This window comes from Aotus nancymaae, unplaced genomic scaffold (genome assembly GCF_030222135.1).
Source record: "Aotus nancymaae isolate 86718 unplaced genomic scaffold, 86718_ANA_hifiasm-v0.15.2.pri h1tg000010l, whole genome shotgun sequence".
In the NCBI taxonomy this organism is placed as follows: domain Eukaryota; kingdom Metazoa; phylum Chordata; class Mammalia; order Primates; family Aotidae; genus Aotus; species Aotus nancymaae.
Window position 1 is genome coordinate 3,034,912 of NW_026988421.1, and position 288,358 is coordinate 3,323,269.

General features: G+C 47.4%; 3 protein-coding genes across 8 annotated transcripts; 2 read left to right on the forward strand and 1 right to left on the reverse strand.

Annotated features, from left to right (window-relative positions):
* Positions 1-915: 915 nt before the first annotated feature.
* On the forward strand, positions 916-30,577 carry MKI67 (marker of proliferation Ki-67). Of its 4 annotated transcripts, none has more exons than XM_012464205.3 (15): positions 916-993; positions 1,302-1,480; positions 4,147-4,225; positions 4,319-4,434; positions 7,881-7,947; positions 11,240-11,285; positions 11,772-12,845; positions 14,192-14,367; positions 15,351-15,657; positions 15,748-15,866; positions 15,978-16,149; positions 17,978-18,133; positions 19,071-26,656; positions 27,516-27,953; positions 29,926-30,577. In XM_012464205.3, the coding sequence occupies exons 2-15, from the start codon at positions 1,389-1,391 to the stop codon at positions 29,989-29,991; spliced, it is 10,494 nt and encodes a 3,497-aa protein (XP_012319628.1). In that variant the 5' UTR covers positions 916-993; positions 1,302-1,388; the 3' UTR covers positions 29,992-30,577. The 4 variants fall into 4 exon arrangements, with proteins under 4 accessions (XP_012319628.1, XP_012319629.1, XP_012319630.1 ...); XM_012464206.3 differs by having other exon boundaries at positions 19,086-26,656; XM_012464207.3 differs by lacking the exon at positions 11,772-12,845.
* Positions 30,578-36,161: 5,584 nt separating this feature from the next.
* Positions 36,162-209,780, reverse strand: PTPRE (protein tyrosine phosphatase receptor type E). Of its 3 annotated transcripts, XM_021671706.2 has the most exons (21): positions 209,574-209,780; positions 141,869-141,891; positions 82,743-82,858; positions 76,289-76,388; positions 75,943-76,016; positions 74,110-74,246; positions 67,566-67,656; positions 61,639-61,715; positions 60,947-60,983; positions 59,517-59,614; positions 56,562-56,681; positions 54,601-54,764; positions 53,047-53,182; positions 52,485-52,634; positions 52,039-52,132; positions 51,688-51,764; positions 50,368-50,502; positions 46,939-47,064; positions 45,891-46,057; positions 43,700-43,835; positions 36,162-39,148 (listed from the first exon to the last, which is right to left on the reverse strand). In XM_021671706.2, the coding sequence occupies exons 3-21, from the start codon at positions 82,849-82,851 to the stop codon at positions 39,074-39,076; spliced, it is 2,103 nt and encodes a 700-aa protein (XP_021527381.2). In that variant the 5' UTR covers positions 82,852-82,858; positions 141,869-141,891; positions 209,574-209,780; the 3' UTR covers positions 36,162-39,073. The 3 variants fall into 3 exon arrangements, with proteins under 3 accessions (XP_021527381.2, XP_012319624.1, XP_012319627.1); XM_012464201.3 differs by lacking the exons at positions 141,869-141,891; positions 209,574-209,780 and adding an exon at positions 137,084-137,200; XM_012464204.3 differs by lacking the exons at positions 76,289-76,388; positions 82,743-82,858; positions 141,869-141,891; positions 209,574-209,780 and adding an exon at positions 76,097-76,233.
* Positions 209,781-221,789: 12,009 nt separating this feature from the next.
* On the forward strand, positions 221,790-236,977 carry CLRN3 (clarin 3). Its single transcript, XM_012464200.3, has 3 exons — positions 221,790-222,189; positions 231,019-231,198; positions 236,423-236,977. Exons 1-3 carry the CDS (start codon positions 221,961-221,963, stop codon positions 236,692-236,694), a joined length of 681 nt encoding a protein of 226 aa, XP_012319623.2. The 5' UTR covers positions 221,790-221,960; the 3' UTR covers positions 236,695-236,977.
* The last annotated feature ends 51,381 nt before the right edge of the window (positions 236,978-288,358 follow it).

The following is a 288,358-nucleotide window of genomic DNA, read 5'->3' on the forward strand; positions in this document are numbered from 1 at the left end:
GAAAAGAATACACATATAGCTGGAAAAGACACATGAAACTACTTTATATAATTGGTTGCGTTTGGTAAGATGTATGGACGGAAGAGGAAGGTTTTATATTTTAATTTTTTAAATTTAATTTATTCATTATTATTTTTTGAGACAGGGCTTTGCTCTGTCGTCCAGGCCGGAGTGCAGTGGTGCGATCTCAGCTCACTGCAGCCTTGACCGCCCGGACTCAAGCGATCCTCCCTCCTCAGCTCTCCCAGAACTACGGGCACGCCACCACGTCTGGCTAATTTTTTGTAGAGACGGTTCTCTCCAGGTGGCCCGGGCTGGTTCTGAACTCCAGGGCTTAAGAGATCCTCCTGCTTCACCGCGCCCGGCCTGAGGTTTTTTAATTTTTAAGAGTTTTGCATCTTCTGGCCATGAGCAACGTTATAGTGTCCCAGGTGTTGGGTCCTTTAAGACACGGGTGGCCGGACGGGCCATCCCGGGGGACCGGGCTCCGTCTCCGCTCTCCGCAGGCCGCCCTTTCCGGGCTTGCACCAGATCTTTTCCTGCGGACGAGGGCGCCAGCCCCGCCCGGGAGCCTCGTTTCCCCGCCCCGCTCACGCCCTCGCGGCCTTCCTATTGGTCCCACGCCGCGCTCTCCCGTTCAATCGTAGCGCTTAGCGCCAGAATTTGAATCTCCGTTTTCGTTTGAATTGGGCGGGCGGGCGCGCGGGGCTGGCGGAAGGAAGCGCCGGGCGGGCGGGAGGACTCGGCGGGACCCGCTAGAATCGGGCGCCGGGGGACGCCGCCTGTAGGGACACCGGGTCTCCGTCGGGGGCGGCGGCGGGAGCAGCGGGGACTGCGGGCCGGGGCGGAGCGAGCGCGGCCCGGTGTGTGCGGCGCGTGGCGGGCGCCGCGGCCGGGCTGAGGTGAGCGCGTCGCCGGCTCCCCCTGCGGCGGACTTTGGGTGCGACTGGAGCGGTGGTTCGACAGGCGGCCTTGCGGGCCGGATCGTCCCAGGTGAGCTGCAGCCGGGACTCCTGGGAACCGTCGGGGGTCGGGGACTGAGCCGCGGGGACCCCCCTCACCGAGCTCTGCAGGGACGCGCGGCCTGGGCCCGGCTCCTCCTGGGCTCTGGCTAGGGCATCTCTGTGGGAACTCCCGGGGGGCGCCGGGGCTGCGGTCGGGCCGTGCCGGGGTCCCCGCTGGCCGGCTGCTCGTGCGCCTGTGCGGCCGGGGGTGGGCGAATGGGGCGCGCGGCCCTGGTGCGTCGCTTGCGGGTCCCTTCTCAGCTCCTTCGCTCTCACGGTAATCCGCGCCTCTTGCAGGGGACGAGTTGTAAGTCTGCTTCTGGGCAATCCTTTTGGTACCTGGCCTTCCTCTACGGATTATATACTCAACTTACTGTTTAGAAAATGGGGCCCACGAGACGCATCGTTACTATCAAAAGGAGCGGGGTCGACGGTCCCCACTTTCCCCTGAGCCTCAGCACCTGCTTGTTCGGAAGGTGAGCCCCGCGGGCGCGCGCGGACGTTTTAACCGAGAAAGGAAAATGTCTCCAGGAACGTGCTCTGCGATGGGGTCCTGCGGTCGCATTTCCTTGGTGCTTCTTCCATGTTACTGAGTTGACAGAGTTGTGTTTTGTTTGTTTTGCCAAATAGAAATTTGATGCTAGTGTTTGTATGTTTAAATGGTTTTAGAAATCAAGCCAATTTAAAAACTCGGTTTTCTAATCGCGATAAAGAAAGATGTAGATGGTCTTCATACGTCACTGGCTTCAGGCGGGCCTCAGAAGACACTGTGTGCCCCTGGGACCCTCGGTCGTGGGCATCCCTGGCCACTTGGGACACTGAGAGAATGAAGACTCTTGGCTCTTTTTGGCGATAGGAAAACGGGACAGAAAGTCTTCCTGCCTGGCATTTGAGAACCTTTACTCTTACGTTGCTGTCCCGTTTGAATAACCCTGTCCCTGTGTAACAGGCACAGTTGCTGACAGTGCCCCTATCAGCCGTTGACATGTGTCCCACTAGAGGCCTGAGAAGGGGTCACTCCCTATGTGGTCTGGGTCCTGGTCCCATCCTCGCCTCACCCTATCCTCCTGACCCCTTCCCCTTTGTTCCTCCCACCTAAGTCATTCCAAGCCCTGTTCACCTTGGTGCTTTTTACACACTTGGAAGTTTATGATGGGAGAGTTTTCCCTTTCCCCAAACTTGTGTGATTTCCATCATTCGGGCATCAGGTTAAATGTCATCTCTGAGGAAGCCTTGCATGAAAGCTTGTATTTCCAACCCCACGGCTTCAGGGGTAAGTTGTGGGTTTGTCTCCCACTAGACTGAGCTCCCCAAAGGAAAGGACTATCTTGTTACTAATCATGTGTGCAGGGCCAGGGAGGGTGCCTGGCATAGGGGATGTGATCTATACTTAGCATTCTGGCAAGGGTCAGTAGAAACACGGGCTGGCGCCATGGATTTGCGATCACTTGATAGCAGTGGTTCTCACAGGAGGGTTATCTTACCTTCCACAAGTCATTTGATAAAATCTGGAGAATTTCCATGTCACAATACAGGAGGGGAGCATGTGCGGTCGTCAAGGAGGAGGGGTCAGGGTGGGGATCCTATCAGGCTCAGGGCAGCCCCCACAATACAGAAGCATCTGGCCCAAGATGTCAGCAGTGCCATGGCTCAGAAACACTCATCTACAATCGTCTTTCTGCGAGACAAATTCTCAGTTGTAGGGGATAGTCTCTCCATTGCTCAGATGTTCTGTTACCATAAAATCAAATTATCTTATTGGGTTTAAAGAAGCTTTTTACTTTTCATAGATACCTTTCTTTTGAAAAGGAAAAATATAAACATTTCATTTTAAGTGGCAGTCCTTTTGCTTTTTATACAGTAGTACTTGAATATATTTTCACACAAGATTTTATGATTTAGAAACTAATTCATGTTTGGTCACATAACATGAGTAGGAAGAGGTATTCTTAGACTCCAAAGGTTCAGATGGAGAACAGACAGGCCATTGCATAGTTATTCAATTTTTATTTTTATTTTCATTTTATTTTTTATTTGTTTTGGAGACAGAGTCTTGCTCTGTCACCCAGGCTGGAGTGCAATGGCGTGATCTTGGCTCACTGCAACCTCTACTTCCCAGGTTCAAGCAATTCTTGTGCCTTAGCCTCCTGAGTGGTTAGGATTCAGGCGTGAGCCACTATGCCCGGCTAATTTTTGTGTTTTTAGTAGAGACAGGGTTTCACCATGTTGGCCAGGTTGGTCTTGAACTCCCGACCTCAGATGATCTACCCCCTCGGCCTCCCAAACTGCTGGGATTACAGACGTGAGCCACTGTGCCCGGCCCCAGTTTGTTCAAATTTTTAAGATCACAGGCTAGAACAGGAATGCAGAAGACTCCAGGAACCTAATGGTTCTTCTGATTATTAGTTTGTGCAGGTTTGGGAATTGTCTCTTCTGCTGCTTTGCCAAAGCTTTCTGTGGAAAAACAAGTTGAATTTAGATTTTTTTTTGTTGCATGCAAATTAGTATTTTTATTTGTTTAGAGACTTTTGAATCTGTCAGTAAATACAGTGTGGTTTTAAAACAATAAAAAGCTTACCCATAATAAGCATTTACTATGTGCTAGGCAAATTAGCGACGTGTACAACTCATTTAGTTATTGGAACATCACACATGTAGGTTCTAATATAATCTCTTTATTGTATATGAAGAAACTGATACACTGAAGTGCTAGCATAAAATAAGCACATTTGAGAATGATTAAACCATTAAACATAGTTAACATTAGAAACTTTTTTTGAAAAAGCACAGGGTATTAAAAATAGTCATTTTCCAAAATTGATGTAAGTACTCCTTTTTTTGTGTCTTCTAAGTATAGGTTTTTATATAAAAGGTAATTCAATTTGTATTCTGGTGTTTTCTCTTATTTTTTTATACTCTCTGTTTTAAAGACCTAATAGTTACATAGGTAACTATTTAATGTTTCCAAAAGTTCTTTGCAAAATACAAAGATCCTTTACATTACCCATTTTGTTTGTTACTTCTTTATGTCATTATATTTGCAGATCAAACATGCTAGTCAAACTGTGTTTTGTTTTGGGAAATTGTGCTAATGCTTTAAAAAGTTGCAACAACCAAACCAACCTTTTTCTTTTGCATGAAGGGGTATTGAATGTGACATCCGCATCCAACTACCTGTTGTGTCAAAACAACATTGCAAAATTGAAATCAATGAGCAGGAGGTAAGTAGTTTTTTGGAGGTCTACTTTTAAAACTTTTTAGTTCACTTTTAATCTGTTCATTAGTTACATATTTCCCCCTTCTTTCACTTGTAGGCAATATTGCATAATTTTAGTTCCACAAATCCAACGCAAGTAAATGGGTCTGTTATTGATGAGCCTGTGCAGCTAAAACATGGAGATATAATAACTATTATTGATCGATGTTTCAGGTAGGTAAAAGCTGATTGGGCTAACAGTAAATGTCACCTCCTGATTAACCATAAACTAGTGTCATAGTCAACTGTGATTCTTCTTTACTGTTCATGGATGTCAGAGTGTTTCAGGTTTTCACAACACTAATCTTAATTTAAAAGGATACGAATCTAGGAGTATGACTAATTGGGACAAAATGTGATGGAATTCACGGATTTGGGTGCGAATAATTATGCAGAGGAAAGTTGACCTTGTCTCAAAGGAGTCTATTATTTTCTTGCAAGTGTGAAACTGCATGAGATTTTTCTATTCTTTTTTTTGAAACGGTGTATCACTCTGTCACCAGGATGGAATGCAGTGGCATGATCTTGGCTCACTACAACCTCTGCCTCTGGGGTTCAAGTGATTCTCCTACCTCAGCCTCCCTAGTAGCTGGGACTACAGGCGTGTGCCACCATGCCTAGCTAATTTTATTCTTTTTTCTTTTAAAGCAAAATACACTCAGAGAAAAAGGTACGAAACAAGATGTACAGGCCAATTTATCATGTGAACACCCTTTTTGCTACCACCTATTACGGACTGATTTGTGCTCTCCCCAAATTCATATGCTGACTTCCTAATCCCTAGTACCTTAGAATGAAACTGAATTTGGAGAGAGGACATTTAAAAAGGCAACGAAACCTTTTTGAGGCCATTAGTATGGTCCCTAATCTGCTGCTTGGTGTCATTTATAAGAGGAGATTAGGGAACATGTGCATAGAGGGAAGCCCCTGAGAAGAGGCAGCAAGAACGCAGCCACGGGCAAGTCAAGGACAGAGGCGCAGAGAAATCCGACCCAGCTGCCACCTGCGCTTGGACTTTCGGCCTCCAGAACTGAGAAGTGCATGTCTGGTGTTGAAGGCATTCAGTCTGTGGGACTTTATTATAGTGGCCCTGGCAGACTAATATAGAACATTTCCCCAAGCTTTTTTTTAAAAGGCTGTTTTCTAATCACAACTTCCTTAGCAAGTAAACCACCATCGTGGCTTTTAGGATATCATAAACGTCTGGAGTTTTACTACCTAAGCATGGATCTCTGAACACTATAGTTTTGTCTGTTCTTATGAAAGTCCTTAACAGTGATATAATAATGTATGCATTTGTGTCTGGCTTGTGCTTTTATGTGTGTGAGATTCATAGCATGTTGGACATCTCTGTGGTTTGTTCCTTCTCATGGCATAAATATTTCACTGAAAAAAATATGTATAATATATGAAGTAATATACAGAATTACACAGAATTCATTCTGGTTGGACATTTGACAAATGTCATCTTTTAAATATGTCAAGGCTTGCTTTATGATCAGATATGGTTAATTGTTTTACTAATCTGCCCTGTGTAATTGAAAACTATTCTACAGTATCTGACATATGATATGCATGTAATATATATATATATACACACACATATATACAGATACACACATCCCCATTAGATTCATATCTTCTCTATACCTCATAATTTCCCCCGTATTATTATTAGGAGATATGTTCAAATCACTGGGGATTGGTTGATTGATTTGTTTTTATCTCTGTCAGTTTTTGCTTTGTATATTTTGAGACTGACCTATGGTGTACATATTTAGAATTATGTCTTCCATGTGCATGGAACTCTTTTTTTCATTGGGAGATATCCTCTATTTTTAGCAATGCTTTCTTTTCTGCTTCATGTTTCCTTTGGACAATGAATATGGCTAAACTAATCTCCTTTTGATTAGTGCTTGTGTAGTATAACTTTTTCCACCCCCTTAATATTAACTTTTCATAATTTTTATGGTTTAAGTTGTTTCTTAGAACTTGTTGTCAGTTGAACTCTTGTGATTAACTGGAATATCTTCTTGCTGGATTGATCCTTATATAAAATGTTCTTTTTCTCTATGTATAATTTTTGTCTGAGACGATTTTATTTGATGTTAGTAGAGCACTCCAGTTCCCCTCTGGTTGCTGTTTACATAGTTTATCTTTTCCATGCTTTTATTTCAAACAATTTGTGTCTTTGAATCAAAATTGTGTCTGGTAGACAACATATTAGTGGGTCATTTAAAAATCCATTCTGCTAAATGGATCTCTGTCTCTGTTATTGTCTTCATTTGTATTAGATAGTTTTTTAATGCACCACTTAAATTCCCTGGTCATGTCTTTTACTGTGCTTCTTGGAAGTTTGCCTTCATTTTTAAAGAGTATTTTTATTGAATACAGACTTCTAGGTAGGAAGTTTTTTTTTGCTTGTTTGTTTGTTTGTTTGTTTTGAGACAGAGTCTTGCTCTGCCACCCAGGCTGGAGTGCACTCGTGTGATCTTGGCTCACTGCAACCTCCGCCTCCTAGGTTCAAGTGATTCTCATATCTCAGCCTCCTAAGTAGCTGGAATTACAGGTGCTTGCCACAATGCCTGGCTATTTTTCTTTAATTTTTAGTAGAGACAGTGTTTCACCATGATGGCCAGGCTGGTCTCGAACTCCTGGCCTCAAGTGATCTGCCCACTTCAGCTTCCCAAAGTGCTGGGATTACAGGCATGAGCCACCATGCCCAGCCTATAGGTAAGAAGTTTTCGATATAGATTGGAGTGCTGAACTGTTTTGCCAAAACAAGATATTATCCAAATTGAGAAAAATTCAGATGATTAAAGACATCCAAGAAAGATTAGAAAGTGAATCTTAGAAAGACAGCCTTGATTCTAAACTCTACTATGAGAAACAATTTCAGATGTCTGACTGCTTCCGATTTTACTTAGGTTGCATATAAATTCAAATCAGGTCATTTCACTAAGGCTGAAAAGTTTTCATTATGCAAAATAAAGGATTGCTTTATGGCTTGATCACTGAGGTTTGCCAGGACAATTATGTATCTTGCTAAATGTAGTCTTCCTAAGATGTACTTGTCTTGTTCAGACACAGACTGAGTATGTGGGAAATTGAAGTGATCATAGTGTTCTAAAGAATAGCTTTGTAGTTACCCTGTAGCATAAGCATAGCTTTTTCTTTACCCTGAACTATGTGACTTCACAACGTGAGACAGATTGAATTACCTACAGGCTTCCTGACTGGACTTCCCAGCCATCAGATGATTTCCATGGACTTAAACTAGAAGAAACTTGACTTTGCTCTCATGTGCATTAGCTTCTCTCATAGAAGGTGCTCGGGAACATTGTCGAATCATACCTGGGCTGGTTGTCAGTGATCAGAGGTTAAACTGGGCCCACAGCCTCTGACTGTGGTGTTTCAAAACAAACTTGGCGCAGCTTTTCTAAGTTTTTCGTGTAAAAGCACTTTTCTAACTCTAAGTTTATTTCTTTGTATAAAGTCGTGTCTTGAACAAAACCCAAGGTTTGTTCCTTGATCCTTGGACATTAAGTGGATACGGAGACTTCAGCCCCAAAGTACAAATTTTTGATCAGGATCTATGTCTGTCGTTTTATGCGCTGCAGGTATGAAAATGAAAGTCTTCAGAATAGAAGCAAGTCAACGGAATTTCCAAGAAAAATACACGGACAGGTGATGGGAAATATTCAAGTTTGGGCTTTGATTCTTTTTGATGATATGAAATCATTCATGTATGCTTTGATGATTTCTTACTTGAAATCAGTGACAAAGAGGGTGGTTACTGGTTATAGTAGGAAAATGTAACTGAAGTATTAAAACAAGTTGAACTTAGACATATTAAACTAATCTAAGACAATATTTCCCCTTTGTTATTCAAAATCAGAGTACTAAGTTGGTTTTATGCTTTTGGCCAAAAAGTCTACTAGAGTATGTTAAGATCTTTTTGCAAGCCCAGGAGTAGGATAACCCCAACACACGAGCTAACATTTGGGAATTGCATTATCTGGTGGCTCACTTTGTCTCCCAGTCATTGTATTCATCCATCTTTATGTGTCTGAAATCATCACATCATGAAAATCGTGAGTGCCAAAGATGCTTCTCTATTTTGATAGACAGACTACCCATGAAACGGGAAGAGGGATCCTTGTGCTTTGTCACGTGAGAGAATCCTATAGTTTGAGTATATCAGTGTGGAACAGGTATTGTAACTGTACAGCTTATGAAAACGTAATCGTCAGCATGTGCTTGGATATTTAGATTGTTTGAATACATCAGTGTGGGAGAGGTATTTTAATTGTACAGCTTATTAAAACACAATTGTTGGCACATGCTTGGAAATTTAGTGGGATTTAGGCTTAGGATAAGCCCTGAGAATTTGTTTTTCCTACATTTTAGAGTGCTCCTAAAGCCAGTTTCATATGAGCTCCTTGGAGTATCTTGGCTTAGGAGAGTTATCTTAGGTGCACCTGAAATTAACAAGTACTTGAAATTCAACATTTCTGCCTCTTTTTTTTTTGAGATAGAGTCTCGCTCTGTTGCCCAGGCTGGAGTGCAGTGGCATGATCTCGGCTCACTGCAACTTCTGCCTCCTGGGTTCAAGCGATTCTTCTGCCTCAGCCTCCTGAGTATCTGGGACTACAGGTGTGCGCCACCATGCCTAGCTAATTTGTAGTTTTATTAGAGGCACGGTTTCACCATATTGGCCAGGCTGGTCTCGAGCTCTTGACCTCATGATCCACCAGCCTTGGCCTCCCAAAGAGCTGGGATTGCAGGAGTGAGCCACCATGCCCAGCCCATTTCTGCCATGTTAAGTACTGCTTCCCTAGAGGGACGCCTGAATGTTGAGCCTGGTGGTCATCAGTTCCTGTTGTGGAAGCCAGTTTCTGAGGCATCCCACACTGCAATCACCAGCCAACTTGTTAGTCTCTGGGAGTAAATTGACCAAAAAGAGTTGAACTGTGGGTTAGATATGTGCCACTTGACAGTCTAGGAACTGTTTGTTCTGTTGCTGGTCTCTTATAAAGTAAGTACTGAAATGGAGTAGGTAGGAAATATGACAGCAATTCAACAGCAATTTTGTGGCTGTTAAATATAGTCATCAACAAAAATGAAGTTCTATACTTTATATATTCATAATTTTATTAGTAGTTCGTTTATATTGTTTAGTCATAGATTCTTGTTCCACTTCAGATTGGAAATAAAAAACTCATCCCTCACATAGATAATTTTAGAAGCAAGGTGTTATATATCAATAAACTTGAAATTAACTAAGGAAGTTAGATTCTTTGCCTTTGGTAGTATGCCTTAGATATTTTCTTAATAATCCAGATGATAAGCTTTTCTTCCTTTGGGACATCAGACTTTTATAAAAGTTTTATATATGTGTTATTCTTTAGTTCTTCCACCCTTCTAGAAACAATTCCATATGAAGGGAAGTTAGGGTATTATCTCTGGGGAGCCAGGTGGGGGTGCTGCGCCTGCTCCCAGGCTGGGAGGTTGCAGTACCTGTGGATGTACCATGCGTGCCTGTGCCACGACTTCACTTAGAGTGAACCAAGGTTCTCAGATCCACCTAAGAGGGCACACATGCCGAGTGGAGCACTAGTTCATCCACAGGTCCTATGGCTCATTTCTTTTCTTTCTTTCTTTCTTTTTTTTTTTTTTTTTTTTGTGACAGAGTCTTGCTTCGTTGCCAGGCTGGAGTGCAGTGGCATGATCTCCACTCACTGCAATCTCCGCCTCCCGGGTTCAAGTGATTCTTCTGCCTCAGCCTCCCCAGTAGCTGGGACTACAGGTGTGGGCTACCACGCCTGGCTAATTTTTGTGTTTTTAGTAGAGATGGGGTTTCACCATGTTGGCCAGGATGGTCTCCATCTCTTGACCTCATGATCCATTCACTTTGGCCCCCGCAAGTGCTGGGATTACAAGCATGAGCCACCACGCCCAGCCCCTGTGGCTCATTTCTGAGAGAACTGATGATGCAGTCCACAGTTCTGTGTTCATGGTCAGCTACAGATCTTCAGTATAGGTGATGTTTAATATTAACTTGGTTCTTCTGCAATATGATGTTGGGAAATAACTTTAAAAGAAGTTCTAAAAATGCACTGAGTTCGATTGTAATAATTTTAAGCCTTGAGTTTGTTTCCCATTAATCACTCACTATTTTTTTTTTTTTTTTTGAGACGGAGTTTCGCTCGTTGCCCAGGCTGGAGTGCAATGGCGCGATCTCGGCTCACCACAACCTCCGCCTCCTGGGTTCAGGCAATTCTCCTGCCTCAGCCTCCTGAGTAGCTGGGATTACAGGCACGCACCACCATGCCCAGCTAATTTTTTGTATTAGTAGATACGGGGTTTGACCATGTTGACCAAGATGGTCTCGATCTCTTGACCTCGTGATCCACCCTCCTCGGCCTCCCAAAGTGCTGGGATTACAGGCTTGAGCCACCGCGCCCGGCCTCACTCACTATTTTTTAACAAGTCAATTAAGAAGCACTTTTATCCTGACCAAGCTCCCAAATGACTTGAGCTCATTTCTCAAACAGTCTTTAAAAGTCATACAGAATTGGTTTGGTAAAGAAAACTTTTTTATTTTTTGAGATGAAGTCTTGCTCTGTTGCCTAGGCTGGAGTGCAGTGGCACAATCTCCACTCACTGAAACCTCTGCCTGCTGGGTTCCAGAGATTCTCCTGCCTCAGCCTCCTGAGTAGCTGGGACTATGGGTACCTGACCACCACGCCCGGCTAATTTTTTTATTTTTAGTAGAGATGGGATTTCACCATGCTGGTCAGGCTGTTCTCAAACCCTTGACCTCAAGTGATCCGCCCACCTTGCCCTCCCAAAGTGCTGGGATTACAGGCATGAGCCACCATGCCTGGCCAGAAAACAATCAATACTTTTTCACTGTTGTGACTGTCAGTATTTATAAAGGCCTGCAAATAACTGTTCTTATTTTCCCAACTCACAGGAGCCAGCACGTTGTGTCTCAAGATCTAGCTTCTCTTCTAACCCTAGTGAGTAGCGGTTGGGTTTTGTTCTGGAATCCTGAAAGATCAGGTCTTTGTAAAGCATAATGGTAAAGAAAAGGCAACAAGAATGCAAGTGCTAAACATCTAGCCTGTCAGAAATGGAGGAGGTGTCATTTAACATGTCAACAACAGGCAGATGCCTAACTCTTTTCCCTGGTCGCCTGATGGGGTGCCATGCTTAGGAGAGACTCTACGTACGAGAAAATTGCCTGTTCAGCTGCCAGCTCAGTTCTCAGTAGTTTGATAGCATGCGATATTGCATACTGGTTATAGGAGCTAATGTGATTTATTTATTTGTATTATAATACTAATATCTTGAGACTTGCAAGTTTTAGACATTAAATAATTTGTAGGCTAAGTAAAAGCTAGCTTATAAGACAATCTGAAACAATTAAAATATTGAATTCCACAAATGTTAACCATTTAGAAAATGTTGAACTTCTGTTTCTTATTTCATAATTCATTGCCAAGATGGGAAAGCTCCAGATTCCAAGGCCTGTTCAAAAATCACTGAAGGAAAAGTTTCAGGAAGTTCTCAGGTACATATCAAGACTGTCGAAGACAGTACTACAGATGACTCAGAAGGCAGTGTTGCCCAGGAAACACCTGATGTTCATTCCTCAGAACATGCTGGACGTAATGGCAGAAATGCAGCTCATCGCATTTCTGGGAATTTTAGAGAAATTTCCAGGGTAAAATTAATGAGCCATTGTGGAGAACTGAAGTCTCTTTCCACTACACAGTGTCTTGACGATAGCCAAAAAAATGAATCTCCCTTTAGGAAGCTGTATCAGTCAATGAAGGAAGAGTTGGATGTAAAATCACAAAAAGAAAATGTTCCACAGTATCGTAGAAAAACTGGATTACAAACTGATTACATAACAGAAAAAGAAAGTGCTGATGGTTTACAGCAGGAGACACAACTGTTGGTCTCATGTAAGTCAAGACTGAAATCTGGTGGAAGCAGCCACGCCGTGGCAGAGCCTGCTTCACCTGAGCGAGAGCTCTCCCAGGCCAAGGGCAAGGGAAGAGACGTGGAGTCTGTTCAGACTCCCAGCAAGGCTGTGGGTGCCAGCTTTCCTCTCTATGAGCCGGCTCAGATGAAGACCCCTGAACAATATCCACAGCAACAAAATTCTCCCCAAAAACATAAGAAAGACCTATATACTATTGGTAGAAGAGAATCTGGGAATCTGGGTAAAAACGAAGGCTTCAAGGCTGGCGATAAAACTCTTACTCCCAGGAAGCTTTCGGCTAGAAATCGAACACCAGCTAAAGTTGAAGTTGCAGCTGACTCTGCTGCTAAACCAGGAAATCTCTCTTCCAAAACCAGAGGAAGTATTCCTACAGATGTGGAAGTTCCACCTACAGAAACCGAAATTCAAAATGACCCCTTTTTAACTCTGTGGCTCACTGAAGTTGAAAGGAAAATCCAAAAGGATTCCCTCCACAAGCCTGAGAAAGTGGGTGCCACAACTGGACAGGTGTGCCCTGAGTTACCTGGTCTTAGTGCAGGTGATATCAGCAACTTTGGTGATTCCCTTAGTAAGTTTATTTCATTGTAAATTTATTTTTTCTAAAAGATGAACACCTTCTGTTTAGCCGTGAATCAGTGAGACCTTCATTCATTGAGTAGTGACTGGTGTTGTGGAAGAGAGTGTAAGCACTTAGGGCTCAGGGATAGGACAGACGTGCGCACTGTTTCCGCTGATAGCTTAGTACTGAAGGCCTAGGTAATTATAACAAAGAATGACAGGAGGCGGAGGTTTTCAGGGAAGCATGAAGCAGGGGTTATTGAAGGAGGTAGAGTGGCCCCCAAAATATTCCATTCTCCTCCATCTGTCACAAAACAGAAAAGAGAATACTCATAATTGCTTTTCACATGGAGTTGAATTCTGAACTACAATCAACTGTATCATTTGAGTTTGGTCATTTGGAATAAATCACTGGAAATCATTGAATATCGTGGTAGTTCTCAAGTGTTTATACTCTGTTTTCAGAGTGTCCTACAAACAATTTACTGTAAACACTGGACTCTACCCATGAGTTTATATGCCAGGCAAATTTCTAAATGCTTTGCAGACATTAACACTTGATTCTTGGTGCAGTAGGAGTGCTCATGGCTAGGTTTTCTTTTTAGATCTATGTCACAAATGAGGAAACTGACAACCCAAGGCCACCCAGTGAGTGGCAGAGATATGACCTTTGTAGCAGGTGTGGTAGCTCCTTGGGAGCTTCCTATACTCCTTGGGATTGGCTTTTAGAAGAAAAGTTGTCTAGGCCGTGGGCGCAGTATTCGTACTATCAGGCTCTGCTTCTGCAGGTGGCCCATAGTGGTGGAGCATGAGGCTATCGATAAAATAAGGCCTGTAACATCAGTCTTAGTGTTCCAGCAAGCCTCATAAAGGGGAAGCATCATTTAGACAAGGAATTTATGTTAGCTGGTGGCTCAGGAAAATGTATAATTGAGGCTGGGCTCCTGTGAATTGACTCGGAACCACCTGGAGTAGTTTTCACAGCTCGTGTGTTCTGGTCACTGGGTGAAGCCCAAGTGCATGTCTTTAGAGAGCTCTCTCCAGCTGTCATCCCCCTACTCCAAGTGAAAGCTACTGCTTCATACTCCTCTTTTATATGTCCACGCATAATGCTTCAATGTTTTAAAGAAAGCTTCTGTATTGTCCAGTGGGAACTGGATGTCTTAGTGGCCTCTCCTGCAGTCCTTTAGGAACTCTTAGTGGCTTAAGCTTCACCAGGATCGCAAGAATGGAGGTGTGCTGTAGGTGCTATGTTTCTATGACTTTTCACTTGGTTAGTCTTTAATGCTAATGTGAAATGAATCACTAATCTTGGTATGTTTTTTCATTGCTCTTTCCACGTTTGTATTCATTTAGATAAGAGTGAGGGAATACCTTTGAAAAGAAGGCGTGTGTCCTTTGGTGGGCATCTGAGACCTGAATTATTCGATGAAAACTTGCCTCCTAATACGCCTCTCAAAAGGGGAGAAACCCCAACCAAAAGAAAGTCTCTGGTAGTGCACACTCCACCTGTCCTGAAGAAAGTCATCAAGGTGAGTTGAACAATTAGCGTTCTCATTCACATCCAGTGGCTCACACACTGGGTCCATATTCCTTTCCAAATTCTGACACAAATAGAATTATGATGAAGACCTTTATTTATTTAGATTTTTAAGAAACAAGTTTTAAACAAGATGAAATAAAAGCTCATTGATGTGGGTGCCAGCAAAGGAGCCCATGGGTCCCTGACCGTGGTGCTGATGCAACCGAGTAGGGGGAGTCCTTGTTGTCCTTTTAGTGCAGAAGTTCCCGGACATCCATGCTTACAGCACCAGGTAATCACCTGCAGGCACTGTCAGGACAGCCAATTACAAAAATTCTGGATACATCACCACATTGAGCCATAAGGATGGTTTTATTTTCTTTTAGAGTTACAAGGCTATAGTTAAGGCATCTACCTGGTGTAAAGGAAAATCATCAATGGTACATCAACCTTTTACACCCTCAGGTTTTTAGAATGTTTGCTTACCTGTTCCTTTGCTGTGTTGTCTTTCCTGGGTTTTACACTCCTAGAAAGCCATGGCCCTGTAGCTTCATAATAGGGCCTGGGCAGTCTTTCTTTTCTTCTCTTCCCAGCAGGAGCAGTAAGTGATGCCTGGCTCCCTTTCCATTTTACATTGGTCCCAGGGGCAAGCGGCCTCCTTCCATGTGGACTGCCAGGGGCTGCGTGCCCATGGCTGGTATTTACTGGGGCTAAGATCAGACCCTGCCTGTCTTTTCACTAATGAGGACGTTTCTTCCATCTTTCTACCTGAAATGACCTCAGTTCAGACTTGGCTTGCTTCTAGTTCCTTTTTTTTCCTTAAATGACTGGGACATTCTTAACCTCTACGATAGTCTTGAAAGACAGTGGCTTAAGCATTTAATGCTTCAAGATTTAAACAGCTGAAATTCTTAACTGAATAGGTTTTTATCAGTCATTCCAGTGATGTTACATCCTTTTTAAGGCTTCTTGTGAACAATTTTGTCTTATCAGGAACAGCCTCAACCATCAGGAGAACAACAGTCACCTTCAGAAATCCATTTGGAAGTGATGGCACAAAGCTTGGTTACAAGCCCTCCAGCCCCTAGTCCTAGGAAAACTCCAGTCGCCAATGATCGTAGGTCCTGCCAAGCAGCCCCTGCTTCCAGCAGCAAATCTCAGACAGAGATTTCTAAGAGAGGAGGGAGAAAGAGCGGCAACCTGCCTTCAAAGAGAGTGTCTCTCAGGCGCAGCCAACATGGTATTTTACAGATGATATGTTCCAAAAGAAGAAGCGGTGCTTCTGAAGCCAATCTCATTGGTTAGTCTTGCATTGGAACACATATGTTAAGGTGAATTTTTTCATGAATGCTGGTTTTTGAAAAGTTTCATCTTCTTTTCCCTTTGACAGTTGCAAAATCGTGGGCAGATGTAGTAAAACTTGGTGCAAAACAAACACAGACTAAAGTCGTAAAACATGGCCCTCAAAGATCAGTGATCAAAAGACAAAGACGACCTGCTACTCCAAAGGTAGGGGCCTCACCGGCAGTGGCTGCTTTACAATACCGGTGCCACTGAAGCTTGCATTCAGTGTGGATTTATGCTTTAATGTCTTGTTTACCTCTTTCCTGTTCTCTACAGAAGCCTGTGGGTGATGTTCACAGTCAATTTAGTACAGGCCATGCAAACTCTCCTTGTACCATAATAATAGGGAAAGCTCATACTGAAAAGGTACATGTGCCTGCTCAACCCTACAGAATGCTCAACAACTTCATTTCCAACCAAAAAAGGGACTTTAAGGAAGATCTTTCAGGTAAAAACACAGCCTTAGATCTTATACATCTTTTGACCCTACTATTTTTTATTGTGTTAATGTTTGGGTTTGCTATCTTTGTTTATCTGCTGTGAAAGGGATTATAAAATAAATGACTGAGTCAACTTTCTGGGGTCATAGCATTCAGGGAAGATAAAGCTGGTTTGGCTTGCAAGGACAATTCTTTGATAATTTTGGGGATCACATGTCCTGCGTGAAATAGGTGTGGAAACGTCAAATGCATATCTTTACCCTGGAGAGCAGCGTATACGTAGAAAGCTGGAAGGTGCTTTACAGGGAAGAGACGTAACTTGTTACCTGCAGCTACACTAACAGTTTATCCCAGGTGTAGATCAGTTGTTTATGAGCAACATTTTGCTTCTTCAGGATTTACTTTTTAGGCAGCTTAACTTTCTTGAAAGAAAGCCCTATGAGAAGATTCCCGTAAACAACTGATTGTTGAAGAAATGTTTGCACTCAATTCCCACTCTCCGTAAAGTGTGGCCTGACCTGCTAAAGTGGGGATGATGCAGCAGATAGGGCTGGTGGCAGGAGAGTGGCTGTAGGTTTTGTGTTGTATAATTTGCCCAGTAGTTTCTACTGTGTACAGTTTGGAAGGGTGGTGGGAGTTGAATTGAACAGGGGAAACCTTGTTTTTGTTTTCTGGCAGATTGAGTTGTAAGAGTTGTACTCCTCTGTAATGGATACAAGGTACCGTCTGATGAGTCATATTTGGATCAGTTCATTTATCTTTTTTAAAAAACTAAGAAGATAGAAATGCAAAACCAAAACAAAAAATATAGATATGTATCTAGGAGTAGGTTTATAAATTACAGACATGGATGAATGTTCTAATATGTATGTTACAAAATGTTAAAAACAAACCCTCAAAAATACTTAAAAAAAAAATGTTAAGTATTCAGTGTGTGGGATAGTGGATTGTCCCCAGCATTCTTTCTTTTAAGATGGTTTCCTAGAGTCAAGCAGTTCTCGCCTGTTGGTATGAGTACATCTCATTGCAAAACATTAGCATCTGCTGAAGACTAAACCCTAGGCTTTAAGTAGAAGGGGAGATTTTTGTGAATGGACTGGTTTGGAAAGGAGGCTTCAGAATAGGCTTCCCCCGAACGTTTTGTGTATGATTGTGAGGCTGAAATAGCACTTGCATCCAATGAGGCCAGAATGATACAAGTAAGGAGAACATGGGATGAGAAGAGTTTTGCAGAAAGTTACAACTTCTATATAAACTTCTTTGTTGCTATTTTTCTTTCCCTGAGATTATGTCAGTACTGCTTTTTGGTGTTAAAATGGAATGATAATGATAATTAGATTTTTAAAATATATATGTATTTTTAAGTGACAGTACTAAAAATGGGCCGTCCTTTATCATTTTCTAAAATGTGGGCACACGTTATTTGTACTTAAAACCTAGAACTGAGCACCCAAGACTTTGAGAAGCATGAAAACATTTGGCTTCTAGATCCCGGCCGGGAGGCCTGTAGGTCCTAGGAGCCCATCACCAGCTTCCATGTTCTAGAGCTCATGTGTGAGGACTAGTTAGGAAGACCGCAAAGGTCAACCAACTTAATTTGTTTCCTTCCCAAGAAAAGCAAAGCAAAGAACATAACATATCTTCTCTTTGCTCTGTTTTTTACACAATAAGTACATTATTAATGGAATTACCCTTTTTATGAGGCCTATATACCAGGAATTCTAGGGAGGAATCTACTGGTATTTCACACTATTTGCATGTTACGTGTGAGGACTGGTATGGTTGTTTGAATGTTAGCAATATGTTAATCACTTTTCAAATATTTTCATTTAACAGGAATAGCTGAAATGTTCAAGACCCCAGTGAAGGAGCAACCACAGTTGACAAGCACATGTCACATCGCTATTTCAAATTCAGAGAATTTGCTTGGAAAAAAGGTTCAAGTCACTAATTCAGGAGAAGAACCTTTGCTACCCACCTCGGAGAGTTTCGGTTGGTTTCCTTTTTTCCTACCACGGTGATGTTTTGGGATAGGAACATGCAGTATTATCTTTGGCAAGCAGTATGATATTACTTCTCTAAAACAAATGTTCCTGGCACAAAATACCATTTCCATCTTCTTTGCTCTAATTGAAAGGGAAATTTCAATCAGCAGTTGAACTAACACTGCTGGCATTCATTGACTTACAGAGAATGAAAGACTCCGTTAATACGTGTAGATTACCTGTGTACACTTTTGGTTTCTTTATTATAAGTAACCAGGAAGACATAGCAAAAAAGTACAATGATATCTCACCATACTTAGATATAAATTACTCAAATTCAAAATTACTGCAAATTACAAAGCAGAAAGATAACAGTTTATATACTGTGCAATTATTCCTGCTAACCTTTTAGGTGGGAGCAGGCCCGGGTTGAGTGTGAGATGGGAGATGAGAATCTGTCTAATCTCTCATTTGGCACTGGTTACTGTGTTCCTGTCATAGAAAGAACAGCTTGCTACCCTGAAGATGTTTGCGGTAGGTGAATATTTCCTGTGTGATATGGACCCTAACCACATGAGGATAACCCATGTTATTTTATTGGTGATTTAAGGCAAGAAACAGCTGTTTGTTTCTAATGGTTGAAGAAAAAACATACCTATATTAAAGTCAGTGACAGAGGGCATGGCAACTTTTGAAGGATCCTTCTTAAGGAATATTTTTGCCTACTGTAATCATTGTAGCGTCTAACTTTTGTTTAATGATGACTCCACTGTAGCACCAAATAACATTATTCTTAATTGTGCATGGCTTTTATATAAGACAGATTTATAGACACATAAATAGCCTCACATCGTTATGTAGATATGAATTTAGTTTTTCACTGTATTTTATAAGGCTATAATACTAGATTGACATAAGACACTCATAGAATGTATTTATTATAGATGTTTTTATTTCAGGAGGAAATGCATTCTTCAGTGCACCGAATGCAGCAAAAGAACTGTCTGATAGCTGTTTTGTAAGCCCTACCTTAACACGGCCGAGTATTAGAGAAAATGGAAACACAGCAAAAACTCCTAGGAACACCTACAAAATCACTTCTGTGGAGATGAAGACTTCAGATACTGAGACAGAGCCTTCAAAGACAGTATCCAGTGCAAACAAGTTAAGAAGGTCTACTGAGCTCAGAAATGTACAGAAGCTACCTACAGAAAGTAAGAGTGAAGAAACAAATACTGGCGTTGTCGACCGCATCATGGGAAGCTGTCAGAAGACCACACCACTGCAACGGAAGAGAGGAGGAGAGATGAAGGAAATCGAAAGACCCTTTGATACGTGTAAGGAAAATATTGAATTAAAAGAAAATGTTGAAAAGATGAAAGCAGTGAAGAGATCAAGAAGAACCTGGGGGCAGAAAGGTCAACGAGTGTCTGACCTAACAGACCTCAAGAGCTTGCCTGATACAGAACGCACGAAAGACATGGCTTATGGCCAGGAGCTCCTCCAAACCCAAGATCATACCAAGGTACCAGAGAGTAAGAAGGACAAAATCACTAAAATGCCCTACAAGTCGTTACAGCCAGAACCAATAGACACCCCAATACGCATGAAGCAACGGCCCAAGACATCCCTGGGGAAAGTGGATGTGAAAGGAGAGCTCCTTGCAGTCAGCAATCTCACACGGACACCAGGGGAGATCACATACACACACACAGAGCCAGCAGGAGATGGAAAGAGCATCAGAACATTTAAGGAGTCTCCGAAGCAGATCCTGAACCCAGTAGCCTATGTAACTGGAATGAAGAGGTGGCCAAGAACGCCTAAGGAAGAGGCCCAATCACTGGAAGACTTGGCCGGCTTCAAAGAGCTCTTCCAGACGCCAGGTCACACTGAGGAATCAATGACTGATGACAAAACTACCAACATACCTAGCAAATCTCCACCACCAGAGTCAGTGGACACCCCAACAAGCACAAAACAACGGCCTAAGAGAAGTTTCAGGAAAGCAGACGTAGAAGAATTCTCAGCCCTCAGGAAACTAACGCCATCAGCAGGGAAAGCCACGCACACACCTAAACCAGCAGCAGGTGATGAGAAAGACATGAAAGCATTGATGGGAACTCCAGTGCAGAAACTAGACCTGCCAGAGAACTTAATCAGGAGCAAGAGACGGCCACAAACTCCTAAGGAAAAGGCCCAGGCTCTAGAAGACCTGACTGGTTTCAAAGAGCTCTTCCAGACCCCTGGTCACACTGAGGAAGCAGTGGCTGCTGGCAAAACCACTAAGATGCCCCATAAATCTTCTCCGCCAGAATCAGCAGACACCCCAAGAAGCACAAGAAGGCGGCCTAAGACACCTTTGGGAGAAAGAGATTTAGAGAAAGAGCTCTTAGCCGTGAAGAGGCTCATACAGACATCAGGGGAAACCGCACACACAGACAAAGCACCAGGAGGTGAGGATACAGGCATCAAAGCGTTTAAGGAAACTGCTAAGCAGAAACTGGACCCAGCAGCAAGTGTAACTGGCAGCAAGAAGCAGCCAAGAACTCCTAAGAGAAAGGCCCAATCCCTAGAAGACCTGACTGGCTTGAAAGAGCTTTTCCAGACACCGGTATGCACTGATAAGCCCACGACTGATGAAAACACTACCAAAATAGTCTGCAAATCTCCACAATCAGACCCAGTGGACACCCCAACAAGCTTCCAGGCACAGTCCAAGAGAAGTTTCAGGAAAGCAGGCGTAGAAGAATTCTCAGCCCTCAGGAAACGAACATCATCATCAGGCAAAGCCATGCACACACCCAAACCAGCAGCAGGTGATGAGAAAGACATGAAAGCATTGATGGGAACTCCAGTGCAGAAACTGGACCTGGTAGGAAATTTACCTGGCAGCAAGAGACAGCCACAAACTCCTGAGGAAAAGGCCCAGGCTCTAGAAGACCTGTCTGGCATTAAAGAGCTTTTCTGGACTCCTGGTCACACCGAGGAATCAGTGGCTGCTGGCAAAACCACTAAAATACGTTGCAAATCTCCACAACCAGACCCAGTGGACACCCCAAAAAGCACAAAACAACGGCTCAAGAGAAGTCTCAGGAAAGCAGACATAGAGGAAGAATTCTTAGCACTCAGGAAACTAACGCCATCAGCAGGGAAAGCCACGCACACACCTAAACCGGCAGTAGGTGAAGAGAAAGACATCAACACATTTGTGGGAACTCCAGTGCAGAAACTAGACCTGCCAGAGAACTTAATCGGGAGCAAGAGACGGCCACAAACTCCTAAGGAAAAGGCCCAGGCTCTAGAAGACCTGACTGGTTTCAAAGAGCTCTTCCAGACCCCTGGTCACACTGAGGAAGCAGTGGCTGCTGGCAAAACCACTAAGATGCCCCATAAATCTTCTCCGCCAGAATCAGCAGACACCCCAAGAAGCACAAGAAGGCGGCCTAAGACACCTTTGGGAGAAAGAGATTTAGAGAAAGAGCTCTTAGCCGTGAAGAGGCTCATACAGACATCAGGGGAAACCGCACACACAGACAAAGCACCAGGAGGTGAGGATACAGGCATCAAAGCGTTTAAGGAAACTGCTAAGCAGAAACTGGACCCAGCAGCAAGTGTAACTGGCAGCAAGAAGCAGCCAAGAACTCCTAAGAGAAAGGCCCAATCCCTAGAAGACCTGACTGGCTTGAAAGAGCTTTTCCAGACACCGGTATGCACTGATAAGCCCACGACTGATGAAAACACTACCAAAATAGTCTGCAAATCTCCACAATCAGACCCAGTGGACACCCCAACAAGCTTCCAGGCACAGTCCAAGAGAAGTTTCAGGAAAGCAGGCGTAGAAGAATTCTCAGCCCTCAGGAAACGAACATCATCATCAGGCAAAGCCATGCACACACCCAAACCAGCAGCAGGTGATGAGAAAGACATGAAAGCATTGATGGGAACTCCAGTGCAGAAACTAGACCTTCCAGAAAACTTAACTGGCAGCAAGAGACGGCCACAAACTCCTAAGGAAAAGGCCCAGGCTCTAGAAGACCTGGCTGGCCTCAAAGAGCTCTTCCAGACACCAGGTCACACTGAGGTATCAATGACTAATGAAAAAACTGCGAGGATAGTCTGCAAATCTTCACAACCAGACCCAGATAAAACCCCAACAAGCTCCAAGCGATGGCTCAGGACATCCCTGGGGAAGGTGGGTGAGAAAGAAGAGCTCCTAGCAGTCGGCAAGCTCACACAGATGCCAGTGGGGACGACACACACACACACAGAGCCAACAGGAGATGGCAAGAGCATCAGAGCATTTAAGGAGTCCCCAAAGCAGATCTCAGACCCAGCAGCAAGTCTAACTGGCTGCAAGAGGCAGCCGAAAAATTCTAAGGAAAAGGCTGAAGTCCCTGAAGACCTAGTTGGCTTCAAAGAGCTCTTCCAGACACCAGGTCACACTAAGGAATCAATGACTAATGAAATAACTATGAAAATACTCTACAGCTCTTCACCACCAGACCCAGTGGACACCCCAACAAGCTCCAAGCCACAGCCCAAGAGAAGTCTCAGGAAAGCAGATGTAGAAGAATTTTTAGCATTTAGGAAACTAATGCCATCAGCAGGCAAAGCCACGCACACACCCAAACCGGCAGGAAGTGAAGACAAAGACATCAATGCATTGATGAGAACTCCAGTGCAGAAACTGGACCTGCCAGGAAATTTACCTGGCAGCAGGAGACGGCCACAAACTCCTAAGGAAAAGGCCCAGGCTCTAGAAGACCTGACTGGCTTCAAAGAGCTTTTCCAGACACCATGCACTGATAACCCCACAACTGACGAGAAAACCACCAAAATACCCTGCAAATCTCCACAACCGAGCCCAGTGGACACCCCAAAAAGCACAAAGCAGCGACCAAAGAGAAGTCTCAGGAAAGCAGACATAGAGGAAGAATTTTCAGCACTCGGGAAACTAACACCATTAGTAGGGAAAGTCATGCACACACCTAAACCGGCAGTAGGTGAAGAGAAAGATAACACATTTGTGGGGACTCCAGTGCAGAAACTGGACTTGCCAGGAAGTTTACCTGGTAGCAAGAGACGGCCACAAACTCCTAAGGAGAGGGCCCAGGCCCATGCTCTAGAAGAATTGGCTGGCTTCAGAGAGGTCTTCCAGACACCAGATCACACTGAGGAATCAACAACTACTGACAAAATCACAAAAGTATCCTGCAAATCTCCACAACCACACCCAGTCAAAACTGCAACAAGCTCCAAGCGACGGCTCAAGACATCCCTCGGGAAAGCAAGCGTGAAAGAAGAGGTCCTAGCAGTCGGCAAACTCACGCAGACGTCAGGGGAGACCACGCACACACACACAGAGCCAGCACACGATGGAAAGAGCATCAGAGCATTTAAGAAGTCTGCAAAGCAGATGCTGGACTCAGCAGACTATGTAACTGGGATGAAGAGGTGGCCAAGAACACCTAAGGAAGAGGCCCAATCACTAGAAGATCTGGCCGGCTTCAAAGAGCTTTTCCAGACACCAGGTCACACTAAGGAATCAAAGACTGATGACAAAACTACCAACATACCCAGCAAATCTTCACCACCAGAATCAGTGGACACTCCAACAAGCACAAGAAGGCAGCCCAGGACACCTTTGGGGAAAAGGAATGTAGTGGAAGAGCTCTCATCCGTGAAGAGGCTCACACAGATACCAGGGGGAACCACACACACAGACAAAGCACCAGAAGGTGAGGATACAGGCATCAAAGCGTTTAAGGAAATTGCTAAGCAGAAACTGGACCTAGCAGCAAGTGTAACTGGCAGCAAGAGGCAGCTGAGAAATCCTAAGAGAAAGGCTGAATCCCTAGAAGACCTGACTGGCTCGAAAGAGCTCTTCCAGACAACAGTATGCACTAATAAGCCCAGGACTAATGAGAAAACTACCAAAATAGCCTGCAAATCTCCACAACCAGACCCAGTGGACACCCCAAGCTTCCAGGCACAGCCCAAGAGAAGTCTCAGGAAAGCAGACATAGAGGAAGAATTCTTAACACTCGGGAAAACATCAGAAGGCAAAGCCATGCACACACCCAAACCAGCAGCAGGTGCTGAGCAAGACATTAAAGCATTGATGGGAACTCCAGTGCAGAAACTGGACCTGCCAGGAAATTTACCTGGCAGCAAGAGACGGCCACAAACTCCTAAGGAAAAGGCCCAGGCTCTAGAAGACCTGGCTGGCTTCAACGAGCTCTTCCAGACCCCAGGCACAGACAAGCCCACTACTGATGAGAAAACTACCAAAATACACTGCAAATCTCCACAACCAGATCCAGTGGACACTCCAACAAGCACAATTCAACGGCCCAAGAGAAGTGTCAGGAAAGCAGAAGTAGAGGAAGAATTTTCAGCACTCAGGAAGCTAATGCCATCAGTAGGCAAAGCCATGCACACACCTAAATCAGCAGTAAGTGATAAGAAAGACATGAACACATTTGTGGAAACTCCAGTGCCGAAACTGGACTTGTCAGGAAATTTACCTGGTAGCAAGAGACGGCCACAAACTCCTAAGGAAAAGGCTGAGGCTCTCGAGGTCCTGGCTGGCTTCAAAGAGCTTTTCCAGACACCAGATCACACTGAGGAATCAATGACTGATGACAAGATCACAGGAGTATCATGCAAATCTCCACAGCCAGAGCCATTCAAAACCTCAAGAAGCTCCAGGCAACAGCTCAAGGTATCCCTGGTGAAAGTGGGCCTGAAAGAAGGGCTCCTCACAGTCGGCAAGCTCACACGGATGTCAGGGAAGACTGCGCAAACACACAGAGAGCCAACAGGAGGTGGTAAGACCATCGAAGCCTTTAAGGAGTCTCCAAAGCAGATCGTGGACCCAGCAGCAACTATAACTGGTAGCAAGAGGCAGCTGAGAACTCGTAAGGAAAAGGCCCACATTCTGGAAGACCCAGGTGTCTTCAAAGAGCTCGTCCCAGCACCAGGTCACACTGAAGAGTCCATGACTACTGAGGAAAACACCAAAATTCCCTGCAAATCTCCCCCACCAGAACCAGCAGACACTGCCAAGAACACAAAGAGATGCCCCAGGACACGTCTCAGGAAAGAGGTGAAAGAGGAACTCTCAGCAGTTCAGAAGCTCTCACAAACATCAGGGCAAAGCGCACACACACACACAGAATCAGCGAGTAATGGTGAAGGCATCAAAGTATTCAAGCAACGTGCCAAGAAGACACCAGACCCAGGAGTAGAGGAACCCAGCAGGAGAAGGCCAAGAGCACCTAAGGCAAAGGCCCAATGCCTGGAAGACCTGGCTGGCTTCAAAGAGCTTTCTGAAACACCAGGTCACACTCAGGAATCACTGACTACTGGCAAAGCCGCTAAAATACCCTGCAAATCTCCCCCACTAGAACTAGTAGACACCAGAACAAGCACCAAGAGGCATCTCAGGACACATGCCCAGAAGGTGGTGGTGAAGGAAGAGCCGTCAGCAGTCGGCAAGTTCATACAGACATCAGGGGAAATGGCGGATGCAGACAAAGAATCAGGTAAAGATAAAGGCATCAAAGCATCTAAGGAATCCGCAAAGCAGACACTGGCTCCAGCAGCATGTGTAACTGGCAGCAGGAGCCGGCCAAGAGCACCCAGGGAAAACGCCCACGCCCTAGAAGACCTGGCTGGCTTCCAAGGCCCAGCACCAGGTCACCCTAAAGAATCAATGACTGATGACAAAACCACTACAATACCCTGCAAATCATTGCCAGAACCAGTAGACACTGCAACAAGCTCAAAGAGACGGCCCAGGACACGTGCCCAGAAAGTAGCAGTGAAAGAAGAGCCCTTAGCAGCCGGGCAGCTCACACCAGCATCAGGGGAGACCACCCACACCGACAAAGAACCAGCAGGTGAAGGCAATGGGGTGAAAGAATTTAAGCAACCTGCAAAGCGGAAGCTGGACCCAGAAAATGTCATTGGCAGCAGGGGACGGCCACGAGCACCTAAGGAAAAGGCCCAACCCCCAGGTCTGGTCAGCTTTCAAGAACTCTCTCAAACACCAGGCCACACTGAGGAACTGGCAAATGGTGCGGATAGCCTTACAGGTACTCCAAAGCAAACGCCTGACAGTGGAAAACCTCTAAAAATATCCAGAAGAGTTCTTCGGGCCCCTAAAGTAGAACCTGTGGGAGACCAGGTAGGCACCAGAGACCCTGTAAAATCACAAAGCAAAAGCAACTCTTCCCTACCACCACTGCCCTGCAAGAGGGGATGTGGAAAAGATGGAAGCGTCACAGGAACGAAGAGGCTGCGCTTTATGCCTGAGCCAGAGGAAATCGTGGAGGAGCTGCCGGCCAGCAAGAAGCAGAGGGTTCCTCCCAGGGTGAGAGCCAAGTCACCCGAACCCTTGGTCGTCATGAAGAGAAGCTTGAGGACTTCTACAAAAAGAAGCGAACCTGCGGAAGAGACGAACAGCAACAGCATGAACACCAACAAAGAGGAACACAAATTACAAGACTCGGTCCCTGAAAATAAGGTGAGAGGAAGTATTACAGCATCACTCAATATCATCTTTGATAGTTGTCAATTTCTGTGTTATAATTTGCATGTAATCTGACTTTATAAGTGGTTATCCTTTCCCCAAGTGGTTTCATTCAACACAGTGAATAACTGCAGACCAGGATAAAGAATCTTCTTGGGATCTATAGAGGGAATAGACTTATTTGGGAAAAAAACTAGTCAAAAATGATTAATGCAAACTTAGAAGTTTCTCAGGAGCCAAATGAGTAATGTTCATCTTCAGATGTTTAAAAAATTGTTCAGAGGATGGGTGGGTGGTTCAGTTTTATGTTCTAGATACTATCACCAGTACTGGGTTAAAAATACTATCTATGTCACTGTTTTAACTGTCAGAACAGTATCAACAGGGAGTGTGTATTCTTGAGAAGGACGAAACTGTCCGGACCGTTAGATAGGTTCCTGCTACATGCAGAGAAGTTTGGAAAAACCCCAGAAATGATGCTTTCCTATTCTGTCTTAGCAGTGATTGTTAAAGGAATAGAAATTCATGTACTCCCTGTAAATGAATGAATAACGGAGCTTCTTTCTATAATGTAAACTGTAAAAATTAGATTTGACATATATCTCATTAGGCGTCGTGACTGAAATTTATCCTGAATTCCTTATTTATAATTTGTCAGCAGAGACAGTCATTTCTCCATAGGAACAAAGTACCAAGGCATTACCTTAGATGACAGGTCTCTTAGAAAATTCATCAGTGGGTAATTTTCAAATGATTTCTCCTTTCAGTTTACTGTTGATTGTTCTCCCTGTTGAATTTTGAAGTTTGTTTTACTAATTATTGGAATTTTGTGGGTGTCTTCTCATTTCTTTAGGGAATGTCTCTGCGTGCCAGACGCCAAAATAAGACTGATGTAGAACAGCCTACAACTGAGGTCCTTATATTAGCAGAAAGAATGAAAATAAACAGAAATGCAAAGAAGCCCATGAAGACCTCCCAAGAGATGGACATTCAGAGTCCAGATGATGGAGCCCAGAAAGCCATACCTCGATGCAAAGCCAGTGAAAACAAAAGGTGCTTGAGGTCTGTTAGACAGAATAAGAGCTCCCAGCCTAAGGTGGCAGAGGAGAGGGAAGGGCAGAAGAGCACGGAGATGCAGAATCAGGAAGGGAAAGGAGAAGCAGGAAGTTCAGATTCCGTGCGTTTGAGATCAAGAAAGACCAAAAGCCAGTCTGCAGCAAGCACTTTGGAGAGTGAATCTGCGCAGAGAGTCACGCGGGGTGTCAAGAGGTGTGCAGAAAATCCGAAGAAGGTAAGCCATTTACCATTTTCCTTTTTTAAAAGAGACAGAATGTTTTGATGTATTTTTGCCCAAGGTTGCAAAGGTAAACCAAAAACATTAACAGCACTCTGCCAGTTCCCAGTTACATTAGTGGAAGGAATATTAAGCTAAGACATATATTTTGTCATTTTAATTATATTTTGTTGTGTTTGTTTTGAGAATTCCACTTAAAATAGCAAATTCACATTATGAGGACTTTCTTAGGAAGAAAAGGAATTTGTCTAGTGGCTAATTTCTGACTGCTTATGATGTACCTCATGATACAATTGTAGGTAGATGTCTTCAGCCTTTCTGTAGTTCAAAAAAACCTATTGAAACAGAAAAGTTATTTCCAAAAAAAAAAAAAAAACTATTGAAAGAAAGTTTTCCAAGGAATTCTTTGGAAAGGTGGAAGGAACAGAGATTGGGGTGTCCCTGAGGCACACACTCATTATGTGAGAGTTCCTGATCAGTGGGAGGTGCCTCTGCCCTCCACCCCTCCAGTCAGAGACTATCTAAGCTAACGAGCTTTAGGTGCTACTAAAATCACATCGTTTAGCCACTCATAATTACTATCATGTGGACAAATCCATAATAAGGATTAAATACCATTAGTGTTATTTTGGGAAATACTTGGTTTAGCTAAAATAAAGATAGATTGAATTGCTACCTTTTTGTGAGTGGTATAAATTTAATTCTTAGCACACACAAAATTTGGGCCTTAAACTACCATATTCTGAGTTCAGCAAGCGAAGCTTATGCAGCAATAACCTCTCAGATATAGAATTCTGGCGAGTACAGCTGTCCAACGACAGACCCTCTTCAGCACAAACTAGGACGCTTCAGCTTCCGAGAAGATGAAAGGTTCCTAGGTGTCCCCGGTACCTGCTACATAGCCAGGCAGCCAGTGGAAGGGGACTTGTGTGTTTGGGTGGTGGGCAGGAAGTCCTAGTTGGGAAATGCCTATAGCTGTTCCATAGAGGGATGAGGAGGAGAGGCTCAAGGAGGGCACTGATGCCCACGCCAGTGTCCTAAGTGAGAGACTGTACTTCTGGGACAGGCTGGAAGCAGAAGACACCTGATAGTGCCAGACAAGGTCCTAGAGACCACAGGGACACCAGGTACACAGCTGATGTGGGTCAGCACGTTTACCCGTCCAGTCTTACATCAAACTCAGGCTCCAAACCCTTGCCAAATTCACAGTCTGGAAGGTGCTGCTTTATCAGAATGAAACCAAAGAAGGGTAAAAGCAAATCTTTTAACTAGGTTGATTCCTAAACACAGGACAACCAGGCCCAAGGCTGAGCCAGGCCTGGTGTGTTCTGCTGGGGGCGTTCCAGCCTTTTCTCACACTCAAGCACCCAGGAGACCTCCAACACATACTCCTCTATTGCTGTGTTCTTTGGTGGGTGTTGGTAGGCCTGGAAAATGCATATATAAGACAGATTTTTTTCTAGTAAGAAGCTTATAGCCACGCTTTTCATCATGGTCCCTCCCGCTTAGCTGAGAGGTGAAAAACACTGCAAGAGTGACGGCCAAGGCATGTTCCCATCCATGCGAGGTGGGGATGGTTCTGTCCACAGGGGTTGCTTGGTTTAGGAGAACCAAAAGACTCGATCCTGGTTGAGCTCACTTTTTCTGAGTGACACTTTTTAGTTTGTGAAAATGTGTGCATTGATGAAGAAATTTTGTTTTATTATTTGTCAGCTTAAAAATGCATTAGGAACTTTTGTATGAAAAGCCCAGTATTTAAGCATAAAAAACTGCATAATAAAAGCAGGTTAAGTCAAGAAAAAACAACTCTAATGGAATATATTTTAAAACTTATTTCCAACCTCAAAATTAATTTTCTACAACTAAGGACCTGCATAATACCTAGTACGCCTTTGGGGTTTTGCAGAGGTCGATTATGAAAATGGGTGTTTAAATTACTTAAGAGTTCCATGTTTTTCTTCCCACACAGGCTGAGGACATTGTATGCATCAAGAAAATAAGAACCAGAAGTCGCCAGGACAGTGAAGATATTTAACACAAAAATCTAACTGGGATAAATATAATAAAGTTAGTTTTGTGATAAGTTCTAGTACAGTTTTTGTCATAAAGTGAATTCTGTAAGTAAAGCTGTCAGTCTGCGTAAGGGAAGAAAACTTGGGGTATGCTGGGTCTGAATGGGCTTCCTAAACTTCACTGGGAGCACTGCTGGGCTCCTGGATGAAGAACAGTTGAACATGGGGGGGCTTCAGGAAGGAGTTTGAGCTGAGGTTTGCCCCCAGCTTTGCAGAATGAAGTGTTGAGGTCTATCACCACCCACAGCCACCCTACAGCAGCCCTAACTGTGACCCCTGCCACACTGTGTCACTGTTTAAATGTTTGCCTGTGTCCTCCAGAGCACGATGGCAGGAACGTCCATCCTCAGCTGTCCCAGCACCGAGCAGGCACTCGGGAAACACGAATGAATGGGTGAGTGCACCGATGAATGGAACTTACAAGATCTGTCTTTCTAATGGTTGGGGGGCATTTGGTCCCCACACTGAGGCTATTGGACATCTGCACAGGACAGTCCTATTTTTTGTGTCCTTTCCTTTCTGGAAATAAAGTTGTGCTTTGGAGGATGACTTGTGAACACATCTCTAGGGACCAAGAGCGACCTTCTGTAAGAAGTGGCTCATGGCTTGCCTTTGTCTCTTGGGAGTGCTTTTATAAGCAGGGCTGCTCTCACCTGAGACAGCATCCCCACCACGGGATCTCGGTCCTGGCTACAGTGCGTCTCGACTTCAAACTGTGGCTCCTCATCTTCACCTCTCCAGCTTACCTGTTATTGAAAACTCCGGAAGTTTACTGGCTCTGCTCCCGCCTGTTCTCTTTCTGACTACCTGGCAGCCTGATGCCACCCGGTACATGAAGTGACACCAGTACTCTGAAAAGCATCCTCGTCCGTGAAGGGACTGATCACTCAGCCTCTTCAGCCACAGTTTCAGGATCGCACCCTTGTGAACTGTTGCCTCCAAAATCTCTTTTGAAGCCCAGACTTCTTTCTCCAGCTTCAGACCCGTAGACATAACAGTTATTTATCTCCGTTTACTTGCTACTTTGTCCCCTGTTCTCTCTATGTCCCCTAATCAGAGAATAGCCCACCCCCCCCAGGTCACCTGTTTGGACTCCCCTATTCACCCACCTTGCCAGATGGAGGTGAGGATGGCACACCTGACAGGGTAGCTGTCCCCCAGCGTGTGCCCTATGCAGGCAGTGCCCCGTCTCCACACTTGGCTCCCCAGTGTCTGGCGGGGAGCTAGGTAACATCATAAATACTTGCTCAATGAATGCAGTAATCAGTGCTATTGGCTTGTGCTATTTTGGCTGCCATGATAGTTTTCTGACAGTGTTGTCTGTGATCATAAGGAGAATGACATTCTGCTGGAGGGAGGGAATAGAAAGGAGAGGACATCTGAGGGCTCCACAGGCTGCAAAGGGGACAGGGATTGCACCAGAGCAGAGTGGGGGAGGGTATTCAAGGAAGAGCAGCTCTTCGTGGAGGCACTTTGGAAGGTGTGAGGCATAAACGCTTCCTTCTAGTTAGCCCAGCTTCAGAACCTTGAGTAGGAATGTTGCTATGATCAAGTTCTAACACTTTACTAGTAATTATGAACCTCACGTTAGAAAAATGTCATCCAGCCATATGCCTGTAGAGTGGAGTATTCTGTTTAGTAGGAAAATCCTTAGAGTTCAGTTCTAACCAGAAATCTCGCTGAAGTGTGTCAGCACCTTTTCTCACCCTGGTAAGTACAGTATTTCAGGAGGACGCTAAGGGTGGTTTTCATCTTACTGGGCTGTTAGTGACTGATTAGAAATGTTCGTTCAAGGGCTACCCCCATATTTAATAGATGGAGAACACTTCCACAGCACATCTTCACTTGGTATTGGTGTGGCGCATTCCTCTAGGCTGACTGAGAACAAATGCCCACCTCTTCCCACTATGGCATGGTAACTTCTCTGAGCTTCAGTTTCCAAGTGAATTTCTGTGTGATAGGACATTCCCAATAAATAGAAGCTGTGTTGACTCTTTTGCCTCCAAAGTCCTGTGTGATCTGGCCCTCAAGCCTTTCCTGAACTTTTTTTTTTTTTTTTTTTTCTGAGACTGAGTTTCTCTCTGTCACCAGGCTGGAGTGCAGTGGCACTATCTCAGCACACTGCAAACCTCTTCCTTCTGGGTTCAAGCAATTCTCCTGCCTCAGCCTCCTGAATAGCTGGGACTACAGGTGCCCACCACCATGACTGGCTAATTTTTGTATTTTTTAGTAGAGACGAGGTTTCACCATGTTGGCCAGGATGGTCTCAGTTTCTTGACCTAGTGATCCACATGCCTTGGCCTCCCAAAGTGCTAGGATTACAGGTGTGAGCCACTGCACCCACCATCCCCTGCCTCGATTAGCCAGGCACTCCCAGCCACCACACACCCCCTCTGTTTCCCCTGCCTGGAACTTTCCCTCCTGCCCCACCAAGATCATTTCATCCAGTAATGAGCTCAGCTGAAGGGAGCCTTCTTCCCTGTGGGCGCCCTCACCCCCATGCCTGTCGTCCAGGCTGGGGCAGGTCCTTCGTTTGCCTGGAATTGTTCTGTACCTCTTTGTAGCACGTAGCACTGTGGAAGCTAAACCACTGAGTCTCCGGCTCCCCTCCTGGGGTGGTAAGTTTTGTTCTTTCATGAGGGCCAACCATACATTTCCTGGTTACTGTATCCCAGTGACCAGCCCCAGGAGATGTCCAACAAAGTGTGATGAAATGGTCTTAAAACCCTGGTGTTTTTATTATGGGGAGAGTGGGGAAAGAAACTAAGTGGGGGTGGGGCAGACAGGCCAATGTAAGAGAGACTGGTTCATGACGTTCTGTTTTCCTTTCTTCAACAATTTGGCTGGATGGTCATTTTCTCTCTCGGCCAGTAAGTCATCGCAGCCATTTTTAGTCCTGCAGGAGCCACCCACTGTGTTCCGAGAACTACCTGCAACCGAAGCCATGTCTGCTTTGTTGGAAGAGGTGCTGAATTGAGGGACAGGGATTTGACCCCGAGCAGCCCGGATCCTGGGAGTGAATCTGCAGGCAAGTTTCAGGGGCAGGAGCCTGCGGTAGGTCGGTTAGTCCTGAAGATGAGGCCTTGCTGTTGGAGCAAGAGAAAAGTTAGCAGGTGGGTGCACCTGGCGCTCATCACCATCGGGAGAGGCTGAGGAGGAGGGGAGGGAGAGCAGTGCTCGGTGGTCAGTCTGGTCAGGGAAGAGGGTTCAGGCCCCAGCCCACACCCTGGGCTGTCACTGAGAGTCAACATGGCAAACGGCGACTCCATAAAGTAATTGTAGCTACGTAACTAAAAATGATTTCATGCAGCTGGGATCCTACCGCGCGCTGGGCTTCCTGGAAAAGTCCTCTAGACTAGCTGCAGGAATCTCCTGGCACTCTGGTTACAGCTGGAGAAGCTGATTGCCATGCTGTGCAGATGCTCCGGACCCCCAAGGCATCCCCAGGGCACAGTCACCAAACCCCCATCCTGGTATCCCTAGCATTGAGTGCCATGCAGGCACACAGCATTCCATAATTTGGCAATGTGGATTTCATTGCTATTGCTCTTCCTGAGAAAACAAAAAGTGCCCATGATGTGTCCAAACCCCTCCTGCAGTGTGCACGGTGATTTCAGGAAGGAGCTTTGGTTTGTTGTGTCTTGCTCTGTGAGGGCCCCAGTCAGCTTCGTGCTCATCAGCCCATCTCAGGCAGTCCCACATCTGTGAGGTCAAGCCCTGAGCCTGGTAGTTGGACTTGGATACCTGCTTGACCCATCTCTCCAGTGGGGTTCCTAAGCAGCCTCTGCAACGCAACCTCCCAGGGGGAGCTCTTGATGTCACCTGAAGAATAAACAAACAAAAACTGTATTGACAGCACAGTCCCAGGTCTTGGTGACAGGAAAGCAGGAAAGGCTCCCTGCCTTTGACTGGAAAGGCTCTGACACCTGTGTATGTCACCGCAGAAATAGAGCTGCTGCAGACCTGTTAACTTCTCTCACACGTCGGAGTGTTCTAAAATCTATCCTGGCCCTTGTTGTCTGTCTGCCAGGTGCTCCTTTATCATTTGCAAAATTGATGTGATGTCTGGCGTGCATTCCACATCCTTGCGCAGTGTAAATTCCTAGAGAGAGTTTAGACTTCGGAGTCGAATGCTTAGGTGTAAATTCTAGCATGTCTAATTTGCTGCTGTGTGAACTTAGTCATTTAACTTTGCTAGACAATTTCCCATCCGTAAATGAGGCTGTTCAGTACCTGAGCACATAGCATTATTGAGAAGATTAAATGAGACAATATGTGTAAAACACTTAGCATTTTACTCCAAGCTTGGTAAGCATCAAGACCTGCTAATTATCATCATCATCAGAGGATGAATATATTTATTAGATGCCTGAAGCTCCAGGATATTTCCTGTGGCTTATAAATTCTTCATTGCTAGGGATTTCTCTATGAGAAGGTGAAGGAAGAATCTGGAACATAATAGCACTGAATAGCCAGGGGCAGTGGCTTACACTTGTAATCCCAGCACATTTGGAGGCGAAGGCCGGAGAATTGCTTGAGGCCAGGAGTTCAAGATTCAAGATCAACCTGAGCAACATAGCAAGACCCCATCTCTACAAAAAAAAAGAAATAGCTGGGCATGGTGGTACATACCTGTAGTCCCAGCTACTTGGGAGGCTGATATGGGAGGATTGCTTGAGCCCAGGAGGTCAAGGCTGCAGTGAGCTATGATTGTATCACTGCAGTCCAGTCACTTAATATGTGACTTTCACATATTAACCTCCCTAACATCAAGATTATCATGAACTTGGTGGGATCTTACAGGAATAAACAGCAGCATTTTTGCTTTCTTAGCAGAACATAAAGTGATTTTGACAATGGTAGTCCTGGATTTGATGCTATACCAGGAGTTTGACTGTTGGTCATAAAAACAAACAATGTGTATGTTTCTGTAACTATACAGATTTAAATTGCAGAGTGTTGTCTGTTTTGAGATGTACTCCAACGTTATCCGTGGGTTGAGATGGGGAGGGGAGTTAGGAAAAGGGCTGAATGCATATAGACTCTTGGTGTGTTTCTGTTTGGTTCGAACGCTTATAACAAACATGTCTCCCTGTATTGCTGGTATTGTCCCATCCTTCAAGACAAGGGGCAGTTGGTTCTGTTATACCCTGGACCCAGTAGGAGACCAGCTGTGGGCACTGAATGTGGAAGTGGCAGTGTGAGCTTCCGCTGGGGCATGGCTGTCCTGGATCCTGAAGCTGCCCTCCCAGCAACTCAGCAGATGGCCTGAGGACCCCTGGACTGACTTTGCTCCCCACTGACACACAGCCACCACGCTCAATATGCAAGCATTAGAGGCCAAGCTTGGGAGCTTGGTGACCACAGCAGGTTCCTTGGGTGTTCTGTGTCACTGTCCCGGATGTTCCTCTGATTTTGGCAACAGTATGCCCATAAGTGGGGCATGCGTATGTCAGGGAGCTGGCAGCCTTGGAACCAACCTTCCGCCTGATGGACGAGAGCCATGGGTCAGTGTTCCAGCATCCTGCCCCTTCATGCAGGAGATGTGGGGAGACCCCTTACACATCTCGGCAGAGTGGAGTTCCCAGCGTGGTCTCGGTAACGCTTCTCTGAGTGGCTTGCTGAGATGCTTACCCTAACTGGTGCCTTTGGCTACCTACCTGTCTCTCCTGAGGTCCCTCAGCACTCAGTGTCCTATCTGTATGTTTCTGTTGACAGGGGCTATCTTTGAGGCTGGTCTAGCAATTGTACTTTCACAGACCTCAGCTCCTTCTGCGGCGTTGGGCTCAGGCAGGGCTATTTGAGTTCATTGGCCCCTGGTGGATGCCCAGTTGGTGACTTCCTCTACGCCTCCTCCACACCTCCTTTTCCTTGGCTCCCCCTGCCCCTCCCCATTGTGTCCAGCTCTGCCTGCACCTTCATGTGTCCAGGTCTGCTTACCCCAGGGGAAGAGCCAAGACCACATTCAGAGCAGAGTGGATGCTGCCTGTCTAGGATGGGACATTGGGACCCACAGACCCATAGGGAGAAACCAGTAACAAAAGGGTCCACAACAGCAAACACCATCTCATAGCAGGTGATTGTTCCCCCCTACAGGAATGAAATTAAGAGATTTGAAGAAAAAGACACAGGCTGGTAGTCAAAGTAAAGGTTTATCCTTGCGTCAGAATGGTTTAAATCTTGCACTTTGCATATACAAAGAATTCAGCAACATTCACTGGCATTATAATCAGAGCAAGATCAAATTATAAATGTAATCAAAGAAAATATGATAGTTGAAACTGTAATAACATACATATATTATAAAGATTGCACATAAATTAAACACAACTTAGTTGAACAAACAAAAAAGTATCAGTAATCATACACTTAAAAGAAGAACATGGGTATGTCTCCAAATGCTGAAACACAGGTGTCAGGCTCATTTTAAAAAGTGTTTTAAAACACATAAAAATACCTTTTAAAACACTGGTATGCATTCTTCATTCATATAGCACATGGAGAGAAACCGTAAAGGCAGTCACACAGTGACCAGTATCACACACAGATCAGAATGGTCAGCTTCTAATCACTATTTGGCATTTGAACGCAACTGCATGCAACAGAGGAAAAGGTGAAAGGAACACCGGTGTCGGCCCTGGGCTGTTTGGGGCTGTTTTGTTATGTACAATGGACTTTCTTTGACTGAAGGAAAGAAGAGATTACCTTTCCAGGTTGCACAGAGACGATATGGAGTCCCCCAGGGATTGATTCCCCGGAGCGTGAGTTGCTCTAAGGCCCAGGAGATTGTGTGAACAGGGGCCTCGGTAGAGGCCATGAGGCTGTAATGACCGGCCCCTCTAAAAGGCAAATGCTGCCATGGGTGGCAAAGGGGAGAGTCCTGCCACCTGGGGAAGTGGCTTCTGCTTTGTTTCTGGAATGGAGAAGGTTTGGGAACAGGCAGACACCTGGGGTTGGTCTAAAGGGACAGGAAAATCCATGAGCAGGGCCCTTTCCTGAGGCACCCTGAAAAGGTCTACCTTAAAGGTACTTCTTGATACAAGAGATGCCAGTTAGACCATTAAAGGGCTTCAAGGATTCTGACAGAGGCTCCCAGACCTGAACCAAAGCCTGTGCCCCTTGACTTTGACTTTGAACTCTCAAATGAATTACCAGAGTAACGCCACCTTCATTGTAGCAAGCTGGCTCTGTTTCTAGGGTTCAGGTGCTGAACGGAAGCTTATTTCCCTCTCTTCTCCTTCAGTCAAAAAAAGGCTTTGGGTTTGGAATTTTAACGATGAAAACAAAAGAGACCTGGCAAGCCTCAAAAAGCTCCCTTTTCCTCTTCCACCGAGATGCCAAATCATTGTACAGAGAGTGAGAGAGGAGCACATTCAGCAGTGCAGCCTAGACATGCCGCTGGTGAGGACGGCAGTCACAAAGTGTGCTTGCATCCTTCCAGCTGGGCACCGAGTCTTGCCCTCGGATGGGGCCCGGAGCCGTGGAGTGGGCAAGAAGCTTGATTCCCTGTAAGCCTATTAGAACAATGTGTCCTGGGGTTGCATTTGCACACACCATCATGAATAGGGGATGAGCACTGCAACACGAGGGTGTGATCAGTTATCAGGGAAAATGTCAAATAAGGCCTTTATATCGCTTTTAAAAAACAAAAGATGTACCAAAAAATGCACGTGTTAAATGCTTTTAGTAGTAAGGTAGGCCAGATAACTTCTTGTTTATATTGTGCTCATCTGCTGGGTACCTAATGGCCATAGAAAGATAACTGCTATGAAATTCAATGTTGGGACATTCACATCCTATCCTTCTTTTTTCCCCCATCAGCCAATCCTATCTGGCAATGGGATCATTATTATTGTCCAGTGTCAATGGTCTCAGTAGTATTTCCATTCAAAAATAATTTAGCTTTTAGATTAAGGATTTCTTTTTTCTTTTATTAAATGTTGAAAGGTGGGACTTTAAAAAATGGTATAAATCTAGATTTTAAGGATTCCTTTCTTACAAACAATCTTAGCTTTTTACAAGAAATGTTTAAATACCAAAATGCTGCTCAGAAAATGTAAAGTTTAATTGCCTGTGGTTATTCTACTGTTTCTATCCCAATGTGTGCTCCTCTGTACCGCATGCGTAAGACGCTCTGTTCATCTGATCATTTGGATGGGAGGCGGCTTCGCGTTGAGCCTCCAGGCGTAGCTCTGGACAAGCACAGGCCGCTGGGGCAGAATGGGAGGGAAGAGTGGGAGAGGCAGCTGGTTTGATTCTCTGAGGGTTGTCTGGGCCAGACAGACAGGCAGCTGGACAGCAAGTGGTGCTTCAGAGTGCAGCTCCGACGGCTGACTGTGTTGTACCCAAGACCGTGGGTCAACGGGACGACCCAGCAGGTACATCTCTTCTCATCCAGCCAAGACGGTGTAGACACAATCTTGAGTAAATGCATTTTTAAATATGACTGTAAAGTCATCAGCTACTCTAGTGTGTTTGAGACCTGGATTCAGGTTGTAAAGACTTGTTTGATCTTTAAAATGTAAAGATAAACCGCATGGGCTGAGACTGAGAACTTTACAAAAGTCCTCATTTACATTGTATCGTCACGACAATTTGCCTTCCAAAAATGCTGCTGCTCAGGGTTGTGAAATCAGTGTTGGGAAAGTGCATTTTCAGCTGACTTCTGAGTCCTCAACTGTTTTCTTAACGTGAGCTTTGTGGTTAGTATCTTGCAGAGGCACACTTCGCATATTAAGATGACAACATTTAGAGGTGTTGAATGTGTGAAATTAAATGATATGAATCTAATGAAAAATTAAGATATTTACTACTATTAGCAGAAATATATATTTTATAGGATATTATTTGACCTTAATACATTACTCCAATGTTTAAAAAGCATATTTATGATTTAACAACTTTATAGCAGGTGGCCTTTAAGGCATAACAGAATATGTACAAAGAAATTAGAGAAGATATTAATGTCAACTATGAAATAAATTAACACGATTTTTACAAAATATACTGACCATTAAATTAAAAAATATTTTAAGGCAGGAATCTTCATTTGAAATTAGCATAATCAGAAAATATATCAATAAAATCTTGTACCACTTTGTAGCAGAATTCATACTGTTCCTGAAAAGACAAATAAGGACGTATTAAAATGATAATCCGAAAAATATATTTGATTAATTTAATCAGGAGAAATACTCAAAAACAAGACATAAATAAGTCTGACTATTCATTAAAATAGGGTACATATACCTTTATGCACATCATAATTTAATTTTAGGCACATGCAGAATTCCAAATAAGGCTGTTTCCCTATATAAGACGTATCAGTGTATTAATGTTTCAAGTTAGTGTATTTAATGGACTGAGTAAAATGTCTGGAGCTTTCACATTGAAACTGGAAAGCAACTATTTTTGAATTGGGAAAAAAAAACGAAGCAGGCCGGGTGCAATGGCTCAATGTCAGTAATCCCAGCCCTTTGGGAGGCTGAGGCAGGAGGATCCAGGAGTTCCAGACCAGCCTGGGCAACATGATAAAACCCCATTTCTATCAAAAAAGATCCAAAAATTAGCTGGGAGTAGTGGTGCACACCTCTATTCCCAGATACTAGGGAGGCTGAGGTGGGAGAATTGCTTGAGCCCAGAAGGCAGATTGTGGCGAGCTAAGATTGCACCACTGCACCATGCCCTCCAGCCTAGGTGACAGAGTAAGACGCTGTCTCAAAGAAAAAAAAGAGAGAGAAAGAAAAGAGAAAAGAAAAACATTGTTATACATTGCCAAATAAATGTATAACATAAGAAAGCAATCTATAAAAGTTAAATAAAATGCACATCTAGATTATTTTAAAGCCTAAATTTACTACACAAAAGGGACATTGTTTTATATATGGGCCGATACTCCCAGGTGCCTGGGTGGGATACATGAGCTTGGGAAGCCTGAAAGACCAAAAGCTGTCCTCAGCGCCCTCCCTGCTTCTTTCCAACACAGTGGCCTTGGGCTTCTCTCGGTACATGGTGAGCAAATATCTAAATGCTTTTAGGTGGAAAGATGCCAGACAGCTGGCTTAGCCCTTTCTGCATCCCGCCCTGGCCAGGATGGGAAGGAGCTGGGTTTTCCAGAGAAAGAAAAAGTGAGCCTGAAACTCTGCTCCTGAATTTGCATGAAGTTGTTGGAAGAGCCAAGACCAGATTGTAGGGTCCTCACTTCAGGCTACTAAGACACGCAGCTGATCACCCAGCCTTCAGAAAGAAAGGGAATTAAATTCCTAGAAGGAATTCTTAATAAATATACAGGCTCTCTTTAAAGAAGCAAACATTTTCATGACATGCATAAAGTGTTATATGTGCAAATTGGTTTTTGACTTTTCCAACTGAAAGCAACATCAAATGAATATCAAAGCTGGCTCAGTCTGGGATGGAAATGGAGACAATCATTATTTACTCTGTTTTCACAGCAAACACAGCAGCTAACTGCTGACCATCCCATGTGGTCTTGAGTACAAGCCACTGGGGCCAGTGATGGATGAAGTGTATTTTGACAGTGTGCTGGAAGCAAGTCTTCCCTGAGTGCTCAGCAATGGGAAACTGGCCTGTGAGCCACTGTGCTCACTGCAGGGCTAACTCAACCTGCACGCCAGCGATCATCTCTCTACTCGATGATGTTTTGGTGCCTGTGTTACTTTTTTTGTTGTTGTTTTTTTTTGCCAAAATATCCCTGCCAAACGTTAGGTCTGGCAGCACAGAGTACTAGTTAAGCCCTTCACTTCTGGAGTCAGATAGAGTTTGAATCTCATTCTGACACTTAATACCTGAAGATCTTGAGCAGGCCTCTCAACCGTCCTAACTGGAGGTGCCTGCAGAACATTCCTTGTGAACAGAAGCAGGCCCAAGGGCAAGTGGCCGATGAGGATGAAATGAGAACGATGTGTGTAAGGCAGCTGGTTGCATAGCGCCCAACACCTGACAGTTATTATTTAGCAACTCACTTCTCCCTCATTCGTTTGCTGATTCACCACTTGCTCTGGAGCACTCATTATGGGGTGGGCATTGGACTAGACTCTGACTCTAAAGGTCAGGTTACAAAGTGCTCTGTCAAGCTGTTACCAGGCAACAGAGAACAGATGACAGCCACAATCTGAGGGCAGCTTCCCAGTAAGGGAGCATGGAGGGGGAAGCCGGGGTCAGGAAGAGGAGAGCTGAGACAGGAGGACACTTGAACGCTAGATGCTCTCGAAAATAGCATCTGTTGGCCAGACCAGGCAGATTAATGAGAGCTGTGAGTCCCTAAAAAGACTAAGGAAGCGCTGTATGCTGCTGCTTAGAGAGATGGTCTTGGCCACAGGTCGCTGGGCACGTCCCGGAGGCCAGGCCCTTGTAGAGCCCCTGACGTACTTAAAGCAAAATTTGTGCAGTGATTCTAAGGACAGCACCATCATCCCTATTTTCCACAGAAAGGAACTGAAGCCCAGAAAGTGGAAGGAGCTTGCCCAAGTTCACAGAGCCCCGAGGGAGTCCAGCTGTGAAGCTAGGATGACAGAAAAAACTGAAGCTTTGCGGGGACAGGCAGTGTCTCTTTCATACTGAGGTTGCAGGGCAGACAGGACGAAGGCCGTTTGCACTGCCTGGGAAAGCCTGTGGCAAATCAAAAACAGGGAAGAAACCAGAGAGTCTGGCTCATAGTTTAAAAACTGGATTTCTTTTTAAAGGGCTCCTGTTAGGATTTTTTTTTTTTCTTGAGATGGAATCTCAACCTGTTGACTGGGCTGGAGTGCAGTGGCACGATCTTGGCTCACGGCAACCTCTGCCTCCCTGGCTCAAGCAATTCTCCTGCCTCAGCTTCCCAAGTAGCTGGAGTTATAGTCATGTGCCACCACGCCCAGCTAATTTTTGTATTTTTAGTAGAGACAGGTTTTCACCATGTTTCCCAGGCTGGTCTTGAACTCCTGAGATCAAGTGATTCACCCTCCTTGGCCTCCCAAAGTGATGGGATTACAGGGGACTCCTGTTAAGTTTTTAGTAATTACTATTGTTATTTGGATTTAAAACCTCTCTTGGGCATGGTCTGCCATGTTTTCCACACCCAAAGCTGTTGCAGTTTGTGTATTCCTGCAGCGTGGACTATCAGAGGCAGGCACGACCTCCAGGAGGCATGAATCAGCCTTCAGCCTCTTCTCAGAGCCCTCAGGGCCTGAAAGTGCTGGCGTCAGGGCTCTGGGGCTGGCAGGAAAGCCCTAGATGCCTTTTTCCCCCATTGATTTTAGCCGTCCAGGTTTCCATCCTGGCACAGCCAGCAGAGACTTAGGAGTGAGAGGAAGCCAGGAGGTACCCAGCTTTCTACTCCATTGTCTTTCAAACCTGCATTCACCTTGAAACCACGTTGTGTGGGGTATCTTTAAATATATGGATACAACCCCCAAGAGATTCTGCCTAATTGGGTCGAGGGGTGGCTTGGGCAGTGGAAGAGGGTAAATGCCACCAGGTGGGTCTCATGTACAGTCAGGGTGGAGAATCGTGAGCTCTAGCCCAACCTGGGTGTGGATGGGCAGGCCCGCCCTCAGCTCACGTGCTCTCGTTCCTGCTGTGCTCTGCTGTGAGGGGTGTGTGGAAGGGCCTCCTTCTTGCCTCTCTATGCACAGGGGGCTGCGTGAGCCAGGATTGTTATTATAGCAAGTGAGCACGCAGGGGAGACAGGTCCTAAGTGGGAAGCTTTGGGAAAAAGGCTGCGTTTTAACAGCCTTTAAAATTGTACTTGCTGGGTTAGCATCATGAGCCATAGTCGTATTTGGTGAGGAGGAATCACTTCTGAAACCCAGAAAGCGGAGTCCTCATAATGAAAGAGAATGTACAGGGAATAGTATTAATACATTAGAGGGATTCCTCCAGTCCTCGGACAGTCTCTTGAGGTTGAATGAGACCCAGCCAGGGAAAACAAGCCACATGGGAGAGTGTAACATTGAAATGATGAGTGCCAGGATTTTACATTTCAGTGCTGCTTTTGAACTTGATAAGAGTACATTTTTCCGTGGCTCACACCTGTAATCTCAGCACTTTGAGAGGCTGAGGCCAGCGGATCATGAGGTCAGGAGATCGAGACCATCCTGGCCAACACAGTGAGATCCTGTCTCTACTAAAAATACAAAAATTAGCTGGCTGTGGTGGTGTGTGCCTGTAATCCCAGCTACTTGGGAGGCTGAAGCAGGAGAATCTCTTGAGCCAGGGAGGTGACGTTTGCAGTGAGCTGAGATTGCACCATTGCACTCCAGCCTGATGACAGAGAGAGACTGTCTCAAAAAAAAAAAAAAAAAACCAAACTAACCAACCAACCAAAAAAACCCCAACAAACTATGTGTTTCAGTGCACACTGAAATCTCGTAGAACAGTTCACTTTGACACAAAAGCTCCTATCCTCAGTGTGTCTCTCCAAGTGGTCTCAGACATTGAAACTGGTGGACAGGCCCCTCCTCCCGAGTCTTGCCCAGAGGATATCCAAGTCAGAGACCCAAGGAAGGAGCGCTCTGCAGAGGTTTACTGTGAAAATTGTAGCTGGCTCTTTTCCTTGGGAATGTTACCTTCCCACCTCCCCCATGTACTTAAGGTCCTTTAATGAAACATACATCAAATACAACATAAAATAATTCTCCACTCTTCTGGCAACATCCTTATTCAGATTCTTACCAGGGTTTGCACCATATGTGGTCTCTGAAGTCGTAAACTCTTCACAGCTTGAAATACATCTAAAAGTCCCTCTGCTTTTACTCGCTCCAAAATGTTGCTGAGGGCTATGAATGTACCTGTTCGCCCAGCTCCAGCACTGCAGAGAGAAAATGCTTAATGCAGATTGTTTGACTTGCACGTGGGGATGAGAATCGAAGAGCTGACCACTCAGCCCTGCATAGCAGCAGTCAAGCCAAGGTCGCTGAAAATGATCTGAGTTTGACTGGATTTTTATGATCATTTGTCTGTAGCTCAGCTTCTGAGCAAGATTTAGCAAATGTAAAATTCCTAAAACACCTCCCTAATTACAGCAGACAGATATTTTATCAAATGAGTTGGGACCAGCGACAAGTTTTTAAGCGAGTGTCACCGTTTCCCCTCTTCCTTGCGTAGGACGATGGTTCTCAAAGTGTGGTCCCTGGACCAGCAGCACGGATGGCACCTGGGAACTTGTCAGAAACGCAAACCCTCCCAGTTCAGGTCTAGGGAGGAGGTAATCCTGGCATACCCCCTCCTTACTGTGCCAGGTGCTATCTTCTGAAACGGGTGATGCTGAAAGGGAGGGGTGGTTTAAGGGCATCCACGGACAGGAATAGTCAACTGACTCTTCCCAGCAAGGCCGATTTGAGTCACCTCCATTTAGCATGATCATTTGCTGACAAAGCCACCAGAGCAGAGCCCAGGCGCTTGTAGGAGGGCCCCGGTGAACTGGCCCGGAGGAGGTGGGGTGGGCCGGCCTCTTCCAGCAGGTCCTCTGGAGATGCCTGGCTGCCATAATCTCACGTCTGGGTTTATTCCAAGGCTCCTGTCCTGCCGTAATGCTCTGCCCCGCATCTGCCTCCCCACAGGTGGGATCTGTTCACCTCTGCATCTCCACTGCCCTATGGAACTCATTCAAGTTTATCCTAAATGATTTCCAGGAAGGCGCCAGGAAAACTGAAGACCGAGGTGTGTGCTCCACCTACTGGCCAGGCCAGGAGTGTACCCCGGAGGGGTCCGGCAGGGAGAGAACTCTGCCAGCTACAAGGGGTGGGACAGTGGGTGGGGGTGAAAGGCAGTCACAAAGAGTGGGCGCCACTGGTGAGACAAGAAATGGAATTGTCGTTTTAGGAGCATAGTAGCACCATCCAAGAATAGAAACACAACAAGCTCCCACTTGGAAGAACCTTGCCAGGTGTCGAGGTCCCTGCCAGCAGAAGTGTCTGGCAGGATCAGAACGACAGAGGCAAAAAAGGCACACCAGTGGGTGGACTGTGAGCTTGGCCAGATTCATGCGTCAGCCCCAGGGCATACTGGGGTTTCATGGCTTTGTCTGCAGACCCAGCGGTCTCCCATGTGCCCTGGGGTCCCTCTGCCTTTGGGCCTGACTTGGGAGCCAGGCTGAGGCTGCAGGACAAGTGCGGCTACAATCCCAGCTGGGACTCTTCGTATGGCCGTGAATCCCAGCCTAGGGAGAAGGCGGGTGTACACACAGCAGCCCAGCCAGGCAGTCTCTCAAAGCCAACCCAGGAACTTGAAGTCCAGGAGTGTGTTCCTCCGAGCTCTGCCTGGCGGTTTTTGATGACCTCAAAAGCACGTGGAAGTGTGTGTTCGAGTGGTTTCCCAGCTGCTCCCTCTGAAATGCATTCTGCATGTATGTTAAGATGACATGAACTGGGTGTGGTGGCTCACGCTTGTAATCGCAGTGCTTTGGGAGGCCGAGGAGTGCTGATCACCTGAGGTCAGGAGTTTGAAACCAGCCTGGCCAACATGGCGAAACCCCATCTCTACTAAAAATACAAAAATTAGCTGGGCACAGTGGTGGGTACCTGTAATCCCAGCTATTTGGGAGGCTGAGCAGGAGAATCTCTTGAACCCAGAAGGTGGAGGTTGTGATGAGCTGAGATTACACCATTGCACTCTACCCTGAGTGACAGAGTTAAGGCTCTGTCTCAAAAAAAAAAAATGACATGTATGCATCTTATGTATGATATAATGACATGTGTGCACTTAAGTGAAATTGGTGTGCATGTGTGTAAGGGGAGGTAGAGAGGAGATTCTAGGGAATACCAGGGCCAGGGGCCGCCACCAGGCTCTGCTGCCCACAGCTGTGGGTACTGGGGGCGTGCAGCCTGTGTCCATCCCACCTGGTGGGCTCCAGGCCGGGGCTCACCTGCAGTGCACGGTGATGGGGTGGTTGCCCGTTTGCTGCTGCTGCTTCTGCACAGCTGCGATGAGGTCGATCATGCCTTTGCCCTCGGCGGGGATCCCGATCTCAGGCCAGCCGTGGAAGTGGAACTGACGCACTACTCGGACCTGCTCCTCCTGGCGGGCCTGGGGCTGCAGGGAGGAGAGGGGGTCTCAGTGCCACCTGCCTTCCAAGGAACGGGCCCCAGACCCACCTGCCCTCTCAGGGATTGGCCAATGCTGGGAGCCCTTCTTGAGCCTTCTGTGCTGCCAGCGTCCCCACCGAGGCAGCCTGAAGGAAAAGGCTGAAACCTCCTTGCCCTAAAGAAGGCAGGTGGCTGGCTGTGCTTCCTTCTGCAAGGGGGAGTGAGCTGTCCAGAGGACATCCCCTGGAGCCCCGTGAGGTCCGCCCAACCCCTACGGGATCCCTGGCAGTTCTGCTGGAGAGAAGGGAATCACTTTCTCAAGAGGTCAGGGCCCCAAGTTTCCCTTCAGAGCTCAAATGAAAGGCATCTGAGTCTGGTGGCCGGGTGGCTCTGTGGCTGGCATGGAGGAAACAGTGGCAGGTGCATTTCATGGTACTGACTGGAGCTCAGCATCAAGTCCTGTGCACAAGTGAGTCTCCCTACCCATGGCTGGCCCTGAGTTCTCATTCTTTGCCAAAAAGAGAGGTCGAACAGAACCAAGGACCCAGTGGAAACAGGGACAATTGGGGGGATCTGAGAAGGCACCTGGAGGAGGGCCCCAGAGAGGCCCCTGTGGCTTCACTACCCCCCTTTGTTCCTTCTCCCCCAGCTAATGGCTAATATAATTCTCCTGTGAGAGGAACGGGAGGCAGGCGGCCAGGGAGGTGGAAATTGTACAGGAGACCTGCCATGGTCTCTGAAACCCGTTGGCCATTCATAGCCACCTGGGACTGGGTGAAGGAGCAGGACAGGTACAGGGGCACATTCTGAATCAATGACAAGCAGAACCCGGAGGGAGGGCATGGTTCAGTAAGTCCACAAGAGTTTACAAAGCTAGTTCAACAATACCTGATTGAAAGTGACCAGGAAGTCTCGTATACTGATGGCTTCGGAAAGGGTATCACTCTTTATCTCAACTGTCATTTCTCCATGAGTAACTGAACCCTCGGTCGGCCAATACTGGTAGCATTTATCCTTAGGGGATAAAATAAAAAATATTAAGTCTTGTAATCTTGTAATAAATAATTTGCTGCTGGCGATATCAAGTTTACAATGAAGAATTGTTCTCAAACCACTCAATGTATTCAATCTGACAAAAAAATAACATATGAATATGAATATGAATATAAATGCCTATTAATGCTTGTTGACCCAGGGAACAGAACAGAGTCTGAAACCTTAGTATATGTCAGCAAGGAGAGATTCTTGAATACATATGAAACCTTAGTATATGTCAGAAATGAGAGATTCTTCAATCAATGGGGTTGGAAAATGGTTTTCCACCTGGGAAAATGAAACTGGATCCCTGACTCACACCCTAGCAGGGTTGATGTGAGTGCCCCAGCTCTTCCTAGAACTGGGCAGTGCACACCCTGCACCTCCATGCTTAGCACCCTTTAACCTTAATACAAATAAACTCGGATGGATTAAGATTTAAGGTAAAAAACAAAACTGCAAAACTCTTGGAAGAAGAAATATCTTTTCACTTTGAGGTACACAAGGATTACTAGTCAGGAGCCCAAACAGCTAACCAGTCATGAGGCAGCAACTTGAAAGTTGGATTACAGTAAGATTGACTTCTCTTCATCAACAAACGTCATGACAAGAGTGAAAAGTCAGGCCACAGATCGCAATAAGATGTTTGCAATACATAAAACCAATAAAGGATTAGTATCAAGGTTGTACAGAAAGCTCCTATAAATCAGTAAGAAAGGACAAACAACCCCATAGAAAAATCAGTGAAAGCCAGGAACAGGCATTTGGCACAAGAGGAAGCATGCCATCCGCAAATGCATGAAGTGATGCTTGACCTTGTAGGAATTAGAGACGCAAATCAGAGCTACAGAAAGATAATATTTGCACAATAACTATACAACCAACGACATGTTGTTAATTTTCAATTAACAATAATTAGGACACCTTGAGAATACTGAGAATACCATGGTATGTGGATGAATGATATCTCTTACACATTGCTGATGTCCACTTTGGAAAGCAATTAGGAATTATCTTGCAAATTCAAACTTTCACATACTCTTCAATGTAGCATTTAGACTCAGACATCTCAGTCCTAGCGCAGCATAAGACACGTACAAGAATGTAGAGGAAGGAGAGCACGTGGACACAGGGAGGGGAACAACCACACTGGGGCCAGCTGAGGGTGGAGAGTGAGGGGAGGGAGAGCATCAGGGCAAACAGCGAATACATGCAGGGCTTAAAACCTGGATGACGGGTTGACAGGTGCAGCAAACCACCATGCACGCGTATACCTATGGAACAAAACTACACAGTCTGCACTTGCATCCCAGAACTTAAAGTTTTTTTTTTAAAAAAAAGAATGTACAGTAGCACTGTTTGTAAAACAATAAAATGAAGTCAACTCAAGTGCCCGTGACAGGAGAAGGAATGAATCCATGAGCTAATAATGCACGATACAGTTTGTGTGGTGGAATATACGGAAGTAACAGTGACGAATGAACCACAGCGTAAGCATCAACATAGAAAATCATCAGAAGCACAGTTCTGAGCGCAAGAAGCAAATCTCAGAAGACAACATGCTGTAATGATACTCTATATAAAATTCAAACACAAGCAAAACCAAACAACAGTCTCTGTAGTCATAAACAGATACGATTTTAAAAGATTTTTTTTTTAAAAGCAAAGAACGTCTCCACTAGGATGGCTTTCATCCAAAGACAATGACAGTTTGCTGAGGATGTGAAGAAATTAGAACCCTTATATATTGCTGGTGGGAATGTAAAATGGGGCAGCTCCTGTGGAAAACAGTCTGGCAGGTCCTCAAAAATGTTAAACAATAAGTTTATGACATAGAGTAATGACATGACCCAGCAACTCCACTGCTAGGTATAAATGAAAAAGCATGTCCATACAAAAACGACTACCTGAATGTTCAAGCACCAGTTTTTTTTTTGTTTTTTTTTTTTTAGATGGAGTCTCGCTCTGTCACCCAGGCTGGAGGGCTGTGGTGCAGTGGCACAATCTCTGCTCACTGCAACCTCTGCCTTCCAGGTTCAAGTGATTCTCCCTGTCTCAGCCTCCTGAGTAGCTGGGATTACAGATGCCACCACCACACCCAGCTAATTTTTGTATTTTTAGTAGAGACAGGGTTTCGCCATCTTGGCCGGGCTGGTCTCGAACTCCTGACCTCAGGTGATCTGCTCACTTCGGCCTACCAAAGGGTTGGGATTACAGACATGAGCCACCACGCTTGGCCAAGCAGAGTTATTTATAATAGCTCCAAAGTGGAAACAACCTAAATTTCCATCAACTGATGAATGGATACATAGAATGTAGTATATCCACATGAAAGAATACTACTTGTCAATAAAAAAGAATGATTTACTGATTCATGCTACAACACGGATGAACCTTGAAAACATGATGCTAAGTGAAAGAACCGAATCACAAAAGACCACATACTGCATGATCCATTTATATTAGTGTCCAGAATACGCAAACCCATAGTCAGGAGGCAGATTCGTGGTCGCCAGGGGCTAGGGGAAGGAAGGAATGGGGAGTGACTGTTAATGGTACAAGGTTTATTTTTGGGTTGATGAAAATGATCTCAAATTAGATAGTGGTGATGGTTGCACAACTTTGTGAATATACTACAATCCACTGAATTGTACCCTTTAAAAAGACGAATTGCATGATTTATAGGTGAATTACATCACAATAAACCTGTTCCTTTTTAGAGCAAAGAATCAAAACACAAATTCACAGCAGTAGTTATGTCTTGGGGGAGCACCCAGATAGATGTACACTGTTGGTAAAGCTTGGCTTTACTATTGGGTGGTGAATTCACAAGTGTTTGTTGTGTTATTAAATAAATACAATACAAGGAGGCCATGGGTGGATCTCTGCAAAAGGAAGAGTTAACTCATTCAATTTTCTAGGACAATATCCATTAGGCACACATATCTATGTCTTTATGTCTTGAAAAAGTCAATGCATGTCTTTTTCTTCAAAAGCTTATGATCTTGGCCAATACAAAATGGCAGAATTTCAGGGCAGGTTAAATAACATGTAGATTAAGAATAAAGGCCAGTGGGTAGTTACGGTTAAACCTCACTCCCAAAAAAGGAATGGGTGAGGTGAAACCTTTTTCATTTCCAACCTCTCTCCCTCCCTGGTGGTCCTGGCTTGGTCTGACTCATGCATTTGCCCTGATGGCAGGCGGGACATTTGTAATGAATGGCAACAGCCCCTCACGTGCACAGGCTGCCCCTGGCGGGCCCGGGCTGGGCGGCACCTCACCTGCTCTCTCTCTTGCACCTCTGTCAGCATCACAATTGTGTGGGACTTCCACTCCCAGATCATCCTCCAGAAGTCCTCGACCGTGTGTGCCAGTGGCCCCTGGGTGGCGATGAAATAGTCCTTCTGTCGGTAGCCCTGCACGTGGACACGCAGAGGTTAGAGTCTGACTTCCTTCCATCCTGGCTCTGTTACCTGCTCCCTGTGTTTAGGACAGCCCGAGGCCTGATGATGGAAACTCTCCCATCTCCCATGGTCTGCACCAGACCCCAGTTGGCACGAGCACTCAGGCATACACCTGACAAGCAGGTCCACAGGCTCGCTTATCTGAAAAGGTAACTGCTACTGTCAGCCCCTGAGGTCATCAACAAATGGGTATTATGAACTGGGAGTCGCCTGCGGCCACCTGAACAGCACTGGTGGCTTAGATTCTAACTTGTTTCTCTGTGTGTTTCAGCTAGATCAGCAACACGCTGGTGCGAAGGGCCCTGTGTATGGAGGTGAAAGAAGGGGATTCAAATCCCAATTTCGCCACTAGGATCCCACTGGATCGTGGCACAATTTTCTCATCTGAAAATGGCAATATGAACACACACTCAGTTGCAGTGCCCCTTTTTGCCCTTCTTCTGCTAACTCCACTGTGCATGAAGAAGCCTCTGTCTGTGTGCCCTGAACACATAATTGTATTGTCCACACGAGTACACATTGCAGAAATCACACGAAAGAGAGAGCACAGAGGCACTGGATACATAACTGGTGTGTAACAGATACGTAAAAGAAAAATAACTGTATATTAAAAGCAGAATGTAAAAAAGAGCCAATTTCTTAGCAGCGAGTTTCTATTTCCAAAGTCCACTTTCTTTCTTTTTTTTTGAGAAGGCGTCTCGCTCTGTTGCACAGGCTGGAGTACAGTGGCGTGATCTTGGCTCACTGCAACTTCTGCCTCCTGAATTCAAGTGAATCTCCTGCCTCAGTCTCCTGAGTAGCTGAGATTACAGGCCCCTGCTACCATGCCCAGCTAATTTTTGTATTTTTAGTAGAGACGGGGTTTCACCATGTTGGCCAGGCTGGACTCAAACTCCTGACCTTAAGTGATTCGCCCGCCTCAGTCTCCCAAAGTGTCGGGATTACAGGCTTGCGCCATTGTGCCTGGCCTACTTTTTATTTTTATTTTTTAAAGCAAGTAATTCTGCTAACAAAAATGGTTGAGGGTCTGGAGACATGTCAATTCTTTCTCATTGTGAAAACAAGCTAATCAAGTCTGCGTGGTCACATGTGAAGAAATCCCATCTGCATAAACACAACCCAGGCCAGCGTACGTACGTCTATGAAGGACGCGTTGATGTAGTCTGTGTATTCTTGTCCCCTTTTCATGGAAAGGATCACTCGATTGAAGTCGTCTGCAAAGCAGTATCTTCCTTTAGTTATTATAAAAAGAGTCCCACCTTGACAAATTTAGTCCGTTGCTACAAGCTTCCAAAATATAGAGCCTATTAATAAAATCACTAAGTAAAGCCAACTCTTTGGAAAGTTTACATTATGAAAAAGCCCTTAGCTTGGGGCCAGAGGACACCCTGCTCTTGACCCTGGTGCACAGGGGTCAGTGGTCAATGGGTTCTCTGGGATGAAAGCCTCCGGCCCCAGCCCCGCCCAGCCACACCGCGGATGCCTTACACGGGATGATCTGGATGACCCTGGCCTTCTTCATGTTTGCCGGCAAGTTGCCAGTCCTCATGTTCTCCTTCATGATCCGGACATTTGTCAATTTCTGCAGCAGAGAGGACATAGTGACGCAGTTAAACCTCTGACATTCCTGAGCACGATGCTCACCCGAGGACTAGTGCTGCCGGCAAGGGCACCTGCTCAAAGGAAACGCCTCCATCCCAGAAGTCTCCTGAGCATTGGGAAATAGAAACGTGTGCCTGGCAGGGCTGCTGTGAGACTCTGAAAGCCACCCGATCCTTCTTCCCTTGTAAATCGCAGCTCTGACATCCCCTTGCTTTTTCTGAGGTCAGTTAAGAGGGCAAGTGATTGAAAGAGGCTTCCTTTAAATGGTCACCTGTTTTCCCCTGCCCTTGGCTGCCTAGCCCAGGACGGAGAGGAGTGTCAGCCGTACTCACCCTGAACTCCTCCTCCAGCCCAATCTTGTCGAAGTGGGTGCTGGTGCCGGGCAGGGTGTGCAGGTGCTTCTCCAGGGAGGACACGTCCAGCTCTGTGTCCCCGTAGAGGTAGTACTCGAGTAAGGCTTGGTAGATGAATGTGTACTGCATCTGCAAGGAGGCCAGGGGCGCCCACACCCTCGACTCTGCCCGGCATTCTCGGCCCGTGTGCAGCTTGGCAGCCCAAAGGGGGCAGCTCTCTTCTCTTTCTCTTGTTGCCAGCACAAGGAAGTGTGGGGCAAGAGTCAGAGTGCCGGCCATGGATAATGACCATTTATACACTTGAGTAAGGAGAACGGCAGCGGCAGAGCCTCACCTTGGTGAGCATGCCAGGCGCTGTATGCGCGCGCCGTTTGGGAGAGCAGGATTGCCCCATCTCATGTCAGCATACGAGGGAAAGATGAGGGCGAGGGAGTCCCCGAGGTCCCACGCATGGGCAGGGAGGGCCCCGCACGCCCGTGTGGCCAAGGTATCCGGTTTGCTTTGGGAAGCTAGACCAGGGCAAGAGGAAGGCAGGACTCACATCTGTTTGAACCATCTGAGGGCGCTGATTACGGATTCGAGACACAAATTCAAACACATCCACCTTCTGCTCCGCGTGCATCATGGCCATCATGGCGTCGATCACAATGAAGGTGCCCGTCCGGCCCACACCCGCGCTTTGGGGAGAAAGATGCTGTGTCACGAGTCACACATCCCCACTAAGTAAATGACAGGCCCGGAAGATGCCTGCACACCTGGAGGGAAGGGCAGATCTGGCCCCAGGTCACTTGATCCAACTTTGTTTTTTTGGTTAATTAGGAGCAAAGCCTTAGTGAGACCACCAGAGGGAGCTGCGGTCTCAGTAAAGTGATCTCAGGCCGGTCCTCTGATAGCCACTGACACTCTACTAAGAGGCACATTAGCAGCTGGTGCAGTAAGCCTTGGATTAGGCTGTGCGGGTAATTTTCCTCATTTACCAAACAGTGTCTGCTTCTGTGTGTGACTGACATCCATGATCTGCCCCTTTGGGAGCAGAGGGACCTCAGATCAACTACACAACAGCTCCGGGAACCAGCCTCCCGCTCTGTCAAACTGGGCAAACAAAGTCACCTGACTCGGGGCATTAAGTGAGGTGGCATCTGTCAGATTACTGTTATCTGACCCTGCGCATTCCTCCCAGCATGGACTGCACTGGAGGGTGGGCGTGGGGGGCCAGCCTCTGCTTGGCCCCAGCGAGGGAGTGTTGCTCAGACTTGGGGAAAGCCAGTTCTGCCAGAGTTTCCAGACGGCTTCTCCTGAACATCTGCACGACAGGTGTAGAGTGCCTGCATCACTGCGTGCAGGTGGCTTTTGTCCCTGGCAGTGCTGTGATACTCAGAATGAACTCGTCGGTAACAGCTGGAAACTTAGTATCTAATCAAAGTGATGCCCTGGTGAGGCCAATCCCAGACAGGAACCAGTGGGGCTGTCTGTGGACCAGAAGGGAGTGTGGAGAGGAGGCTGTGGAGGTGGCCTTGGCTTACATGTGAGTGGGTTTTGTGTTGTGCAAAGCCCACCCAGATGCAAGTCACAGGCTCCCCCGCGGCTGTCCTCATCACAGGTGAGGAAGCCAAGGCTGACGTGGCAGCTGGCGAGGGGCAGCCTGGTCCCAGACCTGGTCTCCAGGACAGCGTGCTCCGCAGGACTCTGCTGTGGGTCCTCTGAGCCGCGGTGTGCTCTTCCATAAGGACTAGTGTGTTCTGGGGGGGCTTCCTGCAGAAGCCTGGCTTCCCTGGTTTCTATCTTGGTTCCCAGAGGTGACTTGGGATTCCCAGGGGAAGGCGAGAGTGACCAACAGACCCGCCCAGAGCTCCATTCCCATCATCGACTGGAGCCCCTTGGCTTTGGTGGGTTTTATTGACTGGGGTGAAGAGGGGCTTTCTGAGCTTTCTCCCGTAGGGTTCTTGGGGCCGACTCAGTCACTGACATTTGTATTCATGTCAGCCCTGCCTGTACCTCTGCCCACCTGATATTGGTCCCCTGGTCAGTGCCCATGAGGGTGAGTCCCCTCACTGTGGCCTGCCCTCGAGGGTCCACCTTGTGGCTCCCAACGTACCTACAGTGGACCACGATGGGCCCAGCATGAATGGGGTTGAGCGTCTTTACTTTCTTGAGGAACTTCAGCATCCCGATGGGGGTAAAAGGCACTCCGAAGTCAGGCCAGCTGGTGAAGTGCAGCTGTGAGACCAGCCTGGGGGCTTTGCAGCCTTCAGGGAGTTGCTGCAGGGACATGGAGAGACCAGAGTGGGTGCAACAATCCTCCCCCTGCCCCCCTGACCCCAGCATCTCATTCTGAGGACGCTGTGGGTTCCCCTGTACTGGGGATGCATGGGGGAGGGGCCCGTCCAGAGGGGGCCTGCCTGAGTCAGAGAGCCTGGCCCTTACGCCTGCTGACTCTGAACATGTGCTGCTTTTGGGGCACAGAGCAGGGCCTGCAGCACCCGGCCATGCGCAGGCCAGGCAGAGCCCAAGCAGCCAGACACATCCCCCAAGCTGGTCTGTGTGCTCACAGCCCCCATGCAAGGGGGGCGGCCATGGCCCATTTCGTCTGGACAGTCCCACCCCATGCCTGTGGTCCAACCTTCCTTGTGCAAAGCTGTCTTAAATTTGGGAGCACAGATGATGCAGTCGGCCTGCTCTTTGGAGACGCCCAGACCTGCCCTCAGAGCCTGTCTCAGCTGTTGGACCCAGAGCCCATGAGTTTAATTCCCTTGCCAAATCATGGAAGGTGATACACAGTGTATTTGGAAGTATATATGTGTGCATGTATGCATGTGTGCACACGTGTGTGAATGTGTATGTGTGTGGGTGTATACATGTGTGTGCAATGTGCGTGCATATGTGCATCTGTGTGCCTGTGTGGGTGTGTGTGTGAATGTGTGTGAGTGAATGTGTGTATGGGTGTGCAAATGTGTGCATGTGTGAATATGTGTGTATGTGTCCACATGTGAATGTGTGTGCCTGTGTACATGTGTGCACATGTGTACATGTGTATGGGTGTATGTGTGTGCATGTATGCACTGTGCACCTATGTGCATGTGTGTCTGTGTGCGGGTGTAATGTGTGTGCATATGTGTGCCTGTGTGCACCTGTGTGAATGTGTATGTGTGTGCATGTGCATGCATGTGTGCACCTGTGTGTGGGAGTGTGTATGTGGATGCACATGTGTGTGCATGGTGTGCATGTGTGGGTGTGTGTATGTGTGTGCACACGTGTGAATGTGCGTGTGTGTATGTGTGCACGTGTATGTGTATGTATATATGTGTGTGCATGTGTGCATGTGTGTGCCTGTGTGTGGGTGTATGTGTGCGTGTGTGTGAATACCTGTGTGAGCCTGTGTACACATTTCTGGGAGAGATGCCAGCAGCGGATAGAATAAAAATGATCAGCTCATCTTTTTCCTTTTTGGCTGTGGCTTTTGGGAACCTCAGACACTTATCTTGTGACCTAATTAAGCCAATCACTCTATCTTTAAATCCTGATAAAATGACCTTCTGTTTTTTCTCTATGGTTTTAAACTTTCTTCAATATCTTTATTTCACCTGCTTTGTATACAGATATTTGTACTCGTATCTCTCTTAAACCCTTTGGGGTGGTGGAACTAGCAGGACCCAAGTGTGGAAAATAATGAGGAGATTTCAGACATAATTTGGAATGTGTTAGAAAAAAGCTGCCCTCCCAGTTCCAGTGTGTGAAATGCCATTGTGATATTGAGGGGGGATCCCATCCCCAGGCCCCTACTATGACTGGTCTTCCTCGTGGAGAGGCCCAGAGGAGTCTCCGGGAATTAGGAGCCCTCAGGACTGCCTGCAGACCCTTGTGCACCAGCCTCTGGTGTCTTGGCCCCCTTGCCCGTCTGCCCATCACAGCCGCCTGGTCACTGTACCCTCTCAGCCAGAGCCACGGCAGTGCTGGGGTGGCAGCAAAGCACTTCATAACTGCAGCAGGGTGTTAACTCTGGGCATCGCGCTCTCTGGGAATGATTTTTCTGGAGGGTTAGCAACTAGAGATGCTTACTGGCTGTATGCAGAACTTCCGGATGGTGTAGTCGACCAACACCACGCAGTCCTCCACGCACACCCGGATGTTTCCATAGGTCCAACAGCCTTGGTCAGGCCAGTACTGATGGCACTTTTCCTGCGTGGAATAATTTCATAGAAGCAAATAAATCCGTGGGTGCACTGCGTCATGACATCCCCGCCATCCGCAGAAGGCCTCACACACACCAGCTGGAGTCACACAGTTCCCAGAGCTGAGAAACAGCAAGTGCACCTGTGTCGACCTCACGAGTGGGGAAACTGAGGCTGCATAACGGGTGGAAGGCAGCCTTGAGACTATGACGAGGACCCCCAAGGCTTTCTGATTTAGACACCAACAATGTCTCACTTCTTCATTCATTCACGAATCCCATAATTTTATTAACTGACCATCAGCCAGTCATGTTGAGCCTACAGCCTTCAGAGCTGGGCACCTGACCCCAAATGACCCTCAGGCCAGGGGGCAAGGACAGTGCTTCCCCCAGATATTTACCACTGGATTCAGCAATTTGTATTTTTCTTGCTCAGTTCACTAAAGACAAAGTTAATTTGCCCCACTGCCAGTCTGCAGTTCAAAACTAATGAACCTATGATTGGCCTAATGATCTTCATTTTTCTCTAGCAGGAACGAAGCTGCTGTGGTGTCTGCAGAAGGGGACGCGTTGCTACAGACAGGCCCATTTCTTTACCTTCCCAACCTCTGAAGCAATAATGACCCAAAATACATGTTCCGGGAGCCCTTTCATTCTGTAGCACCGCTTGAAGCAGCTGCCCAGTGGTGAGTCCTCCATCAGGGCGGACTTCACGAGTGAATGAGGACCCACTTCAAGGGGAAAAAGATCCACTTCATGTGCCAGAGAAACATCTCTGGAATGGAACAAGCCTGCCAATCATCGGAGAGTTTATCCTGGGAATGGCCCCTGAGAGGCACAGCTCATGGTCAGGTCTCCAGGATTAATAGTCTTATGAAACAAACAGCATCTGGTATTTAGCAGAGACCAGCATCCTTGTGTTATGACAGCCACAGACCACTTCCTCCTCCCTACTCCTGGCTCTGGGCGAGGCTGCTGGTCACAGGGCATCTCTGACATAGCCCAGAGGAACTGCAAATGCCTACGGGTCTTGGTTTGGGTGAGTCTTGGCCCTATTAGGAGCCCTGGGGATCCTCCTGAGCTTCTCACCTTGAAAGGCTCCCAGTAGGAACTGAAATTGTCTCAGCCTCTCAAGGGCTCGGTGTTGGTGACTGCTTTTATGCCCCCTCCCTCTGGCTCCCTCCCACCTGATCATGAGATGCCAGGGCAGCTGCCTTTTGTAACGCAGAGCCCAGGATGTGGAAGCCAAGGAAACCACAACAGAAGTGTAAGCAATGAAGAAAAAGGGAACTCTATTGAGAAATGATTTCATCTGAATTGGTGAGAATCGGGACACGGCAGCAGCCCAGCACTGAGTCACAGGAGCGGAAAAATCCAGTAGGAGGTGATGGAAGAAGACGGAGAGAAACTGCCAGTGACATTTTCAGCAGTGACTGAAAGGGGGAAGCGGGGGCGTCCTCCATCGCCATGGCTTCTGTGCTGGTCTCACGCTTGGAGCACCAGCTCCAGGAAGACTGGTCCCTATGACTGCGGGTCACAGGGGACCCTGAGATGCCTGGGGAAGGGTCAGCCTCCTTTTCCCTAGTGTGGGTGTCCTCCTCCATGGCTGCTCCAGCGCAGGCAGGGTGAAGAGTCCTGCTCTGGGAATCCCCCGCTTCCCTCTGTCACTCTTCCCCGTGACAAAGGATGACAGGGATGAGATTCGTAAGGGCCAAGGGGTGGCCCTCCCCAGCCCTGTTTCAAGCTCCCCCGAGAGCAGAACAAGAGCCCCCATCCTATCCCTGACTAGAAACGTGGCTGGAGGCTGCTTCCTGTGTTTTGGTGGCACTTAGTAAGGTGGCACTGTGGGGACCAGAGCACCTCCCAGCCTGCCCTTCCCTCGGGCTCCTGACACCCATCTTCTGCCCCAGCTGAGCTCCCCAAGGCCTGGCACTCCCATTAAAAATGGCAGCCTTTCCCTACAGTCCTCACCTGGGTGCTGCTGGGGCCAGACCAGTGGACGACTGAGGAGCTCAGGACACAGTAGGGCCCGAGCAAGGCCGGGCAGGACACGTGGTTCCTGCTGAGCTGGGCCTTCATGCGACAACACGCCAGAAGCGCAGCCTCCTGACTGTTGCCCCACCTGCGGCAAGTCTCCCTCCAGCTCCCAGTTCTTCTTTCATTCTGGAGAGCGAGCTCACTGCCTATGGCATGGCTCTCTGCCTGTCACTCAGCACCTCCCCCTGGGCTCCCAACGGCCCCCACTTCTCCGCCCTGAAGTGAGCCCCCATTCCTTGCACCTGGGACAGAGCTGGCCCAGCACAGCAGATGCTAATGAGTACTTGTTCCATTAGGAAACAGATCAGTTCAACTTTTCCTCTTTGTAGATGATTCAAATTCTTATAATGTACACGCATCCTTTTTTGAATTAGAAACAGCTAATTAAATATATTTGGATGGCAAATCAACATTTCTTCAATATACCATGTTTTCAAATGCATTTCTCTAGTGTGGATAATAAGCATGAAATCACGTTCATTTCTAGTCTGAGGTCTGCCGCATGACATGCTGGACACATCCTAAAACTCAGCTTCTGAGATTCATGCCTCCCATCACGCAGCCAGAGCCCTGGGGCTGGCCAGGGACCACTCTCCCTTGGGACAAAAGGGGAACCCTTGTGCCACTGTTAACAGTGAGATGCTGGGGGCGCAGGGGATTTGCTTCCTGATGAAAATGCCCGTGTTGGGGTTTTCTGCTGTGATAGTGAGAGGAAGGGAGGGAACTAGGAAAAGGAACTGGTAAGAACATCCAGCCCCGCAGCAGCAGCTGACAGGAAGTGACACCGGAGTCAGATGCCAGCTCACCTCTTTCCTTTCTTTCAAGTTCGTTAACATGACGATGGTCGCAGACTTTTGCTCCCAGATCATTCTCCAGAAGTCATTAACGGTTTCCTGTTTGGGGCCTGTGTGTAGAGGAAAATTCCGAAGTCAAAAGGCATGAAGGCAAATCGCTCTGGGGTCCCAGCCCCGGTGCCCTGGCCGCTGGCCCCTTCTCGGCCTTGTTGGGGCAGACACTTCATTCCCTGAAGTATTCCAGAAATGGTGGGGGCTGCCTGTCCTACCACTCACCCCACTCCAGCCAGGAACCCCTCCGAGGGCAAGGTCGTTAGGCCGAGGTGGAGTTCCTTACATTCGCAGGTAAGAAGCAAGGTTCAGATGAGGGCTGGCTCTCCAGCCAAGTGTCAGAGAGCTGGCGACAGCCTTGAGAGAGGCAGAGACTGCCTGGCCTCACCCTGCATTCCCAATCTCCTTTTCTTTGTCAAAATCTTACTCTCAGCATGATACCGTCCAATAAGAGATGAGCTAAAGTCCCTGGAGAGGGGCATCTGAACAAAAGACAAAATGTCACTAGGAGAAAGTCCTCTGCACCCGTGCACTTCCTGTCTGAGCCGCAGCTATTCTGTAGCCCTGAGCTAAGCACTGCAGCCTGAGGGGGACAGGCCAGGAGGTGAGGAAGGCCCTGCCCTGGGCTGCCTCCCTGTGGGGGTCTGCTTGCAAGAGAGAAACCCTTGCTTTCATGTGTTTCAGCCAGGATCGTCAGGTTTCCCGAGGTTTCCAGCTGGGCACATTCCTGATGCCCTCTGTGTGTGCACATGTGTCCTTTTTCTTAGAGATCCTGCATTTGTAACAACTTCCCAGGTGATTTTGATGTATGCTGAAATTCAGAGCTCACTGCTCTGAAGACTCCTGGCCTAAGTCTGAGGAATCTAGTTTCGGCTCCAGTGATACCTACCTGCACGCCCTCCAGGTCCTGCAGGTGGCAACCCCTGGGGGAATGATGCTGGGTTCGGTACTCAACAGACAAGGGAGAGCTCTGTGCGAGCTGAAGGGCATGTTTTCATGGCTGAAGTACCTTTCAGATCAAGTTATGGCCTTGATCTGGAAAGCTACTCACCCCACCACCCTCCAAACTTGGGGGCCACGTAGTGCTCAGCCAGCTGAGAGAAATTCAAGGTTATGGGATACAAGTATTAACATGCCGAGTGGCAGCCGGGGCCACCCCATGGCCTGTGTTCACACCGTATAGGTGTGGGGATAACTATGTGTGTGTTTCTCTGACTGTCTACACACATCCATTGTGTGAATGGATATCTAACGGGTCTGTGAGGTATAAACACAAATACAAAAATCCAATATAAATCCTTGGTCTTGTTGGCATACAGATAAGGAAATAAGAGCCATTCACATCATTTTACCAAAAATACGTTCAGAAATTAACTTAATAAAAAGCTTACCTTGAGCTGCTATGAATTTATTCTTCTCTTTGTAACCCTAGAAAAAATAAAATCAGATTTACATTTTTTTTCCAGAACTGTATTTGCTGAAAGGATTCGCTGTCATTGCTGTTAGGGAAGCAACACATATTCACCACGGAGAATTTGCAAAACACAGGAAAAGGTTAAGAAGAAAGAAAACTCACCAGCAATTCCAGAAATAACAAGTCCTATTTCATAGTCTCCTCTCTAGTTCTCTGCAAAACCTTTCCCAGACTCACACACAAGCAGACATTTCTATGCTCTATTTGGGTGAACATGTACATTTGATTTATGTTGTATTTTTAATGAGAATTTTATAATTTATATTAAGTAATCTTTTAAAGATCAGCACAAATGGAGTTCTAATAACCCACTGCACATGGTTTTACCACCATTTGTTTGACTGTCCATTCTTCCTGCTCTATTTGGTCAGGAATATAAATAATGCTGTAATGAACATCCTCTGTGCTTATCTCTGTCTCTTGAAATCAAATTCCCAGATGCTGATGCTAGCTTGTAAAGCACGGGCTGTTCCATGCCCTTCGTGCTTGGGGTCAAACTGCCCAGAAAGGTTGTGACAGTTACACACCTGGCACCAGACGAGAAAGCACTCACTGGTCATGCCTCCCCCTCAGCTGGGCCAGGGGAACCGGAAGCCTCTGCCCACTTACATCTATGTAGGAAGCATTGATGTAGTCTGAACAGGGAATTCCATCCACTTGGCTCAGAATCACCCTCGAATGATCATCTGGAAAAAACCCAAACAAAGCCAAGATGTCAGGGCCAGGAATGACAGTGCTGTCTCTACATCTGTAGTGTCAGCTGCTAGGGAGGGCAAATGCAGCTTCACAGCGACACTGGGGGTGACAGAGATGTTCTTCCTCAGTGTTCCCATGGAGACCACTAGTGTCCCGTGAGAGAATGGACCTGCTTTGGTGAACACTGACTGTCTCAGCTGTGGGATGACGACAAGGGTAGGATTTCAGTGTCCAGAATGGGGGCTGCTGGATCATTACATAGACAAGAACAGCAGATCATAGATGAGAACAGCAGAAGCTGCCAGGCCCCTGGCAGTGCAAGGGCTGTGTTTTAGGAACCTCACACTGGGCCCTGGTATTGACAAGTGTGGGTGCACTTAGAAAAGCCCCAGGACAGAATGAGTGAGTCCACTCTCCCAGGCTTCCCAGGGAAATGAGTACCAACCCCATGAGGACAAGTGGATGTGGGGGGCTAGGACTGGGTCTCTGACCCTCAGTCCCACCGCCCGAGTCTGTCCCAGGACTGGAAGGTGAGCAAAGAGAGGGCCACCCGGTAGAGCCAGCCTGCTGCAAAGCACGTTCCCAGGGTGGAAGGCTGACCATGGAGTGCTCTGTGTGTGGGGTGTGTGCGTGCATCTGGATGTTTGTGGTATGACTAGTGTGTTGTGTGAGCCTGATGTGTGTGGTGTATATATTGGTGCAAGCGCGTTGTGTCTGTTAGTGGTATCTGCGAGTATGTAAGCGTGGAATGTGCTGTGTGTATGTATTTTTGTGGTGTGAGTGGTGTAGTGTATGATGTGTGTGTGGTGTGTACTTTGGTATGAGTGTGTTGTGTGTGTATGTGTATGGTGTGTAGTGTGTGGTATAGTGCGTGTGGTGTGTTTGTGTAGTGTATGTGGTGTGTGTATATGTGGTGTGAATGTGTGTAGTGTGGTGTGTGTATTGTATGTATGGTGTATATATGTGTGTGTATGTGTGTAATGTATGTGTGGTGTGTGGTGTATGTGTGTATTGTATGTGTGGTGTGTATGTGTGTGGGTGTGTATGTGTGTAATGTGTGTGTGGCATATGGTGTGTGTGTATGGTGTTTGTGTGTGTGTGGTGTATGTGTCATGTGTATGTGTATAGTGTATGTGTGTAGTGTGTGCTGTGTGAATGTGTGCATGTGGGTTTGGTGTGCAGGTATAGTGTTTGTATGTGTGGTGTGTGTGTGTGTGGTGTATGTGTGATGTGTATGTATGTAGTGTGTGTGGTGTGTGTAGTGTGGTGTGTGGGTGTGTATGTGTGTAATGCATGTGTGGTGTGTGGTGTGTATCTGTGTATATGGTGTGTAGTGTGTGTGGTATATGTGTGTAGTGTATGTGTGTAGTGTGTGTGCTGTGTTAATGTGTGCATGTAGGTTTGGTGTGTATGTGCAGTGTGGTGTGTATGTGTGGTGTGGTGTGTATGTGTGGTGTGTATGTGTGTAGTGTGTGTATTGTATGTGTGTTGTGTATGTGTGTGTGGGTGTGTAATGTATGTGTGGTGTGTGGTGTGTATGTGTGTATATGGTGTGTAGTGTGTGTGGTGTGTGTAGTATATGTGTGTAGTGTATGTGTGTAGTGTGCATGCTGTGTTAATGTGTGCATGTCAGTTTGGTGTGTATGTGTAGCATGGTGTGTATGTGTGTGTGGTGTGTGTATGTGTGTAATGTGTGCTGTGTGTGGTATGTGTATATGTATGTTTGTTATGTATGCATGTGTGTGGTGTGTATGTGTGTATACGTTGTGTGTGTGGTATGTATATGTATATGCAGTGGGTATGTACATTTGTAGTGTGTGTGATCTGTATGCATGGTGTATGTGTGTGGTGCATATGTATGTGTGTAGTGTATGTTATGTCTGTATAGTGTGTGTGTGCTGTGTGTGCTGTGTATGTGTGGAGTGTGTGCGGTGCATTTGTGTGGAGTGTGTGTCTGGTGTATGTGTGGAGTGTGTATGTGTGTGTGCTATGTGTGTCGCGTGTGTGGTGTGTTTGTGTGTAGTGTGTCTGGTGTGTGTGGAGTATGTGTGGTGTGTACATGTGGTGTATGTGTGTGTGTATGTGTGGTGTACGTATGTAGTGTGTGTGTGTGTGTGTGTGTGTGTGTGTACGCACCCGTCAGGGCTCCATCATGACTTTTTTGGGCCAAAGTCACTTCTGCCTCCCCAGCTTCCTCCGTAGAACTATGAAGAAGGTTATCTTAGGACTGGCTTTGTTGCTGGTGAAAACATGCACTCCAGGATGGGTTTTGCACATTTGGTTTGTGATGTGAAAAGAAACGAAGCCGTTTTCATGAGCCTGTAGAAGTGCTGGGGGCCTGGTGCTGCTCCTCCTGCGCACGGTAGAGAAGCCCCGACCTGTCCCAGGAATGTCCGGCTCAGCCAGGCTGGGACGAGGCTGGTTCTGAAACGTTGATGCTGCACTGGGCAGAGTCTGGCACGTGGCAGTAGGAGCTTAGGGGCTCGTTCCTGACTCATTACTGAGTGACTCTAGGTCCCCTCCCTGCTTCTCCTCTTAGTCCCTGATCAGAGCGGATTGTGTTTGTGACATTTGTGATGCGGAGCCGGGCAGCCTCCCAGGTCACGCGCTGTCTGTCTCGCCTTCACCTGGAAGGCTGTCAGGTGGGCCACGGGTTGGTGGCCTGAGACCCCCGATGGCTGAGCCAGCTCTGTCTGGCTGCCAGCAAAGAAGGGGCAGGTATAGGTCTGAGAGACAGTCACAGCCCAAACAGGGTGGCCAGGGAGTTGGACCCCAAACTTACAGTCCTGCAGACCTCACTGTGAGACCCTCCTGCTCAGCGACTGGCAACGCCCAGGCACATATAGCTCTGCTGAACATGTATAACACTAGCTGAAAATAATCTGGAATGGTTTATGCTTTGAGGACAGCTATAGAAAAGCACAGGGTAAAATATAGCCTTCTGCTTAGATTTAGAATCTTGCAGTTTCTAAGAGCTTCCTGCCTTTTTATTCTAAAAAGTCACATTCACATTCAAAACATTATTTCCTAAAATTATCAGCTGTTGGCACTTTTCCAGAAAAGAGGCCTTGCCTGCCATCCGCCACAGAGCCTTTCTATAGGCAAAAGTCAAGCCTGCCTGACAGGCAAAGCACCTCGACCTCTAACCCCACAGCTCCCAAGGTCACATGACTGCCCAGAGTCATGGGCCATCTTGTGACTCTGGTGAGAGATTGGGAAAGGCAGGGAAGGCGCCAGCGGCTATGGCAGTTGGGTCCCTTCTCCCTTCTCCCCAAGGTGACCCTCAGCCCCACCCTAAGTGATACTAGGAGCTGTCACCCTAGGGGTGGGTGGAGCAGTCCTGAGAACTCCCTGCCTGATGTCCCATGATCCAGCTCACCTGTCCTGGTCCCAGCAGGGACCCCTGAGGTCATTCTGACCAACTGCTTGGTGTAATCAGACAAGCCTCTCCTCAGCCTTTAGTGTTCCTGATGCCTAATGCCAGATGTCCCCCACATTAATCCTTGTCAGGCCACACCGTCTCCCTGCCACTATTCTGTAAATTCATCTTTCCAGCAGTGAGAAACATACCACGTCCTGGCAGTCCTCCAGCCCCGGACGGCTGCCTGTGCCATAGGATTCCCATGGCATTGGTGCTCCTGCCAGGAGCAGGGAAAAGATCTTACAGGGGAGTCTAGAAAAGCCTGTTCTGAACCTGACTACGCTTTAAGGCTTGGAGGAAAAGCCAATTGACTCCTGTAGCACAAGCTAGAGAACGTGGCTCAGAGGAGACTTACAGGAGGTAGGCCTGGCCTCTTCCTCCAGGTGGGGACTTTGAGGGGAGGCTGCTCTGCCCTGGGCCATCACACCTTGAGGAGGGGACTGGGTGTAAGTAACGCCCACACTTGGCCATGATTCTATTTCCACGGAGGTTCCAGCTAAATAGTCTTAACTAACAATGTGATGTCACCTTTAAGGGATGAAGGTTTAGTGGTTGAGAGAGAAATGAGGAATTCAGGAAAGTGCTTAGCACTGAGTAGTTTCTTTAGAAGTATGGTTAGCAAATCAAGGCATAACTTTAAACTACTCAATTAAGGTAATAAATTGACCATTGATACTAATTTCTAAATATCCCAAACTGGACACAAATTATTCTAAAGATCTTAGACCTCCTCCTGCCATGGCCTTCCTTTCCTTTGATCTGCTCAGCCATGGAAGTTCCCTCCCCATCTCTGTGACAGCTTCTACCCATTGACCACAAACCCTCTCCAAAGCAGGCAGAATCTAGCCATGGTCTGAGCCACCCTCAAGGCTCAGCTGTGTGACCACCACATGGCCTCCTGACACATCTTCCAGGTGTTCCCTTGGCCACCCCTACAAATATGTGTTGAATGAAAGACTATTTGACAAATTTCTCCGTTTTCATTGGATCATGGGCTCACAGTGGGTTTCTGTAAAAACCACACACCAATTCTATGCATGTCAAATGGGAAGGAATTATTTCTAAAAAGTGCACAGTTTGGACAGACCAAAGATCAGACAGACCATAGCTGCTCTGACATATGGAGCAGACGAACCCAATTCTAGTCCTAAAAATGCAGCAAGAAGCAGCATGCCGGAGCCCATGTGGGCTGCCTTCCTCCACCCTACCGAGGCCCAGGCCAGGAGGGGCGGACCCCTCTGTGGACCAGGGGAAGGCCGCAGGTTCAGGATTCAAACCTTAACTTAGGGAAGTCCTTTGAGGCTGCCCTTCTGTTAGCCTTATGGGCAAAGCAGATAATGGGAGGGGCCAGGTGGGGTGAAAGATCCCAAAACCACTCTGATGCCCAGCCAGCTCCTTTTTTTTGAGAGGAAGTTTCACTCTTGTTGCCCGGGCTAGAGTGCAATGGTGCGATCTCAGCTCACTGCAACCTCTGCCTCCCAGGTTCAAGAGATTCTCCTGTCTCAGCCTCCTGAGTAGCTGGAATTATAGGCATCCACCATCATGCTTGGCTAATTTTTTGTATTTTTAGTAGAGACAGGGTTTCACCATGTTGGCCAGGCTGGTCTAGAACTCCTGACCTCAGGTGATCCACCCGCCTCAGCCTCCCAGAGTGCTGGGATTACAGGCATGAGCCACTGCGCCCAGCCAGAGCCAGCTCTTACAAAGGCGGCTCAGAACCTATGGGGTTTGTCTTGGTACCGAGACAGGCTGTGAAAGCTGCCTCCAGGTCATGACACACCCAGCTGGAGCAGATCACTGAGATGCCCTCCGCACACATCCGTCTGCTCCCTGGCCCTGCCACCTCCTGGCACCCGTGCTCCCCGGCCCATGACCACTTGTACTGTTGTGGTTAGATCAGGTCGATTCGGAGCCTTTCTACAAAGCTGCTGCCCACCTGAAAGTTTTGTTTTCTGTCATTTTTGTCTTTGGTTCAGGACCCCAGACAGCTCTAGGGATTTGCAGCTTGTGGCCACAAGCACTGAGTCTGAGGGAGGGGAGCCGCCCAGGGCCACTGGCAGGCCTAGACTGGGTCCCAGGCTTGAGTTCCATAGGAGGGACCCTGCCAGCTGGTGCCACTGGCCACGAAGCAGCACCCTTTCCTGCTCGGACCCAGGCAGCCCAGGCCTCAACAGTAAGCACAGGCTTGGTGGCCAGACCGACGAACAACCAAGGTGCCCAGGGCCTGTGCAGGGAGACTGGCACCCAGAGAGGAACATTCTGGAGTCCTAGGTGCACATACTGAGCAGTTAGAGTGATTGGGGCCCCAGTCTCTGGCCTCTGAGCACCGGGAATGCCCTGTGATCATGGGGAGCTGCAAGGCAAAGCTAAGTTTAGTGCAAACACCATCGATCATGCAACAAATAAAATGAAATCTTACTGGGAAGGATGTTGGGGTATCTGTTTTTTTCTCTGTTTTCTTCTTTATTTGCCAGTTCAAAAGTTCCTTGTATGTGTCCAGATGGTAATGACTGGAAGAAAATGTAGCGTTAGTATGAAATGTGATGGATTCAAGCACCATGCTCATGTCAGTTTCCCTGAGCACAGGAATTACAAAAACACATGGAGCGAACTACCTGCCATCCATAGTTCGTCTCTGCCTCAGACCTTGTACCAGGCACAGGGCAGAGAACGAAGGAGACATAGATCCTGGCTTTCCTCAGGGTGCTCTTTCTTGTGGGGCAAACGGTGTAGTCAAAGTGATGGTCTCATCAGCCAGACCCAACACTGCATGAAGGCAGAGGCTTGCCTGCTCATTTCCCTGGTATCTCAGGGCCCATAGGTCCTGGCTCAGAGCAGGTGCCTATGATTTGGTAAGAACTGACCACCACAGAGCTGTGAATTGGGAGAGAGGAGAGCGAGGACAGGCATATGGAGGGTTTATAACAGGATGCTGTGACTTCGGGGCTGAAGGATAAGTGGAGTGGTCCTGGGAGGGAAGGAGCAGGAAACAGCCTTAGATACAGTCCTGACCTTGCTCAAGACTCCAGGCGTGCTCTGTTGACCAGTGGCATGGGCACGCCTGGGAGGGTGCTGGTTAGACATGCAGACTGCCCGGCCACACCCCAGACCCACAGAATCGGCATGTACATTACCAAGATCCCCAGGGCTTCAGTGCACACGTCTTTGGGAAGCACCATCCTAACCAACCCCTTTGTCCCAGTCAGGGAAGTCAGATGTGAAAGGAATGCCGCGGGGCCCCTATCCCCTATGAGCAGCATAGCTGAGTGTGAACTCTGGTGGCCTGAATTCTAGTTCTTCCTGACGCCTGGAGCCGCCGCCTCTGATTCCAGATCACCTCCAGCTGTCCTGTGTCTGCTCACTGCCCAGGTGAGCTGCCACAGTGCACAGTGTGAAGAGCCTCTTGAAGCCCTGAGTCCTGTCCTTCAACATTACACCCGGCCAGTTGCTGGACCCAGGGCCACTGGGATTCCAGTAACATGCGTCAGTATGCAGTGAATGCTTGGAGTGTGCCAGGCACAATGGAAGGAGCTGGGTCACCTGCCCCAGCCTTCCCAATTTACCTATTATTAGGTGACACTATGATGGTCCCCGTTTCATGAGTGAGGAAACTCAAAGCCAAAGCAAGGTGTAGATTTGTCCCAGGTCACCCAGTGAGCAGGGGCAGGAGCCTGGAGCAGCACCCAGACTGCCAGGAGGATGCCCACTCCTTCAGATGTGGGAGAATGCGAGGCATCCCTCTGCAAGTATCCAGGGGAGCAGAGCAGACCTCACTGTGTAGATATGGATCCAAGCCATGCAGCCCTGGGTTTGCTAACCATGTGAGGAAGGGGCCTGACCTGCCGCCCACAGGTGTCCCAAGCTTTCCTCTCCCAAGGGCAGGAAGCTTCTCCAATTGCAGACTCAGATCTGACCAGTCGGTGCTCATGGGAGGGGCACCATAGGCCACCCTGTTTCCTCTGCTTTGGGGCCACAACACCTCATGGCCACAGAATGAGGCCCTTCCAGGCCATGGGGTTTGGTGGTCCCAAAGCAGAGGCAAGAGGGTGGCCTATGCGGAGGGACCTGCCTGGTGGCACCGCAGCAAGGCTGATGGGTGGCTCTTGACCTTATCCCCAGCCACCAGCACCTACGCCGCCTGCAGTTCCTGGTTTTTCGTTAGAGCTGTCTTGACACTGACCTTCTGCACCTAATCTAAGCCTGACATTTGTGGTAACATTCTAGAGCCTTCTCTTTTCCCACCCTCAAAAGCTATTTTTGGCCCTAGCACTGAAAATACACAGGAGGCATGATACCGGATGGTGGGTACTGTGCATTTGTCAAAACCCACAGAACACACAACACACTCCCCAAGTGTGGGCTTCTGCGAGGAATAGCAGCTGAAGCACACGAATGCGGGAAGTTAATAACAGGAGAAGCTGCTCACAGGGAGGAAGGGGGTATCTGGCAACTCTGTACTTTCTGTGCAGTTTTTCTGTATACCTAAAACTGCTCTAAAATAAAGTCTATTAAAAGATAAGTTAGGCTGGGCATGGTGGCTCATGCCTGTAATCCCAGCACTTTGGGAGGCCGAGGCAGGTGGATCACCTGAGATCAGGAGTTCAACCAGCCTGGCCAACATGGTAAAATCCTGTCTCTACTAAACATACAAAAATTAGCTGGGCGTGGTGGTGGGCACCTGTAATCCTAGCTACTTGGGAGGCTGAGGCAGGAGAATCGCTTGAACCCGGCAGACGGAGGTTGCAGTGTGCCAAGGTTGCACCACTGCACTCCAGTGTGGGTGACAGAGCGAGACTCTGTCTCAAAAAAAAAAAAAAAAAAAGGAATTGAGAAGGCTCCCTGGAGGGATTGGATGGCGAGGATGGACCAAGCTCTGATACCTCCCAGCTGTGTGGTCCTGGCAGCTGCAGAGATCCAGACCACAAAGATGGGGAATAGCCACCCAGTTGTGCAGAGGGTCAAAGTTGAAGTGTGAGGGAGGCATCGTGCCCTGTGCATCGCACATGTTCGTATGCTGGATCCAAGCGCACAGAATAACCACCCGCACGGACCCTGCAACTCTTTCTCTGACTGTCAGTCTACTGGGATCTGAACTCTCTGAGCTGCTCAGGTGGCCGAGGGAAAGTGGAGAGCACCTGGAGGGGTCTGCGCACCGGGATGAGCCCTGCAGTGCCTTGCCTGGGGCTTGCCCGCAGTAACCGGCCAATAAATACCTTGTGATTGGCGTCCCATTATGCAAATTGTCCAAAGAGGGTTTGTGGTTTGTCTGTTGGATGTGAGATTTCATTTCTTTTATTTTTACTTTTGAGACAGGGTCTCACTCTGTCGCCCAGGCTGGAGTGCTGTGGCACGATCTGGACTCACTGCAACCTCCGCCTCCCGGGTTCAAGTGATTCTTTCACCTTAGCCTCCCGAGTAGCTGAGTCTACAGGTGCGGGCCAACCACGCCCAGCTAATTTTTGTGTATTTTTTGATAGAGACGGGGTTTCACCATGTTGCCCAGGCTGGTCTGGAACTCCTGGGCTCAAGCGATCTGACCGCTTCGGCCTCTCAAAGTGCCGAGATTACAGGTGCGAGCCACCGCACCCGGCCTAGAGATTTCATTTCAATGAACTCATGAGCCATGTCGTGTTGGGCAGACAGTGGGAGAGAGTACAGAAAGCCACGTGGGCAGCTCTGCGAGAGGCCCCAGCTGCTCCATCGAGCTCCAGGGAATGGTTCTGGTCTGTTGATTGTGCTGGAAGCTTTGCAGTTGACACCTCCCTCTGCATTTTTGTAGTGTGTGAGTCCTAGGCACTCAGCTTGACACAACTTGCTAGGATGGAGGTAGGAAGAGCCTGTCTGCAGAGGGGGATTTTACTTGGCCCAATGGCACTCGCTTTCCAGGACTTACTCTGGGGCCTGGGAAGAGACTTTCCTAGGATGGCATTCCACCAGTGCAGGGTGGAGGCTGCGGAGTGCGTTCTTGGAAGGACTCAGATGCATGTCCAGGCTATCCAAACTCATGTCCACGTTGTCACAATCCTATGGGGGCTGGGAGTATCCTCATCACACAGATGAGGGAACAGGCAGAGGCTAATCGGCCAAGTCTCTGAGCTGGGACAAATGCTCAGGCCCACGCCAGCATTCACTTCACTGTACTGACCCCAATACCAAACCCGTTTCATCCTCACCAAGTTCGCCTGCACTTTGAATTGGCAGTGTACACATGTCAAAACTCAACCAGATCGACCACTTTGAGACTCCTGTCTCCCTTTCATGACTTTGGGGAGAAGAGAGATGACAGGGCAAGAGAAAAGCAAGATGGGGTTGGGAGTATGTCCCTCTAAGGACCCAAGAGACAGCTGGCCATGGCAGGCTCCAGCGCTCTCAGAGGACAGGTGCTGCGTGAACATGGCCTCAGGACACGGCCAGCCCTTCACTGGACAGACGAGCAAGAAAAGCACAGCGTGGGCAACACAGTGAGACCCCATGTCTACAAAAAAGGAAAAAGCCAGTGGACATGGTGGCACATGCCTGTAGTCCCAGCTACTTGGGAGGCTGAGGTGGGAGGATCGCTTGAGCTGGGAGGTTGAGGCTGCAGTGAGCTGTGATCAGAGCCCTGCACTCCAGCCTGGAAGACAGAGTGAGACCCTATCTCAAACAAACAAACAAACAAACAAACAAACAAACCAAAACAAAACAAAACAGCAGCTCCCCCAGGGTTCCCCGGAGACAGGACCAGGCACCGTGATCCTGACTTTGGGTCCAGTGCTCTTCCCCTCCACTGTGTCTCTACCCTACCTGTCACTGAGAAGAGGGACTCTGACGTTTAGCTGAGGGCCACCCAGGGGCAGAAGAGCATGAGGATCTTCCTCTGGGTGCAAAATTTAACAAGGTGCCCCCAAAATTCAGAAAATAAGAGAAATAATATTTGAATGCAATATTTTTTAAAAGACCAAATCAAGGCCCCAAATCTATGATGACCAAAATACGAAACTTTTAACTAATGGCAGGGTCAGTAACTGTGTATGGCAAGCCATACGTATCGGGGCCCAGGGCAACAGGGAACACCGTCAGCCCAAGCCCGTCTTCCTTACGGTCATGCTATTTTGTTCACCAGGGACTGTCTGCATTCATTTTGATATTGTATTTTTTACCTTTCCTGTGGTTTGACAAGGTTGATGTTTTAAGTGTTGTGTTAAAATATAATTTATCCCACCACTGAACTTTTGGTGCTGCCTTAAACTTTGTGCCTGGGGTGAGTGCCTCTCCTGCCCCACCCTATTCCTGGACTCCCTCCCGGGAAGTGGCCCAGGCTTTTGAGCTGGTTCTGACTCAGACCCCCCCCCCCCCCCCGTCAACAAGCCCAGCCCCTGTCACTTAGAGAAACAAAAGCCAAGGGGAAATGGGATGAGAAGGGCTGGGGAGGGGCTCTGCTGGCTGAAAGCTTGGATAGTTATTTTGAAAATAAGAATTAAGGTCTGTTGTCAGGCTGAGAGATTGCGACACAATAGTGCTTGAAGGTGTCTTTCAATATGACCTAATTTCTCCAAAAAAGGGGACACATTTGGAAACAGTAAAAAGGAAGCGAGATAAAGCAGAGGAGGCTTGTTGCTAAAAAACAAGCAGTGCACAGTTTAAATGTGCCACCCCTTCCCATGCCTTCACATGCTGCTTCTGGGTAAAGTATCGTGTTTGCAGCAGAGTTCATGCCATCTTCAGATGTAACAATTGCACAACACTGTTGTTTCCAAAGTCTGTTGTCTGAGCCTCCCATTCCAACTCCAAGGTAATTAAGAAACAGGCCCATCTCCATTGCCCCTTCCTAGGTGGTGGAAGACAGCTTCAAGGAGATTAACTAATGTGCCAGGGCCAGTGTGCAACAGGTATAGCCAGGACCAGTCAGCAATCCTGCTGAAAACCTGTCCTCTTTAAGATCAACATTCAGCGCAGCCACATGCAAGACGGCAAAGATGCATAAAATTCAAAACATGACCAAGGATAAATACTGAATAGCAAAATCCAGCACTCCCTCATATCTGTTTGTCTGCCTCTATATGTGCCTATCCATCCACCCATCCATCCATCTATCCTCCCATCCATCTATCTATCCTCCCATCCATCCATCTATCCTCCCATCCATCCATCTACCCATCCATCCATCTATCCTCCCATCCATCCATCCATCCATCCATCCATCCATCCATCCATCCATTAACCCATCTGCCTTCCCATCCATCCATCCATCTATCCATCCATCCATCCATCTATCTATCTATCCACCCTCCTACTTGTCCATCCATTCATCCATTCATCCATCCATCCATCCATCCATCCATCCATCCATCCATTAACCCATCTGCCTTCCCACTCATCCATCCATCCATCCATCCACCCATCCATCCATCCATCCATCCACCAATCCACCCACCCACCTACCTATCCATCCATCCTTCACTCATGTCGATACACAAGCAGATACAGCTAGTGTTCCCTCCAGGCAGCTCACAGCTGCTTCATTAATGCTGAGACGGTGGTTCAGAAGAGGAACATCGCCTACTCTGAGTAGATGCTCCAGTTTTCAGAAGCCATGAAAGGATGGTTTGGGGCTCCGTTGCTTTCACCATGATATTGTCATACTGTGCTGTGCTCAGGCCCTAGTTTTCTACATTATCGAGATAACAGTGTTTCTGTCACAACTGATTTTAGAACTTGATACTCGGAGTGTGGGAGGTAGAAGGAGCCTTCATGAACCTCTAACTCAACTTCTTATAAATGTCTCTTCTTATAAATGAGGAAATCAGCATTAGTGAAGGGCATTGCACCACAAACCAGGTTTCCTCCCACATCCCATCATGGGACAGTGTCACAACTGATGCAAGGGTTCTGAGTCTTTGGGATAATTCATCTTGAACTCTAACACTGGGTTTCACAGGTCTCTACCACAGGGCGCCCAGCAGTGGGCTGCTCCCCACACTCACGTTGAACTCCTCCCGAAACTGCTTGCAGTCGTCAGCGGACCTGACGCGAATCTCCTCCTCCAGGTGCTCCACAGGGATGGGAAAGTACTTCTTGGGCCCCGAGGGTGACCTGCTGAGTAGCATCACCCTTTGCTGCTCTGTGGGATCAAAAGAAACATGGGGGCCATTTAGCCACATTCCTGGACAGGTGACTGAGTAACCGAGCTGACCGATGACATTCCTGAAGAAATGACCAGGCTGGAGCGGGAACAGTTCTCTCAAATCACACAGCCTGGCTAAGCCAGGTCCTGAGCAACTGAATCCAAACACCCGCCTCCTGGGAGGCGTCCACATCATCTACAAGTGCCGGGCGTCCCTCTGTCCAGTGTCACCTGCTCTCCCCCATCGGAGGCACCCTGTCCCCCTCCCCAGACCACTCATCCACCCATCCTCCCACCCCTCCTTCCCTCCAGCCCCTGCTCCTTCCAAAAAGGATTCAAGACAGCTTCACTCTCCAGCTCAGGTTTCCAGGTTTGGAAATAAGGAAGAGTAATTACGGCTTCTGGGAGCAAACTCAGAATGGTCTCTCTCAGCCTGTTCTTCTTCATAACAAATATTCCTGGTTCCTCAAGCCCCATAAGCTCCAAGGGAAATAAGAGAAACCAGCCTTGTTTGGGGAGGGTGACAAGGGGCATTGAGAAGGAGAAGGATGCGTTCTAAGGGAGTCCTTGGACACATTCCTTCCCTAAGTTCAGAGTGAGAGGCAAGAAAATTCATGGGTATGTTTCTCTTTCTGGGGAATGAGCTGATATTGACGAGGTCAACAGGATAACTCAGCTGTCACACTTGCAAAAAGGGCCTGTCCCCACCTGCAGACCCGTTCTGAAGCCCAGCCAAAAACTTCACCCAAGGATCACTCCTCCAAGTGACAGACAGGATCAGAATGAGTGCCGCCGGGCTTCCCTGCTACTCACCAGCCGCACCCTCATCCCTCCCGTTCCTGCTGTGGAGATGTGCAGGGCAGGGAGCGGGGGCCGGAACAAGGGCAGGAAGACAGCACCTGGGGCCAGACGATCATCTAACCAGGGTCTCGGGTCCCCCAAGCACTGAGAGGCTACATTTCAGCTGGGTCCTTGTTGGTGATATTTTTTAATGATCTAAGGGTCCATTTTAAGAGTCTATTTTAGTCTGACAGCAGAGGACATGTGTTCCCCCAAACCGTGGAACGGTTAGGTAGGAAGGTGACCACAGGAAGTTGTAGCCACTGGCGTGTGAAACAATATTTTTGTGGCCTCTGCCTTACACACGCTTCTTGGTCATCTCATCTCTATGTACAGAGAGAAAAACAATGCTCCTTTGTAAGTAGTGACAACAAGTTAGAAACTGTACTTGGGACTGAAGAGTTGGAAACGCCCCCAGCTGACTCTGATCCTCTGTAAACATGAAACACCTTAGCAGAGCAAGTCCCTTTCTTCAGCTTGATTTGCAAGCAGTACAAATCCAGCTGAAGAGTTTATGAGCCAGTCTTATCTTAGAACGATTGTAAGGCCTCACTGAAAAGTGTTACATGTCAACACCCTGTGAAAACGACAGGATATGAACAGTCTCTCTAAAAAAAGCCACAAACAAAAATGTCTCAAACGTCTGTGTCACACCAGAGAGAAAAACGATCCTTAAAGTTCTGAAATGGTGAAATTCTAAACGACGGCATCGTATCAGGTAAAGTGAGATAAAAGTGGTAGAGCTGAGCCACCTCCAAATTTACTCTGAATGTGAAAGAGACAAAGCACCCCACTGTGTGTTAAAGAAGAACACGTTTTCCCCCGAGCCCCAGCCAGAGAGGTGCTCCCGTACCTTGTTCCTCCAAGATTCCGTTGGGCATCTTCTTGTCGCTGGCGCTGACCACAGCTTTCCTCTGCTTCCTGAACCTTAGAGACACAGGACTCATTAGGTTTCCACACTTCTAGATTCCCTAAGAGCCAATAGCCCTCAGCACAGCGATACCCACCAGGTGAGCCTGGAAAAGCTACTCCTGTTGCTCATGGCTGAGCTGAGCTAAGGCCTGGCCTCCGTGTCTCCCAGGCCCGGCCACCCGGCCTCCCAGCTGTTCTCTGCTGCACAGCCCACGCCCGCAGCATCAGAAGGCTCATTTCCTCCTCTGAGCTGGTTGGGGCAAGTCGGCGACCCGGGACACTCCTACCTGAAGAAGTAGGCGGCGAGAAGGAGGATGAGGAGGAGCAGCAGCAGAGGCAGGAGGAGCCAGGCCAGCAGCGGCTGGGAGCCACCTGGGTCCGGGGGGCCTGCAGGGGAAGTGCAAAGACCCTAACCCCTGACCTCACTTTACACTTTGCAAAAGCGTCCCCCTCCATGAGCCCTTCCTCCTGGACACCAGAACCCCACGCTACAGTTTGCAAAGTGGATTCATCACCCTGAAAAGGCCCCACGAGGTAACAGAGGAGCGGCTTTGGTTGTTGCTGTTGACTCAGAGAAAGAATCCGGGACAGGGGCGTGGGTGCAGTGACTTGTCTGAGACCCTGGGGCAGGCATGACGGGGGTGAGCTCCCCAGGCCCCCACACGGCCTGGCTGCCCGGCTTTCCTGCTAAGAAGCTAGGGAAGGAGTGGACGCCACTCCCCAGTGTCCACTGCGGGTCCCTGGACGGCATGGGAGCCTGACTCGGCACAGCTCAGCTCCCAGGGCCCCCTGGGCTTGGGCATGAGCTCAGGCACAGGAAGGCAGCCCGGCCTTGGGGCTGGGCAGAGGCCTGTGGCCCTGGCGAATGATGGCCCCGGTGCATGGTGGCCCCACCTTCCAGAGCCTCCTGGTCCTGATTCCATCTGTCAGAGGCCGAGTGCCCAGCCACCACCCCCTGTTCCTCTGTCCTTTCTACCTGACAGGCTGACCTTCCCCACCTGGAAAGAGACCCACAGCCAGGCCCAGCTTTGCTGCAGCTTAGGACCTGCCAGGCCCAGCAGTGGCTTTGCTGCGGCTCAGGACTTGCCCCTGGCTCATAGCCCAAATCCCAAGGGGCACTGGTGGCCTGGTTGCCACCTTTGGACTCCACATACCCTCTCAACGTCGGACTTCATCCCCGCTTCTCCCCAGCCGTCCACACAACCCTCTCCTCACCAAAATGTTCCCACTCACTGAGGACAATCTCAAAGGCCCCACCTCCAGAATGCCCACTGGACTATCTTGTAGACCCAGAGGGGCCCTGGATGCCTCAAAGTGCAAACCCCACCGTGCCGTGAGTGAACAGGCCCTCAGCACGACTGCTTTTGTTTCCATGTTTCTGTGGAAGCCTCTCGAAGGCAACGATTGGAATTCCAACTCTAGTTCCCAGAAGCACCAAGCACCGGCCTTGAGCCCAGCGCAGGCTCCATGCAATTCCTCCTGAGGGCTGGCACAGCCCCCTCAGGGCGCTCCGGGCACCAGGAGGGCTCCACAGCCCCAGAGGCTCCGCTCACCTCACACCCCTCATCTGGGTCCAAAAGGGACCCTCATGCCTTCTGCCTTGCGCCCTGGGTTATAAACTCCCCAGGGCAGGGGCCGGATCGTCCTCCCTCATCCTCCAAACTCCCGGGCCTGGCACTGACTCTGGCACCCTGTGAGTGGTCCATGCAGTAATTTCTAATAAATGAAGATGTTTTAGGGACTTGAGTGACCATTAGATGTTGATGTTCACAGAGGACACGGCTGGCCTGTGATGAGGAAGTGGTCCCAGCCATGAGAGGGCACTGTTCACTGGCCCACCCACTAAGTGCCCACCTTCCCGGCGGCATCTGTGCCTCCCTCATCTGTCTGGCAGTGTCAGTAGCCTGGCAGCCTGGCTGTCCTCTGTAGCGCCCACATTCAGGTGTCTGTGGCCCTGGCCCAGAGGAGCCGGTTCTGGCCCCACACAAGGTTGGGTTGGTGCCAGGCCGAGTGGCTGGGCGTGGCTGCCACAGTCCCTCGCCTTTGGCCTCCAACCTGCCCACAGCAGAGCTTCCCTGGGGAAGTGAGGTGGCCTGAGGTTTCCACACTTGCAACTGCCGACGGCACCCCCCTCCACTCTGCCAGGGCCTTGGAGCAACTCCAACATGGACTGTGCGGGAACCTCTGACACGGAGGGAGGAACAGCACCGAGCCCAGCACCGTGGAGGGCCTGGCTGCTGCTCGCTCGCGGGACTCAGCCAGAAAGCTTGGGCATCGGTCCCCCTCCTCCCTCCCAAACGTAGCCAAGTGCATCTGCCCTCATCTCCTGGGGCCCCATGCAATGAAACTTCCCACTTCTGCCTCACACAGAGGTCAGGCTCTGGGCTCAGCTTCTGCATACATGGAGACTAAGTGCAGTCCAAGCCAGCTCCTGGGGTCTGCTCATCAGAGAGAGACACGAGGGGGCACCTGGGCCCCGCCAGCCCTCCCTGGGTCCGGCCTCCACCTTCCTGCCTGAGGCAAAGGCTGCAGTCACAGACAAGGGTGCTTGCATAGAGGACGGGACTGAACCAGTCACACCCGCAAAGGGAGCGTGCACATGGGCAGAAGGGGTGGGTCACAGGGCCAGTGGCTTCCCCAGCTGGCTCTGGAGTTTCTCATTAGCTGCCTCTGTTCAGGAGGCCAGAGATGAGGATCAGAAACCCCACAGCCTTCTAGGCGCAGGTGAGAACACTCCCTAGTGGTGCAGGGACGCCAGATGGGGGCAGGAATGGAGACTTCACATCCTGTCTGCAGGAATGGCTACTTCTGAGTTCCAGCCCACTAGGGCCAAGCACAAGGGGGGCCCACAGTGCCCAGCTCTTCCCATCTTTCTAAAGAAGAAATTCATATTTTTATGTAAACATTTTTTGATTTTTAAATATTGGTAAGAAATTCAATTTAAAAGTAATTCTTAAAAATGGTGTGGGCCAGGAAGAAAACAAAAATGTGTCCTCTGGGCACCAATGTGGCCATGCAGGAGTCAGGGAGCCATCTGAGAAGAAATTCCAGTCACAGTCTATTTTCATTTCCTGTTGTTATGGCTCCGACGTGGTGGGGCAGAAGGTCAGGATGGCCAGTCCCCAGAGTGGTCATCCCGAAGCAGCCTTCTTCCTGAATGACTGTCTAGCTGATGCCCAAAGCCAAGTGTGTGTGTATGTTGACATATGTACATTTGCAACGTACGTGTGTGTGTGTACATGTTTGCTTATGTAGAATCTGATCCTGAAAGTTGAAAACCTTAGGCTTGACTGTGACTTTGGAGCAGACAAAGATAATGGGAATCTTGGCTGGAATGTGACCACCTGATACCCTCTGCTCAGGAAGCTGGTCCCGAGCTCCCGCCAAGAGCTGGGGTCTTCCAGGGACCACCTCAGTTCTGACCCAGGGATCAGCTGCTTTCACTGTGTCCCCTGTCTTATCTCCATCCGCTTTGCCCTCTCCCACCTTCATGCCAAGCTCTCCCTCCTGCAGGGACCTTAGAGGCGGAACAAGTCCATGCTGGAAAGACATGGCTCACTCAAGGACAGGTGTGCAGACAATGGTTTCAGGTCCTAGCTCATTCTGGCCTAAGACTTCCAATGTTCAGGAACGCGTTCTCTTTGCCACAGTTAAGCATAATTAAGATTTCGAAGTGTATATCTTTCCTGACATTTTCTCCTATAAATTTATGTTCATAAATATGCTGGTTGGGGAAATAAATAGACCATACTATTCCTCTCATTTCATCTAAAGCTTCACGGATTGTAAAAAGTATCATTATTTTAAGAACCACTAAGAAAGAAAAAAATGATACTGATTATAATTGTGAAGTGCTACCAATTTTAAGACACATCCCCATATAGCCACATTAACTATGAAAGAAGCAGATGAAACGCGCCCGGGGGCAGTCCTCCAGCTTGCCTTTCTGGTACGGCTGTCTGTCTTGGAGAGTTTCCATGGCAGCCCAGATAAGCTTCCCCATTCTGTGTAATAGCTGCTTGGATTCCACTTTTTGGATAGACCAAAATAGGATGGACATTTAAGTTGTTTCCAACTTTTCTGCTATTACCTACAATTCTGCAACATATATATATATATATCTTTGTGTCTCACAAGTGTTTCTGTGGGATAGCTTCTGTGTTAGCCTGTATGCCTGTTACATTTTAACACGATTGTCAAGCTGGCAGCCTGAAGTTTCTAACTTCCACACTCATCCCTAGCAGGGGTCCCTGACAACTGCCTCAGGACACAGGTGGGTATCAGTCTGTGGCCTATTAGGACCTGGGCAGCACGGGAGGAGGTGAGCGGCAGGTGAGTGAGCATTACCGCCTGAGGTCCACCCCCTGTCAGATCAGCAGTGGCATTAGATTCTCACAGGAGCTCGAACCCTATTGTGAACTGCGCATGCGAGGGATTCTTATGCGAATCTGATGCCTGATGATCTGTCACCATCTCTCATCACCCCCAGAGGGGCCGTCTAGTTGCAGGAACACAAGCTCAGGGGTCCCACTGATTCTACATTATGGTGGGTTGTAGAATTATTTCATTATATGTTACAATGTGGTAATAACAGAAATAAAGTGCATGATAAACGCAATGCACCGGAATCATCCCAAACCACCCCCACCCCAATTCCATGTAAAAACTGCCTTCTGTGAAGCTGGCCCCTGGTGCCACAAAGGTTGCGGAGTGCAGCCCAGAGTGTGCAGTGGAGCCAGTTTCTCTTCTCTGGGATGTGGTCAACCCTTTTGATTTTGGTCCGTCTGATAGGTAAAATGATAATGTCATTTTAATTTGCATTTCTCTAATTTCTAGAGAGTTGAGCATCTTTTCATTATTAGTGAAACATAATTAACTGGATATTTGTATTCTGCCTGGTCATATTCTCTATTTGTTTTCCCACGTTTACTTATTATTTTTTATAGACAAAATTTTATTATATAATTTGTAACCATTTACCTTCAATTCCTTCTGTAAAACATTGGATGAGTACTGAATATATTTTGTTCAATGAGCAAATGAAACAATGTCCTGTTACTTTGGCGCACTATGGCAAAGTGCTATCATCTGAAATGGCCCTTCATACTTCTTCCAGGGATCAGATGAAGATTTTTTTTTGGATGGAGTCTCACTGTGTCACCTAGTTGGAAGACAGTGGCACAATCTCGGCTCACCGCAACCTCCGCCTCCTGGGTTCAAGTGATTCTCCCGCCTCAGCCTCCTGAGTAGCTGGGATTACAAGCACACACCACCACGCCTGGCTAATTTTTTTCTATTTTTAATAGAGACGAGGTTTCACCATATTGGCCAGGCTGGTTTGAACTCCTGACCTCAGGTGATCTACCCGCCTTAGCCTCCCAGAGTGCTGCGATTATAGGCATGAGCCACTGTGCCCGGCTGATCAGATGAAGATTTAAAGGGCGCTTCAAAGGGTCAGATTCCCCTCCAGAATTCTAGGCCAAAGGAACCCACCTGGGCCTTATAACCCAAGGCCCGTTTCCATCTAGCTCGTGGACCAGTAGCCCTTGCTAAGCACTCAGAGGCTGGACTGAGGTGTGAGTTTCACATTTAGTTCTGCTCTGGGTGCTGAGGTCCCATGACAGTGTCCTCCTCCTGAAAGTAACACCCCACATCCATGGCAATATGTGAGCCAATAATTTTGTTTTCAAATAAACTGAAAAGCCTCAGATGTGGAGTGGACATCATCCTGCTGGTGCCACTCAAGGGACTGTCTGAGAGCTCAGGCAGGTTCTTCCCCACGTTTGTGCAAACGGATGTTCTGCCGTTGTGACTCCTGCATGTGATGAGGGTACGTTGAGGCAGCTCGTCAGGTGTTTCTAAATGGTCAGTTGATTAGCGATGGGAAGAAAAGTCGGGATCGTGGGTTGAAATAACTCACTGAACCACCAGTGACCTGCCCCTGAAGGGCTGGCTTGCAAAGAGGCAGGTTTATATTTGCTGGAAGCTTCTGGTCTCTCGTTTTTGGGGTTTTGGATTTCTCTGAGGTTTCAACACGAAGAGGAAAAAGACAGGTGGGCGTTTAGAACTGCTCTCCTCGCTGGAGGTTCTGGCGGCCAGAAATGGTCACTCTCTCCTCCTCCTGGGGCCAATGGTACATTCGCAGGATATTTGTCCAGGGTTAGAAAATCATGCGTGGCCCTTGATCTGACTTTGTTCACAGACCCCCACCCCCACTTCCCACTTGCTCTTTTCTGCATAATGCCTGGAAGTCACGGTCCACTCGTGAACACGGCAGCAGGCATCTCTAAAGCAAAGACTCTTCTTTTTATCAATAAAGCTAATCACGATGCCAATATCTGACCTAAAACATTAAGAATAATTCTTTAGTTAATACCACTAACTGTCACATTGCCTGGTCCATGTATGTTCATGGTTGGTTTTCTGCACAACGGGATTTGGGGGGATTTTTAACCCTTTTGCTCTCCTGCCTCCAGCCAAGGCTGACCCCGACTCTCAGCAGGGGTTATAGATGGGTCGCCTCCAGAACTCTAAGCTTTGCTGAACCACCAGATGCTAAACTAGCTTATCTAGCCTGCCTGATTTTAGAGGCACAAAATATTAAAAGCACACTGAGAAATTCAGCCACACCACTCTTCTCTTACCCTAAGCCCCTTTGTCACCCCTAGAATGGTCCCAGAAGCTTAGGAGGAGGCAGTGGGGGAGGCAGCCAGGGAAAGGGAGAGGGGGATGGGTCCTTACCTGAGGTCGTGGTGGTCTCGTTGCTGTCAGCAGCGGTCTCGTTGCCCCGGAGAGCCCTGGTAAGCGGCAAGCTAAAACCCGCCAGCAGGAGTGGACACAAGGGCTCCATGGCGGACCTGCAGAGAGGCAGGGACAGGCTCAGAGGTCACCCAGCAGCAGCCATGGGACCCTCCGGCGCCAGGCAGTGATGATGAGGATAAGAGCTAACTTCATTTCAGGGCTCCCTCTGAGCGAAGAACTTTGCCGGTCACTTTCACCGACCATCTCACTGAGCCTTCCCAACACCAGGGGGATACAGTCACTGGCTACCGACATTCACTCAAAGGAGGGAACCAGGACTCAGACGACCTGCTTGGCTGATGGTTAATGGCGGTGGATCGGGAACTGGAACCCAGGGTGATCTTATCCCAGACCCCTGCCCTCCCCGGAACCACAGCAGAAATCACATCTGGGTGACAGCCTGGTGTCCTGGAGCCTCTGCCATCCACCCTCCACTCCCCCTGCTAATTCTACCTCCCTTTCAAGCCCTGTTCTCTGGCCATGCTGTTCTCTTCACACCTAGCAACACCCTGCTTTCAATCTGTTTCTTCGTCCCCCCTCACTCTGCCTGGGAAACCTCGATCCCTTCAGAGCCTAGTTCAGGCAGTGTCATTGCCCAGCTGCAGCCAAGCTCTCTGCTCCTTGCTGCTCCAGCACACTCAGTCTGACTCCGGCACACTCAGTCTAGCTCCAGAACACTCGGTCTGGCTCCAGCTTGACCCTTGCATCTGACCGTAGCCATGTCTAAACCCTCAGGTGAAGCTGCCTCTGCGAGGATGGGGCCATGGTCTGCTCACCTTGACAGAGCCAATTGGGCAATCTGGGACGCAGATGGGTATTTATTGGGGGTGGCAGGTGGGAATGCTCAGGGGCAGACCCAGATTGTAAAGTGGCTTAGACCAGAAAAAGGCTCTTTCCTGCTGAGGACCCGTGGGCAATCACATCTTCACCTGGAACTCCATTTTGCCAAACATTAGAGCATCACGAAATGTGACAGTGATTGCTTGGCAGTGTGGAAACCCCTCCCTAGAGGCTCATCAGCAGGTGCAGGTGGCCAGTGGCACCTGCTGAATGGGATTTGCTGGGGACAATGCAGAGTGCAGTGGAGGTGTGGCCCCCCACCCCCTGATCCCTGTCCAAGGCCATCCCCACCAGCAGCCCTCTCCTGCCTGAGGCCTCCCTCAGGGATGAAAATGGACTCCATTTCAGAACTGAGGCCAAGAAACATCCATTCCCTGGCTGCTCACATGTTAAACACTAATGCTTGTAATTAGAGAAGACATCTGAATAAGCGTGAAAAATCCTAATTGTGTTTCAGTAATCACCACTATCAAGATGAAACCATTATGAGGACATTATAACAATTAGCCCAGAACAACTGTGATGGTGGTAATCAGCACTTTTACTTCTTTTCACTTTTTTTATTTCCAAAATACACATTTTAGATTTATAAAATGAGCCATATACACAAATAATTTCATGAGCACCTACTATGTGCTGGGTGTTTGATATCAGTATTATTTGCACAATAACCTCACAGGGCTGAGAAACAGAGGTTCCTGAGGGATAAAGGACTGGCCCAAAGTCAAGCTGGAGGATACGGAGGAACTGTGGCTTGAACCCAGGAGCCCTGGAGACAAAAGTCCTCACCCCCACTGCACACTGCCCTGGCTCTTCCGTGACAGGCAGCTCTCCCACATCAGCACACGTTGTTTTTAAAAAATCTCTTATTGCACACAGCCACAGTACTTTCAATTTACTTGAGCAAATTAGGGAGTAATTGATTGGGAAGTATTAATTGGTTTAATAGAACTCCAGAGATGCAGAATTCCTAGTTGAAACATTTTTCTTATGCATTATTAATTTGATAACCTTCCTCTCCAAATGCTCAGTGATCTAAGAGGAGGCCTACACCCTTGAGAAAGACAAAGATCATTTTGCTGATCTATTAGGCACTGAGGTCCAGAAGTGCTCCGGGGGAGCCGCAGGTATGACAAGCAGTGGGCGACAACCAGCAGAATTCAAAGCCTGTCCACCTGCTGGATGCTGGGTCTGTCCCCCTTATATTTTAAGGCCAATGACAATTTGCCAGTCCCCCATCATTTACTCTCAATGGGCTTGCACAAGTGACCTGGTAAGCACAGACAGGAAGCAGTGCAAAAATGGTGCTTGAAACAGTGATTAAAACCATGCAGAATTTTAAGGATTTGTATTTCATCAGTTTCTGCTGTGAGTCTACCAAATATTGAGTATGTAGAGCACAAATTGCATGTGATTTCCAGAACAGAGATGAGGAAAGGAGTTCATTTATGATAAAGCAGGTTGTATATTTATTCCCCACAATAGTCAGCCAGCTATCAATGTCATTATAAATCTGTCTTTTTATTCCATCTGATGTCTTTTTAGTATTCTTCACTGGGCAAGTCCTTAGGTCAGGCAGCCTGGTAGGCCCTGGAGATGCAAAGAATGTAGTCTTGTTTCAGCCCTAAAGCTGCTTCTTGAGGAGGAAGGACAGGCAGAAGGATCGCCACCCCAATAGCCCCTCCCAAGCTCTCAAGTGAGGCCTCAGTGCCAAGGAGCAAAGGCGAGGGAGCAACGATTCCTCTAGGCAGTCAATGAAACCTTCCTCAGAAATGCAGTGCAGAGTGAGTCATCCAGGATGGAAGACAGAGGGAGACGCAGGTCAGGGGACAGGAGTGACGGGAGCCAGACAGTACCCACTGTCCAGGCAGTTCACGGTTCTCTGGCACACAAGAGAAGCCAAGATGAATGAAGAGGAAAAGTCTGAAAAGCAGTTGGGTAGGCCCTCAATGCTGTGCTGGAGTTTGGCTTGGCCTTAAGGGTTCATTTTCCATTAACAATCTACATTATTAGAGTTGCCTGGGAGCACTAAGGAAAGATGCTCATTCCTGTGCCCAACTCCAGATGGAAGAAATCCCAGTATCTGAGGAATAACGGCTTTATATAGACTGAAGTTCAAAAACCTTGGCTATGAACCATGAGCTGCCATGAAAGTTTCAAGAGGGAGCCCTGGAAGCCACACGTCAGCTCCTGACACAGCGTAGCCTTTGCGGCCAGAGAGTGGTCCAGGAGCCTGAGCATCACCTGGGAGCATGTTAGGAATGCAGAGTCTCAGGCCCTGCCCAGACCTCCCACCTTTTACAAAGATTCCTGGGTGGTTCCTCTGCTCATCAACGTTTAAGACGTATTGGTCTAAGCAATGGATTAAGAGAGACCACGCCAGGGGCAATGGGAATGGAAAGGAGAGAGGGAGTTGAGGAGGATTTCCAAAGGTAGAGTCCACAGCAGAGGTGGTCAGTGGGATGTGGGTGATAAGTGGGGAGACAAAGGTATTGGGGTTTCCATCTTGGGAGCTAGAGTGGGAGGGGGTATCATTCATTAGTTGAGACAAGGAGAATGGGGCTCCAGGGTGGGGCTAAGGATGATTTTTAGCTGGAGGCATAAAGCAATAATATAAGCTCCCAGTCACTGAGCTCCTATGAAGCAGAATAAGCTGTGTGAGGGTCTGAGATAAATGACCCCATCGGCCCTCACGGAAATCCTGTGAACAATGTCCTGTTGTTACTGGAGATAAAAGGTTGCATTAGAGAGGACAGTGGGACATTCCAGGGGAGACTGCCCGGAGGAGTTGCACTTGAGGTCTAGGGCCTGGTCAGAAGGGGAGGTGGGCTGCAAGTGCAGTGTGGGGAAAGGCAGTCCTGGGGGGCTACTGGGGAGGAAGCCCAGGGTCAAGGCTGTGAGCTGCAAGAGGTCACTGTTCTAGGGCCCGAGGAAGGGAGCTGGGCACGAGACTGGGAAATGGTGGCTGGGCTGGGGGGAGGGCAGGAGGCGGGTCAAGGTGCACGACCAAGGCTAGAAAAGGGACTTTCCTGAGCCCTGTGCACTTCCCCACATCCCTGCCCCCTCTCTTGGACTGGTCTCGTCTCTCTCCTCACCCTTTACTCGACCCCATCAGCTTTTGAGGTTGAGCAACCTGAGGCGGAGTCTTTCCTGGGATCACACTGTCTGGCGCTGTGTAGGACGATTTGGGTTCTGGACCTCTCAACCAATCCAGGAGACCACAGAGGGTAGGGGCTGTCTCATGTCCCCGTTTCCCAGCTCCTCGCTTCCTCCTGGGCCACCTCAATAATTGGGGCTTTCAAGGAATTTGAGGGCAAGGAGCCATCCCTGGGCCAGTGTCTCTGAGCAGGAGCCATCCAGCTGGCCCCTCTGGCCCCCTCAAACCCAAACGTGCTCTTTCCAGCTGGCCCAGGATGTCCAGCAGTGGACTGACCCACACTGCCCCCTGCAGCTCAAAGAGGGTAGTGTTTTCTCTCTGCAGCCCAAACCCATCATCTACAAGGTCAAAACCTGCAGCTGTTTTGCTTTCAACTAAGAAACAGATGAGGGTTCTTCACAAGGAAGCAGGAGACAGTGATTTAGGAGCCATACTCAGGTTTCAAAACCACTGCACTTAAAGGGAATGGGTCCTATATAATTTCTCATCCAAACCAGGACTTGAGAGCAAAGGAGGGGGCTATGATGATTAAAAATATATGCTTCTCTAAAACATTTATTGGCCAGTGATTTGATTTCATTAAGTTGGGAGACTATTAAGTAGTTCTATTCACAAAATATTTTAAAAAATTAATCTTTCTGAAAACAAAATAACAATGTATTTTGATGTACATAAATATATTATGGTTTTAAGACAACTTTTTTTGGAGGCCCAGGCAGACAGATCACTTTGAGCTCAGGGGTTTGAGACCAGCCTGGCAATATAGCAAAACCCTGTCTCTACAAAAAATAGAAAAACTTAGCTGGGCATGGTGATGCATGCCTGTGGTCCCAGCTACTTTTGGGGCTGAGGTGGGAGGATCGTTCGAGCCTGGGAAGTGAAGGTCGCGATGAGCCAAGATCATGCACTCCAGCCTGGGCAACAGAGCCAGACCTTGCCTCAACAACAAAAAATAGAGAAAAGAAAAGAAAAGAAAAAAGCCTCTTTGTATTGCTTATCTGAAAATAAAATGAGAACATAAAAGAATACTTATTCTTGGTACACATTCACAGGCTCTGATCAATTTTTTAGCCTTATCTGTTCCTAATATAATTCATTCAATACATTTTTTCAATGTTCTTATTGTTTTAATTTTTAAAATAAAATTGCCTGTGTTTTTTTTAAGATTAGCATTTTGTGAGCTCTCATCATTTAATTCACTTTATTGCTTCCTTGTTTTTGTAGAAATAAGTTTTAATGTCTTCCTGTTCATAATCCCATTTGTTTGTTTGTCTGAGGCAGATTCTCACCCTGTTGCCCAGACTGGAGTGCAGTGGTGCCATCATGGCTCACTGCAGTCTCAACCTCCTGGGCTCAAGTGATCCTCCCATCTCAGCCTCCCAAGTAGCTGGGACTATTGGGGTGCACCACCATGACTGGCAAAATTTAAAACTTTTTTTTTTTTGTAAAGATGGTGGACACGTCTCACTATGTTGCCAGGCTAGTCTCAAACTCCTGGACTCAAGCAATCCTCCTGCCCTGACCTCTCAAAGTGCTGGGATTACAGGTGTGAGCCACCACCCCACCCAACCATAGCCTTTGTTTTCAATAATTTTAATTCTACAGAAGTTTCAAAAGCCAAGAGTTCTGTGTGTGTAGGTTTTCCTTGGTGCTCTATTTATTGCATCCTTCTATAATATATTTCCAACTAGTTTGGAGCTAAACTGAACTCCCACTTAGAGCCTTGTTTAGAGAAAAGTTCAACATCTTTTTAGGACACTTAGGTTTATTTACAAAGTAATTATTTGAAGGCCTGAACATTTGTAGAATCTGACTGATGATGAGCGGCAGAGAGAAAGTGCATAGTACCAAGCTGCAGTGTTTTAAAAATTCAACATCAGCTTAATTACCATGAATTTGCATTTTAGTTACTCTGTGTACATATAACTATTTATAAATTTAAGCATCAACAGCTTCTATTTTAACTGATGAGATGTCCAATTTGGACACAATTATAAATGCTGTGAGACCGGGTGGTGGCTCATGCCTGTAATCCCAGCACTTTGGGAGGCCAAGGCAAGCAGATCACTTGAGGTTAGGAGTTTGAGACCAGACTGGCCAACATGGTGAAACCCCATCTCTACTAAAAATATAAAAATTAGCTAGGTGAGGTGGCTCATGCATGTAATCCCAGCTACTTGGGAGGCTGAGGCAGGAGAATAGCTTGAACCTGGGAGGCGGAGGTTGCAATGAGCCAAGATTGCACGGCTGCACTCCAGCCTGGGTGACAGAGCAAGACTCCATCTCAGATGAATGAATGAATGAATGATTTGTACACCACAATCAATTCCGAGTACGGTACATATTACTACAAATGCTGAGCTTTACCCACACTTAGAAAATCATATTCATAATTCTCCTGCAAATAATTTTATCATGATGCTGACTCTTCCACTGCATTTCCTGTGACATTAGCAATCAAGTCAAGGCTTTGCCTTTGACAGGAACTTACTGGGATTCCATGAAATGAATTTTAAAAAAGTAAAACCACTGTTAGGATGAACCGATTTTGTCTGAAAATCACTGCTTGAAAATGACACTGATGTAACACTGGCATCATCTGATGGTTTGTTAAGTTCTTCTACCCTCGGGAGCACTAACAGCTATCACTTCACCTTCTGTAAGTACACAGTGAAACCTGGAATTGAAGATGAACGAAATCAGCTGAGGAGAGTCATTTGATCTAAGTGAAAAGTCATGCTTCACAAGCAGTTTGCGAACACCTGCAATTTATCATCCTCAGGTACGGGGTTCTTCAAGCAGTCACTTAGTGAAAACTGATGATCTCTTAGCAGCTTTTTATTTCTTTCTGGCTTCTATGTGGTCAGTGTACCATTACAGTCCCCTAGGTAGTTAGTAAATGTTTGTAAGTATTTTGTACAAATTACAAATTATCACCAACATTATTATGAACTTTCTGGAAAAAAATCGGTGCTTGATATGCCTTTTTAAAGTTATTCCTGACCGACAAGTTTAATGCAAATTCAGAAAGTTCTACTGAAACATGATTTAAATAGAGTTGGAGATTCACACCATACAATAAATGCCCGAGCCCATGGAATAAGAGAGTTCAGACTGTTTTCTACAAGTTGTATTGATTTCCAGAAAATATTTCAAAATCACCTACCCTGTAATTTCTCATGTTTCCCACAGATGCTGATGACCATGGCATCTCACAGGCCATGATGTGGGCCACAACTCAACTGCCTGGTGCCACATGTGGCCAGCAGGAGCCCCAGCCTCAAAGCCTCCTCCCACCACACTGGGAGGCCAATGGGAGGTGGTCTAACCCACTCTTGTCCAAGGGCACTTATTCTCTTCTAACCTTCCCGTTGTCCTTGAAAGGTAAGTGTTACTGACACAGTGTTAGGAAAGGGTGGTGAAAGAGAGAAGACCGTGGCTGTCATCTTCCAGATGTAGTCATCATTAAAGAGAAACTGTTCCTGTTCCCTGCACAGCTGTCTCCATCCTAGGAGGAGATCACAGCAGAAGCTGGAAGGGCCAAGTGGACGGCCTACAGGACCTTCCTGGATTCTGTTAATGCAAATATCACTTAAACATCAAAAGTTTAATTTTTGGCCAGGCACGGTGGCTCATGCCTGTAATCCCAGCACTTTGGGAGGTTGAGGCAGGTGGATCACCTAAGGTCAGGAGTTTAAGACCAGCCTGGTCAATAGGGTGAAACCCCATCTCTACTAAAAATACAAAAATTAGTCTGGCATGGTGGCGGGCACCTGTAATCCCAGCTACTCAAGAGGCTGAGGCAGGAGAATTGCTTGAACCCGGGAGGCAGAGGTTGCAGTGAGGTGAGATTACGCCACTGAACTCTGGGCTGGGTGATGAAACGAGACTCTGTATCAAAAAAAATAAAGTTTAATTTTCAATTTCTCTAAGATGAAAACTATGGAGCAAATGTGAAAGTGGACAGGACACGGAGATAACTAGCAGAAAATAGGGCTGTCTTTGTTGAAGAGGGAAATATGGTCCCCTGGAGAGGATGCAGAGAGATGGGGTGGCATGGTCAGAACTGAGCCCTGGGGCCCTCCGAGATTTAGATGTCTGAGCCCTGTGTCACGAGACCCACTCTTACTCTTCCTTCTCTCAACAAAGCACATCTTGATTTTCCCCTTACCCAGTCTCATGCACATTTTGCTGCCCTGAAGTTTCACACCTGAGCCAGGTAAGGAACGAAGCCTTGCCCAGGTTCAATCGATGGCTGGACCCGCCCCTCATCTGGCAGAGTCACACTCACTGGTACTTCATGGTCCCCAAAGGCCACTGCTCACTCAGAAGCAATGTGCCTTATCAGAGGCCATCTGGCAGGGCCGTGGAAGAGATCGATATGGGAGACAGAACCGAAATGCCCTGAGCAGGAAAATAGCAGGGCCCACACGACGCGGCTCCATCCATCCGCTCTTGGGGCTGAGCAGTAATGGTGAGAAACAATGGGAGTGCTGGGAATGCTGGAAAGAGCACAGCCCTCCCGCTGTCTCCGACAGAGCAGAGGGCACCCGGCGCTGAGCCTGCAGCCCCTCCACGGAGCCTCTGCTCAGAGGTGTGGCTGACAGAGGAGACGTTGGCCAGCTTTCCCCCCCGCCTCACTGTGTGCAGCCCACCCTAGATCAGACCCCCAAAAGTGATGATGGCTGGGCTAAGCTTTCGTGGGTAGGTTTGTGCCACACTTTTGATTTCAAAGAAATCCGTTCAGCTGCCAGTTGAGGGAGACTGTTTGAACTCACGAGTACCTGTTGGTTGTGTATTCATCCATTCATTCATTCAGTATTGGTTACCTGTCTTGAACTCCCGACCTCAGGTGATCCGCCCGCCTTGGCCTCCAAAGTGCTTGGATTACAGGCATGAGCCACCACGCCCGGCCTTCAGTATTGGTTACTAAGAGTTGACTGCCAGGATCTGGAGAGACAGTCAAACAAGGCAAACACTGCCTTTGGCCCCTCCTCCCACCTCCCCACTTCCAAAGCTTGTGATTCAGCCAGAGAGAGAAAAGACTGCAATAACTAGAATGCAACTGTGATGCTAGGCCGGGGAAGCACACTGTGAGGTAGCGACGCCCTGTGCCCTGCCGGGTGCCTGCCCCTGTCCAGAGGGGTCTGAAGGGCTTCCTGGGGAGAAGGTGAGTCAGCCAGTCAAAGGGGGCTGTGGAGCTGAGGGAGGCCTGCAGGGGGAGAGAGCACAGGGCCCTGGGAACCTACAGAACCTGAATAGGATACAAGGGACCAGGAGTCTCCCCTGGCAACGCCAACGCTCAGTGTTCAGAGATGTCCAGGAAGAGCTTTCTGGCAGGATTATCCATGCACGTGGCACCGCTCAAGGCAGGGGCTAACTCTCATGCAGGGCTGTACCCTCCTGCTGTCCCAGAACTGCCACAGAGGAGGTGCTCCGTGGGTGTTTTTGAAGGAATCACCAGGAAAAAATAAGGTGTCACAGACTGGCAATGTGGGTGCTCTCTAGCGCATCAACACACGGCAGTTTCTGAAGGGCCCAGGCCACGGAGCCTGAAGCCTCAGCTAGTTTGACATCTCTCTCTGCCTCTCTTTCTCATGAACTCTCATCCTCTTTCTTCTTCCCCCATTCCCAGAGGAGAGCCTTTTCCAGAACACTTAACCTCTATGTGCCTGCTTCCCAATTAGTGAAACAAGAGGATCCCACCAGGTCCTAAATGAGTGAGTCGCGTACACTGTAACTCATCAGGCAAGGGCTGGCTATCACAACGACGTGGCCCCAGTGTTCACCGGTGCAGCAGCCGCGCTGTGGGAAACTGCAAACCCAGCAGAGTGAATGGTGGTGTTTGCTGAGTGGACATGGTCTCCGCCACCACGTCTTCCTGGGAGGGGCTCAGAGGAGTGAGGGAAGCCCACACCGGGAGCCTCTGCCGTTTCCACAAAGGAGCCTGCAGTTCTGGAGCCTGCATCGCCACTGGGGTCCGTGCCTGTGCCTGCCCCCTGGGTCTTTCTTCGAGGTTTTGTGTCCTCCTGTGACGGGTTGGTTGGGGATGGAGGTCAGTGTTCTGTCCTTGTCCCCTGAAGAGCAATCTCTCTGCAAAACTCTTTCAGAAACAGCCTGGGCAGGTCTGACTGCTACAGCGTCGATGCCCAGGAGCTGCCTGTGCAGGCAGGTGGGTGGAGGAAGCTGGCAGCCCCTCAGGCGCCAGCCTGGTGATGCCCACTGCAGGGCCTTGGGCAGGCCTGGGCTTACAGTCTCATCTCAGCTCAACTTCGACACAAGTCATCTTTTCCTCATCCTCCTCTTCTTCAATGACTTGTTATTCAGTTGGAAAATAGACATTTTCCAGCACATTTTCTCTATTCAGAAATAGACTAGAGCTTCTGCTGGAGTCTGGCATTCTCCCAGAGAAAGGAGCCCCAAGGGCCTTCAGCGGTGCACTGCCCACAGGGAAGTTGTCCGGTTGGGCATCCTGACTCGGTTTTCCCACGGCGTCCTTCTCATCTGCCGTAAGTGAGGTCAGGGAGAAGGCCCTGGGCGGTGTCTGGGCTGAGAGGGTCAGTTGTGCCACCTGCTTCAGATGCTCCATGGGCTGGCGACTCTTCTGGTCTTTGGTGCTGATGCTCACAGGCCTGGCTCACAGTGGGCGCTGGGTCAGGGCTGGTGGGGAACAGTAGTGCTGGGAGCCAGGATGAGCCCACGTGTTAGAGAAAGGCAGCAGCTTGGAAACCTGCAGGCCGGTCTCCCATCAACTATGTCACCAAGAACTAGGAGCCTGCAGCCGGTTGGAAGGATTCTTGAGATGCTCTGTCCCCCAGCTGGGGCCCGGAGTCCCCCCGAGGCTTCCGCATGGGGCCTCTGATGACTCACCTGGACCACAGCACGGCAGCCCCAGTGGGCTCAGAATTAGGAGCTGGAGGATGAAACCCCCCTCTTATCTGCCTCCGAGGGGTCTGCAATCAAGAGGAAGGATGGCCCCATAAGGTAAATAACCACAGGACAGGGCATGGGGGGCAAAAGGCAACTGAAAAGTGGAGACACATTCCGGGGGGAGGCTTCTGGGGACTCTGAGCAGAGACGGAGCAGGATAGTGCTCCGAGAGGAGGCCAGATGAGGCCAGAGGGGACAGCACTCAGGAGAAGGGCCAGATGTCTGGGGTGGCCAGGGCTGGGCTGGGCAGGGTGGAAGAGAGTGGTCATGGGTGGGGACTAGACTGCATCCCAGAGGGTCTCAAGGCCTCCCCAGGGATGGAGGCTTCCTCCTGAGGGCAGATCCCTGCTCCTGGCCTTGGCTTCGTGTTCTGGGAATGAAGGCATCAGAACTGAGAGCCTAGGAGCCCTGTGCCCCAGTGGGCAACTCAGCTGTGCTTGAGGGAGTGGGGTCCCAGTGGCAGAATGGGGCTGTCCCTTCCACTGGACGCTGAGGGTGAGCCTCCTGCAGCAGGGGCAGTGACCCTCTGCAACCTGTCCACATGATGGGGCTGAGCTGGGGCCAGCTGTGCTGTGTACCATCTCACCTTCGCCCCATTTGTCCTGAGAAATGCAGATTCCCTGACCTTCAAAGGCAGCTGGAGAAAGAAAAGATGGAGGAGATCTGCAGGTCCCAGCCTGGAGCTGGCAGCGGGTTCAACGATATGCTTCAGGTCCTAACCTCCAAGTGTCGCCATGTGTGACCAAAGGGTCCCTTTTGCCTGCCAGGAGAGAGGCCACCTGAGGTTGCAGAAGGGACTGGGCAGGCTTGGGGTGATCCAGATCCCATATTTAACCGATGGTGAGGATGATGGTGAGCGTGCCTCCTCACTTCTCCCAGAGCCTGACTAACATGGCGAACCCCCTTTGGAGACAGTACTGTGAATAATGTATCTGACACGGGCTGGTGAAGCACAGTGTTCTCCGGAAATCCAGTAGTCTGCACGGTCAGCGTTCTGGTCTCACTGCCTTTAGAGACTCCCAAGCCCCCAGCCAAAGGCGGGACCCTCCCCTGCAGTCTCTGCTGTGACTTGTCCTGCCTTGGGGAGGTGGAGATTCAGCATGCAGGTGTCCCACCTCGCTGCACTTCTCAGCTTCTTTGTTTCTGTCTAAAATACAGGCTCCCGAGTGGCCTCCTCTGGCTGTCCTGGGACTGTCACCTGCCCTGTCACAGCCAGGTGGGCTCAAATGGCAGGGGCGGCATCTCTGGTCCAGATTGGCATCTCTCTCAGTTTATTTATCCAGGATCTTTTGGCAAAAAGAGAAAGACCAAGGATTGCCCCCTTTCAGGAGAGCTCAGTCTGCTTTCTGGGGCTCTTCAAGGGTCATCCATCTGTGCACGGAGAAATATCATGAAGGCTGGTGTGGAAACAGTGCCTGGATCCCTTTCCAAAGGCTCCCGTGGCCCACGCTTCCAGCATCCATCCTAGTCATGAAGGCGCTGACCCACGTTTCTGGGTTAGGAAGGAAAGCGAAGGCCAGGAGCAGGACGCTGATCCCTCTATCCTCTGATAAATCTGAGTGCAGAACAGCCTCAATGAGGACAATTACCACAGGGAAATGGCATTCCCGGCCAGTGGACAAGCGCCTCCTTTCGCCTACAGCTCAGAGCCCACCTTTCACTTGCATTCTGTCGGGGGCTGGTCAGTGGGGGCTGAATTCTGGGGTGCTGGGTAACCCTCCACCTTGCAGGCCCTGCAGAAGCAGCCGAGGAGGGACAGTGCTAGGAAGCAGACAGCCACACAGACCATCAGGCCCCATCAGACCTCTTGCCACAGAAAGCACAGGCCAGCAAGGCCAGAGTTTATTTCTCAAAATAATCGCTAATTCTACAAACCAACATTTTGGGCACATACCAGGCCTTGCGCTAAGCGCTCCTAACCTAAGTGTTGCCTCATTGCCTGCTAAAACCCCCTCTAGGAAACAGGGACTATTCTAAGTCCTGCCCACAGACCCAAAAACCGCAGCTGTGGGTTGACCCTCTGCGTCTGTATCTAATACTGCACCTGTTTTCTATGAAATCCGGACAATATGACTCACAGGGCAAGACGGTTATTTGTCATACCTTGGAGAAAAACAAAAGCTCAAATAAAAAATATGTGTTTCCTAAAGGAGAAACAAAATCCATTTTCCAAGATTGGATGAAAGAGTTAAATAGCAATTTTAAAAAACTCTTCACGGTAAAATGCGCCAGCTCAGTGTTTCAGATGTAGCCACGGTGAGCTGGCCTCTTTGGAGACGGCTGTGCTTGTCAAAGAGAAAAGGATGCAAAGGGCTTGCTTTTTATCTCAGCTGGTGAAGGTTGGAACTTCATGCTTTTGAACAAAAGTAATTGCCTATGTCTAAAGGTAAAATTACTGAAACATTTCTAAAAGACTGGCAAAGAAGTCCATGTGTTAAGAGAGAAAAGCGGGAGGGGAAACAAGGATGAGAGGCTTGCTGTTCCTGGTCTGGCTATCACTGCAGGGACCTGAAGGGGCCTACAGTGTCCTCCAGGGGTCTGGGCAGGGGACCAGCTGTGCCCTGGACAAGCCCGAGCTCACCCACAGGAAATGGGTGTTGTTCTGGGCCTTCACTGAGGACAGACAGGGGAAGGGTCAGGTGCCAGCCAGGTGGAAAGGAGGAAGGGATAAAGAAATACTGCTTTGGCCGGGTGGGGTGGCTCATGCCTGTAATCCCAGCACTTTGGGAGGCCGAGGCAGGCGGATCACCTGAGGTCAGAGTTCGAGACCAGCCTGACCAACATGGAGAAACCCCGTCTCTATTAAAAAATACAAAATTATCCGGGTGTGGTAGCGCGCACCTGTAATCCCAGCTGCTTGGGAGGCTGAGGCAGGAGAATTGCATGAACCTGGGAGGCAGAGGTTGTGGTGAGTCGAGATTGCACCACTGCGCTCCAGCCTGAGCAACAAGAGAGAAACTCCGTCTCAAAAAAAAAAAAAAAAAAGAAGAAGAAGAAGAAAAGAAAGAAATACTGCTTTGTACTGTTTGTGCTGGCCAGCTAGGGTGCAGGGGCCTCTTGCCCATCCTCCCAATAGCCCGCCAGACAGGCAGTGCCACTCTGCCTTGGACACACGGATGGATGAGGGCAGGGAGGTCAGAGACAGTGAGGCATCTGCCCACCACACCTGGCTGTGGCTGGCCAAGCAGAGACGCTGGGGGTTTTGAGGGAGGAAGTGCTGTGCTGTGCTCTTGCTTCTGCAGCCTGGCACCCGCCTGGGCCACGCAGAGCCAGGCCACACAGCTACCCACCACGCACGCACGCTTGGCCTGCCAGAAATGAGTTCTTTTGGGGTTCCTGGAGATACATGGGAGAACGCCGGGTGCTGGAGATTGAATTCTGAGCACGCCCTGGGCGATCATACCCCTGGAAGTACTTGGCTCTGGTGGCCAAAGGAAGGCAGCCAGGGACATAAAGATTTGTCTCCCTCTCCATACACACATGTCCCCTGCCCCCTATACACACAGGCCAGGTGTGTTCAGAGGCCTCTGAGGTCCCTGGGGAATAGACAGTGCCCTGGAAAAGGGGGTGACCCAGGAGGCTGGTGGGAGCTGGGGGGTGCTGCTCCCCTGGGCCCCCTGAAGCTGGTCCTGGGGGAAAAGCCCAGCCCGACATGTAGGGCTCTGCTGGCAGTGCTGCCTTCTGACCCGAATCCTGTGCAGGCAGGGGAGGCCCCAGGGTTTGGGAGTTCCTCGGGGGATGAAGAGTGGCACCGGGCTCCCTCCATGTGAGGCTGTATGGAGAGGCTGAGTGGAGAAGCTGCAGGGTCCAGGAGGAGCTCAGGATGAGGGCCCAGGGTCCGGCTTCCGCGCTCAGGTCTAGTCCTGACTGTGGGTGACTGTGGAGGTGATGACTGCAGTTTACTTATCTATAAAGTGGAGCAATAAAATCCATCGCTATTTCCACACTCAAACGACCATGCCCTGACCTTGCCTCTCCAGTGGGAGGCTTCGAATCTGTAGATGGGGTTTCCTTGAGTGAAGAAGCTCCAGCAAAGCTAAGACAGAGAAGCCAAAGCCGTGGGTCCTCACTGGGGAGTCACAGCACTGACCCTATTCCCTGACGCTGACAGAGTAACAGGGAGCGGCGATTTGTTGTAAAAGAATTCAGAAAATCTATTATGTCTAAGAATCAACAATGCTTCGTAATTCATTGCAGTGGTTTTTTTAAAAAAATATATTTTTTATTGCATTTTAGGTTCTGGGGTACATGTGCAGATCATGCAGGATTGTTGCATAGGTACATACATGGCAATGTGGTTTGCTGCCTCCATCCCCATCACCTATATCTGGCATTTCTCCCCATGTTATCCCTTCCCAACTCCCCACCCTCCACTGTCCCTCCCCTACTTCCCCCCACAGACCTCAGTGTGTGATGCTCCCCTCCCTGTGTCCATGTGTTCTAGTTGTTCAACACTCGCCTATAAGTGAGAACATACGGTATTTGATTCTCTGTTCCTGTGTCAGTTTGCTGAGAATGATGGTTTCCAGGTTCATCCATGTCCCTGCAAAGGACACGAACTCATCATTTTTTATGGCTGCATAGTACTGCACGGTGTATATGTGCCACATTTTCCCTGTTTTTGAGACAGGATCTCATTCTGTTACCCAGGTGGCTGGAGTGCAGTGGCCCGATGATGACACATTACAGCCTCAAACTCCTGGGCCAAAGCCATCCTCCCACCTCAGCCTCCCGAATAGCTGGGACTACAGGTGTGCACAACTCTACCTGCCTAATTTGATTTGTATTTTTTGTAGAGATGAGGTCTTGCTATATTGCACAGGCTGATCTCAAACTCCTGGCCTTAAGTGATCCTCCTGCCTTGACCTCCCAAAGCGCTGGAAATACAGGCGAGAGCCACTGTGCCAGGCTCAATGCTTTTTTATATAAACGCTGCGGAAGACCCGAGTGCACACCTGTGGATTATACACTGAACTTTATTTTATCAAAGAATTTTTTAAAAATCAAAAGATATTTTAAAGCCACAGTATATCCCATTCCCTGAGGGGTTTCCTCCTGGGGGTCCCTGCCTGACTTGGACTGGGCAGGGCCAGATGCTGAGGGGGTGGGGCCAGCACAGGCACAGGGTCCAGCGGAGGAAGCAATGGTCCTCTACCCAGGCCAAGAGCCCGTAAGAACACTGGCAAGTCAGGAAGTCTGTTAAGGCATAATTTCAGTTTCCTATGTACCAAACTCTAATTCTCTAATTTGCATAATTCCAATTATGCATAGTGTCCTCTTGAAAATGAATAAAAAGTGAAGAGCTTATTCTGTGAGGATTAAGTCTATCTCCATTCCAATAAAGACGACAGACCCACAGATAGCTGGAGACACAGGAAGCTTCTCAAAAGCACATTTTCTCAGACCCTAAAGCCATACTTGAATTCATTTAATCAACAACCAACAAGCCCACTGGCTAATTACTCACTTAAAGAACACGAACCTTACAACAGCTGGGGCCAAATAAGACAGAATGAACTACATATAACTAGACTTTTATTGGATACATTTCCTTCCTAAAAAAGAAAATCATCCCTGTCTTGAAAGAACAAAGCATGGAAGCCCCTGAAAACCTTAAAGTGATAACTCTTCATTCTTGAATGGGGGTCACATAAAACCAAAGATGAAAGGCAAAGGTTTCCTCACCTAATCTCAAATTTGGGAACAATGTACAATGTCTCACAATTCCTCATGAGCTTCAAAGATGACCAATAATTAATTTTTTCCATCCTTGTAGTAGCCGATTGTCATTTCAAATCCGATATACCACTAATACCACCAATACCAAGATACTGATTGAATCCTTTACTCATTAAAAATTACCACCTAAGCAGTGAAAAGATAATTGTGTTTGGGATAATCGTTAGATCTCACCAAGACCAAATTATTATTACAGAGTAGACTATGCTCATGAAAGGGTGCCCTGAAGACAGCAAGGTTAACCTCTACAGGCAAAAGTAAACTGCAGCTAACAGACACCAAGGATGCCGCCCGCGATACTTCTGCAGTCTTGTTACTTTCTCCATTAGAAACTGCCAGGGCTCTAATGGAAAGCACCATCAATTTATATAGAACAGCCCCCAATTTATCTGCGTGGGATATGTTCCAAGAGCCCCTGAAGCCACAGATATGGTATGCTATGCTTTTTCCTACACATACATACTGACGTAAAGTTTATTTTCTAAATCGGGCACTGTAAGAGATTAACTACAGCAATAATGAAATAGAATAATTCTAACAATACGCTGTCATGGAAGTCAAGTGAACGTGGTGTCTCTCTTCTCTCTCTGAACACCTTGTACTCTACTCATCTATTTTAGACCACAGTTACTATGCCTTTTCCTAAACATACTATGCGTATACACTATGCTTTTTCCTACACATAATATATATATACACACACACACACACACACACTATGTTTTTTCCTATACATACACACCTACATAAAGTTTCTTTTCTAAATTGGGCTCTGTAAGAGATTAACAACAGCAAAAATGAAATAGAACAATTCTAACAATACCCTGCCATGGAAGTCAAGTGAACATGGTATCTCTCTTCTCTCTCTAAATACCTTGTACTCTACTCATCTATTTAGACCACAGTTACTATGCCTTTTCCTAAACATACTATGTGTATACACTATCCTTTTTTCTATACATAATACACACACACACACACACACACACTATGTTTTTTCCTATACATACACACCTACATAAAGTTTCTTTTCTAAATTGGGCTCTGTAAGAGATTAACAACAGCAATAATGAAATAGAACAATTCTAACAATACCCTGCCATGGAAGTCAAGTGAACGTGGTGTCTCTTCTCTCTCTAAATACCTTGTACTCTACTCATCTATTTTAGACCACAGTTACTATGCCTTTTCCTGTACATATTATGTATATATGCTATGCTTTTTCCTATACACACATACCTACACAAAGTTCATTTGATAAATCAGGCACAGTAAGAGATTAGCAACAATTCTAGCAATATGCTGTCGCGGAAGTCATGTGAGCGTGGTCTCTCTCCTCTCTCTGTAAGTATCTTGTTGCACTCTACACATGTATTTTAAGGCACAGTTGGCCGTGGGTAGCTGAAATTGTGGAAGTGAAAGCACGGATGGGGAATGGGGGCCACCATGTGGCAAACGCAGATGGCACTCTCTAGTCCCTGGGAGAGGTGCTCAGAGTCATTTTCATTGTCTTCAGGATTGTCTTTTCACATTAATGAAGATGTTCAGGTGCCACAGCCTGTCAAGATTACCAGAATTCCAAGGGTGACTCGGGAGCAGTGATGGCAGTTTCTTTCCAATCGACCGTCATCTCCCGGCCCTTGTTCAGAGGACTGGGCTCTAGCATCGCACCTGCCTCCCGCGCCCCTCCCAGCCCCTGTGCCCGCCTGTGAAGCCCTGCTGGACGTCTCCGAGGGCCATGGGCAGGCCGTGTGCTGCTCTGTGTGCCTCCCTGTCTGCTTTTCTTTTCGAACTTGAACCTGAGCTCCCATGAGTCAGGGTCCTCTCATGGTCTTGCACTTTCTGGAGGGGCCTCTGGAGAGGCAGGGCAAAGTCCAGAGCGGCAGCACCCAGTGAAACTGTGGGAGGGTGGTCAGGAGGAGAGCAGGTGGGTGTGTGCCTCCTTCCCACTGGGGGAGTCAGCACAGGCGGGCCAGGCCCTGGACCATCAATTCTGAAGCTGCCGGGCACCTCCTGTTCTGGACCCAAGCGTCACAAAATGCCTGAAGAATGTGCAGTAGGGCCTTGGGATTCCCCTGCAGGGACAGGAAGGTTGGGAGGGGCACAGCTCTCACTTTCACAAGGTCTGGGGGCAGCCCTGGCTCTGCCCTGTTTCCTGGCTGGGCGTCATCTCAGGTCCTGACTGAATGCTTCTCAGGGAGCAGGTGTGCCGGGAGCACCTGGGGACTCAGTGCTGCTGACTCAGGAGGGGCCTGGGTAGTGCTGGGAGATTCTCTCTCTTTCTTTTCTTTTCTATTTTCTTTTCTTCTTTCTTTCTTTCTTTCTTTCTTTTTCTTTCTCTCTCTTCTTTCTTTCTTTCTTTCCTTCCTTCCTTCCTTCCCCCTCCCCTCCCCTCTCTCCTCCCCTCCCTCTCCCTCTCTCTTTCCCTCCCTCTCTCCCTCCCTCTCTCTCTCTTTCTCTTTCTTTCTTTTTTCTTTCTTTTCTATAGAGTTTCACTCTTGTTGCCCAGGCTGGAGTGCAATGGCATGATCTCCTCTCACTGCAATCTCCGCCTTCCAGGTTCAAGTGATTCTCCTGCCTCAGCCTCCCAAGTAGCTGGGATTACAGGAGCCTGCCACCATGCCCAGCTAATTTTTGTAGTTTTAGGAGAGATGGGGTTTTGCCACATTGGCCAGGATGGTCACTAACTCCTGACCTCAGGTGATCCACCCACCTGGGCCTCCCAAAGTGCTGGGATTACAGGTGTGAGCCACCGCGCCTGGCCAGTAAAGACACTTTCAATGTGGTAATCGGGTCAAGACCACTTCTTCTACCTTGTGACTTTTATTTGACTTTATCTGGGCTGTGACAGAAAATCAATTTGTCACATCCTTCAAACAGGATCTATAAATAAACCAATACTTCCATTACCGCATTCAGGGAAGACGCAGTGATAGGACAATGAACTATTGATGATCAATAACTGAAAGCATCCTCTAGGATTGGTCCTGAAAATTGGGGCTGACTGTACTGGAAGTCAAAGTCTGGAACAGGAATGTAGGATGGCCTTCAGAGTCGAAGAGGCTGACCCTTCAGCCTGTAAGCAGCCTCGTGGGAGGCACGTGTAAGAGACACAGCAAGAAACTTAAAACTGCAAGGTTATTTTTTCTGTGCCTTTTTGCCTTTCTTTCCTCCTTCATAGCAGGCACCTGTGGTCCTATGACAGGCTGTGGTGAGACTCCGGGGCACAGTCCCACAGCAGGAGCTCTCTCTGAGTGACTGGCAAGTGAGTGGAACAGGAGGTGTGAAATTTCATGAGCATTCATTGGCCTGGGGGCATTCTATGCTTCGGAGGCCGAGGACAGCAGTTTCACCTGCTCACGAGGGTTCTGATTGTGCTAATTCTGGGTAGAGACTGCGTTCCCTGAGCCCTCACACCCCGGGGAGTGTGGCGGTGTCCTGAGGGCCTGGATGCAGAAGTCAATCTGAGGCTGCACAGTTGTACTTCAGAGTCCATTAAATCCAACGCCGCTCATTTCAGCGAACATCCTCAGTCACGTGGGACTTTGCTCAGTGCTAAGGAGGCTCACAGGAGGTCGGGGGCACATCCCTGCCTCAGGAGATCACAATCCCTTCAGACGCCCATGTGGCAGCACCTGGAGAACGTCCTCTGCCACTTCAGATGCAGGGTCTGGCCTGATGCGCAAAATCCTCTCTCGTCGAGTTTACTCCCATCCCACCTGAAAAACAGACACTCCACCCACAGGGCTGAGCTACAGCTAAACCACCCCTATCAAATCACGCTGCTACCTCCAAAGTCCATTCCCCACAATGAGGCCCCATGCTGGAAACCCACTGTCTCTCAGCTTGCAGCGGGTGGCAGTACTGTGAGCACATCTGGGTTAGAGCTTGTCCGGGGTGGGCTCTGGATGATCCCACCGCTGGGACACCGGGAGGGCAGCGGGCAGAACAGTAAGGACCAGCATCTCCCAGCGGGACTGCCCAGAGAAACCAGAAGCTACCGGCCAGTTCCTTAATGTCAAAACCAAGCTGTTTTCCTTTTCTTTTTAAAAAATATAAACCAAGAAGAGAATACGTCCAGGTTTGTCTAGTTACTCTTGTTCTAAAACCCAAATATCGAGCCACAGGAAGACTTAGCGGTCATTTGGGTTTTTTTTTGTTGAAATATCCTGAAATGGATTTCTGGTGTTGGAAACCAAATAACAACCATTCAGTGAAAAACTGATTATACTTGTAACCTGATCATATGTCTGAAGTCAGAGTCATAATATTAATAAGCAAATCAAAGTCAAGTAAATGGATTTGTGTTAGTGCAAGAGGTGTCACTTGAGCCAGGAACAGAGTTAGAGCTTTTCTGATGGACAATGCGCACCTCATTTACGTCCACGTGTACAACACTGGGCTGCTCACATTCCGACACTTTCATAAGAAGGTCCACTGTGGAAAATGGTGGGCTTGTTATTCTTGCTTTGAGTACAATTACTCTGCCTCTGATCTGACAATCATGCCACAGTCCTGTGTCCAGCGTGCATCTGCACACACACATACACACACATATACACATTACACACACACACGTACACACACTCACAGCCTCCACTCTCTGGCAAAGCCTTTGAGGAGTCCAAGGAACAAATCTCGACCAACCTAAGGGACTCTGGGCATTTCTCTGAGAACATAATAGCAATCACTGTCCAGAGACCACTGCTCTGGGCTTGGGCAAAGCCAGCCCGTCCATCCCAACCATCCTCACTGCCCAGAAGAGAGGGGCAGGGGTCCTCTGGGAGAGGCACCGTGGGTGCTGTGTACCCTGCACCTCTCAAAGGACCCTGCTTGGCCCCCTCTCCCATCCCACATCCCACTCACAGCCTGGCTTCAGGCTGAGCTCCTTGCCTGACAGAGGCCTGGACACAATCCCAACACACACGGTGGATGCTCAGGGGGCAGCTGATGAACGTGTGCTTAGATTGATGAATGAATGAATGAATGAATGAACAGGCTGACACAGGACACACCACCAGGGAGCCCCGGAATGGCAAAACCGCGTTTAGGGTTCCTGCTCCCTTCGTGCCATCTCTGGCTACTCAAGGCAGATTCCATAAAGGACCCTGGACTCTGAGTATTTTAGAGAAACAAGAAAAGCCTGGAGTTGTGTCCAGTCCTGACTGCTCCTTTCCCAGAGTTCTAGGCTTCTTGGAGGCTGAGGCCATGCTGGGGTGAGAAGAAGACTGTGGTCCCACAAAAGCAGCACGGCGTGGAGACGGTCTGAGCGCTGGGTGCCAGGCTACACAATCCACCTGCATTTTCTTGTTTCGTCCTCACAACCTTGAGGCAGGAACTGCCATCTTCACTCCCCCAGCTGGGGAAACTGAGGCTTGGAAGGCTAAGCAATGGGCCCAAGTCATGCAGCGAGCAAGGGGCAGGGCCGGGATTGGAAGCCAGGCCTCTCTGCTTCCAAAGTCCCGATGGAACCGCTGCATGATCCTGTCTGGGCTGGGAGGGGAGAGGGGGCCCAGGGACCAGGGGAGACCCCAAAGCCTGGGGTGAAAAGATGCATCCTCGGCTTCTGACCTATTCAAGTCCTTGATTTGAATCTGGTGTCTCCTTGGTGCAGTGTGCACATTAGTCATTTGTCTAGAAATGTGCTGAAACACTGTGTATCTGTGTGTGTGTGTATGTGCTGAGCATGTGTGTGTGTGTGCTGAGTGTGTGTGTCTATGTGTGTGCTGAGTGTGTGTCTATGTGTGTGTGCTGAGTGTGTGCTGAGTGTGTGTGTGTGCCGAGTGTGTGTGTGCTGAGTCTGTGTGTGCTGTGTGTCTATGTGTACGTGTGCGTGTCTATGTGTGTGTGCTGAGTGTGTGTGTCTATGTGTATGTGTGCTGAGTGTGTGTGTGTGAGAGAGAGAGAGACAGAGAGACAGAGAGACGGAGGGAGACAGAGAGAATGTGAGAGATGGGACCGGAGTGGCTTGGCGGGTGGGAGAGCCCAGGGCTCAGCACTCCCCACTAGGCTGAGAAGCCCCCGTTTTCTGTCTGCCTTGGGTTTTAGCTCTTGAGGTCTCTCGAGGGGGCTGGTCTGGGATAACTGGCCGGGAGCAGCTTTAGGCTTCAACAGAGGAGAGTGACAGTCCCTGGTCACAGAGAAGACAGAGGCTGTGGGGAGGCGGCTTCTCCCTCCGAGTCCCTCTCAGCCCCGCTCCACTGGGAGCAGCTGTTGGCGAGGGCCGTGGCCAACACCGCCTCCTGCTCTGGCAATAGCAGGAAACATCTGCATCGCCAAAGCCTCACGAAGATAGATTTTGGCTGGGTCAGTGAGACCTATTTTGATTGGACCACAAGAGAGGAAATTTAAGAGTCAGGATGACACAGATCTGCGAGATGATGGTAACGTGTGTGAGATGCAGTTGGAACTGCTGTGCGGATGTGGCCCATCCAGCCCCTGGGGGTCGGGTGCCTGTGGCCAGCACTGCCAGGAGCAGTATCCCGCAGCCAGGAGGGAGCCTCTGGCCCGGCTGGAGTCAAGAAGGAACATGGCTGTGTGATTTAGATGTGAGGTTTCAGAGAGGACGCCGGGTCTCAGAAGTCACGCTCACACCCTCACCCCGAAGCTCCTACCACCTCCAGAACACGCACCCCTCTCATTTGCTCTGGGAATTTCCACCCTCAGCCCGGGGCTGCTGGGCTCTGCAGGGCGGGCACTGGCCTGCTGTGGGCATGAGAAACCCGGCGAGTTTGTGCCAGACCCTCGCATGTCACGGCCCCGGTGGGCTCCTGCCACGTACTCTCTCCCTCACCTGTCCCTGCCCACAGTGCGAAGCATGCAGGGCGCCCTCTGAAGCCCGAGTGGAGCTCTGGGAAGGTCGTGTTGTGGAGAGATGCCCAGTGGGTGTCTGAGCCAGGCGGAGGGATGAGGCCCACCCCCTCCCGTGCCACAATCTCCAGCCTGCCCCCTCTAACTGTCCCCTGCAGCTTTCAGAGCAAAAGCCTCTGTTCTCCTAAAAAGCCCCTGTGCGCAGAGACTTTTTAGAGCAGTGCGGCTCTTCTGATACTACATTGGCGGGTCCCGGTCATCATAAATCTGTCCAAACCCACAGCATGTGGCCACTGAGGCTAAGTGTGATGAAGAGTATGGACTCCAGGTGACTGCGATGTCCCAGAGTGGGTCATCGATTGTCCCAGATGTCCCATCTGGCTCAGGACGTTGATGGTGGGGGAGGCTGTGCCTGTGTGGGAAGGGAATATGGAAATTCTGTACCTTCCCCTCCATTTGGCTGTGACCCTGAAACTACTCAAAGAAATGTGTATGAGAAAGAGAAATTCTCACCCCATCCTGCTGCCCTTTGAGTTGAACCCAGACTCCTCCTTGGGGCCAGCTGGGGTGGCAGCCCCACCTACCTCGCCCACCCCCACCGTGTGCCCACTGCCCCCTCCAGCAAGCGTGCCAGGCCTCTTACCTCCCATGTCTGTAACTCCCAGCTCTTAATGTTCAGGACGCCCACCTCACTTGCCCCACCAAACTCCTCTGATCCATTCCCCTCCGAGCCATGCCAACCTCTCCAGGGACTGGCACCTCTCGGGCACCTGGGTGATGTTCCCAGGCCACTGAACCGCCCTCTGTTTACCGCCATCAGCCTGGCCCGCGCTGCTCCCTGGACGCCGGGCTGTCTCCTCCTCCCAGCATTCCGACCCCTCAGCTCTGCGGTCTGACTAGCATACAGCAGGTGCTCAATGTGTGTGCATGGCTAGGTCTGCCTCACACTTCCCCGGATGTGCCTCATCTTCCACCCACATATCCTAAACCCTTTCAAGGTAAAGGTAGAGTCGGGGGGACCTCACAGAACGCCCAAGTATTCGCTGCGGGGCAGAGGGAGCCACGGCAGGGCGGCACCGGTTCTACCGAGGCCACAGGTCTCCCCGGCAGGAAGCCGCAGCGCCTCAGCCGCTCTGGACTAAACAAGGTGCGTATGTTCCTCTCACCTTTGTGAAGAGGCAAGTCATACCAACAAGTCCAAAATGGTGGCATTTCTGGGGCCCCTGGGTGGGCAGCAATTTGGTGGGATGAGACCTTTCTGCCTGTCCCTGGGGTCCCCTCTGAGCTGTGCCAACCTCTCCAGGGACAAACACCTCTTGGCCACCAGGGTGCTGTTCCCAGGCCACCAAACTGCCCTCTGCTCACCACCATCAGCCTGGGCCATGCTGCTCCCTGAACCCTGAGCTGTCTCCTCACCAGCCTGGACAACATAGCAAGACCCCATCTCTAAAAATATTAAACAAAAACACATTGGTCAGGCTTGGTGGCACTGACCTAAAAACACAGAGTGTTTTCTTCCAGCAGTTTTAGCTTGTCACTGCATAGATGGCTGCTGGTGAGGGACGCTTCTGCACTTCGGGGGTGAGGGGTCCCTAGCTAACATAAGGGTAAAAATTTACTGTCACAGAAGATGCAAATTGGGGACCACTGACTAGGTGTGACCTACATCACTGGGTTTGACCTGTTCTGTGTTTCGAAAGTTTTAAATTTTTTGAAAAGGTATGATTATATAAAGTGCATGGATCTTAAGCCTACGGTGTGATGAGTTTGGGCAAATGTCTGCTGCAGACCCCCATACGGCCCACGCCCTGGTCCCGAGTGGGGACATCTGCCACGATCCTAGACGCTTCCTTCCTGTCCCTTTTCAGTCTAGCAAAACGTCCCCTCCCTCAGCCCCAGGATGCCCACACCATTCTAACCTCCACCTCCAGAGAAGAGTCCTCTGTCTGTCCTTGAACTTCCTCTAAGTGGAACTTTCTCTAGTGCCACAGGCTCTGAGGCCCATCCGCGTTCCTGTGGGCACTGCAGGCCATTCCTTTTGACTGCAGAACAGCACACAGTCACGCGATTGTGCTGCCATCTGCTTTCCCACTCTCCCCTGCTTACTGATTATTTGTAGAGTCAGGGTCTTGTTCTGTCCCCCAAACTGCAGTGCAGTTGCAAGATCATATCGCACTGTAACCTCAATTCCTGGGCCCAAGTGAGTAACCAGGACTACAGGCATGTGCCACCGATAATAGTAATTTTTAATTATTATTATTATTTTTAGAGATGAGATCTTGCTATGTTGCCCAGGCTGGTCTTGAACTCCTGAGCTTAAGCGAGTCTTCTGCCTTGGCCTCCCGAAGAGCTGGGATTACAGGTGTGAGTGACCAGGCCGGCCGCATTCTCCTCTTGATACACATTTGAGTTGTCGCAGTTAGTTTGCTCTTTTAAACAAAGCTGCTGAGAACGCCTGGGTGCAGGTCATTTTGTGGACACGGTTTTTTCCTGTATTTGGGGTCAGTGACCACAAGTGGAATTTCTGGGTTGGAGGAGGACGTGTACATGCCAACAAAGGTTTTAAATTAGTTTGAAATATTTAAAATCGGGGGAGTCCGCATGAAAGTCTAGAGGTCTGTCTTCTTTTGGGAAGACCAGGTGTGGCCTGCACTCCTGTGTGACCCTCTGGGCTGATTGGTCCCTTAGCTTGCAGAGTGTCAGGGTGGCCCTCATCCCATCCCATTCCCAGCCATGTCACCTCCACTGCTCCTTCCTCCCAGCCTGGGGCTGCAGTGCCACGAGTGGACACCCAGCTGCAGGGTGTGGGTTTACAGTGGCTTGTCAAATGCAGAGGGCACACCTGATCACCCTCAGTGTCCTCACTGGGAGCGCCAACAAGCCAATTTGAAGTTGGGATTGAGACAGGGGAAGGGGGATTCCTGATTTTTTTTTTTTTCCTGACTCAAAGCAACAAGTTTTAGTAAATTCCAAGTGAAGTGCTTCCTTTTCAAGGCCCCCACGATTCAAAGTTGTGGGAGGATTTTTAATTTGGTTCAGTCTTCCTTAATATGCTGCAGATACACAGATTTTAATCTTCTTTTATTAAAAATAAATCCACCCTCCTCGCCTGGGTCTCTTGTGTAAATATCTAATTAGGGCAGAAGCTTGGCCCGGCCCAACAGCCCTCGACACACACGCCTCCCTTTGAAGAAACAGACTTCAAAGAATTGCCCCCATCTTCTGAAGAATGTTAATTGGGCCAAACAGTGTGCATGCATTACTTATAGCTGCTCCTCCGGTTACTTGGGAGACTGTTTGAGCCCAAATTGCAAGTCAGGAGAGCACTCTCCATATTTTATAACTTAGAGAAGCTGCTTCATCAACCTCCTTGGACACCCCAGCCGTGAGGGGATGCACCCCCTGTGGGTGCCTGGAGGGGACCTGTGGGGCCGGGGTCCCTGCTGAAGGCCTGGTCCTCCTCAGACTTGCTAGGGTGGTACATCTCCCGCTTTGCCAGCCAATCTGGAGGCGAGAGTAGCTTCCCACCAACCTCCAGCCTGAATGCTGCTGGATCCAATGACAAGAGATGTCCCAGGCAGAGCCGACTGCGGACAATGGACATTATGTGCTGAGTGATGTCACAGCCCCTCGTCTTACATTCAGCCAATCTGGGAAGGAGGATCAGAATCTTCTTCTAGAACAGAGATGACCACGACCCAGAGAGGAAAGGCAATTTGGCCTGAGGCAAGAGGAGGGCAGGGGCGGGGGCACGTGGGGTCTAAGTCCGTGGTAGCCTCCGGCACACACACATGCATGCATTCAACTACTTACTGGCACCTACTTTCGTCCACAGGTGAACACAACAAACACAGCTCTGCCTTTGGAAAACGTTCTCTACACACTGTCTTAGCTCAGGCTGCTATAACAAAGTATCTTAGATTGGGTGGCTTAAAAACAACAGAAGCTTCTCACAGTTCTGGAAGCTGAGAAGTTCAGGATAAAAGTGCCAGCAGATGTGGTGTCTGGGGAGGGCCCTCTGCCTGTTCAGAGACCTTTTTGCTGTGTCCTCAGCCAATAGGTCTCCTGGAGCCTATTTGGTAAGGGCACTAATCCCACTCAAGAGGGCTCCACCTTCATGACTTAATCACCTCTCAATGCCCCGCCTCCTCGACACAGCACTTTGGTGATCAGATTTCAATATATAAACCTGGGGGGACACAGACATTCAGATCATAGCATATCCTTCCTGTCTACCATGCGACCGTTTATAGGATTGCTTTCCTCAGCAGGTAGGTGCTGCTCCTTAGAGCTGCTGTTCATCAAACTCCTTTCTACGAGCAGCACCCGGTGGCGCTCAAAGATAGGATTCTGCCTCCATTCCTGGATCATCCCAACAGGTTTCCTAATAGAGATCCTCCCTGCTGTCTGTTTCGACCGAACACTTTGTGAGCTCCACTCACGACTTTGGAGGAGAACATTCTCTTTGCCACCCTCAACCCAGCTAACCGATGAGTTTCCATTCGGTAAAGCTACACACTTGTGGTAATATAGTTTCAGGGTTATGTTTTTTCTTTATTGATGCTCTGTTGGTAAACTACAATCAACACTGTGTAATTATAGAAAATTATAACGCAGCACAGCAGTAACCCAAAAAGCTACCCTCTGGGAATATTATTAAGTAGATACTCTTCTCTTTAATAGAAATTTCATGCCAATTTCATAACGTGGTTTGCTCTCACACTGGGAAGCATTATGGCTCTCATGAATTTTTAAAGACACGCTGATTTTAGTGACCAGGAGCCATGAATAGAAATGTGTTTATTTGTTCAGCAAATATTTACTGAGTGTCTTCTGGACACAGAGCAGGGAAGGAGGCCTTGTTTAATTAACAAGATTTGACAACCTTGCACTCCCCTGGAAAAGACTTCAGTGGGTTCAAGGCAGGGTTGTGGGGAGTGGCTGGTGCCAACCACTGAAAGTTTGCTGGACTCTTTGTATTTGACATAGGTATCCTGGGTGCTGAATATGCCACCGGGGCTAGCCCCCATCTCTGCTCTTGTAAAGCTCCTGAGGACGGGAAATGATGCCTTGTCCATGCCTAGCAAGGAGCAGGTGCACCTTAATGACTCCTGAGCTGAGCAGAAGCCCAGGCAGTCAACAGTTTAAGAACAAAAGAAGCTTCTCACAGTTCTGGAAGCTGTCGGGACAAAGCTGATGGTATGGGCCTCTCTCCTAAGGCTGGGGTGCCTCACTGCCATGGTGAGGAGCTTCATCTGGGACTTCTTAGCAAAGCAAGGGTAGCAGGTAATGCTGAATGTTTACCAGCTCAGGCTCATGGGGAGGATGGGCCGGACCTCACAGGCACAGGGCAAGAAGTTTGGTTTACTGGCCAGGAAGTTGCTGGAATGTTGAGTGACCACAAAGTCACAGCTATCCCAGAGCATTTAAACTGTCCTAAAATCACCCTTGAGTTTAAAATCACCCTCGAGAAGAGCCCCGACACAGAAGACAGGTGGACTTGGGTTCACATCTGGGCTCTCTATCTTGTCACCCCAGGCAAGTCACTTGTCTCTTCGAGGTTCTTCCCTCCTCTGATCTTGGGACAGTTTCTGCCTTTAGGACCGGTGAGGACACAGGTGGACTCTCTGGCCCAGGTTCTGCTCTGAGCTGGTGGGACAGGGACAGTGACAGCCACATTCCAGGTGTTTAGGGCACTGCCTGTGAACTGGCATGTATGAGGCACCCACAGTTGCTGAGCTTGGCTGGGCACCAGCCATGGTACCCTCCTGGGGTAGAGGGGGGAGCCCTACGATGCCCACAGCCCAATCGGACATAGAGGAAGCATAGACAGGCGTGTCCTAAAAGGAAATTCTAGTGAAATGGTATTATAATTTCACATTTTATGGACTCAACTTAGCACCTGAATTTGGAAGTATTAGGAATTCAGGCAGGGCGGGCTAGGGGCGGGCAGGGGCCCCCACGCTTCTGCGCATGCGCCAGGCTTGAAGTTTGGGTGCTATGCCAGCAGTGACCAGCAGGTGGCGCCATCGGGAAGCCACAGGACCGTCCACCGAGCACCTGCCTGGTGCGCCCAGGCCACGCTCAGAACCTTCCTAACTCGCGCCTCCTCCAAGGTCCCCCAGTCACCCAACCAGCATCCTTCCAGGATCACTAGAAACGTGGCTTCCGGTCCCCGCACTCCCTTAAATAACCACTTCTCCAAAGCCCAGGCAAACATTTGCTCTGAAATAGTTTTTCCTCTCCATTCACTCACCGTGTTATAGTGACTGATTAGGAGCTAGCATTGTAAGTCATCTGGATTCCCAGTAGTCACCCTCACACCCCTGTCCCAGCTAGAATTTTACACTCTGTGGGTCTGTTATCTCTACCCTAGTCAACAAATTTAACACCCAAATGGAATTTCCTTGCCTGGAATGAGAGAGAGAAAATTACCCATCAAACAGTATGCCATGTTCAGGAAATTGTCTTTCTTCCCACAGAATCAATTCTTCCACACGTATTAAAATTAATTATTCTGGAGGCTATAACTCAAAGCATGTACAAATGAAGTGTCGTGCTTAGGACAGGGGTGGCAATTCAAGAAGACGGGTAGCTCCTGGGACATGGACCTTCTGCCTGCCTTTTGCTTAATGGATGGGTTCCCAGCTGTTTAAAAAACCAGGGTTTGATGTTTGCAGCTGGGGATCTAAAGTTGAGAGGGGAAGGAAGGAGGAGAGAGAAAAAGAGGCAGGGAGGCCTGGGCGGGGACAGCATGATCTCTTCTCTGACATGGTGGTGATGGTATCTGTGCCCCAGCAAAGGGAGGAGCTTCTTGTATTTCTCAGGTGAGGAAGAATGTTCCCCAAGCCCAGCCATTCTCTGCTGTCTTTAGCAAAGGCTGGGCACAGCTCGACCACTGGGCTTCAGAGCCCCTGGGCTCTGCCATCTTCTGTGTGTGGGGGTACAAGTGTACACTTGGCCACCTGTAAAATGAGAAGTCATCTCTGGTGTGGGAACAGAGGGGCTATAAACCCCCCAGGGTATCCAGGCTGGAAGAGTTGGGGACAAGTTGGCCTGGTTTATGCCAGCAAAGGGCCTGGCACCCAGGGGCTGCCCAGAAGCATTTGAGAGATGAATGAGTGAGTGAATGACCCTCATCACTGTGGGATGTTTTATAAATAGGGTGACTGCATGCCCCGGTTTGCTCCAGACCATCTCAGCTCATGGTCATTGCTCAGTGTAATTATCAGTCTTGCCTGTGGACCTGGGTTCACACCTGGGCTCTCTCTCCTAAGGGTTAGGGCTTGGACGGTGACTTGTCTGTCCCCCTGACTACTGGCTGTGGAGGGAGGCAGGTGAGGCCACCACACAGAAACAAGAGAGATTTTGTTGTCTTAATATGAAATTCGACTACAATAATGTGCTAAATAAATTTCCTCCATTTCATTGGTGATATTTAAACAATAAACGAGTTGGGAAAGGCCGTGTTTTAAAGCCTAAACAGTCCAATTCTTTTCAGCATCTCTCAAAGCATGGCCGTTCTCTTAGCAGCACAGACACTGGAAAGAGCCTGGGCCACAAGTTCAGGACGACTCGAGCTCCAGTCCACCAGTCATGTATAAAATGAGCCCAATAGTGACCTCACTGCCCCTCAGGGGAAGCTCCGTAGGGAAGAAGCGTGCCGTTGGCACTGGCTGGCACACAGGGAGCTTTTGCAACAGTCAGCTCCATGCCCTGAAGCAGGAACCAAGGCGCACAGAACATGCTGCACCCTTCAGCTCTCCCCAGGTTGTTCACGAATGCCAGAAAACATCTCTGATTTCTCAGGAAGTGACGGAACATCAAGCTCATCTGCTGTTGATGTTTGCCCTTTCTGGAATGTACATAAACACTTTAAACTATGTTGGCTCAAAGGCAACCAAATAAGAACGCAACAAAATCAATTTTCTTTCCCTTATTATACACTGACGCTCCCAAGCAGGTGATGGAAATCTAAAGGGGACCGGAATTTTCAGTTCCGAAGATGCAAATCTCCAGAAAGAGCAGGCTGCTGAACAGTAAGACCCCGCCTGGACGCTGCAGCTCGTGGCTGCCGGGAGAAAAGGTGCTCCTGTGGTCTGTGGTGACGGCCAGCGCCATGGCACAGGTGACACTGTAGCCTTGAGCACTGAGTTTCCAAGCAGCCCCTGACGGACCAGGTGCCCTCCTGGTAGGATCTGCAGGGGACAAGGTAGCCCAGTCCCAGCCAGCAGAGACTCCTCTCTGTCGCTCGGTCACTTCTGGGGTTAGCACTGGGCACTGAACTCATGCAGGTTTCTTGGTTCACGGGCTGGCTGCATTCATAACTGACAGGAGGAGCAGGGCCCTTGCAGGATGAAGATGCAGGCTGGATGCCTGGAGGCTGTGGCGCATTTCTCTGGCTGATGTGCTTCTGAGAAAGGGCCGGCAGCTCTGTGCTTCCTGTGCCTCTGCTCCTGCGTCTCCCCTTTCTCACATCCTTGACTCCGCCAGAGTTAGCACAGCAGGTTCTGGGAGGATGTGACTTGCAGGAGTTGAGAAAGACCAGGTGTGTCGGGCTCCTTCCCATACCGAAACCAAAGGCGGGATGCTCCACTAGCCGGGCTGGCTGTCTCCCAGGAAACGCACCCCCAACTCCAGAATCCCCTGACCTACTAGAATGAAGAGGACATGGATCAACTGGGTTGAGAAGCCCAGGACTGGCTCTTTGACTTTATCCCTGGCTACTGAAAGTTTTCTAAGAATCTCTAAGATGTCTCTCTTGATGGGAGGCTTTTTCAGGTCCAGGGAGAGCTCAGCATCCCAGGGGCTTTATCTCACCTTCCAAAACCCCCAGGAGGAAGCCGGAGGTGCAGTGTGAATGCCCTGAGGCTGCAAAGGCACCTGAAGGAAGGGAGGGAGGGAGGGAGGAAGGAATGCAGGGAGGGAGGGGAGGAGGGAAGGAGGGAGGGAGGGGGACGAGGTCGGAGGAGCCAGCAGGGCTGCAGAGAGACGGTGGATGCACTGTCTCCGTTGGGCAGTTTTCCCAGGGGCATGTACCCTGGCCAGGGCACTCTGCAGGCAGGCATATGAGAGATGCCTTCTTCCTGGAGGAAGCTGATTACCACCCCCAATGCAACCTCTGTAAACAGCAGGGGTGATGAGAAGCTCGGGGTTCCATCCCTGAGTCGGTACTGGGCTGTAGGAGGGTTTATTAATGTAGGAGCGAGGTGTGCGAGGCAGAAGGTCCCCCTTATTTCAGAGACAATCATGTACAGAAGCCGAGCAAGTTGTGCAGATGAGCAAAAGTCAAGATGCAGATGTGGATCAGGACGTAATGTCTTCATGGCGAGAAAGCTCTGCAGAACACATCTGATCCCACAGCAGCTCTCTGAGACAGTACAAGGCTCTCACAGTGCCTGCCTTCCAGCTGTGCACAGTGAGGATCAGAGAGGTTAAGTAACCTGCCCAAGGCTGCTCAGCTGGTAAAATGGCAGAGCCTGAATTCAAATCCCAGCAGGCTGAAAGCAACCAGACTTCACAAACCCCTATCTCCAGAGTCATAGCTCATGGGACCCGGGAATTATTCTGAAACATTGTAACAAGCATGGGGAGCACGAGACCTACCTAAATAGACAAACATCCCCTTTCAGGACAAATGGACACACATTTTGTAAATTCCCAAAATCCATTGTAAATATTTACTTTAACTTCTCCCCTGTCCAAATAATATCCATGGATTATTTTGGCACTAACAGAGCTTAACACTGTGTGGTTTGTGGATTCTAAACATCTCCACTCAGAACCTCATTTTATTTCTGGCCTACCTGGAAAAACCCTTGCATCATTAAAATAGGTGCTTCATAAATATTTGTCCAAGGAGTGAACGAACTAGCCAAAAGGTTTATGAAAAAAGGCTGGAGTTGAGCAGTATTTTTCCCCAACCGAGGTCTCTATAAACACTCAGCCACATCCCCTCAAATATTTATCAATGTAGAGCCACAGAATTGTATGTCTTTTGATAGAGAACCCCTTGCTTGGTTACTTTAAAAAAGAGAGAGAGAAGAAACCTCAAAGTAAGTAAATGTCACAGTCTGCTAGGAAATCAGGTCATAGGAAATAGGCGGTGAGAATTTGAGTTTATTCAATTGTGCTTAGAAATGTTCAGGTCAAATAAGAGTTGACCTGACTAGGAGCCGTGAAGTTGTACTTGAGCTGTATCGAACTCTGGCGTCGCTTTTAAACAAAGAGTATCCTTTTATTTGAAATTCAATGACAATGAGGAGGTTGGAAAGAGGAGAGAGAATACTTTATGGCAGAGCCATGACAGAAATACTTTTCTTCTGGTAAAAAGAGTCTTTTGTGGGACTTGACACCATCTCTGGGGTGCAGGAAAGGCCCCTTCATTTACCAGGACTATGCTTCCTCTATTCTCTTAGCCCCCTACATGTTTGTGGGTCTCCTTTCTGCTGTACCCCAGGTCTGGCAGAGTCAGGCAAACAAAGGCAAAGGACATGATCCCTGCACTCAGGCATCCTCCAGCTCCATGTGGTGAAGTTTTCAATAAAGACAGAACTCTGTACCAACATCGTGCAAGTACAGTTTGATCTCTCATTTTTAGTTAGAAACCAAGTAAAACACAGTTCAGCAAGCATGAAAGACTGTACACCTCCTAAACTCTCTTTAGTTCAGACAGGAAACAGACCTAAATTAAGCAACGATGTTCCCTCCCTCCCTCCCTCCCTTCCTTTTTTTCTTTCTTTCTTCTTTCTTTTTCTATCTTTCTTTTTTTTTTGATAGAGTCTCACTCTGTCCCAGGCTGGAGTTCAGTGGTGCGACCTCAGCTCACTGCAATCTCTGAGTCTCAGGTTCAAGCGATTCTCCTGCCTCAGCTTCCCGAGTAGCTGATACTACAGGTGTGCACCACCATGCCCAACTATTTTTTTTGTATTTTTAGTAGAGATGGGGTTTCACCATGTTGGCCAGGCTGGTCTCGATCTCTTGACCTCGCGATCCACCTGCCTCAGTCTCCCAAAGTGCTGGGATTATAGGCATGAGCCACCGCGCCCGGCCTTAAGTAAGGTTTTTCAAGTCAACGTTAAGTACCTCAGAGGCACCCAGAAGTTGATTAGGTGTACAATTCCTGTGCTCAGACTAAAACTTCTTTGAGAAAATCTGCCTCCTCGCTGTTCTGTGAAATCTCCAGGGACCCTGAGGTTGCCAATGCCAACTGAGGTCAGAACTTCAGGTGAAAGCGGATGCACCAGGTTGGTCTTGGGAAACCCACGATGGTGTCAGTCATGCCTCAAGACCTTCAGTGGGAATGGGTCATCAGCCACCTGCAAACAATGCGGTACTAGGGGTTGCACAGCGTCCCCCAAATTCATGACCATCTGGAACCTCAGAATGTGACCTTATTTGGAAATAGGGTCATTGCAGATGTGATTAGTTAAGATGAGGTCCTCATGGATTAGGGTGGACTGTAAATCCAATGGCTGGTGTTTTTATAAGAGGAGGCAACACACACATGTATACCGAGAGGAAGTCCACGTGAAGACAGAGGTGGAGGCCGGAGGGAGGCAGCCACCAGCCAGGGAATGCCAGGGACTGCGGGAGCCAATGGATGCTGGAGGAGAGAAGGGAGGATCTCTCCCAGAGCCTTCAAAGGGAGCACCGCCCTGCCGAGATCTTGGCTTCAGACTTGCAGCCTCCGGAGCTGTGGGACCACCCGTCTCTATTGCTTAAAGCCAGTACGTTTCTGGTAATTTCTTTCTTTCTTCTTCTTCTTTTTTTTTTTTTTTTATTAAATTTCTGGTGATTTCTTACAGCAGCCATAGGAAACTCAAACAGGCCGAGCTATGAAAAATGTGAAGAGGCTTCTCAGATGCTGCTTCTAGTTCTGTGTCTGTCCATCTTCCCCTTCGTTGGCCATGGACCCTTCCAGGTCCTTCTAGAACCTCCTTCCCCCTCATCTCTCACATCCACTCCTCACCCAGCTCCGCCACATTCCTCTCTCAGCCAAGCTTCACTCCTTTCCTTTCTTTCTCTTCAGCCCTGACGCTCAAGGCCTTCCTCACCTCTCCAGGCGGTTGAGAGGATTAAGGGAGAAAGAATGGGGAGCAGTGCCCAGGACGACTCCAGGAGCACACTGAGGAGTCAGTAACAGCCGCCCAGCTGCGGCTCACGGCCGGCCTGCCCAGCGTCCTCCATCTGCCCCACACCCCATCACCAGCCTGAGGGTCCCTGGGCACCCCCCATCTGTCACCTGTTCAGGGACACCCGGAGGTGCCCAGCAGCAGTTCCCACACTCTGCTATTGCCTTAGCACCTTCACAAGCCTTATCATTTCACTCACCCATTTTTTTTAAACATCAGATACGTTATGTTAAAACTCTGTCATTGGTATAAATAGGAGGCTGAGTATCACCGTGAAGATGGGGAAGACAGGCTGTGAGTTTCCTGGCTGGCCCCGTGGAAGGCTCCTGGGCTACGGCCTGCTGTCTCTTTGTTAGATGAGCAAGGCTTAGATGGATGTTAAGGCCACACCAGCCCCACTCTCAGCCTTTCTCTCTGGGTATAAGCCAGGTTGGACGAGAACGAAGAGAGAAAGGAGTCTCTCCCTTTGTGATGCAGTGTTTTTCACTGCTATGCTCACTCTCGATCTAGAATCATCTCAGGACTTTTGTGCATCAGAAGACACTGTCAGTAGAGTGAAAAGATGACCTACAGAATGGGAAAACGTATTTTCAAATTACGTATCTGATAAAGATGTAGTAGCCAGAATACATAAAGTACTCCTACAACTCAACAAAAAAAAGACAACCCCCAAAACAGGCAAAGGACTCCAATAGACAGTTCTCCAGAGAAGACATACAAAGAGCCAGAAAGCAGACGAAAAGATGCTCACCATCACTATTCATTAAAAAAATGCAAACTAAAACCATAACGTCATACCACTTCACACCTCTTAGGATGGCTATACTTTAGAAAAAAATAAAAGGAAAACCAGTGTTGACACGGATGTAGAAGAGTTAGAACCCCCAGGCTGAGCGTGGTGGCTCACACCTGTAATCCCAGAACTTTGGGAGGCTGAGGTGGGTCGATCACTCAGTCAGGAGATTGAGACCATCCTGGCCAACATGGTAAAACCCTGTCTCTACTACAAATACAAAAATTAGCTGGATGTGGTGGCGCGTGCCTGTAATCCCAGCTACCCAGGAGGCTGAGGCAGGATAATCGCTTGAACCTGGTAGGCGAAGATTGCAGTGAGCTAAGATTGCACCACTGCACTCCAGCCTGGGCAACAGAGTGAGACTCTGTCTCAAAAAAAAAAAAAAAAAAAAAAGCCCCCAGACATTGTTGGGAAGAATTAAAATGGTGCAGCCACTATGGAAAGATTTAGTAGATCCTCAAAATGTAACCATAGAATGATGTTTAAATTCCACTCCTGGGTTTATACACAAAAGAACTGAGAACGTGTTCAAAGAAAAACTTATACATGACTATTCGTAATAGCACATAATTCATCACAGCCACAAGGCAGAAAGCAACCTCAGTTCACCCACTGATCAATGAGTAAACCAAATGTAGTAACTCAATGGGGTAGGATTCAGCCTAAAAGGGAATGAAATATTGATACATGCTACAGAACAGTTCAACTTTGAAAATACTGCTTTGTGAAAGAAACCAGACACAAAAGGTCCCATATCCTATGGCTATGGAAAATACTCAGAATACGTAAATCAACACAGATGGAAAGCTGACTGGTGGTTGCCAGCATGAGAGAAGGCGGAAATGGAGACGGATTGCTCAGTGGGTACAGGTTTCATTGTGGATGATGAACATGCGCTGCATCGAGGCAGAGGCGACGGCTGGCCAATGCTGAACGTACGAAATGCTCTGGACTGCACACTTCATCATGGCGAATTTAAGTTAGGTGAATTTTACCTCAATAAAGACAAATCACCCCAGGACCAACACGTACTGCGCTTTGGGATGAAGGGCACCCTCCTCAGCCTGGCATCCGAGATCCCCAAGGAGAATAACACTCGCGAAGATGATCATAAGCGTAGCATCATCATTATCAACACATATTTGTTGCATGCAGCGCACTCTGCCCTTTCGTAAGTGCTTTACATCACTCACCCATTTAAAACCCACAGCAATAAGATGTTAGGGCCATTTTTACCCTCATTTTACAGAGAAGGAAACTGAGGCACCCAAACATGTGTAAATTGTCCTACAGCTAAGTAGATGAGACAGCTTCCTCTCTGTGGTCCTGGCAGATGCTCTGGGGTAGAAGCAGGTGGGGTGTTGCCAATGGGGTGAAATAAATGGGAGCATCCCAAGGGGCATCCACAGAGCCCCTGCAAAGGCTTCCAATCTCTAAACTCCGTCCCTTTCTGTATTAATCATTTCTCTTGATTAAACACTAGTCCCACAGTCTGCGGGTCCCATTGTGCTAAATTACATGGTGAGCATGTATTGCAAATTACACTCATTATTAGAAGTTACATGGCAACATTTATACTAATTAAGTTGGGACTCATTTCTTTAGTTCTAATTTTAAAACACTGGCGGAACTCCAGAGCTTGATGTCCGCACGTGAACTGCCACAAATGCACGGTTCGAAATGTCCTCTGAATTTTCTAGCTTTTCAGGATAATTTCACACTTAAAAACTTCTCGTAGATATTATCATGCTGTTTTCTTCTTCTTCTTTTTTTTTTTTTTTTGTGAAACACTATTACCAGCATGAATATAACAGAGTATAGTTTTAAAGCAAAAGTTACACAGCCTGCTTTTAGAATCTACAGTGCTAATAGTTTTAACATATTGGAAAACATTTTTTAATGTCTCTTTTCCCAAAGTACAGCTGACTGAAATTTTTTTTCCCCAACAAAATAAAAAATGACAACCACCCAGTGTGATTAGGAGAACACAAAGCAGGAAACAGCCGCAACGACAGCAGCCTTGCTCTGCGGGGCCCCCTCCTGTGCAGGCCGTGTGCAGAGTGGTTTTCAAGAATCATCTTAGCTATGTCTCTCATCACCAATGAGGAAGGTACTATCTTCCAGCAGTCAAGTCACCTCCCCAGATCACGTAGGAAGAAAGTGATAAGCCAGGATCTGAACCCAGTGTCTGAGCCACCGCCCACTCTGCTCTCCAACACTGTAAACGGTCTATCTGTGCATGCACGTCTGCAGAGGCACAAAACCCAGCATCCATAAGACATATGACTCCCAGGCCAGGCACAGTGGCTCATGCCTGTAATCCCAGCACCTTGGGAGGCCAAGGCAAGAGGATCACTTGAGCCAAGAGTTCCAGAGTAGCCTGGGTGACAAAATGAGACTCTATCTTTACAAAAAATAAAAAAATAATTAGTCCAATATGGAGGTGCATGCCTGTGGTCCTAGCTATTTGAGAGGCTGAGGTGGGAGGATTGCCTAGGCCCAGGCTCAAGCCCAGGAGGTCATGAGCTGTGATCGTACCACTGCACCCCAGCCTGGGTGACATAGCAAGACCTTGCCTCAAAAAAAAAAAAAAAAAAAAAAAAAAAGACATATGACTGTCAAACACTGCAAAGTCAATATACATTGCATCATTCATCAGATCATTTTCAGTCATTCAGACATGACTGCCTGGGCGTGCACCATGTGCCACGCAGGGCTCCGGCAGCCAGGAGCAGGACCTAGCCCTCCCTGTACCCACCCTTCTGATATCACTGACTTTTCCTGCCAACCTATGCACTGTTGCATTTTCCTTTCTTGGCACCTGTGCCGATTGGTAGGGCCCCGGAATTAGAGCGTGCGCCCACTACTGACTTCCTCCTGAACAGCACTGCCTTACCTGCTCCCTCCCTAGGTAGCTCCCCTGCAAGTGACCACCTTTATACAAACTCCCTGGAAATATTTTGTCCTCACACACTTCCTCCTGATGGCCTGGTTACCCTTCGAGGTCACAGCAGAAATAGGCAGGAGCAGTCCAGAGTTAGCTGAACACGCAGATGCTCATGCTGACAGCTTAGCTCTTCCCTCCACAGAGGTGTTGGCTCTGGCTATCAAAGGGGGCCATCGCCAAGACAGTGGCTGACCCAGGGCTCCCCATGACTGGGCCTCACAGTCCTGCGTCAGGGCAGCCTGGATCTGTGCTCCCGAGGCAGTGGCCGTGCCCTACCGAGTACAAGCAGAGCCAGTCACAGAACAGCCCTCCAGCCTGCAAAGATCAGGCAAGAGGGAATGCTGCCATCTCCCCTGCTGCTGCCAAGGGGTCATGGTGTTTACTGAGGAGGGATGGGAGAGAGGAGAAACCAGGTGAGCCCACAGCCTTGTCAACCCGTAGAGCCCCAGTGATGTTTCCAGAGTCCCTTATTCTAGATGGACAGCGTGCTGTTTTACATTTGCCCAGCTAACATGTGGCTGGTTTTCACAGCATCTTGTGTTCCTAACACTAAGAACTTTCCATGAGTTATCTCCCAGAACATGTCATCAACCCCGTGGGAGATTCCCTAGGTCAGAAAAGGGAGGGCATAGTCCTTAATTTGCCTCCATGAGGAGTTTCCTCCAGGGACAGGGACCCTGAGCAGCTGCCAGCCCCTGCCTGTGCACTGGGATGGGGATCTGCCTGGGGTTTTGAAGTAGGAGGCAACTCCTGGGGACCAGGCGGGCCACTGAACCACACAGGAGCAATGAACGGCCCCGAAGAAGCAATTCTGGGAGTGGAAGGATTGAAATCTCCATCAAAATGGGTGTCTGACAAAATGTCCAGAAATCCCCAGGGCATGACTGGGATAAAATACTCTGCAAAGAAAGTTCTGGCACTCTAGCTATGCCCACACTTAACTTACTATCCGCCTTTCTCCAACACACTGACACCGAGTGCTCAGCGTGAAAGTCAATCCGAAGCTGAAGACTTCCTAAGAACTTCCCACTTCTACAAATGCATTCCTTACCCGGTTTCTATGTGATGTCCCACACATAGTGTACACACACACACACACACACACACACACACACAAACATACACACACACAGTCAGATCTTCCTGCACACAGAGTAACTGGGATGGGGCATAAGTTGATTAGAAGGTAATGGAAGCCCTTTCACGTTATAGGTAAAACATGATGAATTGTTTCAGCCCAGCTCCTCTAATATGAAATAGTCGAATACTCTCTCTTAGTGTGAACAAAATACAGAAAAGGTTTAAAGTGAACTGTAGTCACTCACAAGGGTGCATGCAGAGGTCCAGAGGCATAGAGACTTTCCTATTATCTATGACTCTGAACGAAGAGGGCATGGCCTGGAGTGGCAGCTTCCTGTCAGTGGGCACGGTCACCTACTGAGACCTGAGGTGTCTGAACACTGCAGAGTGTTTCTGGGCAGTTGCCCAGGTGAGTGAGGCTTGGTGGAATTCTTACGGTGCCGGGGACGACGCTCCCTCGGAGCACGGTGCAAGAGCCTGTAGGGTCTCCTTCACTTTGCAGGAAAAAAGCCGAGGTTCGGGGATAGACCGATTTAAATGAAGCACCGCATAGAATGAAATCTAATACTTGTTCTCAGCAGGAAGCCTGTTCTCATCTTAAGTATAAAAACCAATTCATAGGTGAGCTATAACACATCCGAGCTTACCCACATGGGAGCATTAGCAATTTAAAAACAATTTGAGCATTTATCAAATATAGAGTCTCTTTGAGAACTCAGGCTGTTCATTCAATAGGATATGGTCTTAAACTATAAGCAGCATCCTTCTAAAAAAAAAAGAGAGAGAGAGAAAAGAAACGCAGTTAGAGAAAATCTCTCCTCCAATTTTGTGTTGTGACATTTCAAATCATTGGTTACTCAGCTTCCATAGAAAATATTTCCCAAAATGCCGCTAACATTTTCATTTTAGTCGAAGGGTGCGGGTCCAGAATTCTAAGGGTGCTCTGTTTCTTTAAAGAAAATTTAGCTCTTTTATTTTAGGTGAAAGAGAGATTACTTATACGTTAAGTATCAATTTAATGAAGTGGAAGACATAAATACAGAGAAAATCATTTGAACCAAACTGTTACCTCACCAACTAATAGATGTTAGATTTTATAACCGGGACAGAAGAGAAGCTCAAGCACAGACTTGACAAGGGATCGAGCTGCTGCGATGTTCCCAAATTACCAACCAGCAGCAACATTTAATATTAAACTAAAGACACCCGGAAAACGCATTTTTCTCTTCACAATCTAAACCAGCAACAGAAGGAACACTCTGGGAATCCGTTCCTGCGTCTGCACTGTGCATCCACGGATACTTACAGAGTACCTGTTTCTCAGTAGGCCCTAGACGATCAGCGTGTTCAGACCCATGTCCACAGCACTGGAGTCTCCTTGGCTGATAATTTGAACATTTCCAAGCAGGCTACTGAGGTGATAGGCAATGCATTATTTACTGGGTATTCCCTTTGTAATTTTCCTTCTGAGGCTCATGGCTGCCGGCACGAACACTATGTCATCAGAAACCAGAGCAAAGATCCAGCAGGGAGAAATTTACAGGAGAGGCCGCTCATCTCGAGTTGAAATAAATGCTTAAAAATAAATGTGTAATTCGCAGCAGCAGAGTGATTTTTTTTTAAGTTCATAATCAGTCAGTAAGAAAGGCGGCATCAAATCCAGCGTAGCTGCTGAGAGCGGTGCAACCGGCTTGCTCGATGGTGCAGTTAGCAGCCCCAGCTGGGTAAGCAGAATGCTTCTGTGCGCTGAGCTCAGAGGGGAACAGAAGGCGAGAGCACCCTGCTCCCAGGACGAGTTGCATCCACAGCCCACAGGGAGGAAGAAAGGACGATGAGCAGCCTCGATCGTGATTCCCCCCGATTTGTGATTCCCCCATCATGGTTTTCCCCCCGTGGTTCATATTTAGTTTTAAAATAAAAGTTATCGCTGATAAGATTCTTTCTAAGGACCCTTGCAAAGCAAAACTAAATTGAACTACAACATGGAACGAAGAAAACATGAAAGAGCTCCCGAGCACCTGTATGGTCAACGCCTTTCCACAAATATAGTCTAGGGCTTTTTTTTTTTTAATTGTAGTAAGAACATTTAACATGAGATTTACCCTTTTAACAAAAACGTGTGCAACACAGTCTTGGTGAGTGTGGGTATGAGGCTGCACAGCAGAGCTCTCGGACTTGTTCAACTCTTGTAACTGAAACTTTATACCTGTTGACCAGCAAATTCCCATTTCCCCCTCTCTCAGCTTAATGCTATTTGAAGCAAGATGCTGCTTTGAAGAGATACCTTCTCATATCAAAGATCTCTTTGCCCCGTTCTACAGCACTTCCTGAAACAAAAAGGAAAATGTACCCTCAAGTTTTACGCTGTTCCAGTATCTAAAAAACGATGCTCCTGCAGCTGCACAAAAAAAGGGGGATTTTTTTCCACATAATTTCTTTATTTCACATTCTATGGGTTGACCAGTCTCCCTGGAATATGGCGACTTCATGAAGAAGTGCCCTTCGCAGTGGTGTGGTCATGAGTGCAGGTCTTATAAACGTGCACCAGTAGCTCCAACACATCTCGAGTCTTTCAGAAGGAACAGGGATGTCAAAGCACCCACACAGCGAGTCATGTTGGGAGGATGGTTTGCTGCTGTATCTTTTCCTTTGAAAGATGATTACAGTCCTATGTGCAGCCCCAGGCACTCACTTTCACTTGTCCCAAGAATTTGATGTGAAGTAGTGTTTACAGCGCACTTTCCCTGTGCCAAGGACTGTGCTAGACATGTATAGATTCCATTTCATTCAACTCACTATTATTTCTGCCTCCCATAAAGAAAAAAATCCAGACAGAAATGGAAAGCCTTTAAAAGATGGCAGCACAGATTGAGAGCATTTCCAGAGATGCGTTCCATGTGGCAAACACAGTGACCAGGCTTTTAAGAGGACTGGAATAGCAGCCTGGGTGGAATGCCCTTGCTGCTACAGCCTCGGCTTCCCAGATCGCTGCTTTCCTTTCCTTGGTGACTTCGATGATCACATTAGTTGTTTGCAAATCCATTTATTTTCTGAAAACTCCCCTTCTCGTTCATTTTCTGTTGATAAGGAATTTCTGAAACAATCATTGAAAACCATCTCTACCACAGACAGCCAGTGCTACTGACTGCAACAGGATTTGAGATCCTTTTATTCCCAGAGGGGGCCATTATTTCCACCGGTTGCCATGGTGATGTTGCAGTATTGCTGCCGTGTGTTCGGCTGCTTCCCACTGCAGTCCCACCACACACTTAAATCAAATCATTTGTTTCGCATGGTACTGGCTATATAAAACTTAGCTAATCGAACCCTCAGCGTCATCTCACAGTGCTGACGAACGGGGACAGATGGAAGTGGCCGTGTGTGCCAGTGTAAATGTGACGGAAGCAGAGATATTGAAAACGGAAAGATCATCTTAAAATACATTAATTTATACCCCTTCATTAAGAATTTAAGGACATAATTCTTCTTATTATCAATAACTTGAGAAATGGTTTTGAAAAAGTAGAAGTGATATGCCTAGAAATGAGAAACTATCGATTTTTTGTCGTTACTTCACATTCATTCGAGTTTTTGCCGTATTCATTTTCGGATACGCTTGGTTCTCCCGTTTGTTACCTCCTTTCTTGTCTCTTGTTTGTAACTAGTATACACAGCCGCAAATAAATATGCCTGGACTTATATTAATCCCTAAGGTCTCTAATTTGTGAACTCTGGCTTTAAAATATACATGAATATTAGTGATTCTGCTTTTCAGTCTTAGTGCCCTGGTTTCCTGAAGGATGCACTATTCAAGGGCTGAACTGGACTTGAACTCCAAGATGCTGGTCCTCTGAGGCTGCAGCTCCTGAGCCCAGGTCATGGGGGGATGTTGATGCCTCACAGCTAGCAGCAGCAGACGGACTTGGGAGATTATCTTGGACATGGAGTCCCCTTTGGAGCACCTGGATACTCCATAACGTTTCTTTGTGGGCAAACTCAGAGTGTACCTGGATGTCCAGGGCCAGTGGTCAGCTGTCATCCGCTCTCATTGCAAATGAGAGCTTTGATTCCCGGGAATAGTGTTGATCAAAAGGGGAGAAATAAGTTAGATTGTACTTCAGAGGCTGTGGTTGGAAGAGACAGGTGGTTAACGGAAGCCAAACTTCAAGGAAATGTGAAATGTAAGTTCGGCCCAAATACATTCAGTTAACCTGGTTTTGACTGTTGTACTGTGTTCTGTTTTTCTATTTGTTTTTTGCTTTGTGTGATTTAATTTCTTCTCTTTCTTTGTCTCTCTCTTTCTTCTTTCTTTCTTTTCCTTCCTTCCCTCCTTCTTCTCTTTCTTTCTCTTCTTCCTTCCTTTCTTTTTTCTTTCTTTCTTTTTTTCTCTCTCTCTTTCTTTCTTTTCTCTCTCTCTCTCTTTCCTTTTCGCATGACACCGCGAGATTGGCCTGCTTTGAGGCTGAGAGGGTTTCTTGTTTCTGAATTAAAAAGAAAGCTTTTTCCCCATAGGAAAGAATGTTGTGGGGCCCCCAAAACTCAGGCTGCCACAATGAACAGACACACTTCTTACAAGCCCCACTTCAGAAAGAAACGAGGGTTGCAACATTTACAGGCACTCCCGACAGCTGGGACAGGATGGCCCTGTTTCTGTGAGCTCCAAGCTGCGTGTACCTGGATCCAGCCATTGGTGCACCTCTCAGCCTCCTCCTTTGTTGGAAAGAAGAGTTTTCATGAGCTCAACTGCTGACATGCAACAGAGCTGGGGCAGAAGCTGAACGCCAGGAGGCATACCAGTTGGATGGGAAGGGACTGGCATGGGTTCCAGCGAGGTGCCACCACCATAACAACTGGGGAAGCTGCAGGGGCATACATTCGCAAGAGGAGTCTCAGGTTGGAGGTTTTACTGTAAGGAGTAAGCAATTCAAATCAATTTTAACAGGGCACGTATATTGTACCATTCCAGAAAAATGGAGGCATCACTGCCTTCTTTCTCACCCTGCTTATTGCTGTGAAACGTAACCACCCACATCCCAAACCCTCTCTTAGGTGTTTATTTCTCTGGTGGAAAGAGTGATTTCGACGGGGCAGGTTTCGAGATCTTCCTCTTAACTTACTATTGCATGAATGGGCACCTTTAGCCCTTTAAACTGCCTTTGGTGAAACCTTGGTAAAGTTACATGTTGCCAAGCAACAGAAGCTTCCGACATTGTATGTCCTTCTTAGAGAAGCTCTCTCCCTTCCAAATAATTAGACATCAGTCACTGCTCCACATCCACACTGGGAATAACACAGGAGACTCAACATCATCCTGAAATGAAACGTGAATCGCACTGATTCCTGGCACCAAGATGTCCATGACATGAATTTTCCCTTAGAAACTAAGCTCTTTAAGACCAAGGCTGGCATCTAAGACAGGAGCGGTTGGGCTACATGGCTTGCTGAACCCTCAAGGAAGCCCCCCTCCATTTCACGCTAATGCATATTTTATAAATAGATGTCAAATCAATTTAGTTCAAGGTGGTTTGGAATAGTGTGTGTGTGTGTGTGTGTGTGTGCACGTGAGTGCGCGTGTGCCCATGAGCTAGTGTAGAGTTGGTACAAACATGGACAGAATGCTAAATGAGGCAACTAAGAATGATTAGTTTGTGGTCTGACAATTTTTCTCTGACACTCAGCAAATTCATCATAACTGCAAGCGATGCTTGCTTTCGCCATCTTGCTAACCCAACTGGAAGAATTAATCAAACCCTGCGGCATCATTGGAAAACAGGTTTTCATGTAAGCGTTTATGACAATCTATTGCATGATGCTGTTAATGAAGTCACAGGAAGGCTTGGATGCTATCCGATTCTAAAGTCCACCGTCAGGGTCTGGACAATCAGCTGAGCCCCAGCTGGGTAATTTTGCGGGGCCAGATCCCATGCCTCCTCCTAGCTTGCCTTGGCTTCTGGATAAGTTTAGAAAGAGGCAAAGCACATAACAATCTCCAGGGAAGCGGACGGAAGGAAACCAAGAAGACCAGGTATCACGAGACACTTAACACTTGAGCCACCTCCCACTATGAGGAACTAGGTGGGTCGGTTTATCCCAAGAGTGGACTTGGTGCCCTTCATAATTCCCTTATCCTCAGAACTCACTGGGAGACACACTTTGGGTTCTCCTCTCTGAGAACAAAGATGTGTGGATCTGTGAAGCCTGAGTGTGAATGTTGGGGCCTCCTGGCTCTCAGGAGTGGTGGGGGTTGAGCGTCTCTTGCCAGCTGCTGCCCCTCTGCCCTGATGGAATAGGCATCACCATGGGACTGGGCTGAGGTCAGATTCACTCTTTTTGGTGGGTGACACCCACAGGTTTATTGACCAGGAAGGCCTCACCTTAGAACGCATCTCCTAGTGACTGCTTCAACACCATATCCCCGCTCAAGACATAGAAGTTCAAGGCTAGTAGGTGGCTTGAATTGGTGGGCATATCCCTTAGCTCTTAGGAATCCTGGGGATGGGGAGTTGGGGAGACAACTGCCATCAGAAACCCACAGTGAACTGAAATGGGCAGCCTTGGCCCAGTTTGGGGCCAGTGCAGACCTGCAATGAGGCTCTCCCCTGCATTCCAGCAGGGAGTCAGAAGGACCAACAGCCCCTGCAACGTCGGCCTGCATGGTCACAAAAGAAAACAAAACAAATGGGGCCACATCAGTGAAGGAAATCACTGAAGTGAGTCTGGTGTTGGACAGAGAAAAATCACTGAAAATTGACTGAGACACTTGGGGTGTTAGTTGAGTTCATTTATTTATTATATACAGCTTGCTCCTAAAAGAATATAAAGTCATGTAAGGACTATTCATTCATGCACCTAAAATTCACTGGGTGCCTCTGTCATGCCGGCACTGTGCGGGGGGACGGAGGGAAAGGATCCCCGTCCTATGCGGCCTGCGTTCTTGCGGGTGAGAGGATGGGTAAATTCCACAGTTCCAAAGACTGATAAGTGCTTTAACAACAGCACAAAGTAAAATGGGGGGCGCAGAAAGTCACTTGGGGCAGAAGTCGGATAGGTAGTGTCAGATGGGGTGGGCAGGGAAGGCCTTTCCAGAAACTCATGATGGAATCAGAGAAGCAGAGCTCTGGCTAGGCCCCCTAGAAAAGAAAGTCCTTTGCCAATCACCATGGGTGGAGGCTGCAGGGATCTGACCCTCACTTCTCGTCCTCAGGGTGGGCTTCAGGAGCGTGAGAGCAGAGCAGTGCTCAGGGCCACCCTCAGAAGAGAGCCCCTAGTGCTTGGGGCTGAATGCTCTGACATTAAGCATGCTCTATAACTGGTACCTTCATTTGTCATGAGAATTTTGTCTTTGAACTTGTGTTTTGTAAGGGAAGTTTGGTGGGGCAATGGGACGTGTATTGGGGTGTGGACCCTCAACTCACACCTGGCCCACCTTCTGCCCCACCCCTCTGGGTTCCTGACTGTCCACTTCCTACCCCGACTGGCAATGGAGACTCTCCCCACTCCTCAACCGGGAGGATGGGAGCTGGATGGACGCAGTGACGAATCACTGGGTGGAAGGCAGTGAGAGTATCCTAGTGCCCAAGGGAATGTGACATTAAATAGAAGGTAAAAAAAAAACACACATAAAACACTATGACAGGTCCAGAGAGAGAACACGAAGAAAGGGAAAAGCTTTTTTTCCTGCCTTTTGCACTAGTGACCCTGGGATTTAAGTAGCCAGCCATGTTTGTGCTAAGTGCTGCCCCAGGCGCTATGAAGAAGGCAGAGACAGAACTGTCTCCTCCCTTCTCCCCCATCCTCCACGCCTGTCCATCCACTCATTCACACATCCATCAGCCAGCGCAGGTTCCTGAGACCCGATGCACGATGGCCAAGCCCTGGGGATCCCAGGACAATGGGCTCCCTCGGCCCCTCCAGGAGCTAAGATCCTGGCCCCCAACCCCGTCTGTGACAGTCAAGCGTGGCTTCCACATCAACTGCTTTCTGTCAGTCTGCGGTGACCCCACCAAGCATTAGCTTCAAGTTATGTGTCACACGTCATATAAATTATGGATAGACTAGAAAATGGGAGTTAGAGAAAACATGTATTCTCTGCAGCTGCACTGATTGCTCTGGATTGTCAGGTCGTTCTCTGAATTTGACTTCTCATTTCTCGAGATTAATAGTTCATTTCCTTTTAACCACGTCCTCGGAGAAAAGCCTTTGCTGGGGATTTAAGGAACTTAGAAAAGCAGCCCCCAGGTTGCTGGGACACCCCTGATCTAGTTCTCTGTCTTTCACAGACCTGGACACGCAATTTCAGTGAGTCTCTTTCCTCAACTCTCTGCTCATTTTCAGTCACGACCCTAGGTTCTGTGACCAGGGGCAATTTCAAACTTTTCAGATATCCCAGGCACACTGTCATATATACAGCAGACACATTTTTATAAAGGCACTATAGCCTCACTGACAAAAAACAATTATTATTATTATTTTACCTTTATGATGAATTTCAGAAAGGGGCCACATGTTCTGGAGAAAAATGAAGGCTCCCACTTGCACCTTCATTACAAATGCCTGGACACGTACTAGGCTTTCTGACCACATATTTGGTTTCTGAAGGGGCATTTGGATTTGTTGCATAGTAGTTAGCTTTCTGACTGAGGACTTGGATTCTAACCAGGTATTTGGGCTCCTGATGCTGTATTTGGATTTTAGACCTGGCACTTAGGTTTTTAGAGCAGGTGTCTGGCTTTCTGATGCAGGCACAATAGCAAAAGGAGTGACGAGGAGTGGTTCCAGACCTTGTAGTCTGGCCCTGAGGGTACCCGGGTGTTTCCTGAGTGCCCCCAGGCCCAGGAGCGCTGGCCAGCAGCTGTCCTGCACAGAGTGCCTCCTCTCCAAGGAAGCTCAGCTTCAGGAAGCCCTGAGCTGAGGCCCAATAGTTGGGTTAAGAGCAGATCATCCCCAAAGAAAAGCGACCCGCAGCCACCACCCCTTGTATTTTCAGCGTGCTATGAATTTTGTCCTAGAACTTTTCAATTTCTTCTGAGGCCCCAACTTGGATGGCGAGAACCCTAGAGCCTTGTAGAGGTGGCTCCGGTGGGCAGCTAGGGAGATGGATGGACTTAGAAGGGGGTGACCCGCTGACAGCCACATGGCTGCTTAGCACAGACACTCAGAACCTGAGCCTCGCAGGCCCATTTCTGTTCCTTTTCTGGTCATGCTGTCTTCCCCACAACCGACTCCTGAGTGCTCCAGCTGCCCCTCCAGCCTCCCTTTCGCACCCCTCCAATTTGCACCCCTCCTGCTGCCTCCTTGCTGGCTGTGTTTCCCATCCTCTAAGTTCTTGGGTTCTACTGCGTAAAATCTGATGCTGAGGGCCCAGCGGTGCTGGGTGTGGGGATGAGCTTGGGCTCACCTGGTGGGCTCACTGGTCTGTGCTCAGGCCGGGTGGGAGGGCCTCATTGTAAAGATGGGGCAGCCTGCGCTTCAGAGTCATCCTGAAGGAGTAGTGTTGAGGGGCCCTGGGAGAAAGAACAGTTTGGTGCGGGGGGGCCCAATACAGGAGCTAAATAGCTCTGGTGGCCACAAGCACCTCTGGTGCTATTTCAATAAAGACTGTGGACCAGAGAAGATTGCCAGGCCCCTGCTGAATGGACAGAGGCCAGTCGGAGTAATCAGAGTGGACAGAGGGGACGCCCGGCAAACACTGTGGGGAGACACAGGATATTACCAGGCTTTCCATCAGGAAACCTGCATGTGGCTTCCCAGACGGGCAGGACTCGTACCACCCTCAGAAAACATTTCAAAAAATTGCACAACTTTGGAAAATATTTTCATAGGAAGAAGTGTTTTTGAAAGCTGAATGAGACAGGCTCCTTTTCTAGAGAGCATTCCAGCCATGATGGCGTCACCACTGCCATTTCGTAAGAGCCTAGGTCAGGTTAGATGCCTTCTCTTAAGCGATGTTACCATGTCTCCTTGTCTCAAGCACTGAGAACCACAGTACTCGGCTGGCATCTAAAAGAATTTTTTAAAGGAAACATGACTTAATTCTCAGCTCAGCAGGCGGAAAACATACAGCCATGGGTAGTGAATCACTTATTAAAAATTAAGTCAATCCGCCCACAACGGGAAACAGCACAACAGAATGTCGGTGCTGGCTTCAGATTGGAAGGGAGCCAAAAGCAGCTTTTGAAAATAGTGACGCCTTTGAATTTGATCTTGCTCAAACAGTGTACCTTTGGGATTTCTAACTTCATCCCAGTGACATCCACTTTCCAGTGTGTCTTCTGTGGAGAACTCCCCTAAGAAGGAAGCAGAGTGGTAGTGGGGGTTTCCATGGTTTCTGACGAGGCGAAGTGGTTCGCCTTCCCAGTGAATCACTTCTAGTAACATAAACCGTCACACGGCCCCCGGAACCATTTGCCAGAATGGCCCTCAGAACAGTGGGAAAAATATCTTTGTTTTATTAACTAACATTTCTGCTTGAGTCTTAAAATCAAAGCCCACGGATTCCCAGCTTTTCCTTCCTGAATATAAGCAACATTATAAAAAGGAAATGACCATATTTCAAATAAAAATTTTCCATGAATAAAGTGCCTTTTAAAAAAATGTTCTTGCTTCTTTCAGAGAGCAAAAACATATGAGCGAGGCAGAAGGAGCAACCCCGCAGGCCACTGCCGCCTTCTCGTAGGAAGATGACAAAACATTCACCCCACAACGAACAGACCTCGTCCTGTAAGACAAGGAGATGTATGCAGCTGGCGCCAGTCACGGCTGACACCTGCGCTAGGTACTTTATGGGGATTTCTGTTGCTAACTCCAAATCCAGATCAGCACGGAACTCTAGGTCTTGAAGATGTCTTTAAACAATTCTCACCCAGCCCTTTATGTTTTAGACAAAGAAGGTGTGACTCGGAGTGAATGAAGTGACAAGTCTAAGTCATTCAACTTTCTTTTCTTTCTTTTTTTTTGAGAGATGGAGTCTTTCTTGTTGCCCAGGCTGGAGTGCAGTGGTGCAGTCTTGGCTCACTGCAACCTCCGCCTCCTGGGTTCAAGCAAATCTTCTGCCTCCGCCTCCTGAGTAGCTGGGATTACAGGCGCATGCCACCATGCTCAGCTAATTTTTGTATTTTTAGTGGAGATGGGGTTTTGCCATGTTGGCCAGGCTGCTCTCGAACTCTTGACCTCAAGTGCTCCACCCACCTCAGCCTCCCAAAGTGCTGGGATTACAGGGGTCATTCGACTTTCTAGAGCTAAAATCCTTTCTAATCACTTATTTTGCTAGGCTCTCTGGCAAAACCCACATTTATACTTAGTAGAGAAAGGACTCAGATATTGGCTCTCCAAGCAATATTTCCTGAAATTAGAACTAGAATCAACCACTTCATTTTTCAAGATCTTGCACAATTATGAACTTGCAAGAGATACCTGATAAACCCCTGATAGACCCTCAGTGAGAGAACGAACAAATTATTGGCTGTGCTGAAAGGAAACCTGCCAAGTGTGTGAAAAGAGATTAGAAAGCTGGATTTGGTCAGCAGATAACCTGCAGAAATAATTGGGAACGCTGGCCAAGATCAACTCAAGTGATCATAAAACTGTTCCAAAATATAATTATCTACAGCAAACTGCAGAACCCACAGGATATGTTCTTATTTGTTACTGTTCTCTGTCACTTGCATAACTGTCAAATAATATTTTTCATAATGGAAAAGTTTTTCTTTTGGCAGGTCTGGACTTCACTTTGGTGGTGGTAATGAGAGCTGACTGGTTTTTCCGTTGGAGAGGAGCACCGTTTTAGTTTGAGGAAGCACTTCGGGGGACTGGAGCTTCCTTTCCCACTGTCTTACAACTCACTTCTCCAGCCTGCCTGGGTCTCTGTTTTCCCCTCTTTAAGGTAGAGGTGACAAGGCATGCCTGGACTGCTGCATCTGGGTGTTTAGGGGACCCACGTGAGACAATGAATTTGAGCATGCTTTGTAAATAAGTGCTCTATATGTATGCATCATATCAGAAATGCAATTTTTATCTAAGCATAAGGCACATAAGTTATCTGGAAAAACAGGAAACAGAGAAAAATCCTGTTTTTCTGAATAATAATTTCCACAAACATGGTATTTCAACAAATTCATTTCTCAGCAACGACATGGTAACATTATAGGTTTAAATATATAATATGTATATTTAAAATATAATATATATATAGCTTTAAGAAGCTATCTATATGTATGTATTATAGCACTCGAACTTGAAATCTGCACCATTTCTGATAGCAGATGAATCTTGGTAGAGTTGTTGGAAATCAGTTAAATAACACCAACACATTTTTTAAAAGTTGTTAGAACTCAATCAGCCCTCATTATAAAATCAATACAAATCCAGTGTTTGTTTTTTTGCTTATGCTCATTTCTATTCAAAACAAGGAAAAAAGCTACTCAGAAAATCTATTATATGACATGTTTTTGTTCAGTCGTTCCACAGAGACTCTTCCTTTCTTAACATTTTAAATAATTTTTACCAAACTCTGCATCATAATAAGCAGTTTAGAAAAATGTGACTGTAGATTTGAGAGTACGCGTGCAGGTGTGTTACATGCGCTCCTCCCTCCCTCCTCCCTTTCCGAGTTCCCCGTGTCTGTTGTTTCCATCTTTATGTCCACGCGTCCTAAGCAGCTTTAAAAAGTCACCGCAGGCCGGGCTAGGTGGCTCATGCCTGTCATCCCAGCACTTTGGGAGTCTGAGGTGGGCGAATCATCTGAGGTCAGGAGTTCGAGACCAGCCTGGCCAATACGGCAAAACCCCATCTCTACTAAAAACACAAAAATTAGCTGGGCCTGGTGGCAGGTGCCTATAATTCCAGCCATTTGGGAGACCAAGGCAGGAGAATCGCTTGAACCCAGGAGGCAGAGGTTGCAGTGAGCTGAGATTGTGTGACTGAACCCCAGCCTGGGTGCAGAACGAGACTCAGTCTCAAAAAAAAAAAAAAAAGTCATTGCAAATGGTCATTTCTGAGCGGCATATGATCTCCTCTCCTGTTGCTCAATTCACAGGGGGCCGTCCCCAGGGGATGGAGCTGCAGTTAAGGGTGAGTTCCTGTATTGGGTGGGACTGGTCCACTCATGGTCCTTGCGTTTGGCCTTAGCCCTCACCCTGATGCACCGCTCGGTCTGAAAAATCTCTCTGTTACTCACACACCCAAAAGGGTCTATACATTTCTTGTCTTCTTTCTCCTAATCTGAATGCTGCCACGCCTTAGGCAGTTGATATGCATCTGCAGCCAACAATACCACCTGTTTCTGCAACATGAACTGCACAGGCAGGAAACCCTTACACACAGCCCTCCAGAGCCTGAAGACAAACTCCTTGAAGAGAAGCTCATCGTTCTGCAGTCCAGGTCCCTCACGCTCGCTCTGTGTGTCACTTGTTAAGAAAAACGAAGAGGGCAGTTTTGATTACAAAGATCGAAAATGTCCAGTTTACAATGGGTGGGATTTTCCCATGTCATTGCGCCGGCCTATGGCTCCAGCAATTGTTAGGGACTGTTTTTCTGACAAGGTGAACCTCACCTTGGGTTCCTGGCTGTCTGACAACCCACCAGGCCCAAGCAGACAATCCCTCCGTGCCATCCCTAGGGCACTACAGACGGAAGCATGGCGGACTAGACATGGGTTCCTGATGCACAGATCCCGGCTTTCCTGCACAGAGCTGGGTAAAGGCGACTAAGAGGCTTGCCAAATTTTCACTTAGTGATGCCTTCCTCATAATATTCTTTAGCCTGATTTTTAGATACTTTAGAAATGATATTGGAAGCAACCACGAGACAAATCCGAAGCGACAAGAAAGGCCCCTCTGAGCTCCCCATTACCTCTTGTCTTCCTGGGAAGACGCTGGGAAACCATCCTGGCCTTGGAGAATCCATGTTTCCCTGCCAGCTGAGAAAGGATTTCTAGAAGAATTCCAACTCTGAACTGGGTCTGCTGTGAACACACTGACGAAACATGAATTTATATAGGAAATCTGTGTTCCTATTTCCTCTTAGGGGAAACTGTGACTGATGAACGCCCATGCTTTGCTCTGTGACGAAGGATTGCCTACTAGGCTCTTTTAGGAACCACTTCTTGAAAGAATGCGGAAACTTTCCCGGGGGGAGGGAGGAATGGAAATGGAAATAAATGAAGGATTCATCCGTTTGTCACGTCAGATCCAAAGGCATTCTTCCAAATTACTGTCAGCTTCTAATTCAGTCACTGGGAGAATAACTTGTCACTGTGGCTCGGGTAGAAACCTGTGGAATCCATTGGTGCTAATAAAAAACCCAAGTATGGGATGAAGAAGGGAAACAGGAATCACATGTCTTAGAAAGTTTTAATTTTTTATGCGCTCTGCCCACCAGGCTTCTCACTTCTTTCTGGGATGCTGAAGGCTGGCCCAGGGCATGTAGCTTCTGCCCTGCTGGAAACATCACCCCAGTGGTCCAGCCAGAAGCGAGCTTGGGGTGGTCCCCCTGCCTGTCAGAACCCTGAACTTTATTTTAAAACCAACAGATTTTTTTTCTGTCATGGTAGCTGTTCAAATCAACATCAAGAAACACAAATGAGTCAGAAGAGAAAAAAATCCTACTTCTTAAAAGTGCCGGAGGAGGAAACAGAGATTACTAAAGAAGAGCAAGCGAGGGGAAGCCTAAGTCCATTTAAAATGGAAACTCACAGTTGCTGAATGTTCACACTTTAATTTCGTTTTCTTTTATTCCTTGGGTATTTCCATGAACCAAAGAGAAACAGTCAAATTACAGTATCATTTAATTTTACTTACTAGTAGATACACTTAGGTATAACAATATAAGACCTCAAAGAGTCTGGAGAACATATTTAAACCTTAATTGTGTGTCTTTTATAAATTCTTAATTCTGAAATTCCATTGCATTAAATACTATACAAGAGACCCACAGAGTTGCAAGCATTCTCTAGTCAAGCATTCTCCAGCTGAGGGAACTTTGGTCATATTGGATCATTGACATGAAACACAGTGTTATTTTCACTAATCTATTGTTAAAGACAAAGAAAAAGGAAAGGAAAACATAGGAATGAGTGACTCCACTCAAGAGACCCCTCCTAATTCAGTTTAACAGGAAAAAAGACATGACTCGTTTTTCTGGATGTCAATTTTTTTTTTTTTTTGAGACAGTCTCGCTCTTTCGCACAGGCTAGAGTGCAGTGGTGAGATCTCGGCTCACTGCAACCTCTGCCTCCCAGGTTCAAGCAATTCTCATGCCTCAGTCTCTCAAGTAGCTTGGATTACAGGTACCAGCCACCACACCTGGATAATTTTTGTATTTTCAGTAGAAACAGGGTTTCACCATGTTGGCCGGGCTGGTCTTGAACGCCTCACCTCAGGTGATCCTCCCACCTTGGCCTCCCAAAGTGCTGGGATTACAGGCGTGAGCCACTGCGCCTGGCCTGGATGTCAAATATGAATATATTTTTTAAGTGAAAAATTGGATTACTGCTAGTAAAGGGAACTCCTTTTGATACCCACTATAGTACCAGCATGTATGTTAGAATCCAGCTAAATGCCTTTTTTAAAAGTTGAAAACAGTTGCCATGATTCTGTAATGATGATCATAATAAAAGTAGAAGTGATAACCATAGCTAGCTTTAATTATTTTTTTATTTTTATTTTTTTGAGACAGGGTCTCACTCTGTCACCCAGGTTGGAGTACAGTGGGACAATCTCTGCTCACTGCAGCCTCCACCTCCCAGGCTCAAGCAATTCTCCTGCCTCAGCCTCCCAAGTAGCTGGGATTACAGGCACGTGCCAAGACCGCCCGGCTAATTTTTGTATTTTTAGTAGAGACGGTTTCACCATGTTGACAAGGCTGGTCTTGAACTTCTGATCTCGTGATCCACCTGCCTCAGCCTCCCAAAGTGGTGGGATTATAGGCGTGAGCCACTGTGCCCAGCCCATAGCTAGCTTTTATTAAATGCTTACCTTGGGTCATCACACTTAAATGTCACATCACGTTCTAGGAAGTGATCTATAGATGAGAGAAAAGAAGGCTCACACAGGCTGATGTGTTCATCCAGCACATGTGGCTAGGCTCCTCTGCAGTCAGCTGGCCAGTATGGGCGGTGGCTATGGCATCATCTCCAGCCTTAGGGGGCTTACCCGCCCTGACCAAGGTGGCCTATCTTTTTAGTTCTAACTGACTCAAAAACATGTCTCTGAATCCCACAAGTGAGAAATAAGTTCCCTTCCATTAATAGATATCCTGAAGCTCTGCACGAGTTTCAGATGCTTAGCAGAGAAAATGCAACAGGCTCATAGACCAGTCTGGTATTCTACTTTGGCAGCTGTGTTAGTCCGTTTTCATGATGCTGATAAAGACATACCCAAGACTGGGAAATTTATAAAAGAAAGAGGCCTATTGAACTCACAGCTCCCTGTGGATGGGGAGGCCTCACAATCGTGGTGGAAGGTGAAAGGCACATCTCACATGGCGCAGACAAGAGAAGAGAATGAGGAAGAAGCGAAAGTGAAAACTTCTTAAAAAACCATCATAATCTCGTGAGACTTATTTACCCCCATGAGAACAGTATGGGGGAAACTGCTCCCATGATGCAATAATCTCCCACCAGGTTCCTCCCACAACACATGGGAATTATCGTGTACAATTCTAGAGGAGATTTCGGTGCCGACACAGAGCAAAAGCATATCAGTGACCCAGTGGGCAGGTCACAAACGAAGGCAGCAGACAAGGCAGCACAGATAGGAGACCCAGGCTTCAAAAACCCTTTCTTCACGTCGAGAGAAAGATTTCTGGACTCAGAAGTACCCTTAATCTAGGGACTCAGCATCTTCCTGAAGTAGAGCTTTATTTTCCCACTGAAATGGAGGCAAAGGATGGGGCCAGGAAGAGGGAGGTGCCCCCTGAAGCCACTCTGGCTGCCAACCCATGGTGAATGCAGAGAGGACAGGAAGTCAGCTCCTGGACACATGCTCAGTGACCTTTGGGTGTGGCACCCACTTCTGAATCTCTTGCCGGTTTTGAGACAATGCCAGGGGGTGGAGGAGCCCACGAAGCACCTGTCACAGGGTCACTCAGCTGCGGGAGCTACTGACTTACGGACGGGCAACAAGTCAACTTGGGGTGGCGGGGAGGGGCGCTAGGAAATTTTGGAAGCGGCAGAAGGCAAAATGGCATGCAGTGGGGCCAGTACTGAGTGGAGAGGCAAGGGGTGCAAAGGACACACACTTGTAACAAATCATAATCTGTGCCCTGCATTTGAAAAGGAGATGTATCTATGGGGTCTGACACTCAAATATTTCATTGCAGCGCAGTAGGCACATTCACATTTGATAAAGCACACAGCTCCATTGCTTTTGAGGAGAGCCATGTTTAATATGCATTCAAACCAATATTGACCAGCCAACACCCCTTGTATAGGATTCTGAGGCAATAAGGGATTGCAGATTTCTTACAGTTAATTCTCCATCCCATAAATATGATTCCAGTAACAATCCTTCTCTTTGATCCCACTGCTGACATTTACTTAAGAAGAGTTCACCGTTCAGAATCAACAACGTCTTATGATGAAGCAATGGAGAACATGGACAACAAAATTAACTTAGTAGGTGGGAAATGAAGGCATCCCTCTTCTCTAGCGTAATCAGTCATTACTTTTATTTAACATTCCTTACCCAGAGAGAAAGAAACAATCCAGAGTCAAAATGTATTTGATCACACCGAGAAACGACCGTAAGGATTTATGCCCAGATGGAACAGTGCCACGAAGGGCACCCTGCCTGAAAGAGAGGGCCAGCCAGGGCACGATAATTGATCCATTGAACTGAAAATGATGCCAGAATGGAGTCAGTGCCTTTCAAATGAGGCAATACATTTAGGAAATACGGCTTCCTGGTGGCGGGCATCATGGTGCCTGCTGAAAGCAAGCGCACCCAGAAGTCCATGCTCCACTCGCCCGCATGCTGCAGCCACTGAGAAAGCACTTAGATTTTCTTCCTTTGATTTGTTTAGGAAACTTAACAGCATTAAATTGATTAAGTAGACTGCAAAAGGGCTACGTTGTTTAAAGCTTTCTTTTTCTAAGGACATCAAGGCCATGGAATTTTGCCATTGCCTGGACCCAAAAGGCATATAATTATGTGACACCCCGACACTGCTTTCACTGAGAGAGCAATCTGGGGAAGACTTTTCAGCAGTGTTCCCAGCACAGATCAATTTAAGAAGCAGTTACCATCAATGCAGATATGTGCCCCTGTGCTCCTAACAGTGGTCGGATGTGTGCCATTGAGATAAGGCTAGGCCCTTTCAAAAGCAACAACAAGTCAGTGAAAGGAAATTGTGTAGAAATTGTGTCCTCAACAATACATTTCAGGAGACCGAGCAGCTGAGCCAAATTTCACACACACACACACACACACAAAAAAAAAAAAAAAAAACACGTTGTAGCAAAAAAGTGTGATATGAGTCTGTTCGAGCAAGGTAAGGCATAAAATTCAAATATAACACGCTGACCATATGGCTTTCCTTATCAAGAAAACAATGTTCCTCTGATAATTAAATCCCACATATTATTTTAAGCTAGTTATCTGTATATCAGAAGTAATTTTTAAAAAGTTTTGTACTCACCGAGGGAAAGTGAAGGCTATAGTCTGAAAAAGAAAGAAGAAAAAAAAGTTAGTTTTCTGGTTAACAGGAGTTGGCTGCTAATTCTAGCCATTTCCTGGGGCACAGCACTAGTTGAATATCCCATTTTTGCTTCATTGTTCAAGGTCTCCTGGAGACCTCTTTATCTAGATTCTACTTCTTTCCACTGCAATCATCAACTTTTAACCATGTCCTACCCCAAACTTTAATACAACCTCTAATGGTCAGTTGATGGTGGGGTGTGGCCACCGACCTAGCTCCCAAGATGCTCCATCAGTCAGATGCCTCTGCTGCAGTCTGTAGGGTTCCCTCCCTTGGAAGTAGTTCCTGTAGCCCATCCTCCCCTCAAAAGAGCCTTTTACAACCCGGTCTGGAGCAGCTCTCTTTCCTCAGCTTTCTAGCTTAATCATTATCTACCTTGATCATTCCCATTAATTAATTAATTTTTTTTTTTTTTTTGGAGATAGAGCCTTGCTCTGTCCCTCAGGCTGGAGTGTAGCGGCACAATCTCAGCTCACTGCCACCTTCACCTTACGGTTCAAGTGATTCTCCTACCTCAGCCTCCTGAGTAGCTGGAACTACAGGTACATGCCACCATGCCTGGCTTATTTTTATATTTTTAGTAGAGATGGGGTTTCACCATGTTGGCCATACTGGTCTTGAACTCCTGGCCTCAAGTGATCTGCCCACCTTGGGATCCCAAAGTGCTGGGATTACAGGCATACGCCACCACGCCCAGCCTCCCATTAATTTAGCTCTCATGTTCCGTTTTTTTTTAAGTTTTATTGAAATATAATTTTCATACCATAAAGTTTACTTGTTTAAAGTGTACAATTCAGTAGTTTTTAGTATATTCCCCCAGCTTGAAACCATCAGTGTAATCTAATATTAGAACATTTTTATTATTCAAAGAGTGACTCCATGCCCACTGTTAGCTCACTAGCTCCCAAGCTCCATCCTGCCCCCAGCCCCTGGTAACATCAATCTACTTTCTGTCTTTATGATTTGCCTATTCTGGGTATTTCATACAAGTGGACTCATACTATATGTGGCCTTCTGTGACGGGCTTCTTTCACTTACAATAACATTATGTTTTTGAGATTCATCCTTATTGTAGCATGTACCATATTTCATCCCTTTTAATGGCTGAATAATATTCCATTGCATGGATATATCACATTTTGTTGACCCATTCCTCAGTGGATGGACTTAGCTCACCTGTTCTGCTCTAAGTGGCCAGCATGGCAGCCTCACATTGGGATTATTGATTAGGCTACTATCTATCTGTGCACATTGCATGTCTGCACTGCTGAAGGGTAGAAGCATGTTTTTTGATTGTCACTATTTTTAGATCATGAATGAAGTACATGGTGTTTCCCACTAAAATAGACTATTTGCTATCTTAGTCCTGACAAAACTAGATATTTTAAATCAAATCAAATAAAGATGCTACAGCACATAATTATAAGTTGTTACAAATTGTCACATTGTTATACATTTAAAAGTTAACCCATGAAGTATATCTGAAGCCCAAAAAGCAGAAAAAATACTTCTGGTTACTAAGGAATTTTAAGTCTATTTGGGCAAATCTACAGCTCAAATTATTCTTAATGATGAAAGCCTTAATACCTCCCCACAAGTACTGGGATCAAAGCAAGGATTTGTCCCCCTCCTATTTAACACTGTCCTGGAAATCATAGCCAATGCAATAAGTTAGGAAAAAGAATTAAACAACATAAGCATTGAAAAGAAAAAATAAACACAACTTTATTCCCAGATGACATAATTGTCTATGTAGAAAATCCCAAAGGATTCAAAAATAGCCACTAGAGGCAATATGTGAGTTAAGGTCCCAAGGTGCAAAGTTACTAACAAAAAAAAAAAAAAGAAAGATTTGTATATACTAACAGCAATTATAAATAAAATTTAAAAGACAGTCTATATAATGCCAAAGCATCTAGTGGGGCAGCTATATAAAACAAGTGGGGAAAATCTGCTGAGTAACATAAAAGCACAGAGGGTCTCCAGGGTGCAGTGGAGCCCAGTGTAACATAAAGCACAATGGCAGGGGATTGAGAATGCATCAGGTTTTGGGCAAGAAATGATTACTTGAGGATCACTGCAGATAGGGGAACTGCTTTTTGGTAAGAATAAGTTGTTACAAGAGTCCATCCTTTTCGCTCCCCAAAATGAACCAGAAAAGACACTAAAAAGAGTGACCCATGGTGTTTAACTGGGGCCAAGCAAGGGAAGAAGCCAGGAATGGAAGTTATACCTCCAATATCTCAGGAGGATTGATAGAAATGATCAAACCTATCTTCCAATGCGATGCCGATTCCTTTTAATGTAAAATAAAACCCAATGCTATGCAGAAGCTTCTGGAGCAGGGCTGCAGATAGGGGCAGCAGGCTTGTGTCAAACCAGACTAAAGCCACATGGGAAAAGACCAGTCTGGGGTAGAACCTGTTGACACTTTGTCAATGGCTGCACAATTGACAACCCCAATCAAATGCAAATCATAATTTGAAATTAACCTTGGAGCTAATTTTTTAAAAAAATAGGGCAAGAATACATGGAACTCTTGCTTTATTGTGCAGTGGTGCACCATGGCTCACTGCAGTCTCAACCTCCTGGGCTCAGACAGTCCTGCCTCAACCTCCTGAGTAGCCGGGACTATACGGGTACACTACCACATTCTGATAATTTTTGTACTACAAATAGATCATGGATTTTACGGTTTGTGGCTCACACACGATAATATGAAACCACAATTATCAGTGTCTTAAAGAATCAGAGCAAAACCCAATCATAATGTTCTCTAAAGTAAACCTTTACCAAGTGAAGACTTTCATTAAGCCAACACTGTGATGCCGATGGCTACTGGAATATTGAACAATAGGTTTGAAAATGTGAAAGGGGCACATTTAAAAGCTAGGGGTTGGGGAAGTTGGTTTGAGCAGACAGCTCCGAGAAGTGGGGTCAGTGAGAAGCTGACATAACATCCGCCCGCTCACTGGAAAGTTTCCTGTTGTTCTCTTGAATGGCATTGTCCTCAGCAGGGGGAAAGAGATAATCTTAGATTTATTGGGCTGTGGAGTATCTTGGGGGCTGCATATGGGGTCTCTCCCACATCTAACAACTATCCTCTTAGGTAAGGCAAGATGCCTTTATTATTTTTGTTTATTTATTATTTTTTGAGATGGAATCTTGCTTTGTTGCCCAGGCTGGAGTGCAGTGGCAGGATCTCGGCTCACTGCAGACTCCACTTCCCAGGTTCAAGAGATTCTCCTGCCTCAGCCTCCTGAGGCTATCACAGGCGCCTGCGACCATGCCTGGCTAATCTTGGTATATTTAGTAGAGATGGAGTTTCGTCATGTTGACTGGGCTGGTCTCGAAATCCTGACCTCAAGTGATGCACCCACCTCAGCCTCCCAAAGTGCTGGGATTACGGGCATGAGTCATCGTGCCTGGCCTGTGAGACCCACTTTAAAGATGAGGACACTGCGGCTTGGTGAGACTCTGGACCAGCATCACAGAATGAAGAGGCAGGGCAGCAGGACTGCTGACCCAGGGCTGCTGAGCCCACTCCTGGCTAGGCCTCCCGGGGGAAGCCACCCTACATTGCAATATATGTTTGTCTGCTCGTTTTATTTATTTTTTCCTAAATTGAGAGAAGGTCTCACTCTATCACCCGGCTGGAGTTCAGTGGCATGATCATATCTCACTGTAGCCTTGATCTCCTGGGCTCAAGCAGTCTTTCTGTCTCAGCCACCCCCGACCCTGAGTAGCTGGGACTACAGGTGTATGCCACCACATCCCACTAATTTTGTATTTTTTGTAGAGACAGGGTCTTCTGAGGATGCCCAGACTGGTCTCGAACTTCAGGGCTCAAGTGATTCGGCTGCCTTGGCCTCCCAAAGTGCTGGCATTACAGCGTTACAGGCGTGAGCCACTATGCCGTCTTGTCTGCCTGTTTTTGTTTTTTTGTTTTTGTTTTTTTGGCTATATCTCCTTCCTCCCAGTGAAGCTGTAATTCCACTAGTGAAGGAATGATGTAGGAAAGGCGTTCTGTGGATGGCAATAATGACACTGGATTACTCCTTAAAATTCTTCCAGTCCTGGGAAGTGCTGTACCACGTTCTCTGCTCCAGAAAGGAAGGCCCGTGATGGTCATATGTTTACTGTGGGAGAAATGAGTCTTTGGGAGTGGCCTGGCCCACAGAGGCCTGGACAGCCTGACCAGCCTGGCCACAGAGCTGGAGCTTTGGCAGGTGAGTCCCTGGAGCCCACAGCTGCAGCCACTCTGCTTCCAGGGAACAGAGGCAGGGAGGAAGCCAGGCAAGGCCCTGGGAAAAAGGCAGGGTGACAACATCGGAACAGGGGAAATCCACCCTTAGGAAGGGGGGCAGGGGCAGGCAAGGTCAGGCCAGTGAGCGTGCCCACAGGAAGTAGCCAGGCTGCTGCTGGGCTGGGTCCCAATTACACATGAGATATAGAAAGACCGAGCGACGTTATTGTGAATCCTAACATTGCAAAGAAGAAAATACAACTACAGCATTTAGAATCAGTCCCTTGGAACTATTTAATTTAAGAGAAACATTCAAATTACTTCTGAGATGAACAGAACCGGCCAATCTTTCCAAACTCAGACAAAAGTAAAATGCCTTTTACACACACCCTTGGCCTAAAGCACCATCAGCATTCGAGTGGGCAGAAGGTAGTCGCTGAGCGGCTTGCGTAGCACGTGTATCTACAAGCTACTCTTTTCACTGAGTAGCAACCTTGAAGAATTTTTTGGAAGTGCATTTACATTTTATTTTAAAATGTTTACATACATGTTTCTACATGTATATGTGAAATGTGAACTTTTTGTGATGGATTAAAATCTTATAAAGAAAGATACAAGAATAAAACTCCACTTCATGCCGTTAAATGCCAGAGACATTGACCTTGAAGCGATCTTACTGTGAATGACCAGCCCTCGGAGCCAAGTTCCTCAATCCTGACTGCTGTCTCTTGGACTCCAGATTTTTCCCAAAGACACTGAGTTGTCCTGATCAATTAGAGCACTGGGGTAGCAAGAACTGTCATTCACCCTCAATCACAGTAACACTCAAGCACAATGACCACAACCATCACTTTAGATGGACTGGCAAAGAGCAGGATCATTACTCCAAAGGAAAAGAAAAAAAAAACAGGGCCAGGCACAGTGGCTCACGCCTGTAATGCCAGCACTTTGGGAGGCCGAGGCGGGCAGATCACCTGAGGTCAGGAGTTTGAGACCAGCCTGACCAACATGGAGAAACCCCGTTTCTACTAAAAATACAAAATTAGCTGGGGGTGGTGGCACATGCCTGTAGTCCCAGCTACCTGGGAGGCTGAGGCAGGAGAATCACTTGAACCTGGGAGGTAGAGGTTGCGGTGAGCCGAGATCGCACCATTGCACTCCGGCCTGGGCAAGACAGTAATTCTGTCTCAAAACAGCAACAACAACAAAAACAAACCATCAAACAGACAAACAACAACCAGAACCAAAGACCTCATCACTTGAACCAAGTGCAGCACGAATGGATGGACCTGCAGCCACCGCCCCTGTAGCTGTCTCTTGCATTCCATCAGACAACTTCACTGTCTTCCAGTGGGTAATTCAAATGATGGAAGGATGCAAAATGTCTCTGAATCATCTAGGCTTCAGATTTGCACTGATGTCATACTCACAGTTTCCTTGTTTACCTTCCAGGCAACAGTAAAGCTGTTAATGTCTGTATTTTCTAATGCATGAAAGGCAGGACAGAAGGAGCTACCGAACTCGGGGGAGGGAGCCCTCCCTGAAACGCAGGAGTTGAGTAGAATCTTATCCTGTCTACCCCACAGCCTCAAACCACCTTGAAAAGGAGATGAAATCTTTAAAACAATGTTGCTAAGGCTGGGGAAAATTAAAAGACCCATTTTTCTCAACCATCCTCTTTGCCAGTCTGTGACAGATGAGCGTGACTTCTAAATATTTGGTAACTTTTAGAAATTATTCATGGGCAGATGCTCAGCTAAGATCCAAGTGCATCCCTGCCTGCCTCTCAAGCTCCTTCCTCCCCCGACTAAGGCATACAAAACAGCACCTTTCTAATTAGTCCATGGTTCAGGCACCCTCTTTGGATTAGGAAACATGCAAATTACAAAGCCAGACAAATCCTCCCTTGCAAGTACAAGTGTCTGCTGGTTTCCACACTGCCTCATCTGTCTATGCCATTATTACCAACATCAAATTTGGAAACACGGCAATTTGATTCCAGGCTCCCTCCGGGGTGTAGGGGTGCCCTCCAAGCTCCTGAGGGGAGAGCTATGGCTTTGCCCACCTCCTGGGGCTGGGCATGGACACTTCTGAGATATTGATAGTCACTGTCATGTTTTTTAAACAAATATTTGCCCGATGAGTAGCTTCTTAGCACGGGCTTTAGTGTTTGAGGACAGGGATGGCATTAACTGCCACCAAGAGAAGACCCTTGCAGAAGAAACAGCCACTGTAAGGATAGGAATTCCATGCCACACTCCCCGCAAAGCACCCAACAGGGATTGCTGCATCCTCTCAATACTCATAGGAGGAGTTTGTTATTAGACCCACTTTGCAGAGGGGGAACTGAGCTCAGAGGTATAGGGTGGCTTGCCACAAGTACTCCTCACACTGGGCAGCACAGTGGAACTCCAGAGGAGCAGTCCTCAAACAACAAGGCCTGTTTTACTCCCCTCTACCTCTCTCGCTCCTTGAATTGAGCTCGGACTGTGAAAGGTACTCAGGACAGGCTTGCTGAGTGCCTGATGCTAATGGCAACTGAACACGCTAAAGATGTTTTTCTTGAGCTAATTCCTATTCAGTGGGCCCCAGAGTAAATGATTGATCTCTAATACTCAGATATATTCAATCAGGGTTTGCAGGTTTTCTTTCTTAGAGTGCCAATTGGAAACGCATCTGCCTTTCACCAGGAGACCCGAGGTCTGCGATGAGGCTAAGCAGGTGTGTGATGAGCCTGGGTGGTGACAATCTTGACACTCAGCTGTCCACGGCGACCTGCGGCCAGAGCCCAGGGCAAAGCAATGCTCACCAAGGCAGAATGGATGAACTGTGGCATTAAATAACTATTCAGAAGCATCATTTTATTATGAAACAATAATAATGATTGTTCACGAATAAGGGAAACAGCATGTCTGCCGATGAGACTGGCATGGATAAGAAGAGGAGACAGGGTTGGTAAATAGCCCTCTGGATTGCTTAACAGGGTTTGGAAGTTCCCAGGACGAGCATCAGATCCACGGTGATCCACCTTCCAGAGGCTGCTCACTCCCACAACCGTGTCTCACAGGGCTCCAGCACAGCGGAGTCTCCCTGCTCCCCACCCCACAAAGCCTCAGTCTCACCCAAACCCGCCAGACACCACCTGACCCAGTAGGTCAAGTCCTACTCTCTCCTTGACATCTTTTCTGAGCCCTCCGGGCCGTCCTGGTGGTATCCTTCCTGGTGTCCAGCTGTTCCCTACCCACCTTCTGTCTGTCTGTGTCTTCACAGCATCTCCACAACAACACAGTACAGTAGGACTCCGGATTAAGATGAAGGACGTTTGCTGCCATTTCAGCTGCCCTATGAGGTGGGCAGGAATGATCCACACTTTACAGATGACGAAGGCAGGTGCAGACCCTCCCCCAAAGATGGAGCACTCACGGCTAATTTGGTGCTTTCTGAATAGGAACCCTGTTATCTCTAGCTTGAGCCCAGAAACTCATCAAATACTAGTTGGATGAGAAAATCAATATGCTAAACCAGCCACTTAACATTAGTGAGTGTCTATTATGTGCTAGTTCTGTGCCAAGTGCTGAGGATTTCGAGATTAAAAAAAATACATGGCTGTAATCCCAGCACTTTGAGAGGCTGAGGCAGGTGGATCACGAGGTCAGGAGATTGAGACCATCCTGGCTCACACTGTGAAACCTCGTCTCTACTAAAAATACAACAAATTAGCTGGGTGTGGTGGCACGTGGCTGTAGTCCCAGCTACTTGGGAGGCTGAGGCAGGAGAATCACTTGAACCTGGGAAGTGGAGGTTGTGGTGAGCTGAGATCGCATCATTGCACTCCAGCCTAGGCAACAAGAGTGAAACATTGTCTCAAAAAAAAAAAAAACCATGGACAGAACCTCAGCCTCTTTACTCTAAACGAAGTCCAGAGGACGGGCTTATAAACAGATGACTGAAATGCAGGGTTGAGCAGTGCTAGATCGTGGCAAGCCTGGGCACCATGAAAGACAGAAGCAGAACACTAACCTGTGTTTGGCCAAAGTTAGGGCATCTTTCTCAAGAAGAAAATTCCCAGGCAAAACACATGAACAAAAGCAAGGAAGCCAGAGAGTGTATGGAACATTCTGGAAATGGCAAATAAGTTGGATTGTGGCTTTGACCTTGGAACAAGTCACTAAACGGTTTTGAGCCTAAGTTTCTTCATCTGTGAAATAGAGTTAATAATATTTACCTTGCTGGGTTAGTAAAGGAGAAAGGACCTGACATGGAGCTCAGGATAAGGCCTGTCCCCAGTAAATCACTGTTGTGAGCCTGGGATGTGGGGTGGGCAGAGCCCGGAATGCTGCAGAGGCCTTTGGCTTTGGGCTGAAGCCACAAGAGGGCTGCAAAAGTCTGCAAGCCTGGGCCTTCCCGTTCTGTTCCCCGCGAAGAAGGTCACTGTGATGGCTGCAGAGAAGAAGAAGGGACAGGATCACGCTATAAGTGGGCTGTGGATCCCTGACTAAAAAGGAGGCCACACCTGTGGTCCAGGTGCAGGATGAAAAGGTGTCCTCAAAGCTGGTGGTGCGCTGGTGGGAAGGGGCAGCTGTTTAATAATTGAGGAGGCAGAACTCACAAGCCTTGGAGACAAATGAGAAGTGGGGAAAGGGAAGGAAGGTGAGGGCAACCGTGGGCCTGGCTCGGGGGCCCGGGTGAAGCCCTGCCATTGACCGAGGTGGGGTTCAGGTGCAGAGCCATCAGAAAGTGAAGCATCCTTCACAAGCACACAGAGGATATTACTGAGAGACTAAGAAATATATTAGCAACACGAGAAAAGGAGAGACCCATTCTGAAGACAGATCAATTTTTTTTCAGGAATATGCTACTGAGAGCAGAGACGTTTGTTAGATATTCCTCAGGAAGATTCTGAAAATTAGAATAGCTGATGAATGAAAAATCTGCCAATCAACCAGTCACTTTGCTAAAACATCTGTAAATATTATTGGTTTAATGATTCCCAACCCCACAACAACTGGCTGATCTGAACCATTTAAACTAGTTCATTAATAAGAATCCCTGTAAAGTGCACAAAAAAGAGGCTAGCTTTAAAACAAATGAGAGATAACGGAGAATATCCTGGGTCTCTGTTATACTGTCTTGAAGAGGAAAAGCTAAATGTCTCCATTTAACACAGAGCTCATAATAAAAGGTAAGCTGTCAGGGAATTCACAAATCACTGTGCTGCTAACAGAAATGTGTCTAGGCTTGATATGCATTGCTGAGGACAAGCACCTATTTTTCCCCATCACTGAAAAAGTTCTGTGAACCAGTAATGAATCCCTCCTCCACATAAAAGAACACTGCGGTATTCATTTAGAAACAAAAACAGCATTATAACAAAAATATGCAGCGCTCCATTCTGGAACAATATACTGCAACAAAAGTGCAATGTTTGGCGGGCATTCTGTTTTGTCTACCTATAAAGGTCAGCTCTCCTCTTCCACCGCTAAGCAGTGCATCCATCATCCTCAGGGAAAATTCTTTTCTTTCTTTATAACTCAAGGAATCATCCCAAAGTATACGTGCTCGAGTCACTGCACGGCACAGCCGGCCAGTCCCAGGGCTCTGTGTGATGCGGAGACATTAGAGGCCGGTGATAGAGGGGGCTGTTGTGTGTCTGCTCATCCCTGCAGAACCCTGGGCCTCCCACCTGCCACCTGCATGGCTGCTGGTGTTTCCTGTAATCCACAGTCCGAGGGAGAAGGAGCAGCGTGTGCTCTCCAGCCAGATCCCTGCCCACGGGATGACCTTGGGCAGCCCCCCAACCTCTCTGTGCTTCAATGGCCACTACACATGAGATCACTGATACTTAGTGATGTCCACAGTGTCATGGTAATGATACAGTGAGAGAATGTTGGGTGGACGAGCTTGGACAGCTTGGAAACAGTGGAGGGTGAAGCCCAGGCAAGGACAGCAAGGCTACCGTTTGCACCCTGGGGGTGGCCATAGGTGGGGTCACATGCCCAGTGGTCAGAGTAGCCTAATAATCACATTTATGAGGACAAATGGTCTTTGGGGCATAATGCTAGACACTCTTCACACAGGAACCTGTCTGACCCTCACGGCCACCCTGGAGTCACATGCATGAAGCCACGTGGTCAGCAAGAGGTTGAGCCAGGAACCAAATCCGGCCAGATCTGACTCCAAATCCCATATTCTATGCCAGTGGGCAATCATATCCTCAGCATTAGGAAAACCCTGGGCCCTTCGTGCCCCGGCCAGGAATCGACTCCTGGGAGATAAGCTGTGTGTGGAGGAGCAGTCCCCAGGCAGCGGTCAGGGGAAGTGGACACTGCAGCAGACCACAGACAGGACACTGACAAGGACGCCTCCTCCTCCATGGTGCCCTCTTGGTCAGGCAGCACCACTGCCTTCAAAGTGCACAATTTATCTGATGTGCCCCTGCCTACGATGCCGAAATGCCATCTTCCCACCCAGCCCCAAACTCATCTCAGAGTCACGAGCAAACCGAAGAAAGGTTTCTGCTGGGCTTCTATAGACGAGGCTGGGTCTCTGAAAAGGTAAAAGCTCTGGAAGTTGAACTTAGGACAACTGCATGAAGTTCAATGCTGCTACTGAATCTGCCAGGAGGTGTGAGGTCTGAGAGTGCTAAGGGAAAGCTCTCCTGGGGGCCCTGGCCATCTCAGCAGGAACCTCTGACCTGCCTGAGCGAGCCACCCACCCTGTTGGCCAGGCTCTGTAGCCAATGGAGAGTTGGGAGTCTCCTTCTAGAGCTGCCAAGATTCTAACAAACCTCCTTCCGTTTAAACTAAACTGCAAATCGCGCACTCTGAAGACTGTCCCCAGGAACTGCCTTGTGAGGGGCGGATGCTCATCTCAGGCCGGAACGGGCACACATCTGACCTTCCTTACCCCACTGCTCATTCTCTAAAGGAACTGGAACGCACTAATACCCTCAGGGACAGCAAGGCCGGGGCTCCGTGCACGGGGCTCTCGCACCATAGGGCGGCACAGAGTGACTACACTGGGCAGGCTTCATGTCACCGACTCGTCGCCACAGCGCAGAGAGCTGAGAAGGGCCCTCCCTGCCTCAGGAAGCGGAAGCACCGAGAACACGGAGATGCCCTCCATGGGTGTGCCAATCCCCACCATCCCCCAGCTCTGCTACCGTAAGACCCATGCTCCCAACAGTTCCCTGATACTTCGTGTTGGACTGGATTCCCTGTGCCCACTGGGATCCTTTTTTGGGATGTGAATGTTTGAAGTGAACAATTTGTTTAAATGTGTCAGTCCCAATGTGAGTGTCACATTAGCCTTGAATGGACACACGATGACATGAAGCTCTCAGTGAGGTCATATGGAGACTCCGACCTCACGTTCGGTTCGGCGAGACTTACAGGCAGGGTCTCTGCATGGGACAAAGGACACAGGCTTCTGCTGCCGTGCGTAGACGGTGAGCATCTTCCTGCTTCTGCAACAGATATGGGACAGGATAATGATTCCAGCTGATTTTGCTACATCAATTAATTTTAATGACACAGAAGTCTATCCAACCATGAGTCCTAGATAAATTTAACCTGGAGGGATGGTTTATTTTTGAAATGACTAATCATTCAAAACATAATTGAAATGAAATCATCCTTCCCCAATAAACGATTTCTATGACATGAATAGGAATATGATCCACCTAAAATCTCCCGTAATAACAAGGGGAAAATATCAGGTGATCTTGTTTTGTGAGTGCAGCTATGATGGAAATGTGAACGTCCTTTAGCCAACTTAACTCACTGTAGGATTAACAGAAGAGTAGTCCAAACTGTCAGTGCTGAGAGTTTGAAATAATGAAACAGGAGTTTTGTGGGAGGTTCGTAGGCATCATTTTATCTGTGGCTGTGCTATGTAATGCACTGATCAGCAGGTATTTATCTAATGTCTACTGTGTAGTGCTTCAGGATACACAAAACAGTGCAAGAGATGAGTTCTCAGTGGTATGAGGGGAAGGTCTATACCTGGGGACAGGTAATGAGGAGGGAGAGCTCAGCTGGCCTCACAGAACAGGAATTCAGTCATGGAGTGGGTAGATGGTGGGAGGACATTCTAGGCTTGGAGCTCTGATTCCAGCTAATTCTGCAAATATAACCCTTTCATCTGCAAAGCTGTGGTTACACTGAAAAGACCCCTTACCATCCTTCCATTGGATTGGCGAGCTTCTGAGATGTAGGGTGCTCTTGGGTGGCAGCTAGGAGCTGAATTCTGGGAGGCCCTTGGAGGACAGGCTCCCCAAGGACCTCATCGTTGTGGGGTGCCCCCACCCAAGCTCCTTCCCTTTTGTGTCTCTCAGCTGGAGTCTGGGCGTGTGGGCTGGACTCCCAGACCAACCAGGGGCCTGGGAAAAGCCCTTGGTTACTGACTTTTTTACGTGTGTGTATAAGTATGTATATGAAAAATGAAAAAAGAACTCAGCTTCAGCATTTCAAACATTCAGCTTGAGGTTACAAAAGAATCCAAATTCTGGAATTTCTGTGTTAAGGGAGAGAGGAGGAGATGGCTTTGCCTCCCTGGCACCAGGGTTTCTGAAGATCTCAGGACTCAGGGTCCCCATGGCCAGCAGCCCGAGGAGCAAAGCCGTAGATGCTTCTGAACCAACAGACTCTTTCATGAAGCACCGGCAGCCTGTGCCAGCAGCTCACACAGCAATTCACTCACCAGAGTTCACCCTCACCATGATTCTCCAGATGTGTAATTTTGTAACAGAAAAGACCCCTAGTCTGAGTGTCTCCTTTACATGTGGTATCACAAGAACACACACAAAGCTCATGTCTGCATCATCCCCTTTAATCTTTTATCTTTTTTTTTTTCTTTTTATGCAGAGGAGTCTCACTCCATTGCCCAGGGTAGAGTGCAATAGCGTGATCTCGGCTCACTGCAACCTCCGCCTCCCAGGTTCAAGCAACTCTTGTGCCTCAGCCTCCTGAGTACCTGGGATTACAGGTGTGCACCACCATGCCCAGCTAATTTTTGTATTTTTAGTAGAGAGAAGGTTTCATCATATGGGCCAGGCTGGTCTTGAACTCCTGGTCTCAAATGATCTGCCTACCTCGGCCTCCCAAAGTGCTGGGATTACAGTCCTGAGCCACCATGCCGGGTCTATCTCCTTTATCCTCGCAGTGATCCTGCAAAGGCACCAGGATGTCTTCACGGCCCCTGCCCTCTCTATGTCCTGAGCCCAGCAGCAGCATTAAGCACAGTGAATGGAGGATTCCCTTTGTCACTCCAGGCTTGCCCTTTCCATGTTTGGTATTATTATAAGATGTCCACTAAAAGGCCGGGCGCGGTGGCTCAAGCCTGTAATCCCAGCACTTTGGGAGGCCGAGGCGGGTGGATCACGAGGTCAAAAGATCGAGACCATCCTGGTCAACATGGTGAAACCCCGTCTCTACTAATACAAAAAATTAGCTGGGCATGGTGTCGCATTCCTGTAATCCCAGCTACTCAGGAGGCTGAGGCAGGAGAATTGCCTGAACCCAGGAGGCGGAGGTTGCGGTGAGCCGAGATCACGCCATCGCACTCCAGCCTGGGTAACGAGAGAAACTCCGTCTCAAAAAAAAAAAAAAAAAAAAAAGATGTCCACTAAAAAGAGACGGTGAAAGAAATGGAGCAACAGAATGCAATTCCAACTCCACAGCGTTCGCCTTCTGAGTTTAGTTTGTACTATCATATCCTCAGATTAGTATTTTTTCCTTAAAGGGTTGATACATGCTGTGGAAATAGAAAGGAGAATTCTCCATCTCTTGGGGGTGAAAACCATTGTTGAAAACGCTAACTAAATCATTTAGGCTTACCAAATAAAGTTGTTTTAGAATGTAACACCAGGAAAGTGTTTATATTTCCTGAAAAATTAGGGACATTCTTTGAATCAGACGAGAACAATATAAACCATTGTGTTTCAATTTTGCCTCGTCAGCCAGGAAGCTTAAAACAGAACTTAACGCACAATCACTTCTTATCTCCAGGGAAAGGGAGCTGGCATTTATACTCCGGCCTGCTCATGCAAAGTGCTGCCACAACATATTTTTTAAACTTAATGCTCACAACTACCCAGCTATTATTATTCTGACTTCACAGATTAGAAGCCCAGAGTTCAAAGAAGTCAGGACTTGAGTTATTTGACAAGCAAGTGGGAAGACAGTGCCCATACCTTAATCCAACTGAATTAGGAAACATCCTGATACAATGATCCTTCCATAAATTGCCTCAAACCTTTCTGTGTGGGAAAGAGCACACATTCCCAAGAAAGAACGATCTGCAGAATGGAGGTTGGGGAGGTCCCCGGCCTGGGCTCTGGCTGACACCTCCCAGGACATTGGAGGTAGAACTCACCAGATGGCCTCAATGAGGAAGTGTTTTTGTTGCATGGACCCTGGGCTGGAAGGCAGTGATCTATCTGGGTGGCCGTGCCGTCACTGGACATCAGGTTTCACATGGTAGCCATCGTACAAGAGGACTTGTGAACGTCGCCTTCCCCTCCCCACGCCAAACATAACAGCAACGTCTTCTCTTCACTGTCCTGACTTGTTTACTCGAGGCTGGAGGGCAGATGACTTCAGTATTCAAAGAACTTTCCAAAAACATAAGAACCAAATTACCCTGTTGAATTCATAGATATGCCAAATTTAAATGACATTTATATGGCGGCAATGCCTTCCTGAGCACACACAGCATGTGAGCTGGCCACCATGTGAACCTGCCTTTGAGGACTGACTGCTAAGACAACTCTGTGACCTATATCCAGGGACACACACACACATCTATAGAGCAACCTGGAGGCATTCCAAACCAAGTCATTTAGATTCACAGAACAGCTATGCAAGATGTTGCACAAAGTAGGTATTCAATAAACATAAAAAATATTTTTATATAACCTATGATCCAGCTTATATAAAATTCAAAAGCAGACAAAACTAATCTATGGTGCAGAAGTGGGGACAATGGTTACCTCTGGAAGGGAGGCGTGAAGGGACTGGAGGAGCAATAAGAGGCTTGGGTTGTGAGGGAATGGGCCTGTCACATTCCTTGATCTGGGTGCTGGCTCACTTGACAGTTCAGAAATGAACTGTGTGCTTATGACTGGTGCAGAGATTTCTGTAAGGATGTTGCATTTTAATATAATTTGTGTGAGTCCATTTTCATACTGCTATGAAGAAATACCTGAGGCTGGGTAATTTATAAAGAAAAAGAGGTTTAATGGACTCACAGTTTGAAACATGGCTAGGGAGGCCTCATGATCATGGCAGAAGGTGAAGGAGGAGCAAAGGCACATCTTCCATGGTGGCAGGCAAGAGTGTGTGAGGGGGAACTGCCCTTTATGAAACCATCAGATCTCATGAGAATTTATTTACTATCACAAGAACAGCATGGGAAAAACCTGCTGCCATGATTCAATTACCTCCCGTGGGGTCCCTCCCATGACGTGAGGATCATGGGAGCTACAAGTCAGGATGAGATTTGGGTGGGGACACAGCCAAACCATATCAATTTGCAAAAACATAACTTGAGCTACTATTGTGGAGTATAGTGGGTATTGCTTTTTACTCTGCATGAATAAGCAAACAAATCAATTAATTTAATTTGTCTAAAAACTCAATTAAAAAATTTGATCAACTGTGAAACACTGAGCATATCATCTGCCCTCACCAGTCTTCACACTGGGCAACAGATGACCATGAGCATGGAGAGACTGAACGGATGGAAGAGAGCGGGACTGCCGGCCTCACTTCGCCCTTGAAGTGTTTGTTTGCCACAAAACACTTTATCTCTCACAGAGCAAGCCTTTGTATCTTTTGGCATAAACTTTATCTGAAAATAATTTTCTGATTTTAATCATTTTTTTCAAAAGAATTAAGAATCTCCATTTTGTCACCTAAATCTTTTCAAGGTGTTGGTCATACGGATAACCTTGAGACTTCCATTGCAGGAGGGATTGCTTCTCACGGCCATGACAAGGGTGTCGGGGTCAAAAAATGTGGCTTTGGGATCTGACAGGTATTGTTCCAGGCCTCAGCTCCACCTCTTGCCATCAGAGCAGCCTGAGCTGCTCTGAGCCACGGGTTTTCTATTTACAAAATGAAGGTAAGTCTATCTTAATCTTGAGGTGGCAGGTGGGGTGACCAACCTACCTTGCTCTGTCCAGGACCATCCCTGTTTTAACACTAAAATCCCCCACCCCAGCAAACCCCTCAGTCCCTAGCTAAGTGCATGGCTGGCCACCCTGTGGCTGCATGGGGTGCATGAGGTAATGTGTACCACACATCACAGGCTCAATACATGCCGACTTCCATCATGGCCACAGCCTTCTCCAAAATGTGTCCCTCTGTGTATTTTGGCTGTAATATTTGTCAATATATGATGCCTGAGAAACTTCCCATCTTTCCTTCAGCTTCTTGACCCATTTTACAAGATAAATAATCAGTAACTGTCAGGTGATTCCTAGCACCATGTTGCATCCAGAGGGCTCCACACACCTGCTGAGGGGGATGGACACTGGCCGTCCCAGACTGGTGGATCCCAGAGGCAGAAAACCCCATCGACCCCAGAAGCAACATCTGACCTTTTTGAGCTTCCACTTCCTCGAGGATGAAATGAAGATAAACATGCCTGTCCTCTTTTTAGGGTTGCCATGAGGCTTAGTGGAGATCAGGTGGATCCACGCTTACTATTGTTCATTTCCTTTTCAGTGAGTGTGGGAGTCACGATTGTATTCAGCTGGCAGCGCCTGTCAACCACTGTGGGGGACCTGCAGCCTTGCAGAGGCATTTGCAATCCCCTTGGGGACCTCAGACCTAAGGCCAGGAGGAGGTCAGGCAAAGGGCCAGCGTCACAGGTGATGGGAAAATGCACATGTCCAGGTGTCCAGGGTTGTGGCTGCAGTACCAGTGAATTTGGTGTGCAGTGTCCTGCTCCAGGAAGAGGTGGAGACTGGCTGGACCCTGCGCCAGCAGATCTCTGATGCTGTCTAGCAGGAGTGGGGCAGATACGAGTTTCAGAGGCTCAGACCATCACTGCACCGGGAAGGGGCTCCACACATAGCCCAAATTAAGCCACTGTTATCCTCTAATGTCTGGCCACTAAAATACATTTATATTTATTGTTCACCATAAAGTGTAAGAGAAATACAAAATGAGATAATTTATAAATGCTTTAATATCAATGGCAATAGGAATACAAAGGTAAATCATGACTTCTTCCTAAGTTAAGGAAACTTAAAAGGCTTCTGATTGGGGGCGGACTCTTATCTTCCACTGCAAATACTAGGAAGGAATGAAAAGAAGGACATGCCTTCTAACAAAACCCCCAAACTCCAGGAGGAACGGATCTATGGAATCCAGGCTTTTTTCACATTTCCACAGGGATGTAAATCAATTTAAATACTTAACATAGCCACAGAAAGAAAAAAAAAAAAAGATCAAGCTGTATTAGTTACCATGGGAATTCCTAATTGAAGAACTTCTTTTGTCTTTTAAAGATCCTTGCCATTCTTATGACATTTAGAATGATAAAATTAAGGGAGTCAGCATCTATTTCCTGCCATTTGGTAATTATAAAAATATGATTATGGAAGTTCAAATTAAAGACACTTCTTAGGAAGTAAAAAAAAGGCCAACTTGTAATAGTGACATACTTAGTAAGGAATGGGACTGAATTTTAGAAGTTAAGTGGAAGATCCTCAAAGGGTTCTGAGAAATTGGGGAAAAAGATGCTTAAAACTGAGATGCTTTCATGCCACGTCAGAGGGAGAGTAAAAGGAAGGCTGATGGCACCGTCCCTGTCCTTCACGGAGACAGCTGTTTCCGAGGGTCCAGAGAACTCCCCGACCTTCCAGCAGCAGAATGTCGACACCAGGAACCCGCGGACGAGCCTGCCTTCTGACAGCTAGACAACTGGCTGCAAGCACTTACTGAAAACGAAACTTTTCATGGCATTCACTGGTGCAGAGAGATGTTTTTCAAAATCATTACTTAAACAGAGCTTGTATTCCCGGGAGTCATATTCCCAAATATCATCAACCTGTGTCTCATCAAGAAAGAGTAATTGCCAGGTAATGCAAGTGCCCTTTGAATATGAAGAGTTTTGGAGACAGAGAGGCTTATTAATAAAGAAGGAAATCTTTCCCTTATAATCGAGAATTGTCCACAGTTAGCCAAGGGCTAAAAAAATGGAACTAAGAACTTCATTAATTCTTAAAGACAGCTAGAAACATTATCTATGAAAATATATTCCTAGAAGTTTAAATTTAATAAAAGCAAAGGATACCCCGCCAGCTGGGAGGTGGTGATGGACTGCAGTTATGCTGGATTCAACTTCAAGTGCAATCATCTTTGCAAGGAGTGGTCTCAACAGGAAAGAGACTGAACACCAGATGGAAGATTTTAAAACCTGAGGGCCTGCACTGATCCTGCGGCTCACCTGAAGAAAGTATTCATAAAACCGAGGCTGGGCAAGGTGGGTCACGCCTGTAATCCCAGCACTTTGGGAGGCCAAGGTGGGCAGATCACCTGAGGTTGGGAGTTTGAGACCAGTCTGACCAACATGGAAAAACGCCGTCTCTACTAAAAAATACAAAATTAGCCAGGTGTGGTGGCGCATGCCTGTAATCCCAGCTACTTGGGAGCATGAGGCAGGAGAATCGCTTGAACCCGGGAGAGGGAGGTTGTGGTAAGCCGAGATCGCGCCACTGCACTCCAGCCTGAGCAGCAAGAGAGAAACTCCATCTCAAAAACAAAATTAAAAAAAAAAAAAGTAAAATAGAGCACTTTTACTAAAGGATGAAAAGTAGGAGAGATTGAAGGCAGAGTGCCTGGAAGAACAGAACGCCTACTGTGCTTCTCTCTGTTATTTAGAGCTTCAAAAAAACAGATAATAAATTCCTATTGTTGAATGAAATTAAAACGACCCAGAAATACCCAGAGAAAACTGGAGTCTCTCTCCCACCCGGGAGCCAGCATCTCCTGAGTGGGAACTGCAGGCGGGCATCCTGAAGAGTCAATTTCATGTCTTCTTTCACTCACACATCCATTCACTCATCCATTCAATCCACAGGCACCTGGGGAGTGCCCCGGGGTGCCCGGCTCCGCCAGTCCTGGTGGCAGAGCATGAACAACACAGCCTGGGTCCTCAGTGCTGCCTGCAGCCTTGCGGGGAGTAAATACACCAAGGTACAAATGAACATGTGACTACCAAGTGCAGTGACAGGTAGGAAGGGACAGACACTGGAGAGAGTCACACAGTAAAGGCCAGGCAGTCCCAGTGGCCGGCTTTCTCTCGCTGGGGGTGGAGTGCTTATGCACAGGAGTTACCGAGCAGTCTGGGGGGCGCCCAACCTTGTGAAGAAGTGGAGAAGGCTTGTGCCTGCCAGCATCAGTTCATGCTCAAGTTTCAGGCCACCCCAGGGGCCTCCTGGGGGCCCCCCTTCCCTGTCTCGTTGCATCTTGCTGGAGAGAAGAGCACGGGCCCCTGCGGGCCTTTACCATAGCCTCTTTCACCCCCACCCTGCCCCAGAGAGAAGCTTCTAAAGAAGCCTTTTCAATTCTCCGTGCTGGGTGCCTTAAAACACCTCCCCAACAAGCCCACACTGTTCTCATCCTGCCTCCGGCCAACCCCGCTCCAAAAAGGGGACGCTGTTACCAACAACCATAGGAAATAATTAGACTGCAGCTGGGATATTTTGCTGAATGTTAATCGTTTTCATTTGTGTGAGCTGAAATAAGTACTTCTCTGCCCCAGGAGAAGGCCACATACATGCTGGACACGTGTGGATGAGAAAGACCCCTCGCAAAGCCCCGGCTCTGCCCGGAGAAGCCAATTCCTCGGCATCATCTGAATGCACAATAACAGCCGAGAGGAAGGGTGAGTGGGAACTAGTTGTTTCTGTATTTTTTAAAAAGCCTCACATATTTGGACTCACGGCTAAATGTTCATAAATCAGAGCAAGATCTGGGCTATGGCAAATTTACACATTTACTGAGCTAGGAGGTCCAAGATGACTCAGACCAACTCCTGGGGCTGTTGAAAGGTGGAGTAGCCCAAGAGCTCAGGCTCACAGGGGACCAGGTAAAGGTGCAGGGAGCGGTCAGACCAGACTCCAGGAGGCACGGCTGCCAGAGCTGAGTGCTGAGGAGCAAGAAAGAATCCACCAGACTTCAGTGCACAGGACACAGAAGTGATCAAAGGGCCCAAGGCCAGAAGACTTTGACAAAGGATCTTTCAAATGAGCAAGTAAGAAATCTTTGCTATTAACAGTAGAGGAGGCTTTCCTGCTGCTATGCATTTGCTTGAACTCTCTCTCTGGAATCTGACTCAGCACTCACTTGCTGGATGTCTGCAGCATGAAAGCGCAGCACAGGCAGCAGGAAGGAAGGTCCAATGTCACACACATAGCCGGCCTTGTCCTTCAATGTCCACCTCAGAGACCACTGTCTGATCATTCAGCAACAGGACCTCGAGCCCCTGGGGCACCCACATGCCAGCGAGCATGCCTGAGCTGGAGGGATCGGTCTCCTTTCTGACCTGCGTCTGCCATTCACTGATTTCCTCTGGTCTTTTCTTACTTCCCATCTTACGTCATAATAATCTGCATCTGTCCTGGCTTCCCCGAAGAACTGCGTTCTCCATGAGGATGGGCACTAGCTTTGCTACCATCACATCCCCTAAAGCACTACAGAGAGTATCAGTAATCTCCCTTTGAATGAATTAATAATAAAGATAAAAGCTCCCATTGGTGCCCTGCCGAGCACTGTACTAGAAGCTTCATAATATCTCACGGACCCTCACAAGCAGCCTGCAAGGTGGGTCTTATTATTTGCACTTTACGATGAGGGAAGGGAGAATTAAAGACACAAGGAGACAATCCTGTCACCCTGCTGGCAAGTAGTTGACCCAGGATCACGCTGGGAAAGGTCTGACTCCATAGTTGTGCCCTCAACACTATGGAAAAAGTGAAAACACTAGTTGAAAAGTGTGTGGCTTTGGACACAGCATCTTCCCCACAATGGACTTCTGCTTAAAATTTGCCTGGCAGTCATTTTCTTTGCAAATTCAGGAAGGTTACTTTCTGTCAAACTTATTTCAAAAATTATTACAAAACATAAATTCATGAGTCTGAATTATTGGGGATGTATATTTACACATTAAAAACAAAAAATATGTAAGTAATTCAAGGAAATGCCCAGGAAGGCATAAGAAAGGCATAGGCTGTCATCTTGAGGCAGGACTTATTTCTGGTAAATGGGTCCAGTGGGTGGCTACTGAGTGAATTAGTGAATGAATGAATGAGCAAATGCATGAACTGGGTAAGCTTTTAGAAAACTCTTGTATTGTTTTTCTCCACTCCCCTCAAGCCCCAACTTGTCATTAACCTGGATTTTCATGTTTTTTTTTTGTTGTTTGTTTTTTTAGGCAATTTCAGCTAGGTGCGGTGGTTCATGCCTGTAATCCCAGCACTTTGGGAGGCTGAGGTGGGCAGATCACCTGAGGTCGGGAGTTCCAGACCAACCTGACCAACATGGAGAAACCCTGTCTCTACTAAAATACAAAATTAGCTGGATGTGGTGGTGCATGCCTGTAACCTCAGCTACTTGGGAGGCTGAGGTGGGAGAATCACTTGAACCTGGGAGGCAGAGGTTGTGGTGAGCTGAGATCACACCATTGCACTCCAGCCTGGGCAACAAGAACAAAACTCCATCTCAAAAAATAATAATAACAATAAAAATAAAATAGGTGATTTAAATAGAACTGTATCTATTGAAGAAAATAAATCAATAATTAATAGACTTCTAAAACAGAAAGGACCAGGCACAGATGGGTCACTGGTGAATTCTATCAAATATTTAAGAAAGAAATTCAATCAATTTTCTATGATCTCTTCCCGAAGATAGAAGCATAGGAAACACTCAGTGTAAGAGGCCCACATTTCCCTCAATACCAAAACCAAAGGCATTACAAGAAAAAAAAATACCATAGACCATTATCTTTCATGAATATAGCTGCAAAATCTTCAACAAAATATTAGCAAATCAAATCCAAAATGTATAAAAATAATTATTTATCATAACCAAGTGAGATTTATCCCATGTATAAAAAATCGATTCAAATGTGAAAATCAATTAATGTAATCCATCACATCAACAGGCTAAAGAAGAAAAATCACATGATCATAAAAGCAGGTGCAAAAGCAACCTGTGACAAAATTCAAAACTGACTCATGATGAAAACTCTCAACGAACAAGGAACAGAAGGAAATTTCCTCAAGTTAATAAAGGACAGCTATGAAAAATCTATAGCTAATGTCATACATTAATGGTAAGAAACTAGACACTTTTCCACTAAGATCAGGAACAAGGCAAGAATGTCCTCTCTTGACACTCCTTTCTGATATCATATGGGAAGTCATGGCTATTGCAAAGAGACAAGAAAATAAAATACAAATATACAGGTTAAGAAGTAAAAAATGCAAATATTTTGGTTCATAGATTATATGATTATTTAACAAATCTGAAAGCACAAAAAAAACCTCCTGGAACTAGTAGGTAACTATAGTAAGATTTCAGGGTATAAGGTTAGCACAAAAAAGTCAGTCACTTTTCTGTATGCCAGAAGTAAACAAGTGGAATTTAAAATTAAAAACACAACCCTATTTATATTAGCACCCCAAATATGAAATACCTAGGCATAAATCTAACAAAATATGTATAAGATTTATAAAGACCTGGAACCAACCCAAATGTCCATTGATGATAGACTGGACAAGGAAAATGTGGCACATATACACCAAGGAATACTATGCAGCCATATAAAAATGATGAGTTCATGTCCTTTGTAGGGACATGGATGAATCTGGAAACCATTATTCTCAGCAAATTGACACAATAACAGAAAATCAAACACCGCATATTAAAACTCAACAATAAGAAAATAAACAATCCCATAAAAAAAAAACAAAACAGGCAAAGACCAGAACAGACACTTCAACAAAGAAAACACATGGATGGAAAATAAGCATACAGAAAGATGTTCATCATCATCTGTCATTAGGGAACTGCTAATTAAAGCAACAATATGACAATGTGGGGGTTCTGCCAACTGTGGAGTATGTCTACTCCAATTATGCATCTCGAACTGGGGAAATGACCACTAGATGGGTTCAGGGACCCCCTGAGTCCACTGTTAATTGTATCTGAGCTGAAACGCTATTGATCACCTGACCTCCATAAGCCCCACTCTAATTGGTGAGCCACAGTGACGTTTCAGGTCTCCTGGAATCATTGTCAGTTCAGAGCCAGTAGTTCCCAAAATGTCTGTTTATTTTCCTCTTCCCAGCACATAGTTACCATAGTAAAAGCCCATAGATCCCTTTGTGGAAAGATGGGAGAAAGATGAACAGTATACATTCTTGGTAGTCTACCAGAGTCCTTCCTGGAGGGAACCTAGTCTCTCCTTCATCCGAGGGGTTCTGGGTCTATAAACTGGCTCAAGCCTGGGAATGGATTGAAGAGCCGTGACTCTCAGTTTTCATGATTTGAGTTGGACTTTTGTGCACTTAACCTGAAAGTTTTCTGCTTATACAGATCAAGTTAGACTTTAGTAGGCTTCCTATCTATTTCACTTTTAGAAACACCACAATTAACTAGCCAGTGCCATAGATTTATGAGTCAGACCATTTTGATTGTTGCTTTGCCTCTGTACCTTACGGTAACTACATCCACCTTGCCTTTGACAGTTGAGTGTTGCCACTTGGGCCCTGCCACCCCAGGATCCAATTATTCCCACAGCATTTATGTTTCCTAGTTGAGTGACTGAGATTCCTCACTGTAAAGTCCAGCCTACAGAGAAGAGCAATCACAGAGCTCTTCAGGGATGCTGGCGCTCCCCTTAAAAATCTGTTTCTCAAGGTTCTGGTGAGAGGCCTGTCTTCTGGACCTTCCCAGTGTGTGGGAGTTGGTTTTAAGTGACAAATCCACTCCAGCATTCCAACTTCCCTAAGCCTCTGGATCCCTTCCTTTAAAGTAAACCAAAGGAGATCAGACATCTCCAACTCAGGGTGGACCATCTTTTGACCCACATTCCAGCCAACCAATGAAAACAAACTCAGCACCTCCTGGAACTCCCTGAACTACATCATTAAATGCAGGATCTCTGCTTAGTTGGTCTGTATCAATAAATTCAGTCCGCTCCCTTTACGTCTCTGTTAGCAACATCCTTAATATCCATTCCCACACATGTTCCCTGGATTTCTGCTTGTATAAATTAGAAAACCAAAACAGTTCTTTTGGAAAGTAGCCACCTCTTCATGGGACACATTGCGTCCCTCACCTGTAGGGGTTGCTGGAACTTGAGTCTAGTTACAGGTCTAGAAGCAAAGAGGGTTGGTGGGGGCGGGTCCAGAGAGACTCAGCACTGTCTTGACTGGCAACTGACTCAGGGGAGGCTGAGTCCTATCAGAGTTAATCCCCTCAGGCAGAGGTGAGATTTATTTCTGGAATAGGGAGGTCACTTCTGGCAAATAAGACTCATCAGAATTTTGGAGCTCAATGTCCCTAGCCTCATAACGGCCTCCCCATGTTTCCCCATCTCAAATTTCTGCAAGGCCAAGACTCAGCTTTCACTGTAACTAGTCAATTGAATGACAAGGGCTTGTGTTTGATTTTCAGCAATTTCAGCCCTGTGGCTATAGGAGAGAAGGTTCTGACCCAGGGCACACGTAGAAACTCAGGTCATTTATGTGAATAGCGGAGTTCGCCCCTTTCTTTCATCACTTGGTCCAGCCGCACTAGAAGCAACCAACCAATGTTAGTACATTCTTCGGTTTTCCTCAAATGTTCAAACGTATCAGGTACAAGGTCTCTAAACTCCTTGCCTTTTATAAGTGGTGAATTAGGAGTATCAATATCTTTATGTTGCATATTTACAAACAGTAAGCATGTGAGCTATCGGTGTTCTCTGTGCTATTAAAGGTAGAGTCTCCAGCATTTTTAGTTCTAAACAGGTTGCAGAGCCAATTCCAGAAACCTCAAAACCAAAAATTAAAATTGTTTCCTCTAAAAACACTCCTGGTACCAAAATCTGTATTAGCCAGGTTCTCCAGAGAAACAGAACTATTAGACTATGCAGAGCTAGCTAGACACATGAGAAGGGATTTATTTATGTGGGGGTTGGCTCAATCCCTCTAATTAGGGTTGGCTGAGAAGTCCCACAACAGGTCATCTCCAAGCTGAAGACCCTGGCTCAGAGGCAGCATGGCTCAGTCCAGGTCCGAAGGCTGCGGAACCCATGAAGCTATTGGTGAAACTCTTAGTCCGTGGCCAAAGGCCTGAGAACCAGAGGGTGTGTTAGGGTGGGGCACTGGCGTAAGTCCTGGTGTCCAGAGGCTGACAAGCCTGGAGTTGTCCAGGGTCAGGACAGGCAGGATGTATCCCAGTTCCAGCAGACAGATCGACATAGTCACCTTTCCTGTTTTTGTCATGTCTGGGTCCCCAGCCGATCGGATGTTGCCCACCCACACTGAGGGGGAAACTTCTCCACCTAATTTGCCCAGGCTCAAATGCTAACTTCCTCTAGGAGGACACACCCCAAAATACTGCTACCAAGTTTTTAGGTATTCCTTAATCCAGTCAAGTTGACACCTCAAATTAACCATCACGATGTAAGTGACTGACTAAATAAACTGTGGTACATCCGGACAACGAAAACATTATTTAGTGCTAAAAGGAAGTGAACTATCAACTCACAAAAAGCCTGGGATGAAACTTAAATGCATATTATTAAGTGAAGCCAATCTGAAAAAGCTACATGTTATATGATTCCAATCACATGACATCCTAGAAAAGGCAAAAGTATGGAGATAGTAAAAAAATCAGTGGCTGCCAGGTTCACGGGGAGGGAGAATGAGTGAGCGGAACACAGAGGATGATTAGGGCAGTAAAACTATTCTGTATGACACGGCCATGGTGGATACATGTCACATATTTGTCCAAGTGCATAGAATGTACAACACCAAGAGTGAGCCCCAACACAGACCACGGACACGGATAATGACGTGTAGGATATTGAGAGTAGGGATTCTATGTGTGTGCAGGGTTAAGGGGCATATGGGAAATCTCTACTTTCCACTCAATTTTGCTGTGAATTTAAAACTGACCTAAAATAAAGTCTCTCTTAAAAAAAAAAAAAAGAGGGGGCAATGGTGTGTCCACATCCCCAAGCTCAGGCCTCTGCGCTGGTCTTCTGAGCCTAGGCTCACCCTTCCCCATCTGCTCTCCTGGGGACCAATGGAGTGGCCCAACACACATCTAAGCATCCACAGAGCCCAAAAGTTTCAGCAACTCTTCACCCCTCCCAGGAGAAAACCCAAACCCTTGGGCATGGTGTGGGGCATCCTTCGTGATGTGGCTCCCACTTAGCTGATGGGCCTCTCCCATCTTACTCCCCATTCTGTCACATGAGAAGGAATTTACTGGGGGGTTGGCTCAGCCCCTCTAATTAGGGTTGGCTAAGAAGTCCCACACTCCCTGACCTACTCCCCTGTACTCCAGAGACTCTGATCTTTGCCCATCACACAGGTCCAGGACAATGCCAGTCTAGCTTGCAGACTGAATTTTAAGTCCAGGATTTTTCTCAAGCTCATGTGTTCCAGTCCAGATCCCTTCCATAAAAGAACATGACGGGTGATGCTGTGGCATCCTGTGGGTCCCTCGGGTGGTCATGGAGTGGTCCAGGAAAGGAGGCCTCCTTCAACGTAAGGCAGAATAGCCAGGCACAGAAAAAATATGTAAGAACATACCTTTTAAAGAGCATACCTCTTAAATGCTGTGAAAATTTGTCCAAAGGCAGGGTAGAATGTCAGGCATCAGAGGATGCAAGCATTAAGCGAAAAATAAAATGTAAACCCATAGGACAAACTTGAATTCTTTAGAAGGAGAGACAGACTTCTAACACACAGCACAGGGGAGAGTGGGCTTTAGGGTATGGCGACACCTCAACACTAGATCCTAAGAGCTGAAGAAGACAGTTCAGGGGAGGTTTTCCCAGGAGAGGAGTTTTTGAATGCAGGTGAGTCTGGCCCACTTTAAAAGCAGATAGCTTTGAGAATTTTTATCTATTTTGTTTTAAAATCTACACTTATTTAATTTTCCATATAACCTCTTTTCCAACCACTAAGTAAATGTGATCACTGTAAAATGCTTATTATAAAAACTATTGAACAATGCACAACAGTACTTTTGAAAGTAAAACTGAAGTGCTATAACATTTTAGTAGCTGTATCATGACGTAAACCCATCTCTGTGCATACGCAATTTTACACAAATCACACTATATATGATATTTTAAAACATACAGCTTCTTTTTTTTTTTTTTTTTACAGTCAGGGTCTCATTCTGCCGTCTAAGCTGGAGTGTACTGGACAATCATGGCTCACAGTAGCATCGGCCTCCTGAGCTCGAGGGATCCTCCTGCCTCAACCTCCCAAGTAGCTAGGACTACAGGCACAAGCCATCACATCTGGCTTATTTTTAGTAGGTCCAGGGTCTCATGATGTTGCCCACGTTGGTCTCAAACTCCTGGGCTCAAGTGATCCTCCCACCTCAGCCTCTCAAAGTGCTGGGATTACAGGCATGAGCCTCCACGCCCTGCGATTGTTTCTTTTCCTCCTACTCCTCCCCTTTTCTGTCCCCACTTTCACTCTGTGCCTCTGTGCTGTCCTTGTGACCTGCAGTGTGACTGTGCACACCCTGTACCCACAATTACAGACAAGCAAGCACGCGTGGGTGCAATGTGCAAGTGTGTCTCGTTCTCTCTTACCAGTGCGTGGCAGGAATCCCTCCCTACCAGCCCTCGAGGCCTGATGAATACCTTCCAGCGGCTGCAGACTGCTCCCTAATGCAGATGCAGAATCAATCTCTTTTCAATCTTTCCCTGTTGACAGGCCTTGCCATTTCAAACGTAGTGTTTTATTTTTTTGCCTTCATAAACATCCTTGTGCATATATCCTTAATTATTGGCTCCAAAATGAAGGCAGAGAGTTCTTTTTCTTCCCAGGGTCTTAAACAGAATCAGCCACATAGTAGGTTATCAATGTGAGTGAAATGGTATATACACAAATAGCCACATAGTAGGTTATCAATGTGAGTGAAATGGTATATACACGGACAGCCACATAGTAGGTTATCAATGTGAGTGAAATGGTATATACACGGACAGCCACATAGTAGGTTATCAATGTCAGTGAAATGGTATATACACGGACAGCCACATAGTAGGTTATCAAGGTCAGTGAAATGGTATATACACGGATAGCCACATAGTAGGTTATCAATGTCAGTGAAATTGTATATACACGAATAGCCACATAGTAGGTTATCAATGTCAGTGAAATGGTATATACACGGACAGCCACATAGTAGGTTATCAATGTGAGTGAAATGGTATATACACGGACAGCCACATAGTAGGTTATCAATGTCAGTGAAATTGTATATACACGAATAGCCACATAGTAGGTTATCAATGTCAGTGAAATGGTATATACATGAATAGTCATTCATTCTCCCAGCATTCTGATGCATGTTTTCTCTTTGTACTTGGGCCCTGCTGCAGAGTCTTAAATGAATTAAATAGATAATTTAATTTCTTATTTAAATTAAATGGAGACATATATTTATTCTGAATCATTAGAGGATTTCAATGCATTTTATGCATTTATCCTTTAATGTGAATATGGAATAATTGGAAGAATTATAATTTCATTTCTGCCACTGTATTTGTCGCAGGGACAGTTTTCCCAATGGAGAGCACAATGTCTCCACATCTTCGGGACAGAGGATCAAGAAAATGAAAATCCTTTTGAGGCAGGATAAGCAAAGTGTAAGAAATAAGGCTTTTTGTTGTGGGTTTGCTCAGAATGTGCAGAGTTTGTGGAAGCTTTCTAAACTGGACCTCTGACAATAGAAGCTGACCAAGAACAGCTCGACAATCTCATTTTGAAGGTCAGCTGATGACCTCTCTGAGTTGTTTCTGTCTCAGAATTGTGAAGGAAAGCAAATATATTTCTGGAATAACAGTGAGCAAAGAGAATTCCCCCTTTCTCCTGTCAGCACTGAACTCTCTGCCCGATTCCCCCCTCACACACCTGCTGTTGAAGGAGCCCCGTCCCCTTCCTGACTCTGAAATGAATATTCAGAAGAGGAAGCCACACAGCCTGCACCCCTCATTGGCATCAGCCAGAAAACAAGCTCTTGGATGCTTCTCTGGCAGGCACCTACTGACTCCACAGCACCTGACGCTCTCCAGCCACCTCCTCCGCTCTGCTGTGCTCCTCCTGGGCATCTTCACCTCTAGATGCCAGATGGAGCCACACACCAGTGCCTCTCAGAGACCCACAGAGACCTCTCTAGGGGACACTCCGCGGAGTCATACTATGTCAAAGGCAGAACATCTCGAAAAGGTGATTTACAACCTTTTCTTCATGAGCTACAACACGCATGACCAGAAGAGAACTCCATAACGTCAGTGACCCCACAGGGTTTAGCAATGATGAAGGATAAAACAGAGAATGCATGTCTGTGTCCGTTTACCTCAGAACAAGCAGAGGATGAGAGAGGGGTGATGAATCTTGAGAAGGAAAACATATCATTGAGAGAAAAACCAAATGACCTGTTGGTCTGCCCCTTGGAGCCTTGAGAGAAAGAAAGCCCTGCTCAGTCCAAACATCTCACACTCACAGGCCTCTCTGAATACCCCGGGGATGTATGACCTACTTCCCTGAGGACATGTTGGAACAGTGAGTCTCCGGATCACTGCCAAACCCCATTCCTGTGGAGGAAGGTGACACAGACTCCATACATTAGCTTCCTTTGAAGCGTGGCATTCATTGTTTATGACATTTGTTCTGAGACAGGGGCCTCCTCAAAGCAGAGCCCAGAGCAGACAGCGAGACCCAGGTGTCCACAGGCAATGGGCCCAAAGTCTGGCTGGCATGTGGCCTCAGGCTCCAGGTATGAGGTCAGGCACAGAGGTCTTTTTTCCTCTACCTGCTTGCCCTGGAAACTTCTCCACATTGAGCTGCCAGTTCCTCAAGTCGCCCCTCTCACCCCTATGTGTGCATGTTGCTACAGCAGCACAACTAAGCAGGGAATGACTTTTTTTCTTTTTTTGAGATGGCATCTCTCTCTATAGCCCAGGCTGGAGTGCAGTGGTGTGATCTTGGCTCACTGCAACCTCCACCTCCGCAGGTTCAAGCCATTCTCCTGCCTCAGCCTCCCAAGTAGCTGGGACTACAGGTATGTACCACCAGACTCAGCTAATTTTTGTGTTTTTAGTAGATACGGGGTTTCATCATGTTGGCCAGGCTGGTCTCGAACTCCTGACTTCTTGATCCGCCTACGTTGGCCTCCCAAAGTGCTGGGATTACAGGCCTGAGCCACCACACCCAGCCGGAATGATCTAAAAGACTGTCTAATCCCAGATCTATATTCACTCTTTAGTCCAATAACTTCGAAAACCAACCAGGTGCTGGGCCTGTACTAAGCTCTGGGGCTGCAAGGGAGGAGTGAGGAAGCTGGAGGGTCTTCCCTGAGGTCCGCTGAAGCAGACCGGCTCATAGACAGATCCATACCACAAGACGCTGCTGGCCCATGACAGTCACAATGATCCATCCCTAGCCTCCTCTTCCTTTCTCCCATTACCTTGATAGAAGATGTCACCATCCCCCCAGCTGCCCAGCCCACTGGGGGTCATTCTAGATCCCTCCCACTTTTTCCCTACACATCTAAAGAACGGTCACTGATTCCTGATCTTCAGGCTTTCTAAAAATGTGTGGAATCTGCCCACTCTCTCCATCTCATTGCCACCCACCTAATTGTATGCCACTATCTTCTTTCATTGCAACAACCCCCTAGCTAGTCTCTTGCTTCCAGTCTTGTACCTACACCAACATGTTATCCACATGGAGCCAAAGAGATCTTTCAAATACACAGCTCAAACTCCTCAAATGACCTTCTACTATGAGCAAACTCCTTATAGGGCCTTCATGATCCAGTCTCTGCCTACTTTTATAATTTCACTGACCTATCCACCCATCCATCCGTCCATCTATCCACCCATCTGTCCATCCATCCATCCATCCAACCATCCATCCGTCCATCCATCCGTCCATCCGTCCATCCACCCGTCCATCCATCCATCCATCCATCCGTCCATCCACCCGTCCATCCATCCATCCATTGTCCATACATCCACCCACCCACCCACCATTTAGCCTTCCAATCAATACTTACCAAGTACCTCCCAGAGCTGTTCCTACATCCCTGACTGTCATACTGCATGTGACACCACAGCTGTGGTCTTACTCTTAGAATTAAGAGTCCCACTTTAAACCCCAGTTCTGGTCCCCGGATTCTCATCAGGCACTCTGTGCAGTAACTTTTCATGGACTTCAGCTGTTCCAGCAGCAGGATCCTGATTTGCTGCCACTCTCCACCTTGGCCCAAGGTCCAGGCTTGGCCACTGGCTGACTCACATTTCTGACAGGAACAACTTCACATGCCCTTGGGTCCTGCTGTGCCCGAATGCCCCACTTGTTGAGACAGCCCCATTGCTTCTTATTAGACTTCCCAGCCCCAATGCCCATAGGAACTACTTCCTCCTCCTTCCACCCAGAGTCCACAGCCAGGTCAACCCACACACACCCATGCACCATGCCCAATACTGCCACCCCAGCAGTGGGCACGGTCACTCCAGTCTGCCTGTCCCGCTTGTGAGGAACAGGCCTCCCTAACTCTGATCTGAGACTAGCGAATGTGAGGCTGAGAAGGCCTGGAATTAAGAGAGTTTAGAGAAGACCAACAAAATCCCCTTGGGAAGTGCTGACTAACTGAAGAATAAAGTGGTTGAGTCTCTCCAATACCATCTGCCTGAGCAAATGAAATCAGAGGCACCTCGGCTGGCCTGGAAGCCTCCTGTGCAGGACTTCTGGGGCTTGGGGCATTGGTGGGTGAAGCCTCCCTGTGACCACCTCATTGTCTCACTGTGAGTGGGACCTTCACTGACCTTCTTTCAACCTAGACTCAGAGGCAGGCCAGGAGGTCCCAGAAGGCAGCCATCTCCCTCCTGCATGGGAGAAGATGATGGGAAAGTTCTCGCATCCACAGACAAAGAGCTGCAGGATTCATGGAACCCCAGTGCCCCCCAGGCCAGTGGCAGAGATGCCCCTAGGAGAAGATTAGCAATTTATGCTTTACCACAAGAATTACAGGAAGTGCGAGAGACTGGCAGCCAGGCAAGTGTGGGGGTTCCTTATAAATAATTTAAAAAATCATCTTGAAATAGTCCAGATTTTTTAGAGATGAACAAATACCACTGTGACACTCAGAAAAACACAAGTTGATGAAAGTTGCTATAGACACGAGCACCCGTTGCTCTGAACTACACATTTAGGCATGATTTCCTCAAATGACCTCTAGAGTTTAAAGAGTCTTACTGCTTTCATTAGGACAGGATGTGTGGATGCCTGGCAGAGCTGGGAAGAGAAGAATAAAACATGTGAAAAAATGTTGGTGTTTCCATTAGATCAGAGAGATAAGCCAGTCACACGTTTCCTGGCCCACGTGATGAAAATTGCTTCCAAGTCTCACTAATGCCATGGTTTTGTTTTGTTTTTTTTGTTTGTTTGTTTTCCTTTTGAGACGAAGTTTTGCTCTGTCACCAGGCTGGAGTGCAGTGGTGTGATCTCGGCTCACTGCAACCTCTGCTTCCCGGTTCAAGTGATTCTCCTGCCTCAGCCTCCTGAGTAGTTGGGACTATAGGCATGCGCCACCACACCCAGCTAGTTTTTGTATTTTTAGTAGAAACGGGGTTTCACCATGTTGGCTAGTATGGTCTCGATCTCTTGACCTTGTGATCCATCTACCTCAACCTCCCAAAGTACTGGGATTATAGGCATGAGCCACCATGCCCAGCCAATGCCATGGTTTTATGATGACAGATGCAGCCCTGAAATTCCTACTCTTGTACAAATTTTTTAAAATTTTGGTAATGTACATGTAAAATAAAATTGGCCATTTCAACCCTTTCTGAGCGTACAGTTCAGGGCTTTAAGTGCATTCACACTGCTGTGCAGCCATCACCACCACCCAGCCCCAGCACTTCTTCCTCTTCCCAAACTGCAACTGTTCCCCTTAAACATAACCCTCCATCCCTCTCTCTCCGGTCCCTGACACCTGCCATTCAACTTTCTGTCTCTACAAATTTGACTGTTCTAGGGACCTCATGTGAGTGGAATCAATCATACACTATTTGTCTGGTTGTGACTGGCTTATTTCACTCAGTGTATCTTCCAGATTCATCTGTGTTGCACCATATGGGAGGAGCTTCATCCTTTTATGACAGAATAGCATTCCATCACATGTCTGACCACAGTTTGATTATTCATTCATCCCTTGATGGACATTTTGCATGATTTGGCTTTTAACTTAAAGACAAAGGATACAAGTTAGTGACCACAAAGGCATAGCTTTGTTAGTTGATTTGCTTTTTAAGTCAAGGATGTTGTACAATTTAAAGAAAAACATATTTAAAAAATTTCATTTTAGGCAGGTTGATGCACAGCACCCAAACCTCTGACCTCCTTTCCTCAACATTCTTCTGTTTTTGATAATGATTAGAGCCTCAGTTTGTTAGCAGATGGAGCCAGAATCCTGAGTTCCCTGTGCTTAAACCATCTTCCTGGATTTCACAGCTCTCCTTTCGTTTCTCTCATTCTCATTTCTTCTGATATGGTGGTCTCCAGCTTCCTTCCACGGCAAGTGACACTCGAAATGATCTTGATTGGACTGTAGGAGGCTTGACCTGCATTTCAGGGGAGGCTGACCTATTTGTGTGTGTGTGTGTGTGTGTGTGTGTGTGTGTGTGTGTGTGTTTGAGAGAGAGAGAGAGAGAGAGAGAGAGACATGCAGATAACATCAATATTTTGCTGTTTCCTTTGCCTTTTTCCTTACTGGTGACACAGCCTGGGCCACACTGCTGAGATCAAGGGTTGTCTGACTTCTCACTGGTGGCTCTGCACTGGCCCCGGCCCTCACCTGTCCCCTACTCTGCAAATCAGAGTAAGGGCTTCAGGGCTTGTGGCCACAAACCAAGGAAGCTTGGATGTACAGATCGAGCCTTGAGGAGCATCAATGGGAGCATTAGTGAGCTGCAGGGGCAAAAGTTGGATTAGAGAAAGAACAGGGCAATGGAGATCTGGAAGTAAAGAAATAACCGAGAATGCGTCAATCAAGGTGGAAGACTGGCTGTCCAGAAACCAGGTGTAGCTAGGAAACGGGTCCGATTTAGCTCCCCTGGTGTAAGATTTGTTTACATTCATTGTTTATATTTTTAAAATGTAGCATTTCACATAAACGTCTACGTGCTCAGCTTCTCTTGAAAAATCAGAAGATGCGCTCCTGGGAGCCCACAGTGGGCTGAGCCTGAGCAGGGCACCCCTGTGGCCGGAGCAGGTGCTGCTCCCCTCAGCTCGGGCTCCCCTGGCTCCCCCCAATCATGTGTGATGACATTTGCCTGATTTTTGCATTTGTGACACCTCCTGGGGATACCAAGTCAGGGCCCAGAACAGAATGGACCCTCAGGCAAGATGCTGCTCCCACAATTGCTAAATGCCGGCTGTTCAGCAATGCCGAGATGGGGAAGGAGGAGGCAGAGGGGAAGTTTAATCTGGAGTTTTCATTCTAACATTTGGAGAAAAAGCCCTGCCAGCCCAGTGGCACTGACCTTGACCTCAGATGCCACAGGGCCTCCACCTTGCACCAGGCAGGGAAGACCCACTCCACTGCTCTTCCCCATCCCAGGCGGCCCGCCCGTGGTTAGCACATCGTTCTCCAGGACAGAGCACATCTGGGACAAGGCCCTGCCGTGCCAGCTTGGTGCCTCCCGCCCTGCTTGCCGTTCTGCCCTGCATGGACTCTCCAGGGAAACCTTTCATGTATTCATCCTTCAGGCACTTTCTGGGCATTCCCTGCCTGAGTGCACTGAGGGTGCAGATGAGAAGGTACAACCCTTGTGCAGGAAAGTCACAGTCTCCTAGGGGACACAGACGAGTGAACTGGGTCACAGCACCTTGGGATGAGTGTTAAGGCAGGCAACAGGCAGCTTGGTGCAATGGTGTGAGCCTGTAATCCCTGCTACTTGGGAGGTTGAGGTGGCAGGATAGCTTGAGCCTGTGAGTTCAAGGCTAGCTTGGGCAACAGAGCAAGACCCTGTCTCAAGAAAAGATGGATAATAGACCTCGCCCTTTATTCTGTCTCCTGACGCTAAGACATCCATCCGGGATTCAGCTGTGTGTTCAGTGGGCACCAAGCCTGCCCGCAGCAGAGGCTGCATCAACACCTGCTGAAGGAAGGAATGAGCTGGTTGCAGAGGAGGCGGGGACTCCGCCAGTGCAGGAGAGAAAAGAAGTCCCTGGGGGCTTCTCAGAGGAAGGCGGCTTGGATGACAGGTGCATGCAGGGGTGCGGCCCAGGCTGCAGGAGAAACACAGTGCACAGGTGCAGTCCATCAAGAGGGCTGTGAGCCTGGAGTGCCTCGGGGATGGTGGGACGTGAGCTGTCCTAGGTTGGGCGGGCTCTGGTAAGACCCTCGTTCACTGGGCTAGGCAGACTAGACTAGATTCTTGTATGAGGGAGATGAGGAGCTTCTTCCAGGGTGTTTATTCAAGGAAAAGGCAAAGTCAGAGCAGAGTTTTTAGACAGAGGTTCTGGGATGGGTGTATAGGATGGGCAAGAACCTTGGCTGAGTAATGCTGACAGCCACCCCAGGCAGCTGGTCTCCTCTTGCCTCTTCCTGTCTCCTGCCCCCACCTGGCCACATCTGCCTGCACCTGCCCGCACCTGCCCACTCCTGTCTATTCCTGCCTCCACCTGCCCACATCTGCCTGCACCTGCCCACACCTGCCCCCTCCTGTCTATTTCTGCTTCCACCTGCCCGCACCTGCCTCCTCCTGTCTATTCCTGCCCCCTCCTATTTCTGCTTCCACCTGCCCGCACCTGCCTCCTCCTGTCTATTCCTGCCTCCACCTGCCCACATCTGCCTGCACCTGCCCACACCTGCCCCCTCCTGTCTATTTCCGCTTCCACCTGCCCTCACCTGCCTCCTCCTGTCTATTCCTGCCCCCTCCTATTTCTGCTTCCACCTGCCCGCACCTGCCTCCTCCTGTCTATTCCTGCCTCCACCTGCCCACATCTGCCTGCACCTGCCCACACCTGCCCCCTCCTGTCTATTTCTGCTTCCACCTGCCCACACCTGCCTCCTCCTGTCTATTCCTGCCTCCACCTGCCCACATCTGCCTCCTCCTGCCTCTCCTTCCAGAGCCAATCTCTTTCCTCTGCTCATCTTGGCCCTGCCTTGCTGGGCTCAGCTTGGTCTCACTTGCCCTAAAAGCCCTGCCTGCAGCCTTGGCTCACCCTGGTCATGTGGAATAGGTCTCCTTGGGTTGCTCTTTAGATTTCTGTGTATCAGAACTAGACTGGGGACATGTTTTTGTTTTTAATCTCCATGCATCCTCTGGCACACTTGTACCCAACTGACCCTTCAAAGATTTGTGCCCAAATTGCTAATGACAGTGAAGCATCCTGTGTTTGGGCCTCTGGCTTGTTTTTTTGTTTGTTTGTTTGTTTGATTTTTCTGGAATAACTAGACTTAAAATGTGAGATTCGTTTGAAAAGTCACATACTGTATTCATCTTCCAAAGATGAAACCTAATATGCGCCCGTGTTTGCTACAGAATGGGAAGTTTTAAAAGTAAAGCATGATGAAAACTAGAGGATTCCAAGAATTCTTTAACTGCTGGAATGATTTCCTTTTATTAGTAAGAGGAAAAAGTTCTCAAGTCATGTTACTGAAAAAGCTGCAACATGAACCACTAATGATTTCACTTGCTGAAACATCTGGAAAAGCATTTCACTGGCATGTTGTGCTATTTAGATGTAATGAATGATGAGGACTAGTTCATATTCTTTGTTCAGAAAGGCATTCATCAAATTTTGTTCAAAGGGAGGGAAAATGTATCTGTAGCAGACGGCTTTTGCACGTTGGGTTTCTTGAGCTCTTCAGTGAAGTTCTGGTAACACACATCCAAATTTACTCCAGTGCAGAGCACCCTGGGATTGTCAGGGTCCAGACAGGATCAGAGAAGAGAGATCTGGGACCTGAGGCTGAAGACATTGGCTCCTGGCAATCTCTGTTGTAAGAAAGGTGGCTGGCACTGTTGCAATTTTACCAATTCCAGGAAGTTACAATAGCATGGATACTAATTTTATCAATTTACACAGTCCCTATCTGTAGCAAAAAAAAAAAAAAAAAATTAAGACGTAATATCCATGTGAATATGCCTTAAAGCTATAAAAAAGTAGCATCAATTCTAAAAACATTTGAATTGAGGAAAACACAAACGTTTTTTAAAAGTCCATTTTTGTTTATTCTGTCTCCCGAATATTTCTGTTGCCCAAGCTAGCCTTGAACTCACAGGCTCAAATGATCCTCCCACCTCAGACTCCTCAGTAGCAGGAATTACAGGCTCACACCACTGCGCCCAGCTGCCTGCTGTCTGCCTTGACTCTCCTCCGAAGGTGCTGTGACCACCCCACCCTGTCAGCTCACTTGTCTGTGTCTCCTAGGTGACTATGACTTCTTTCTAATTGTTGACTCTCTCCCACAATTAGAGTCATGACTGATGAGTGAGAGCTCCCTGATTAGAAACAAAGAGTGTTTCAGTGACACAGCGCACTCCCGCTAACGAAGGGGCCGCTGCGCTGGCGCCTTCACAACGATTATCTCATTCAGTCATCTTTTTTATTTTTGTCAACTCCCTTCACAGGAAAGAACCGGGTCCCCAGTACACAAGCGACTTTCCACACAGTTGTGGCAGCACTTGGCAAGAGTCTAGGTCTCCTGTGACATTTAAGCCACATCACACCCAAATCAGCTGCCATTCTGAAATATGGGGGAATAAACATTTTCCTTCTTTCTTTTTAAAAAAAAAATACGAGCGAGTGTTACCTATTTGAACTATTCTTACACCTTTATGAATATATCCAGGTCACAGGCCACAGAGTTTACACACAGTCATGTATGCACACAAACACACATACACACACACTTTACAAGTAGCTTATTTTACTTTTATTTTTATTTATTTTATTTTTTTTGAGACAGAGTCTTGCTCTGTCGTCCAAGCTTGAGGACAGTGGTGCAATCTCAGCTCACTGCAAGCTCTGCCTCCTGGGTTCAAGTGATCCTCCCACCTTAGCCTCCCAAGTAGCTGGAATTACAGGCATGTGCCACCACACCTGTCTAATTTTTGTATTTTTAGCAGAGGTGGGCTTTCACCGTGTTGGCCAGGCTTGTCCCAAACTCCTGATCTCAAGTGATCCGCCTGTCTCCCAAAGTGCTGAGATTACAGGCCTGAGCCACCACGCCCAGCCACAAGTACCTTATTTTAAAAAGCATAAGCAAGAAAGTGCCCCCTTTTCCCTACCAAGATGTTGATTCTACCTGGATCAGAAACAAGCCTGGGGCCTCTGTTTCGTCATGTGTAAAATGCCATCCCTGGTGTGGGTAATCACTAGAACCTCCTTCCAGCTCAGAAAATTAAGGATTCTTATTATCAATTCCACTCAGGGTTTAATTTGGGCAAGTGTGGAGTTGCAAATCACCTGATTTTCAACAATTCCAATATGAGTGGATGGTACAGCGTACTGGAGAGGAATTTTAATCAAGACGCATGAAGAGATGCCCTTTTTTTCTTCCTAGAGAGGAAGAGATGCAGATTTATAAAAAGGCATTATCATGAGAATAAATACAAGTTAAGCCACATATTTAAAGCCTTGATGCCATTAATCAAATGATGCAGCTAGGTCACTGGCATCAAAACCTTCACTTTCCATTTATTTATTGTGCAGTCATTTCAGGAGTGAAAAATCTCAGAGGTAGGTCTGCAGGGAACGGGATTGCCTATGGAGCGAGAAGGACTCAGATTGGGGGTGTTACAGAGTCTCAGATCTCAACACCCGTATCGATTACTAGACAGGTCAACTGCACTGCAGCAAGGGTCATTAATAACGTCCTTTAAAGAACAACAGCAACAAACAGCCACGTTTAAACTAAATTGGAATTCGAAATCCTCAGCTAATTGCCAACTAGACCATCTTCCAGGGGACGATGGTACTAAATATTCAGTGAGTCCAGGATGGGAGGTTCTGGGGGGGTCACAACATCCACAGCCTGGGTTTCAGCCTCTTCAATAGAGTTACTAACATTAGAATAATTCATGACACCTCTCAGCCCCACAGGGTCTCTGTAAAATGGGACAACACTTCCCTTACGGGATAACGGCAAGGGAGAAGCCAGGGGTGCTGGAAGGCTTCATAGATTCTAGAGCCAGGAGAGCCCAGGACACCACCTCCTACTCCCATCTGAAGACCCCTGTGGAGTGGGCTGTTGCTTCCAGACAGAAGGGGGTTGAGCCCCTGGGAATTCTGTGTCAGAAAGAAAGGCAAGGACCAGCTGTCCAGGCAAGCCCATAGAAAATACACACTAATAATTAATACATAACATCTGATAAACAACTCAAACTATGTCATTTCAAATTATGTTTTTATTGAAAAAACAGTCCCCAAATTCATACCCATTTATGAAACATGACATAAACTTTGCTGTGGGGTTGCCTCTCCCATGTCACAGTGAGTGAGGTTTGTAGTTATGTGTAACGTAGAAACCAGCACCGTCACCCTTTATGAGCTGACATCAATCCCTGGGATATCTTACAAATGGAGGGTGACTTCCAGATTTTAGTATGAAATGAAAGTTGAATCCCATTTGATGAATGAAGGGCTAGGCCATAGCTTGGGGACTGCAGAGAGGGTTTCCCCCATGCAGGATGCTTTGTCATGAAAGGAGAGTGGATCCCAGAAGCTGCAAGCCTAGCTCAGAGGCAACTGGCACCTGCACATCAATGAGAAGGCATCTGGGGTGGGAGCAGAAGGAAGAAGGCCTGGATGGCAGACCCAGAGAAATCTCTGTCTATTTGCTTCACAGTCAGAGGATGGAATCACGCAGTTCTGAGGCTTAGTCTAAATGTTTGACCCCTTTGCATCACCCCTTCCAGAAGCTTCTACCTTATAAAGGACTTGGGGTGGAGGGATCCCTGTGAATGTCTGGGCTTGTAGCAGCACTCGACGTGCCTGGACACTGACAGGACACAGCAGCCCCCAGGGAAGGGTTGTTCAGAGACAGATGCCTCCAGCACGACCCTGGGAGGGAACTGGAAGCGTCTCCAAGCCAGGGTGCTCCACAGAACAGATCAGGGAAAGTGCCCTCGGGTGGAGACGGGGTCCTACCTGGAAGATGAAAGGCTCCCCGGGGGAAGAAAGGGGAGCAAAGGATGGAGCTGCAGGGCCTAGATCTGCTCAGGCTGGGAGGAGCTGAGTCACAAACAGCTGTCCACAGAGTGGCCAGCTGCATGGAGACACAGTGGACATCCATCACCAGGCTGGGGAAGGACAAGAAGGATTGGGTGCCCCTGGTAACGGGATTCAAGCCTGCCATGTGGGCTGAAATGATCTCACATGCCCACCAGCGCTAGAGCCTGAGATTCCCAGGGTTGATTTTGGTCACAAAAGCTCTGCTTACTCCTGGCCCGGCTGCATTCCGCTGTCAGAAAAGGCCACATTTGCACCATGGGAGCCGGGAGCCCCAACAGCCTGGGCACTGGGAGGGGCAAGCGAGGAGGGGCCAAGGAAGGAATGGGGTGGAGCCTGGAGCCCGCACCCGACAGACTCTGAGGGGACTGCTGGGGGAGACAGAGCTGTCAGTCATGCGTCCTGGTGCCAGCCTCTCCATGGAAACGGGAGAAGAGAAGGGCAAACACAGATGGGAGCACCTGCTAAGAAAAGGGTTTGCAAATGCCACAGAGGTATGTAGAGGCAGGGACAGGGATGGGGGGGCCTGTGCTCATAGTGGGGGCCCAAACGTCCACAGCCCCTCTCTTCACAGGCCTCGAAGAGGAGGTTCCCAGGGGACACTGCCCCTAGAACTGGAGTCTAAAGGGGATCCACCTCCTGAGGCGGTGGCTCATAAATGACCACTGACCCATAGCTAGAAGGATCATTCCTGCCTTCCAGCAAGTTCCCGTGCACATATGCTGACAACCTCTCTCAGGTGTAGACAGTGCCCAGAGCCCCCGGGGAACAGAGCAGGGAAGGCTCGGCCCCTGCGCCCCAGCACTCTGCAACCTCAGCAGAGCGGGCCAGTGGGGTGGGGACGAGCTTCCCCTCCTTCCCCATGGAAAGGAGCATGGGGTTGAGGACTGGGAGACCAGATTCTAACTTCCTATCCAGTGTCCATGTGTCCAGTGTCCACGAAGCCCCATCATTCCCCAAAGACGTGATGTATCCTTGGGGATGAGTGCGGCATTCTGGGAAACTCAAACCATCACCCAGCTTTCTATGAAGTACTTAGCTTTTCCAATCTAGAGAGGCAGCCCAACTCAATTTGAGGATAACATCTTATTTACTGAAAAGCAGATCTCAAAGGCATGTCCCAAAGGCAGGGAGTCTGACTCTCTCTTCACAGCAAATAAATATTCTAACACATGAAGGACAAGAATATCACCTTAATACAACATGGTTCACATTCAGGCTGTCAGTGGTGAAGCAATACAATGAACACCTGTGAGGCGCGAACTCTGCCAACATGTCTGGTGCTCTGCAATCTCAGCGCAGAGAGAAAAGGGAAATCAAACTTCAGTTTCTTTTTTCCGAGATTGTCCTCTGGAAAAACTTTCGTTTCAGAAACCCAGAAGCTTTAAAAACAACTGTGAGAAAGATGAGTGAGTTACAACCACCAGAGGGGTGTGTGTGTGTGTGTGTGTGTGTGTGTGTGTGTGCACGTGCATGTTAACAGGAAGTTGTTAGCAAGCATCTGTGCTTCATAGTTTACAAAGTATTTTCTTAGACATTACTTCATTAAATCTCAAATCAGGATTCTCATGGCCATTAGGGAAACTGAGGTTTAAGGAAACCACAGGACTTCCAAAACTGGCCCAGCCCGGAGGGGTACAGGCCTGGAAAGGGAAAATCGAATCCAGACCTTCTAACTCCAAACTCCAGGCTCTTCCCTTCTGCCACCTGGGATGGATTTGTCAATCCCAGCTAAGAGAGGTCACCATGAACAAGGGAATGGAGGGAAAGAATGATGTGTGTTCAGCGTAGCTTTCTCTGTTAAATGCCAGGGAGCTTTAGATACATTCTTGATACTGTAATTAAACAGCTTTTTAATATTAATTTGTGATTATGTTTGCAAGGAAAGTCCTAGAAAACTTAAAATATGCTGTACATCTGAGCACATTTTTACCGCACATCAGAATTCTCACAGAGTTTAATTGGGCCCATGGTGTAAACAGTTCCTCATTTTCATCCAGAATGCGTGGCATGCTGTTATGTTTTCAGGAAAGAGAAAATTATCTTAATTTATGTAAAGAGTATTCCTAAAGATATGTATAATGTAGTCCACGAAGATTAAACACCAAATGTGTAAATATCACAAAATTATCTCGGCACATATTGTCTCTGAAATGGAAACAATTTTCTTTGCTGCAAACAGTCATTCAGGAGAATCTTGAATTTTGTCACATTTCTGTTTAGGTGAGTATGGAAGGGGTGGTAGGCAGAATCCAAAAATGTCCCCCGAGATAACAGTAATCCAGGCACGGTTGTGAAGGGACTCTGCAGATAGGATTATGCTTGCTAAATGGTTGACTGTAAAGTAGGGAGATTATCCTGGATCATCCAGGTGCACCCTAGGTTATCACAAGAGCCCTTAAAGACAGAAGAGGAGCAGGAGAGCCAGAGAGATGAGGGAGAAGCGGGTCAGAGAGACTCGGAACACGCGGCTGGCTTTGAAGATGGAGAAAGGAGCCACCCACTAAGGCATCGGGACAGCCTCTAGCTCTGAGGACCCCCACAGCCCACAGCCTGCCTGGAGGCTGAGACCTCAGTCCTACAACCTCAAGGAACTGCATTCTGCCAACACCTGAATGAGTTTGTGAGCGAATTCATCCTGAGCCTCTGGAAAGGGACATGACCCTGCAGTACGTCGACTTCATCCGGTGAGACAATGAGCAGAGAACCAGCTGGGCCAGGCCGTGCCCAGGCTTCTCTGACAGTGAGCCACCACGTGTGTGCTACTTTGTCACCGCTGCATTAGGAATCTGAGCAGGGAGGGGTGTGTGGGAGGGTGGCACGAGCACACACGGCTGCAAAAGGGCACACGCGCCGTTCTCCACCCTCCTGTCTCTTCGCCGCAGGGAAAGCAGAGTAAAAAACTGCAGCTGCAACGATGGGCCTGCGTGCCTTGCGCAAAAGGCTGGAGAGGGGCCTGCGTGTCGTGCGCAAAAGGCTGGAGAGGGGCCTGCGTGTCGTGCGCAAAAGGCTGGAGAGGGGCCTGCGTGTCGTGCGCAAAAGGCTGGAGAGGGGCCTGCGTGCCGTGCGCAAAAGGCTGGAGAGGGGCCTGCGTGTCGTGCGCAAAAGGCTGGAGAGGGGCCTGCGTGCCGTGCGCAAAAGGCTGGAGCGAAACTTCGGGAAGCCCTTCTTCACCACTGTTCTCATCATTCCACCTGTGGAATAGCTTCGCTTCCCCAGAAGAACTGGGGACAATCTTTTTTTTATATCTCCTATGGCCCAAAACATAAGCACTTAACACAAGTTTGCATGTATTTGGCCACGATACACCACATATAAAATTTTGGACATCCATTTATCGATAAAGCTCATTCTAAAGCAATAATGTTAATAATTAACACATGGCAGAATTCTTCAATGTGGCATGTTAATTTTCAACATACACATTGCATGTAATTTTCTTTTTCAGTGTATTTTTCTTTTTGATGGGAGGAGGACAATCATAAGTTGAATTCAAATAAAAATAATACAGAACCACTTTCTGTGCCTTATATTCCTTTTTATATTCCTTAATAGAAGAACTGCAAAATCAAATTAATATATTCATCATAAATAAGCTTTATAGTTCCAAGAAATGTTAACCATTGAAGATGGTATTAAAACTTGACTCAAAGGAGGAGTTATAACTAAGTCAAAACTTAGCTGCCATTTAAAAGGGTCCACAAAAGCCTTTAAAAATATATCCCAAAAAGATAAAAAAAAACCATTTTTGCTAGGAGATGAGTTCCTACTGGGAAGCTTTGATAAAGAAACAGAGATTAAGGCAGAAAAATATATCAAGCCCATGGAGTTGTGGAGATAATGATAAATATGATAAAATACACACTCAAACTTTTGATCTGCATTAAGAAAAAACTCCTAACTCCTAAGGTGGAGTGGGGTCATTTTTCTAGAATATGTTAGTTCACATTTTCCCCACAACCTAGGATTCCTTCCATTTGGATGAAGACGCAAAGAGGGCTGTAGAGTTGCAGAAACAGGAATAGAAGAAAAACCTTGCTGTTCCTGGGAGAAGTCATAGGGAATGCCTACACTTGAGGGTGACATTTGGAAACCCCTCTTTCTATACGAAAAATGAAAAGAAAGAATGATGGGGTGGGGAATATTCAATCACAGGCCAGCTTCCACCTTGAGGCAGACTTTGAGCAAAGTAGATGTGTCATGAGAAAATGCACAACTGTAAATAACATTTTAAATCCAGTGTGTCTTTCAGCGGTTTTTAACCTTTTTTGGAACATGAATTCTTTTGGCCATTTAGGGAAGCATAGCATTAGAACGATGCTTTTAATTGCATACAACAAAATACATAGCATTAACAGCCCAATTTCAAAACAGGCAAAAGATCTGAACAGATACTATCAAAGGAGATAAACAACTGTAGGTGCAAATAAGGGCTGGAAAAGATGCTGGACACTGTCACTAGGGAAACGCAAATTAAACTGCCACGAAATACTGCTACTCACCTGGAAGGATGGCAAAAACTTACAGGAGAAAAAATAACTGGCAATAGCAAATGTTGGCAAAGACGCAGAGCAACTGCTGGTGGAAACGCAAACGGTGAACCCGAGACAGAAAGTGAAACACACAAAGTTAAACACACGTCGCCTGTGAGCCGGCAATCCCATCCTGTCTACTTATCCACGAGAAACGAAAGCCTCGGTTTACTCAAAAACCTACATGCACATGTTGCAGCCATTTTATTCATGAAGTGGCCCAAACTGGACATAACCCAAATGTCCCCAACCGGGAAATGGATAAACAAACTGTCGTACATGCATACAACAGAATGCTACTCAGCCATGAAATGGAACACACAAGGACGCTCCTTAAGTCCATGTGCTAAGTGAAAGAAGCCAGACTCAAAAGGCTATATACTAAATAGTTCCATATGTATCACATTCCAGAGAAGGCAAAATTACAAGGACGGTGAACAGATCAGTGGATACCATGGGTAGGGGTGGGGTTAGAGGGTCCGACATAAAGGTTCATGATGACAGATTTTTTTGGGGGGGTGACTGATAAAACATGCATGTTTTGATAGTGTTACTGGTGACACAGCTCTGCATTTGTCAAAACTCATGGAGTTTTACACCAAAATGACTTACTCCACACATGCAAATTAAACAATAAATTCTAAAAACAGTGTTTTTGTTTTTGAGATGGAGTCTCCCTCTGTTGTCCAGGCTAGAGTGCAGTGGTGTGATCTTGGCTCACTGCAACCTTTGCCTCGCCTCCAAGGTTCAAGTGATTTTCCTGCCTCAGCCTCCCAAGTAGCTGGGATTATAGGCACTTACCACCACATCTGGCTAATTTTGTATTTTCAGTAGAGATGCGGTTTTGCCATGTTGGCCAGGCTGGTCTCCAACTCCTGACCTCAAGCAATCCACCTGCCTCAGCCTCCCAAAGTGCTAGAATTACAGGCATGGTCCACCATGCCAGGCCTAAAAACAAGGCCTAAAACATTGTTTTAAAGGCACGGAGGATATGTCGGATTACAAAAGAAGCTTATATGGACATAAAAGTGCAAATGTTTTATCCATCTAAACTTGCAGACCCTCTGAACTCTATACACAAACTCTCAAGAGAACCGACCCGTGGCAGCCTGCAGCTCCCAACTCTCCTGCCAAGCCCGACAGGGCACTGGGGATCCGTGTTCCAGGGAACCCTCTGGAAGCGTCACACTTTGTTATGTCAGAAACGTCAGGAGTTGGAGACCAGCCTGGCCAACATGGCAAAACCCCACGTCTACTAAAATGATTTTCAGATCTTTGTGCCCCCAGTACCTGGCCCAGGTAGAGGCTTGATAAACATCTGTATTTGTTAAATAAATGAAATGTTTATCTTTGCAGATGTCTTAAAAGTAAATCCATTTTACCTCCTTACGATGCAACTCACACTTCCAAGAAATTTACTCAAAATACTCTATTGTGTTAATATTAAGGATTTATATAATAATATAGATGTATTAAAAGATATATAAGTTTACTATTTACACAGCATACATCATGGAAGACATTAATCTGAAAAATTACAGCTGACTGAACCTAATTACACAAGCCACCGTGAATGCAAAGTACCCCCTAATTTTATTTTACAGTGCATATTAAACTCCTTCTCCCCAAATACAATGGTTTAACGTTGTAGCTCGAAATGTAAACCAGTCCAATGTTTAATTTTGCTTTTAAGATTACTTAGCACATGTGTAATTTTAAAATGCCTTGAAACAGCAAGCAGCGTCATTGGGCTTACAATTAATGCGGTCTTGACAACTGCAAACAAATTGAACACATAAAGCGACTAACAACCACCTCTGTTTAACAGACATGTCGCCCTCCATAGTACACAGCTAATTTTTGTTTTCCCGTGTGAAAGTCAGTTGGCCATGGCCTTCACCTCTGATACGTTGTCAGTGTTTTGTTCAGCTATGAAAATTGGGCTGAATGAAGATTGATATAAAAATGAATGCTATGATGCTTTTCTAAGTGACATCATCAATGAGGCCTTGTCTACCAAACTGCACTTTCCAAGATGTGATTTGGAAGGTAGATATAAATTTCCAGGTAAACACCTCCAAGTTTGTACCCACAGTAAGATGTTTGCTGTTCACTCAATCAGCGTCATAGATGGGTGCAGGATTCCAGATAAGCCTGTGAGTCTAACCCAGCGCAGCCAATCTGTCATCCCTCCAGGAAACATGGGGTCTAGGTGCATAGAGTTAAACCATTAAAGATATGCAAAAGGGGAAATGAATCGGCATTGAGAACATCCAAGAGAAGGAAGGATACATTAATTCAACCAATGGGCCCCTGTACACTTGAAAACAGTAAAAGAATTACATATCTGCATTAAGTTTCCTAGTATTTCCTTCCTGCTCAGGAATTCCAAGCTCTAAGGAAACAAACACAGGCCTGTTGACAGCAAACAAGATTTACTGAAAGAGGGAGCAGAATAGCAAACAAGGGCACAGAGACGACCAGATAAACAAAACAGAAAACTCATCACAGGACGGTTCTGTGTCAAATTAAAGGAGTTTTAAAATCTGTTTGGATGCTTCATGAGAGGCTGGCCAGATAAGCATAAACAGCAAACACAGATGATGGGAGGTTTGTGAGTCGCCCAAATTACCCCGCTTTGGAGTTTTGCTTTAACTATAAATCTGACGGTTACCACTAATGCAATTTGCAATCTTGAAGAAAAAAAGCAAATCAGGATGCTTATCTCCAGGAAATCAATATTCTCTCTAATAGTTTTTGAAGAGTGCATCAATTCTCTTAGCCAAAAAACTATGATGATTTCTGTGTTTTATACTTACATGCAATATGAAATATGGAAAAAGCTGTTTAAAATAAAGCCATCATGATTTCAACAATACTGTGCAATAATAATAAATAGTTCATTAAAATGCACCAGGTAAATAGGTATTAGTATTATCTCTTAAAAGTATAATCAAATCAAGAAAGTGATTCACTTTCACTGTTACGACTATAACTACCCACTCAAAAATGTTACTTTCTGAGTTTTCTTCAGCTGTGTATTTTACTCAGACGTGACAACCTCTGAAATACCGTCTACAATTGTGGAAGGTGGCACAAAGTAAGCTGCCCCAATTCCCGGACAGCAGCTCCTCCAGAAGGCTCCTCTCCACCAGGAGGGGACTGTTCAGGTCTGCACGGACACCCTTGACTGGGGAGACAAAGCCAGGCTTGGTCCCGGCTCTGCTACCCTGTGGTTACAGGGTCCTGAACAACTTAGTTTCCATCTCTGAGCGTTGGTTTTGCTAACCATAAAATGGGACATACCTTACATACATTAAAACTGAGAAAACTCAACCCCGCTAAGTGGATCCACCATTCCCTCCCGTGCCCTCTCATCGGAAGCATCTTGCCACATGGAGTAAGATTCTGGTGTTTAAAGGAATGTGCTTTTTAAGAACCCAATCCTGAAAATACAAGCCAGTACTTCATCTGGCATCAGCCAACGATGTCTGTGTGCTCCAATGCTGGAGGAAAAAGTAGCCAAGTTAGACCTACCGAGAAATACGCTACTGGCCTCCAACGTGCTGTCTCCCTAATGGTGAGCAATAACCCAGCCCCCAGGTGTGGGCCATGCAGTGTACCTGCCTGCCACCATCACTCTTGGGTTAAGAGAGACACCCCTTTCCCTCGGTCTCTCTCAGCCCCTCTTTCTCCCCTCCGGTCTTTGATTATGACAACAGCTTCCCAACTTGTTGCCTGTCTAGTTTCTCCCCGGCTAGCCCTCTCCTCTCCTGTGGCAACCATGACTGTTTCAGATGCACAGAGCCCATCACTAGACCTGGTGGAGTGTAGTCTAAACCCCTCAGGCGTGCTCCCCACGCCCACCCCAGCCAGCCTCCCAGCCTCCTCTCCTGGCATGCTGTTATCCAGGAAATGTGAAAGCAACTCTAGGAAACCGAGCAAAATACCTCCGCTATATATAGTCTGAAAGTTCCTTACAGAAGAAAAACAGAAATGTTGGAGGTGAATGTTCCAAATGCGCCTTGCTGTGCAGATCCTCTCAAGACGCCTGCATCTTCACTCATTCAGATCCTGTCATCCTTAGTTTTTAAATATGCTCATATTAAAACAGCCTCGCTGGTAAGAATAAAATAATACAAGCTCTTTAAAATATTCAACAATCTGTACTTCTTGCCAAAGACTGTTGATTACAGTGGAGATTAAAAATGAAGGAAAAAACCCTCATTGTTTTCTCGTTCGGCATGAGAGGCTGCAAGCAGCTTTCTATAAAGTAACATTTCCTCACCATGAGCAAAACGGGACCCTTAAACATTGACTATTCTGCCTTGAGAAAACACAATAGACTCCGAATCTTGAAAAAAATGGCTAAGAAGTGACCATTTGTTCTCTAAAAAGATTAGCTGCTTTATAAAAGGATTAGCTATGGACTTCTGAAAGGTATTAAGCTTACCCAGTGCATATAACGCACAATTTTCCAACTAACGAACTTTTCAGGAATATGTTAATACTGTAATGCCAGGTATACCTGTAGCCAAAAATGACACTTGAGCTCGATATAGACAGATAGGGTGACCTTTTGTCCTTTGTGGGCTGGGAGGTGCCCTTGATCTGTCAGTTGGTGCTCCAAAGGGCTCCACCTCCCAGGGGAGGTCCTTCCTGTCCACTCACATTCCCTCCCCTCTGCAGTTAGGGTTTGGCAGGGGGTGACACAGACTCCAAGCATCAATCCCACCCAAAATGTTGGTCTTTAGGATGATAGGCCCAGGGATGCTTAGGAATGGTTGCAGGGGCCACAGCTGCGAAGGGCCTAGCAGGCTCAGTGACCATGGACCACAGGCCATATTACTAAATGCTTCCTGTGGCCTGGCCTTGACCATGATTCAGGCTGCTAGCTTCCTGGGCTCCTGCCCGTTTTCTGAGCCTCGTTCTCCAGCATCACCATTGATTCTGAGAACTCTGCAGTACCTGTCTGCCAAGCTCCCTTTCTCACTAAGTTAACCAGTCAGAATTGCCGGGATGTTGCTTGGAGCTACGACGAATCCACCCAGGGTCATAAATGAATGAGAATTCCTCACCCATACACACTCTATGGAAAGGGCCAGCCACTCTTTCCTGAAGGAATAAGGCTAACTCAGGTGATCAGGATATCAAAGAAACAGCAGAATATAGCTTCCCAGGCTAGGTCCTAAAGACGGTCCTTTGTGCTTTCTCCTGGATCACTCTCTCGGGGGAAGCCAGCTCCCAGATCATCTGGACTCGTACACAGTCCTGTGGATGGGTCCACCTGGCAAGGAGCAAAGGCCTCCTGTCCACGGCCAACACCCGCCAGCCATGGAGTGCATCTTCCAGCCCGAGCCAAGCCCTCAGGTGTGCTGACTTCAGGCAGGTAAGACAGTACAAAATTGCCAACCTTGCCCTAGAGCTCAGGAAACTGAAGACGGTGCTGACAATCGCGTTAGCATAGTTCATAGGAACAACCTCTCCAGTACCTGGGAATGTGCATTTCCAAGTATCCCAGGGGGCTCCAAATGCCTCTGCTTAAAATAGAGGTGGTACCAATGTCTGAGGTTTTCTTGCTTTGCTTATTCGTGATAATGGCTGCTTTCTAGAAAGCTCAGCTACTTCAATGCTCCATAACTCCTAGATTTTAAAACTACGCATTATTGAGAGTTTTCAGAAAGGATACAAATGCCAAGTTATATGGGTCAATTTTTCCATATTCTGCAAGCCAGTGCGACCTTATTGAACATTAAACTGGGTTATCCCAGTTAATCTTGCAAGTTGTTATTATATTCCTTGAGTACAGTGAGGGAAGGTGGATGGAGGGAAACACATTGACTGCTACCTGACGGTAAAAATTCTGCTGACAATCCCATGTCTACCTCATTTTGTGTCTTAAAAGCAGCTCACCTGGCTGGGTGCGGTGGCTCATGCCTGTGGTCCTAGCACTTTGGGAGGCTGAGGCAGGCAGATCACTTGAGGTCAGGAGTTCGAGACCAACATGGCAAAACCCTGTCTCTACTAAAAATACAAAAATTAGGCAGGCAGTCATGGTGGCGGTCGCCTATAGTCCCAGCTACTCGGGAGGCTGAGGCACAAGAATCACTTGAATCTGGGAGGCAAAGGTTGCGGTGACCTGAGATTGCACTATTGCACTCCAGCCTGGGTGACAGAGTGAGACTCTGTCTCAAACAACAACAACAACAAAACCGAGTTCACCTACCTTCCTTTGCCCTCCCTGCTGAAATCAGTCACGCTTGTCACCCTGTAGCTTGTCCCTATTTAGAGCATAAACTCTTTCTCTATAAAAAACTTAAGAGTTTGTTCTCATGTGTTCCTTTCATCTGTTCAGACACCCAGTTTCCCAGAGACATCTTGTGCCATGCACCGTGGTTAATTTTATTTGTATGCATCTTGACAGTATTTAAACCTCCACCAAATGCACCCTGGATTCATCATGGAAATTTTCCAGCTTAAGCCTTCTGTGGGGACATCAGCTTCCAAAGGCCACATCAGACATGGAAAAGTAGCATTCACATCACTCCCTGATCTCTTCTGATCCTCAGGAGCCTCAGTTTCCACCAACCAGAAAACAAAAAGTGGGAATTGAACAGGAGATCCTGACAGAGATACCGGAAGTAAACGGTGTGTGGTTTGAATCCTACATTAAAGGAAGATTGTGTCTCCACACTGGGCTGGATATCTTGACAGAATTTTTCTCAAAACAAAAGCTCTCCTTGGAGCCTTTAAAAATAATTCAAACTGGTTTTCACATCAGGAGCAAATAGGAAAGCGATTCCATGATGAGGTTCCTCCCAGACCTGTAGCACTCGCTCTGGATAGCCAGGGCTCCTGGGGCCATGTCAGGGTGTCCCCAGCACTCTGTCTGCTTCTGGGAAGGCTGCCCCGCCCCACATGTGATAAGGTGATTGGATTATCTTTTTGAAATTGGGCAACAACAGGGAGAAAACACTGGGTATTTCTTGGGCTTGCTTTGCTATTACTCATGTCAAAAGAATGGCATGCCAGACGCTGTGCCAGGCTGAGCACCAGCTCTCCAGGCCTCTGCCCAGGGCAGGAGTGCAGGGTGGGAATGCCGCCAGAGGCATAAGTTAGCCGCAGCTGCTCCCAGAGCTGCCACTGCTGCCACTAAGGGCTGGGACGGGTCAGAGCACTCCCTCCGCCAATGCTGGGGTCACTAGCTGAGGGCCTGAAGGAGGCCAAGCTTGGCTGGGACTGGGGTTCTGGAAGACGAGGTCTTAAGAGGTGAAGCTGAGGATGGGAAAAGCCAAAGAGGGCAGAGCGTGAGGGAAGATGGGAGCAGGGAGGGAGCCAGAGAAAGGAACCTGGGCAGAACTGGCCCAACAGAAGCCGCTGTGCCTGGGGCTCTCAGCCCACCCACCTTGGCATACAGTTCAGTCCCCTTCCTATGTTGTGGCTGGGAACAGTGTGGCAGGAACACACATCTCTTACGAGCTCAGTGGAACTCTGTAAAAGGCCTAGCAAAAGTGGTATCACATGTGGCAGCTGGGGTTCCGTGCACCCAAGTGGATGACAGGCCCCTAATGAATGCACATGGCCAGCCTGGAAGAGAAGAGCACAGCTCCCGGCATGAGGCCTTCTCAATCCCACATGGACAACACAAGGACCCCAAGGCAGCCCTCAGTGGCCCCCTTGCCCCACAGCGTCTCCAGAGCAGGGCTGCGCTCAGCACAGCCAGCCCCCTAGGGGACTGCTCCCCATAGGACCCCTAGATTCAGGTAAGGCATCTGGTGGCAAAGAATGCAAGGGCACCGATGGGTTTTGTTCACCATTGGAGTCTCAGCACCAGAAGGCCTTCCATTCTCAAGGCACGAACTTGAGACAGTGAATGAATGGAAGTGTGTAAATGACCACGTATGGTGGCTCCTGTGGCTTCAGGGCTGCTGGGAGCGACCTCCGTCAGCACAGCTGCCTGACATCCCAACATCAGCAACTTGGTCCTTTAGTTAGTCTTTCTCCAGTAGTCTTCTTTTAAAAAGCAGCTCTTAAAGTTGGATCTCATGAATTCGCTAACAACTTGTCATGGATTAGTCTATTCAATTGCTTTCCTTTAGCAATTTCCTCCAGCAGTTTCACTTCCTGCAAGAGTGAAGTTCCTGCCCAGCACAGAGCGTCAGACTCAGCATCAGTGCCTCTCTTCCGCTGACACCCTGACCCACAGCACCCTGCCCATTCCTCCTGGGGTCCCCTCCTGCCCTCCCCATGGAAGAAAGTACTGACCTCACTCTTCCTGCAAAAGAGCCTGGCATTCTCCACCCTGGCTGCACTTGGAATTCCCTGGGGAGCTTTGTAAAAAATGCAGCTGCCCTGACCTCACTGTAGAACTTGGAGCCAATCATGAGAGCAGGGTCCAAGCAGGAGGCTCTCAGGAACCCCCCCTGTGACTCTGAGGCACAGCCCTGCTGGGAAATGGCCCAGAGAGCCTCTCCTGGCCCCCAGCTCAGTGCCCCCAGTCCCTATAGACCTCCACATCCCTGGCATCACCTCTCCCAATTCAAGATGGAGCCCAAGTCCCTCCTGTGATTCTAAAGCCCTTCCCAGGCAGGTCCAGGTGTCTACTCCAGCATTCCATCTCATTGCTCCCTGAGTGAGCCTCGAGGCCACAGGACGCCTCTAATCACCTCAACCCAACAGCTGTGTGGCCCCTGCTCCCACACATAGGCAATCACTTCTCCGTCTCGGGGATTACTGGTTTCAATCCCTTTGGACCCTGATACCTGGAAGCCTGGGTTCAAGTCCCCGCCCTGCTGCTCCCCTGTCTGGGTCTCCAGTTCCTCCTACCAATAATGCGCTGATTGCTACTCTCACCTGGAATTGCAGCTGTGAGCACTGACCCAGTTAACATGTCCAGGGGCTTAGAGCAGGATCTGGCTGGCACTCAGCAAGTGCTCCCTCATGGCCAGTGATCTCTGGTGTTATCATAACCATTATTTCATCTATTGCCCTGGACTCCCACTGAAAATAGGACCCTTGCCAAAGGAACTCTGTCTCCACCTCTGGCCCCTGGGAGGACACGGGCCCAAAACTGAACAATCAGAACAGGGCAAGTCCCAGACACCGAGGAAGCTTTGGGGATGGGCCAGTTACCCAAGCCTGGCTCGTCAGAGCCAAGGAGACTCACTTCTGGGTTAATCTGCAGGGAAAGGCCCTCTCCTTCCACAGGGAGCACAGAATGTGAGTTTGCTGGAGGCCCCACAGGACCGAGTCTGTCAGAGCTCATGTGAGAGGAAGCCAGGGCCCCGGTAGCGACATTTGCCATGTGGACCCAGTTGTACCTGAGCTTTCAGTTCTGTGAGTTGATGCCCCTATGAACTTGACTGAACTTGAGCCACGTTTCCATCTCGTGCATCCCTGAGGTCCCTGACTGAGACGGACCCACTCCACCAGTGTGTAGGGCGGTATCACACAGCTGCATTTGTATTGAGGCCTCCTGGAGAGACCAGGGAAGTCCATAAAAGAAGAGGGTTTGCTCCAGACTCAGGTACAGAGGCTCTGTAGTAGACCTGCCCATAAACGCACTCTGGGTGGCCTACAGCTGTCAGTCATGGGGGTTGGTCCCTCTGCCCCGCCACTGGGACTCCCCCACCTAGGAGAGTTGGAGAAGCAGGGGAGGGTGCTGTGGCTATATGGGCTGTCACACGCCCACCAGCAATCTGGAAACTTGTACCCTGGCTGGGGGTCAGGGAGCAGAGGGCACCGTCAGCCAGACTCGAAGCAGGGGCAGCAGGAGATCCCTCATGCTCCAGGACGTCACCCCTTCCCAGTGACACTCCAGGAGCTCTTCTCACAGAGGCTCTCCAGCCTTCACAAATGCTTTTGTTACTAGGGGCTGAGCTCAGGGTAACCAGGTACCAATCGCTTCCCAGGCTCCATGCACTTTCTTACCGTTAGCTAAGCCCACTGCATTCAAACAGTCGAGTAACTCCCACCTCACATCATTCTAGCCACAGACTCGCAGCAGTTCCCCTGGGAGAGCATGGCCACACTTCCTGCCTGCCAGGGCTAAAAATGGACACAGCACGCCAAGCCTGGCTGCTCCAATTTCCAAGATGCCAAGCCACTAAAGAAAGCATAACCTCTTTAAAGCATTTACAAATTACTACTACACTGAAAAGGACAAAAAAACCCAAAAACTCCATTGCTAAGTAAAATAACCAGGATTGACATCACTGATTTCTACCCAGCATTGCCCATTCATTCAGGATGCGTATTTTTGACATAACCAGTAATAAATCATTTGTAAACAAAAGCATGCTGCACATAAGATGTTTCCACATGCTACTGCCTTCCCAAGTACCTCCTGGAAGTAATTTGCCAGGCGGGAACCACACCCAGAGGACTAGGCTGAACATTCCCTGGGCCGAGCAGACAAAAGATGGATACGCAGTCACGAAGTCATAGCTTCTCACCTTCAGATCCTGCTAAAGGTTGGAATGCACTTCTGTCTGAACAGATGAATAACCCGGGCTTTCTTCTTATGGATGCAGATGAGAGGCCTCGGTTTCCTGAGGCCCAGCACCATAAGCAGCGTTGCGGGCACAGGAGGGAGGAATAAGGGGTCAGTCCACTAGGGGCAGCACAGAGCAGGAAGGCAGCCCCGGGTGGCAGGGCAGGCAGCGTGCCCTGGGCAATCTCCGTTTCCTCATCTGCAGCTGGCCTCCAGCTCTGAGTCTAAATAGGAAGATCAAATTGCTTGCCAAACTTCTCAAATTGTTAACATCTAAAGCGCAAGGGTAGAATTTAACTTTGGTTTTTGGTGAGCTGAAAGACTTGGACGGAAAATAACATTTCTAGTTATAGTCAAACATATCAGAAAGGTTGTTGAGAAAATCAGCAGAAATGAGTAAAACTGTCCTTTTTTATTTGACCACAATGCCTTTAAGCACCGGTTCTGCAGTGTGCAATGAATTCCGTTTCCTGGGCACATCGATTGAGCCAAATCTGCCTCAGTCCTAGGCACTGCCCTGCACAGAAATGCAGAAACATACCCAGGTAAGGTTTGATGTGTAAAATAAAGGTACAAAATGAATGTTTGCATCTTCAAAATACAACTACAACTCCTACAATAGATGTGCCCATAAATTCACCCCGGGTTTCTGAGAACCAGGACCTTGAGACGTGGTCCAGCCCAAGGAACCCTCAGTTAAACTTCCCTCTTCCCTGAAGGGAAGAAAATTCTTGCATTTCCCAGTCAGTCCAGTTCTCTGCAATTTTGCAAAAAGGCTCTTTCACACTCCTTGAGAAATACACATCCGGGCTCAATAGCCATAGTTCTTCCTCGTGGGCAGGCCCCGCCTTTGCTCCTGCCGTCATTGTGTGCCTGACCTCCGACTCTGCCAAAGTGACAACTGCCAGGATGCTGACTGGGCGGGGTGGTCCAACAGCCATGAAGCCAGCCCTGGGACTCGGTTTGCATGAAAAGCCAAGATTCTTTCAGCCTTTCCTCCAAGCTACTGTTTTTACTCCTTCAATAATCTTCATTGCTTCCATATAGATTTTCTCCTTTTTAAAAGGAAACTTAAATGTGGTGCTCCAAGTCAGCCTGAGGTCTTTAGGTAAGAGTCACAGGAGCCAGAGAGAGAGCCAGGTGACTCCCATTTGTCCCCATCAGAGGCCGAGGGTCATCTCATGGAGCTTCTTGAGATTATTCCCACCTGCTTTGTAAGTGGGAGCAGGAGACATCACACCTCCCGTAAGATGACTTCTCTGATGACAAGAGCCATCATTAAATGATTCATTACATGGCATTCTTCTTATTATTATTTTTTTTGAGATGGTGTCTTGCTCTGTCGCCCAGGCTGGAATGCAGTGTTGTCATCCTGGCTCACTGCAACCTCTGCTTCCCGGGTTCAAGCAGTTCTCCTGTCTCTGCCTCCCAAGTAGCTGGGATTACAGGCACGCGCCACCACGCCCAGTTAATTTTTGTATTTTTAGTAGAGACAGGGTTTCACTGTGCTGGCCTGGCTGGTCTTGAACTCCTGACCTTACGTGATCTGCCCACCTTGTCCTCCTAAAGTGCTGGGATTACAAGTGTGAGCCACAGTGTCTGGCCTACATGGCATTTTATTAGGAATACTATCTAGTCCCTAAGAACGTACAGTGTAACCCAATTTCAAGATTAAAAAATTTTCTTTGAGACAGGGTCTCATCCTGTCACCAAAGTTGGAGTACAGTGGTGTGATCATGGCTCGCTGCAGCCTTAACCTCCTGGGCTCAAGCAACCCTCCTGCCTCCATTCCCAGAGTAGCTGGGACTACAGGCACACACCATAATGCCTGGCTAATTTTAAAATTTTTTTAGAGACAGTATCATTATGTTGCCGGGACTGGTCTCAAACTCCTAGCCTCAATTAATCCTCCAACCTCAGCTTCACAAAGTGTTGGGATTACAGGTGTGAGCCACCACACCTGGCCCCATAAGCCAATATTTAATAAAGAAAGATGACAGTTTATCGCAGTGAAGCACAAACTTTGGCACCTTCAGTATCATGCTGAAAAACTCTCTTCACTTCCCCTTGGACAGACCCTCCCTGCTGGAATCAGCTGCTTGGATTCCACACATTGGAGAGGCTTCCCCCTCACAGCCTAGGTGTGTCATCATCCCGTAAGCCTGGGTCTGGTCTGCATGGATCCAGTCACCCTAGTCAGAAACCTCGGGGCCTTGGTTCTCACCCTCATCCTCTCACTGACATGGTCGTGTTGCCTCTGAATCCAACCTGCTGACTTGGTTTCCTCCATCACCTCCATTCTGGCTTACCAGGCACAGAGCCAGCAGGAGGCCCCTTCTCAACCTCACAGCTGAGCATGCTGCTGGGCTCTGTGGGGCTGGCCAGGCCACACAAAAGGGACACACCTGGAACCTGTGAGCCTCAGGATTGGGGGAGAGATGTTAGGAAAGATTTGCTGAAACTATAAAAATGACACATGTGCACACATGCATTTTTCTGGAGAATGAGTCCGTAGTCCTCCTTAGAATCTCAAAGGGGGTCATAATTTAAGACAGGTTAAGAACTGCGGGTTCATCAGACAGAATCCAGACTCCTGGATGGTACACAAGTGTTTCCACCTCTCTTGTCCCATCCCCTCCATCCCTGGGCTCCAGCTCCAGGCAGACACCTGCTCTTCCCCAGACAGGACACAGTGCTTTCCACTGCCAGGCAAGCACATGGCAGCCCCTCTGTCTGCAATGCTTAAGCCCTGTCAGCTGCCTAGAAAATGGCCCAGTAAACCAAGCCTCGTTGTATTAGTTCATTTTCATACTGCTATAAAGAACTGCCTAAGACTGGTTAGTTTATAAAGGAAAGAGTTCAGCATGGCTGGAGAGGCCTCAGGAAACTTACAATCATGGTGGAAGGGGAGCAAGGCACCTTCTCAGAAGGCGGCAGAAAGGAGAAGTGGCAGCAAAGGGGGAAGAGCCCCTTATAAAACCATCAGAGCTCATGAGAACTCACTCAGTACCGTGAGAACAGCATGGAGGAACCGCCCTCAGGATCTAATCACCTCCTACGAGGCCCCTCCTGCAACATGTGGGGATTACAATTCAAGATGAGATGTGAGTGGGGACACAGAGCCAGATCTTGTCACTGCTCTACCTGGGGAGGGCCTTCCAGGCCCCTCTGCAAGAGCATCCAGCATCACATTTAACACTCTCTGGAAGTGAGTTCTGTCTCTCTGTGGACCTGGAATAGCCACACGATACCATAAGCGATCATGCCCTTTTTTTTTTTTTTTTTTTTGTAACTCCAGTACTGAGCACAGTGTGTACTGATGCTCCTCAGCTTCCAGTGAGGTCATATCCTGATGAACCCATTGTAAATAGAATATATCATAAGCTTAAAATGCACCCAGTACCCAATAAACCCAATGTAAAGTTAAGACACTATAACAAAACCATCATAAGTCATAGATCCTCTGTATCCTGTAGGTAGTCAATAAACGCTTAATACTTCCATTTGTTCTTTCTAAATGATATTAAGAACTCTTAAACACTATTTACATTTGATGAAAACCAAAAATATCCTTTGAAAGAATTTTGTTGGCTAGCTAAGAATAGGCCTAGCTTGGCACAACACAGTACAAAATTATTAAATTTCTGGCTCTTGCATTTTTATATTACTTTGGGCCAAAATCTGGACTTTGCGAAAAGGAATTTAAATGGACAGACTGATAACATCTCCAATAGATGACTGAACTTTAGCTGATGTTTGCAATCTTGGCAAAAAGTGATTTATTGAATTACTGGTGCACTGAATAAAGTGCTGCTATGAGCTTAGGAAGAGAGAGTGCTGAGTCAGCAGCAGTTCACAATTAAGGACGAGGTTAGTGCTTCAGAGAATTTTTTCGTCCAGTACTTAAATGTCCAACTATTTATGAAACTAAGGTCGCTTTCAGAAAGAGGAAAACCATACTGGAAAAAAGTATTAATCACAAGGAAACATTTCACTAGTAACATGTAAGTTTTGGGATTTGAAATAACGTGGCTAGAAACAAGTTTCTTTTTGATTAGTAGACTTCCTAGTGCAACTGAGTTTGTACAGGAGTTTTACTTTTACATATTTACGATGTGAAAATGTGTTATTCTCTTTGGAAGAGCATTTACATGCTTTCTATTCATTAAAGTAAGTGCCTGAAGGCAACATTTTGTTGGCCTGGATTGAGTTACTACAAATCCTTGAATGTAATAAAAATCCACAATATTCAGGCTTTTTATTAACTCACACTGATTTTCTCCCCAGGAATTGTGAGAGCTTCTGCTTCAGAGATTCAGAGTGTTTGGGTCTGAATATTAGCTCCACACCCTGACATGAAGATATGCCACCCCTGTGCTCTCTGAAATTGTCCTGGATCATTCCTTGGTCCTTATCTCATGCCCAGCATGCAGGGCTCACATTCCGGGTTGAAAGAGAACTTCCAGGTCTCCTCAGTTGACAAACATTGGAAGATAGAAGCTCAGCATCTAAGAAGTGCTTTCTCTCCTACGTATAGAACAGTGGGAAAGTGCCCTGAAGAGAGGAGGGATTTGGAAAGAAACACCGATATCTGTAGGAAATAGTCTGTGCTGAAAACCAACCTCTTGGTTGAATTAACTAGCAGGTCTCTTTGGAATCTAGAAAACGAGCTGGAGCATTCCATAGGGAGGATTTACTTTGTCTTCCCCAGAGAAGGCTGGAGGCCTTTCCACCTCCAAAGATCCGTCCCATGTTTTCTCAGTAACGACCCAGCCTTTTCCTAAAAGTACATTTTGTAACAAGTGGATGGGGTTAGAAGAGTTAAGAGTAGAGCCTGTCCTGGGAAGAATGATGGTGTCAGAAAAAGTGGCAGCCGGTGTCTGCAAAGCCTGTATTTCCGCCTGTGCTGTGTGTGTCGGTCTGCTCTTGGGTTGCAATAAAGGAATACCTGAGGCTGGGTAATTCATAAGAAATGAAGTTTAATGGGCCCATGGTCTGCAGGCTGTGTACAAAGCATAATGCTGGCAGCTGCTTCAGATGAGGCTCAGGAAGCTTCCAATCCAGGCAGAGGAGGGAGGGAGCCAGCATGTCACATAGTGAGAGTGGGAACAAGAGAGAGAGCGGGGCAGGGGGCGGGGTGCCACACTCTTTAAAACGACCAGATCTCATGTGAACTAACTGAGCGAGAACTCACTCATCACTAAAGGGATGGTGCTAGGAATCGTGGGGGGCCTGCCCCCATGACCCAGTACCTCCGACCAGGCCCTGCCTCCAACACTGGGCATGACATTTCAACATGAAATTTGGAGGGGACACACAGCCAAACCATATACAGTGTTTCCAACAACAAAATAAAAAGCTTTGCCCCATGACAAGGATTTCAGACCAAAAGGCTGGTGGATGAGGTAGGGGAAGGGTGGAGAGGGCGGTCCCAGGGTCGGACATCAAATCATGGAAGGAGGAGTCCGCTTCGAAGCCGGCCTCTTTAAACTGGAGAAGAAAGGAAGGCTGGAGCTCCTCAGAGTTTCACCTGGAACCTGCCTGGACAGGAGCGTCCACTTGTCTGGGCTGTGCTTGGTGGGCGGGTACCGACCCTCAGAGCGCCCTTGTGCACGTTAGCTGAGGAGTCAGGGCCACGCCTGCGGAGAGCAAGCCAGTCTGCAATGCAGCCCTGTGAGACCCCTACTGCTGAGACACAGCCTGGAAAACGCCAAGTCCTTCTGGAGTAAAAGGACTTAGTACAAAGGTCATTTAAAACAATACACTGTAATCAAGTGGCTACGTGATAGGACATTTAAAAATATCAGTTGAGAAGAAAAATGGAACTAATTTTCTCCCTAATACAAAACTGGTGACTAATGTTCAGCTGGAAGTGTCCAAACAGATTTAGGGACATTAATAACCAAAAATTATGTTTCTGCATTTATCGAATAGAAATTAAGTGACTTGCCTTGAGGACAAAGCGACTGTGGTAGAGGAGAAGTCAGGGCTGACATCATCTCCGGCCTTTGAATCCAGTCCCCTGGGCCTCGCCTTGTGTGAGACCACTGGCCCTTTGGTGAGTGGCCAGGCCTCCGAGCATCACCTCCACCAATCCCCAAGCATCCCTTGGGGGCATTACGCTCCCCACTGTAAAGATTTGGGCTCACACTGGGCCAGGGGAGGTCCCTTGCCTTGTCCAGAGCCTCAGTCTTATGGGCCCCCATCTGATCCCAGTCCTTCTGCTCCTAAGTCCTCTCCCTGAGAACCAGGCTGTGTCGCCTCCCTTGAAAACAAAGCCCCATGGCTTCCACCTGCTGCTGGTATTCAGACAGAGTAAAATCACAGCGGGGAGAGCATCCTCCACTTGGCCTCCTCCCCTGCCACCTGGACAGGCACCTATTGGGTTCTGTTACCTTCATCCATCCATGTCTCCACTTCACATACATGCACAGAGTGAGCTCTGAGCTCCCGGCATTGTGACCGGCTGTCCATCCCTGGGGGCTGATGACAGTCACATACCTGCCTGGGGAGCTCACAGCCAAATGCTATTGTTCCCATGCTAGCCCTTCCCTTGGATCAAATGTGTTGCCAGCACCCAGACATGAGATTCAAACAAGTTTTCCTATCAGTTCTTTACTCTCCACCCACCAAACACTAACATCAAAGCACCTGCCCAAAACACGCTCGGTTTTTAGCACATAACTAAGAATCATTTTTTTTTCTTCAAACATTTCCTTACTCCCTGCTGGACTTTATATTTGTTTTAGGCAGAAAGATTTCTCTGCCCCTTTTGTTACTTGTTACAATATACATAATGGACTAGATTAACTGAACATTCTTGATTGCATTTGAAAGATAGTTTAAAAACAGATGTCCTTTTAAAATATTTTATCTGGCCCCTATTTCATTGGGAATCAATATGAAACAATGTGTTTATTTTTCTGAAATATAATATTAAGAATTTCTATTTCATAAGCTTAATCAAAGCCTCTGAAGTATTCATATAGTTGAAAGAAAGACACGGGGCCCACATTTCTGGTGGTGAACAGGGTGTTGTAATAGTTCAAAGGCTGTGCACCACATCAAAACCCCCACGCGAAACACCTGGACGGGGCGGACCTCGACAGGTATGACTGGAAGAAAAGCAGGAGCCCAGGGAAGAAAAGGAGGCTGGCTTCATAATCCCTAAACTAGGGGTCTCCTCGCCCACATCCAGCAGCAACCAATCCCACAACTGCTCACCTGTGTCTGCTCAAGGATTAGTAATGTTCAACCAACCCCTATTGCCTCAGGTATGGCTGACCTAAAATCCCAACCATCTAAAATATCATCCAGCACTCTGACAACCATCTAAAATATCACCAGCAGGTGAACCGGACATCATCCAGCACATTTTTTTTTCTGGGTGAAAAAAAAAATGCTAGTGACAAAATAATGAGAAATTAATCCTCCAAAATAAACTTTTGGTATGTCTAGGGCCAGTACGTAAAATTGGCAGCATGCTACATGTACCCACAGGCCTCTCTCACTCTCTCTAGATTTGGTGTACAAAGCAGAGAGACATGTGGCTAAGTGCTGAGCCAAGAAACAGGAGGCACCCCGCCTGGGATCCAGCAGCCCTTCCTGCCCAGTGGTGGGGAGGGGTGAAATCGGGCAGAAGCACAGGAGCTGTGAGGGGCTCAGAGACGGCCTGGGACAGCCCCTTTTTTGGATAAGCAAAGTGAAGTTCTGAGAGTTTCTAGCGTAGGCCACAGCTTCCTAGATTTAAGTTCTGGTCTAGCAGCTGCTCTCCTACCCTGATTCCACGTACCTCATTCTAGCCCACACTGCTTCTCCAGCCTGGGTTTCATTTGCTTTTGCAGCGCCTCACACCCAGCCTGGTTTAATTAAGGCCACGAGCCCAGGTTCAAGTGCATAGCAACTTGAACTTCCGCCTCATCGATCACTGGAGTCAATGGTGCATGTTGAAGAATAGATGGCTTCATGGTAAGTGATAACATTATGAGATTAAAATACTTAATCACGAAAAATTTGCATAATAATCATTTAGACTGTCAATGCAAAAAAAATAAAGTTATCTAGCATGTCACAGCATACTGATTTGACCTCCCAATTGGGATGATGCACAAAAGGTATCCATCTATTCATAAGGTTTTTGGCTTAGTTCATATATTCATTCAAACTTCATTGATTCTTTTTTTTTTTTATTCTGTGACAGGGTCTTACTCTGTCAACCAGGCTGGAGTGCCGTGGTGTGAACATGGCTCACTGCATCCCAGGCTCAGATGATTCTCCCACCTCAGACTCCAGAGTAGCTGGGACTACAGGTGTGCAGCACCACACCCATCTAATTGATTTGTGTTTTTTCTGCAGACAGAGTTCCACCATGTTGCCCATGCTGGTCTGGAATTCCTGGCCTCAAGTGATCTGCCTTCTTCGGCCTCCCAAAGTGCTGGGATTACAGGTGTGAACCACTGCACCCAGCCTCAAACTTCATTGATTCTTATATGTAAAATGCACAGCATTAGATGTTGTAGGGGAAAGATAACCACAGTTTACTGCATACCAGCCACATGGCCTGTAGACCGTATGCATCCTTTGTCTCCCTCACAGCAGCACCCTGAGGAAATAGAGATGATGACTCCCATTCTACAGAAGAGAACATTGAGGCCTGCATTTTGAGTCATTTAGCCAAGGCCACACCAGAGTTAGAATTTGAATCCACACCTGAACCCAAAGTACACGCTCTCAGAGACACACCCTCCACCCTTAAAGCACTGGCTGCCTAGTGGAGCAGATAAACCACCTGAGCAGGTGAACCGGACATCAAAATTGATCCAGTAAGTGATTTAGGACAGGCACAAATAACGTTCTATGGAACCAAGAGTAAGAGAGAGTCCTCTCAGGCAGAGGGTCCAGGAAGGCTTTGTGGAGACTGAGACATTTGAGGTGGGCCTTGAGGTATGGGTAGGAGTTCCTAAAATGGAGATAAAGGAGAAGGAGCCTGACAGCAGGGAGCTGAGTCTTGGGATCTGGAAAGCTTTGGGAGCTTCATGGAAGACAAAGCCATTGGTTCAGTAGGAAAAAAGCCAAAAGAAAAACCAGAGATGTTCTTAGAACTGCAGTTTTTTCCCAAGTGATATTCAAATATTCAGAAGGCCAGTGTTTACCCTAATGGATACATTCATTCCTGCTTTGGCAACAGAAGTTCTGTAAGGGTGACTCAAATGTTGTAAATGAAAAGGACTTGTCTGGCAAGGGAATGGAGGACTGCTTCGCTCCTGTTCCCTCCCTGATCCCAAGCCTTCTTCCCTGGGAGGTCACTTAGGGTGTCTCTGGTCCACGCCGACAGTCATTTTAGCAGGTGAGTCCAGCATCTCCAGGAGAACTGGCCGCATGACTCCTGGATGAACCATGCCCATCCACGTCAGCAAACGTGTGGCTGCCTAGCAACCGTACAACATCCACGCAACAGACACACGCTTGCTCTATCGGCACTGGTGCTTCAGGAAGGTCTCACTTCCAACTTGTTCATCTGTGGACAGTAGTAGTCCTCAAGGATCCACGGGCAGGAACGTGGCTGGGCACTGGAGATACGGTATTGTCCTCTCTTCACAGAAACTACAGTCCGGCATATATTTCAGAAGCAACATGGAGGCTGGTGTAACTGGATGGATAAAGAACACTGGAAGGGGAGGGGAGATCACAGTTTGATTTTGACACATTGAGTCAAGGGGCATTTGATATTCCAGAGAGAAATGTCAAGTGGGAAGCTGCAGATGAGAACTGCAGAGGGGGTTGGGGGTAGAAACACACCTCTGACCTGCAGGGAGGGAATATTGCACCTTAGACTAGGCTAATGGTGGTGGAGATGGAGCACAGGGGACCTGCTGAGGCACAGCTGGGAGAAGCATACTTCCACCAATTGAAACTGATGCATCTGCCATCACCCCCACTGTGATTGCATCTTCTCTTGGGGTTCAGGGGCAATGGTTTGCACACACAGCAGCCTCTCCTCTCGGGGGCAATGATTTACACACATAGCCGCATCTACTCTCGGGGGCAGTTGTTTGCACACACACACGCATCCCTGGAGAAGAGGGGACTCCCATCAGGACACAGTGCTTCAGGACCTCCTCCAGGCTTCCGTGGAGGTGGGGTACTGACACAGGGAGTGGGTCTCTCTTGGCTGGGTGGCCCCCCACAGAAGTGAGAGGTGTGTATGGCTTTCCAGTTTATCCACACTTTGTGTCCACCCAGGGCCTCCAAGAAGCATCACACATAGAGACAATAACGACCTCATCCACTTCCCTCAACTGGTTTGACTGGAACTGATGAGGGACTGTGTGATTAAGTCCCAAGCATCTGGACACATGCAGTAACGTGGCCTTTTACAGAGACAAACCTAGCTCCTAGCTCTTGTCCACATGGGAACAGTCTGTTGGGGCAGGGGAGGGGGCGGCGGTGACTCACAGGCATGACCAACATCAATGAACAAAAACCTCGGCCCCCAAGGTCACATTCAGGGGCAGGGCCTTGTGTGGGAAGGGCTGGGTGCTGCGTCAGGCCCCTCTCACTGACAGCGCAGACCCCACCTCTTGGGCCTGCTCCACCTCACCTCTGACCTTTTGCTCCCCAAATGCCAAGAGCCTACGCCTGGAAAGTACAGATCCCTAACCCTGCTCACACCAGAGTTCTGCCCATACCATGCAGGCTGAGTGACCATGGTGGTGACACGCTGGCCTCAGCCACTGGCACCCCCACCCCCAACACACAGAGTTTAAATGGGCAAGAGTCACTAGTGGGCAGAGGCAGAACTTCATGGATCTTTGGGACACAAGGACCTCCACACGCCCTGGGTCAAGGAGTACATGGGGCCAAACGCAGAGCTGACTGGACATGGACACCGTAATTTCTGGATCACGTGATCACTCTTTGCTGGTGTTCATTCAAGTCAGCCATACACTCATTCACTCTAAAATACAAGAGGAGAGCTATATTCTTTCTTTGAGTTTCCTGGATTGAAACTCTGATGGAATGGTCACTACTCAAGACAAATCAATATCACAATTCTGCAAGTATAATTGCCTAACCTTTCTGGAAAGGTTTGCATGCCTGGAAGGAATTTAGGTCAGGTCCAGCACGGTCTCCATCCGGCTTGGCTCTGCCTCCCCATCCTGTGGGTTGCTCGGCCTTCCCCAGATGGTCCCGGGAGCGCTCAGAATTGGCACCGCGCTGGCCTCTATGCCTGGAAGCCCTGTGAGGTCACCGACCCTGCAAATCGTGGCAGTCCGGCTTGGACCACCTGCCAGGGTCTCCCCACCGTATCTCCGAGCGAGCCCCCGCGGCTGCTGTGTCCCGCTCCGCCTGTCTCCCTGGGAAGGAGCGGGCGCCCGGCTGCGGGGCAGCACCGTGGCAGCGCGCCGGCCCCTCCCCAAGTTGGCACAACTCGAACCACTTTCTTCAAAGGCTCCAGCCTCCAGCCTAGCGTGCGCGCAGCCCCCAACGCGCGCCCGGCACCCGCTCTCCGTGTAGCCCGCTTTCACGTACGCCGCCCTGCCGCCGGCCCCCGCGCACTGTCGCCACCCGCAGACACGCGCGCCCTGCTCCTGTTTACCGAGAGGGAGCGTGAGCACCGCCACTGTGGTCGCTAAGTTGGGCTGGAGACTCCGGGTGCGGGGACGCACCGCAGGCCGGGGTCCGGAATCCGGGGTCGCGCGGTCCCCAGCCTCTGGTACCTGGAGCGCCGCGGGGGCGGTGGGGACAGGGTCGGGACTCGGAGCCCCCGAGCGGCCCCTCCCTCCCGCGGCGGCGGCCGAGGCAGCATCCCCGGCCTGCTCGGGCTGCCTGGGGCGCAGGGTCCCCGCCCGCACGCGCGCGCTCACCTCGGGGGGGCCGGTCCGGTCGCGCCGATCGCGCTGCCGCGGCGGCTCCGCATCTCCCGGGAGCCCGCCTGCCGCCCTCCGGGGCGCCCGGCTGTGTTTGCCGGGCGCGAAGAAGGGTCGTGGGGACGCGCAGAGGCCGCAGGTTCCTGCCCTCGCTCCCGCCGGCTCCTGCCTCCCGCCGTCCGCAGCCAAGCAGGAAATTTGTCCGGCCGGCCGGGTCTCGCCGCCGCCTCTGCTCCTGCTCCGTCTGCTGCTCCGCGGCGGGGGCGGGGGCCCGGGCGCTGCGAGGAGCGGGGGCGACGCCTGGTGCCCGGCGCGGGGAGCGCATCCAGGGCTCCCGCCCTACCCGCGTGGCGGGGATGGCCGGGAGGCCTTGCCCTGGGAGCACCCAGGCACTGTGGGCATCCGTTTACCCAAGGCTGGTGCCTCTGCCAGGGAGGCCCGGCCCAGCCCCTCCGCCAGGACCCAGGTGCACAGAGAGAGGGTCAAGGTATGGTGGGCACACACCTGCGGGAGAGCAAAGGCAAGGCCCGGCCTCTCCTTGCTCTGTCCCTGTGCACCAGGAAGTGGTCTGGCTGGGGACTCACCCTGGTCTTGCAGCAGGTGTGGGAAGCGCAGGGCACCCCTTGCGCTTCTGGTGCGGGGAAGCTGGGAGAGCTGTGAGGTCGCTGGGCCTGGTGGCCTCCTCTGGAGAGAGGGGTAAGGCTCCTGTTTGGGGGATGTTGAAGAGGGCTCGCTTGTCGTTAAGGCAGCATCTGGCAAACTTAAAAACATACGAAGAGAAAGAAAAGCCACAGAGCCAGGCGCTGGGCCTGCTGTCTAGTCGACTTCTTCCAGGGAATTTCCCTCAAGCTATTTAGAGAGGTTTCGGAGAACAGGCAGTTCCCTGGGAGGAGCAGAAAGGACACTGGTGGCATCTTGGTTCTGAATCTCTGTGTTGTGCCCTCGGTGGGGCCAAGGCCCAGCCCTCATGAGGAAAGCTGGATTCTGTGGTAGGGCCCAGCTCATTAGACTCATGAAGGAATGAATGAATGAGTGAATGAATGAACCATGAGAAAGTGGCAGTTAGGGTGTGTTACCCGCGTTGCACCGATTGCCAGCCGAGGACTCTTAGCATACTTGAGGCCTGTTCCAGACAGAGCTACAGACCCCAAAGGCTGCAGAGCAGTGGGCGCCTCCCGGCAGAGGCCACTCGCAGGTGACGTGCCCAGAGTGGGACTTCCCCTCCACGGGGGCAGAGAGCTGTGAAACCAGTGGAGAGCTTGAGCTCCACCTTCCTTCCCTGCCCTGCCCATTCCTGTCCCTAGGGGCCTTGTCTAGCCCCAGAGCTTTAAACACCATCCATATGGGAATGACTCTAAACAGCAAGGCCCTGGGCCCTCTCCTCCAAGCCCAGCTGCTCCCGGCTCTCTCAGACCTGCCTCTTGCTCTTACTTGGTTTCTCTGTGGTCGTCTCTGTCCCTGCCTCCATGGCCCACCTCCAGTCCATCTCCAACTCCACTTCGCACCAGCTTCTCCATGCCTCTCGCCCTTCTCTCCTCTCCCTGTCTTCACCCCTCCAAAGCCTGCAGTGGCTCCCCAGCTTCTGACCCACTCTCCCAGATGATCCATTCTTCACACTTTGTCCAGGGCACCTTACAAAGTGTAAACCGGGTCCTGGTAGCTCCCTGCTTAAAAGCCTCCATGCAGAATAAGACGCAAACTCCCACGAAGCTCCACCTGACTTCCCTGGCTTCCCCAAGCCTCTCACCCCTGCCCGCTGGCATCCAACCAAGCCTCCTTACTCTCAGTGCCAGAACCAAGCTCCTTCCTGCCTGGAGCTCCTGGTTCCTTACTAGTGGCCTCTGGAAGATCACCAGTACACCTGGCTCCTTCTTACTGGTGGCTTCTGGAAGACTGCCCTGCAACCCTCTCCTCTACCACTCTCTTCCACAGCCCCCATCACAGTTTAGAATTACTTGTGGGTTTATTTGCTCCTTTGATGTCTGTCATGTCCTGCTACCCTATCCCCAGTGCTGTAAGCTCCAGCAGCCCAGACTCTGCTGGTCTCCATGGGTTCTCAGACGCAAGCTCCTAAAACAACTTCAATAGCCAGGAGGTCCTCAGTGAGGGTGTCTGGGCTGACAAAGCAGAGGAGGATGGGCTCCAGCCAGCAGCAGCAGCAGCCTGGTCACCTCGGAGCCCAGCAGGGCAGGCGGCTCCCTCCTGAGTGCACCTCCAAGGAGGTGGGGCCAGGTACCCCATGACATCACCAGGCTTTGGATTTTTCTGCAGTTGTGGCCTGAAGAGCCAGGCTTATGTACATGAAGGCCGTAATTACAAAGCTCTGCTGAGCACAGTTTTGCTTGCTAACACTGCAGGGCTGGGGAGGCAGAGACTGTGAGCTAAGAAGACAGAAACAAGTTGCCTTTGTCAGACATCTGCTATTGGAAAGTGAACAGCCTTGATAACATGATGGGGAGGCAGATGGCAATTCCTTCCTCATAATATCTTCTCTGCTGGACCCCAAAAATTATTATAGGCATTCAACAATATCCCTCAACTCTTTCTAAAGACTACAGTCATTCATCATCGTCACACACAGGGTGTTGTCAGAGGCGTGTGTGCCAGGGCCCTGTTGATTCCCTTCGTCCTTCTTCACCATTGTCATTTTGCCTCTCATAGGCTCAAGGTCCCTGTAGACATCAGAATCAATTCCCTGTCCTCCTCCCAGGCTTTGAGGAGCTCACCTGCCTCTTGCCATCCTGAACACCTCACCACCCTCATCTTTTAGGGCCCTTCTTGAGTCAACAGCTTCCTCTTCAGTTCCCTGGCACACCGGCTGTCTGATCCCATCTCAGGCCTGTTCCTGGTTAGCCTCCTGCCCGCTCTCCCCCTGCCTCCCCTACACACAGCCATTTAGCTCCTTTCCTCTAAAACACAGCTTGAGGCAGCGTTCCTGCGATTATTGATATTAACTGCAGTTACTTGTCTTCTGTTTTACTCAAGGACTGGCTTTTGGGTTTCTCTGCAGAAACTCAGATACTGCCTATCACTCTTGGAGGGCCCAATAGATGTCAATTAAAATTAAAATGCTGAGGCCAGGAGTAGTGTCTAGGAGGATAAGAAAAAAAAAAGACAAAATCAATGTGTGGAAAGTAAGTAAGAAGTTGCTTTTTTTTTTTTTTTTTTTTTTTTGAGACGGAGTTTCGCTCTTGTTACCCAGGCTGGAGTGCAATGACGTGATCTCGGCTCACTGCAACCTCCGCCTCCTGAGTTCAGGCAATTCTCCTGCCTTAGCCTCTTGAGTAGCTGGGATTACAGGCACACGCCACCATGCTCAGCTAATTTTTTGTATTAGTAGAGACGGGGTTTCACCATGTTGACCAGGATGGTCTCGATGTCTTGACCTTGTGATCCACCCTCCTCGGCCTCCCAAAGTGCTGGGATTACAGGCTTGAGCCACTGCGCCCGGCCAAGAAGTTGCTTTTAAGCATTATACAGAAGCATTCTCATAAAATTATTCAACTTTAGAAGGCAAAAAAAAACCCCCCCAAAAACACAGGTCTTGATTATTGATTGGCTATGGGGCAGGGCAAGGAAGGAAAAACTGAGTGATACGGTTTGGCAGTGTCCCCACCCAAATCTCATCTTGAATTGTAGTTCCCATAGTCCTCATGTGTCGTGGGAGGGACCCTATGGGAGGTGATTGAATCATGGGGGCGGGTTTTTCCCATACTGTTCTCATGATAGTGAATAGTGAATAAATCTCATGAGATCTGATGGTTTTATAAACGGAACACCCTCTCTTGCCCGCCACCATGTAAGATGTGCCTTTACTCTTCCTTTGCCTTCCACCATGACTGTGAGACCTTCTCAGCCATGTGGAACTGTGACTCCATTAAACCTCAGTCCTTTGTAAATTACCCAGTCTCAGGTATGTTTTTAATGGCAGCGTGAGAATGGACTAATATACTGAGACAACACTAGAGTCCTTTGTGATTTTGTTCAGGACCTGTCCCCACCAAGAGGTGACTTTTAGTAACCACAGTCAGTATGGTCATTCTGATCTCTGGGATATACCAGAATGAATAACTAATAGGTTCAGAGCTACCTATTTTTACATTACCGAACTATTCTTCCCTCCCCTCCTTTTTTTCCAAGTTATGCCCAAGTGTTAACTGTTTTTACTGAAATCAAGAGGAAAGATCTTTTTGCTGGAAGATTCCTATACTCATCCAGAAATAAACAATAATTAGGCCCTTGCCCAGATCCCTACATTTGAACTCTTATTTTATTCTTGAATTGCTCTTTGCTGATGAAGAGTACACATGTATTATACATATCTTAAGGGATATGTCAAGTGTATGAACTACTGAGATGTATACCCCTCTCAAGGCAATAAACATTTCCATCATTCTAGAAAGCTAATGTCCCTTCCCCAAAAGAAGCTCCCTACTCTTGCCAGAGATGGCCATTATTCTGAAATCTATCACCATAGTTAGTGTTACCCGCTCTGTATCTTCATATAAATGGAATTATGTAGTATGTCATTTCTAGTTTCTTTCAGGCAGCAAACTCTTTTAGAGATTCATCTTTTATTGCTTATTGTTAGTAATTTTGGTGATGTATCCTTTTCCTCTAGTTGATTTTAAAATCTTCTTATCACTGTTTTTAAGAAATTTTATTAACATGTGTCTTGGTGGTGTTTTATTTTTTATTTTATTTATTTATTCATCGAGATGGGATCTTGCTCTGTAACCTAGGCTGGAGTGCAGTGGTGTGACCATAGGTTACTGCAATCTTGAACTCCTGAGCTCAATAAATCCTCCTACCTCAGCCTTCTGAGTAGCTGGGACTACAGGCATGCATCACCATGACCCGCTAATTTTTTAACTTTTTAATTTTTTTTTTAGAGACAAAATTGCCCAGGCTGGTCCTGAACTCCTGGGCTCAAGCTATCCTCCCATCTTGGCTTCCCAAAGTGCTGAGATTAGAGACATAAACGACGTGCCTGCCCATGGTGTGCTTTTCTTGTGTCTATTTTCTTGGGATTACTTGAGTTTCTTGTTTTATAAATTTATAGTTTTCATCAAATTTGGGAAATTTCCAGCCATTATTTCTTTAAAAATATTTTCCCCTTCCTGTCGTTGTTGAACTGCAAAGGATATACATGGTATTTCTAAATTTTGCCTCACAGGGTTACTGAGCTCTTAAAATTTTTAAGCCTTTTTTTCCTGTGTTTTAGCTTAGATGGTTTCTATTGCTAAGTTTTAAAATTGGCTGACCTTTTCTTCTGCAATGCTTAATCTTCTGTTAAGTCTATCCAATGACTTTTTTTTTTTTTAATATTTCTGATACGTATTTTTAGGTAATAGATGTTTCATTTGGTTATTTTAAAAATAATTTTTATTTCTCTGCTGAGATCTCCATGTGCTTATTTATTATTTTCATGTTTTCTTTTAAATCTTTGGATATATTTAAAATAGCTCTTCTAGGCCACTCAGTTATTCCTGGTTCTTTTCTTTTCTTTCTTTCTTTCTTTTTTTTTTTTATGGGACAGGGTTTCAGTCTGTTGCCCAGGATGGAGTGCCATGGCACAATCTCAGCTCACTGCAACCTCCACCTCTAAGACTCAAGCGATTCTCCAGCCTCAGCCTCTGGAGTAACTGGTACTACAGGTATAAGCCATTATGCCTGGCTAATTTTTTTGTATAAACAGCATTTCACCATACTGCCTGGGCCAGTCTCAAACTCCTGAGCTCATAATGATCTGCCCACCTCAGCCACCGAAAGTGCTGGGATTGCAGCCATGAGCCACTGTGTGTCCCAGTTGTTTTCTAACACAAAATGCTGGCTTTGTTTATGTGTCATTTCATACATATGAGGGTATGATTGAATCTTAAATTCTTGACCACTGAGTACAGGTGAATAGGATATCGTGTATGTGTGTGTAACTGTTTTGGGAACAGCTATCACATTATTGAATGCATAAGGATGAGGGCAGGTGACCTTTTCACTCACAGTGGCACAAGTCATTTATTATTTCTCTTCTTCTATGATTAAGAAAATTTAATTCAATTTATGAAATAAACTGATGTCCAGAAGTTAGAGTTGTTTTCAGTGGAAGGCCAAATAATAAAATAATCTAGCACCTTCCATGCCTGCTTCAGATGATTTCGTAATGCATTGAATATGCTTATGTTCCTCACTTAGAAATCACGGGACTCTCAGAAATATCTACACTTTGGCAAAAGGATCTTTTCTCTCCGACTTGAGAAATTATGAGACCTAGAAGGATACCTGGAATCTTTGGTTGAGTGCTGAGGTACACACCTCAGAGGCAGCTATAGAGACCAGGAAGGGAGCCATGGCAAAGCAGAGAGACAAACAATTCCTGGAGCTTACACAGGACTGGGAAGAAACACTTTGTAATAGGGAATTCAGAAAGAGGTCCACACAGACATGGTCATCTGATTTTCAATGAAGACACCAAAGCAGATCATCGGGGAAGGGGTAACCTGTTCAAGAAATCAAGCTGGGACAGCAGCCTAGCCACATGCATCAAAATGAATCTCAGCCCTGACCGCATAGCAGATACAAAAATAGACTCAAAATAGACCATAATCTTAAATATAAGACCTAAAAGCATAACATTTCTAGAACAAAACATAAGAAAAGAAATCTTCATGTTCTTGGGTTAGACAGAAATTTCTTAAATATAACATTTAAACCACATTCCATGAAATGAAAAAATTGGTAAGTTAGACTTTACCAAATGTTACAAATTTTGCTCTTCAATGATGCTGTTAAGGAAATGAAAAAACAACTCAGATGTTGAGATAAAATGGTTGCAAGACATATAACTAATAAATATATGATATATGTAAAACATATGTCTAATAAATACTGTATCTTGAGTATAAAATATAAAGAATTCTTAAAACTCAACAAAAAGAAGACAAATCCATAAGAAAATGGACAAAAGATATAAACAGAGACTTTACCAAAGAAAGTACAGGAATGGCAAACAAACACATAAAAAGATGTTCAACATCATTAATATTAGCAAAATGCAAATAAAAAACACTGTGAGATATCAGTAAAGACTCATTATAATGCCAAATTTTGAAGGATGCATAATAACAAGTGTTGGTGAGGATATGGAGCAATTGAAACTATCATACATCTCTGTGGGAATGCACAGTAAAACAGCCACTGGATAAATCAGTCTGTTATTTTCTTATAAAGTTAAATATAAACTTACTATGTTCCAGTAATATATCTCTTATTTATTCATGCAATATAAAGAAATCATATATCCACACATAAACTTGTGCTCAAATGCATAACAGCTTTATTCATAACAAATATATAACTTGAATCTATGAAAATGTCCATCAACTGCTAAGTGGATAAACAAATGTGTGTATTTATATCTAGATGAATTTTAAGAATAAAGTCAGATACAAAGAACTACTTACTATAATATGCCATTTTAATGAAATTCTAGAAAAGTCAAAACTATAGTCACAGAAAAGCAGATCATAGAATTGTACCTGAAAGCAATATTACATATAAAATAGCAAACATTTTCCAGTACTATAGAACAAAAGGCTTTCTCAAACATTTATGGTGCTATTATGAATTGGAAGCCAGTATGAGGCCATTTTGCATTTAATATCATAAATCTAAAAATGTCTATCTCAGCCAGCAATTCTCCTGAGATTTATTTTAAGGATGTAGTTAATGATCTGTATTCAAGCAAATTTATATTAGCAAAAAATTTAATAATATCCAAAATGGCAAAAATAAAACGTTGTTAAATAAATGATGGTAAATCCATTAAGTGGAATAGCATAGAGTGACATAAAATGTTGTAAACGTTTATAAACATTGATTATGTATTGACTACAAATAAAAATCTCAATAAAACCCTATGAGTAGATATTTTAAGATCATATTCTTTGATTAAAATTATAGAAAACTAGAAACTAATAGCAAAAATAGAAATAATGCCATCATACAATTATCTTGCAAACTTTGTCCTCAACAAACAAGAAATTAAAAATGAAATTTCAAGATATTAAATGCCAAGTTACATGTGTAAAAACCTATGGAACCTAGCCAAAGGCATATATATCAAAAGGAAAAATATTCATGGTTTAAAATATTTTATTAATGCAAAAACAAAATAATTAAGGAAATAAAATATTCATTTTAGAAAATTAGAAGAGGAAAAACAAAATAAAAGACAGAAATAGAATAGCAGCAAAGATAAAATTTAATATTAGAAAAAAACAGGAAATGAAACAGATATGCAGTAAGGAGCAGAGAAGACAATAGAAATTCTAGTTCTACGCTTTTACACTGTTGGTGGGAGTGTAACTTAGTTCAACCATTGTGGAAGACAGCATGGTGATTCCTCAAGGATCTAGAACTAGAAATACCATTTGACCCAGCAATCCCATTACTGGGTATATACCCAAAGGATTATAAATCATTCTACTATAAAGACATATGCACATATATGTGTATTGTGACACTGTTCACAATAGCAAATACTTGGAACCAATCCAAATGTCCATCAATGATAGATTGGATAAAGAAAATGTGGCACATACACGCCATGAGACACTATGCAGCCATAAAAACGGATGAGTTCATGTCCTTTGCAGGGACATGGATGAAGCTGGAAACTATCATTCTCAGCAAACTGACACAAGAATAGAAAACCAAACACCACATGTTCTCACTCATAAGTGGGTGCTGAACAATGAGACCACATGGACACAGGGAGGAGAACATCACACACCGAAGCCTGTTGGGGGTGGGGGGCTAGGGGACGAATAGCAGGGGGTGGGGGATAGGGGAGGGATAGCATTAGGAGAAATACCTAATGTAGATGACGGGGTGATGGATGCAGCAAATCACCATGGCACGTGTATACCTATGTAACAAACCTGCACGTTCTGCACATGTACTCCAGAACTTAAAGTATTATAATAATTTTTTAAAATGAGATGTAAGAAAGGGAAAAAAAAAGAAATTCTAGTTCTAGTAACTTCCTGCGTTCTCAGTGTCACCTCACCTTGGGTAATGCAAAATAATCCTGTAACTTCATAAAAAATATCACTTTTCTGTTTTACACAAACTAGAGTTGGTTTTTATATGTAAATAGCCTTAACAACTTTGGAGTTGGGATACTAAATCCAGAAAGTATAAAGTATAAGACTGAGATATTTGGTTACATGGACATTTTTAACTTGAGCCAGCAAAATATCTGCATGTATGTTTAAAATGTATAAATGTATAAATATGATTGAAATGCAAATAATAAAATGAATATATGTATTCAATAAATATATTTCAATATACATATATATACCTCCACAAGATACACAGAACTAAGGTTTAATATCCTTACTGTACAAAAAATCATAAATAAAAAACCTCTCTGTATAATAAACGAGCCAACATCATAAATAGAAAACTGTGTCAATAAAAATACACATGGGTAATAAGCTTATTAGAATATAGAAACCCTAACTGACACGTGAGAATCTAATGCCAACAAGCTACTTCTTGTCTCCCAGCTTGGGAAAAATGAAAAATGCTAACAACACTATGCTGTGGGGAAGCTGTGGAAACTGGGGACTCTAATGCAAAATGCTGTTGGTAGGAATTTAAATTGGGACAAACTTTCTGCTGGTATGCACATATTTTGGGTTGACTCAACAATTCTCCTTCTCAGAAATTTATCTCAAGGAAACACATAGAAAAGTTAACAAGGTTGGATGTAAAAGGAGTATCACCACATCATGGGTACAGCATTGCAAAACTGGAAAGAACCTCGATGTCCACCAAAAAGGGTTTGTATAAATAAACTGTGGTTCTTTGTACAATGGCAAATACGATCTATTGACATGAAAGGATTGCCATGGCAAGTTGTTAAAATTTTTATGAAGCAGATTATAAAACAGAAATAATGCGTGCACGGTGCTATGATTTGGGTGTTTGTCCCCTCTGAAACTCATATTGGTGAGTTTCAGTGTGGTGGTATGGAAAGTTACAACTTTTACGAAGCAGTGAGGTTATGAGGGCCCTGCCCTCATGAACATATTAGTTCATTCATGAAGTAATAGGTTAACGGATCAATGGGTGTTCTCCGGAGTGGGACTGGTGGCTTTATAAGAAGAGGAAGAGAAACCTGAGCTAGCACTGTCAGCCCACTTGCCATCTGGCCACCATGATGCCCTGTGCCACCTCTGGACTCTACAGAGAGTCCTCACTAGCATGAGGCCCTCACCAGATGCAGCCCCTTGACCTTGGACTCCTCAACCTTTAGAACTGTAAGAAATAAACTTCTGTTCTTTATAAATCACCCAGGCTCAGGTATTCAGTTATAGCAGCAGGAAATTGCCTGAGAAGTAAAGCTATCGGTATGAAAGTCTTTGCCCAACTATGAACAGAATCACTTCTTCTAGGATAAATTATTTATTATCTTTACTTTCTTCTTTCTTCTTGTCAGTTCGTTTGAATACATTTTTGTAATGGGCATATGTAATACAAAATACAATAATAAATACAAAATTATTTTCCACACTAGGAATAGGGCTAGAGGGAATTAACTGCTGAAATTCTGTTCCACCCTTTAAAAGTGTGGTCAAAATAAATAGACTTAAATAGAAAAATATAGTAAGTTTTTCCAATAATATACAATGTTTTGAGGTTGTAGGAAAGTGTGCACATTTACACTTTCCACACATGTTAAGGGCATGGCAGGTGAGTGGTATCTTTTTCTAATAAGCAGCCGGGCCATGCATAACAACAGCTTCAGTAAAATTCAGACTCTGACTCACTTCTAGAGTCTAAGCAAAGAAATAATCAAAGATGTGGACAAAGGTTTATGCATAAGGATGCTCATAGGTTGTTCTTCCTTAATCATAATTTAAAAATAGAAACAATATATATGTCCACAGTAGTGGAGTGTGTGTGTACATATCTCAATAATTCATTCAACACGTTTGCTGAATATCTTCTCTGGGCCAGCCTCTTTGCCAGCTCCTGGAATCCAGTGGTACACAAAACAAACATGTCCACCTCCTGGAGCATGTCATCTAGTTACAACAATGGAACAGACAGATAATCAGCAAATTCCACAAATCAGTTGGGTGTTAAAAAGAAAAGTAGATGATGAAGTAATTGCAAGTTTTGCCATTAAAAGTAAATGTAACTTTCGATGGCAAAAACCACAACTGCATTTTCACCAACTTAATATGATATTACTAAATAATCACAGAATATAGTAAAAAGAGGTATGCAAACATGCTACGAATGTCTATTTATCATCTCAAGAAATGATCTGTTAGCCAAATGGGAGAATTTTTCTCAAGTCCAGAAATGATCATTTATAAACTATTTACCACTCAACAGAGTAGATACAGATACAATTACCAAAAGCAAGAATGTTCAGAACCACTTCTACCAGAGTACTGAAAAGTGATAAAGATGAAACTTCTCAAGTTATAATTTCAATAATACACAAATATGATCCAATTTGAAAGAGGAAATTTGAAAGCCACACCTCTCTGATAAAGTCTGAAACTAAAGAGGTACAAAACATGAGGAGATGTCAACTTTTCTCTTTCCACTCCACAGTACATTTGACAAAGGCTGACGTCCTTAGAATTTCCTCTTGGAACAATTATGAAAGTCAAATCACTGACGAGTAAAGAAACTGAGCAATGCACAGCAGCAACTTCAGAAAAGTCCACAGACTTTGTCAAACTTGTAGAAGTCTAAGCAAGGAAATAAGTAGAGATATAGACAAAGGTTTGTGCCTAAAGATATTTGTGTGTCGTTCCTTCTCATCATAATTGTGAAATTGAAACAACGTAAATGTTCACAATAGTGAAGTATATGTTTATATATTTCCAATAATTCTTGGAGGAGTTGGGTTTTCATGGTGTTGTCTACGAGACTCAGCAACGTTTTGAGGCTACAGATCCTCCACGCCCTTATTATTTAGGAATGCTACTCATGTCATGACGTGGTAGGCTAAACTTGCTTCCATGACACTTGCCCACAGATTATAAATTAATTGTGTGATTGAGGAAGTCCCTGGGAAGACCATGCCCACCCCTTGTTCGTGCTGGTTGGCTGTAACCATAGCAGCCTCTTACTCCAGACCAAAGTTCAGTGACTGTAAATTTTATAACCATGCTCAGAGTTCAATGTCCATTAGCATAACCCTTCCTTAGGAAGAGTGAGATTTTATATTTGACAACAAGATGTTAAGACTCCATTTCTAAATACTAGACGTCAAATGATAAGGTCCAAAAGTGTTATAAGAAGATACTTGGGTTTTTTTTTTGTTTGTCCTAGAGAACTTATTTTCCTGTGAAAATGCCTACCACAAGGAAGACATTGATGTTCTTATCAAGCTTTTTCACCAGCCTTGGGTCTTTCATCGTTATTTGTGCTATTCTTGGGACACAAGCATGGATCACCAGTACAATTGCTGTTAGAGACTCTGCTTCAAATGGGAGTATATTCATCACTTACGGACTTTTTCATGGGGAGAGTAGTCAAGAATTGAGTCACGGACTTGCAGAACCAAACAAACATTTTGCAGGTAAATGATAAACTAATTTAAATGGATATAGTGAGATTGAATTAAGGTTCATGTCATTCTGTGTTTGGGCCAAATAATCATTCAAAAATAATTTCTTTGTAAGCTGTGGGTTAGGCTGAAGACGCAAGCCTAACTCATAATTTTGGAAATTTGCCATGTCATTGTTTGAGTTTCCTCAGTTCTGGTTGTGTCTCCTAGTACAACAGTTTCAATCATTCTAGCAGTGGCTACATTTAAATAATACCCACCAAGCTGATTGACAAGTAAATAAGTAAAAATATGTAACAGCAATATGGGATTGAATAGCCAGTAGGAATGCATTTTTTAACTGTATCGACTAGGTTTTTAGTTGGAGCTAAAATCTCTGTCTAGAACTTCGCAAGTGGCATCTATGCAGGAAAGAGTAAAACAGAATATTTCTTATCTCTATTTCTCAAGTTCATTTCTTTAACTGATTTGAAGTTACCTCCAAAATATCTAATTGTTGGAAATTATGTTACATTTCCATTAGTTTATTAATTGTATATTTTACAGGAATTCCTAAACTTTTTTTTCTGATTTCTTATATAATAATGTCCTCCTCTCAATGGAAGGAAAATGAAGGCTCATTAAGAATAAGTTGATTTAGCTACTTATTGGACTTTTGAAGTTTGATACCCACCTTTATGTTTTCTAAATTTAAAAACATTTGTACATTGTGTAACACATTAAATGGACTTTGTTTTGAACAATGTTCTATACAAGTATTACACAGACGTTATCGGGTATCACACAGTCATTACCTTCTGACTTATAAATATGCATCATTTTCTACCTTATACAAATGTAATATTTAGTCCTCGTGTAATGCATAAAGAAGTTTGAGTCCTAAACAGTAGCTCTAGGTTCTACCTATAGTGTATTTATGACTTTTTTCATGAAACTATTGTCTTAAATCCAAAGCAACTTGGTTATGTTCCCAAGTTATACGTTTGTCATTTAGATGTTAACAAAAGCAACGTATCCCCTGGCATTGTCAAAGCCTTTCAGGGACATCTCCTCTGGGGTCAACCACAGCTTCCGTAAGGATGGGAAACATTTGCTTTACAGCGAGTTTCAAAGACTCAGTCATGCCTTCACTTATGTGAATAGCATTCTCAAAACCAAATAGTGCCCTGAAGCCTCAGACACATTTAAAAATTTTAAAGAAGAGACAAAACTTGCAAGTTTTTTGGTTTCCATACGGTATCTGTTTGGAACCAGTTGATTTCCAATTTGAGATAAATGGCTTCAAAGAAAGTGTCAGCTATCTCTATGCACGGAGACTCAGAGGAGGCCAGGGATGGGCCAGGACCTGGCTGTAAAGCCCTGCATGTGTGCAGGTGAGCACAGTGATGTCAGGGGACCAGAGCAGGCACTGGTCAAGGGGAGCCCGGAAAGGGCCCAGGGCCAGGCAGGAGCGGCAGCCCAGGTCAGAGCACAGTGAGGATATTTGCCTTTCCTTTGCTTGCTCTCCACTTTTACTCTTTGTTACTGGGGAGCCACATTCTGACCTTCCCCAAGTCACTGCCCAAACTCCTGGTGCTGAAGAAGGTGAACCACCACCCAGTTAATGAAGGTGCTGCACCGTCACTCTGGTTGACACCTAAGGACCCCTCAGAGCCTAGGGAGTCTTCATTGCCGACGATTGTAATAATCACTGAGCTTGAACACCTGTAAGCAGTTCTCTTAGATGGGAAAGTCACGTTACTAGAATCTTCAGTTTGCAGTGTTCAGCTGCTAACGGTCCTGGGACGCTTCCCCTGGGAGCAGCTCTGCAATGCGCAGTGGGACGGGATGCTCTCCTCCTATTGCTTCTCATGGCCGCGCAGGGCTTCTTTCAAATCGGAAACCAACCGTAAGTCTGTATAAATGCCTCTTTCTTGCCCAGCAGTGGTGGACTGACCGTTCCGATTGAGAAATTAACCATATCAGCTTCTTGGCTAGAGTGAGGTCACACCAAGTGTCCCCCAAGAGTAATAATTATTGCAAAGCTCTGCTATATTTCTGCTTGGCATTTATCACATGGAGCCAATTTTGACTGTAGATTTTGAAACAAAAGAGCAGAAGGAAGCAAAGATGGCTGATTTCAAAATGCCAAAATAATTCAACCAACATCAGGTCAACTTTGGGGAAAATTGTCTGTCAGACCTGGTAAGGAAATTCTCCGGTGTGTAACTGGATGGCGTGGGCAGCTCAGGCTGACTGGTTGCATCCTAGTTTGCCCAACATCGAGATGAAAAGTGACAGATCCTGTATGTCCGGCTGCGAGCAGATTGTTTTTGCTGCTCCCAAAGTTCTGGAGATCTAATTTCTGTTCAAAAAATCTTCCCTGAGCAGCTGCTGGGTGTATAAGGGGCTCACATACGGGAAGGAATTGCACGTGGTTTCTGGCCTTGGAGGGCTCACCACCCAGTGTGAGAGAAAGACCCTTCCTCAGTTAAAATCAGTGCACTGCATTCACTGGCAGGACATGGTATGTGCAGGTCTCCATGGAAGCAAGGGGATGGGGGGAACACATGTCTGCAAAGCCCCGTTGGAGGGCAGAATCCTGAAACGTGAGCTGCAAAGGGGTATAAGCTCACACTGTGGACACTCCCCTCCTTCTCAGTGCTGGATCTTGGGTGCCATATAAAAAGAAGTCAGCTCTTTAACTCTGTGTTTTGAAAATGTGGTCAGGGTCCCGGAAACATAATGTGCACTGTTTGCTCACACTGGCAATCATGGCAATCATTGCAAAGTGTGCCATTCACATTTAGGACACGGAGTTCCTGCGAATGTCATTTCAAATATTACTCAGCCTATGCATTGACCAGAACATGTATTTTTACAGAATCATTTTGACAGGAAAAGTTTTTATGATAGTTTTTCTTTTTTGAGACAGGGTCTCACTTCATCACCCAGGCTGGAGTGCAATGGTGGGATCTCGGCCCACTACAATTTCCACTTCCCAGGCTCAAGCAGCTCTCATGCTTCAGCCTCCCTAGTAGCTGGGATTACAAAAATGCACTACCATGCTTTGCTAATTTTTGTATTTTTAGTAGAGATAGGGTTTCACCATGTTGGCCAGGCTGGTTTCAAACCCCTGACCTCAAGTGATCCGCCTACCTCGGCCTCCCAAAGTGCTGGAATTACAGGCATATTTTTCTTTTCTTTTCTTTTTTTGAGACAGGGTCTTGCTTTGTCACCCAGTCTGGAGTTGAGTGGTGTTATCATAGCTCACTGCAGCCTCTATATCCTGGGCTCGAGAGATCCTCCTGCCTCAGCCTCTGGAGTAGCTGGGACCACAGGCACACGCCACTATACCCAGCCACTTTTCTTATGTTTTTGTAGAGACGGGGATCTCACCAGCCCAGGCTTGACTTTATTGTGAGAGACATTTCTGCTCATGTGACACTGGACTCTTTGTCCTCGGTTCCAAGAACAGTCTGGTTTGCAAATGTGTGGGACTTTGAGCAGTCACGTTGTCTACAGCAGAAGGTAGAATCACCTGGAATGCAAGTGAGGAATCCCCACCCTGGACCAACTGAATAGCAGTTTCTGCAGAGTGAGGCCCTGACCTGCTCGTTTAAAAAAAAATCTTCCCAGGTGATCTTAATTCAGTGTTGACAACAACCAGCTTCACCAAGGCCAGGCACTAGATTGACAGGCATCGCTGTACTGGGTATTGTTTTTAAGTCCTTTGGATGTGGTTTGCTTGAAATTAATTTATTGGAGAAACCTCTGGACAACCTTGCAAAGGAAGCAAGGCAGACTGAGGGAAAGCTCGGCTCCCGGCTGGACTTTGAGTGCTGCGTCCGAGTCAGGATCTGCTGCAGGTGGTGGGAATCTCACCCCCGTCTGCCATTCCCCCTGCCCGCTACTCTCCTTTCTCCCCTGACCTCCACTTGTTCTCAGGGAACTCAACATTGCACCATTAGCCCAAGCTAAAAATCACTGGAAACATAAATCTGCTGCAGAAACTAATTAATTGGAAAAAGAAGAACAATAAACTTTATTTCTCCAGAATTCATAAAGAGCCCCCACCTTACTCCTACCCTGTCCACATAAGGAGATTTTCCTGGAGAGGAATATTTGCCATCTGCCCCGAGAGATGTAACCACACTAGAAGTGGAAGAGTATAGAGGACAGAAAAAGATGCCCTTCTGGGCTCAGGCCACCTCTTCCCAAGGAACCCTGGCAACTTTCCGAGAGGCTGGGGCACCAACCTGGGCTTCCCAGGAGAGCTGTCAGGCCACACTTGGAGATCTGTTGATAGAATAAGCTCCTTCCGCAGGCACTGGGGCGGACAGATTCAGGAGCTGCCCTGTCAGACTCCCTGGTGACCAGGTGTTTACAGAGGGAGTCATGGTTCCCACCCACCCACTCACAAAGCCACCCTCCCTCGATGTCTGAGGACTTACAGAAAACCAGAACTCCAAAGGCAGATGGCAAGTGGGGCCTGAAGGGTTACATTTCCCTGCATGGGGAGCCCGGATGTCCGGATGGCTCTCACGTGTGTCCCTTATCCACTGCCTGGCAGCACGTTTCTGCCTCCCAGCTGTGGGATCTGTGGCCAGGCCCTCTTCTCTGTGGCCACGTTGTTCTTGGCTCTTGCCTGGGGCTGCCAGCATCAAGGCAATTAGCACCAATTGTGAGGTGGCTTTCCTGATTCACAGACTTGCCCCCTAAAAGGAAGAAAAGAACGGAATGTGTTTGCTAATTTTGTAGGCAGAGAGCAGCTGTCAGATGCTATGGAAGTTTATTGTTATTTCATTCTTGATAACTTTCCCTGAATTTTCAGCTTTTATTGTCTAAGTTCTGAGCCAGGAGCTGCAGGAGAGATATAGCTGTCAGACCTATGTGGCAGGAAATTTAGAAAGCCAGAAAATAATTTTAAAATGCAGCAGTTAGAATCAAGATAAATTGTCACCTTAATACACAGAAATTATGAGTCAACAGGCCGCAAATGACTCCCTTTTGAAAAATCACATCATTAGATCTTACCAAAAGTCACAAACAAAGCTAAATTCAATTGTCACTTTCTAATTCACTCTGAAAAAAAAAAAAGGAATGTTAACCATTTACCAATGAATATCCAAAAACAGCTTTTTACAGTGTGTAAAGCAGAAAAATACTGCAAGCCACGTCAGGGGCCTTGGACACAGCTCCTTTTTTTTCACACTGAAGTTTTTATTTTATTTTTTATTATTATTATTTTTTGAGACGGAGTCTCACACGGTCACCCCAGTGCCCAGGGGCATGATCTCCGCTCACTGCAACCTCCGCCTCCTGGATTTCTATTTTCTAGTTAAGTAACCAAATTATTTCTTATTGGTTACCAAACTTTGCTGAGGAGTGAGTTCATTTAGTCCCTAGCAAACTTCGGGATAGATCCTGGAGTTTCCCCTTTAGCGTCCAGGAGGAGCTGGTGCGTGTGGAATGGGGAGCGACTCCCCCTTCCGGTGACTCAGCGGTGATTCATCTGCAGCAAACAGGTGTGCCCTACGTGCTGTAGCTTTTTCCTCCTCTCCCCTGGAGTCACCTTCTATTACTTTCAAAGCAAGTGTGTGCTAAATTGTAGCAATAGGAATCCCCCAGCCGCTGCATCTCCACAGTGAGCAACAGGCAGAGGCAAGAGACTTCACCTGAGGTCAGGGACAGGAACAGTCCCAGCCCAGATGGCCACATCCCACTCAGCCAGAAGGCAGGCCCAGTAGGCTCCACCCATCCCGCCTAGGCAGCTGACCCATGCTCTGCTAGAGTGCTTCCCTGGGATGCAGAGCCCAAGACTATGCTGAGAATTTCACCACTCCCTATGAGTTATTGGCAGAAATTGGCAAAATAGTCCAGTTGCCACTAAGCACAAGTAGGCTGTACCTGTGCAAGCTGGACTTTGTTCACAGTCCCCAGTTCCACCTGAGGAGGAGAATGTTCCCTTGACAGGGTGATGACATCATTGTCCTCATGCCACTGAGCTGAGGATTGCCCAGTCTTCTCCTCATCTGCTCCCTTCTCCCCTGGGTTTTCAGGGGTTGTGTGGCCATGCCAACGACTGTGAGACATACCCACATTGCACTTCTGCTGCCCTTTTCTCTCTCCTCTCCCCACCTTTTTTTTGAGACGGAGTCTCGCTCTGTTGCCAGGCTGGAGTGCCGTGGCACGATCTTGGCTCACTGCAACCTCTGCCTCCCGGGTTCAAGCGATTCTCCTGCCTCAGCCTCCCAAGTAACTGAGACTACAGGCATGTGCCACCATACCCAGCTAAGTTTTGTATTTTTAGTGGAAACGGGGGTTTCACCATGTTGACTAGGATGGTCTCGATCTATTGACCTTGTGATCTGCTCACCTTGGTCTCCCAAAGTGCTGGGATTACAGGTGTGAGCCCCACGCCCAGCCTCTTCCCCCTTTCTTTCCTGCACTTTCTCACTCTCCTTCAGCCAGGCCCTTGGGTTACCTGTCACTGTTGCTTCTGGGGCCTCTCCCACTCCTGGCCTAGAAGGCTCCACTCCAAGACCTGCACCACTTGGGGTGCCTGCTGTCTCTGGATGAGGGTCTTCACCACAAACCTCTTTGCCAGCAGCCCCTGAGGCTGTATCTCTGGCGCCCGATTGTAAGCTGCTGGCCCCATCTCCTTTATGCCCACTCTCTGTCCAATGGGAGGAAACTTTTCTCCCTCATAGAACATGGCTGATTAAAAAGCAAAAACAAACAAACAAAATAGTGAAGAAACAGAATGAAGAGGTCCAAAAATGGAGTGGGGGTGTTCTCTTCTCCAAGGGGAGTGTCAGGTCTCATGGGAGCCCCGTGTCTGTCTGGCCAGGCCAGGTGGCTCATGCCTGTAATCCCAGCACTTTGGGAGGCCAAGGAGGGAAGATCACTTGAGCCCAGGAATTGGAGACCAGCCTGGGCAACATAGTGAGATCCTGTCCCTACAAAAAATTAAAAAGAAAACTAGTTGAGCATGGTCGTGGTGATACATCAGCTACTCCAGAGGCTGAGGCAGGAGGATTTCTTGCTTGAACCTGGGAGATCAAGACTGCAGTGAGCTATGATCTTGCCACTGAACTCCAGGCTGGGCGACAGAACAAGACCCTGTCTCTTAAAAAAGACGAAAAAGAGAGAAAGAGAAAGAGAGTCAGAATAAAGTCTGTGCGGGGAGCGGGCCAGGCTGGCGGGGGACTTTGCAGTCACACCCAACAAGGAATACTCCAGAGACGTGGCCTGTTGATCACGCTGGGATTTCTATCCCTCCTCAAATGTTTGGAAAGGCCGCCAGGCAGGAAAGGAGCAAGGGAATTTTGTGTGATTCCCAAAGGAGAATTAGGACCCCTGGGTTTAAGTTGTGGAGATGCAGATTTGGATTCAGCATAATGAGGAATTTTTAAATCATTTCGGCAATGCAGGGAGGGAAGGAACAGGTGTGAGGAGGGGATTGGTGACCCCTCCCACGGGCGCTCACAGCACCCTGGGGTCTCCTCCTCCCATGCATGTTCTCTGAATTCTTTGAAACACTCTGGTTCAGGAAGGAACTCCTCGACCTTCGACCTGTGGGTATAACACTGAGGGAATACCACCCCTAGGCCCAGAAACCAGAGATTCTACCTGGCCTTTTCGCTTTCCGTTCTTTAAAGCTGCTCCAGGTAAAGATGTGAGGTCTCCAGGCTCCCTCCCTGGAGACCAGAGAAACCGGAACGGAAAGGAAGAGGCTTTCACTTGTTTTTACTCTTGCTGTTCCCAGTGGTCGTGTCGTTGCCTCACTGCGACTCGGAAATTCTCCAAATCACTTTCTCCTGTGTCCTGGTGACTTTCCTGGAACAATCCCCATAAATGCTATTTGATGTGCTGGCCTTCTCCACAGGGCCTCGCACACCCTGACAGCACCTTGGCTGGGCTGGGCCTGCATGTCAGTGCACCCCTGCGTCACCTGGGCCCTGTGTCCTCAACAAAAGAGCAGGTGGAGGAGACGGCTGGTGGGGGTCAGCCGAGAAAGGCGAAACCAGGAACCCAGGACCGAAAGCCAGGGCAACTTTGCTTCATTTTTCAAGAGTGTCGTTCCATGCCTGGAGCTCCTTTACATTTAAGAAATATGCAAATTTCATACAATGCTGTCAGGATTCAGAAGAGTTCTCCTTGGAAAGCAGAATCAAGGCTCACTCATGGGCAGGTTCCCAGCTGCCTCCGGCGTTGAAGCCCCGTAAGCGTCTGGTCCTCTCTGGCTCCAGGGAAGTGGAGTCTGAAGTAGGACCCACATCTCGATTTACAGCAACAGAAGTCATTTTCTTCTGTCAGCCTTCGGCTCCCACTTTCCTGGTCACCTTTCTTAGCCTTTTCTCTGCTGATGCCACGCCTGACTCATGTACTTACCCCAGAAACCACAGGACTTATGGGATTCTCACAGTGCACAGGTGTTCAGGGTGACCCGCCCTGTGAGTGCCTCCAAGTGGAAGCCGAGTTAGTGCTCAGAGCAACGGGGCACTGGTGAAACTGTGACAAGCACCTTGGCAAGGATGGAAGGCCAAGCTCACTAACGGGAAGGCTGCCCAGCCCTGCTGCCAGTATCCAGGAAGGCAAAGTCTTTCCTTGGGGACTTCAAAATCAGGATAAATACCCAGTTATCTGTAGTGTTGTGGTTATATCCATTCAACCCACTGATTCAACAACCAGCCCGCAGTGAGGAATGTGGGTCTTGTTCCTGCATGCCTCGGAGGTTCCTGGCATCCAACAACTGCTAACTCAGGCACCTAAGAGGGTAGGGTGGGGAGGAATGCCAGGCTAGGGCTGCTATTTGCATTCCTTGCAATGTTTTGCACTCACAAAACATTGTTTTAGTTTTAGGGATACTGAATAATTCTCCCCAAAGAACCCTGCATTTGGTGGCTGTCCTGTTCCTGGTCCTGAGCTTGTTCACGTCGCTGCTGAGCTCTGGCTTTACCTTCTACAACAGCATCAGCAACCCTTACCAGACGTTCCTGGGGCCGATGGGGGTGTACACCTGGAACGGGCTCAGCGGTGAGTGGCCCTGTGAGACTCAGTGCTCTGCAGAGAACCGCATAAACATACACGATCAGGTTTACGCCAAGGAAACTACGAGGGCCTCCCACGAGCCGAGGACCGGGGTTTATTTTGTCAGTCCAGAGCATTTACGAAGCATCTCTGGAAATAGAATTCTGATTTAAAGGCACTGTTGAGGAGGCTTACAACACGCCAGGCTTTGCTTTTGAGAATCTAACATAAGAAGTCAAAATGCACAAAAGTCAACAAAATATTGACTGAGCTCCTGCCATGTGCTTAACTCCAAACTAGGCTCTGTATGGTGTATAGAAGCACACACATACGCACACGTGTGCATACATATACACATGCACACACGTGCATCACACACACACACGAGCACACTGGCACACACTTCCTTCCCTTTCCTCCTCCACATGAGTCCACTTGGTCTCTGCACATGACATCCCTGCATGGTTGTGACACAGAGCCACAGATAATGTCACATAAGAGAATCTGGGGGCAATACCTTTCTTGAGGGCCACCTGTGAGCCTGGGGTGTTGCTGGGTGGTGTCGTTTGGTTATTTAGTTTGTTTCATGAGTGTGGTGCTGGGAGGATGGAGCCCAGATAGGAAACGGGTCCCAGCTTTGACTCGCAGTCTCTTGGCTCTCACTGGGTTTTGCCACGGCTCTGCAGTTGTCCCACTGCCCAGAGCAGGGCCGGGGAAGTGCCTCTTTGCCCTGCCCAGCTGCCTTCAGGGCCTTGCTCCTGCCAGGCAGCCAACTTTCTTCCGTTCCTTCCCTCTCTCCACCGTCAAAACTGGATCTTAGGAATGAAGCCTGTCCTAAGGAAATGATTTCTGAGGTGGCTTCATGTAAGTTTCAGGTGACACATTTTAACACATACCTGAAATTTTCAAGCACAGGAAGGAGGCTGTGGATATCAGATGTGTCAGGAAGCCTCGGAGGTGGAACTGAGGGCAGCAGCATCTTGTCCCTCCATTGGGTGCCATCCTTACCACTAGGCTGACGCAGGTGGGTGGAGGAGGCCAGCATCTCCATGCCACGGAATAGTGGTGTACTGAGGAATATGAACAATGGCTTTCTAGTGGGGAAGAACAAAAAGAGAAAAAAGCGCTGGTGATTGGAATGGTGCAAACACAGCCACATGGCCGTTTTCAGACTCCCAATGTGAGATCACTCACGTGGAGTTGAGATATACAAACTGGCCCCAGCACCACACAGGTAGGAGGGTGAGGGATGCTTTTTAAAATGTAAAGACTTTAAGCCTGTAAGGACTGCAGGTGGACCAGGCTCACGTTACATACTTACACCTCAGCTCCGAGGATCTGGAGTCAGGCAGGTTTAACCACATTCATGTATGACTGATTCTTTCTGTACTTTTATTACTTGGTGGTAAAAACAAATAAATTCCCCAATTTAATGAGCATCGACTGTGGAGAAGTCACAACAATCCCATAGAATGAATATCACGGCTTCCCTTTCTTATAGCAGAGCTGAGTGTCAGAGGTTAAGGGACTTTGTTACAAACTCAGATACACTCACCTGAATGCCAGGGTCCCTTGCCCAAGCTACTTGTATGATGATAATTCACCCCAGTCAAGCAAACCAAAGGTAAAGCAATTGGTACTCACGGCCAGGGTAAAGAGATAGGTTATTTTTACTGTTGCTCATGCAACTGAGAAAGTACGGGAAGCAGCGGCTTCAGGCACAGCTCGAGTCAGGGTCTCGGCCCATGTCGTGAGGACTGTTTCCTGCCATCGCTCCGTCTCTGGGCTCCTCGGTGTTCCCACCATCATTCATTCATTGGCCGGATCAATCCTCTTGAAGGTAAGTTGACTGCTGGCCACCCTGGGCTCATTGCTGATGGCAGCAGCCTGGAGGAAAAAAAAACAACTTCTTATTTCCTCCATATTAAGAGAAAGTCCTGGGCCACTTTGCACTCGCATTGCCCTTCTTCCATCCCTTGACCAATCTCTGTGGCTGGCAGGGTTGAATTCCCCCATCCATCCACCAATTGGCCAAGGATACCTGCCCATCCTGGAGTTGGGGCCGCAGTCAGCCCTTCCCCAGCCGCAGGGGTGAGTGGGGAAGGAAGACCGCATTCTTGGAGGGAAAACAGGTACCAGAGCCAGAGTGGAGGGCCAGGTGTGGGGCCGGCAGGAGAACGTGGCCCAGCATTGCTGCGTCTACAGCCTGCGGGGTTCAAAGTCTGCCACCTTTTCCACAAAGCTGTGGCCTCCACAGCCGGGTGTGGGCTGGCTTTACATATAGCAGAGGCCTCATGCATGTTTGTGAAGAAAAACATGAAAAACAGGGGCCAGACAGCCTCCCCCTAGCCCTGTCTACTGCTATCCACACAGAATTGTTTGATGGAGAGGGAATTCCAGTCACCTTCCTTTCCTGGCTCAGGGGCAAGTTCTAACACACAGAGGGAGGCTGTGAGGTGGGCAGAAAAACAACCTGAGAGGTTGATATTTAAGGAGCAGATTATGTTCTGACACCGGCCTGGGAGAAGGCCTTAGCACAGCTTGGCTTCCTCTAAATGCCCCTGGAGGCCTTTTGACCCTAACGCTTGAATAGGCCTGACTTTTGCCCAAAGTAGCCCTTTGGGGATTCCTGATTTTCTTCACCGGAGCTGTGAGGGTTGGAGAACTTAGTGAAACTCTCAGTTTGCTGGAGGCTCAGCCTGCAGAAGGGCTTCTGTACAGAGATGCCTTGATTCTTGCCTTGGGTCATGGCCATGGGAGAGTACAATCAGGCTGACTTCCGGGAATCCTGGGGCCAGAAGGAAGTGCTCCAAACCCCCAGGGGCTGGCTTTGAACACCTCTGCTTGGCAAGCAGATGTTGGGTAGGAGAGGAAGTAGGTTTCCTAGCTTGTTTCTGACAGAAAGAAGCAGATTCTGCTTTGAGGAGACAAGCAGCAGCCTCACTTCCTAGGTTCCCCTGCCCTCTGACCTCAGCCTGCCCTCTGACCTCAGCCTGCCCTCTGCACCATGCTGACTGCACCCTGTACTCAGGGGATAAAACTGTCGACTGAGAGAAACTTGAAGCCAGCGAGAACTTTGCAGACTGCCAGTTCCAAATACATTTGTGTCTCAACTGAGGAACCCAGAGAGGGGAAAGTGATCAGCAGGTCACAGGGCCCAGTGGTCAGAGGCCAGGACAGAAGCCAAGGTCCGTGAGTTTTCCGAGGCTCCTCATCTACCCTAGGGCTTCCTCCAGCCCCTATAAGTCCTTCTGTCCCAGAGGCTGGAGAAGCCTGGCAGATAGAGGCTCTGGGCATCTCATTTCTAAAGGGGACTCATGTTAGCATTTTGTGTCTGTGTGTTGGCCCCTCCTGATTCAAATCAAAGTTCTAGGCAGCCTGCTCTGGAAAAAAAGCATTTTGCCCTGTATTCATCCTGCCCTTTATGATTAAGCTTTTATAGGAAACTTCACAAGAGGAAAACGCAGGATAATTAAGGCTGTGAGGCACCCAGAGAGCTTCAGAGGGCCAGGGCTTTTGTACGGACAAATTATTAAGAAATAAAACCATTACATTGAGGATGAAGGTCTGTCATCAAAGAGTGTTAAAACATTTTCCTCATTCAAAACCCCTCTAATTAGGACCTTTTGAGGGTGGTTTGGAATGCTTCCCTAGGTGTGAGTTATAGCAGGATACATTTGAAGTCTGTTGAGTTCCGGGTACATGGCAACAGATGGAGTCTCAAAGGGTTTCCATGGCCAGGAACCTGACGGCCCCCTGCACACTTCAGACCTTGCTGGGTGAGCCTGATTACTGGCCTCATCACAAGTCCTGGAACATGCACATCCTTATCCTCCAAAACCTTTCTTTATTGAGATGAGTCACAACTTTACTGCGATGAGTCGCACACCAGGTAATTCACCCATTAAAGCATACAATTCCATGATTTTTCGTATGTTCTCAGACATGCACAAGCATCACAACTGCCAATTTTAGAATATTTTGATCATCTGGAAAAGAAACCTCACGCCCTTTAGCTACTACCCACTTCCAGCACACTTCCAGCCCTAAGCAACCGCAAAAGCCCTAATCTACTGTTTTTTTTGTCTCTATCTCATTCCCTTTGAAAGAGGAGGAATGAGGCTCAGAGAAGCTGCATGACTTGGTCCAAGTTTACCTGTCTGGGATTTCCAATCCTGTTCTCTCTGATTCCAGAACTACATTCTTCTAACTAGACCAAAGTGGCTCTCCCAAGTCTGCGCTAAAGAATGTTTTTTAGGGTCAGCCACAGTGGCTCACACTCAGCACTTTTGGAGGCCAAGGCAGGTGGATCGCTTGAGTCCAGGGGTTCAAGACCAACCTGGGCAACATAGAAAAACCCGATCTCTACAAACAATTAGTCAAGCATGGTGGCATGTGCCTGTACTCTCAGCTAGTCAGGAGGCGGAGGTGGTAGGATGAATTGAGCCTGGGAGGTGGAGGTTCAGTAAGCTGAGGTCGTGCTGCTGCACTTCAGAGCCTGGGAGAGAGTGAGACTCCATCTCAAAGCAAACAAACAAAAAGAATGTCTCTAGTGGAGGACATTGTGAAGAATAAAAAAGGGAAGACAGAAACATACAATAAGTTCTCTTCTCTAATGAGTTTAGTAAGGAGATCCTTCCTGATTAGACAGTCACCAGTGGCATCATATTGCATGAAATTCAAGCTCCTGGGGTGGCATTTGTGGCCATCGGGGCAACCCAGTCTCTGTACCCAGTTCTTAGGACCCTGGGACCTCTCCCCAACAGCTGAGCTTGTCTCTCACAGTCCCAGGTGCTCCAGGCCCACCACCCACCCAGGGTCTTTGCTGAGGCCGCTTCTTCCATCTGCAATGCCCTGTCCTTCCTCAGCTCTTCCCAGAACTCCTTATACAGCTTCTCTCTGAACTGTTCTATTCACTCATTCATTCAGCACACTCCTGCATTCACCACCTAGGAAGCGGGCTGTTTGGTAGACCAGTTGCACAAAAGTGCTTCTGAAAGCGTTTGGGTCAGCACGTTTGCTGTTGGTCATACACAACTCTGCACAATCATTAGTGTTTTGTGTTTAGACAGCTAGTTAGTGTCTTACATTTCTGTAATTCTCCCTAGTGCTTGAGTGTAAACTCCAGTGTAGATATTCAATAAACTCCCATAGATATGTGTTCCATAAAGGTAAGTGATATTAAAAACTGTATCACCATGCCATGCATGAAACTCCATCTTCTTTTCAGCATCCTTCGTTTTTGTGACCATGATACTGTTTGTGGCAAACGTACAGTCCAACCGTCTCTCTGAAGAGTTGTCCCACTTGCTTTACCCGGCAGTCACCAGTAGAGGAACGACCCACAGTTATGGATACTCATTCTGGCTCATACTGCTCGTCATTCTTCTAAATATAGTCACTGTGACCATCATCATTTTCTACCAGAGGGCCAGATACCAGCGGAAGCAGGAGCAGAGAAAGCCGATGGAACATGCTCCAAGGGACGGAATTTTATTCTAAATTCTATTTCATCTCATTTTGCCATTACATCTGTTTTACATCAGCCCTGAGTAGTAACTGGTTAGCTTATCTGGACAATCAGCATGGTACAGTGACTGTCAATTGTGATGGCATTTGTGTTTCATTGATGCTGTACTCTTGAAAAGTTTTTCCCACAAGGTTGGGGCGAATGAATGGGAAATGTCGCCAGTCTGTGTGGCATTCAAAGCTGTAGGATGATGATGAGCGTGCCGACCCTTCTGACCTGATCTCACTATCCGAAATAATAAAAGGTTGTGTCATGTTTCTTTTCTTTAAGTATTTCAAAGCACTTCAGCGCCTATGATCTCATTCCCCTCAGGGAGGACCAGGTATTTTTATTCTACTCTGTGCATGAAGACTTCTGGGTTCAGAGGGATTCAGAACTCACCTCTCCAGGATGAAGTGCCAGAGGCAAAGAGAGACTTTGGAGTAACTGACTTGGTTCTCTGGACCCTCAGTTGCTGGCATATTCAAACCCTTCAGTGGATAAAAGTGATTATATGTGATCCTCAAACACATTTTTGAGGTTTCAAGATGGGGTTTTGGTCAGAAGGAGAATAGAAATGAGAAGATCAGAGAAAGATAAACATGATAGCCCTGTAGTCTATATGCTAAAGTGGCCAAACATTGTATTTTTGGTTTAATAGGATTGTGGTGACTTCAGTCAAAATGGAAATGAAACATCGCAGCAAGTTCTAGCAACCACCCTTGTCAACCAATGGCCTCAGTTTCTGTGGTGTAGACCTGGGCGTGGTGAGTCTGATGGGAGCGTATCATCCATCAGCAGGCCTGCCCAGCCAGAGGTTGAGGAAGAAATGAGTTAGAACACTGTGGCTTGCAGGCAGGCATTCCTTGAGTCAGGGACAGGGCAAATGTGGAATGTGGGCACGGGATAGGGTAGCCCTTTGAGAACAGATTGTGTGAAACTGGTTCCCAGTTTCATGAGAAGCCAGTGGGCAACTAGGAGAATTTTTTAAAGGCAGCAGAATGGATCTGACCTACTTTACAGTAGGATATTTTCCCAGAAAATCACTTTGAGAATCTTTTGAGCTTAACTATTTCACAAGTTAGCCAGGTTGAACACTGATAGGGTTCTGAAACGATCGCTGTGAATGTCTTGATGGGACAACAGCCAAAAGGAACAGAATTCCTTGGGTGTAATTTGCTGAGCAGCACCTCTTTGAGCAGAAGAATATCTCATTTATGAAGCTATCAGGGATTAATGACCTTCTTACTCATTGATTTTTAACACTGTCTTAGAAAAGCTATTTTCATTTAAGAAATACACAGAGGATACCTGCGAGGTGGCTAGCACAGTGCTAACCAGGATATCTGCCCCCATGGAGCTACAGTTGGACAGTCAAGACAGGTATTCAGAAAGCACTTGCTAAATTCCATTTAAAAGAGGTACTTAGGCCGGGCATAGTGGCTCACATCTGTAATTCCAGCACTTTGGGAGGCCAAAGCAGGCGGATCACCTGAGGTCAGGAGTTTGAGACCAGCCTGGCCAACATGGTGAAACCCCAGCTCTACTAAAAATACAAAAATTAGCCAGGTGTGGTGGCATGCACCTGTAATCTCAGCTAGGAGATGCTGAGGTAGGAGAATTGCTTGAACCCGAGAGGCGGAGGTCTCGGTGAGCCAAGATGGCACCATTGCACTCTAGCCTGGGCAACAAGAGTGAGACTCCATCTCAAAAAAAAAAGAGGTACTTAGTCACAAATGGTGCTGATGTGTTGAAAGGTCAGTTCTCTATCACAGCCTACCCTAAAGTCCTACTCATTCAACTTACTCTAAATATTAACTTTGAATATATTTTTTAAAAACCTGGTCTGGGCATGGTGGCTCACAGCTGTAATTCCAGCACTGTGGGAGGCCAAGGCAGGTGGATCATGAGGTCAAGAGATGGAAATCATCCTGGCCAACATGGTGAAAATCAGTCTCTACTAAAAATACAAAAATTATCTGGGCGTGGTGGCGCATGCCTTTAGTTCCAGCTACTTGGGAGGCTGAGGCAGGAGAATCGTTTGAGCCTGGGATGTGGAGGTTGCAGGGAGCCAAGATCACACCACTGCACTCCAGCCTGGACAACAGAGCAAGACTCCATCTCAAAAAAAAAAATCCGATCAACAGTGAACATTTTCTAAATTGTTTGGATCTAGAAACACATTATTTGAAAGTTTGCATTTTATATCAGATTTTAATCACGCGAACACTTAATGAAAAGGAAACAGCTATAGATAACAAACCCACACAAACAATTGCTAAATAGGCCTCACGTAATGTGTTTGTGTGAATGATTTTGTATCATAGAAAGAGCACTGTGTCTATTCACCTCAGCATTTGAGCAGAGCGTTTCTTTAGGGGGACATTTTCTTAATACTTATATCACAAATGACCTTTAAAACATGGAAAGCAGGGAAATGGAACTATGTTTCATAATTTGGGAGACGAAGAGAATGGTTTCCTTAATGTGTTTTAAGGTAGAAGATAATGAGACTTCACATTCCAAGTCTGTAGAAATGACTTGCATGCTATTCATAAGCACGGGGGGTGCGGAAGGTGAACGCAGGCTCCATGCCTCGGCCTACAAGATGGGTCTTTCGGTGGATGTTGATGGCATGATAAGGCAACAGTTCATTACACAATGAATGGTAATTTGCTGTTTTAAAGCGACTTAATAAATGTACATTGTCTTACATTTGGTGAGTGGATTCACCTGAAACACTATTTCAAAGGGGCCTGAACTAGTCATATTATCACCCTTGAAACATTATATGACTCTAATGAACCCATATGGTCTCGTCGTGATGATCTGGGTTACAAGTTTTATCCATATTTGCAAAATAAATAAGTCCTGTAAAATATATGCTCTTTATATAGTCTATGATGATAACTTTGGAGAAACCAATACTTTCTTGTCAGACTGACTGGGCTCAGCCAATGTGACCTACTTTACAGCAGGATATTTTTCCAGAAAATCACTTTGAGAATCTTTTGAGCTTGACTATTTCACAAGTTAGCCAGGTTGAACACTGATAGGGTTCTGAAATGGTCACCTTTAAAGTCTTGATGGGACAATGACCAAAAGGAGCAGAACGCAAAACACCGTGGGAAGCAGGAGGAAACCTCCAGGTAAGCTTTGCTGTCGTCATTAGAATTGTATTTGATCATCTCAACGAACCCTGTGGGTTAGGCGGGGGAGCACTGTCTCCTTGGATACGATACTTCTCGGGGTCTGCATAGTGATCCTGCAGCCAGCCTCACATGGCCATGCACTACTGATGCCCTGTATGCTGCCTTTGGAGTCGCAGGTATACACATCAGCAGCTTTGTGCCTTCTGAGGCTGCTCAGCCTCTTGGAGGGCCCAGGACCCTGCAGATTCTGCAAAGGGCAGCAGGTGCTAAGCAGAGTTGCAAAGTAGGCGCTCCTTCCCAGCCCCATGCCTACCCAGGAACCCTCCTTTTCTTACGTTGGAACTAGTCAAAGCAGGTTTCTAGTTGACTAATCTGTTGCCTTTCTATAGCCTAGATAATAGGCAAGATGTGTAGGGGGCAGGGATGGATCAGAGTCAGGGGCTGTTCTGATCCTGAAATTCCAGTGTAGAGAGAAGTTGGGGGCCCTTGGTCCCTGCGCCCCTCTGGACTCTTCTGACCCAGCACTCAGAACTTCCAGAGGCCTCAGGCAGATAAAGTCATGGGCCGATGGTGCAGAGGACTGATCCCTCATAACAACAGACCAGCTCTCTAGCCCTGGTCCTCGTCCCCTGTCCTCCACTTCCCTGGACTTGAGAACATTTGTCTGCTGCTCTGGGATGTCACAGACAGTGGTGAGAAACCAGCAAAGTGACTGCCTGTCTCTGAACCTCTTTCTTCATGAATGAAAGGTAAATAAGAGAAATAACAACCAGTGTAGGATGAAGCAGGGAAGTTCTGGAGTCACAGAGCCTGGGACCTGATACTCGTGACTCAGAAAAATGACTTCCACTCAATCAGCCTCATTCTAATCATTTGTGAAATGGGATCACAACAGCTGGTTTAGCTTGCAGGGCTGTGAGTGAACTGTAACAAGGAGCTCTGTGCCCTTGACAGCTCAGGGCCGGCCTCCTCTTTCACAGACCCATAAGTCCCTTAGAACACAGTAGAAACTGTGGGTGGGACCAATGTCACCACCCTTACCCAGTCAAGGCCACACTCATTCTGTTGTCCTATAAACAAACAAGTAATAAACAAAACACTTCAGCCCAGAGGAGTTAGTAGACCTGCCCAGGAACCCAAGCTGGCAAGTGGCAGAGCCGAATGGAAGCAGGTCTGCAAGCCCCTTCTTTCCATGCTTGATTCCATTCCACATTTGTGTGCATCGCGCCAATGGAAGGAGCTTGGGTGGAGTCAGGGAGGGAAGGAAGGGAGGTCCCTGCTCCCGGAGCTCTGTCCCAGACAGGAAGTGTGGCATTCCTGGTGTGTCCCAGAAGAGGTAAGGCCTCATCTCACCCTGTTTGTGGATCTCATGGTGTGTTTTCTTCATTCAGAAGGAAAAGAGGCAGCTTGCCCAGGCAAAGGCATCCAATGTGTTTCAAATGAATCCTCAGGTGAGCTTGGCTGCTGACCCCAGTGGGAGATGGTGGGGTCTCCTCTGCACGACCCTGCACGCCTACCCAGAGGGGGACTTTGTGATCCTTCAAATAGAAGGCCAGGGCCCAAAGCACTCCTGGTGACCAGGGCGCTGGTAATCCGGCTGCACTGGAGAAGGAACTGAGACATACAGGATGCCTGTGAAACCTGAATGCCCTGTTCAGGGTGGCAGTGAGGACGCCATGGATACACAGGTAATGTCTGCCCTCAGGGCATCTGATTCTATGTTTGTTACGCTCTTCCTGACATATGTTCTCAAGCCACGCAAAGACCCTGAAAAATAATTACAGCATTGATTAGAATTTCAGGCAATTGTCCTTAGTTTAAAAGAAAAAAAGAAATTTGTACTAGTGACAGCTTTCAGACCATGAAAGTTTCATTTTCAAAATGTTCAAATGTTTAGTAAAAAAAGGAAAATTGAGGAAGAAATGAATTATATTTTATGACTATTCATTTTAAAAAACTACTGTAAAAAAGAACACCCCTCCTGCTTCTCACTCCCCCACGCCAAGCGGTGGGTGGACATTTCATTTCATCCTGGCTTGGGATGCCCTGCTCCTCTGGCTCTCTGGAAGCACGCCACTTCAGCACACATTCGGCTCCGGTAAGTCACTGTTCCCACGGCAGGGGTTAGGGGGGAGGCTTCTCCTCCTACTCAGTGCAGGGATATGGTGGAGGCTCCCGGAAGAGAATTGGGGTCCCAATCCTCAAGGCTGTCTCAGCAGCGGAGATCACAGCCACAGGTGCCAGGCCTCAGAGTGTGCCCGCTGCAAACCCTATATTCAGGAGATTTTTTTGGATCCTCACAGCAAAAGCAGGTGTGCTTTTATAGTTAACCCCATTTGATAGATGAGCCGCTGAGGCAGAGGTTGGTAAAGTGCTGTCCCCGCCATGCCACAACCAAGGAGAGGCTGAGCAGAGGTTCTGATGCAGATTTACCCGCCAATGTCTCCTTGAGGCACTCACCTGGGACCCATAGTCTGTCAGTGGCCCTGCATGTGTATAAAGGGGTTGCAAAAAGTCTGGAGTGTGCGTCCCAGTGGTAGACATTGGCCTCCCTCTGCTGGCCCCAGGCCTGTATCATTTGGAGTAACCGAGTGTGCAGGACTCTTGTGTCTATACTGGGAAAAATTTACACTTTTTTTTTTTCAGATGGAGTCTTGCTCTGTCACCCAGGCAGTGCAGTGGTGGGATCTCAGCTCATTGCAACCTCAGCCTCCCAGATTCAAGCGATTCTCCTACCTCAGCCTCCTGAGTAGCTGGGACTACAACTGCACGTGACCACACCTAGCTAATTTTTTGTATTTTTAGTAGAGATGGGGTGTCACTGTGTTAGCCAGGATGGTCTCAATCTTCTGACCTCATGGTCCGCCTCAGCCTCCCACAGTGCTGGGATTACAGGTGTGGGCCGCCGCACCCGGCCTCGTTTACCTTTCGGCTACAAATGTAACCGATTTCACTGGTCAGTACATGCTGCCCGGCATCTTTTCTGTCTTCCTAAATAGGTCCTGGTCTTAAGATCAATGAACCCTTTTCTTCCCCCCAAGCTGGCAGATGAGAGGCATCATTAGCTTGCCTCTCTCACTTGGAAAGACAAAACAGTGTGTAGAGATTCAGAATGCGAACTCTTCTCCAAGAGCAACACAGGAACTTAACAGAAACAGAAAGAAACCATAGTCCCTTTGAAAGACGTGGCGGGCAACAGCCTATACGGTGAAGCAGATGGAAGACTTTGAGTCTCCAGAGTGTGAAGGGAGAGACGCCACCAGGACACTCACTCCCAATGGGGAGCCACAGCCCGAGCCCTCAGAAGTCCGCGACCCTTCCCAGCACTGGAGCCGAGTTAGTGAGTAGTGGTGGGAACAGCAGAAGGAGCAGCCTCAGGACAGGCTTTGTGGGCACTCCCAGGCTCCAGCAGCGATGGGGGGAGCCGTTCCTGATCCCACCCCATAGGGGACTTTGCGGAAGTCTGCCAGCTGATCCAAGCGGTGGTCACTGGTGGAGAAACTCCCAACTGAGATTTGCCATATAATCTCGAGTGGGGACACACCCCGTCGGTTAGAACCTGGGGCAAGTGGGAAGTGTGTGTGCTATGGCCACGGGTACAGGAGCTGGCACCCCGCTTCCTGGGTGGACCTGGAGAGGCGAGGCATGAAAGCCAGGTTTCTGTCTCCATCAGGAAGGCTCATGGCCTGGGCGGTTTTTTTGAGTGCAGGCTGCCTGGAACCCAGCTCACTGCTGCTGGCAGAACCCTGTGGGTGTCAGGCCTGCCTTGCCAAGTGCGTGGGAGCTGAGTGGGACTGACTGCCACCTGCTACTCCTCAGTCACCATGTGGATTCTTCTGTGCAGCAGAGGCAGCTACACTGATCTCTGGAACATCATCCCAGCAGCCAGATAACTGCCCTCTAGTCCCCCACTGGGGACCCTGCATGTAAGGAGCCAGAGCGTGGACTTACCTGACCTAGCCCCCACCCACTTTGCCCCTTCACCTGCCCTGGAGAACACAAGGGACAGGGACGTTTGGGAGCTCCACGGCCCCACCCATTGCCTGAGACGCTGGGTAACATGAGGCAAGCGCCAACCCCATGGCTACCACCTCAGCTGGTGAACCTTTGCAAGTGCCACCTCCTGGCTGGTGGCCAGCCGACACCATCCGTGACAGCATCTGCAAGCACAATACACAGTGCTCAGGAAGGAGAAGACTTTTGTGCAACCTCGACTATTGCCATTGCCTGCATCACCCTGGCTGATCAGGAGGTGCTGAGTCTTGCCACGTGCCTAGCACATTACTACTACTGCTGGCTTTGAGAAAGCCAACACATTAAGGCTATTTATAATCAAGGAAATCTCAGAGTCTGTGTCTCTCCCCTGCCGCCCCCATCAGAACTGGTGCTGTTACCTGCTGCTGAGAGATGAGACAAGTCATCTCACCAGATCCATTGTAGATATCCCTAGCACCAGCCTGGAATGTGGCAGCCCCACTGGGTGGCTAGACCCAGAGGAGCAGTAGCATTCACAGTAGTCCGGCCCTCAGGGGCTGCTTCTCCTAGGGGACACAGGAGTGCACCACATTAAGGGAGCACCCTATGAGACAAAGGAATTCAGAAGGCAGGCCTTGAGTGCCAGAACTTTCCAGGGGTGGGAAGTTTCTTTCAACAGAGGCACAGGTGCAGTGCTGGGTTCAATGGGGGAAAGTCTGTGTCTCTACTGCAATAGTCAGGCAGCCCTGGACTGATCAATGGTCTTGGAGAAGGGGACTTCTTCCATCCCTTGACCACCAGGCTAGCCAGGTTAACTGCATATGTAGCGGGGGCTTCTCCCACAGGAGCATGGTGTGGTACATTCGTAGACAGCCTTTCTGGAACACTTTAGGGTGACTGCATCCCCACAGGAGTGCCTTCTGGGTACAGGCTTGCGTGAGACAGAGAGATTCACAACCCTTCTCTACACGGAACATCAGTATCCCCGATGAATTGAGAAGTGCCTGTCTGATCTGAACAGCTGGAATACCAGGTCAGGAGTGGGCTGGGAGGTGGATTACTTTCCTGCTGGCCTGGAAGGAGGAGAACTGTGGTGGCCCCTTCACCTCCCCTAGAAAAGAACTCAGTGGATTTTACTGAGAGCTTCCTCAGTCACCTCTGTCAAAGCTGGGAGCTGGGTGGGTCTGACTGCTGCACCTACCATTGGGATATTGCATTTACCCACCTGCTTTAGTTGCAGCCATTTTCTTTTTAACCCATGGACAACTCCTACTGGCCCAAAGTCACAAAGATTCTCCATAATCAAGGAACGCATACAGAGTCTTTGCCACTGAAAGTATGCAGAGCTGAAGCTAGGTGACAATAAACTATCAACATTCAAGTCACATCCTCAAGAAGAAAAAATTTTAAATCCAGTCAAATAAAAAATTAATTCAAAAATCTTAAGAAGAAATAGTCTACCCAAATGACAGGAAACCAGAAACATAATTCTGGTACGATGAAAAACCAGGGTTTTAAAACACCCATAACTATCACACTAACTCCCCAGAAGTGAGTCCAAGTCAAGATGAAATATTTGAGACACCAGATAAAGAATTCAAAAGGTGAATTATTAAGTTATTAAAGAAGAGATAAGAGAAAGATGAAAACCAATATAAGAAAATATTAAAAACAATTCAGGATATGAAAGAAAAATTTTCTAAAGAGAGGCATATTTTATTTTATTTTTATTTTTGAAGAAAAAAAGGAAGAAAGAAAGAGAAAGAAAAAAAAAAGAATGAGGAAGAGGAAGAAAAAGGAAGAGAAAGAGGGAGAGAGAATGGGAGTATTGCTCTATTGCCCAGGCTATAATGCAGTCTAAAAATGGGAATTGAAAACCTCTTTTATGCCAATAATTGTGCTTAACACTGGAGACAGGAAGGAATAAGGGAAGAAAATAACAAACAAGCAGCCAACCAATATTTCATTTAAACCTATGAAATGCTATGCAATTATTGAGGACTGATTTACTTCCAATTATGTAGTTACTTTTGAAATAAGTGTGTTATGGTACTGATAAGAATGTATGTTTTGTGTATTTGAAGTGGAGAGTTCTATAAATGTTTATTAAGTTTACTTGTTCCGGATCTGAGTTCAAATCCTGGATATCCCTGTTAATTTTCTATCTCGTTGATCAGTCTAATATTGACAATGTGATGTTACAGTCTCCCACTATTATCGTGTGGGAGGCTAAGTCTCTTTATAAGTCATTAAGAACTTGTCTTATGTATCTGGGTGCTCCTGTATTGGGTGCGTGTATATTTAGGATCGTCAGCTCTTCTTGTTGCATTGATCCTTTTACCATTATGTAATGTCCTTCTTTGCCTCTTTTGATCTTTGTTGCTTTAAGGTCTATTTTATCAGAGGTGAGAATTGCAACTCCTGCTTTTTATTTATTTATTTATTTTTGCTCTCCATTTGGTTGGTAAATCTTCCTCCATCCCTTTGTTTTGAGTCTTTGTTTATCATTGCATGTGAGATGGGTCTGGATACAGAGTACCGATGGGTTTTGGTTTTTTATCCAGTTAATAATATATATGAGTTTAATACTGCCATTTGATGCTAGCTGGATATATTTTTGGAAAGGCTGATACTGGTTGCTCCTTTATATGTATAGTGTTTCTTTCAGAAGCTCCTGCAAAGCAGGTCTGGTGATGGTGAAATCTCTAAGTACTTGCTTGTTTGCAAAAGATTTTATTTTTCCTTCACTTGTGAAGCTCAGTTTGGCTGGATATGAAATTCTGGGTTGAAACTTCTTTCCTTTGAGGATGTTGAATATTGGCCCCCACTCTTTTCTGGCTTGTAGGGTTTCTGCTGAGAGATCTGCTGTAAGTCTGATAGGCTTCCCTTTGTGGGTAACCTGACCTTTCTCTCTGGCTGCTCTTAGTATTTTCTCCTTCATTTCAACCCTAATGAATCTGACGATTATGTGCCTTGGGGTTGGTGTTCTTGAGGAATATCTTTGTGGTGCTCTCTGTATTACCTGGAGTTGAATACTGTCCTGTCTTACTAGGTTGGGAAAGTTTTCCTGAAAAATCTGCTGAAGAGTATTTTCCAACTTGGATTCATTCTCTTCATCACATTCAGGTACACCTATCAAAAGTAGATTAGGTCTTTTCACATAGTCCCATATTTCTTGGAGACTTTGCTCATTCTTTTTTATCCTTTTTTCTCTAATCTTGTCTTCTCATTTTATTTCATTAAGTTGGTCTTCGACCTCTGATATCCTTTCTTCTGCTTGATCAATTCGACTGTTAAAACTTGTGCATTCTTCACGAAGTTCTTGTGTTGTGCTTTTCAGCTCCATTAATTCACCTATATTCCTCTCCAAATTGTCTATTCTCGTTAGCATTTCATTAAACCTTTTTTCAAAGTTCTTAGTTTCTTCGCATTGGGTTAGAACAAGTTCTTTTAATTCACAGAAGTTTCTTATCATCCACCTTCTGAAGCCTACTTCTGCTAATGGAACACACTCGTTCTCCATCAGGGTTGTTCCGTTGCTGATGAGGAATTGTGATCCCCTGTAGAGGGCGAGGCATTCTGATTTTGGGTATTCTCAGCCTTTTTACGCTGGTTTCTTCCCATCATTGTAAATTTATCCACCTGTCGTCTTTGTAATTTCTGACTTTCAAATTAGGTCTCTGAGTGGACATCCAACTTGTTGATTCCCAGCGCCGAAATCTGAGCAATCCACTGCACTGGCCAAAACAGCGGTATTAAGATTGATGGTGCTTTTCTGCCTAGGAATCGGCCAAAAGGGGACCCAGTCCCACTCACTCTGCACCAAGAACTGCCACGCCAAGGCGCCAGCAAAACCACCATGCCTGCCACAAGAGTCACGCTGGCGACCTGTGGGGCTCCTCCGCTGGGAATCTCCTGATCTGTGAGCAACAAAAATTCGTCTGAAAGTGTGGCATCCTCTGGTTCTCTGCACTTTCACTGGGGGCTACAATCCTGAGCTGCTAGTGATCAGCCATCTTGGATCTCTCTCCCGAGGCATATTTTAAAGAAAAAAGAATCAGAACTTCTAGAAATGAAAGACACACTTGAGGAATGACAAAATACAGTGGAAAGTTTTTTTTAGCAATAGACTAGACCAAGTAGAAGAAACAATTTCAGAGCTCAAAGATGAGGCTTTCAAATTAATCTAATCAGACACAAATTAAGAAAAAAATTTAAAAGAAATAAAGTTTCCAATAAATGTGGCATTATGTGAAACAGCCAAACCTAAGAATTATAGGTATTTCTGAGGGAGAAGAAAAAGCAAAAAGTATGGAAAACCTATTTGAGTGAATAATTGAGGGAAACTTCCCTAGCCTTGCTAGAGATTTAGACATTCAAATACAAGAAGCTAGAAGAACTCCTGGGAGACTCATTGCAAAAGGACATCACCAAGGCATATAATCATCAGACTATCTAAAGTCAATGTAAAGGAAAAAATTCTGAGAGCAGTGAGACAAAAGCACCAGGTAAGCTACAAAGGAAAACCTATCAGACTAACAGCAGATTTCTCTGCAGAAACCTTACATGACAGAAGGGAATGGGGTCCCATCTTTAGTCTCCTTAAACAGAATAATTGTCAGTCAAGAACTTTGTATCCAGCAAAACTAAGTTTCATAAATAAAGGAGAAACATTTGCTTTCTCGGACAAGCCAATGCTGAGGGAATTTGTTAATACTCAACCAGTCGTACAAGAAATGCTAAAAGGAGTTCTAAAGCTTGAAACAAATGGTTGATATATGCAGGACAGAAACTTCTGAGAGCTCAGGAATTTATAGGGCTTCTATAACAATAACACAATGGAGAAAATGAAGTTACTGGTAACAAAGAACAAAATGACTGAAACAGTAACTCACATCTCAGTATTAATGTTGAATGTAAATGGCCTAAATGCTCCACTTAAAAGATACAGATTGGCAGAATGGATAAAAAATTACAAACCAAATATCTGCTGTCTTCAAGAGACACACCTAACATGTGAGAATTCATATAGACTCAAAGTAAAGGGGAGGGAAAAGATATTTCATGCAAATGGAAAACAAAAGTGAGCAGGAATATCTATTTTTATACCAGATAAAACTGACTTTAAAGCAACAACAGTAAAAACAGACAAAGAATGACATTATATAATGATAAAAGGACCAATTCAGTCAGAAAATGTAACGATTCTAAATATATTCACATTTAATTCCAGAGCTCTTGGATTCATAGAAAAATTCCCATTAGACCTAAGAAAGGGGAGAGACTAACACAATAATAGTGGGGGACTCCAACACTCCAGTGATAGCACTAGATGGATCGTCAATGACTGTCAGCACTCCTCCAAGTCTGGGGTGGTGATGACCCCAATGACAACTTGTGCAGTTTGATGCCAATGCCTTGATATTGTGGTACAGTCAACCCATCTCACCCACCATTGCTCTTCTGCCATCTGTTCAAGTATCCTCAAAGCAAAAAAGGAAATAGCATCTAGGTTTTGTGATGAAAATAGTTTTGATCTTTCAGAACTCACAGTACAGCTTCAGGAGCCCCCAGGAGTCTGGGACCACTAAGGCACATGATGCTATAGATGCCTCCCGCCCAAACTCTGCCATCCTGGAATAAATTAGGCAAATCTAGTTTATTAAATAAATGTCACACATCTGATTTTGGTCTTTACATTGGTTATGTTTTGATATAGAATTTCCAGGAATCAAAAAAGCTCTGAATCTTTAAGACAACCTTCTGTTTCTTCAGTTATTATTTACTTCCCTGTGGGTAGCTTCTTAGACTTGGGAAAAGGTCCCTTCTTCAAAAGGTGATCAATGGAGACCAGCCAAAAACTCAAATTAGCTTGGTAACTTGGAGTTTATATCACCATTAAAAAGTATTTGAATACTTAATCACTGGTTTAGAGAAAATAATCTTATCATCTCATTGGTCCTCAACACTAAAGCTTAAAGTGTCCACATTTCCAAATGGCCTGTGTAAGGTTTGTTCTTGGGTTCTTGCTGAGTTTAAAAAGAAGAAACTGAGGCCAACACAAGAAGATCCAATATGAAGGAATTTATTCAGGCTCCTGGGCGAGGTTCTGCGGTCCGACAGAAGGGGCCGGAGAAGTCGCATGGACTCCTCTCAGACATGGGGTTTTATAGGGAGTGAAGGAGCTCAATTGGTTGTGGGAGAGCAGGACTACTATTGGGTAAGGTTACAAGCCTTTGTTTGCATACAGGACTTGGCTGCTATTGGTTAGAATTACTCGGCTGCCATTGGCTAGAAAGACTCTGCTGCTATTGGCTAGAAAGACTCGGCTACTATTGGCTAGAAAGACTTGGCTGCTATTGGCTAGAATCACAAGACCCTACGTGCATACTGGGTTGTTTAAGGGAAGGCCAGGCTGTGTGAGAAGGGGAGAAGGGAACATGCCTAAGCATGTCCGAGCTTTTGGACAAAAGGTGGGGGTGTGTGCGTCCGAGCTCCTGGCGAGGCTACCGGCCTTACAGCCTGCATCTAATCTTTGGAAGACCCACCCTGCCATCAGCAATTCACCTCCATGCACAGCTAGTCTCTGTGTTAATCAGCCCAGGGTCCTCCTCCACCTGGTCTGTAAATATATTCCCTGCAGCTGGCCTTCTTAGAATGGGTGAGGCAGCTGAATACGTTTGTAGGCTGTGACTGTTCTGGATCTTTCTCTTTTCTTTTCAACAGAGTCTCACTCTGTCACCCAGGCTGGAATGCAGCAGCGCAATCATGGCTCACTGCAGCTTCAACCTCCTGGCCTCAAGCGAGCCTCCTGCCTTGCCCTTTCAAAATGCTAATAAGCCACTATGCCCTGCCCTGGACTCTTTCTTTGAATTAGAATTAACTCTTCTCTCCTTTCCTCTCTTCTCTTTTTCTTTTTTTTTTTTTTTGAGATGGAGTCTCGCTCTGTTGCCCAGGCTGGAGTGCAGTGGTGTGATTTTGGCTCACTGCAACCTCTGCCTTCCCAGGTTCAAGTGATTCTCCTGCCTCGGCCCACCGAGTGGCTGGGATTACAGGTGCACACCACCACACCTGGCTAGTTTTGGGGTTTTTTTGTACTTTTAGTAGGGACGGGGTTTCTCCATGTTGACCAGGCTGGTCTCGACTCCTGACCTCAGGCAATCTGCCCACCTCAGCCTCCCAAAGTGTTGAGATTACAAGCGTGAGCCACCACACCCGGTGGTGGTTATGTCTTTACAAAAATTCGAAGTTATATAATAGTTTGTAGTCATGTGTATTTTTCTTTGAATCTTCAAGAGCTTTCCATGCATCATCTGGAAGTGTGTTGAGTAGTGTGGAAGTAAGCTGTGCAGCAAATGTAAAGCCTCCTGCTTTTAGGTTTTAAATGCACAAGCCAGGTTCTGTTGTAGCAGAAGCTCCCAGTGGGAGGGCCACCCAAAGACCCTGCAGCATAAAATACTTCATTTTATCTTGAAGGAAATCTGCTTGTTGCATGCTCTCCAAAGGATCTGGCTCCTTCCTGTAGGTTTAGTTTTAGGCTGATGTATGCCATAATTTTCTTTGTTTCTATCTTTAAGTGCTGGGAAAGAGGCTAGGAAAGAAGGAGGAATAATTGTATTGACTCCTCAAACTACAGAAGACTTAAAAAAAAAAAAACTAGGTTGGGTTTAAGTTGCATCTTCATTTTGATCCAAGGTGACCATTTATCTGTCACCAGCAACACTCATGTCTACTCCCTGCCAGGACAGTGGCTTCCAGATGACTAGTGTGCCCATTGGCCTATTGGACTCTACACACAAGGGCCTCAGATCTCTTTATTTGTTTAGTTTCTGGATTTTTCCTTTCCAGATAAATGCTGTCTTTTCTTGCCGCTTGTTTTTTCTTTCAGTTTACTTCTCTGCTGTTTAGACACTCATTTGTAGAAAGCCATGCCCCACTTCTCATTTGCTGATTTAGTTTTATGTGAATGTTACAGCGCCTAGCAGAGCTTCCTGGCCCCATTCCTTCTTTCAACAATGCATGGGTGTCCTCTTGAGCGAGGCCCTATGCTGAGTGCCAGAAATATGGAGATAAATAGCTGAAGACAGCTGTAGAATAAGGATAGTGTACCACAAGTACCCAGCGGAGGGAGCAATTGTCTGGATGAATCAGTAGTAGAGTCTTCCTAGAGGAAGAGATGCATTTACTGAGGCTTGAAGGACGACTAGGCGATTGTCCTAGAAGCAGGAGGGGGAGGACATTCTGGCCCCTGTCCTGGGAACTTCTTTTTAAGAACTGCTGTTTGAACCAGTCTTCAAGCCACACAAGAAAACAGCCCCCTTACTTGAGGGCCTTGTCCCCAAGCATTCCACAACTCAGTCATAGACTTGGTTCTGAATTGGCCGATTCCCAAGACTGAATTAATCTACCTGCAGAGCACGAAGGTTTTCTTTCATTTAGGCTGTCACCTTGGGCTTCTGAGGCATTTTTTTTTTTTGAGACGGAGTCTTGCTCTGTTGCCCAGCGCGGAGTGCAATAGCACAATCTTGGCTCACTGCAACCTCCACCTCTTGGGTTCAAGCAATTCTCCTGCCTCAGCCTCCTGAGTAGCTGGGATTATAGGTGCCTGCCACCACGTCCAGCTAATTTTTGTATTTTTAGTAGAGAAGGGTTTTCACCATCTTGGCCAGGCTGGTCTCGAACTCCTGACCTCGTGATCCACCCCCCTCAGTGCTGGGATTGCAGGTGTGAACCACCATGCCCAGCCTGTGAGTTGGGGGGATCACTTTGGGAGTCCGAGCAGGTGGAGCCGAGATTGCACCACTGCAATTCCTAAACCTGTTTTGAGAATGGTCACATGATTGAAATAGATAAACAGTCTTCTGTAGTAAGTAGGAACTGTTTTAAAGTTGCAGATAGGTTTCTAAATTGTTTTTATTATGCCTTAACATAGAACTCAATTGCAACAATATTATAAAAGGAAGGTTAGGATTCCAAGATGGTCTCCATTTTGCAACTGATAATTTGTATCTTAACAAAGCTTTTGAAACTAATTTCTACATTTTACTCTGTTTCTACGAAGAATGGCAGTTATGGAGGTTGGAGATGTGGAGAACGTGGTCCCTCATGGGACGTGAGGAAGCAACTGAGAATGATGCTTGAGGAGATAATATAATGTTGAATGAAAATGGCAGGAGTGAGATTGTTAACAGAGGTGCTTCTGGTTGTGAGGCGTTTAATTCTTCCTAACACTGTCCCATAAAAAAAAAAGTCCTCTATATTTATACAATGCTTCTGATACCAAATGTGTAGTTTTCCACACCAAATTCCTCATCTCTGTGGGGACACCAGTTAGGTGTCCTACAATTTAATTCAATTCTGACACTCTGTACCTGGAGTCTGGGTAGACTCCCCAAATTAAGGAGCTCAGCCTGCAAGACTGCCCCACTTCAGACACCAATCACAAGTAGTGGATCCCTAGGTCACCCACACTTCTCTCCATCTCAGCTACAAATCAGAGGTTCCCCCATTCCCATCCCCTAGTTTGCTAATTTGCTGTAATGACTCACAGATTAAGGGAAAGACATTACTTCCTATTACTAGTTTATTACCAAGGTACGACTTAGGAACTAGCGGTAGAGACGCAAAGGACAAGGTACTGGGGGGCGGGGTAGAGAGGAGCTCCCGTGCTGTCTCCAGGCACAGCACCTTCCCAGCTCCTCGGTGAGCTCACCAGCCTGAAGGCTCCATGAACTCCATCATGTGGTTGTTTAACGGAGGCCTCATTTATTAAGGCATGATCACTAAATCCTTGGCCATTGATGATTAAGCCAATCTCCAGCCCCTTTTCTCTCTCTGGAGGCTGGGGGTAAGGCTGAAAGTCCTAATTCACTCATCAGGCCTTGGTCTTTCTGGTGACCAACACCTGAAGCTACCTTATGGGCTTACAGCTAGCAGTCATCTCATTATCGTAGAAAAGACACTTATCACTCTGGAGATTCCAAAGGTCTTAGACATTCTTGTGTCAGGAACCAAGGACTGAGACCAAATATTATAACAAAAGATGCACCTATCACCCCATCACTCAGGAAATTACAAATAAACAATAGAAATTTATTTCTCACAGTTCAGGAGCTCTGTGTCAGGAACCAGGGACTGAGACCAAATATGTATTTCTTATGCTGTCACAATTAGCATGAATTACTTTTATATTTAGAAAAAAACATCATTTTTTTTTTTTTAAAAAAGAGAACAGAAAATTGGAAAAATTAGTTCACTCATCACGGGGTCTGCAGGTCTTACAGCATTAGGCAGAATCAGAGGAAAGGGGTAAACTTTGAATTGCAAAGCTTCCTGGGGGTTTGATTTTAACTGCAAAACTGCGAGAATGTGACTAAACTGCTGGTTCAGTTGCTCACCACGCGTAGAGTCCAATTAACAAGAGTGAGGTCTGGTACAAAGAAAGTGGCTTTTTCATTCTAAAGCAGGCTTAGGGGAATAAGCACAAGCTCCCTGCCTCGGGGTACCATTTAGCTTTTGGAGCAGAAAGCGAACAGTTATAAGGAGGGCCTAACATGAATGGCACATGGTAGGGGGCTGTGGGGGAGTCAAAAGAGGCAGGAGTGGAGGAAGTGAGCAGGTTTGGGGCCCACGTGTTAGCTCGGTGTGTCTGCTGGTGTCTTCGCGGCAGGTAAACTGGGTTGTAAATCTACTGTTACCTCTTGAGGCAACCTGCTGGTGGACGAGTTCCCGTCTGAGGCTCTCAAGCACATAGTCAGATGAACTCGCCCTGTACAGAGTATCTGATGAAGGGAAGTAAAAGGCTATATTTGCTCTAAAGGGCTAAGTAGGAAGTATGGAAAAGAAGAAAAGAGAAAAAGAAAGAGGAAAGAATAAACTCTCTCTTAGAAAAAAGTGGGGGTACTTGTTTACAAGAACTACGACAAACCACCTCTTGTTATAGAGGTTACCACCAGGATAAAATGAGACCACTGAAACCATTAATTCTGGGGCAATGTTGGTTGAAACGGTGACCCATACAGCCCAGCCTCCCCCTTGTTAATTTACCACAATCTCTAGTGTCACGTGGCATCTTCCAAGATGGTCCTGGAAGTTTTCCACATTTTGGGGGTTAAGGCTCTTCACCTAAGGAGAGTACAGGGAACGTGAACAGAAAGAAAACACCAAGGAAACTATGTAGACTGTGCAGGAAAGTTTTGAGGGAAGCTGAGAATTAGTCAGTGGTTCTTGAGTGGGGTGGGAGGAGGAGGCAGTGGGACTTCCAACGAACTGGTCATGCAGCTGTTGGATATAATGAATTCTAAATTTCTCTTCAAAGAATCAGTATGTCTGTGTGTTCAGTTCTTTGTCCTGAATTTCAAAGTTTAACTTTCTTGTAGTTTCAGTAAACAGCCTTCTCCACCAGTTCTAATCAGTAGTTCACATCTGTTAACCCAGTCCCCTGTTCTGTCCTGACTCATCTCAGTCACCTGCCCTAGTCACCTGCTCTGGTCACCTGCCCTGGTCACCTGCTCCGGTCACCGGCTTTGACCTATGTCACTCAATCCTGGCTGCCTGCTCTGACCTGCCTATAACCATCCTTCCTGCCAAACTACCCACCCTGCCACTCTGGCTCACACTGTGCTCTCTTTAAAATAACAAATTGAGATTCATCTAGACTGCGTGGTCTAACTCGAGACAATAGGGGAATGGCACAGCAGTAGGGGAGACCTTGTCAGGAATAAGTACCCCTTTTCCTCCCCAGTCCAGGGGTGTGCTCACCATTGCTCCATCTGTAAGGTGCACCCTTCTATAGAAGTAAACCGCCTTGCCGAGAGGATTTATCTTCAAGGGCTATTTCTTTTGCGGCATCAAAACTTTACATGTAACACAACTTTGGGCTTTGACTTTTCCTCTTTGGGCCTCTGTTTTCTTCCTTACGTGACAGTGTTTTGTGAACCCTGAGCTCACTTCAGATCTAAACATCTACAATTTGGTTACACTGGATCTTTCACAAGGATCTGGAAAGGGCAATTCTAGTGAATGGTCTTGTTTTTAATGATCATTTTGCACTGCAGTCAGTCTTTGGGAGTAAAAAGAATGAGCTTACTGTGGTGGGGCATGAGGAAAATAGACGGAGCACATTCGGGAGCATTTATCCTTAGAGGAGGACAGATTCTAGCTGTGAATGGAGAGGAGAAGCCCCAGTAGGCAGATGGTCAGCAGCACGTGCCCTCAGTCCGCAGGCCAGCCCAGACCCACCTGTTCACTTAGGAATCACCACTGCTGTTTATCATTTTTTGACAGGATTTAGTGCATGTTCAGGAGGGATGATCTCTGCCCAGGTCAGGAGGAAGACTGATAAAGCTTTTCTAGGCCACATGTTTGAGCCATTGGTGCCGTGAGCTTGCAAAGCACAGGCCTTGCCCCTACCTGAGACCCAATCTGTGCAGAAAGGAGATCTAACAGTCACCTTCAAAGGAGACTCAAGAATTTTTAAGGGACCACAATGCCGAAAGGGTGATGACAGAGGGAGGAATCTTCTGCATGGAAGAGCTTGCTAGTTCCACAGATCTGAATGAGAGCATTCACTGTGGCTTCTGCCTCCATCTGAGGAACGTACAGACCAGAGACTCAGGAAAAGCCAATCGATAAACGGGCTTCTTGTCGCCTGGGACACCTGCTCCCAGGAACAATCCCGCTTTCTCACCCAAGACCTTCGGCTGGGTGGAATGTTGCCAACTGTACTACAGAGTGCTCATAATTTGCCTGATTCCAGCACACAATAATGTTTCATTGCCCTTCAACCAAAATAAATAAAGAGCCAGTGTTTGGGGGTAGGATTTAGCATTGCCATCCGTGGCAACAGCCTGGTGTCCAGGCTGCCCCAAAGGAGGTGGCTGTGATGAGCAGCTGACACGTGCCCATCCTATGTGGGTGACTTGGGAGGAGGCAGAAAAGCTGGAGAACATTCTCCCCCTTGGAGCTGATGAGTGTGCAGTCTACCGCAAAATTAAAATGTCACCTCCTACCTGACTGGAAAAGTGCTGGGTAAAGCCTCTCACTCTGCCTTCTGGAAGTCTACAGATGAAGTCCCGGGCCTTAGGTTTCTTCTCCATAAGGCTAGCTCAGAAGGGAAATGGAGCAGGTGTCTTGGGGGGGTCTCTGGTGTACCTGCCAGCTCTTTTGTCCCTTCCCTCTCAGGCTTCTCAGGTGGGGACATGGCAGAGGTTATATCAAGGTTCTCCTGCTGAGGTTGAGTGGTGGGTTCAAGGGCATTCTTTATGTTATTTGAAATAAAGATAGTGAAGAGGAACAAGAAACATTTTAAAAAGTGCATTGTCAGGCACTGATACTGCTCTACAGAAAGCAGCAGAGTGGTGTTTAACCACCTGGGATTTGGCGTCACACATTCCCAAGTACAACCCTGGTTCTGGCCCTACTAGCAATAGGCTCACTTCTTTGACGCCAGGGCATCGCAGGACATCCCAGAGGATGCAGAGGGATGCTCTTGGTTTTCCCTCAGCCTGCCTCAATTTCCTTATCTGTAAAAGGGAGTGGGAACAGCAATGTTGTCTTGGGATGTGGTTAGGAGGTTATACAAGATCCACAGGAAGGACTGGCTCATCGTACATGTTACATGGAAGACATCCTGGTCCATGTGGGCTGCTATAACAATGTGGCATAGACAGAAATTTCAAACAACAGAAATTAATTTCTCGCAGTTCTGGAGGCTGGGAAGTCCAAGGTCAATGTGCAGGTGGATCCGGTAAGGGCGAGCTTCCTGGTCATGCATGGTGTCCTTGCATGGTGGAAGGGGCGGGAGAAGGCTCTTTTAGAAGGGCACTGATCTCATTCATGAGGGCTCTGACTTATTTAACTATTCACCTCCCAAAGGCTCCACCTCCTCATACCATCACCTTGGGGGTGAGGACTTCACATGAATTTAGGGGACCATGAGCATTGAGTCTACTGCAGAAGGCGCTGTAGACGTCATGAATGACCACAGCAGCCCCTCAGCAGACTCACTTCCTGATGAATCTCTGTGGAGAAGGAGGGAAGGGCAAAGAACCAGGTACAGAGTCAGGCTGGACCAGGCTCAGAGGGGCAGGGGTGGCAAGACAGTGCTGGGAGCTCAGGAGGCCTGGTCAGGAGGACGGGACTTGCTGAAGACCATCTCGCTGGCCCCTCCTGGTGCTGACCTTTTCAAAGGGTCCTCTTTCCTCACTTGCCTGTGGTGCTGCGTAGGTCACAGGGACCCATGGGGGGCAAGGGAGTGCACTCTTAGGGCATTTAAAAATCTTTGCTAATTGTAATTATGCAGAAGAGGGCTCTAGAGGACTTCTGGGGCATTGCTACAAGGACAGCGAGTGAATGACACTCTGTCTTGGGAGGGCAGCTGCTCAGGGGACCATCAGAGCTGGCAGCCCTGAGTTGAGAATTGCCCTGGCTGTCCTGGCACTGAGCAAGGGGCAGGCCTGAGGTCATGGGCAAGGCTGCTCAGACCCAACTCTGCTGTCCCGACTGCATCAACATCATTGGTTGAAGGCTCGCTGTGTGATAGACACTTGGGTAAGCCTCCCTTAATTAAGCCTCCTTACTATTTATTAAGCAAAATAAGCAAAACATTTTTAAGCAAGGTATAAACATACGGAAAATAACATGCCAAATATCCATATTTCCATCACTCAGAATTTAAAATATTAAAAGTCTGTGCTCGATGTTATTCATTGCCAGGGAACTGTGAATCAAAAGCACAGTGACACTGCGTCACACTCATGAGTCTGGCTAGAATCAAGGCATCGGATAAGAGCAAGTGTGGTCGAGGATGCGGAGAAATCAGAACCTTATTCATTGCCGATGGGAATGTAGAATGGTACGACCTCTTTGTAAAACAGTCTGGCAGTTCCTCAAATCATTAAACAATTACTGTATCACCCCACAATTCCACCCCCAGGTGTATACCCGAGAGAACTGGAAACATTTCCACACAAAAGCTTATACACAAATGTTTACAGCATTATTCACAATAATCAAAAGACAGAAACAACCTAAATGTTCATCAACTGACAAATGGATAAACAAAATGTGATCTATCTGTGCAATCGAATATTATTTAGCTATGAACAAGGAGTGGAGTGCTGATACACGCTGCAGGGATGAACTTTGGAAACGTACTGCTGTGTGAAAGAAGCCAGATGCTAAAGGCCAGGAAGTACATGGTTCCTTTCGTATGCACACATTCCCATGATTCCATTCATATGAAACGTGTGGACAGGGAAATCAGGAAAAGTAGAAGGTAGATTTGTGGTTTCTTGGGGGAGGAGGAAAGATGCGGGAGTGATGGGTAAAGCTACAGAGTTTCTTTTTGAGATGATGAAGTCTGTGGTTAGGACGCTGTTCCGTACGCCACTGAGTGTCTTTCGTGTGTTTCTCATTTAACCACCACGAGTCCTGCGAGGCTGCACTGCTAACAGCACAGTACAGATGAGCAAGCCAAGGTCCAGAAAGAGCAAACATTGAGCCACCCAAGGTCTAGGGCAGGCTGACTCCAGCCAACTGTGGCTGATGCTGTTGTCTCACCTTTTGATGTAAGCCCCACTTTTTCCATCTCTGTCTGGTTTTCCAACAAGGTTCTTTGGCTAAACCTCACAAATAATCTCATTAATCTGAGAACATTGTGGCGAAAAGAAGGTTGTGAATAACATTAACAGGGAATGTGTTACACACAGAAATCTAAAAACACCTCTAGTGTTTTCCCAGAAATATTTTTACAGTTCTAAGGTAATTTTATAAATTCATGTTTATAAATCCTTGTTTAAAAGAATTACTATTCTGAAGAGTTTGAGCAGAAATCTAGATTTTTTAAAGAACTCAAGTACTTCTCACCTCCTAGACCTGCAAATGGCACAAGCCTTCCAACAAGTCTTGAAATTTTACCTCTTTTGTGGACAAAGGATGAAAATCAGAGGAGTGAAGAGGATTTGCATTTCAGACAGTCCATCATGGTAGAAAAAGAACCTTCCATGAGGGATGAAACATTTGCCTCTGAAACACGGATGAGTAAATAGATAGATTCTAGTATAGATTATTCTAGAAGCCCATCCATGGGGAGTCTCCGACTACTCCTACCCTGGCACCACTCCCTAAGAAAACACCTGCAGGGCCTCTGGGATCAGCCACTGGTCCAGCAGCATCTGCAAGGCATCGTGGGAGACACACAGGTGAACAAGAGGTGGCCCTTTCCTTCAGTGCCACGTTACCTGTGAACAGACGTTGACTTGCTCTTTATTGGAAGTCTGCCCATAACAGTGAGAATTAGTAGGTTTTCAAGAACTGTTGTGGACACCGCCTCGCTCTGTCACTCAGACTGAAGTGCAGTAACACAATCTCAGCTCACTGCAGCCTCAACCTCTTGGGCTCAAGCCATCCTCCTGCCTCAGCCCCTCAAGTAGCTGGTCTATAGGTGCACACCACCATGCCTGGCTAATTTTTGTATTTTTTGTAGAGATGGGGTTTTGCTGTGTTGCCCAGGCTGGTCTCAAACTCTTGACCTCAGGCAATCTGCCCTCCTCTGCCCAAAGTGCTGGGATTACAGGCATGAGCCACCATGCCTGGCCTACCCTTGTATCTTTGTCCAGGAAGAGGCTCATGAGTTAGCTGGTGTATCCCAGGCCCTGTGTTCCACAGATGAGCCCGAGGCCAGGGAACGCCAGCCCCACTCAGGGCAGTCTGGGGAGCACTACGCTGGTGTGGGCTGAATGACATCCCCTAGAAAGGGATGGTGAAGTCCCAATTCCTGGCACCTGTAAATGTGACCCCATCTGGAAATAGGGTCATTGCAGATATAATTAGTTAAGATGGCGTCACACTGGAGTAGGGTGGGCCCTCAATTCAACGTGACGGTGTCTGCATAAGAAGATTTGGGCATAAAGACACATGCTTAGAAGAGAGTGCCGAGTGAAGACAGACACAGGGAGGAGGCGGTGTGTGAAGATGAGCAGAGTTCAGTGATGCCCCTCCGGCCAAGCAGCACCTGGGCTTGGCCTGAGGGGAAGGAAGTCTTCTCCCCCAGAACCTTCGGAGGGAGCATGGCCCTGCAGATGCCTTGGACTGGGACTTCCGGTCTTCGTGACGGTGAGACAGTGTTGCTTGGAGCCTCCCAGGTTGTGGCCTTTGCTATAGCAGCCTAAGCAGACGAAGACACTGATGCTCCCTAAAATTCTGGGGTCCACTCGCCTGGGGGGCAGCATGGCTTTCCTTCATCAAATGTGGGGCCTGGACCTGGGCCTGCTGGCCCCTCCTGCTCTAGGCCCCTCCTCCTGTACTAGGCCCTTCCTCCTGTTCTAGGCCCCTCCTCCTGTTCTAGGCCACTCCTCCTGCTCTAGGCCCCTCCTCCTGCTCCAGAATCCCAGATCCTCCCTGCCTGTCCCAGCTGATTCAGGATCCCTGCCTGGCTTTACTATGGAGTCTCTCAAAGAGCCTGAGACCTGCCTTGGGTTTCTACAGATCCCTGCTGTGTCTGTCTGAGAGGATCTATCAGTAACAGGAGGCAGAAGTGAATCCTCAGCCTCCCCAACTTATCATGGGGCTACATCCAGGGGGGCAGACAAGTGCCCCAGGCCTGTGGGCCCTGGCCTGCTATTTCCAGGACCCCAAGAGGCTAGTTGAAGTTGCTTGTTCCCTAGACCTGAGGGAACCCTTGGCCTCAGCCAGTTCTAGCCCCTGCAGGAGCCATCTCCATGCCTCTAGACCCCTTGCAGACACCCTCCTTCCAGGATCTGGTCCAGTTGCTAACCTGGTCCCCCAGGGTGAGGACGGCATAAGGAGCCAGAAAGCTGGGACCAGACTGGCCTCCTAGCCCAGCTGAAGAGATGGATCCTGGTCTCATGAACTCCCATCTGGCTGGAAGCTTCCCCAACCCTGGAACCACAGACAGCTCATCCTGAGAGCTCCTGCAGGGAAAAGGGTCCTGTGGGAACAAGGGGATGCTACAGTGAGTGACTCTGAGGACAAGGACAGACATAATCACACTCTTTTCGGCCACCCTATGGGCCCTGGGTTGCCAGGAGCCTCCCCAAACCCCAGCTTCCCTGTGCCCCACCTATGAGGCCACTGGAGCCAGCCTGGCCCCCTCGGAGCTAATGCTGGAGCCCATCACAGGATTGGCCATTCCACCATGAGGCGAGAAGAGAGACTGAGAGCAAGGAGACTTTTAGAGCCGCTTGACAGAGTAAGTGTTTGCCTGTTGAATCTAATAATGTAGTTTGCATGTCTTCATTTTCACTTTCTAGGGTTGGAAGCTGTGATCAGTACAGGCAGCAGGGTGGACAGACACAGGTTGGTACTCAGCGGAGACCTGAGTGAATGAATGAATCAGTGCTGGGGAGGATGGAGGGCATGAGAGGGAACTGAAGTTATCAGAGAAAGTCCAACACAGACCTTGCCTTCCCTGGGATCATCCCTGGGGGTCACCAAACCGTCCCCATGCAACTGAGGAGAGACCACCTGAGTCACAGCCCACAGAGCTCAGGCCAAAGAGCTGGGCTGGATGTGCTGGGTCCAGGGGACTTGGCTCAGGGCCTGATTTCCTTGTCTTGACCACTATCCCCTCCCCACCCCGAGCCTCAGTTCCCCATCTGCAAACCGAAGGTGATGCTCCAGACCAGGGATCCACAAGTCGTATCCGCTGGGCCAGATCCAGCCAGCAGCCTCTTGTAGCCAATGACGTTTTGTCTTACTGCTCTCTGTAGCAGCCTTTGCGCTACAGTGACAGGGCTGCGTGTAGCTGTGGCTGGGAGCTTACAGACCACAAAGCCGTGCACATGCGCCATCCGACCCTTTACAGCAAGTCTGGCCAGCCCTGCCTTCCTCGCGCCTTTCTGAATGGAAGCAGCACGGCCTCCAAGTGGGCAGTTAAGAAATTGTTTCTGATGAGTGTAGGTCGAGCTCATTGCAAGACAAGTTCCATGCTATAAAAGCTTTTTTTTTTCTTTGAGACAGAGTCTTGCTCTGTCGCCCAGGCTAGAGCACAGTGACGCAATGTCGGCTCACTGCAGCCTCTGCCCCCTGGGTTCCAGTGATTCTCCTGCCTCGGCCTCCTGGGTAGCTGGGATTACAGGCGCCTGTCACCACGCCAGGCTAATTTTTGTATTTTTAGTAGAGACAGGGTGTCTCTCCATGTTGGTCAGGCTGGTTTCGAACTCCTGATCTCAGGTAATCCGCCCACCTTGGCCTCCCAAAGTGCTGGGATTACAGGCATGAGCCACCAGGCCCAGCTAAAAGCTACTTTTCTTTAAGTCCTTATAGTTCCACTTTATATTAGAGTTAAGACATTATGTTTATCATTTGAAATTTGGAACATAGATGGGTGATCGTCTGTATGGGTTTCATTACGGGGCATTAGAGAGCGCCTGTTAGAATAGCAGAGCATTGATTCTGATGCAATGAGGCAGCTTCTTTAGAGGACCCAGGAGGCCCTTGATTGTGCATCAGCCTCAAGTGGCAAAGCCATGCGGCTATTTCAAGAGTACAGCGCTAGAGGGCAGCATAAGCCCATGTGTGCAATGTGGGAGCCTGCGCCTAGGGCACCGTTGCTCAGGAAGGCTGAGGGACTGGGGAGGGCTTGTGCCACCAGGACTTGAGCACTCAGCAGGAGAGAGTATCAGCCCTCTGGGCCTGGGTCAGAGCTGGTGGAGGGAACATTGCAGCATGTGAGATGGTGAGACGCTGGAGGGAGCTGAAACCCACCTGCTGCACGTGCATGCTCCTTGTGGTTTGGGAGATGCTCTTGTTGTCAAAGACGTCCCTTCACACGGGACTCTGCCTCCGCTGCTCCCCTCCTGCACAGTCACAGCATGTGTGTGCACACGAAGGCTGCCAGGAATCTGTCCATCTAGCTGAACTGGCTTTTTCCCCAATTTACTTGACATTAGGATCTTTTGTGCGAGCCTGCATGTGTGTCTAAACTCAGCCACATCAGGAAGCAGACATTGGTAAGTGATGACTTAACATTGTGGGAGACGCCCATCTACACCCCTGTGGGTTCCACATCCATGGATTCAGACAACTTTGGATTAAAAAAGGTTTTATTTTTATTTTTATTTTTTGAGACATGGGTTTGTTCTGTCACCCGGGCTGGAGTGCAGTGGTGCGCACATGGGTTACTGCATCCTAGACCTCTGGGGGTCATGCAGTCCTCCTGACTCAGTCTCCTATGTAGCTGAGACCACTGGTGCCTGACTCCATACCCAGCTAATATTTTTTTGTGAAGATGGGGTCTTACTTTGTTGCCCCGGCTAGTCTCCACCTCCTAGGTCCTAATGATCCTCTCACTTCAGCCTCCCAAAGTGCTGGGATTACAGGCATAAAGCATTGCCCCTTGCCAGGATAAAAAAAAAACACTTTAAAAACAATAAAAATAACAATACAATAATGAAAAATAACACAAATTCTAAAAAGACAGCATAACAACCATTTACTCAGCATTTGCATTGTATATATAAGTAATCTAGAGATGATTTAAAGTACACAGGAGGACTGTGTAAGTTCTATGCAAATACGACACTATTTTATAGCAGGGCATCTGCAGGATTTGTTCCCATGGGAGTCTTGGAACCAATCCCCCTCAGATACCAAGGAATGACTGCATATATTCTTTTTTAAGTTGAGATTCTTGTTCATTTTCAAACCATCTTTGCCAGTACGGCAGTTGGCTTCGCTGGGCAGGAGGAAGCATGCCACGTGCAGGCGGGGTGCCCCTCCCCTACACAGGAAAGAGGGCCTGTGTGTGCGGAGCTGCATCTGTCCCTAAGGGGAGAGCAGGGTTTCTGGCTCTGAAACACTCTGGCACAGCATCCATCACACCTGCGGGCCAGTTTGCTTCTCCTGACCTCCAAGTCTCTCTCAGGCTCCCTCTTGTCCGAGGACACTTTGACAAAAGCAGCTGGAATGTTCCTGATTGACAAGAGAGTCTTATTTAAGAAACAGATGCAGAGTACCCTGAAACCCCTTGCAGTGCCGGCGTTGCCACGGCCTTTACACTCAGTGTGGAAGACAGTGAATCGTGCGTCTCCCTGCTGGACCATGGCTTCTGGGAAGGAGGATGGCAGGGCCAGGGGTGATGCCATCCTCCTGTCCAGCTCCCCCCTGCACCACAGGATGCCATCACCTGGTGTTAGGAGCTGAGAGGAAATGCAAGACGACCCAATAGGCCTCACTTCGGCAACAGCCACTGAGCATGTAGATCAGCAGGCCAGGTGAGGCGGGGCTGGCATTGCCTGGGGAGAGGCGGTGACCGGGAGACCCCTGGAGCCTTGTGCAGGATCAGGGTCTGAAGGGAGGGCAGCTGAAAGTAGGACACGGTGGACGCCACCCGGTGGGGCAGAACCGTGGGGATCACCACTCCATGCCATTTGGTCACCTGCTCACCAAGGTGCCACCACCACCGACACCAAGCTGATGAGGGTTTCCATCCGCATTCATGATGTTACCAGGAAGTTGATTTTAGCCACAACCATTTTAAAAGTCAAAACCTGCTGTGTCTCTGTGGATCCAAAGTGTTGGAAATCTTCCCTTTTCCCCCCAGCCTCGCCCACCTACTGTTTCAACCTAACCTCCCAAATTCAAACTAAACTCCCTAATTCTTCCACAGCGCATTGCTGAAGGCCCTGAGAATATTTCAGCCTCCTCCATGAAGCCCTCCAGGGCCCCTTCACAGCACTCGCTCTGCATGTTATCTGCAGCTCTTGGGTGCTGTTGTCCCACCCTCCATGACAGGCTAGGGACTCCTGGCGCTGGATCTTCTGTGCATAAAGTAAGCTGATTAAATTAAGCGTGCATCACTGAAATGCTTTGCTTTCCATGAAACCACACTGCCTCCGAACCAGGATCTGTTGCTCTTTAAATGCGGACAGACCCACTATCAATGAGCTGTCGTGCAGCTCCATCAGGAATTCGAGTCGTCTTGCACAGCTCTCTTTTCCGGCCTCTCCTCCCTCCTCATTATGGTCAATGCTGCCTTGGACGGTCCTTCCCTGGGGGCCCGGAGATGCCCACTCACCTAGAAGGGATGGGCCCTGCTGGCTCCTCTCTCTCTGTCCGGCCCAGCCCTGCCATCCTCCTCCTGGCTACAGAGGAGGGGAGTCTGGGCACTAGGGACTGCCTCCTTCCTGAGTGGCCTCGGGGCAGAGCTTCTGCCGGACACAGCTCCATTACCCAGGTCATGCCAGTTCCTGGATGTCCCCACCAAATCGGAGGTGGCTGGCCACTTGTTCCTCCTCTGGAGAAACTCTAAGTGGAAATTATAAAAGGTTCTCCAGAAGGTCTGGTCACAGGACGAGTGGCCCCTCGAACTCCAGGCCAACCCCAGTCTCTCTGAGCTCCTTCCTCTTGTCCTCGTCCCTAAAACCACGACCTCTCCCCTCTGCTCGTGCCTCTTGTCCCCATGAAGCATCCTCTGGGCCCCTCCTCAAGGGAAACACATCAAGGAGTTGCCTGGGGCACCGCTGTTCCACCCCAGTGGGGGGCGTCCCCTTGCGCGCCTGGCTCCAGCTGCCCTCCCTGGAGACCCTGCTCCGGCACAAGGCTCCAGCGGCCTCCCGGTCACTGCCTCTCCCCAGGCAACGCCAGCCCCACCTCACCTGGCCTCTCAGGCCCCGACCCAACCCTGCTGCTTGGCTTTCTCTGGCCCAGCACTCTGCCCAGGTGGCCTTCCCGGCACCCGGCCTCTCCCTCCTTCTCCACACTTGGCCCCGAGCTTCACTGCTAGTCGCAGCCCATGGGGCGCTACCTGGGGTGGCCCCTCTGGAGGCCGTGGCTGTCCCTCTTGGTCTTTCACTATGGGCCCCGCGCCCTGAGACAAGTTAGCTCCCGCCCAGGGGAGGCTGGTGCCCCCTCCTAGCCAAGTCCCACTGTGTCTTATGGCCAGAAAAGGACAGGAAGTGGCCCCCGAGTTGGCAGTGGGGGTCTATGGACCACATTTGTAATTAACTTGAAAAATAATGCATGACCTGAACGCTTGGCCTTGTGCTTGTGTTCAGGTTTGAATGTGCTCTTCGCAGGTCCCAGACAGTGACATTTAGACAAACTTCTTTCATCTGTGCCCTTGCAGACAGCAGACACAATGAGACCTTAGGTCTGCCCCATTTGAAGCATTCACAGGACAACAAAGCCATCTGCGCACAGGCCCAGGAGTCCCTTGGAGGGCAGCAGCAGCCCTGCCCCTGGCTGTCAGCTCTGTGCTGGGGGGAGGGATTCATTCTCTCTCCATCTAGTGAGTTTCCACTCAATTCATCGTCTTTGAAAAACAAGCTCCCTAGCAGTGGGGCTTTTAGATTGAGATGTAGCAGTTAATTGTTTTATTGAACTTTAAAGAAAAGAACAACCACCACCAGCTAACAGTAAGCGCTTAGGAGTTGCTTGCTAATTTATTTTTATAACGAGTTTTAATTTGATATTGATTGTCACAGGCTCCAGGGGAACCTCTGTTGGGCCCCTCTGAGGGCGGATGGAGTCAAGGCAGCATGCACTTCTCATTTTATAATTAATTCATTTTTTTTAAAAAAAAAACAATCAGGAAGAATCTCATGAAGTTGGAAATTTTCTCGAACAAAATATTCCCGAAAGCTTTGCCAGGCTTTCTGGTGTGAGCCAGGACGTCTGCTGGTGCTGGTGCGGGCATTAGGTTAATAGAGTCTCCCTTAATCCTTCTTAGTCTGGAAACCTGTTTGCATTCTGAGCGAAGGACTTCCTTCCCCAGCCTCTAAGGGGAGGATTCACCTCTCTCCTTCCCACTCTTCCCCTTTGATGGGATTACAGCAGCTTGGGAAGGATTCATTTCACCTAACAGGCTCTGAGCGCTGGCCTCTTTACAGGGCCCATTCAGAAACATCCCATGGCCGGAGGGAAAAGCTCACATTTCTTCTTGAACGATGATTTCTCACAGGCTCCATTTCAGTTCTTTCTCAATAGGGATTTTCCATAAATTTCTAGCTCTCAGATTCTCTCAGTAAGATTACCGTTCTTTCAAACAGAACTCTAGGAAAGAAGGCAGATTCTTTTTCTGTTGTTGCTGTTGTCCTTCCTTTTGTTAAATGTGCATTTTTGATCGATCTGAATTAATGTAAGTGGGTTAATTCCACACAAACTACTGGAAAGGAGCCGGTATTATGACCCGGCAGAAGCCGATGGTGGAGTTGCCCGTGGGAGTGGGAATGGGAAGGGTAGATGAGTTTTTCACCACCTTCTGCGATGGATGTAACTGAAAGTCCCTGTCCTGGCTCTGGGAAGGGCTGGGAGGGCTTGGCCCTTCAGGGGCTTTGCTCCCCACCTCCCCCCGGCACCTTCCTGCTTGCCCGCCAAGGCCCTCCTCACGCCTCCTCCCCCGCTGCTCCCTACCCCACGGCCCCTGTCCGCTGCATGCCAGGCACTTTCCTTTTGGTTTGTCCAGTCTCTGTCCCCACCCAAATTCAAGTGCTCTGAGGACAGGCCTAGAGCTGAATGTGCCCCCAAACAGCCCCCGGCCCATTGTCAGCCTCAAAAGTCTGTTGAGCAAGTGAGCAGTGGGAGAGAGCAGATTGCTGGTGCCCGGCTCCAAGCCGCTGTCCATTCCCCAGGGAGCTGGCGGCTGCTTGCAAGGTGGCTCCAGAGCCCACCGTGAGGCCCTGCTGATTGAAGAAAGGATGAGGGATTGCTCTCCTCCTGGTCGGTGTTATGGTGGCGGGGGAGGCCGGCCGAGGGGAGCAGCCCTGGGAGTGGCACCGGGGAAGGGGTCCCTGTGTGCAGGAGATGCCAGGGCACAGAGTCCCCAAGGATGTCACTCACAGAGGAGGGCCCCAAAGAGCTGGGGTCAGCAGGAGCGAGGGTGATTCTCAAGCACACTGTGAAGGTCCAGACTCAGGAAGTTCTCTGGAGGAGCCTTGTCAGGGAGGCCATGCTGGCGTGGCAACATGTAGCTAAAGTCTCACCTCCAGAGGAGGCTCCCCAGTGGACCAGGCACTCAGCACACCCTTGTGGGCCCCGCCCTGAAGCACTGTCACTCCATGGCCTGGAGCCCTCCATCCCTGACAATCGCAAGCCTGAGTGTGCAGGTGCTGTTCACCTTCTTTCTTTTCTTTCTTCCTCCCTCCCTCCCTCTCTCTCTCTTTCTTTCTCTCTCTTTCTTTTTCTTTTTTTTTTTTTGAGACCGAGTTTCACTGTCACCCAGGATAGAGTGCTGTGGCACAATCTCGGTTCACTGCAGCTTCCGCCTCCTGGGTTCAAGTGATTCTCCTGGCCACTCTCTCTCTGTGTCCCTGGAGGCCAGCAGAGGACTGGTGCCCAGGAGGACCCATGTGATGCCTGTTGACTCAGCAAGTGATGGAACGTGGGGACCCCACGGCAGCAGCGGAGGGTGTCTGTGTCCCTGTGCACCGAGTCTGTGCTCACGGCAGGAAAAGTGGCTGGATACGGGGGTTCTGCATCCTTTCCAACACTGCTTTCAGTTTGACTCGCATCAAAATAGCATGGAGCCACGCAGGAGGTGGTTCACAGGTGGAGTGGGTCCATCCCACAGCACGCCAATCACAGAGTTCCCAGCTCACAGGTGACCCATTGGTGTGGCTCGGCTGGGACGGTGCACTCCAGAATCCTGCTCTAGGTAGATTTTAAATAAAAATGGTTAAAGAAGAGAAAGGCAGGCAAAATACCTATGTGATGTGAACTCTAATTCAACAATTGCTGGATGAAGGCTGTCTCCGTACGCAGCACTGCTGGGATTGAGAAGAGTTTTGGAAACTCGAAAAAGATGCATTTACACAGCAGACACCGCCTTCCGACCATCAGGAGGCGCTCTGCAAAGGAGCGCACTTTCTACTGTAAGTGAAACGAAGCCACAGAGCTTCGCTGCATTTCTCAAAGTCGGAGCATCTAGTGGCTCACGCTTCTTATGTATCCCTCTCTATTGCCTCCACACAACTCATTTCTGTTTCATAGAAATATAAAAGACTGTGTGTTATACACAACATACAAATCTATGTACAAACGGAATATTAGGTTGCATGTGTGTGTCGATACATCATCTACACATGCAGAACACACGAACACACGCATGCCATACTGGGATCATATCTCCGCTCTTAAATACATGCTTGAAGATGTTTACTTTAAAAAATGCTATTGTGTAGGTTGCAGTCATATTAACCCTGGTGAACTTCATTTTTGACATATGATGATGGACCTCTTTATCTCAAATTTAAGAGTCAACAGATATGTAGCCCAGTGTGTAAGCCCCCAGTGGAGACTATTTTAGTGTTGGGTGCGTTTGTCATCCTCAGAGAGCAAAAATCAAAAGTGCAGCATCACTGGAAGAGGGGAGGTGGGATGGGATAAAGTTGCATATCAGAGAAGGCTTCCTGGAGGAGGTGATATGAAAGGCCAGGAGGAACTAATTAGGCAGTGAAGGGAGAGAAAGGCATTCTGGGTAGAGGGACCAGCAGGGGCAAAGAGCCGAGGTGAAGGTGTGTGCTGGGTTCTGCGGACTCCATGTGGAGGATGGTAGTTGGGAGGTAGCATGAAGGAGGAAAGCAGTAAGAAAGGAGGGTGCAGAAGCCGAGAGCCTGGAGCCTGGATTCCTCTCTCATCTTCCCTGAAGGCAGGAGATGCTGTGAAGGGGTCTGAGCTGGCAGCAGCGGCCATGAGGTGTGGTTTAGACGGGCCCATCTGTGGCGGCGTGGCCACTGTCCCAGCAGGGCTACAGCAGCCGTGGCAGCAGAGCTGTGGGAGAGAGCAGGGACTGAGCTTCAGGAGTCTCACCGGGGTGGAGGGAAGACAATGATTTCACAAAGATTAAGAATATGGAGCTGGTGGCTCAGAGGACGGATTCGGAGAGAAGAAAGACAAGGATGGCCTGCAGGTTTCTGAGGGGGCGGTTGGTGGGGTCGACCCTTGCCTTAGAGGGGGGTCACTGAAAGAAGACCCGGTCTGGGCCAGTGGGGAAGAGCTCAGTTTGGGACATATGCGTTTAGACATGTTGGGGACATGGTAGGGAGGCTCAAAGGAGACAGAAACCACAGAGGAAGACATGGGAGGCCCGGGTGCCAGGAATAGCATGGGGCATGGGAAGGGGCCAGGCTGAGGGGTGAGCCCAGAAACCCACAGAGCTTCCCTCAGAGAACGTGCTTGCTCCTGCAGAAGCCCCACTTCAAGTTCTGGGGCGAAGCTGCCAGTAACCAGTTCCCTTGACCCTGCAGCCTGAGAGGCTCAGCCTCTCCCTCAAGACCCTGGGTATCTCCAGCCCACCCTACAGCCCCCAAGGAGCCTCCCAATGCTGGGCTTCTTCTCCTGCCCCCAGTAAACTGTGGTGAGAATATTAAGCCTGAAAATCTCCCCAGATCAGTTTCCATATCTGGTGAACCCAGCCCTGAATCAAGGAGTTACAGGTCACGATAGAGATCTCTCCTTGTTTATCCTGTAAACAGAAACCCACAGGGACCCAAATACCCCACTGATCTCTTCCTCTGCTGCCCCCTTCATTTAAGCAAATAGGTAACAGTGATTCCAAGGTCCCAAGAGAGTGGAGGGTATGCTGGGGCTTTGTGCTTTACTAAGACAGCTGTGGGTGCCTGGAGCACCCCCACCCACTGGGACTTGATTCCTCTTCTTCCCCTGCACTCTGTTTTTCCAGCCTGGGCTGAGCCCTGCACCCGGGCCGTGAACCAAGGAAACCCACAAACCTGTAATATTTTTCAGAGAACAATAAAGACATTTCTCAGTCCCTGAGCAATTACAGGACCCTGTGTGTACATGAGAAATAATCACATCGTCCCGCAAACTAATGAACTTGGAGATAAAACTGATGGGGGAAATCGGGAAGGAGACGCAGGTAGCCTAGGAAGTCGGCTAAATCACCTGGAGGACACTCTTAGGGCTGGCAGGGTCTCAGGCTCCAGGCAATCTCCGCCAGTCGTCCTCTCTCCTCTCCATCCCAGGATGCCTGAGATGCAAGTTCCTCTTTTACCATCAGGAAAGAGAGTGGCTAATCCAGCGTTTGCCGTATCCAGGGGTCTCTAGTCTGTGCTCCCCGGGACATGGCCACACCCTTGGTCTGTCTTCATTCTGCCCCTGAGCCCTACTGAGATTGACTGGAGACCACCTCACACAGTGCAGTTTGACTTGTGCTGACTTCCTGCCCACCCCCGCCAGCCCCACAGGTGAGTCCCCTTGGTGAAAGGCCAGTGCGGTTGGCCAAGCCTTTCTGCTGATGGGCCAGGTCATCCATAAAGCTGCTTCAGGACTAAGACAGCTCCCAGAGGAACAGCACCTTGCCAGGGCCCCAGAGGCCTCGTCAGAGAAGCTCTGGTTGGGGGCAGCACTGTTGGGCATGCAGCACCCGCTGCCATTTCCTGTGTGTGTGTACCATGTGCATGTGTGTCTTACTTGGAGGTGAGAACCCAGCATGGGCATGCTGCCGTGCCTGCACTTCTGGGGCAGTATTTTTCCTTAAAAAGTCAACCAGGGGAGAAGATTCCTCTGCCTATAGACTCACAGCTCTCATTAGTGTCTTCGGCCTGGGAAAATGCTTTACATGTTCAAAGGAGACAGAAATCACCACTCTGCAGAGCTTCAGGCCCTGTGTCCCCCAAAGAGATTTGCAGAGCTGTCCCTCCAGGCTCTGAGGGCACGTGGGGTATCCTCCCTCCAGACCGTCGGCATTCCGCGCCATCTAACAGTGCTGGCATAGCAGGCCTCCCTCCTGTCCTGCAAAGGAAGCTGACACTTGCCCAGAGTGGCTGCTGAGGGAGGACCTGACATTCGAGGTGTGGATGAGGCGCCTGCTGCAGAGGTGGTGCCTATTCAATGCCGGGTTCTTCCCTTGGAGTTCCTTGGTTATGTTGACAGCCGCCCCACCAGGATCTGGCCTGCCCATACCTTCCTATCTCTCTTCCCATGACTAATCCTGTAAGATGTCCAGTGCATTTTATATGGTAGGTGGATAGAATGAGCTTCTTTTATTAATTTTGTATTACTCACATTAACAATAACCAGAAATATTTCATAGTCCTTGGTCAGCCATTTGGATGGCTACAGAAAAGCCAAAGTCAGTATTAGTTCTGCCTTACAGAGAAGGTAACTGACTTACCCATGACCACAGGGATAGGAAGGAGCTGAGCCAGGTGCAGGCTCCAGGTTGGGTGCTGATGGGTCCTGGGCTCTTCCCAGCACAGAGATTGGAAGGGAGGGACTGTGTGGCCCTTAGCCATGCACACAGTAGACTCTTCTTTCATCTTTGGTCATCTGGAATGGACAGAGAAGCTGTGATGAACTTCAGAGGGAATGTTGTGATCACATCACTCATTTGTTACATGAATCATTCATGTATTTTCTCCTTCACGTATTCGCCACCTGTTGAGTGATGTCTTCTAGGCAACCAGTACTATGGAAGACACAAAAGATGGCAGATAAGACCCCTTACCTTCCTATGAATAAGACTCCTTATTCATACAGGAGAACACCCTCTATGAACCTGTAGGGTAAACCATTAAACTGAAAAGCACCCTAAGGAATTAGAGCTTTCAAAATTAAATGGACACACATATTCACACACATTTTGTTTTACAAGTTGCTTCAGGGTCCTGCAGCAAATCTTAATAATAAAGGCTGCACCTATATGATAGAAGATTTCTAAACCCCACATTTATTTTAATCTTGGGACCCCAGTCTAGTTTTCTCTTCTTCCAAAGCACAATTTATTAGTCTGTTCTCATGCTGCTGATAAAGACATACCTGAGACTGTAATTTATAAAGAAAAGAGGTTTAATTGACCCACAGTTCCTCATGGCTGGGGAGGCCTCAGGAAACGTACAATTACGGCAGAAGGGACCTCATCACAGGGTGGCAGGAGAGAGAATGAGAGCCGAGCAAAGGGGAAAGCTCCTTATAAAACCAATCTGGTGAGAGCTCACCGACTATCATGAGAACTGTACAGGGGAAACCTCCCCTATGATTCAGTTATTTCCACCTGGTCCCACCCTTGACAAATGGGGATTATTATTATGATTGAAGGTAAGATTTGTGTGGGGACAAGTCAAACCATATCACACATATTAAAAAAATCACAGAAAGAGATAATCGATATTTCAGAGTGAGAAGCATTATTTAATCTCTACGTTTTAATAGACCAGAATTGAAGAAAGGAAACACCAGAAATGAAATTCATGCTGCCTAATCTCAGTTTAGAAGCCTCAGTGTTTCCTAAGGGTGTCCAAATCCCACCCACAAACACGAAGCCCTTACAGGGTGATGCGTTTTGTTGTACAAAGTATTGTTCTGTGCTAACACCCCTGAGTACATACTGAGCTCCTCAGGGGCACCTGCAGTCGCCATCCTCGCCGTCCTCTCCTGCTTCCAAGCTGGCCTCCCTATATCCAGTTACTGAGAGTTAGTAAATTACTACCCGGAGGAAGATTACTGACAATCTTGACAATTCCCCGACTCCTTAAAGTGGGCTCATTTGTATCTCCTAGGAGACGCCTCAGTGTGAGTTGATATTGATCATCGGGCTAAAAGGCTAAAGCTTTGATGTTGGCTGCAAGTACAATTAGCAGATAGAAAGAGGTCAGTTTGGGGAATGCCAGCAAGTTGTGGGTCATCTCAGTTTAGTTCAAATTCAACAGCTAACTTTGAATTCTACCTGGAAAAAAAGTAGTTTATGAAGTGAGACTCAATCGGTGGGGAAGCACCATTCTAAAGTCTCTGTGCTGTTTAGCACACAGATGTTGCCAGCTCTCCTTGGAGCCTTCCTTCCTATGGTCAGCAAGACCAGGACAGAGTTGTTTGAGCATGGATAACAGAGTCCATGCTGGGAATGGCGCCAGACTGTGCACGAGCTTTCAGCCTGGGCTCAACAGCCCTGGAACCTCGGACAAGTCACTTCCCAATTCGTCTCTTTCTCCATACATATAATTAAGTTCCAACAATGGTATTTTCTTGTTTGATTAATGCCAACACAAAAAGAATGAGGGTCAGTTCCTAGTAGGTGCCAGCACTGTTCTAAGCACTTTGTATATAATATCAGTCCATACAATAGAACTGCCTGAAGTTCTATGATTGTTTCCGCTTCCTCACCGAGTCAGCGGAGGCCTGGCGAGGTTAAGTAACTAGTCACGCGGCTAGCGGGTGGTGCAGTGGGGAAGCATCAGGGTGGTTTGGAGGGGTCTGTAAGAGCAGCGATGTGTGAAGGGGATGCAGGAGGGGTGAAGGGTGTTTTTCTGTTTGTTTTTGAGACCAAGTTTTGCTCTTGTTGCCCAGGCTGGAGTGCAATGGTACAATCTCGGTTCACTGCAACCTCTACCTCCCGGGTTCAAGTGATTCTCCTGCCTCAGCCTCCCGATTAGCTGGGATTACAGGCGTGCACCACCATGCCCACCTAATTTTTTATTTATTTTTTTTTTAGTGGAGACGGGGTTTCTCCATGTTGGTCAGGCTGGTCTCAAACTCCGGACCTCAGATGATACACTCACCTCGGCCTCCCAAAGTGCTGGGGTTACAGGCGTGAGCCACTGGGACCGACCCGAAAGGCCTTTTTGAATTTGCATCTTATGTGTCTGTCTGCACATCTCCACTGCTCCTCACTGCTCACTCAGTTGCCTGGATTCAGTGTGTCCTCAGTGCACAGACACCTGTGGGCTTCGCTGCCTTTCCAAATCACCTCCCCCTTGGGTGGAAAGCCATTGATCTAACTCAGCTTCACTGCAGAATCCGGTCCCAAGTATGCTTTTGGCAAAAGACACCTGAATAAATTCGGTCCTTTTTTATTCTCTTGTCTGAGGACAGTGGGCTTGAACCCAGCCAGCCTACAGGGGTCAGCTCGCCCCCAGCCCCAGGTGCACTGCCCTTGTAGGCAAGACTCAAGGCTGTCTGTGACTAGCAGTATGCACAGGTCACACGAGACCTTTCAAAAGGTGGGCCAGAAAATTTTTACTTATAGAGAGCGTTCTGATCAGCTGGAGCCAAGTGTTTTCCCGAAATGTCATTCCAGAGTGGCCAGGAGCTGCCTTGAGGAAGCTCCGCTCATCCCTAGATGCGCTCGTGGGCTCCAGGAAAGTCAATATCAGTCACTTGGACACTCAGAAAACCAGTCCAGAAATGAAGAGCCCCTGGTGCTGCGTGGGGCCCCTGGGCTTCAGCGGGGCCCTGGAGAAATTACTGGCGATTCTGTCCCCGGTCCTCGCTCTGCCAGCACTCAGCCCCAGGACAGCCCCACTGCTGCATTCCAGCTGATGGAACAGCAGGACACGTGGCCACTGCTCGCCTGGACAGCTGTGCCTGCTCTCATGGTCCTGCTGTGGGGCAGGAGACAGGGCAGAGAGACTGGGGTTTGCACCTCTAATGACAGAGAACCAGACTGGCTGTGTTTCACCCTGGATCTAGCTCAGCCCTGCTAGGTTGTCCACTCTGAGGAGCCCTGATCCTGGCGATGTAATTTGAAGATATTTCATTTTCTGTGGCTCTCAGATGCTTTTGTGAAGCCTCTTCCCTGTCTGTTTCTCAGAACTCTGCTTTTTACTGCACGATATGTGGCAACGAATATTGATGGACAGAGATTGTGGAAGCCCCAGGATTCTTCTTGGCGGAATGTTTAGGAATTCTCATCTTCCTTCCCCTCGTCCTGTGGTTGAGTTGAACATGCCTGATGCTAAAGACCTGGTGTGGGCTGGCCCTGGGGCTAACCTCCTGATCGTTTGAAGGTGCTCACTTGGCAACGCACATGCTGTCAGCCCACAAAAAGGAACTGTCGATACCCGATCTGCGGCAATGCCGCTCTCAGCTCTTAAAAAGCTTATGGAAGGAAATTCCTTCTTAGGTTGAGGCCTCCAGGTTTACAATTTTATTTGTATAATGAATAAGGCTTAGGAAATAAGCCTGACTTGAAGCTGTGCTACCCAGTGGCCCCCACCTTGGCCTTGATGGACGACTGTACTTATAAGAGAAATAGCTTCAGGAGGCAGGACCAGACAGTCCCTCCAACATTCTTATCGACCTCTGCTTTCTGATTTACCAGGCTGCCTGGCAAAAGGCTTCATCACCAGGCCTTAAATCAACCTGACAGGGGGAGCCTGCCGACCCTGCCTCATCCATCTTCATTTGCCTTTTGCAAATGGAGGAAGGCAGCAGAGTCACCACCTTCTTCTTCGACCATCAGCAAGGATTTCAGAAACCCCAAAACAAAACTTGGTGATGGAAATTCCTCACGTACTTTCTGGGCTTGCATCACTGACAAGAAATGTGTTTATCTGTGCTGTTTGGATTGTTGACTCAGGGAAACAAAAATAATTCTTGCTCCTATAATTTCTTGTCATTCCTCATTTCTAATCTTTTGGAAGTGAATTACTATTCCCATTAAAAATTGAGAGACTAGGGGCTGGGCACAGTGGCTCATGACTGTAATCCCAGCACTTCGGGAGGCTGAGGCAGGCAGATCACTTGAGCCCAGGAGGTGGAGATCAGCATGGGCAACAGGATGAAACCCTGTCTCTACAAAAAAAATAGAAAAATTTGCAGGGTGTGGTGGCACACACCTGTGGTCTCAGCTACTTGGAGGCTGAGGAGGGAGGATCACTTGAGCACAGGAGGTAGAGGTTGCAGTGAGCCATGATAGTGCCACTGCACTCCAGCCTGGGTGGCAGAGTGAGACCTTGTCTCCAAAACAAAACAGAACCTACCAACAACAAGAAAAGAAGAAAGACTAAGGATAGTTTTATTTTTATTTATGTATTTTTAATTTTATTTTGTTGTGTAGGAATGCACGTGGAGGATGTGCAGGTTTGCTACACAGATAAACCCGTGCCACAGTGGTTTGCTGCACCTATCAATCCATCACCAAGGTATTAAGCCCCACACGCATTAGCTATTTATTCTGATGCTCTCCCTCCCCGACCCCCACCCCCACAATAGGCCCCAGTGTGTGTCGTTCCCCTCCTTGTCTCCATGCGTTTTCATTGTTCAGCTCCCTCTTATGAGTGAGAACATGTGGCATTTGGTTTTCTGTTCCTGTGTTAGCTTGCTGAGGATGATGGCTTCCAGCTCCGTTCATGTCCCTGCAAAGAACACGATCTTGTTCCTTTTTTGGCTGTATAGTATTCCATGGTGTATATATACCGTATTTTCTTTATCCATCTATCATGAATGGGCATTTGGTTGATTCCATGTCTTTGCTATTGTGAATAGTGCTGCTATAAGCATATACGTGTATGTATATTTATAATAGAATTATTTACATTCCTTTGGGTATATACCCAGTAATGGGATTGCTGGGTCAAATGGTATTTCTGGTTCTAGATCCTTGAGGAATCACCACACTGTCTTCCACAATGGTTGAAGTAATTTACATTCCCACCAACAGTGTAAGCGTGTTCCTATTTCTCCACAACCTCAACAGCATCTATTGTTTCTTGACTTTTTAATAACTGCCATTCTGACTGGCATGAGAGGGTAGCTCATTGTGGTTTTGGTTTGCATTTCTCTAATGATCGGTGATGTTGAGCTTTTTTCGTATGTTTGTTGGCCACATGAATGACTTCTTTGAGAAGTGTCTGTGTGTGTCCTCTTCCCACTTTTTGATGGGGTTGTTTGTTTTTTTCTTGTGTATTTGTTTAAGTTTCTTGTAGATTCTAGATATTAGACCTTTGTCAAATGGATATATTGCAAAAGTTTTCTCCCATTCTGTAGGTTGTTCACTCTGATGACAATTTCTCTTGCTGTGCAGAAGCTCTTTAGTTGAATTAGGCCCCATTTGTCAATTTTTGCTTTTGTTGCAATTGCTTTTGATGTTTTTGTTAGGAAATATTTTCCTATGCCTATGTCCTGAATGGTATTTCCTAGTCAGTATGCAAAAATCACAAGCATTCCTATACCCCAACAATAGACAAGCAGAGAGCCAGATCATGAATGAACTCTCATTCACAGTGGCTACAAAGAGAATAAAATACCTAGGAATACAGATAACAAGGCATGTGAAGGACCTTTTCAAGGAGAACTATAAAGCACTGCTCAAAGAAATAAGAGAAGACACAAACAAATGGAAAAACAGTTCATGCTTGTCGATAGGAAAATCACTATCATGAAAATGGCCATACTACCCAAAGTAATTTATAGATTCAATGCTATTCTCATTAAACTACCATTGACGTTGTTCACAGAATTAGAAAAAAAACTACTTTAAAATTCATTGAAAACAAAAGAAAAAGCCTGTACATCCAAGATAATCCTAAGCAAAAAGAACAAAGCTGAGGCATCACACTACCTGATTTCAAACTATACTACAAGGCTATAGTAACAAAAACAGCATGGTACTGGTACCAAAACAGACACATAGACCAACAGAACAGAATAGAGATCTACAACTATCTGATTTTTGACAGACCTGACAAAAATAAACAATGGGGAAAGGATTCCCTATTTAATAAATGGTACTGGGAGAATTGGCTAGCCATATGCAGAAAACTGAAACTGGATCCCTTCCTTACACCATATAGGGATATTAAAAATCCTTTTAATTTATGGTTAAGGATATCACAGCTAACAAAGCATAATAAAAAGGTATACAAAGCAAACATTTAGAATCACATGCCTTCCAGAACAAAGATCTTCATGTTACAGAGACGATATGTTAATAAAACAATTGAATTGGTAAAAAGTAGGGCACAGAGACATCTGTCTTTTAACAGAACAAGAGAAGCCTTTTGTCGTTATTCAATTAATATGCATACCTGGGAGCTAAGAACTCGGGACTGAGTGATGCTTTAAAATCAAACCGAAAATATGTCTTGCCTACAAATGCTGTCTTCAAAGAAGGGCTGTTGTGATTGGTGGAGAGGGAGAGGGATGCACTGGGGTTTCACCAGAGGCGCTGATGGGGTGCAGTCCTGCTTGCTGTGGCCCCGGGTTGCCTGCTTCTATTCCTATTAAAGGTCAAGTGTGGGCAACCCCAGTGGATTCCTTGATCCCTGTATTTTCCTAAATTGGGAACTAGATGAATCACGCACAGGAGGCTGTCACCTCTGGGGACTCATGTCCAGTTTTCCCTTGGAAGTGAACTTCCTTCACCCTGCATCTGGACCCAAACCTCCTCCTGGCCTGCCGGGTGCTGATGGCAACTTCACCTCTTGCTGTCATAGATGCTACAGGAAGAGTCTTTTCTGCTCCTGCTTTGCGGTTCTCCTTCTCCAAAGAAAATATCTAGTGACGAAGCTGGTTTCTTTTCCTCCAAGTGCAATTTCTGGCAAGTGTCCAGGGCTGTATAATTTTGGCATGACAACTTAATCAGCATTTCTCCACTGCTATTTTTTTTTTTTTTTTTTTGAGAATTTGGAAAGCTTGTTAGCAAAGAGAGAGGAAAAATGAGAACGTCTGGCGCCTCCTTTCTGCTGCATCTCTTTGAACAGAGAACCAACCATCGCCAACTCAAGTCAGCTCACTGCCCTGTCACCACCACTCCGCAGAAATGAGAAGAATGGAGTTCCTCCTTCAGACCTTTCCAAATTAAATAACGGTGTTTTGTAATTTCAAAACTATGACTGTTACTTCAATGAAGAAAATTGTAAGTCCCTTCCTATTTGCTTTTCTTAGGGCTTCTGATGTATGTGAGTGAGAAACACACCCCCAACCAATAACAAGGCTGAATGTTTTTCTTTGACAAAATTTCTTGGTGCTTTTCATTTGTACTAAAAATTAGGAGACCCCAGTGAGAACCCCTCATGACAGTGGAGAGTAATTGCAGTGAGAACTTAGTCTAAATTAGTAAAAGGCATATTTTGCCATCTGTCAAATGACAAGTCAATTGTTCTTACATCAACATCCTTCTTTTAAAGTTCAAGTCTGTCAACCAGAGAAAAGGCATTGAACACCAAACAAAAGGAAAATAGACTTCCGATTCCCACCCTCTTCTGCACGTGAGTTCTGAAGGAATCCTGCCCTCACACACAGGCCTCCCGGGCATCCTCTAGTGACCTTAATTAAGGGATCTGAATGCATCTCTACAGTCATTCTTGGCATTGCCCAAAGCGATTGTGGCTCAGGAAAGAAAATGAAGAGAAAAATGAACTGTGCATTATCAAGAGATGTGTGTGTGTGTGTCTGTGTGTGTCTGTGTTTGTGTCTGTGTGTGTGTGTCTGTGTGTGTGTGCCTGTGTGCATGTGTGTCTGTGTATGTGTCTGTGTGTCTGTGTCTGTGTGTGTGTGTCTGTGCCTGTGTGTGTGTCCCTGCAGCAGCTTCACTACAAAGTAGTTGAAAAAGAGGGGCTGTTTCTTCACGAACAGACAGCTTTCTGCAGGTATCTATGTAAACTGATGCCAAAGACAGATGTCTGGTTTATAGAGCCCCAGGGAAGCCAACTGGAAATCGTTCATTCTCTTTTGGCAAAAGTTTGCAGGCAGCTTCACAATGTTACAGCAGATTTCTAACCCTGGCACTACTGAGGTCTTGGGTTGAATCATTCTGTGTTTCAGGGACCGTCCTGGGCATTGTAGGATATTGAGTGGCATCCCTGGCCCTATGCACTAGATTCCAGAAGCACCTCCCCTGCCCCCAGCTATGACAACCAGAGATGTCTTTAGACGTTACCAGATATTCCCTAGGGAGCGAAATCACCCTGAGTGAGACCCACTGGAGCAGAGAACTGTGTGGGGACAGCTGCGGTATTTGTGGTGTATGTATATACACACGTGAGCTGTGCATGTTACTGGTAATGGAAAGTTGAGCTTAAGTGGCCAACATATTTAGAGAGTCCTCCTTGGAGCTGACCCCAGCTATGTGCTACTTTTCTAAGGGATAGGGGTTCACAGTAGAGAAGTTTCTTTGTTTGTTTTCTGGAAGAGATGGCAGCCACTATCTTTAGAAAAATGAGTCTGATGCGTTGTGGAAAAGCTGTTCTCACAGGGCTTTCAGGGTTTTGCCTTTGGCCCCATCTGCCCAGCTCTTCTCTTGGACTCTCACTTGGTCCTTAAGGTTCTTTGAGACAATATCCTAAAATGCACAGGACAGTCCCCAAAATGCAGCGTTGTCCAGGTAACAGGGAGTGTGGCTTTGAGAAGATGCCTGTGGGCCACTCCCAAGACCCTGTGTCTGTGCCCCTGGCCATGTCCCCAGCCTGCCTGGACACTCTTCTGATCACTGAGGGAGAATGTGCCCAGAACAGGGTCTGTGCATCATTCAGGGTGCATCAGGAGCCTGTTCCCACTCTCCCCTCGGCCTCTTTAAAGCTAGGAATGGCATCGTCTGCAGGTAAAGATCGGCCACACTGGGCAGTTCCCCGTGCCTCCTTCACTGTCATGCATTCTTGTTTTGGGAACCAGTTGCATGGACTCAAGGAGAATCATCAGTTCTGGTCTTAAAAAGCAAAGTTTATGGAGTACAGGTTGGGTGGGGTGGGAGAGGCTGTGAGTAGGCAGGCACAGGGGTGTCTCCATCTCTGCCCTTCTCATTGATCTGCCCACCACCCAGCCACAGAGTGCAGGCAGCCTGCTCTGCCAGGCATCCGGCCAGGCCCTGGGACTCAATGGATGAAAGAGATGGTGCCTTCTCTCCAGGGGTTCGAGGTTGAGTGGGTGGGTGGGGCTGGACCATCAGCAGCACTGTGGTCAGACACAGGCCCATTGTGGAGTTGGAGAGGCAGATGGCACTGGCCTCCTTTCTCTAAGGATCCCTTGGAGGTGGACACACTGGGCGAGCTTGTTCGAGTCTCAAAGCCAGATTGAAGAACAAGCAGCAAGGGATTCAGGGACCAGTCAGGCAGCAAGGAATGAACAGCAAAAGGAGGAGGAACTGTGAGTCAGGTCCCACCCCGTCCCTGGAAGGTGACGTGGAGCCGAGGCTGCAGATGAGGTCAGCCCACTATCCTTGCCAGGATCAGCTTGGCAGAGCCTGGAGCCTGCTAAACAGAGGAACTGCAGGGGGTTCTGCGCCTCCTGTGGGGAAGGTCCTGCAGAGCACTGTGGCACACTGTGGAGACCGGTGGCTGTTGAAGGAATAGCTCGGCTCACGGCCAGAGGGTGTGGAGAGAATGTGGGCATGGGTGAAGACGGGTGGGACCAAGCTTACACACTTTCGTAAAGACGATTTCCTTATCCCTGCTCCCTAGAGTGGACGTCTGGGTCTTCCTGGTGTTGGAGGTATTGTTCAGGGGTAGAAGACAGTGGGAACTGGCATCCCAAGCAGCTTCAGCAGGCCCCGTGTCCCTGGGCTGGAGGAAGCCAAAGCGCAGATGCTGATCCAGGGCTCGGGCACTGCTTGCCAGATTGAGCACAGAAAAATGCAGACGGCTCCATCAAATTTGAATTTTAAATAAGTAACAAATAGAACATATTAATATTAAAAATTATTTATTGTTTATCTGAAATTCGAATTTCACTGGGTGTCCTGTATTTTCTCTGGCACTGCTCCCAGACACCCCGGCTCAGCTAAGCCCCGAGGAGGCCTCCCAGTGACACTGCTGGTGGGGACAGGGAGGTGCTGGTGAAGTGGCAGACAGGGAGGCAGTGCCCATCCCAGCCCCACTCCGCCCTCCTGGGGCAGTCACCTCACCTCTCAGCTTCTGCCATTGAACAAAGAAGGCTTCCCCAGGCCCTTTCCAGAACTATTGATCTATAATTTAATTTCCCTTTGCTTCTTACCTGTACCATCTGTTACAATAAAACCCACATGGCATGACCGATGTCAGAACCTTTAGTGAAGCTGCCAGGTTTAAAAATCTCATACCATTTTCCCCGAATTGTGTTTTTAAGGACAACAGAGAAACAAAATGAAATATGTTTTCTTCCCATAAAACTACTGAGGAACAATCTGTATCATGAGTTGCCAAAAAGAAAATGAAACTATTCTATAATTCTTTCTTTTTCCAAAGAAAAAACTGTCTATCAGCATCATGTGACATGTGGCAATTACTAAGCCCAATAGCCAACCCGAAGTAAACAATCGTGTCAGCATAATGGTTGCCATTACTATGATTTTGTAAGATGCTAATGTTTTCTAAAAGATAGTCTGGTAAACTCTGGCTATCCTTTCGCCTCCAAAACAATATTACTATTTTTAAAGAAAAAATAGCCTTGAATTAGCCAGTTGTTCGGCCAAGATGGCCTAGTGAGCGAAATCAAGTTTAGACATGAATGCTTTTAACCTTTAAATTGTAATCCTTAAAATAAAGTGTGGAAGCCATGGCCGCCCTTACTTACAGAATGGAACATGATCTTCCTGCAGCCCCAAATGAGAAAAGAATGTAAATGGACAAGAGGCTGGAGTCCCCCTGGGTCGAATCCCCCGCACCCAGCACTTCCTCAGCGTCCTCAGGCCCATTTAGTGAGGGCAGTAGTAGTCATGCTGAAAGCAGCAGGCATTTGACTACATTTCTCCGATCATCTCCGTTATCCTAAGATGAGCACTAACATTAGTGTATAGCTTACGTGCATAACTTCAGAACCAAAGAGAACCTCCTCCCAGTCTCATGGGATCAAACGATGAAGGAAATCGCAAATGGCAATTGTTGAGGGATTGTCACAATACTGCCCGCGTTTCACGGTGGAAAGCAGCCTGCCCTCCTGCCTACAGCTGGGACCCTCTCTGTGCTTCGTGCTCCCCCTCACCGGCCTCATTGCCTCTGCCGCTTCCACACAGCAGGTATGTCACCAGTGGAGGTTGTCCAGGTTCTTGACATTTTGAACAAAAAATTGGACAAAAAGCACAAAGCAAGGACAGAATGAAGCCACAAAAGTAGAGGTTTATTGAAAAAGCACACTCCACAGGGTGGGGGCGGCCTGAGCAAAGGGCTCAAGAGCCAGGTTACAGACTTTTCTGGGGCTTAAATATCCTCTAGAGGCTTCCCATTGGTTACTTGGTGTATGCCCTATGCAAATGAAGAGGCCGAAGTGGGTTATTAACTTGATGTGCACCCTATTCAAATGAAGGAGCTGCTTCCTGTCATAGCGGAAGCAGAGTTACATTACAGAGTTATGCAACTTGGTCATAGAAAGCTGGGGTCCTTCTGTTTCAGTTCTAGCAAGTCCTTACGCTCCCTGTCCCCAGACCCTATTCTCCTGCCTCATCTATGTGGGTGTTTCTGGAATGCAGAGCTGGTCAGCCAGTCTTCCTCCCTCCCCACACATAATGCCCTTGTATTTCTCTTAGGAGAAGATTTTTTATGAAGCCCCTGAGCCTGGGAATCTGCCTGGTCCCTCTCCCTGCCCTCCTGTGCCTCACTTTCCCTCCAGTTGCACAATTGCAGTGTCTTCTGAGTCTCTGCCTCCTCCACTCCGCTTTCTACCCCAGGGCCTTAGCATATGCTGTTCCCTTGGCCAGGATGCTTTTCCCTTCTTGTACCTGATCATCTGATAGGGCTGCCGTAACAAAGTGCCTCAGGCTGGGGGCTGCAACAACAGAAATGGGCCTCTTCACTCTTCTGGATCCCAGAAGTCTGAGATCAGGGTGTGTGCAGGACTGGTTTCTTGAGTCCTCCCTCCTTGACTTGCAGATGGCCGCCTTCTCCCTGTGTCTCCACGTGGTCTCTTTTCTGTGTAAAGTCTGTGTCCTAATTTCCTCTTCTGATAAAGACACCAGTCATATTGGATTCGGGCCTCCCTAATGACCTCTTTTAGTTTAAATTCCCTTGTTAAAGGGCTCTTTCCAAATTCAGTCACTTTCTGAGGTCTCAAAAGTATAAGTTTTGGAGGGAACGCAATGGAACCTTTAACACTGCGCTAAAGCCACTCTGTCTCCAACCCCTGCAGCCTTGAGCTGTCACTGGCTTCTGGGAGGCATTCAGAGTGCCACGCCTCTCTCCTTCCAGGTACTTGGCAGGTGGGACCTTTGTGAAGTGAGTGGGATTGTATGTCCCCGTTAGACTGTGATCTTCATGGGGACAGGTCCTGGATTAGTCTTCCTGTCTGGTCCTTTCCTTGTTTGTCACAATTGGCAGCACATAGTAGGCAGTTAATAAGAATCTGATGATCCTATTTGATAGCACAACAGGGTGACTATAGTCAATGATAACTTAATTGTACATTTTTAAATAACTAAAAGAATGTAATTGGATTGTTTGCAACACAAAGGACAAATGCTTGAGGTGATGGATACCCTATTCCTTGTGATGAGATTATTTTACATTGCAGGCACATATCAAAACATCTCACAAATCTCATAAGTATATACACTTAGTATGTACCCACAATTTTTTTTGTTTAATTATGAAAAAGTATCTGTTGAATGAATAATTTCCTGAAAGTCTCTCGCTCACCAAAGGGCAGACTAGCATTCCATTCCAGGTCCCCTTTCAGGACACACAGCCCGCTCCCTGGCATTATCCCACAACTGGGAATTACTGGGTCCATCTTGCTTGCCAGGGCCTAACCCCTGAGCAGGGTGCCAACTTGCCGGGGAGCGCAGCGTGAACCATGTCAGAGCAGGGACGCTGTTGCTCACCCTTTCTGTTATTCAAGCATTTATCGGGGCCACTTTTTTCCCCAGAGGTTTGCTCACTAGTAGTGGTTTTGAGATGGTCAAGGAGTTAACCGTGTCCTTGGGATGCAGCAACCGTGGAGACCTCACTCTCAACACAACAAACCCCAGCATTTGCACTGCGGTCGAGCTCATTCAAGCAAAGCTGTCTCCAGTAAGGACTTTCCCTGTAGAGGTTATGTGCATTTTGATTTTACCTGTCCTCAAACTGACCCTTTTTTAAAATAGTAAAACATTCTTTCCTTGAGTTGTTTGTGCGTTTGGTCCAATTTTTTGTTCAAAATGTGAAAATCTCCACCCAGCCCTGAGTGGAGATTTAAGACGTTAATGAGACATGGCACGTATGAACAAGCGCGTACAGCTACTGTGCATGTGCACCAGAGGACCACCCAGAACATGCCAACCAGTAACACCTCTCCCACCCACTTCAGGGTAATCACGGAGACTCCCACAAAGGGTCACGCTGTCTCATTTTTACAAACATTCACCCTGCATGCTCTCAGGGTGTGGTCTATTCTGCACTTGACTTACGAAATATTCTTTCTCCTGCGCAATAAATTGCTCTGCGCTGCATCTCCTTTGCTGTGTGTCCCTTGTTTAAATTCTTTTAAACTAAGAAGACAAAAACCAAGGTCTCACCACAGCCGCCAACAGTTTCACAAACTTTAAAGAAGCAAAATCACTGGAGCCTCACCTGACTTCTCACCATAGAAAATGAAAAAGGATTTGTCCTGAGCTGAATCGTGTCTCCCACTTCACAAAAAAAAGAGAAAGATATGCTGAAACCCCTGCTCTTAGCACCTTAGAATTTAAAATTACTTAGAAACAAAGTCATGTGAGTGTAACGAATGAAAATGAGGCCTTGCTGGAGTGGAGTGGAGTGGACCCTACCCCTCTATGACTGGTGTCCTCTGAGGAGGTCCTGTGAAGACACACACAGGGAGCCATGTGCTGACAGGGGCTGAATTATGGAGTTACTGCAAGCCAGCGAATCCCCAGCTTTGCTGACAAACCACCAAAAAGTGGGAAGAGTCAGGGACAGAGCCTCTCCTGTAGGTTCAGAGGGAGCATGACCCTGCCAGCGGATTGATGTCAGACTTCGAGTTGCTAGAAATGTGAGACAACACATTTTTCTTGTTTTAAGTCATCTATTTGTTACACCTAGTTACTGCAGTCTGAGGAAATATTTAATTAGCATGGATTTTTGTTAAGCTCAAAATTATGATATTCACTTATTATACAAACAATTAGAAAACAAATTAATGTTGTGGTGAACACCAATGTGTTAATATTTTGTTTGTTAAGGAGTATGTACTTTTTAAAAAACTACAACACTTAATTTTGGTCAACATTTGAGGAATTTAAACACATTTAAAAATGAACGTTGAGTAGAGTACAGTAATCTCTAGCAAACATTTAATTTATGCAAATTCAGCTATATGGGCTTAGTCAAAAAAACATTTTTAAGAGAAAAGAGAGTGTAATTCCTCTTGCCATTGTTCTTCCCAAGTGCATCCCCTGGAGTGTGTGGGCGGCAGGACGACCCGAGAACCTGCAAGCCTCTCTTGGAGGGATCGTCTCGGTGTGAGAAGTAGGGTTCCATCCCCTGAAAGTATGCACAAGTTGTCGTTCAATATGGCGCCATGAAATGCAAGCTGGTCACTTCAACTAGCACTTGGACGTCCATCCACTCATCCGTTCAACCCACTACTACAGAACACATGGTAATGCTGAGTCACTGTAGGAAGAGACGGCACGTTAGTCTCCAATGTAGCACCTTTCTAGGGAATGTTCTACGCTAACTTTTATCATCAGCCTTAAAAAAAAATAGCACTGTATTTGTTACTGACTCAAAATTAAGCAGCTTAAAACAGCAATAAACATTTATTGTCTTACACTGTTTCTGTGGGTGAAGAATTTGGCCTTCGCTAGCTGGATGGTTTCATCACTGGGTCTCTCCTGAGGCCGACTGTAAGTTTCAGGTGGGTTTTAGTCCGCTATCTGATGTTTTGACAGGAGCTGGAGGATCTGCTTCCAAGATGGTGCACTTGCATGGCTGTTGGCACGAGGTCT

Excerpts from the sequence above, each read along its gene's own strand:
- MKI67 (XM_012464205.3), top strand. The coding sequence starts at position 1,389 with ATGGGGCCCACGAGACGCATCGTTACTATCAAAAGGAGCGGGGTCGAC. Across the intron at positions 14,368-15,350 it reads TCCTGAAGAAAGTCATCAAG|GAACAGCCTCAACCATCAGG; the intron begins GTGAGTTGAACA and ends TTGTCTTATCAG. Across the intron at positions 27,954-29,925 it reads GTGCAGAAAATCCGAAGAAG|GCTGAGGACATTGTATGCAT; the intron begins GTAAGCCATTTA and ends CTTCCCACACAG.
- PTPRE (XM_021671706.2), bottom strand. The coding sequence starts at position 82,851 with ATGGAGCCCTTGTGTCCACTCCTGCTGGCGGGTTTTAGCTTGCCGCTT. Across the intron at positions 74,247-75,942 it reads CGGAATCTTGGAGGAACAAG|AGCAGCAAAGGGTGATGCTA; the intron begins GTACGGGAGCAC and ends TTGATCCCACAG. Across the intron at positions 50,503-51,687 it reads TCAACGCGTCCTTCATAGAC|GGCTACCGACAGAAGGACTA; the intron begins GTACGTACGCTG and ends GTCCACGTGCAG.
- CLRN3 (XM_012464200.3), top strand. The coding sequence starts at position 221,961 with ATGCCTACCACAAGGAAGACATTGATGTTCTTATCAAGCTTTTTCACC. Across the intron at positions 222,190-231,018 it reads ACCAAACAAACATTTTGCAG|TTTTAGGGATACTGAATAAT; the intron begins GTAAATGATAAA and ends ACATTGTTTTAG. Across the intron at positions 231,199-236,422 it reads CACCTGGAACGGGCTCAGCG|CATCCTTCGTTTTTGTGACC; the intron begins GTGAGTGGCCCT and ends TCTTCTTTTCAG.